This window comes from Melospiza georgiana, chromosome 4 (genome assembly GCF_028018845.1).
Source record: "Melospiza georgiana isolate bMelGeo1 chromosome 4, bMelGeo1.pri, whole genome shotgun sequence".
Lineage (NCBI taxonomy): Eukaryota > Metazoa > Chordata > Aves > Passeriformes > Passerellidae > Melospiza > Melospiza georgiana.
The window spans coordinates 11,205,993-11,431,201 of NC_080433.1; the positions used below are offsets into that span (position 1 = coordinate 11,205,993).

At 47.2% G+C, this 225,209-nt stretch overlaps 5 protein-coding genes across 9 annotated transcripts; 2 read left to right on the forward strand and 3 right to left on the reverse strand.

The window, feature by feature from the left end:
• Nucleotides 1–400: 400 nt before the first annotated feature.
• On the forward strand, nucleotides 401–119,944 carry CACNA2D4 (calcium voltage-gated channel auxiliary subunit alpha2delta 4). Its single transcript, XM_058022172.1, has 40 exons — nucleotides 401–507; nucleotides 5,204–5,285; nucleotides 10,235–10,351; nucleotides 11,834–11,893; nucleotides 13,436–13,598; nucleotides 15,335–15,466; nucleotides 16,365–16,425; nucleotides 17,299–17,449; nucleotides 18,994–19,068; nucleotides 20,084–20,173; nucleotides 26,352–26,465; nucleotides 27,543–27,621; nucleotides 29,579–29,712; nucleotides 30,569–30,586; nucleotides 31,807–31,884; nucleotides 33,139–33,219; nucleotides 35,341–35,415; nucleotides 36,575–36,661; nucleotides 39,893–39,964; nucleotides 44,180–44,241; nucleotides 44,927–44,994; nucleotides 45,111–45,156; nucleotides 46,596–46,693; nucleotides 49,037–49,130; nucleotides 50,074–50,169; nucleotides 52,271–52,398; nucleotides 56,279–56,359; nucleotides 96,766–96,827; nucleotides 97,912–97,926; nucleotides 100,338–100,382; nucleotides 101,283–101,345; nucleotides 106,605–106,675; nucleotides 107,508–107,583; nucleotides 109,353–109,405; nucleotides 110,335–110,390; nucleotides 111,726–111,746; nucleotides 116,531–116,648; nucleotides 118,890–119,002; nucleotides 119,366–119,448; nucleotides 119,858–119,944. The coding sequence occupies exons 1-40, from the start codon at nucleotides 401–403 to the stop codon at nucleotides 119,942–119,944; spliced, it is 3,312 nt and encodes a 1,103-aa protein (XP_057878155.1).
• Nucleotides 70,282–92,968, reverse strand: LRTM2 (leucine rich repeats and transmembrane domains 2). Of its 3 annotated transcripts, XM_058022176.1 has the most exons (6): nucleotides 92,465–92,968; nucleotides 82,039–82,177; nucleotides 81,074–81,225; nucleotides 80,424–80,585; nucleotides 76,007–76,597; nucleotides 70,282–74,524 (listed from the first exon to the last, which is right to left on the reverse strand). In XM_058022176.1, exons 4-6 carry the CDS (start codon nucleotides 80,488–80,490, stop codon nucleotides 74,070–74,072), a joined length of 1,113 nt encoding a protein of 370 aa, XP_057878159.1. In that variant the 5' UTR covers nucleotides 80,491–80,585; nucleotides 81,074–81,225; nucleotides 82,039–82,177; nucleotides 92,465–92,968; the 3' UTR covers nucleotides 70,282–74,069. The 3 variants fall into 3 exon arrangements, with proteins under 3 accessions (XP_057878159.1, XP_057878158.1, XP_057878156.1); XM_058022175.1 differs by lacking the exon at nucleotides 81,074–81,225; XM_058022173.1 differs by lacking the exons at nucleotides 81,074–81,225; nucleotides 82,039–82,177.
• A 5,896-nt stretch (nucleotides 119,945–125,840) lies between the features above and the next one.
• Nucleotides 125,841–170,229, reverse strand: ADIPOR2 (adiponectin receptor 2). 3 transcript variants are annotated; one of them, XM_058023094.1, is made up of 9 exons: nucleotides 170,166–170,193; nucleotides 166,619–166,744; nucleotides 148,308–148,543; nucleotides 135,868–135,987; nucleotides 133,906–134,077; nucleotides 133,318–133,504; nucleotides 132,077–132,264; nucleotides 130,701–130,894; nucleotides 125,841–128,561 (listed from the first exon to the last, which is right to left on the reverse strand). In XM_058023094.1, the coding sequence occupies exons 3-9, from the start codon at nucleotides 148,473–148,475 to the stop codon at nucleotides 128,430–128,432; spliced, it is 1,161 nt and encodes a 386-aa protein (XP_057879077.1). In that variant the 5' UTR covers nucleotides 148,476–148,543; nucleotides 166,619–166,744; nucleotides 170,166–170,193; the 3' UTR covers nucleotides 125,841–128,429. The 3 variants fall into 3 exon arrangements, with proteins under 3 accessions (XP_057879077.1, XP_057879075.1, XP_057879078.1); XM_058023092.1 differs by lacking the exon at nucleotides 166,619–166,744 and having other exon boundaries at nucleotides 170,166–170,229; XM_058023095.1 differs by lacking the exons at nucleotides 166,619–166,744; nucleotides 170,166–170,193 and adding an exon at nucleotides 169,809–169,829.
• A 9,041-nt stretch (nucleotides 170,230–179,270) lies between these two features.
• WNT5B (Wnt family member 5B) lies at nucleotides 179,271–193,777 on the reverse strand. The gene is made up of 4 exons (XM_058022753.1): nucleotides 193,680–193,777; nucleotides 192,738–192,985; nucleotides 187,048–187,340; nucleotides 179,271–179,742 (listed from the first exon to the last, which is right to left on the reverse strand). The coding sequence occupies exons 1-4, from the start codon at nucleotides 193,757–193,759 to the stop codon at nucleotides 179,284–179,286; spliced, it is 1,080 nt and encodes a 359-aa protein (XP_057878736.1). The 5' UTR covers nucleotides 193,760–193,777; the 3' UTR covers nucleotides 179,271–179,283.
• A 19,077-nt stretch (nucleotides 193,778–212,854) lies between these two features.
• FBXL14 (F-box and leucine rich repeat protein 14) lies at nucleotides 212,855–215,503 on the forward strand. Its single transcript, XM_058022514.1, has one exon. The coding sequence runs from the start codon at nucleotides 212,882–212,884 to the stop codon at nucleotides 214,082–214,084; it is 1,203 nt and encodes a 400-aa protein (XP_057878497.1). The 5' UTR covers nucleotides 212,855–212,881; the 3' UTR covers nucleotides 214,085–215,503.
• The last annotated feature ends 9,706 nt before the right edge of the window (nucleotides 215,504–225,209 follow it).

The window sequence follows — 225,209 nt, forward strand, 5'->3', positions numbered from 1 at the left end:
CCCCTGACCGGGCTCGGAGCGGGAGCCGCTCCTCACACGGAGCCGCTCTCTCCTGACCGGGACCGGAGCTGCTCCACACCCGTGGGTGCGCACCCCGGGCCCGGAGCCGCTTAACACCCGTGGGTGCGCACCCCTGAGCGGGCCCGGAGCCGCTTCACACCCGTGGGAGCGCACCGGGCCGCGGCTCCCACACGGTTCGGTGCCTGGGCCGGACACCCCGACGGCGCCCGGCAGCCGCGGCGGCGCTCCCGGGGCAGAGGCGGCCGCGGTGCCCCCGGGGCTCGGCCCCTCACAAGCAGCGCTCCCAGGCCGGCACCATGGCGGGGGCCGCCGGGGAGCTCCCTCAGGGCAGCAGGAGCGGCGGGGAGCCCCCGCACGCCGCCGGCCGGAGCCCTTGCTGATGGCCGGTGCCTGCAGGATGGGGCCCTGGGCCGTGTCGTGGATGATGCTCTGTCTGCTCTGCCTGCCGCCCTGGGCCAGGGCCCAGACGAAGATCCCGCTGGAAACGTGAGTGTTGCTGCGTGCATGGGCGGTGCGGGTGGGAATTGCCTCCCCGGCATGGCAGGCGCGGCAGGGACAAGCTGCTCCTGAGGGACACATGTCTCCAGGGGGACACATGGCTCCGGGGGCTGGCACTGCCCTCCCTTGGCTCCTGGCAGAGGACACAGACATGGGAGCTGCCAGTTCTGTGTCCAGGTCTAGGCTAAGATGCAATGCCTCTTCCTCCCACTCCTCAAGAGTAGCAATGATACTCATCTCCTTTAGTTAAGTATTTTGACATCTATTAATGCTCTCCTTTAATGCACTGGGCAGCAGAAGGCGAAACCAGTTTAAAGACACGTTCGTAAAACTTCACTGCCGCTGCTGCAAAACTTGCAGAGATCCCACCATGGAGGCAGACGCGAGTGGCCCCAGTTTGGCAGCTCCCAGTTGAGCGGAGTTGTTTCAGTAGGCGCTGCCGGGTTTCAAGATGCCAGGAACACCCAAGGGATGCACAGCACTGGCCGGGTTCTGGCTGGGGAAGGTGCACATGAGGTGTTGGGGCAGTGACACACCTCTTTGTGCAGAGCAAGGTTTGCAGCTCCGAAGCTCTGGTCCCTTGCGTTTGTCTGGATCAGTGCTGGCTGCAAAGGGCCTGGGTAAAGCACACAGCCGTGTTTATTCACCTGTGGCTGTCAGAGGATGTTAGCGAGCGGGGCTGAATGGAGGAAAGAGGCCTCAGCACTTCTTGCTGGTGCTGGCTCCACCTCTCTACAAAAGGCGTAATGGCCCTCCCCAGAGCTCCAGAGAGAAGGAATGAGAAGCTGAGCTGCGATACAAAGCACACCCAGCCGTGGTTTGTGCATGCACTGCACATGCAAGGACTCTAGATGCATCTTTTGGGGTTTTTGGTTTGCAGACTTTGGGTTTGTAGCGCTCCAAGGCCTGCGTGTGTCCGTGTGACGAGCGGCTCATCCAGCACCGTCACTGCCGGAAAGCTCCCCGCCAGCAACGCAGCCCTGGCAGCCCCCCAGGAGCCCAAGAGCTCTCAGCAGCCCCAGTTTATAGAAACTTCACCTTGTTAAGCTGATTTGGGCGAGTTAAATCCTTTAAGGATTAGAAATGTCAGTGCCGCCGTTGGTTAAAGCCGTTGTGGGGCAGCCTCTGGGGTGATGGGACAGGGCTGTGTGTGCAGGACAGCAGCTTGGTCTGGACAGGGGACAACTCTGCCAGCCAGTTTGAGGAGAAGATATCTGAAAAATCAACTCAAGACAGCTTAAGCCCTTTCCTGCATTTGTGGAAACGTTTTTTATTCAAAAATTGCCAATAAGGCACTTAGAGATGTGCCACCAATCCAGCCCGTCTGCCCAGGAGCTGCACTGACATTATCCAGGAGGGTCTCAGGAAACTTTGCTGCCCATTCTATTCTTGCACTGTCAAGCCCTTCCCCAGCAAAAATGCTTCTGATTTGGGTTGCACAGAAAGGACACAGAGGTTACACAAGATAAAATCCAACTTCTGCCAACTTCAAACCAAGCAAATCAACTTTTCATGTCCAGGATAAATACCACATAGGAATACCTTTTGGCATTGAAGCCTATGGCATTTAGAAGCCAGCCTGTCCTTTTTGCTATTCTTGCCACAGAATACAAGAGCAGGGATTAGAAGCAGACAATCTCTGACCAAAACCTTTTCTGATGTGTTTTGTTATAATGTGATACTGAAAAAAAGAGATTTACGTCACTTTGCACAATTTGGAACTTATTCCTGTGCAAGAATGAAGAATAAACAATAGAAAAAGAGCTTTTCTCCTCTGGTACTAAAACCAGAGCAATGGCTGAATTAATCCCTGGTGTTTCAAATCCACTCATGAATTTAACCAAAACACAAAAGTCGCCCTTTTGAAATGAAATTTCAGCAGGGAAATACATTGGCCAGAGGCCCAGAGGGAGTAAGTCAGTCAGCAGAAAATGGCTCTGTCTCATGGGTTACACAGGGACATTTTGGGGGGGACACAGAAGCGGAGCCCTCCAAGCAGCAGCTGGGTTCAGGCAGGGTGAGGTGACACAAGGCTCAGTCGGGCTGTGCTGCTCCCCAAGCCCTGTCTGGCTTTGCTGCATCGTGCTTGGATCACTGCCAGCTCCTTCCTCTCTGACTCCAGCAGTGCAGAAATCTGCTCAGTCAGTTCTAGCGGTGCTTCTGGGGTGCCAGTTCAGCACACAAAGCACCTCTTCTCCCCCACTGGACGCAGCCCTGCTCATCCACCAGCCATGGTGTAGGCAGGAGTTGGGGCTGACTTCTTCTTAAGGTAGTGGAACACTGGGAAATGCTGGTGGGAGAGGCAAAGATCAACTTGGTGTGGCCTCTTTAGGCTGCTCCTGTTGCCTTCATGCACCTACTTCTGAGCTGGACAGAGCCAGCTTCAATTAAAAGAAATGTCTCTGCAAGCTGATGAATTTCAGACTGACCTTTTCTCTCGCTTGTTTATGAAAAAAAAATTAAGTTCATCAGGCTGCCCTTAATTTCCCAGTATTCTAAGGTTGCTCATTTCCCTGGCTAATAATTGTCTTTTAAATACGAAAATGCCAGTGTATTTCTGCCTCCTCACTTTCCTACTTTGCAACTCCCATGAAATGCCGCCAGATATGTTTAATGACACAAACTTTAGCCCTGTAACACGGAGATTTGAGACTTTTGAGCCCTCTCATTCCTCTGTGCCCCTTAACTTTCCAGCCAGTCCTCCAGAGCTGCCAGTCTCTGCCCTTCTCTTTGGTCCCCCTGTCTTTGTGCCTCGTTCCTCCTCTGCTTTGAGACCAGAAACAAAAACAGTTCCTGAGCCAGAGCAGACATCCCAAAACTATATACAAACCTCGTTTTTATTCAAGTTCTGCTGTTACTGGAAGTTTCAAGAAGTTGCTCAACTAATCAGAAATTAACACCACAGACTCTTCCATCCTGTTGTGTTGAAGAATGTTGAGGGCTGGAAGGAGCAGGGGCACACTATAAATATGACACAAAACAGAGGTGAGGGGAGAGAAATGGGGAGAGAAATGAAAAATAAACATCCCTGCTGAAATTACTATCCCTTCATGTTTAGGTTTTCTTTTTCTACAGTAAAAGGCAAGGAGACTGGAGAATATTTGTTAAATTCAGCACAAAACATCTTGTACATAAAATTTGCAAAGCCAGTAGGAGCAGATGGGCATCAATTTAAATGTTGATCCAGAGATCCTCATATCTAAGGGAATGATTAGTCACTACTACAACAAACAGGAAAGCATCCCATGGGATCCCTGTTTCCTCTTTTATTCCAGGCTTGCTAGAATAACTCTGATATAGCCCAATAAATCCTGGTCTCCTAGAAAATATCTGTATGCTTTTTTCTCTAAGGATGAAATGGTGAGATAAAAGCTCTGGCTCTGCAAATAAGATGCAGAGCACAATGCAGAAAAAAAAAAACAAAAGTAAAGAAATTGACTTTAGCTGGTGCTAGCTCACACTGAATGGTTAAATATGAATGCCTCATTGCCAATTAAGGATTGATTTTAAAAGGCACCCACCCTCTCATGCTTTTTTTATAGCAGTAGAGAGAGAGGTGCAGAGCTGAAGCTTTGTGTTTGCTCCAAATAATCCCCTATGTGTTTAAAAAAGCCTGTGTGTTCCTATGTGCAAGAGGGGAGTTTAGGCAGGCTTTCCTAGGCAGAAGTGAGCTCCTGTGATTATTCCACCATTGCTGTGCTGGCTTTTCTCCTGAGCTCATCTCTGTGTTGGTGTGTTATTTGTGGTGCAGTGCACTGGGAAATCAGGCCCTGGGGTTAAAGCCTGCCTGGGACTCAAAGAACTCCCCTGGAAGCTGTAGGTAAGACTCTGCACTTATCATAAAGAAGTGTAAGTGGAGAGGGCCACTCATTGCATTAAATAAATCTCTCTTAAGTGAATCCTTGTTGAGGGAGCTGCTTACACATTGCTTGTGTAAGTGCTGATGAAGTGCTCTGTCAATTCTGGGAGCCATCTATTTTGATTTGGATGGCTCAGTGTTCAGGCTGCTCCTCAACATCTGACTGTTCTCCATGTGGGATCGCTGCCATCCATTATTTCCAGGATGGCACAAGCTGGGGGTGCTTTACAGTGACAATGTGCATAATCAGCTGTGGCATTATCAAGCAGCTGCACCACCAGTGAGAGCAGAGAATTTGTCTGGCTCATCAGTCTGTGGCCTGCTCTGCTGGAGAAGCTGAATGCAAGGGGTGAATTGTGGCACCTTCTCTAAGTCCTGACACTTATTTCTCTTCAGCAGATTTGGCACTGAGTGTCTAGCCCTTCACCCCAGGGCCTGTCAGGAGAGATGAATAGGTGTCTGCAGAAAGCAATTTATTTCCCTTTGCTAGCAACAGAAGGAGCTCAGATGCCATCTAAGACCAAATTTCCACATCCAAAGTTAGGTGGGACAAGTTCAAGACCAGCAGAACTCGGTGTTTCTCCCTGCTCTCCAGTCTCTTGGGTGGAATGTCCAAGAGCAGCACTGTCTCCTTGCTGCTTGTGTGGCTGGACAAAACATTGCCACTGTGGGAGAGTGGTTTAGAGAAATAGAGGGATTTGTACTCAGGATGATGGAGTTTTACCTGTCTGAAGAAAACTCTGCAGACTAACCAGCTGTCTGTCTGACCACCTCTGCAGATTTGGAATTATTAACACGGGTTTTCCTTCTTTTGGCCTTTTTTAGGGTGAAGTCCTGGGCAGATGCCTTTGGTGGGGAGCTATACTCCATTGTGACTAAGTATTCAGGCTCTCTCCTGCTGCAGAAGGTAGGCAAAACCTGTGAGGGTTCCCTTTGCTTTGTGTCACCTCCCTGTGTGCCTCGCAGGGTGGAGGATAGAACAAGGCACTGGTGTGCAGCTGTCTCTTAAACCATGCAGCTCCATATCCCTAAGCCCAGAGTGGTGCCCTGTGGCCATTCTCCATGGATGGAGAGGGAGATCCATTCAGTGCCTTCCCTGCTTTCATCAGCCATTGCTGAGCACCACTTAATTGTATCACTTTTTGTTAAAAATACTTTTTAACAGCGCTCCTCATGTTTTCCCTCTGATGATCACCTCCTGCTCTTCCATGCTGACCCTTCATTCCTCCTTTCCTAAGTCTCTCTGCTACTCATCACTCACCCCATCATCCCCTCCTGCATCTCTCCAGCTGACACTAATTATTTTTTTTGTTTCCTCATCTGTATTCAGCCAGTTGTTTATCAATTCTTTGCATTTTGCCCTTAAGACTCTGCCTCAGGCAGCTGCCCTGGAAGCCAGGGGGGCAGAGTTTGCTTGGCCTCTTCACCAAACAGGCACTACTGCACTAAACTTTCCAGCAGCATTCAGGGGTGTAGCTTCAGGGGCTTTAAACAAATGGTCCCTTTTGCAGCTGTAGAGAAGCTTCCTTAGGTCAGTGGGGAATGGCTGCTCCTCTTTCAGACCTGGGGATCTCTGCCCTGCACCTCCCAAGTGCTGCTCTGGGGAACTGGTGCCTGCTGACTGCATCCAAAGGAATGCACACTCCACTTTGTGGCCATCCAGTTTTTTACTCTTTCTCTGATCCTCTGACACAAGCCATGAGTTTTCCCTTACACCTTCCAGGTGTCTGACTTCTGTCTTCATATTAGCAATTATGCCCACATCCCATGCACAACACAGGATTGGGGTATCACATTCCTTGCCTCACTGCTAAGCCCTGTTTCCCTGTCCCCAGAGTGCTGCTCTTTGCTGGAGTAAGGGATCATATCCTGCAGCACTCACTTTGCTAGGTTTGACCAGGACAGGCTTTCAGCGTCCATCACTGAGGTCTGTGCTCATCATCAGCTTTTCTTGGGAGGAGAGAGTCACCCTGCAATAAAAGCTGTCAGCCCTGATAAAGGTATTTCTTGCACTAACTGTGAGGCAGCTGCAGCAGGATGTGGATGCAAAAATTGGGCTTTTAGCAGTTTTGATGATGCTTCTGCATTGCCTGTTGTCCCCTGGGGTCCCCAAGCCATAGCTCCCAGTGTGTGTGACTCAGAAGGAAAATGTCACTTTGAGTAGGGGTACAGATGAGCTTGATGTAGCCTTGCTCTGTGAACACTCCAGTAAAAAATCATTTCCTAAATTCGTGTGGTGTTGTGTTCTGCCCTAACTTGACTTAAGCAATTTAAGCAGCTCAAGTTTATCTTTTAACTTCTTGAGCTTTTTTATCTCCTGTTGTTTCCCCGGGAAATAAGGGAATAGGGGAGAAGCAGCCAGCACTCACTTCAGTCCTTTTCTTTAGGTAGGATTTCTTCACAATTTATCTCAAAGCAGGGACTATCCCAAGAGGGCTCCCACTGCATCCCTGGCACCTCCAGCACTACAAGTGGATGCAGACAGATCTTTTGCTAATAAATATCATTTCCATGCACCCTGGCAGATCCTAAATAACTTTATGCAGATTAACTCATTGGTATGTTAGGCCTGGGGAGCCAAACACTCCAAAGTCTGAAAATGAAACACATGGATTTACCTGCTCCCCAGACACCTTGCTCTTTTTTGGGCTATTACCTGTTTTTCACATCAGATATTTCTCTGCATGCAGGATTGTGCCCAGACCAGCAGAAGTGGGGGGAGCACAGTGCAGAGGTCCAGGTGATTCTTTTCTCAGTGCTTGTTTAAGTCAACAGACATTTTGTCTCTGAGGAAATACAGAAGGTGCTGTCATCTCAGTTTGGATCTTATTTCATGTCTCCCTCGTGCCTAATGGTCTTGAAGTAACCAGCTTATTGTAGCTGTGAGAGTCATAATTTTTCAGTTACTGAATGCTTTGCATATAAACCTTGTCTTTAATACTTGGCATAAACTTTCTTTTATGGTTTTCAGTTTGCTTAGTTTTCTTTGGACTTTTTGTTTGTTTCCTCCAGAAGAACCCTAAAATCATGTTGCAAACTCAAGTAGTTGACTTCCTACCAGGCTGTATCATTCCCAGAGGCCTGGTGAGATCACAGACATCCCTTGAATCCCCAAGGGCAGGCTTTTACCCTGCATCACAGCTTGGCCTTGGTGTTATTAGAAAGCCCAAAAAACATGCAAAGAACAGACAAACTTGAGAAGTTCAGTCAAGACATTTTCCTGGGTGAAGATGAAAGAAATCTCTTTCACACTCTTAATTTAGTTCCACTAGCAGTGAGTAATGCAGCACTGTGTATTTCAATAGGCTGGATTTTATGGAGGTGGGAACAAGAATATATACTTGGTGACATATCTCTGTTCACAGATAAAACTTAGGATACTGAATTCTGGATATTCTACTTTTAAATCACCACCCCCGTCACGGCAGAAGGGGAATCTTAATGAATTGCTCCTGCTGTTTTAGGGGAATGCTAAGTGCTAGATGAATAAGGAAAGGTTTTGTGTTAGAGCTGAGCTAACTTTTTGGCCTCTTTTCAAACATCAGATCATTTCAGCCAGTTCTCCCAAGTCTGACTCCTATTCTATAACTTAAAATGATCTGATAGCCTGAACCCCAAGCACAGGTTGTATAGGATGATCCTGGCCAATACATGCACCTGAGCTGACTTCCAGCCATGGTGTCTGGTGACAGGATTGAAATCACAGCTCTGTTGCCCACCATTAGAAAATCTTGGATGAATAGTCATCAATAGGCAGAGATTTCCAGGGCAGGAATACAGGCATGTAGTGGTTTGCTGGTTCATTTGTAGGAAAAAAGCTCAGATAGTATTTGAGCTCAAAACTGGTGTATTCCTTAGCTAACTGGAACTTTGCAGAAAGTTGGGTGGTTTTTTCGTGTTGGGTTTTTTTCCTTCCCAGCTCTGGCTGGATCTCAGGCCTGAGATGTGCATGCCAGGAGCAGACTGGTTTTCATTTCTCATTATTACTTTTACCCCAGTAACATCTGCTTGTGAGTATGTCAAAAGCACATTAAAAAATTTACAGAGAGAGGGAAAAGCCCTGTTGCTTTTACCTGAGGCTGTGCTATAGGGTAACTCTGGCAGGTCACTTTGTGAAGTGCCTGCTTGCCCATGTGTCCTCCCCTTGGTGAGCTTTCCCAGGAGAGATTACCCTGCTCCCCCAGCAGGGCCTGATTAAAGCCCAGCCTGGCAGAGATCACCTCTGTGCTGGCAGAGCTGTGACACAGAGCTGAAGGGACAGACACCAGCTGGGGGTGTGCTGCAGTGTCTCACCAGCCAGGCACCGTGGTCAGGGGTTGTGCTGCACATTTCTCTTCTGGCAGTGTGGTTACCCCAACCTTCCTCCTCAATCCCTCCTCCTCCTCCTGCTTCCCCTGCCTGTCCCAGCTCCCCAGCCCAGGGGATGGGAGGCCTGGCATTTTTAATCCAGTAAAACCCTTGCTGTTTATCATGCCAGACAGAGCGAGCAGCCTCCCTGCCATGCCTGCTGTGGGCTGGATGCTGCTGCTATTTCTGTCTGACCTCCTCAGCCTGCCCCATACTCGAGGCATTTCTGCCTGTGCCCAGCTGCCCTCCTGCATGGTCAAGGACCTTCTTGAACAAAAGGGACTCCACGGGCTCACCCTAAAGACATGCAAAGTCCTTTCCCTGCTGCTTCCCTCTAATTCAGAAGTGTCACTAGAGCCCCTGCCATCTCCTTGCCCTTTTAACCACATCATTTTTTTTGCCCAGCCCTGGCTGAGATTGCTGCTCTGTTGCTAATACAGTGTGAGGATGGAGGGGGGGCTGTACACACTGCAGACAAAACTGATGATGAGGAACCAGGGAATTGCAATTGGTTGCCTTTGAGTTTCCAGATTGCTCAGGAGATAAGGCTCTGTCTTTTCTGAAATAAGTTAATTGTCTTGCGTCCTTTCACAGGTTTCATTAATCTTTCTTTCTGGCTATCTCTGTTAGCAGAGGGATTTTTTGCAAAGGAGAAATAAAGACCATTTTAGCCAGTCTTAAAAGAACAGATTTAAGGAGGCAAATTATGCTTACAGTTTAGATGTACTCTTGGGTTTTTTAAATTCCTAGGTTGTATGAAACGTGGTGAGAATAAACTGGTTATCTCTAAAGCTGTCAGATCTAGATCCTCCTCATTATAGCACCTCTCCTCTTGGAGGCAGCAGCAAGTAGCCATGCTCATAATTCCTAGGTTTTGGGAATTGCCTCTGTGTTGCTCTTGGCCTAAATTATTATCCTGGGTGCCCAATAAGTGGCATCATCCCTTTCTGTCTCAGCTTTTCTTGCCAGTCTCCCCTGTGAGCACTGAGCAGGCCCTTCTTGCTGGAGACCTGGCAAGTTCCCTCACAGATGGGGTGGCTCTGGGGCAGCACAGCCAGGACATCTCCCCAGCAGTGCCCCAGAGCTCACATGGCATAGGAAGAGCTGCAGTGACAGCACACAGCTCCATTCCCTTGCTCTTCCCTCTGCCTTGAGTGAGCTGGAGGTGTGTGATATATATAAAGCTGCTGTGCATGTCAGTGCACGGTTTGGGTTTTTAAAAGTTGGCCTTCTGCTTCTCTCCAACTTGTAGGCACTCGTAGCTTCAGGTGCATTGCTCCTTTCTACAGCCACAAGCTCACAGTTGGATCAGTTGTTTTCACTTGGTCCAAGTACTTTGAGTTATGGCCTCAAATCTGCAGATGGAAAAGGGAGAAAGGCAAAGATGGAAGGTGATAAAATCAGAGCACTTGTTTCAATACAAAGACAATACCCAGCTAGCAATGACAGATTCATCCCCCTCCTTAAGAACCTCCTGCTCAGCAGGATTTTCTTCCTTTCCTTGGGTAGAAGTACAAAGATGTGGAGCCAACCCTGAAGATCAAGGAGGTGGATGGCTTGGAGCTGGTGAAGAAGTTCTCGGAGCAGATGGAGAGCATGCTCCGCAGGAAGGTGGAAGCTGTTGAGGTATGACCACTGCCTCTGGGGCTTTGGGAAGGAATTTTTGTGTCCTGCCAGCCCCAGAGCAGCAGGCACAGGGCTCTGCCTGCACCAGGAGTGTGTGGGTGCAGGGGTTGTGTGAGGACTCCCCTGCCCAGGCAGGAGCCTGCTGGTGCAGCTGGCTGCTCACGCTGAGCTTTAAGCAGACACTGGTGGGAGGATGTGGGCGTTCAGACAAGGGGATGCTGGCTTCTCCCTCGGCTCAAATTAGAAAATAAGACAAAAACAAAGTCTAGGAATAAATATGAGGGAATGAACACTCTTTTAGGAGACAAGCTGTTTAAAAAGGGGGAGAAGAAAACCTCTCAGAAGTGAAAAATCCAGTTCATCCTTCCATAGTGCACTCTGGCTGCTGAAGACTAGGGACTTGTTTCAGCTGTGTGTGTGGCTCAAGGGGAATTTCTGCACCTCCTGAGCACAGGCTGCAAGGAAGGTGCTTGGATTTCCAGCTGTGTACATGGGGAAGTGTGGAGGAGGTGGCAAGGGTTCTGTAGCTGCTGCAGTGTGGGAGATCAGAGCAGGTAATCGTTCTGGCCCCCCTTGTTTCCTGCATCTAAGGATTTATCATATTCCTGTGTATTTACCTACTATGAAAAGCATATTTCTGTAGTCACAGAGCCTTGACTGTTTAAGGCTTCTAATGTGGAAAAGTCATCCAGAAACACATCATTTGAATCTCCAAGTGAAATGTGGGCATATTTAGTCCCAGAGCTTTGGCCAATAACATTAAATTCTTAGCCAGACTTCTGCAGTGTTTGCATTGCCTTATCCTTTGTGAGGGAGCAAAATGTAGTTTTGCTGAGACTGTTGCTGATTGTGCAACCTTGAAAACATGTACGTGTTTAGTTGGATCCCTTCCCAGTCTGTACCAATTGAGAATTAGTGCCCTGAAGCATCATACTGGAGAAAACTGGCTGATTTTATTGCCTTCCATAAATGGTAAGAGCTTATAAATGGCCACAGCATCGCTGAGCCCTTTACAAAATCCAGTCATGGTCTTTGTCTCAGTAACAATACCAGACTGAGACTCCCACAAGGCCTTTTCCTTTGATGAGATACTGACATCAAGCTGGGGCTGAAATGCCTTTCCCATGGCTTTTTGGAAGGGCTCATGGAAAATGAAATTAAATCTGTCTGTTATCTCTCTAAATGGACCTGTTTCTGTTTGTATATGTCCTGTGATATCTAAAATTGCTCTGGGGTTTAGCAGGGACTCTGGAGTAAGTAGGTGTGAATATGCTTGGCAATAAATAGCTGCAAATAATGTACCTTCCAAGCTGTAAAACTGTAGCACGGAATGACAGGTCAGCAGGAGAGGAGGGAAAGAAGGAAGTTTATAACCCCAGACGGGGTTGTGGTGAAGGAGGCAATCGCTGATACAGCTGGGAGAACTTCTGGAGGGCTTTGCCACAGCACCCACTCACCTTCCTTTCTGTGTGCTTGTTTTAGAGGCTGGTGGAAGCAGCAGAAGATGCAGATCTGAACCATGAGTACAACTCCTCACTGGAGGTGAGTTTATCCTGGTCAGTGGCAAAGGTGGCACACATCCTCAGGGCACAGCCAGGAACCCATCCCCACCAGGTTCCTGGGCTTAGGAATTGCCTTGTCTGCAGGACACTCAGAGACTGCTGCAAATAAGAGATATCCTTGGCAGATCTCAAACCTAGGAACGCCAAAAAGATTTGTCCCTGTGGCTCTGGGAGGGGAAGGATTTGGGAAGACATTGGGCTGAGTGATGTTATTGGCTTTACTTTTACTGCACTGGCCAACACTGTCATTATGTGATGTTTTAGTGCAAATTAGCTGGCACTTTGTGGGTTACTTGACTGGAAAATGAGCTAAAAATTGAGTGTGAATGAACAATGAGGAGGATGCTGTTACAAATACCCACAGCAAACCTTAATCCAAATGAACTGAGTTTCTCACCATCTTTCTTAACAGCTCCCATCATCTTTTCTGTACCAGACAGACACCAACTCATCAGGACTTCCCTTAAGGTGAAAGTTTGGTGCTGTCCAATCAATTTGGATAATTGGCTTTCTGTTAATAACTGTTTGTTGTGGCCAAGCAGTGGGATTATTGCTGCTGAGGGGAGCTGGAATGAAAAGGCTGTGGAAGAAAATTCTCTATCCACAGTACAAGCACAGACAGCTCAGAAGGACAGGCTACCCCTGCAAGTACATGTCTCAGTTGCAGGAAAGTTGAAAACACTCCTTGAAATCAAGCTAGTTACTAATTTCATCTCACTTTTTATTTTTCCTTTTTTAAAGAATCCCATTAGCCACGTTAGTGTGGTCAGCTGCATTCACAGTGAGGGGCATGGGTGAGTTGAGGTACATGACTCTGTATTTGCACACTCCATTTGCACCCTCTGGGTGCTGCTAGTGCTTGAACACTAATCCTTATGTAACCCCTGGCTCAGATAAAGTCAGCAAAAGCATCTTAAAAACATAGGTTATCCAAGGACAAAGAATGCCCTGGATGTACTAAAGTGACTGTAGATGGTAAATCCCCAATGACCTTCATGGGTGGGGGGACACTTCATTGTCTTTGAGCACCTTCTGCTTGGTCCTTTGCTCCCAATGAGTGCCTGCTATTTGGAGTGCCAAAATAAGGGATAATCCCAGCTGGATGTCCAGCAGTGAACTCAGTAAGGGACAGGCTGAGTGAGGTCAGCACTGCTGTGTCCTGTGCTAAACCTGGGAGCCAGACCCCATAAGACACTTCACCTTTCCAGCTAATCCCCTAAATACAGCTGAGGGGCCACAGGAGGCTGCCACCCTGCCCCTGTGCTCTGCAGTGGTTCTTAAGCAATGCTCCTGGCAGTGACAGTGCTTTCAGTCATGTGGGCATATGACAGCAACAAACAAAGTGGCCAGAAACGATCATTTGGGCAGCTTGACACTTCCAGTTGGTAATAGCTTGTTTGTGGCTCATTTTGATCCTCTTTGAAGCCCAGATTCTCCATATGTCCCCTCTTTGTTTTAAACAGTGCTGGTAATAGTCTGTGCTATTCTCTCTTTGTCTTTTTTCTATTGTCTTCATCAACAGTTTGATTACTACAACTCTCTCCTGATTAATGATAAGGATGAAAATGACAATTACGTGGAGCTTGGAGATGAATTCATTCTGGAGCCAAATGAGCATTTCAATAACCTGCTGGTGAACACAACCTACAGTGATATCCAGCTGCCCACCAATGTCTACAACAAAGGTAATGGCCTCTGCCTTCTCACTGATGGTAGAGTGGTGTGGAAATTATCAGCAGCAATACTGGAAACAAGGATGGGAATAGAAAAATACAGCAAGGATGGGAATAGAAAAATAACAACAGAGGGAAAAAAAAAAAAAAGGCAGGGTTGGAAAGCTGCTGTCCTAAGGGACAGTCATGTCTGTGCTGTCACTGTGACAGGTTTAGGTACAATCTGCTCTTGGGAAACCTCTCGTGGTGGACAGGCCTCCATGTCAGGCAGGAAGAGGCCATGGGATATTCCCCTAGGGTCTCTCAAATTTTTGGAGGACACAGCCTCCTTATTATCCCAATTTCCCTGCTGCATTTCCCTTCTCTCTTTCCCCATTGGCTGAGGTACTTGAGAGGCACAGACTTCCTGGAATGCCTGATACCAAAGATTTCCCTCTAATGTGTAACCTCCCTTTTAATTTTTAATTCTTATGGAATTTGGAGTTTTTCCCCATTGCTTCTTTCATCTTTCAATATTCAGTTTCATTTACCAGCAAACCTACAGTTTATTTGTAAAGGCAAATGTCTTCTTCCGTTAATCAATCTCTCAGTGCTGATGTTGTCTATCAGCAGACACAGTTTGTTTGTAGAGATGAATCCATCATTCCTCTCAATCCCCACCAATGAATGGCAAGGAAGAGCTGACTGATGGACTTTGGTAGGGGCAGGGTTAATTGATGCAGCACCAAAGGTATAAAAGGCGGAGGAGCCATTTTGTGGGTGAGCACATGGTGATCCATGCTCCCAGTGCTGTCAGGGTTTCCTTATTCAGTCTTTTGTTGTACTTTGTTAAGGTTTAATAAACCTTTCTGTAGGGGGATAGAATATAAGTAAATAAAGGTAGTACAGAAAGTAATCTTGCCCCCTAAAGAGTTGCAGCTGGGCCAATTATCAAAGCTTAGGAGCAGGCCACAGCTGTAGTCAATAAGAAGAAGAGTGCTATAAAAGAGTGGATTTGTTGGTTGAGGGAGAACTGGAGTTAGTTGGCTGTTGTGAGAAGAAGAAAGAGTCAGTGCTTAAAGGAGCTACCTATGAGAAACATCAAGGAGGTAGGAAACTTGCACTAAGGAGACAACAATATGGAACTCTTGCAATATAATGACAACACCTTTCAAATGTTAAAAGTGAGCATTGTTTCTCATTCTCCTGAGGAGATGGGGGCATGGTAGGACAGCCCAGGCTTTGTCAAAGAAAGGGCAGGCCAAGAAGAAAAGAAAGATTGAATGAGGAAAAGAAGAGCGAGAGTGCAACTGTGTAAATCCTAGGGCTCTTCTGTCTTAGGTAATTACACCCAGCATAAATTTAGACAGGCCTTGCAGAAAGGCTGTCAGTGATGCATCAGCCTACTGCTTCTCAAGAGCCACACATCCCCTGTCAGGCAGCAGTTGAACACTGCCTGCAGGCTGTGCCAGCTGTGCTCAGCACTGTGATGACCTCCCTGGGCCTCTGGGAGCATTATTCCAACCAGATGTAGGGCTCAAGGCAAGAGAAATGGGGTTAATAGTGTCTGACCAAGCTGAGATCACCTGCAGTGGCAGTGGTGCCCTGGCCTCCAGGATTCACTTGAATGGCCAGAGAACAGAATGCATCAATGTAAAAGCTTTGGACAAGGTTGTATTCCACCTGCAGCTGCCTTTGTTCCCATCCCTCTCCTCCATCAGGGATGGTGGATGTCCTCCCTTCTTTTAGCACAGTTTTCTCCCCCACAGACCCTGCCATACTCAATGGAGTTTACATGTCAGAAGCCCTGAATCCTGTTTTTGTGGACAACTTTGAAAGGGATCCCACGCTGACCTGGCAGTACTTTGGCAGCTCCACTGGATTCTTCAGGCTGTACCCAGGTAAAAGAGTAGAGATGGGCTTTGCTCTTTCAGTGCCACACAATAACCTTGCAAGACAGGGCCTGTGCCATGGAGGAATCCAGTCTGGGAAGCCTAGGGCCATCCCAGCCCTGAGAAGGGCAGAATACAGTGAGCAAAATGGGCTGGTAAGGCTGAAGGAATTACTCTGCAGGCATAAACCCCTTTCTTCCATTAGAACCAGCCCCTCATGCATCCCCAGAGGAGTCTGCTGGCAGGGGACCTCCAAAGAGCTCTCAAAACACCATAGCAGGGCTCCCCTGAGGGTTTGAGTGGTGGCCAAGCCTCTGAGGACACACATGGCAGATGCAGCTGGCCAGCCTGTCTGGTCATCCACTCACCAGCTGTGAGTGCACATTAGGTCACAGCACAGGAGGGAGGTGCTGTGCTTGCAGGAACCCTTGAGATGCTCTGCAGCTGCAGCCTGCCTGGTGCCACTTGGTCAGATGGCTGCCTGCCCTTGTTCTGTGCCCTGGCACATGCTGGGGAAGGTGAATGCAGAGATGGCTGTGAGCAGAGCCTGTAGCAGGGAATCTGGGATGCATCCCAGTCACTGCTGCTGCTTTTTCATGCTCTCCACCATCCCCTGTGAGAAAAAAATCTGTTGTTGAGAACTACATCAAGGTGAGAAAAAAACTCAAAAGTACAAGCAGTTGCTTCACAGTTGAACAGACTATTCCAAGGTACATCTTTTAATAAACAGTTTACTCAGAACTGCCAAAGACTGAGCAGCTCTGCTTGTATTTCTGCAGAATGGCCACTGCTGTGGCTGGCCAGCCTCCTGTGCTCCCTGGGGTAGCCAGGTCTCAGCAGGCAACAGCAGCAGTGCAGGTGCCTGCCTGCTGTGAGTGCTGATTGCTCCTCTTGCTGCTCTCCTCAGGAATAAAGTGGTTACCAGATGAGAATGGAGTCATCTCCTTTGACTGCAGGAACCGTGGCTGGTGAGTTCTGGAGAGACTTGGCCAAAGCACCTTTGATCCTTCCTCTCTCCCCCTTCTCCAAGGTGTGACACCTTGGGGAGCTGCTGATCAGCAATTAATGTCCTGTGGTGTCCCTGCAGGAGGTGGGGGGTGTGGTATTTTCCGAGACCCCTGTTGTTGGAAGGAATGATGCATCTGACTCCATGTTCTTAGAAGGCTAATTTTTTATTTTGTGATCTATATAATATTAAAGAATGCTACACTAAAACTATACTAAAGAATACAGAAAGGATACAGACAGAAGGCTAAAAGGTACTAATGAGAACTTGTGACTCTCTCTTCAGAGTCCAACACAGCTTGGCCCCTGATTGGCCAATAAGTAAAAGCAATTCACATGAAACCAATGAAACAATCACCTGTTGGATAAACAATCTCCAACCACATTTCAAAGCAGCAAAACACAGGAGAAGCAAATCAGATAATTGTTTTCATTTTTCTCTGAGGCTTCTCAGGAGAAAATTCTGGATAAAGAGATTTTTCAGAAAAGATAACAATGACAAGGGGGTACATAAATAAAGTTAATAGCAGGTTGTGAAGCCCTGCCAGCAACAGTTTTCCCTGTGGCTTCTAGCATGTGCCACATGGAAATTACACTCTATGGCTGGGAGGTGGTGGGGATATTTGAGTTTCAGAACTGTGGTGAGTTTCAGAACTCTTGGGTGTATGTCTGCATTAGGCTCAGCACTTCCCAGGGCAGGAAGTGAGGTGCTGGGGCCAGCCTGTTCCTGCTGGGCACTGTGGCCGTGGTGCTGTGGCTGGCAGGGTGACAGCAGCATGCCCAGCATTCCCCCTCCCTGGCTCTCACCCTGCTTGCTGCTGCTCTTTGTTGTGCAGGTACATCCAAGCAGCCACCTCTCCCAAGGATATTGTCATCATCGTGGATGTCAGTGGCAGCATGAAGGGCCTGAGGATGACCATTGCCAAGCACACCATTGTCACCATTTTGGATACTCTGGGAGAAAATGACTTTGTCAACATCATTGCAGTATGTCTGCCTCCATTCCAGTGCTGAGCTCTCTCCTGGTGCCTCACACCCCTCCTCCTTCCCCTCAGCAAATCAGTGACCCACCTACAGCAGCACTTCTGTTGGATTGGGGAGATTCCCCTTGGGAAGGCAGCTCTGTGTGTTCAGCAGGGTGGCTGCCAGCTCATTTCACCTCTCCTCCACAGAGGGTGTTGGCTGCATCTTTTTGTTTCCTTAGGGATGTGACTGCAACAGATAACAAAGGGCTGCAGAGAGACACCAGAGATAATAATTCACCCAGCTTGCCCTAACACTGAATTTGGGTCCAGCAGCAGCAGTGTAATCCTCAGGATAATGTTTCCAGGCTAGAAAACTACCACCATGTGCCTTTTTGTGCTCCAGCATCCTGCAAGGCTGCCCTTACAGTTCTGAGTCCATCAGCTGGGCTGCCTGGAGCTTGGTCAGGAAGCTTCAGTGTCACTCTCTTCCTTTTTAAGCCCTGGCAGGGTGAGGATGGGCTGGTTACCCACAGAAAACCAGCACCAGTGACCACAGAAAGCAAAACTTCTTTCCATGACTCATAGCAAGACTGGTGCCATGTTAAAGGCTCCTTGCCTTCTAATTTTCAGAGCTAATTCAAACACCATCTCCTTCCCCAGGCTTCTTTCTATGATAGTTTGCCAGGGCACAGCCACTGAGATATAAATTTTGCTTTTTGTTGATAGCTTCTTATGTTAGCTAATTAGAAACTCCAGTGGCAACAATTCTGTCTTTATATGACTGGACAGATGGAAGAGTGAACAGTGTTGGCAGAAAAATGGAAGGGGAGTCATTAAGGAGTTTGATATCTCATCTGTTCTTCAAAAACAATCCCAGAAATACCATGTTTATATATAGATATATTTTTTAAATTTTTTTTTCCTTTACTGCACTCACACCAAGAACCTGTTGGCTCAGAGACCTTATAGCCTGACCTAAGTTCCTATTGATCAGCTGAGCCTCAGAGGCCTCTTAGGAATTGCACTCTCCTGAACCTTGCAGGAAAAGGTTCACAGGGGCCTTACCAAGTTTTTCCTCACATGTCACAGCCTGGAATCATCCACTCCCCTAATTATCCCAGTCCAGTGGATGTGTGCTAACCTGCTTTGTTACTGTTCAGCTGTGCGCCAGAGGTTCCAAACTTTGGGTTACAAGGTTCAGCTGGGAACTCACAAAGTCTCCAGAAGTGAAAACTGTGTGCAAAAAGTGCTAGAAGCAAGGCCAGGGATACAAGTTCATAAAGTGGGGATAAAGACTTTGTGGTGTGAGTGGGGGAAAAAAAGTAACTTTGTATGTGTAGATCTGCTCAGCTAGAACTCAGCAAAACACTGTAATTAATGCATTATTTAAACAAACAGGTCATCAAAATCCTAGTTTGCCATGATAACTATGAACAGTTTTAAAGGGAAATGGGTATAAAATGGCACCATGTTCCATGCTGCTTTCTGAACATGCACCTAGGACATGAAACCATTTTGTGAATTTTCTCCCATGACAACTCCTTTCTTCTTGTTTTCTCTTTGCAGTACAATGATTATGTTCATTTTATTGAGCCCTGTTTTAAGGGTATCCTGGTCCAAGCAGACAGAGATAACAGAGAGGTGAGTACCAGGCCCCTCTCAGTGTGACTCGGGTAGCTCCCTTCATGCAGGCAGAGAACAGGGTTGAGATGCTGTGAGATGAAACTCCAGGGACAAGGAACAGGGTTTGAATTTCAGAAGCCAGCAGCAGTTCAGGGCTGTGTGCTGGCTCTGTGGCTCACCCTGAATTACCCCAAGCTGCTGTGACACAGGGTCAGCTGGTGGGTGAGCAGCAGCCACAGCTCCCCTGGTCCCCACTGCTGCACCACCAGCAGACCTAGCCCAGGCTGCCTTGTTAAAAACTGTGTGCAGAGGGCAGAAGGTCTCCATCTTAGATACCCCACATCCTCAGCCCTCAGAAATGAGAACAATCAGTCCTTTCCTGGTGAATATGTTCTCAGCCTGGCCTGATCCTTCATCAGGATGGACTGCTAGCAAGCCCTGTCAGTGGAAGGGTTTTGCTGCTCTGATCCAGGAGGGCTCAGCAGCCCTGAGGTTTCCAGCTGCTCCACCACCCTCCTGGCTGACTGGTATTTTTAGCTTCTCTCTGTTTTGTTTTCCTTCTTTCAGTTTTTTTAATTTGTATTACTGCATCCCTGTATGCCTTCAACAATTAGATTTCTCTCCCAGATTAGCCCTAGGCCACAGAGTATGACTACAAAGGGTGATGCCTTTGCAGGGATTCCCAAACATCCTAAACACTGTCTTGCAGAGAGGGTTTAATTTAAGCAGATCAATGCCACTTAAGTCATAGACAAGCATTCACATTTTTATTTTTCCCCCTGCTGTTGCTTTTGGGTGCACAGGATGTTTTATTTTTCCTGAAGGAGCAGATAAGGGCAAGTCAGATTCCCAGATTTGCCCCTTCCATGATCTTACATGGATCCTCAGTGCTTCACAGTCCAGAGACTGAGAAATGCAGTCCTGCTGGAGCTACATTGGCACAGCCTTTTCTGGGCCACCCTTTCCTGCCCTGCTCAAAGGGAACACCCTGCCTGCAACTCATTCCTGGTTTTCTTCCTTCTCTTTTTGCCAGCACTTCAAGCAGCTGGTGGAGGAACTGCAGGCAAAAGGAGTGGGGACTGTGAGCAAGGCTTTGACAGAGTCCTTCAAAATCCTGAGAGAGGTAAGAATTGGTGCTGGTGTGAGGCTTGAAAGTCCATGCCCAGCCCTGCACTCCTCTCCCCCAGTGTCAGCACATCCCTCAGGCTGCTGCAGTGGGGAGCAGGCAGGAGCTAATCTCATGGATCCCACATTTGTCACAAGCAGTGTGCAGGGCTCACCCATCTCAGGGGAAGTGTTGGTTTGTGCATGATGTCCACAGCCAGCAGTCCCTGCCCAGGAAGGATCAGGAGCCAGCAAAGCTGTGGCTTCGTGACTTTTCTTAATAAGCCACACAACTGGGCATTGCCCAGGCACCTTTCCAAATGGTGGCAATAAAATACAACTGATTGCTGAGGGCCACAGTTCTGGTTGTAAGTAATGCTATTAGTGAGCAGTGGTGATAATGAAGACATGGAAGATTATTCTTCAGATTTATTTCAATGTCACTTTGCTGAGTGTCAGTGCTTGGGGAAGAAATCACAGGTACAGGAGAATTAATCCCTCTGAAAAGAACCATAAATTATTCATTGCTTCATTGAATAGGAAATTCAGTAGCCTGGAGGAAAACATACAATTTAATTCTGTTTTTTAAGGAATGGTAACAAGGAAAAGGACCAAGAAGAAGCTGAATACCCCCATCCCCTCATGGCACTGTATATAGTGGGGTTGTGGCTCACAGAATCACAGAAGGGCTTGGGATGGAAGGGGCCTTAAAAGCTGAGACAAATGTCCTCCACTGAAACAGTGAACCAAAAGTACCTCCAGGGAGTGTTGCCCATGCACCCCAGTAGATTAATGTGACTCCACTGCAGTAATAGAGAACAAACTCTTTGGTGGGTAAAGAATTTATTTCTTCTCTCTATTTAGCATTAAAAATACAGTCAACAATTTCAGCAGTCATCACTTATCTTGATTCTTGTTGAGTCTGTCTTGCTCAACAAGCTCTAAACAGCTCTGAGGTTGCTCTTGGACAGTGCAACACCCAGTGGTGACAGAACCTTCTGCTGTTTTCACTCACAAGGTGAAGTACTGCTTCCCTCATGCCTTTTGCTCACCTTGGGTCTGGGGAGAAGGGTCAGGCATTGAGCACCTGCAGATGAGGAAAGGTGACATGCTGTTTTGTGCCTAGGAAATGGCTGTCCATAAAACAATATCTTTGTTACCAAAGAAATGCGTGAAACAGAGTGCCTTAATATCAGCAGCTGGAGCACCCCAGGCTCTGCAAGTAGCACAGCCTAAGATAAAAGGGTGTCCCCTGCCAAATGCTCATGGAGTTTGAGGGCTCTCTGAAATCATCTCCTCGAGTTTCTTAGACCTGTATGGGTAAGAGCAGAGGAAAAGGATTTTAGTCAGTGTGCCCCAAAACAAATCTGTGCAGTCACAGTCAGCAAAAGGGGGAACTTTGGTGGAATTGACCACCCCTTTCTCATCAGACAAAATTCCCACTCTCAGCTGTTCCTCAGGCTCTCCTGTCATTGCTCATGGGAGCACACAGGAGAATGAAAATTGCAGCATCACACTGATGAAACAGGCTTTGCTGATTACAAGAGACAACCAGTAATAATATCTGTAATGAAAGTGGCTGCAGAATTTCCCTGGTAATTTTCCTCAGTCCAATTGCTTACAGAATTAATAGCCCAGCAGAGACCCACTCAATGAGGTATGAGTAGCAAAGAGGGCTTGAAGAAGAGCACAAATCTCTCACTGTCTTTGTTCTCCTCCATTATCCCTGGGGGAGACAGGGCATATTTTAATCCATGACACAATTTGCAGATCAGTTTCAGGAGAACAGCCAGCCAGAGACCCCCCCTGCCCCTGTCCCTCTCTGCCATGCTCAATAAACCACTTGAACTCTCCATTTCAATTTAGCCACAAACCAAGTGGTTTCAATAAAATATGCATCCAAGGGAAGCCATGGTCTTAAGCACACATTTATGAAGTGCTTCAAAATTCTCAGGTGTTAAGTGCTATCTTTGAGGTATTTTCTTATTTATTAAATTTTAATCTGTCTCACTGCTCTCCTCTCTTCCTTGTTTCAACAAGCTTGGCCTGCCTTGTTCTCTCCCCTTTTTCCTGCAGGATTTATACCCCTTTGTTCTGCTTCCAGGCTGCTTCCACCATCCTCCCAACAGTGTGTGAGTGCTGCAGCTGAGAGCTATCAGGTGCTAAGCAGAGCAGAATAATTGCCTTCCCTGTTTTACACACCGTAGTCCTCTTAACAGGACGTAAGACAACAGCTACAGTTTTTTTTCAGGCACTGTCACATTGTTAATTCCTATTCAGCTGATGTGTCTCTGCAGCATCCCTCCCCAGGCAGTATCCACCCTCCTCTTCTGTGTTCAAGCCACTGCCTCTGCTTTCCAATGTGCATCTGTCCTGCTTTCTCAGGATACACTCAGAGCAAGTATTTTGAAAGCTGTTGCTTTTCCCACCCTGTGGAGGACAAGAAAAGCCAAGTTCTGCTTTCCAAGGCCACCTTGGAAGGATGTTTCCTCTTACCACCAGGCTGATTTAGTCATGCCTTGACTCACTGCTGATCTCAGGAATCACATAAATGTTGAAGTTAATTGAGTGGGTCATTCCAGAATGGCTATATGTGGAAAAAAGTGATGAAACTGGTAACAGACTGGATTTCAGTGAGACATAAAATTCTGAGTAATTTGAGCAAACTGGTGCCATAAAAAGCATGAACCTGTGTGCTGATTTAAGTAAGCAAAGGTTTGTGGCCTCTCACTTGTGTCTATTGATTTACACATTCACAAGATGCATGTGTTACTAATTTTTCTAGTAGCATGCTAGATGTTTGAGGGTTTATCCATCCATTTTCTGTGTTTTCTGTTGATTGCCTCTTCATCCTTTGGGATCTTGTATAGTCCCAGTCAAGTCTCAGCCCTTAAGGCAAGTAGTTCAGCTACACCTTCTGCAATTCTTTCCCTTCATGCTGAGCACATATTATTCAAATGCTTTAAATTAGTCTTTTCCCTAACCCTGCCACTTTGTGACCCTGCCTCTAATTCATTCATTCTTTTCTTAGTTTCCTATCACTTCAGTGAGTACCCAGCCATTACAATATTTTCCTTTTGATGACAAAGGATGGAGGCTCTAAAGAATCTCTGCCTGACCATCTCCCTCTGTTTATCATTTGGCATTGTATTATTTTTACTCCCTTTCTTGATTCTTCTATGAACACTTAGAAATTATTTCTTGATTCCAGTCACATTTTTATGGACCCAGATTCTACAGCACATTTTTCAGGATATGCAAAGCTCAGGCTTTCCTGTTTATCAGTTCCTGCTATCTTGCTTAATGCCCTTTCTCATTTCTCCTTCACTGGCTTTGTTTTCTTGTCTACTGCTGATTTTCTCCCCATGAGATGCTTTCCACCAAGTTTGAATTTTCAGTAGTTCTGGAGGCCATTCCAGAGGCAGGTCTGCATAAATAATGGGTCAGGAGAGATGGAGAGGGGCTGCTCAGTCCCCTGGTCAGGCATGCACATAATCAGCACGCCTGCCTGCACATCTCTGGGCCATGCTGATGGTTCCAATCTCTTCACTGGGAGCTCTGTGCCAGCCTATAACTGCAGAGTAAAAGGCAATGAGCAAACAAGGGAGTGCAGGAAACTGTGACCCTGAATTAATTAGATCGTGCCTCTTAGTCCTGGCAACGTGACTGAAGTTACACAGCTCTGTGCCTCCTTCACTGACCCAGCTCTAGCCTGCAAGTCTTCAGACATCTCTTCTGTGGACATGCTATTCCTCATCTCCCCTTCTTTCATGCTCCTGAGACTTCAGTCAGAGCAGGGAATTATGCTCAGAGCTTGCTGCAAATGCTGTCAGATCATTTGCTACAGCTGCAGCCAGTCACAAAGGACCTAAAAACCAGGGATTACCTCTTGTTCGTTTGTTTTCTAAATCTGTCTTTTTAATCTCCATTTCTATGACACTGATGATCTCATTTTCCCTGTTGAAAATATCATCTACTCCTGTAATTAGGAGATTGCTGGTTCTGATATAACATCCAATTTCTCAGTATCTCAGAATTATGAGTTCTGAAGTAAGCTTCATGAAGAGATCTTAAATCATTTGATGAAATGGTGGGTGACCTTAATTAAGTGTTAATTTAATAATAATCCAAAAAGACATATTGTAGATTGCAACAGTTAGGAATAAGCTGCTTTCATAACCACAAGGTTCCTACATCTGTGATCTGAGCCTCTTTCTGACAACATCTCCTGCACCCTGTGCCTCCCTCATGGACACTCACACTGTCTGTTCTCCCTGCTAATCTGCACTCAGTTGATCTCTGTCCTAGAAACCGCTCACTTGAGGCTCTGGTTTTTTCCTACCTGCTGGTCTTTAGCAAAATCCCATGAGGCTCTCACCTGCTTTTCTGCTTTGCTAAGAGCATCCTTTGCATCCTGTTGTACACCCTCAGCCTTTACTGCCTGTCTCCCCTCTCAATGTGCTGCTGTGGGGACATGAGAGAGGAGGAGGAGCACATCCAAACACCTCATCCTGACTTGGTATTTCCCAGAGATGTTTCACCTGAGAGCAGCTAGTTAGAAATGACCCTGTTACAGCATCCTTCTGATCACTCCTGATCATCTGTCCTGGTTCTGCTCAGTGATACAAGCAGGGGCGCAGCCAGAGAGGGTTTGTACCTCTGATCATTCAGAGGCTGTTGAATCCATTCTCTCTGCAGTGTAGTTACAGGTGCTGTGTGAAGTTGGAGGAGGCAGGACTGATAACATAGATGGTGGCAGAAGGGGATGTTATGGTGATATTAGCACTGAGCCCAGTAATTTCATAATAAGGAGTGGTGAAATTACTGGGGAAATCTGGGCTTGGAACTGGCATCAAGGTACTCATGGTCATGATGTTAATCTGCAGTGGAACCACAGGACCAGACATGTTGGAAAAGGCGTTTGTCTGTCATAATATAGCATTACCAAACCCTAAAGGAGTTGGGAATTGAACCCTAAAACATCTAAAAACTCCCAGTTCATGGCCTGTGCTCTTGTTCTCCCATCCAGGGATTTAATTTTATACAATTAATTGTGCTATTTGCATACCTTTTTTTTTTTCATAAGATATAACTATCCAGTTTAAAATTGCTGCTCTTTGATGTAACCTTAATCGCCCTTCAGCTGGTCTCCTGTATACTCTTATATTATTGCCTCTCATTAATCTTTGTTAGCAGGAGAGCTTTTGTTTCTCCTTCTTCCATAATTTTTTCACTCTGCATCAATTTCTGCACCCTCCTCTGTTGATCAGATTTTCCTTCTCAGAGCATAGCAGCAGTGAGGGGCAGGACAAGGAGAAGCACAGTGCCACAGAGCTGGCAGCTGCAGCAAGTGCTCAGTTCTGTCCCTGGGATGTCCTCAGCTGCCTCTGCTGCTGGCTTTAGCACTGTGTTGGTGCTGCAGGAGGCCCTCAGTTCTCCAGAGCAGGTACCTGAGGGCATGGGAAGCACATGGAGCAGGAGACAGGCAGCATTCCAAGGCTGGCTCTCCCTGGCTGGACAGGCAGGGTCTGGCTTGCTTGTAGGAGCACATCTGTCCAACACCTCTGCAGGTGCCCTTGGGAGCATGGCAGTGTTTGTACCAGAGTCCTGGTGCACTTCTGCTCTGCCTGAAATCTCTCTTATGCATAAATAACAGGTCATCTGTCATGTCAGTGTATGGCCTCTCTAGCTGGCACGTCCATAACCTTTCCCAGCTCCAATGGCAGTAGCCTTCTTTTTTCATATGCTCCTGCCTTTCTTTGCTGTTCTTTGGCTGACTGATGGATTCATCCTGGAATAATGAGTCTGATTTCCCACTCCTCTCACATTTTCTGCCATAAAAAGTGACAGTTACTGCTGTCAAATCAGCATTGCCGTGTTTATGGTCAATCCATAGTTGTTTTGCATAAACTAATGCGACTGTGCAAGATGTGAAGCAGCAGGGAATCACACCCTTCCTCCACAGCACTTATTTTTTCCTCATTATTTTACTTCTGCAAAGCCTCCTGTGTCTGCATGTGCCAGGCAAGGCTGTATAAATAAAAAATCTATATGCAGCATGCGAACACAATCATCTTTCTGAGCAGTGTGGGGTTTGCAAGTGGAAGTCAGGATGTGGCCCACTGTGAATAAATAGAGTGCAATTCCTCAAAACCAGCCTGTGGTGGGTAAGCAGTGCTCTCCCTCTCTGTTTGTAGTTCAGAGATGCTGGCCAAGGAGGTCTGTGTAACCAAGCCATCATGCTGATCACCGATGGAGCCGTGGAGGATTATGAAGCTGTCTTTGAAAAATACAACTGGCCCGATCGGAAGGTTTGGCTGGGAAGTGAGAAGTGGAAAGGGAGGGGAAAGGGGCTGTTCTGCTGTGCTGGGAGGGGGAGAGCATGAGCCAGGATATCAGGCAAAGCTGAGCATTCACATATTCCAGTACCTGAGTACCCATGGGCACCTGACTGTAAATGCAAACAAAGCAGCCAGGCAGGAGCTTGCTGTGGTGATTTCTGAGGTGAGAGGGTTATAAATGCAGATTTCTAGGTCAGGGAAGCTTTTCTTTTTCATACACTTTGTTTTCTAAAGGTGTGGGCAATCTATATGTTCTCCTAGTGAGATTATAAAGACTGAGTTGAGTATTTCAAAATTAAAAACTAATTTATGCTAAGAGTTTTAATCCCATGTAGGACTGTTTATAACTGGTCCTGTTCAGAAAAGGTTTGGCTATTCCAAGTTCTTATGGTGGTATGGAGAATGATCCAAACAGCCCTTCTAGGTGCCTTCCAGCCCTGTTTACTCTGATGTCTGTGATGACAGGCTTGCACTAGCAGAGCTGGCTGTGAAAATGTAATAGACCACTGCTCATCCTAAACCCTCCTGATTTATTTGTTTACCTCATCCCAGCTAGCAGCAATGCACAAAGGGAGAGAAGCAGCCTACTGAGAGACCAGAGCAGGGGGCTGTTGAAACAGTTTATTTCAGGATTGGCTCTTTTGTTGGTGGTCAAATGCAAGAGAAATGGTAAAGCTCTCTCTAAATGATTCATGTGGCCCGCTGTTCCCCTGGGTAAAGGATTCCTGGGAGCTATAAACCACTCTGCGTGTGGTTGCCGAGTGCCTGGCAGAGCTGCTATTATAAAATCAAACAGAATTTGCACTTTTGCTTTGTTATTCAGATGATCCTGGGTGCTACTTGGCTTTCTGGGCTTATTGTAATTGGAAATTAAGTTCCAGGCCACAAAACAGGAAACAAATGGTGCGAGAGGCTCCTGTCTCTGTGTGAAAGCAGAGCTATTTCTCTCACCACGTTCACACCAGTGGACAAGGGGATGCCAAACTTCAGCCTTTTGGATTTGGTAGCACATTGCAGCCTCATTCTCCTGTCTTTGCATGCTCCTAGGTGCGGGTGTTCACGTACCTCATAGGACGGGAGGTCACTTTTGCCCCGAACGTGAAATGGATCGCCTGCAACAACAAAGGTGCTGTGTGGGAATGCTGCCCAGCCTCCCTGCACCCCTCCAGGGCTCACCCACCACTGCTGGGGCCCACAAGCCCCTGCTTGGAAGACAAGCTAAGGAAAAAGCAGCCCCTGCTGGCCCACGTGAAGTGTGCCTGTGTCCAACTAACACAAGTGCTCCGTGCTGAGCCACCGCATTTTCCTGTCACCCTGCCAAGGGACACTATGACCAAGACTCATGCTGGCTGTAGTCCACCTAAGTCCCCTGTGCTTATTGTGTCCCAGTTGCTGGCTTTTGACAGTCTGTCCAAAGCTCTGTTAGAGAGCCTGACATCTTTTGGCTGAGACATAAAACAAACATTGCTGCTTTAAAGGTTTTACAGCAATTTTCACAAGGTCTGCAGGTTAACCCCTGTATTCTGGCCAAATTCTTTGTGTGTAAGTGATTTCCACTGAGGTACCAAAATAGCTTGTTAATCCCACCCCAAACCCACTATTCTCTCTATCTGGCATGAAATTAAATGAATGAGAAAATCCATCCACAGTAGGTGAGTCACCTCTGTGCATTTGGGGCCAGTTAAAAAGTCAAGTTAGCACTGTCAGAGTCTGCAAGAGTAAAGGAAGAAAGGGAAAAACGCCGTCCACGTTTGAGCATGACCTGGCCTCTGGAGACAGTGATGCTGGTTGCATCAATGTCCTGTATAAACAGGGAAAGGAAGGCAAAACTGAAGCTGGGTGTCAGGTACAAACTTTTCCAGCCTGAGCAGTGGTTCCAGCAGAGCATGAAATGCATGGGAACATTTGCTGCTGAAAACAGTTGACAGGAGAGCTGCTGGCCTGTAGAATGTCTGTGAGCTGGGGATGCTCAAGACTCAAGCATTCATCTAATAAGCACTATGAATTACATATAATATTTTTATGTTGTGTTAAATGAAGCAAACCCCTGGGTTTTAAATTCTGTATTCAGCCAGGAGATCAGTGACAGAGACTTCATGGTACTGTTGGTTCACTGTAAAATGTCAGAATGCATTCTTCTGAATAACCAGGTAACAAAAATGTGCTCTGTGCACTTGCATTCTCACTTAGCAGATCTGAGCTGTGCAGAGGGCTCCCTGATTTTGGTTCTTCTGTTTCAATGCATTGTGTAACTCTTTTGGTCTTTGTTTTAAAGCACACTAAATCTGTTTGCACATCACAAAGCTTATCAGAACATGAGCCCTTTCACATGGCAATGTTTTCCTGGTGTTTGGGAAGTTTTCCATCTGACATATTCTATCCTGTACCAAGTGCAACCAATGCCTGTGGTAAGAAGCAGGACACAAGAATCCTTATGACATTACTGTGTTAGCACTTCTAACCAGCAGGTACTTCTGTGAGGACCTTTTGGTGACTTGAGAACATCCTTCCCCTGTACTCTTGTTGTAGTTTTAGATGGCTGTGTGTCCAGCTGCAGGGACAAAGCTTTGGAAAGCAGTATCTTGCACTTTTTATTCTGCTTTCAATGTGTAGATGGAAGTAGTTGTCATCCTTGAACGTAAAACTAGGCAGACTGAAGAGTGCTGGAAAAAGATCTGGAAAAGGAAGTGGGAATTTTATCTTAATATAAAATAGGGCAGGGCAAGTGGGTAGCCTGGTGAAAAACCTTTGCTTGCATATGTTTGGCCTTCCAGAATAAAGGCACTCTGATCAGTGGAAGGTTTTTCCTGACACCCAAAGCAACATTTTGCATCTGCTTTGCACAAATCTGGTTATATCAAGACTCTCATCTTGCACATTGCTTCAGCATTTTTGGAAGAACAGAACCACTGCTTTGAAACTCTAGATTTCCACAGGTGCTTTTGGATACGAGGCATGTTAAGGCCCATTTTACAAAGAGCAGACTACCCAGCCTTTGACATTCAGTTTTCTAGCTTTGCACTCATTTAGAAGCAAGGGAGATGTGTCAGCAGAGTGACTCACAGCTCTGTTTCTCCATGAAGGCTACTACACTCAGATCTCCACGCTGGCAGATGTCCAGGAGAATGTCATGGAGTACCTGCACGTGCTCAGCCGGCCCATGGTCATCAACCACGACCACGACATCATCTGGACCGAAGCCTACATGGACAGCGCGGTAAGGACCCCCAGCACGGGCCAAACCCCAAAGAAAGCCCTGAAACTTAGGGAAAACAGGCCAGGAGTTGTTTGGTTGGTAGAAATTACTGGGCTCTGGCTCTACTGAGACAGACAATATTTCTTTTCTGCTTACTCCTGGAGCTGAGGTGTGTGTGCAGACTCAGACACGAATCTGCCCAGGACTAATCACACAGGCACAACATCACCTAAGATGTGCTTCTGTGCAAGAAGGGTGCCTTCTAAAGGATTGTTCACACAATAGGTCATTCTTGGCTCAGGGTAGGGTCACAGAGACTGATTTCCTCCAGCCCAGTAGCTAACTGCAAAGTGTTTGCTACTCAAAGATAGAGATTTCAATTGAGGCAGCAGGCTCACTCTTTCCTTCCTTTAACTAGCAGGACCTAACTCACCACAGTGCCCAGCCCTGTGGGCAAAGGACACACTGCAAATGTGTCCAGACAGTCATCATTCCCAATGCCCCCTGCTTTGTCTCAGGCCTGCCCTGTGGGGAGACATTTGGCTCTGTGAGGGTGACGTGGGGTATCTTCTACTGTATGAGCTGTGCCAAACAAGGGCTGGGACATGGTACTTGAGTGTACTTATCAAAGCCTCCAGAAGTGCTACTAGTTATCCAGGAAGTTTATTTTATCAGCACATTTGCCACCTCTGGTACTGGTGTATAGAGTCATGCTTCCCAAGGCAGTCACAGACATTTGTTTGCTGCACATGTTTTTCTGCATCTTGTTTCTTATCTCTTGTCTTGCCATTGTCTTCCTCTGTCCCAACCTGTCCTGTCTTTGATTCATTCCTCCATTCATGTATTCATTTGTGTGTTCATCCATGTCTTTCACCAGCTGCCACAGTCTGAGGAGGTAACTGCACCCTGTGTTTTGTGCATGTGCTGTGTCCCTTGTGCCAGTCAGTGTGTCAGTGCCAGCCTTCACAGCCACAGCTGGCCTGTACATCTGCAGGGGTAGGGGCTGCAGCACTGAGGCTCCTCTTGAACTGGCAAGAAGAGGAGAGGAAATGCTGGATGTACTGGAGAGCTGTGCTGTTGGTTCAGAGTGGGTAGGGCTATCTGTGTTGTGCAGTGGCTTAATTCACCTGATCTCTTTTTCCACATGTCCAGAGTAATTTACTTGCTGTGTGTTAGTGTGAGTGTTGCTGTAAATGGGAAGATTGCACACAAAATCATCCAGAGAAGTAGCTCAAGATACCAAGTGCAAATCTCCACCAAGTGATTAGATTGCTGACTTGCTCCTTTATGGCTCTCAGCATGCTCTGTAGTAGGGACTGGAGGTCATTTCTTGCCTTACTATTCACACCAAATGAGAGATGGAAGAAGTGATGTTACTAGCAGTAAAGGATGGGAATCTTTTGATAGCTGGGTGTGTTTGGAAGACTCCTTTGCACATGACTTGCCTGTTTTACCTCCTCTCATGTGCTTTTAGAGCATCTGTCCTCTGTTGAATTGGGAACATCTCTTATCTCATTACATATGCATGTCCTGTATCCCTCATAGAGATAGCTCACTGTGGTGTATCTGTTTGGATCATTACTTTGTCTCTTTTTCCTGAGCTTAGATGGTTGAGTAACAAGTGTATATAAGTAGGCTTTGTGTGTATTTGTGCCATTTAAATATTTGTCTGTGGTGTTTATCATTTGTGGTATTCATATGTTTGCAGTATACCTTGTTTGTGATTTTGCTCATATTTGTGTTGCTTTTCTCTGTTCTGTGCTGTTTGTGTTGGTGTTTTTTGCACTCATTGTATAAGTGCCCATGTCTATACTCACAAAGAGTGGTGGGTACAAATTGTGCCACCACTTCTTCAGGTTCCTGTCTCTTCATTAAAACAACTCTTCAATGCATTTCACTGGCTTTCATCCCATCCTCATCACCCCACAAGAACAAGCATCCATCCACAGTCCTCTTGGACACTGAGTATTTAAAAGTGTTGCCATCTGTTTCCTGAGTGGGAGACAAGGAGGTGGCCAATTGCACATCTGGGGTCCTTGGGAGTTGCATCTCCTTGCACTGGTGCTCCTGGGGTGCTGCACTTGCTGACACAAGTTCTCCTCTTGTTCTTGGCAGCTCTTTGCATCCCAGGCTCAGAGCCTGCTGCTCATGACGACGGTGGCCATGCCAGTGTTCAGCAAGAAGAACGAGACGGTGAGTGAGGCAGAGGCAGCACAGCTTTGTGGGACTCTAAAGCCAAAGGGCCTCTGAACAAACATTCAGCCATCAGGGAAGGCAGCAGAGCTCTGGCAGGGTGGATGGGTGATCATTTATCTGTCAGAATGATAGTCTGTGATTTCTTTAAAACACCCCTTAAATATGAAGCTTCTTGTTTTGTCCCTTCCATTTTCAAACCAAGCCTAGTTTACAGAGCCTGAAATTTCAGGCTGAAAGAGATCATTACCTTGTCTAGTCTGCATTTTATTGCAGACCTTTACATCTCACACAGATGAGTGAAATATCCTGGTTTTGGCAAAAGCATCATTGAAGAAAGGCATCCAGGCCCAAGCTCTCTCTCTTGTGGTTTTTAACTCTCAGTGAAAAACTGGTGTCTAAATTCTGCTTTTAAGTTGTCTGACCTCACCTTCTTGTCATAATGGCTTCCTCAGATTAAAAAGCCTGTACCCTTTAGTAAGTTCTCATGGGAAGCATCTTCTACACTGCCATAAAATCAAACCTGTCTATCTTGATAGGATTAAAAAGGTTGAATTAGTTCGATGATTTGATAAGGGCATTTCCTCTGGGGTTAGAAACCCTTTAGACACTCTTTTCTGTAGCATTTCTAATTTCTCAGCATGCTTTTAAAATGGAGAATGGTACCTTATCAGTGCTGTACAAGGGATAAATTCTTCATCCAGGTCCTACAAGTGACTGTGTGCCTTCTCCACCTGGGGCTGACCATAGCCTGCATTAGCACAGCACTGCAGTGGGAGTCTGGGTGTATTTTTTTCCATAATGCTCTCCAGATGCTTATTTAAAAAACAGATCCCCATGCCATGGAGGGGGGATTTCCTTTTTTCAGGGTTAGCAGTTTTGTATTTGGCATTTATTTAGTTGGCCCAATTTATCAACCTATTCCTGTTGTCGGTTTGCATTATTTTCTTGACCTTATTGCTATTTACACATACTGAATGCAGGGATTTGCCCTCAAAACTTGTTTTCAGTGATTTTGTTACTTCTGAATCACAGTAGTGAATACTGATTAGTGTTGTGTAGAAATACTCTTTTCCATGAACACTGGAATAACCTCTGTGGAGTTTTTGAAGTATATTAATTGGTTTTGAATAACCACTTTCACACAAGCCTAGAGGGGATGGGTGAGAAACTACTAGGCAGACCATAATGTGTTTTCAGGTATAAAATTATGCAGGTTTTGCTTCTGAAAATGGATTCTCCTTTGTGTTAAAGCGATCCCATGGCATTCTTCTGGGTGTGGTGGGCTCTGATGTACCACTGAGGGAGTTGCTGAAACTTGCTCCACGCTACAAGGTAAGAGTGAGATAATGCAGTTGGTTCCTTTGCACAGCAGAGTCACTACTCACACTTCCATGGGCATGACTGAAAAATCACTTCTGCTGCTCTGTAGGAAAAACTGTGAGCCTGAGGGAAGAGTTGGATGTAGTGGTGTGTGGTTTCCATACAGCACATATGAAATAATTTACTACTACAAGCTTTTAGGCTGCTTCAGCCACACAAGGACTGGGTGATCCAGTAGGTTGGCAAAAGGTCATGGAACCTTTGCATCCTGATGGTCACCAGCCTAAATCCCTCAGAGATGACAGCCTGTATTAGAAGAATTGAAGTTTTAAATCCAGTTCCCAGTGGACAAGAGCTGCCATGCCAGCTGGCAAAAAATGTATTCTTTTCACTGTCAATATTCTTAGCTGAAAAACTGAGGGTTGAATGGATTGTGGAGAGCCAACTCTGCTGTCATGCCTAGAGGTTCCTTTCTCCAGATCAGCATGATGGTTTCTTGGCAGGACAGTGTACAGAAAGTTGGCTTTCACTCATTTTATGCTGTACCTGGATAGAGTATTTGCTCTCCAGAATTGTTAGTCAAAAAAACTTTCCATTAGCTCTGTGTTCAATGTATCTTAAAAAAAATGTTCATCCATAGGAAATTCCCCCAGAGATGCACTGTTTGGTTTGGTTTCTGCTGTAAGTTTCAGGCAGTGACCCTTTGTTCAGTCAGGAGACAACAAGCACATCCAAGGACCACCCTGAAATCTGGCAAGTTGAGCCAACATTTCAAGTTTTTGTTTTCTCTTCAATAACTATCAGACAACTACTACCAGTGAGGCAGTTGTCCAAAATCTGATTGCTGAAGACTCACAGGACTGAAAGTGCTGTCAGAAGCTGTGAATTTCTGTGGTGCTTCCAGACATGGATGCAGGGCAGACCATTAACAGGCAGCTGTAGGAAATGATCCTGCAGACAACCCTGGAACTGAGAGTGTCAGGGTGCCTGCACTCAGCATGCAAAGCTGCCTGCTTTGGGTCAATTTTTATATGATTTCTATATAGGAATAATGCCTTTTTATCTCCCCCCATGTCACTCAAAGGACAGATATACAATAATTTTTTTTTATTCTGGGCTAAGGAGGGTCGCTGTTCTTTCCTCCAAGCAGTGCCAGGAAAGGAGGGGAAAAATTTTGATTTCATTATATCAGCAGCAGGACATATCTTCTCAGAAACTCCTCCAACTCCTGACCAGTTTGGAAATCTAGGGTCTTCAACTTGAATTCCCTAGTACATGGGCTCCAAAAGGATCAGTTCCAGCATTCCAGACCTCTGGAGCTTATATATTAATGATTGGGCTTTTACTGAGCTGGGAAATTTCAGCTTTAATGGGCCAAAAAAGAAATTTGCTGATCCAGTGTCTTGGTTTCATTTTTGCCACACTGAGTTAAGCCAAGTGTGGTTTTCAAGAAACTGCTTCACATAGAGATGGTCCAAGGTTTTGGTCTGGGATGTGTGAAATACAGAATTGATTCCCTGAATACACAGACAGACTGTAAATTAGTTACCTCCTCAATTCCCTACGTTATCCCTCCAGGATTGTCTCTGTAGGAATAGAGTTGGAACATTTTTTTGAGATAGAAACTTTATTCATTGCTGTTTTTCTTGAGACATCTAATGTTTTGGCAAGCACAGGCTATCTGCAGATTTTTAGCAACTCAGGATGTAGTTGGAATTTGCATTATATATGGGCTTGAGCTGAGTAACTGCTCTCTTGGAAATCTCTCACAGATCAGGTCAGCCGATGTCTGCTCTTGATAGATTATGCTATTCCTGAATATTTTAGTTTTAAAACTAAAATATTCCCTATCACTGCCCATTTCCTGTGCATCTCTGCTGTGGAGGGCTCAGTCTGCCTCTGGGTGCTGATTGTCCATGCTGACAATCAGACTGTAGGAGGACATATTTTTCTGAATGTGTACACAGACCAGCTTTCTGCACATCCTTTTGTGCACAGACAGAGCAGACAAATACCTGCTTTGGGATGGATTCCATTTTCTGCTGGTCAATACCTTTAAAAGGAAAATACTTCTCAATATTGGTGGTGCCTGGGTGTGATCAGCACTGATTATTGTCATGCCTCTTTCTGCAGCTGGGTGTCCATGGCTACGCCTTCCTCAACACCAACAACGGCTACATCCTCTCACACCCCGACCTCCGTCCTTTGGTACGTGCAGCTGTGCATCTGAGACCCTGTGCTGGCTTGAACACGGGCACTTTCTGTGCTGCTTCTGATTCCTTTGGGAGTTTTGGGCTGTGAAGGCCACCAGCTCTGACATGCAGGCACCCAGGAGCAGGAGGGCCAGCTGGCCTCATTGCTGAGATGCCCAGCACGGGAGGATTTTACATTTCAGACACGTTTCTGGTCTGCCCAAACCCACCTGCTCACATCTATAAGCATTAGTGTGGTCACCACAAGAGAAAGCTGCTCTGACGCCCCATGGTGGCCCTGTCTTCAGAAAGGCAGCTTTGGCCAGGGTCACCACAGGCACATGAAACCATATGTCCCTACATTATCCAAACCATTTATCATCAATACACTTTTAATTAACCTTCCTCTATATTTCCTAGTATCAAAAACAATAATCAACTGCCATCATCATTTCATAACCACCCCAAAACAAACTAACCCTAGAACTAACCCCCCCCCCAAAAAAAAAAAAAAAAAACAAACAAAAATATAAATCGTGATCATAAATCATCAACCAATCATCCACCAAATTTTACGTTCTTGTAAAGGTAAAGTGTGTGAAGAGAAGGGACACGCCGCGTTTCCAGGGCGGGGCAAGGCACAGCCCTTGCTGCTTTATCCCTGCAGCGTCAATTGGCCTCTCCCAGTCCGATTCACGCCTTCTCCCTCACCCAGAGATTAGGGGAATAGCCCTCTTGCGTCAATTAGTTGTAGGTGAAAAGTCTCCCGTGAGTGCAGTTAAACCTGACTCCCATCAGAAAAGATCTCCTGCTGGTATTATAATGTTAATGGGATTATACTCTTAGCTGCAGGGAAAAAAACTGATTTCCTGCAGGCAGGGGTGTTGCACTGATCTGTTTAGGGGAAGGAGGCCACAGCCTTTGCCTGTAAGTTTAGCTGTGTTCCTGTCTGTCCCACTGGGACTGCCCTAGTGCCTCACTGCCAGTGTAAAGAAATCTGTGACATGGGATCAAGAAATTCTGCCTACTGCACAAATTCTGCCTGCCTAGTCAGAGAATAAATGAGACACCCCTATTTTTCAAATTACACACCAATTCTTAAAGGATTGGTTTAGGAATTGATGTAGCTACTTACTTGACTATTTTTCTTTTTCCTTTTTTTTTTTTAATTCCAGTATAAAGAAGGAAAGAAACTGAAGCCTAAGCCGAACTACAACAGCGTAGATCTTTCAGAAGTGGAGTGGGAAGACCAGGATGAAATAGTGAGTGTCAGAAAGTGGATTTAGCCTCTTATAGCACCTTCTTTCTACTGCTTTGTGTACCTGTATGGAAGGTGAGGGGGGCACTCCTGCTGTTTCTCTGTGCCTGACTGGCTCTGACTAAGAGAGATGGGTGGTTTACAGGAGGACAAAAGATGAAGCTCCCCTACCAAGTGCTTGTCTTCCTTCCCAGTATGAGTTTTCCTTCTTATGGAACAAAGAAGAAGTGCTGGGAGGAGGAAGGAAGCACTTTGGAGGATGCTCCAGGGAGCCAGTCGGTGTGTACAAAGCCTAATGCTGCCTTAATACAAAGCCAGAGTAGTTTAGGAGTGTGGCAGTGCCCTGTGATGTCACCCACACGTGCAGTGTGTGAGATAAAGCTGAAGCCACTCCACTAATGAGATCAGGAGCAAGGAGTACATTCATCAGGGGACTAAAGCTTGCAGTCACTATTAGTAATAAACACAGAGGAAAAACAAATTCCAGAAACCACCTTACTGCACAGGTGTGGAGTTACTGAAAGCAGTAACTGACCAGAGAGAAAAGATGAAAAGAAAAGCCAAAGTCTTTTCTACTGTCTTTTGAGCAAAATTATTAACAAGTGGTAAAGAAGAAACAGTGTACACCTGTAAGAGCTGCACACTGCTGCTTTGCACACCTAGGACCTCAGATAAAATGAGCATATAGAGAGGTTCCTCTGTGGCTGGTTTTATTTTACTCAGAACGAGGAGGAAATGGATACCTAAATGACTAGGATAAGAACTGAATGTGGAGTAAGATAGAATTAGCTGTGATGCTTCTGGATTACAGGGGAGACTGCTGAGATAAACGGATCTGATGCTTACAGATATCCACTTAAACAGGCAGGACAAACACAGCAGCAAGGGGATCAAAGTAGCTACTGCCACTAGTGTAGGCCAAGTATAAAGGCAGCATCAAAGGAGTTTGGGAGGGGGAAGAGTGGCAGATTGAGAAAGGGAACACAGCAGAACTATGTAATGTGGAAAACAAGACAAAAATAAGAGGTCTTACATGCAGTAGAACCACCAAGATGCAAGTTGCCAGCAGCTTTGTTGTAGGTTCACTGATCTCCTAGAGAACTTTACTCCCATTGCAGTTTTCTCTCTAACTGGAACCACTTTTAGAGCTATACCTCTTTGCCTAGTTTGCTGTTAAAAAAATTAATCTAAGAAATGAAAGAAATCTGCTTTGCTCTCATGTTTATTTGGCTAGTGGGCTCATGACGAAGTCAGTCTGACCAACTGACACTGATACCTGAATGCAAATACAATACCAAGTGTAAGGTTTCTGTTCATAGGCAATCAAGAGTAAAACTATCCGGGGGACAAAAAAATCATGAAACCAGCATGAGAAACAAAAAGCCACTTTGTCTTCCTGTACTGCATCTTCCAGAAGAAAGAAAGATTGCAGTCACAGAGGTGCAGAGACATTCAGTGACGTGAGCAATATCTGCAGTGTGACTTCAGCAAGTCTAGAGGCTCTCAAGATACACCCACTGCAGCAGAAAGCTGCCAACATTTCAACACTCATATTTGTAGCTATGGTATTAGATCAATGACAGACTCCACATCAGTTGCAGTATAATCTCAGCAATGCTGATAAGCAGCACATTCAGGCTGGAAAAATATGCCCAAGTGCTAATGATGTGTAATGCAGCAAAAAGCAATCCAGGAGAGGCAAGTTGGCATTGTCTGAAAAACACCAACTGGTGCACAATGGTGCAACCTGCAGCCAGGCAGCAGCAAGGGCTTGTCTGTAAAGCAGCACAGGGATATTTATAGTGTGAGGGGCAAAAAGGAGAAGGGTCAAGGGTGTGGAGGAGAGTGGCTGAGGTCTTTTGGTCTGTTCAGCCTGGAGGAGGTTGAGGGGAGACCTCACTGCAGTTACAGCTTCTCTGAGAGAGGGAGAAGAGGGGCAGGCACTGATCTCCTCTCTGTGGTGACAGTGACAGGACTCAGGGAATGGCCTGAAGCTGTGCCAGGGCAGGTTTAGGTTGGGTATCAGGAAAAGGTTTTATCCACAGAGGGTGGTTGGGCTCTGGAACAGCTCCCCAGGGCAGTGGGCACAGCACAGGCTGCCAGAGCTCAAGGAGTGTTTGGACAATGCTCTCAGGCACAGGGTGTGATTTTTGGGGATGGTGCTGTGCAGGGCCAGGAGCTGGACTTGCTGATCCTTGTTTCCAGTTCAGGATATTCTATAATTCTAAACCCAGAACAAATCCTGCAGGCTGTCAGACCAGAACAAAGAGTATGCTGAGGCTTTGGAAGAAGGCAAAACACTCTTAGCCAAAAAGGAGTAGTAGTGCCAGTCAGTGTTTTCATTTCCAAGATGTGGGCCTTGGGAAACATGAGCTTTATATTCTAGGTCTGTAAATAACCCACATCAAACAGCCATAATAAACAAAACCATGGCCTTGTAAAGCCAGTGCAGTTGAGACTGGCTAGCACCTGAATGGAGGCCTGTTTCTGGAAGTAAGGAAACAATTTGTGAATGAGTAAGTTACTTCCCACCAATTTTTTTTCTATCCAGCCTGAAGCAATAGACTTGATATGCTCTGGCAGGCTGGACCTGAAGTCAAAGCCTCTCTACTTGTGGAAAAATTTCCCGGATCTTTCTTGCAAGAGGCTGGGAGTCACTGTGAAAATTACATTTTACCTTTGGAACCTGGGTTGAATAAAGTGGTCTTCTCACTGCCTACCCTGCTCTCATATATTTTTGCTTTACTGTGCTAAACAGCTGCTTTGCTGCCCCTCAGAAGTGGTGCTGAATACAGCCTATAATTTATAAATCGGTTTTTAAAATGTCAAAGATCTTTGGATTCAGTCTGAGGGAGTTAGTGGGTTTCTCAGTTTCCTCCTCTTCCAGGCTCTCAAAGCACTGTGCTAATGAATTTCTGGCTGCCAAACAGTGAAGTCTGTAAGTGGGACTGGCAATTTCATAGATTCCAGATCTTTTATTTTTGCTCAAAGACATATCAAGAAGCTTTCAGGATAAACTATTACTATTCTGTATCACTTATCAGCTTGACTGTCCAAAGATTCTCATCTCTGCAAACAAGATTTCTGTTTAAAAGAAGCAAGACAGAGCTGGGGAGGAGAGGGAGCCAATTGTGATTCTTTCTGCCAGCCCCTGTGTGTTAATTACAAGTGGCTTTGTTAATTCCTGCTGGGTCCTGCTTGGAGACACTAACAGCAAACTTGTTCACCTCTGCAGCTGAGAAGTGCTATGATCAATGGGGAAACAGGCTATCTGTCCATGGATGTGAAGGTCCCTGTGGACAAAGGGGTAAGAAATTCTCCTTCTGTTCAGGTCACCCAGGGGAGTGGATGCTGAAAAACCACAAGGGATGTGGTTTTCAATATTCAGCATTCCTGAGCGTGAGGATTTCATTGTTTCACCACATATATAACCCATGTGCTAAAGACATACAGGAGAACATTGTTAGAAGTGCTTATTACACCTACCAACATTCTGCTCTCAGAAAGGTTCTGGAAACATCTCTCAGCTCCCTGCTTTGTCCAGGCAAAGCCAAAAAGCATGTTGGTCATTGTTTATAGGGCTGTGAAATGAATCAGACATCTTCAAGAGTTACAACAGGGGAAGACCATGCTGAACTGACCTAGGCAGAGGGAGATTTGGAGACTGTTTTGCCACCCTCTTTCTCTATAAAAAACTACTCATGAAAACTTTGTCCCTCACTTCGTCAGGATGTGATTCCCTTTATCCAGGTCCAGGATTAAATTTCTATGCAAATATTTGCAGATGTTTTATGAAAAGCCGTAGTGAAATGGAGACTTTTGAACACTCCCTACCAGCTCTAGGGCAGGGTTATACATCTTCCTTTGGAATCAGTGCAAAATTATCTCGTACATTTATGTTCACTGGTACTTCTTCATTCACATTTATTTAACTCTCTCGAAGATTTTGGCTTTCATCATTTCCTGTTAGGAAGTATTCCAGAGTCCTGCAAGTTACACTGCCCAGAAGTCTTCTATATTTCAGGAAAATTTTCCATCCTTTATAGAGAGTTGTTTTTTTTTTCAGTGGCTGGCTGAACTATTCCCATGCTAAGCCACAGTCAGCATTAATTCCAACAAACCAAATGCTCACAGCCACTGCTGAAATGGGGCCATTTCCTACTGAAGACACCCCTCTGTTTCCTCTGAATGGTTGTCCTGCTAGATCTTGTCCCTACATTTTTTTTCTCTCTATTCCTGGTGTTTGTAACTCCCATGGATGTGTTGATGGCTTTGCTTTTCTTCTCCTGAGCATTGCTAACATCTGCATTTGAAATATTTGCACACTTTTCAGCTATTATGATTGTTCCTGTTGACTCTTCTATCATTTCTGGTGCCCAAGTACCAGGGCTTCACTGAATTATTAAACTGTTTCCCTGTTGCTCTGCACAGAGCAGCTATTCTCTGCAGTAGGATATTTCTGAACAGGGAGCCCCCAATCTTCTTTCTGCTGTCCCTTCAGTTTTTTTCTCCCTCCCACAACTGCACTGGAGCTGCCGCCCTCAATTCTGTGTTTCTTAGCTATTTTTTCCAGTTGCCATTTTTCCACATGAAACCCACTTCTCCTTTCCATCCAGCCTTTCTAATTTTAAGGGCTGTTGAGACACTTTTTTCAGTGTGCAGAGAAATGTTCTGTTTTGTCTTACAGATAGATCCCTGTACAGAAGGGCTGCTAAGGCAGAGTCTGTTCCTCCCATTAGATTTTCTTCCCTCCATGGCCTGTTGTTCACTGTTTCTTTCTGTTTACAGTCCTGCAGCTGGTTCTCCCTCTATATCTTATTTAAGCCCACTTTAACTGATTTTTTTGAATAAAAGTTCATGAGAAGCTGTTTCAAGTACTTTATATAAACCCAAATATATTGAATGACCTTTATTTCCTTCATCCATTACCTTAGTTATTCTATCAGAAAAGTAATCAAGGTCTTAGAGCAAGACCTATTCTTTGTAGGTCTAGATTGCTTCTTTTGCTAGCTTAACCCCTTTGTGCACCCTCAATAACACTCTTCTGAGTCATCCAATGCTATCTTTTAGTTCAATATTTTAGAGACATCCTTCTGCTCCCCTACCCAGGGGAAAAAGAAGATAACAAAAAGTAGCCTTGGTAAAGAGATATTATTTGTTCCATTTGCAGCTCTGGAAGCCTTGTGAAGCACAACAGGGGACTGAGGCTGAGTCTGTGACAATTTTACTATTAGCAGAATACACATAGAGTGGAAACCAGAAATGAAGCTTAGTAATTCCCACTTGTACTCTGCTAGCTGATGAAGCAGAGCAGCTTTGAAACAAAGAAAGTGCTGACAGAGCCTTGAAACAAATAGAATGAGGCACCCAGACTGTGGAGAGGAGACCTGAGTGACGGGGATAGAAATGATTGTGTCAGCCATGTAAATGTCAATACTCCACATTGATTTCAGGAGGGTTTCAAGAACAGAGTGAGGTAGAGAGGAAAAAACAAGGAGCAAATACAGGAGGCAGTTGTTAGGGAGTTCTAGGGGCAGAAATGCCTTCTCTTACAGCTTGAGTACAGAAGGACTGTGACTGTAAAAGCAGATGAGAGAGGGTATGGGTGGAAGTTGTGGCAAACCTCTGGTAATGGCAACAGCCATGCCTGGATGCCTAGCACAGCATCCAGTCTGGAATCCACGTGTTTCCAGAGTGCAGGGGATGGCAATCAGCCATCCTGTCACTGTGCCAGCATGCCCATGCTCTCCTCCCTTGAGCCCTGCTATGCAGCAAAGTCCTGCCTCATCATCCTCAGCCCCACTTGGCTCAGGGGTGGCTCTGCTTCTTTTCCATGCCATGGGTAAGGGGTACCTCCAGCTGTCTTGGGGCTGGCTGAGCAGTCACCAGAAGAGGGGCAGGTCAGGGGAAAAAAGGAGGAGCAGAACAAGCCCTGCTAAAGGAAAGGGTATCAGGGTAGTGGCCAGGTCTTTTCCATGCCTTCCTGCCTCCATCATCAGATCAGACAGGAAGAAAAGGGAGGGTAAATGCCTTTTGTACCACCCACAGCCACCAAAACACCACCAAGTGATATTCTCTGGGGGTACCACAGCCCTTTGGGAGATCTTGCACATTAAGAGAAATAACTTCTTGGGAAGGGTTATTTTAAATTGGAATGGACCGCCCAGGGAGGTGGTGGAGTCACCATCCCTGGAGGTGTTCAGGAGAGGCCTGGACGTGGCACTTAGTGCTGTGGTCTGCTTGACAAGGTGGTGATAGCTCAAAGGATGGGCTCGGTGATCTCAGAGCTCTTTTCCAGCCTCAATGATTCTGTGATTCTGTGTGGTCTTGTCTCAGCAGAAGACCCTGTTGTTCAGCAGTACAGTTGCAATGCATGAGAGGGGTGGGAAAAGGGGCTAAGCCACCTGCCACCTCCTCACCTACCAATATCCTGAATGCCCATCAGCACACCTAATGATATCCCCCATCTCTGTCAGCACAGTGAGCACAAACTGGGTGTACTCTGTGGAGCTGGAGCCCTCTGTGCCTCACTCCCCTTCCAGGGCTGCTCAGCTCAAGCAGGTTAGAGCAGGCATGGTTTTCCCTGGGGAACAGTGAGTTTTCTGTGTTCCCTGTCTCCCACACACATCCTCTCACCTCGTTCTCAGACTGGGTCTAGGATTTTAAACATATTAGGGTTCATATACTAGCATAAGGCTTGGATAGAAACTTTCCAGAAACTTTTCTCCTTTGGAAAAGCATTCCACTGAAATCAACACTTTCCTACAGGAAAAGGCCAGTCTGGCAAACAGATGAAGTTCTGAGGCAGCTTTCAATAATCTGAAATGTCTTCAGTTGAAATGTCAGTCTGAAAAAAATATTTGCGTGCGAATCAAAATGGCTTGGATTTGAAACAGCACTTTTTTTCCAAATTGAAAATGTAAATTTTTTTTAAACTGATTTTTTTAAACAAAATTGGAATATGCTAATGTTTTGTCCCACTTTGGTGTGAAAGCAAATGTCAGGAATATCAGCATTTCCCACAGGAGTGGGGAGACTTGGCCCTGGCTGCCCACCCACGCAGAGGATAGGTTTGCCATTCTGCCTCTCCTTCAACTCCACTCCTCCTTCCTATCTGCCCCTGAGCCCCCCTCCAGCTGGAGATGATGATGATGATGTGCAAAGCTGTCAGGGCTGCTGTGTCTAGCAGAAGAGCAGCAGGGCCCCAGGACATGTGCTTGGAGGGGCTGAGAGGGAGGGCAGCTTCCCCCCAGCCCTTCCTGCAGCCAGTGCAGGAGCCCTAGAACAAAGAAAGGTTTATCTGCAGCCCTTGTTGCAAAGATAGAGTGGCTGCCTGGATCCTGGAAGTCTCAAGGTGCTGGATATGCTGAATACTGCACATTCATGCCAGCCTCCAGCCAGCCCCAGCAGGGTGAGAGGTGTTGGCTTTGCTCAGCCTTGGGGACATTATCCCAGGCCCCCATCCCACTATGCCCTTGCTCTGTCAGAGGGTCTCTCTTACTCATTCATTCTCTCATTTCAGAAACGAGTTCTCTTCCTCACCAATGATTATTTCTTCACGGACATCAGTGGCACACCCTTCAGGTGAGCAAGGACTTGTGGCACCAATGCAGTGTATCAGAAGTCTGAGCAGCAGATCAGTTCCTTCTCTTCATAAATCTTACTACAAGACATGAGTAGAGCAGTAGGAATAAATGAATTCTTTGTTCCTGTTGCCATTAAAATATTATTTGGGGTCAATTCAAAAGGAATATTATGATTTACCTGAAATTCAGAGTCTGACAGCTATATACCTTAGATAAAGCATGTTGTTTTATTTCAGAGAAATGAGACAGCTTAAATTTTCATTTCCACTGAATATGGTTTATGGTACTGGTGTATGGCTTTAAAAAAACCTCAACATTGTTATACACTGAAAATTATAAAACAGCAAATAACAAATGAAGGAAATTGTGAGGGGGAGGGGAGGGAGGGGGGTGTTGTTTTTTTTCCCCGGCTAAAATGGTTTGAAACTGGCAGAGATTTGAGAAATGTTATCGTTGACCTGAACCTACAGTGTTGGCCAAAAAAATTGTCACCAGCAATGCCTCATAACTCTGCAGACAGTTCCTTAGCCCCCTGTGCTGAAATCGGATCTCACTTAATCCTCTTCCGATGATGTTCTTTTCTTTAATAGCTGTGGAGGGAGTTAATGTCATTAAGGGTTGGAACTGCAGGCAATGGCACCTTTCCTTGCTGACAAGCCCTCTGTTTTCCCTCTTGCCTGCAGCCTGGGTGTTGTGCTGTCCAGGGGGCACGGGGAGTACATCCTGCTGGGGAACACTTCTGTGGAAGAAGGTAGGTTAATCTGAAAGGGACAGGGGAGCTACCCTGAACGTCACTAGTTCTCCTTCAGAGCCTCTGTGTGTCTGTCTGCTTCCTCACTGAATACTCCATGTTCTCTCTGGTTTCAGGTTTGCATGACCTGCTCCAGCCAGACCTGTCTTTAGCAAACGAATGGTAAGTGGAGGAAATCCTGTCAGTGACACAGGACTTTGTCATGATGTTTGGGCAAAGTTCCCAGCAGTCTGGTTTGAGTTCACCACCCTCTGTGCCTAGGGAAAAAGCAGTGCTGTTCAGGGGCTGGACCTGCAAAGACCTGAGTGTCTCCAGGCAATTGACTTTCCCCTCTTCCTTTGGGAGATCCCACCAAGACCTGACACATTCCTCTCCAAAGAAACAGCTGAGATTTATCCTCAGTCTGCTGTGCTCACACTTACTTTGTTCCTCCTCACATTGCTCAGAATTGTCTCACAAAACCTACACTATGTCAGACCTGTTAGGCAATTTTGTTGCGAGCTTGGTGAGAGATTGAAATACTTTTTTAAATCCTAGTTTATTTTTGGTTGGCATCCTTCTGAACTGTGCCTAGACTTAACTTCTAGTGAACACGGAGGTGATTTATAACCCCCATTTCAATAGCAAGCAGAACTTACAGTTTTGCTTGGTTTGGATATGAAACAGGGTGAAGCACGGTACTTTCCATTTATTGCTGTGAGGTTTGGGGTTTTCATGAACCCAACATTAAGTCCCACTCAGTCACATGAACCCAGGCTGTATCAAAGCCAAAATAACTATATTCGAGCAGCCCTGCACCCCTTCTCACCTCTCATTATGCTGTCAAGTTTCACAAGCAGCACATTTGAGACACAAACAACGACTTCTCCTTCTTCTACTCCTGACTTCAGGTGTCAGCTTACCACACTTTACATATTCATTTCTCTTAGACTTTTCTCATAAATCACTCCTTTCAGTCTCTTTATGACTTTTAATTCTCTCTTATAACCCCTTCCTCTCCCTTGTCCTGACAACGGAGCAGTCAAAATTGGAAGCCGGATTAGAAGACTCGTTTCTTTTATAGCACAGAGCATTTCTAATACATCCTTTTACCTTTGCCAAGCTGTGTCCTGAGGCTCCTGCAGTTCTGTCCCCGTGGGACAGCTTTTTTTGTCACCATATCTCACTGCAAGACCATTCCTCATTGCACACTTTGTTCCTCTGTCTCTTACTTTTTCTGCTCCTAGTCTGGTCTCATGTTGCACATGACCCTCTGCTTTTCAGGTCTCTCCATCACACTGTTAGTGTCTACACATGTACACATCTTACACAACATAACACAGGAAACTGCTGGCAGGATTTGGAACAGCTCAGTTGTGTTGTGAGCTGATGCTGGAGAACACAGCAGGCAGGTTAATTGGTGTTTGGTTTAGTGGCAGGGTTTGACTTACAGCCACACTGTTAGCTTTAGAGTGGATACAACATGCAGCAATGTAAAAGTAAAGACTTTGCAGACCAAGGTTTCTTGCTGACTTTCTTTTCACAGTTATTATCATGCAGCAGCCTTTGTTTGACTGTAGTTTCTCTTTGCCCTTTTGGGTTTGTTCTCCCCTTCCCACCAGGATTTACTGCATCACCGACATTGATCCCGACCACCGGAAGCTCAGCCAGCTGGAGGCTGTGATCCGTTTCCTCACTGGAGAGGAGCCTGACCTGGAATGTGAGTCCCAGGCACTGAAAGTGCCCTGCTGGGGTCTTCCTGTACCTATCACAAGGGAGAGGGGACTGTGACAACTGATTGGTCTCAGACTGAGCCCCTCTGGCACTTCTTACACAGGCAGGACTGAACTCAAGGCCAGATCAATTCACAAGTGGAAATGAGCTGAGGATCCACACCCTTGTCTCTATCAGATGATTTTTTTTCCATTTCAAAGCTGACACATAACTCAGCCTTATTGGAGGTCTCAGCACAGGAAATACTGGAAAGTGGAAGGCTTGAATGGAGCGTGGCAGGGGCTGCACTCCAGGTTTAAGACAGACAGACTGAGTGGCCTAGAGGGGACAATGGCAGGAGAAGCCAGGAAAAGTGCTGAGACAACTCAGTTTCCCAGGGACACCAGGGACATCATCCTCCAAGGGCTCATGCTTTAAAAAAACCTCAACATTGTTATACACTGAAAATTATAAAACAACAAATAATAAATGAAGGAAATTTTGGGGCAGAAGGAGGTGTTAGGTTTTTTCCCCCAGCTGAAATGGTTTGAAACTGGCAGAGATTTGAGAAATGTTATTGTTGACCTGAACCTACAATGTTGGCCAAAAAAATTGGAGAGATGGGTTTTTTCAGAACAAGGATTTTTAATTTTGTTTTCCAAACACAACAGGTAACTGATCCAAGAGAAAAAAAAAGGTTACAGGATCATTATCTTTCCTGCTCCCCCTGCTGCTCATCCCTTGCACCAGGTCCCATTCTCCTGCAGCTGATACAGCACCACTGAAGAGTGGGATCTCTGTGGGGGCAGAGATGGCCAGCTGTGCATGGCAATTCCTTACAGCAGTTTGGTTTTAGGATGTCCTTCAGCCCCCTTAGTGCTGCCAAGTACAAGCTTTTGTATGTAAGGCTGCACCTCAGAGGCACAAACCTTTGGCACAAGGATGGGAATCTCATAAAAGCAAAATCAACTGTAATCCAGTAATCCTTCCTCTCTTTCACAGTGTGAGCAGAGCTCTCCTGGCTGTCCTTGGAGTAGGCTGGAAAGAGGAGATGTATGCTTTGAAGAGGCCAGGGAGGAGGAAAGTTTCAGGAGAGCTGACTTGGAGAAAAATGCAGACTTGGAAGTGCTGTGGAGGAAAAACAAATATGATTTGAACACATGAATCCTAGACATGGGGGGCCTCAAGAGGGAAAGATCTCGTGGTGGGCTCTGATTTTGAAGCTTGAATGACAACAGCTATGGAGAGAAGGATCCTGAAATCTATGGCAAAGAAATTTGGGAGAATTTGAGCTAAAACATTAAGGGACACCTGGAACATCAACCCAGAAGGTTTCAGTGCCAGAAACACTGAAATGGTGGGGTTGCTCCATCTAGAACAGCACTGAAAGGAGCATTTCTGGGACATGATGGTCACCATGTTCTCACAGATTAATGCAAGTAGGGCAATACAGAAACAAAGCAGGTCAAATAAATGGAGTTCTAGGGCATGTCATTTAGCACATGACAATACCTTGAACTTTCCTAATCACTTCTTAGCTCCAGTGCAAAGTGGATTAGACTGGTAGCCTGCACTGTCTTGAGCATCTGGTGAAAACCAGGACAGGAAAATGTTTTGTGACTCACAGGAAGGAAGGAGGGCAAACAGAGAAGCCAGTCAGCAAAGGGACAGAGTAGACCATAAAAAAGTCTCTAGTGGTTTTGAGGGAAGCCACATGAGTGGAAGGTTTTGGCTGATATCCTCTCTACAGGATGCCCAGAGGAAAGGTCAAGGCAGGGATTTGAGGCAAAGGCTGTGGACAGCCTGCTCAATGAAGGAGTCAAGTGTCAGTCTCATGAATAACTTCATTTGAAAGCCTCTCACTTGCCCACACTTGTTTGGGCACCACACTTCCACAGAGTTTGCAGGGGAACTGGTCTGATGATTATGGACATTACAAATAAATTATTCACAGAAAGGGTGATCAGTATTTGCAACAGCTGCTCAGGGAGATGGTGCAGTCACCATCCCTGGAGGTGTTTAAAGAAACACTGGATATGGCGCTCAGTGCTGTGGTTTGGTTGACCTGATGGTGTTGGGTCATAGGTTGGACTTGATGATCTCAGAGGTCTTTTCCAACCTCATTGGTTCTGTAATTCTGTGATCTTGGCTGTAACATCTGCTCCTGTGTTTTTTCCACCACCCAGGGTGTTAGACATCTTCTCTGCCCTGTAATGGGAGGCCTCTTTTTTGGGCCCCATTGATCCACTGTGCTGGATAGGCAGATGCTCCTTACCAAGGGACTCCTTAAAACATCTAGGGAAAAACATGTCTTTCTCTCCTGATTTTTGTTGTTCTTTTTTCTTCTTAGGTGATGAGGAGTTGGTCCAGGAAGTGCTGTTTGATGCAGTGGTCACTGCCCCCATGGAGGCCTACTGGACAACACTGGCCCTCAACATGTCCTTGTAAGTGTAGGAGTCATAAATATGGATAGAAAACTGCTCTGGGTTTGTGCAGTGCCTGAAATAATCACAAACTTCTGCACAGCATACAAGAAACTGCAGAAATAGCTCCAAAAGCTGATAGAAATAGCTCAATAGCTTTAGAAATAGCTTGAAAAGTGTCTCTCAGGAGTGAACTCCAGTAAGCTGGGCCTCCTTGGGAGAGTCTTTAGTATGGTGAGGGTTTTTCTAGTGGAGAAAAGAGAGTTTGGTAATGTCTCTATTGGTGGTACCTCCAGATTGAACCTCAGGAAGATAGTGGACAGACTTGTTTCAGTGAACAACTTTGTATTTTATTATTTCCAGTGAGGCACCTGTTGCTTGTGGTGTCTTGTATCATGTCACACAGATCTTTCAGCAGTCAACGTGCTGCTCACTGATGTACATGGCCACTGGACTCCTGTTTCAGTTCCTTGTATCCCTGCACAAACAGAAGCTGAGCCAGTGACAATCCTGCTAGGACACACAGTTATCAGCACAGATTTAAATTGCTACACCCACACACCCTATTTAGTCACATTCTGCTACCCTGGCCATTCTGTGCATCCCTGATTCAGCATTCTCCTTCTGCAGTTCCTCTCCTGTACTTCAGCCTTGTGAGAGCGGCCTGAAGCAGAGCTAGCAGGGGCAGAGGAGCTTATGGCCTACTTAAAAGAGAATGAAATAAGCGGACTTCAAAGGTTTAAATCTGAGCACAAGACTTAAACCTGCCAGTTGTCTGCCAGTTGTCCCCTGTTGCCATGAGGCGGGAGGAGCCAATGTCACTCCTGGTGTAAATGGCTTATATTGCTAATGAATTTGGGACCAGCTCTCCAGATGTGGCTTCAAGTTTGAAAGGCCCTCACCCTGGGTCATTGCTGTTCTTATGAGAACTGTTTGCTCCTGCTTGTGTATTTCTGTCCCACAGGGATACTGAGGCAGGCATTGAGATGGCATTTCTGGGCACTCGAGCTGGGCTCATGAGGAGTGCCCTGTATGTGGGCTCTGAGAAGATTTCCAACAAGTAAGTGCCTAAGCTGCATTACAGGGTTTCTGTCTGTGTCTCTGGAGGGCCAGCATGAAATCACCACCAGCCTTAGAAATGCTTTTGGGGAGGCAGAATGGAAAGGAGAAACACCTTGATGGCATTAATGCTGATTTACAGAATCAGAGTAGGGGGCCTTTGTTTTCCTCTGGTCCTTTTGAGTTTTTCTTAAAATACTGTCCCAGAGTGCATTCATTTAAATGAAACTCTTCAACCATTCCCTGATTTCAGTCAGCTGACACAGAAAATGCCCACAGTCACTCCATGTCCCCAGGACCATTTTGCAGTGCAAAGGCTCTGCACTCCAGTGCCCCAGCGACATCCCAGCTTGGCTGTGTTTGATCTTTCTGTCTCAGTTCCTCTCCCAGATTGATGCTGCTCTGCCTCTCACACTGCCCACATGGCAGCAGCATCCCAGTGCCTTGCAGTGAGGCGTTAAGCGATGTGACTGACATCTGTCACATCCCATTCACTGCCTTGTCCTCTCCCTCAAGGCAGGAGGATGTGTGCACTGAAGGGTTTTGACATGGAAAGGGTAGTTTGCATTCTGTTGCGTTTTGGATATGCGTGCTGCTGTAGGAAAGGACAGGTCACAGAGGCACACCAGCAGATGGAACAGAAAGGGACCATGTGGGTGGTGGTCATTAGCTTCTCAGCAGCTGTTTCACTGTCCCCAAGTTCCCCAAACATGAGTCCTACCCTCCAGCTCTGCTGTGCCTGAAAGGTGACACTCTTCATGTGTTTGAAGCAGTCTGAGCAACTCAGAGTAGTCAGTCTCTGGCAACAAGGGAGAAATGCTGTGTGCTGCAGGGGGTTAATGTGATAATTCCCACTGCTCATCAGGAACAGCGTTCAGTGCTTCAAACAGTCACAGTCACCACACTGCAGAGACAGACCCCCACATATCTCACAGGAGGAGCTTCTGGAATCCCCTGAAAGGAAGGAATCCTAAATGAGGAATTATGATGTCAAAATATAAAGCAAAACAAGAGTCTGAAAACAAAGGGATTTGCCAGGCAAGCTGAACCTCCAGGGAAACAAATGACCTGATTTTATGAGGTCTTGCTTGAGCACCCACTGCATGTCTTGTCACGCTCCCAGGACACATCCTCTTGCCTTCAGAAGCATCTCTTTGCTCAAGCACTTCAGTTCCTGCCTCTCTGGGAATCACAGAATCATAGAATTTGTTAAGGGACTGGAATGGACCTTTAAGGTGATCTGTTCCCAACCCACTCTGCCATGGGGAGGGACACCTCCCATAGATTAAGTTGCTTAAGGCATTATCCAACCTGGCCTTGAACACTGCCAGGGCTGGGGCAATCTCCTTCAGCAACCTGTTCCAGCTTCTCACCAGCCTCACCTTAAAAGATTTCTTCCCAGTATCTTATCTAAATTTCCCCTTTTTCAGTCTGTACCCATTTCTCTTTGTCCTGTCACTACAGTTCCTAACAGAGTCACTCTCCAGCTTCCCAGCAGCCCCCCTTCAGATACCAGAAGGTTGCTATGAGGTCTCTGCTCTGAGCATCTCCTGAGGAGATGAGGATTTACCCACAGTTGCATAACGTTATGTTTGGGGTGTGTGGTTTGTTTTTTTAGGAGACTGCCTAATCCCCTTTCCTCACCTGCTCCCCATCCCCTGCGGTAACTAATGGCCACAAGCACCTGTGCTTCCCTCGCCCACCCGCTCCCCCGGCACTGCGGCGCTACTCCCGGGGTGTCGTTCCTGGTATATCTTCCGTGCTGCCCGCTTCCCTCCGGCCCTGCCCTCTTCCCTCCGGCCCTGCCCGGCCCTCAGAGCCCGGGGCCGGCCCGGCCCCACCGCCCGCCTGGGGCCGCCGCCGCCGGCCTGGCCCGGGCCAACAGCGGCACCTGGCGGCGGTCGCGGGAGGCGCGGCGGGCGCGGCCGCCCTCAGGAGCGAGGGGGAGCCCTGCCCTGCCCCGGGGGGACAGCGGCGACACCGCCGGCCCTCGCCCGTAGAAAAACCCCGGGTGGAGAGGTGAGGGCTATGCGCCCTGCCGCAGGTGTCCCACTGCGTTGCCCTCAGGAGGGCTCCGTGAGCAGCGTGTTCTCTCCCGGCAGGAAATTCCTGACACAGAAGGACAAGGAAAGCATCTTCACCATGGACCACTTCCCTCTGTGGTACCGCAGGGCGGCCGAGCATCCCCCCGGCAGCTTCATCTACAGCATTGTCTCAGAGGATGAATCAGGTAATCCCAACTTAAACACAGAGCAGACAGAGGGAAAAAGAATAAAAGCTCTTTTCGCACCTCACATCCCACATGGCACCCATCCCGATACCTTTATCACTGCCTCCCGCCTAGTGGAAAGTGCTGGGACCTGCCCTCGTGGTGTTACCTTCACACCAGTGAGGGGCACAGAGCTCATGGCCAAGATGCTGAAAGATGGAGCTACAAGGTGTAGGTAAGGCAGTCAGGAATGAGCAATGCAGGGCTAGAGAGGAGGAGAAGGATGGAAATGGAAATGCAGGGCTTTGGTGGATGGAAAGGTGTAGAGAGGCGGGAGCTGGGGGAACACGAAGTACTTGTGGGTCTGTAATACACATGAAACATGAGAAGGGAGCAGGAGAGGTGTTGCAGAAGGAAGAGGCACAGAGATTAAACCAGGCTTGGGAGGGAACAGCATCAGCCCTGCTGGGTGACAATAACAACTGGCACTGGTGAGGGACCAGCAGACAGTCAGGAAATCTAAGTTCAGAGGGTGTCATTTTTTCCATCACCACTTTCCATGACAGGAAAGGATGGGTTCATTATGGAAGATGGTGGAGGAAAAGGGTGGAGAGGAAGCATTGGTGTCCCACACAGCAAAGTTCAAACACTAGAGAAAAACAAGGAGTGGCTTTTCAATATCTCTTGCTTAAGGTGTTGGTTCCTGTATATTCCTGTGAGTATGCAGGGCCAGCCAGGACCTTCTCAAAGGCTGGAAGAGAGCAAAACAGCCTAAAAACAAACAAGCAAAACAAAATATTCATGTGAGACTCCTCCACACAAGGCAAAGAGCCCCTTTGTGCTCTTCCCTGGCCCCCAGCTCTCCATCTCTGTCACAGAGCTCAGCACTGTAGCTGTTAAAGCTTTTTGTGGCACAGTGGTGGGAGTCTGGTGGGTGGGAAAGCAAGTAGAAAAGAGAAGAAACCAGCCTGGGAGGCAAGAGATGAACCAGGATGTATAGGGAAAGGAACGGAAAGAGAAAATACTCAAAACCTACAAAAGCCTCTTTCTCCCCAACACCCTTACATCTCACTTATAAAGCAAGTGTGGAGAGAGGGGGAGAGGTGGCAGGAGGGTCCTTTCACTCCCCTGCAAGCCATGGATCTGCTCTTTGGGATAGAGTGTGGGTTGGAAAACCAGGCAGTGACATCCAGTGGGCCTTCCTAGGGCAGCCATTACCCAGGCCACAGTGTCACTGCTGGCTAAACACTGGGCTTGTGGCTTGCTGTGGCTTTCTCAGAAGTCACAGCTGGTTTTGGATAAAGACCAAAGACAAGTAGCTGGCAGTAGTCTTTGTTTTACATGGCCATGGGTCAGAAGCTTTAATGAAGTCCAGAACCCCACTCACCTGGAAACCTGGTGCCTGCAGGCACCTTGTAAGAAGTAGCACTTGGCCCTGAAGACCTCGTGCCCTAAATTGTAAAGGAGATTATTAGTCTTTAGGGATGAGCAGCTGGGCTCAGAGAGACTGCCTGGGAAGGGCCAGGAAATAATTCCCAGTTCTTCTGAGACAGTGATTTACTATAAAGCAGAGTCCAGGCCCTTCCTTGACATCTGATGAAGCAGAGCTGTCCCATATTTTAGCCAAAATAGGCCACCCAGTTTCTTATTAAATTCTATCAGCTGCTGAAGTCCCCTTTTCATGTTTTCCACAAGTCCCCTACTGTGGCAGGAGGTTTTCATGGCAGATGGGCTTCTAATCACCTAAGAGGGAAAACCCCCAACAGCTCTCTGTTGGGGAGCAAACCAGCAGGAAGTGACTGCAGGTTGTCAGAATCATTTATGCCCAGCACCTCCTTCCAGTGTCCAGAAGTCTCAGGAATGAAAGGACAGCAGGGAAGCCTCTGCATGTCAAGTAGCACTGTTCTTGCAACCCAGATTTTTCATGTGTTATGTGGGATTTTTTTCCTAGAGATTCTGAGTATATTTTGCTTCTTTATCCCATCTCTGAACAAGCCATTTGAGGTTCACCATTGTCCTGGTTTGGCAAAAATTTGGGAGAAAACCTCCAAAGGGGTTTCCTCTTGAAAGAAATTCAAGTGGCCCTCCCCCAGCTGGTTCCAGAAAGAATATTTCCTTGGAGAAAAGTGGAAAAAACTGTTTATTTAACAGGCAAAACATTCACCAGCACAAAAAAAAAAAAAAAAAAAGGACGATATTAAACAATAAAACCTCTTGCCAAACTGTAGAGATGCCAAACTCAGGAGGCCCCTCCATGGGCTGCAGCTCAGCTCACTCAGCCTCTGTCAGTCCCTCCAGGGCTGGAAATGCCCAGGCCCGGCCCGGTGCCCACAGCTGGAGCTGCCGGTGCTCTGCTGGGTTTGAACATGTCCAAGGAAAAGAAAAACCACAGTCCAGGGAGCTTCTCTGCCTCAGCTAGCTAAAATCTAACTAGAAGCAAAGGAGAGCTCTGTCCTGCTGTCTGTCCATGCTGCAATAACACAGTCCAGGAGCAGGAATGTGGAGGAGTGCGTGCAGCCCCCAAACTCCACGCTTCTTCTCTCCCCTCTTTGTCCTTGGAATCAGTCTCAAAACCTGTTATCCAGCATATACAAAGCAAACACCTGGGGATACAAGCATGATATAGCCAGCCCAGGACAACCATAAAGGCAGGGTCATGCTCAAGGTGTGTGAGGTGAGTGTTTATTTCACAAAGGTTTTACTGCTTTTGACACACTTGAGCAGGTTAATGTGGCTTTGATCAAAAAACAAAAACAAAATAGTGAGAGCCTAATGTGAGGCTAAACTGTCGCAGGCACTGAATTGTGCTCTGGACACACCTAAACTGATGAAGGCAGACATGGAAAGGAGTAACAAATGCTGGAGTTGTGGGGAAGGAAAGAATCCCTGACCCATCTGTCTAAGGAAGAGGTTTGCACAGAGCATGCAAGGAGGGAACCAGGTGCAGACTATATTGATCAGACTGGCCTTCAAACTGTCCCCTGGCAGTTCCCAAAGAGGTGCCCCAGCTGAAGCTAATCTAATCACTTAAAAAAATACATAGAAATGGAATCTGCCACATGGAAAATTGCAGGCTGGAACAACTGCCCTGACAAGGAGAGATGGAGTTCAGTTGCTTGAGTCTAGCCAGCCATGTGATTTTAAATGCCCCATGGGAGCTCAGAGATCTGCACTGGGCTGGCAGATGTGTCACAGGACCTACAGGATGCTTAAAGCAGCAGCTCAAGGATAATTGGGAGACCCTGGGGCATAAGAGAGTTTAGGCAACATAGTCCCAAAAGGCTTTGTTTCTCAAATGGAGTGTGCTCTGGAAGCTGCTGTGTCTGCAGTTTCTAGTGCTGGCCTGGCTTGGGTAAGACTTAGGCATAAGCCTGGCCTTTGGTGTGCAGATGTTGTCAGAATTACCTGTCCTGCTCCTCCTCTGTCTGCAGGGTTTAGATGGTGCATTGAGCAGAACAGCTCTCTGGCCTGAGAGAAACTCTACATGCCCAAAATCAAGGAGGCCAGTCCTCTCCATTTTATCACAGAATCGTGGAACATTTTGGGCTGAAGGGGACCTTAAAGGCCACTTAGTTCCACACCCCTTGCCATGGTCAGGGATGTCTTCCTTGAGCCCAGGTTGCTCAAACCCCTCCCATCCAGCCTTGGACACTTCCTTTATGTTGAGGATATCACTTTTATCATGAGCCATAAAGGAGAGAAAAATAAAATCTGCTCATAGCCCATTAGGCTGCCTTTGTGTCTTGAAAGATGCAGCCCTCAAAATTCTGGGATGTTTCAGAGTTGAGGAATACCTGCACACTGTCCTGGATGGGAAAATGTGGGGGCAAGCTGGTCTTGCTGCATTTTATTCCTCTCTGGGGGTGAGCTAACCAAGCCTGCTGTATTTGTGTCTTGACAGAGGGGGGTGGCCTGCCAAAAGTGGTGACAGTGAGCACGGCTGTGTCTGTGTCTGTGGATGGGAAGATGGGAATTGCTGCAGGTAGGACATTTCTCTTTTTATCTTGAATGAAATGGCTGCATCTTGCACTGAGTGTGGGAGCTGAGAGCTGTTAGCTTGTCATTCAAGGGAAGTGACAGGAGCCACAATAGCTTGTGGTATTGAGAGCTAGGCTCAACAGAGAATAATGGAGCAGGTACTGAATGGCTGACAGGCTTCTGGAAGGAAAATGGGCTGCTTGAATGGAAGCTTCCCATCTCCAGTGCTGGTGAATTTGTGGATTGAGACCTTTTTTCTGGAGCAGGAGTAGGTTGGGAAATCTGTGCAGGTTTAAAACTTTGCAGAAAACACTTTTGGCTTTGGAACAGCTTCATGTTTGTGTGTCCCCATTGTTATCTCAAATGAAAAATATTTTCTGCTGGTGTAGTGGATATGTTGCTAGAACTCCAACTCAGAACTATGGATTGCCCGACTTATTGCTGATCTGAGCTTTAAACTCCTTTTTGCAGACCTTCACTAGACTGAATCTTCTTTTGGAAAATCCATGTAGCACATTATTTCCAACAGAACCCCAAAGCTTTTGAAGATTTACTATTTTCTCTACTAACTGCTTCAGCCTTAGAAACAAAACAGAGCAGGCATTTACCAAAACAAACTATTACCAGTAACCCTGGCACCATATCCAACTCAACCACTCAGCACAGGAGTACTGGGGCAAGAGAAGGTGTAGCTCCATGGAAATTGCTTTAGACCTGCAAGCAGTGACTAAAGGAAGAGGCTGATGGAACAGGTAATGGACTTATTATATGCTGTGATGCAAAGCTTGTTGGGAAGGAATAGTTAGTGCTAATGGAGCCTTGCATGGTGGAAGGAATGACTGACAGGATGGACACCAAACAACAACTTTGTTACAGGGTCACCCTGTAGAGAGAAGGGCATACAGCAGATACCTTCAGATCACAGTCGGAAGTCATTGCTTTTGCCTAGGCTGGGTAGGAGACAGGGAATGTTCTTCAATACTACTAGTCAGTAAAACTATAGCAAATTCATTTCATGTGATGAAGCATTCCTCAGTTTCCAGGATTTCAGTAGTTCTAGCTGACAGTGATATTCCTTAGTTATCACCTGGGCATTGAGAAAGTACTCATAAGGTGAAGGAAGTGTTATGAAACAGAAAATTTCACTCTTATGCCCAAAGCCAGAAAATTTTTATGAAGTCTGCCTAGAGGCACCTGTGAACAGAGATGGTTTCAGCAAAGTTCACATTAATAGGTGCTTGGATGATAGAAGCTGCTCCCAAAACTGATACCAGCTGACACTGTTGTACCCAGCAGAAAATGAAAGAGCATTGGAACAGCACCAAGAGTCTCTGTACAGCACTGAAACGTTTTTCTAGGCATTATTTTGAGAGGAGAAAATAACATTTTTTTAAAAGAAGCTTGTTTTTCATGATCTTTTTCCTTCCCTTTCCTGACCTGTGGGTTAGAGCAGAGGCACACAAGCAGTTCATCTGTGCTGTGGTTCAAGCCCAGCTGGAAATGAAGCACCACACAGCCTCTCACCCCTCCACCCTGGTGAACTGGGGAGGAGAGTCAAAGTAAAGCTTTCAGTTTGAGATAAGAGCAGTTTAATAATTGAAAATTAAGTAAAATACAATAATAATGGTAAATGATGATGATGATAAAAATAATAATAAGGGAAAAACAAGCATGCAGGATGCAATTGCTCACCACCCACTGACCCATGACAGACCTCTCTTCCCAAACCCAGACTGGTCTATCTATAGCAGTTTCTATCATCCCTCTTCTGGGTAACTCCCCCCATTTCTGTAGTGGGCATGATGTTCTGTGGTGTAGAATGTCCCTTTGGTCAGTTCAGGTCACCTGCCCAAGCTGTGGTCCCTTCCATTTTCCTTTGTTCAGCTCCTCACTGGCAGAGCATGAGACAAGGAAAAAAGCCCTTGACTTATGATAAACACTTAGCAAAAAACCAAAACATTCTCGTTATGAATTCAAAACACAGCACTCTAGCAGCCACTGAGAAGAAATTAACTCTACCCTAGCTGAAACCAGGACAATCTGGCTCTCAGCATAAATTCAAGGAAGGAAACTTCTCAGTGGAAGCACTGGAGCAAGAGCAAGTGGCAGGAGGATCTGGCCCTGACAGAGCCATTTCTCTTCTGTCAGCAGCACTTTCCACAAGCCCTGTGGAGATTTCCACCCACTGAGTTATGCTGAATACTGTCTGTGTGGACATGCTGGGAAAGGGCAGGATCCTTTGCAGAGGGTGGAGGAAACAGCAAAGGATAGGGAAACAAAACCATATTTTAAAACAATAACAATAAGGTGGAAAATCTGTCATTTTTGGAAATTATGCACAACCAGTTTTCTCGCTGGCAATCACTAAAGCTGAGACAGAGAAATGAATTTTCAATTGCTTCTGTTCCTTAAAGGTACCACAGTCCCTGTCCCCAGCAGGTGCATGAGGTGGCCTGACCACCAGACTCTTCTGCTGCTCTCACACATGGTGGGCATTCTTCACTCCTGGTTTCTTATGCTTGATGGAACAGCCCATCTCTGATCCATGGGATGGGTGGGCTAAAGGACAGCATCAGGGCAAACACTGTCACCCAAAGGGTCCAGAGTTCTTCATGTCCCCAGCTGTAGCCTGCACTGACTTCAGCAGGAGTGCAAGGGTTTGCTGAGGTAGCTTCCATGTGCTGGCTTGGGTGCCAGTTTATGTTTGTGAGGGTGTTCAGGGAGGAGAAAAGTGCAATATTGCCATTTACTTTTCTAGTAGTGACTAAGGTTCATCAGCTGAATCTTTCATGCTAGTAGTCATTTTTTAAAAAGGGCAATAACTAGTGGTCACACTACCAATTGAAATATTATTTTTCTCTTGAGGGTGTCAGCTTAGAGAGTAAGTAATCTCACTTCCTTTCCCCTCACAGTAATATAATTATCCTGAATTGCTAGATTCTGGTTCTAGGGGACTGTGAGGGGCTGCAGCAGAAATGATGCTGGACAGAGCTGCAGCACCATCCTGGGTACAGGAGATGGGTGAAGGAAGGGGAGGGAGTGTGGAGGCACACAAGAGGCAATCAAAGCAGAATGGGATGCAGATTGTTGTTATTGTTATTCTGATGACATCAGCCCTTACTGGGATTGATACCATGGTAATTTAGTTATACTAGCAGAAGTTTGATACCCAGCACTAGTTCCCAGAAAACCAAATATCTGTGAAGATTTGTAGTTTCTGAATAAATGCAGCTACAGTTCTGTAAAAGGGGAACAACAGAGACTTTTTAAGTGCCCCTGTAAAAGAACAAGTGGTATGAACTGGCCTGTCATTCTGCCACTGATCATTACTGTCACTTGTTTGACTTGATGGTGCTTGAGGGGATTTGTAAGCACTTAGAAATGTTCACTATGCATGCAGGGAAAAATTAAGCTGCAGGATTTACAGCCATGCTCATGGGGAGGGAGCACCCCCAGTGCCCCCATGGGGAGAATGCCAGTTCCAGGCAGCATTGGGCCCCTTTTTCTGGCAGATGAATGGCAGTCCATGGCCAGGGCAGAGTAAGGCAAACTGGTAAAATCAAATGTCCAGGAAGATGACACAAGCCTGGCTGCTGTCACGGACTGAGGGAGCAGTCAGATGGAATTAGAGAGTTGCAGTCTGGAGGGCTGAGAGGAGGGATGAAGGGGGAAGCAAAGGGGCCTCCTTCCTCCCATTTCAGTCTGTCTTAGCTCAGTGGGAAATCCCAGAATGGGTTTGAGGGGGAGTCCAAGCTGCTCCTCTTGCCATTACAGGTGCTACTCCACACTCCAGGTGGAGAGGTGGCCAAATTGAGCAGGGAAAGGAGGTGTCCTTTGCCCTGCCCTATCCTCACCCCTTTTCATCCATCCTCTCCTTCCCCCATGGGCTTGGGAGGGGTGCACAGGGGGTTCAGGGTACACACAGATTTCTTGGAGGAACTCGGGCAGGGTGCACCTGTGTGAGCTGAGTTGGTGTGGTCATTTTGGTGGGAAGCCAGGCAACCCTGGCTTGACTATACCTGTTTCTTGGAATGAATAATGTCTACCTGCTATATTGTGCTTTGGCACTTCAAAGCACTATGCAAACATTAAGTAATGCCTGGATGATTAATTTTCATTAATTAGAAGGCAGCTGTTCTCCTGGGATGTCAGTCCAGTACCTTTCACGCACACTGACTCTGTTGGAAATGAGAAATAAGGAATGGGGATGGCATTCTCCCCAAGCCATGTCCTGCCCCAGATAGCACTGTCATCTGCTCCCTCCCCTGAGTCAGGAGCCTGGGGCTTTCTGGTCCTCAGGCTGCAAGGCAGAAATCACATGGAGCTCCTGACAGAAGCTTTTTGTGATTTAAAGCCTGAGTTGAAACTGCTGGAATCTGTGCAGGAGTTCAGCTGTCACTCTGGGCTGTGGATGACGTCTCTCTCATTGCCTGCCCTTCTGGCTGTTCAACTCCTGGGGCTGTCAGCTGGCTGCCAGTCCCAGCAGGGACAGGTAGGGTCAGGTCCATGGCTGTCATGTGGCAGGGATAGCAAACAGGGGCATGCACATGGTGCCCAAGAAAAAGAATCCAAATGGGCACTTGGGAGATGCAGGTTTATTTTACACAGCACTTCTCTGCTGATATTGGAAGTAACTGCTCTTACCAGCAGTTATTGGACCACAGTGAAATCATTATCCCATGACACCAGCAATTCATGCAGATGTATTTGGGGAGAGCTTTAGGTAAGCTCAAACCAGGGCAGAGAGGAGAAATGTCTCTGTTTTAAAGACAGAATTTTGGGACACTGAGTTATCAAGACCAGTATTTTCAGAAAAGCTCTATACACGCAGCAGGAGCAGATTTTAAAAAAAAGTTTTGATTTTTTTTTTTCAAAAGAAGTTGAAACCTATCAGTCTGAAAAGTAGATAATGGAGAGTAATTCTGCCATTTTGCCTCTGCTTAAAATCCAGCCTCTGTCAGTCTGATGGAAGCTCTTAATTTGAAGAGCAGTTCCTGGCCAGCTTGATGTCTCTCCATCTCTTCCTTGGTCTCCAATTTTGGCTACCTGCTGTCTGCTATCAGCAAGCAGGAACAGGAGGTGCAGGTGGCTTTTTCAGCAGGACTGTTGCTGTGGCATCTTTTCAAGCTAATCTGCACACAATTCCATATTCCTGCAGTTTTGTTGTTTGGATGGATAAAACATTTCAACCTTCTCTCTGGAAAGTGACAGTAGCATCAGTAGAAGCTGTTAAATTCACAGAAATAAGCTCTAATAGCATAAGCACCTTTTCCATGAAAATAGCTGCATATAAACTGGAGAATTAAAATTATTTCACTAGGCTGGTTCAGAGAGCAGCATTAAGATACCCATATAAAATATGAGGGTAGCTGATCTCTTGAATGTGTACTGCAGTATTCAGAAGGAATTCTGTCCCTCTTTTTGTACCAAAGGTTGTGCCAAAGTTATCGCAGTGCAGAGAGTTCTGAGAGTCCCTCAGGCATCACCAGGTGCCTTTATGGAAATCATGGTCCCCCTGGCATGCCTTTATGATGGATAAAAAGAAGGAAGACAACTCATTTTTAGCCTATCACCTGCTGTGTCTGGTCTCTGCCTGACACCAGCCCATTCTGGCAGCCCCCAAAGCCTGAGCAGTTTCTCATGCATCCATTTGATCCAACAAAATCAGAGCCATCTGAACAGGCCATGCCCTGGAAGTGTCATGGAAAGTGTCAGGGACACTCCTATGGCACAAACACTGCTGGTTTTAGTGCTGTGCCTTCTCCACCTCTGAGCACATCTGTCTGGAGGCTGTTATCAGTAGGTACACTTTGACTGGCCTTAGGGTTGAGACACTAATCCAATGTCAGTGTCCCCATGACATGTTAGGGTGCCAAAACCAGCATCTCTTGCACTCTTCATCCCCCATCTGCCTGCCTGCCACCCATTGCATTCTGCTTACCCACTGAGCCTTGGGGGACACCTGTAAGCACCCAGGCTGCTTTTCGGGGTGTTCCTGGGGCACACACAAGCTGTTCCATGAGCCAGACAGAACTGAGGTGGTTGTGTTATTTTGTGCTGGCTCTGATCTTACAAACTTTGCCTTTCATCAAGGTTTGGCATCAGTGCTGGGGCCACATGGTTCCCTTTTCAGAGCTGATTATCCTCCAGCCAGCTCAGTGAACAGGAGAGAGAGCAACATCTGCCTGCAGAACTCCAGCTAGATGTCTCCATGCATAGACAGTAACTGGGGACAAGAGGGACAAATAAGTCTATTTTGACCTCAAAAGAATGCTGAAAATAGTAATGTGAGGCATCTTCCATAGAATTCTGCTCACCCTGGCTAGACCTTAGCAATTTCCTTTTCTTCCATGGTGTTTGTGCTGTCTGCATAGGCTGTGATCTTCAGCATGGGGAGCATGCCTCCCCCATGTGTGTGCAGACATTGTCTGTTGCCTTGGGAGGAGTCCTTGTCTGGGGAAAAACTGAAGACAATAGCCAATTCTGTAGAGTAAATATTTATTTGTAGTCTCTGCTGAGTGCCTGACTTTTTACACTGCACCCCTTACCAGGGAAAAAGATCTAAGGGAGTGAGCCCATGCAGGCAGTGCTTCACCCAGCACAGACCCTGTGGGTAGGTTCCTGTGCCCAGGGCCTGCCCTCACCAGCCTTTCAGGGAATTTTCTCAGTGGGACCATAACAAAAAATGGTGAGCAATGAGTTTTAGGGTCTGGTGAGGCATCTGTCCCAGGATATCCTCAACCCCAGTTCCAGGCTGGAGCTACACATTCTTGCCCATGTGTAGCAGAAACCTTCCTGCCTAAGGTTATCCATCCCTGCTGCCTCTACAGCTCCACTGATTGCCATGGCTGTCACTCTTGGAGTGACAAGAGCCCTTGCCAGTGACTCAGGAGAGACTTGCATAGAGCTGGATCTTTTAGATTGGCACCCAGCGCCTTTGCCATGTTGCCTTTGCTTGCAAATTATTTGATATAATTTTAATTCCGAGCCGAATTAGAGCAGTGCACAGGTTGCCATAGCAACCATTACCTTGTGCCTTTTGGTCTGACTCATTGCAGACAATTACTCTTGCGCTCCAGGATTCACAGATGTGATAGGAGAAGAATCATGTGCTGGGCTTTCAACTTTTTTTTTGCTTTTAATTTCCTTCCCAGCCTCTCTCTTCCATTAACTCCTGCCTGCCCAGCATCAGCAGGGCCCTCTATCCCCACCCAGGGGTGCTCATGGGAGTGCACTGGATGTGTGAGGTGATTTGTGCATGCATGTGTGTATGTGCATACATAAAGAGCTGCTCTGCAGTGTGCTGTGAGATCCCTGGGCTCACTGGGGACGTGCACAGACACTCAGAACCACAGAGCAATTTGCACTTCCTCCTGCCTGTGGTGTTTTACAGGTAGGTGCAGGGTTGATCCCTGCGGCCATGGAGTTTTATCCAGTGTGCAGGGGCTGTCAGTAAGCACTGGGTATTTGGGGGACTGCCAAAGTGAGGGTAATGAATAGAACCTTCATTTGAAGCTGTGTGAAGATCCACAGGCTGCCAAGCAAGTGGCACTGGCAGCCCTGACACCACCTGAATCTGTGTGAGTGCAAGGCCAGCTCATTACCCTGCTCACACCCATCCTTCCAGTGCCCCATGTCTTCTATGCAAAGTGCACAAATTGCTGTTGTCTGTAGCCTTAGCACAGGTATATCTGATGTCCTGAGCTCTGTCAGCACCTACAGCTCAGCAGAGGAGTAAAGATGATGCCAAAAAGGAGCAGTCTGTAGATATGAGGATGAAGATGGTAAATGTCGCAGCAGAGAAGGTTATAGGAAATGTGTTGTATGATGCTTTAGCTTAAATTCAGCCAAGGTAGAAGCAGACAGGTTTTGCAGGGTGAGAACCACAGAATCTTAGCAGATCTGAGCACAGCTCCAGCCTTCTCCTAAGATACATTCTTTTAGCCACCAAACTTATCCTGAATTCTTTTTCTCCTGCCCTACCTCTCACCTAAGGCACAAATCTCCCTATCATAAGGCTTTGTAATGGGACTCTGCCATCCCTTTCCCTTCAAAAGACCTTTTTCTTTTCTTCCTTTCTCTCACTGGGACACAGAAACCCCACTCACAGGATCACAGTAATTCTGGTTAGATGGCACCTCTACACTCTGCTCAGTGTGTGGAGGGTGTTCTGCTGTTGACTCATGGCACTGCTTTCACAGTGCCAAGAACAATCAGTCTGGAGTGTGGGGAGGGAGCAGTTGAGCTTTTGGGGACAGTGTGAAGCCCCCATTTCAGTGAGGATCCTGATTCTCTTGCCCTCCATCTGTCTGTGACAACAAGCAGCTGCTTAAGCTGGCTCTGCAGAGAGATTGTGTGGAATGGAAAAAAGGCAGGCAGCAAAGAAGGCTGCCTTGCCTAGCCCTGCCCTCCTCTGCCCTCCCTTACAGGTCAGAACTGTAGGGATAAAGTGAGGATTGCTTACATATCAAGCTGAGCTAGACCTTGCAAAGGAGGTTAAAACAAATGGCTTAATATTGTTCAGCTATTTGGGGAATTAAAAAAAAAAAAAAAAGTAGGGTCACGTCTGGTCAATAAGAGTGAAGCTGGGATCAAGGAGTCTATAGTCTGAGCAAAAACCAAAGAAGACTCAGTGCCCAAGTTATTGATAAGGACAGAAATATCATCCTTGGGGAAAGAAACAAGCTGGGTGCTGTGAATAAGCAGCTCAAGCTGATTAGTGCACTCACAGTGCTGGGCCTGGGTGCTTTCTGGCCCTGGGAGAGCTGGCATGTGGAAAAGCACACTTACAGCAAAGGGCTTTTTTCAGCTCTGCACACAGTGGTGACTCCATGCAGTCTGCAAAAGTGAAAATTCAGCAGTTAGGATTAAAGAAGGATGAGAAATAAGTTTGTCAGGCTCAGACTTTCAAGTGTGACCTCTGCAATGTGTAGCACTTTAGAGGAGATCTTCAAGGAAAGTATAATTATTACCAAGCAGGGGGAAAGGGAATCAAGCAATATGAGTTTATCAGTTCTGGATAACACCAGGCCAAGCCAACATCTTTCTTTCAGATGATTGTTTTTGTGGAAGGCAAAAGAAATTTCAAAGGTCTCATCTCTGTATTCCAGTAAAGCATTGATATGTGCCACATAAGAAACAGTTAGACTGGAGAAGATCAAGTGAGGCAGAGGACTTGTAAGTAACAGGGAGGGAGAAGTGAGTCTGAGAAGACAGCAGCAACAAGATCACCTATCAAAATCTGGCAAAAAGTTCCTTGTTACACTCCCCATGGTCACCCATGGGATTTGCCTTGCTAATACTACCCTGAGACCTCAGCTCAGATAGCTGGGGAGAGGGAAGGAGTATCCTGGTGATTCAACACTAGAAGGCATTGCTAGTACATGGAAGGACCAGGATATGCAGAGGAAGCCTCATTTGACCTTGGCAGGAGTACCACAAACAGAATGAATTTCAGTAGTACGACAGACAAGGTCATACGCTTGACAGCTAATAATAGAAATCTTCTGTAAGCTGGGAACTCTCAGAGATCTGGCAGGGAGCACAGCAAGCAGGACTGGAGGCAGTCCTTGTCTTCTGGGAACTGTTGAGCCAGTTTTGCCAAATCTCAGTGAGGATCCTCAGTGTGGATCATCAGTATAAACTGTATTGCTCCTTGATGCCCACATTAAATTCAGGGAACCACTGCCATCTGCCAACACCTGTCCTGAGAGCCTTGCTGAAAGGCAGCAGGAGACACTTAGTGGTAAACATATCCTGAGAAAGCTCAGGAAAAAAGTGCTGGGATCTTCTGTATTAGGTGATGGTGACATGATGGTGAATCACAGTGCAGTGCAGTTGGGGACAAAGCAAATGCTGTTCTAGTGCTTAGGGAGGTGTTCCCAGTGGGAAAATACATTGATGCTCCCACCCAAAGCCCTGTGAGACCTCTCCTGTGGTCTGTGTTACAGTTTTGGTGAAAGGAATACAGGCTTGAGACAGGAGGGATGGGCAGGTGATGAGAGGAAAGGGAAGTCTGGCATTGGAACCTGGAGCACCCAGCTTGTTTAACCACATGCAGACAGGATTGCTGTAATGAATGCACCTTGGAGGACACATTTAAACTGAAGCACATGGTTGTGTGGAGACAGTCTACTACAGACAGGCTAGCAAAATACTCAGGGTGCAAAACTAGAACTGGGTTCCTGTCTGTTAGGGTAGTGCAGGTTTAGCCAGAATCTGAGGTATAAAGACAATGGATTTAAGCTGGAGCTTGTGTAAGAAAGTGGTGGTGCCTGGACTAGAAGGAGCTGAGACTCTGTTAGCCTTGACCAGGAAACAGCTGAAGTCCCTGATCTCACCATGTCACACAACAAAAACCAGCCACAAGCAAGGTAAACAAACAGGGAACTTCCCATTCCCTGCAGCATTCTCCTTGGGCACAAGGCAGGGCACTCCTACCCTGTAGTTCCCACACTCCATGATTTCAGTCATGACTGAATAAAAATCAGCTTGTTAATGCAGCTGAAAGCCCCAGCACAGCACCTGGGAGGCCAGAAGCTAGGGCTGACCTAAACCCCTCTCTCAGCCTTTGACATTGTGGTGGTTTCTCTTGGTTGCTTTGGGTTTTGCAAAGTAAAGAACAGTGAGCAGAAAAACCTCTGCTTATGATAACAAACGTTTAAAAAGCAGATGGGGATGTGGGGGCTGGTGTGTTTTGTGACATTTGAGTAGACCAGAGCAGGGAGAATCTGAGAAGCAGCTGGTCAGAGGCACTCATTGAAAAGGGGATGATCAGTCACAAGAAGAGAAAAATAAGGGGGAGAGAGAAAAAATAACTGGGGAATCCAGGACATTTATGTCCAGTGAGAGATATCAGAAAAACAACCATATGAGGCTGTGAGTGGATGAAAAAGTGGAAAATGCTGGAAGGGGATAATCCTTTTAAATAAAGGGCTAGATTTTCTCTTGCCAAGAATTCTATAAATCTGGAGGCTCATGTTTAAAATGCACTGAATTTATACTAATATAAAGGTAGGATCAGAACCACTTATCCATAATCTTCCTCCCTCAAAATTACTTGTTAGGGTTTTGTCCTAACATTTACATTTGCCTGCATCTTTAAAGCAGGAACAATGTTCACACAACCTAGTGAAACATTCTTTGGTGGGAAGGAGTAGAGAAAAGTGGCAAAAGTCATGTAGTGTCTGCAATATAGAGCACAGATACTGGTGGATGAGGATAATACTTCTAAAAGGAGGAGAAAAAGCTGGAAGCAGTGTGACAATAGGCTCCAGTGTTGTTCCAGAGGTGAGAAAATGCTTTCAGTGAAAGACTTAATGAACTCAATCTGCCTATTGTACCTAAAGGAAGACTGAGAGATTATTTGATTTAGAGTATAAAGTGCCTCCACAGAGAGAGCTGCTGGTTACTGAAGGTTTATTTTTTTTAATCTAGGGGAGAGAATAACAAAAAACTGTAACAGAAAAACCAAAGATTCAAATTAGTCAGTAAGCATAAATGCTAACAATGAACACAAATAGGTATTGTCAGAAGATACCAAGGGAAACAATATTTTTCCCTTTCTTGAGTGTTTTTCAAATCAAAGGTAGATGGAATATTCAGCTTAGCTGCATGTAAACACTTACTGTTGGTCTACATTCTACAGGATAGTTTGTCAAATTTCTGTTTCACAAGCTAAACAGATTGAACTCTTTCAGCCTTTCACAGAAAGGCATTTTCTGCCACCCCCAAATAATGCTTGTGGTTCTTTTCCACACCATTTCCAAGTAGCGTGCGATATACAGAAGGTCAGACTGGATGATCTAAAGTCCCTTCTGGCCTTTATATTCTCTGAGTCTCTGCCTCTGTGAATTCATTAATGTTTGCAAGCTCCCAGAGAGCTGCCAAAGGCAAGCACTATAGAAATGCAAAGCATTGTTGTTACTGTGCATATTTCCCTTGAGCTTTATGTGGAGCTGGTTGAATATCGCAGGGTATGGTCTGTGTGTATTCCCTCAAACTAAATACCTGCATTTCTCACTCCTGCAGTGCCATTTCCGAGTTGATTTTCTGCAGCTGTGCTAACAAACAACTTCATTCCCAAGTTAGGATTCAGAAAAAGCAAATGTGAAGGGGCAGATCTCTGCCTGGAGCCCCAAGCAAAGAGCAGCACGTTGTTGTCCTGGTCCAGAAGCTCCATGCGAGGCAGAGTTATTATTAGCATCATGCTTTGCTTTCTCTTTGTCTCCAGGTGCCCTGCTTATGGCCTCTGCCTGGCTGCAGTAGAGCAGAACCCTGGGAAAGACAGATCTGGCCCTTGTTGGCTGTTTTTTCTCCTTTCTATGAAGGGAGAAGAGCTGTGAGGATGCTGGCTTATCCCCAGATTTCCAGGGCTGCAACAGATGTAGAAAGCACCCCAGAATGACACAGAAAATGTTTATTTACTCACATTTCATTCTTTAACTATGTTCATTGGTGAATGCTTGTTGCATTGCCCATTATTCTTGGAGATAAGTCTTTTTGGCCCTCAGAAATCCTGTGCTAGGGCTTCTGTTTATCTGGTTGGAGGATAGAAGCTGACCCTCCAACCTGTGCTTCCAATCAGTGCTAGCAAACCCTCTTCAAGCCAGCACAATGGGCTCCTAATGGACAAGATACTGAGGAGGAATCCTATTTTATATATTTTACCTGTTATATGTACAGAATCACGTGGTTATTATATAGGGTGTTGTATGTGTGCATGAGTAGGTGTGTTAGCAGGACAAATACATTGGTTAATATCAAATAGTAATCAAATTATAATAAATAATTGCAGAAAATCACAGCCTGCTCCCAGACAGTTCATGAACTGAAAAAGCCCAGAGTCATCAGATGAGTGTGTTGGCTTTGCTTTTTTCTGCTCTGTGTTTCTGGTATTATATGAACTGCTGAGTAGTGTCTGCGTGCACTCCTCTACCTAGCTGGCAGAATGAGATTAAACTATGTGTCATAGACACCATGCTATTAAACAATGATGGTGATTCTCCTGCAGCACATACCTTTTTAGCAGAACAGATGCCTCAGCTGTGAGCAGATTAAGAGTAGCTGGGTTCTGCTCCCAGTTTCTCTCTGAAGATCAGCCTGAGCCCAGCAGGGTGACAGAGTGCAGCAGTGAGAGCAGGGTGGCACAGGGGTTTGCTCTGTGGGTTTAACATCCTGCTGGTTCCACATGCGTCAGGATGAGCTTATTCTTACAGCAGGGCAATGTGATGAGTTGTGTATGCTTAGCACTGAAAGTGGCCAAGTGTGGAATTTAAACTTCTTAGCTGTGTGTGATAGGCCTCGCCAGGGAACAGCTGGTGGAGACTCTTTTAGCTCTAGGGGTAGCAGCTTGTGTACTTGGGGGTGCAATAGGATTAGCTTGCAATTTCCATCCATTTCCAAATAACCTTGCTCAAGAGGGTCAGGAAGCTGGAGATGTAGGAACCCATAGCTCCCTATTTGTTACATTATGTTCTAATTAAAAAAAAAAAAAAAAAAAAAAAAAAAGCTTTTGGAACCAAATTTGACCTGAATATAACTCCATTGGCTCCTGCATTCTTGCACTAGGGATTAATTTGGCCCTTTCTACTTTTATGTAATGAGCTGATTGCCACAGTATCTTATCCTTGTTATACAATCACCCTTGTCTGGCTGTGTCCCTGGAGCATTCTGTGTGTGCGTTTCTAGATCTAGGGTCTCACCTTCACCTACTGTGTGTTTAGCCCTAGAGCCTCACCCTGACTTACACTGATGTACTGTGTGTCTGTGCACGTTCACTCCAAACTGTGTGTACAGACAAGAATGTATCTGTGGGAATTGAGGGGCTTCCTCCTTTGGCTGGCTGTGTCCCTGTGGTGTTTGCTTCTGCAGGGGATAGGGAGAGAGTGAATGGTATTATCAGAGATCTCATTTAAACAAGAAGGAGCATAGGAAAATACATTCTTTATTATTATTCTGTAACAACAAGCCAGAAATATAATATACCTTTAAAAATTTTCTGTCTCATGCCAAAGAAACCTCCATTCAATCATTTTAGAAAATCTTGTCGCTCTCCCTCAAACAGTAACAAAAAAGAAAAAGGAATTACAAGTGCCATCTGTTCCCTGCAAGGGATGTGCCTACCTGTCCCACAGGTGGATGTGTGGGGAAGGGGAGCAGGAGGAGCAGGAGGGCTGTTCCTGGTGGCCCTGCCAGCCCAGCATCACCCTGGCATTGTTGGACCAGGCAGCCCAGAGGACCCTTTCCTGAGGCACCTGCAGGGACAACAGGAGCTGCTGTCCCCACACACCAGAGGAACCCCTTGGCTGGGCACACAAGGAGCACTGGGTCTCATTCTGTATCCAGCATCCCTCAGAGCTTTGTTTCTGCCTGCTGAGGATGCTGTGCTCCCTGCAGTGCCTGTGGGCAGTGCAGCAGCTCAGTCACACCAGGGCAGCCTGATTTCCAGGTGTGCTGGGGAGCAGAGAAAGAGTCTGTTTGCAAACAGTGCCATGAAGAGGGCACTTCCCTCTGCTCTGCATGCAGAAGGACAGGTCCTCATCCTGCCAGAGTATCTGCTTTCCAGAGGGACTCCTCATAGCCAGCCTTTGTGTTTCCCAGCAACACTCAGTTCTCCCCTTTCCTGTCTTCTCCTTTCCTGGGTGGGTTGCTAAACATAGCAGTCCCTTGTCTAGGGTTGAGATAAATCCAGACTTTCTGCCGTATAAATTAAAACAAAAAAAGGAAAGGATGGGCAAGGTCATCACCAGCCCCACAACACAGGATATAGAAAATATTATTAGCAACAAAGAAAAATTGGTCAGGGCAGGAGGAAGTCACAGGGAAGGTGCAGGGAAAGGAGGATTTCACACCCTCAACCCCTGCATTGTCCCCTACCTTCTTCCCATTCATTTCACCTCTAGTCTTTTCTCTTAAAAACAGTCTCTCTCTTATCACACACACACACACACACACACACACACACACACACACACACATAGAGATCCCATTTGTTTTGTGCAATATGTCACCATTATTTGATGCAAGTAAAATATAGATCTATAAATATACCACTCTGACTCAAGTCCCATTTCAAGTATGATTGCGGAGTCCAGTATGGTGAAGGGAGAGGTTCCCCTGAGAGGGAGCTTGGGGAGAGGTTTGGATCCAGCAGGCAGAGTCTGCTCCTGGCTTGCTGGGAATGTGGAACAGCAATAACACGCATATGGAGTCTGCAGTGCACCAGTTCTGCCCTTCAGAGCGGGCTACACTTGGAGCAGATGGGATGGTTGGAGTGGCTGTACAGTGCATGGGGGAAGAGTCCTTCCTCCTCACATTTTACCAGCCCCCCTCCTTTGCTTCCTCTTCCCCACAGTGTGCTGGAAGCGGGAGGAAAGTGTGTGCTCACACTGGTGGGCGGGCTGACTGCTTCTCCCAGTTCTTCCTCTGTGGCAGCCTGGTCTTATGCTTTCCTGAAGAACATCCTCCTCTGCCCCATGCTAAAACAGTCCAGAGCACCCTGTCTCCTTGGCTCTGGTGACCCTGGGTAGACCAGGAGGGATTTTCCACTCCAGGCTTTGATTAATGGTGTTGTGTGCCCACGGATCAGTACAGCCACCTCTGGGACCAGAAGGAGTGAGGAGCCAGTGTGCATTGCTTCCACAGGGATCCAGCCACAGCGAGCAGGAGGGCTGTGAGGTGTCCCACAGCACTGGGATTCAGATGGAGCAGGTGGAAGGAAGAGGTGAGGTGCCCTGGCAGGGTGCACCTGCAGAGCATGCAGGGCTCTGAGGCTCTGAACACAGGTTGCTAGTGAAACACCCTGCAGGGCTGGGCTGGCTGCCAGCTTGTTTCCTGATGGCAGGGATCACACCATGCACAGGCACAGTGGATGCACGACCTCCGGTGTCATCTTCCTCGCCCAGGAATACCCACTGTGACGGGTTAGAGCAGGTTACCATGGCAATGTGCGCTCTCCCCTGGAGACAGCATTTTATCCCACTTCCAGTGATACAAAATGAGTCCTTATGTTGAGTTCCTTTCATTTTTTTTTCCCCTCTCACTTTTTTTTCCCTGTCAGGTCAGAATGAGCTAAGACTAATAGGAGGCACTGCAGTCTGAGGGCTTTAAAATCTGGTTGGGGGAAATCACCCTATGTGACAGTGGCAGTGTGCACAGCTGTGTGTGTGGGCACACTGAGGTGCAGCTGTGGGTGTCACCTGTGGGTGTCACTGGACACCCCAATGATGGTGAAGGGAGTGCATGTGGGCTCTGCTGCCTTCTGTGCCAGACCTTTCCTGGGCTCTCCCACATGTGCCACACTGTGCTCCAGGTTCCAGCCTTCACCTCAAGACCCTCCATAACTCTGCCCACTCTTTTTGGTCACACTGGCTGCATCACCCTGTTCCACACACCGTGCTGGCCCCCGTGCCAGCCATAGCAGCTCCGGGGTTGACTATGTGTGACTTCTTCCCCTGACACCTTCCCCTAGGCTCACACTACTCAGCACGGCTCACGCTCCTGGTAAGCCACCTCCTCCTCCAGTCCTTCCTGATGACCCACTTCTGATCTGCCAATCAAACATTCCTAAATGGAGGCTTCATATCCTTACTCTCTCCATTTATTTGAGAAGACATAAAATAGATAAGAACAGACTTTCTTTTTTTTTGATGCTGTGTACTTATTTCCACTGACTGCTGGAATCTCAATAATTTTGCCTCTCTCCATCCTCTTCTGCCAGTTCCCACTGGCTCTGCACTCTGGCTGAGATGTTTTTGTTACTCCTCAGTGGTGTGTGCATGTTTTTTGTCTGAAGCGGAAGGTGATACACACTACTATGATCAGGGTAAGGTAAAGTGGCTGGATGTATCCATGGCTGCATGCAGAGGGCAGGTCAGCATGGGCATGAGTGATAGCTCTGCATGTGCAGCTGGGGTGCCTGGATGCCTGGAACTGGGACGGGCTCTGTGTGTGTGTGTTGGGATCAGAATGAGTCCGTGTGTGTGTGTGCGTGTGTACAGGAGGATGACTCTGTGCTGTGCACCTGCAGCAGATGATGTGTGTGCCAGCTCAAAGGTTTGGACTTGGCCAGGAGCAAGAAGAGGGACACTGTGCTCCCTGGCAGTGTTTTAGGGTGATACAGACATCTTTCCACCTCTAAAAGTGAGAAATCTACCACTGACTGTTGCCCTGCCATAGGGACCTTGCCTCCCTTCTGATGGAATCTTGGCAGCTCTGATTTGTAGGGTAGGCAGCAGCTTCGTGTCACACAACAGCAGTGACCTAACGGTGAGGCATGGACACTTCTGGTGTCCTGCTCCCCACATAGGGTTTCACACAGCTGCTCTCTGTTTGCACAGAACTCTTGACAGGACACAGGATGACTCAGGACCAAAGCTGAGAGGATGACACAGGGTCCCAGAAGGTGCCAGCTGCCTTTGCAGCAGGCATGTGAGGGAAACTCTGTGCAAGGGCATGAGGCACAGCAAGCACTCGAGGTCTGACTCTACTTTATTTGTCTGGGAGGGCCCAAGGGTGAAAGGGCACAAAATGGGCCTGGGGCAGAGGAAAAGAAATTGAGCCAGGTGCCCTGACCCCCCAGAAGCATGTTGTACTACTTGGGTGAGTGGAGCAATAGCACAGTCTGTCTGGGAAGATGTATTTTGGGAGAACCCCATGCTTGACTGCTCTCAGGTACCTTTTTTCATCGCTGTCCCTTCCTTCCTAGAACAGTTTCACGCCACAGAAGAGATTTGTTTTTGCTCTTCATGTTCACCTTCTGTGTCACCCATGAGTGGCTGCCTCTTCTTCAGCTCCCTGTGGTACTTGGCCATGAGGGAGGCGTAGATGCAGCCATAGGCAGCTGCCACCACCATCATGATGCAGACAATGCCACAAACCACCCCTGCAATGATCACAGTGCCGATCGCGCGGCGCACGCTCACGGGCCTGTACCGCTGTTTCTGAGGGCATCCCACACTGGGCTCCACTTCTGGTTCTGGGCCTGATTTAGATTTGGAAGGAGCAGGGCTTCCTTTAGTGCAAGGTGGGCCAGTATTGTCCAGCACTGTAGAGCTGTTCTCGTCATCCAGCTGGGAGCAGTAGTTGAACATCTCCATGGGCACCATCCGCATGTCCTTTCCTTTCAGCTCCTTGGGCAGGGTGCAGGCCAGCTGGTCGATTTTCCCACCTGTTCCAACAGAGATAACAGGAGTCAATCACAGCTCCATGCCCATGCACAGGCAGCAGGATTAGATCCTCAGCTGGGTGAGTTCATGGGCCTCCATTCACACCTGCTAAAGTATTTTCCCTGCACAGAAGCTTCAACCATGTCAGCTGGCCAGTAAGTCTCTGCCTAGGTTGGGTTTGACATTAGAGCTCCTGGTGCATATCTGAATAGGCCAACACATGAAAGCCCTCTGAAACCATTTAAGTCAGCCTCATACTGTTTAGTGAGTTATGTAAGTCTCAGAAGAACCACTTTAGAAAAAGAGAAATTAAAGCAAAAATATAGGAGCAGGCTGTACCTTCTCAAAAAAAAACAACAGATACACATTCCATCTTCTGACAACTAATCCATCTCTGTGAAAATAATGACAGATGTTGAAACAAATGCTTGAGTGAGTTTGAGCAATTTCCTTGAAAGGGAGGAAAAAAAGCAAAGTTATGTCTGCGTGCTTTCCACTGACTTTGTGATATGGTAGTCAAGAAAAAACAACAAATCAAAAAAAAAAGTGCAAAGTGGCACTCGTGTGCTTGTTTGATTCTGCTCACACAAATGCATATTTCAGACTGCAGTGAAGCCATAGGCAGAGATAATCTCCTTGCAGCATGGCTGTGATCAGCAGGGATGTGACAGCTGACTGTTGCTATCCGCATGATTTGAGACCCTTTCCTACTCGTTGGTTCCAGAAACAGAAGGTCAGGTCTTCAATCCTCCCTCCTGTAAAATGTGCCATCTTTCTTTGAGTTGCAGCTCCTGAAAGCATGTCATCCCATCAGCATTCCTGATAAGTGACATGTACCTTTCTAGTCTTCTGTGTTTCAAAGAAAATCTGGAAATGCAAACTTGTCAAAAATGGCTCAGTTTGAAATGATGATTTCATAGCCAGTCTGATTTGGGGTCTGGCTTGTTAATTTGAGCTGTAGGTTGGGTTCTCCAATATGAGTTGCAGTGTTTTTCCTAAGTGTCACTGTTTCCTAATGTTCTTTTTTTGGCAGCAAACCTGATGCTTTACAGCCAAATCTGACTTCTAATTCTCTCATCTTAAGAAAGAGAATGGGATGGTTATTTCCAAGTGTGAAAAGCATTTCTTCTTTTTAGCAGAAAGAGTAAGGTGAATTCATAATCCTAAAATTTTAATTGTACTTGAGGAAAGTTCTTTATTCTCTCAAGATTAAAAAAAAAGCAGGTAATAGTTCAGATTAGAAAAACAAGGAAATAGGAAATCTAGGGCTGCTGGGGACTTCACAGAGTGGCAGTGTTGCTATATGAAGGTGCAGTGGCACTAAATTGTAGCGGGGTCCCCATGCCCTTTGGCTGAGACCTGTCCATTGGGTCAGCCTGACCTGCCAGTTGTATGTGCTTCTGTTTCTTCCCTGCCTTTTGCTTGCTTTTCCTGGAAGACCAAAATTCCCCCACCTGCCTCCCCTCGCGCACGCGAGCACCCACCTCGGTAGGAGAACCACTCCATCCAGTGCTTGAAGTCCCGGAGGTTGCAGTCGCATTCCCAGGGGTTGTCCCCAACCTGGAGGTGCTGCAGGCTGGTCAGAGGCTCAAAGGTCACCCTGTCCAGGCTCTGCAGGCGGTTGGACCTGAGGGAGAGGGAGCGCAGGGCAGGCAGATCGTCAAAGATGCCCGAAGGGATCTGGGCCAGGCCGTTGATGGAGAGATCCAGCTGGCGCAGCAGGGCCGTGTGCTGGAGCAGGTCCTTGTCCAAGGCCCGGATGCTGTTGTTCCTCAGCTGCAGCTCTGTGAGGTTCCCCAGGTCACTGAAGATGTTCTGAGGGAGCTGGTCCAAGAAGTTGTTGGATAGGTCCAACCTCTGTAGAGCAGAGAGGTTGGAAAACACTGCTCCTGGCAGGATGCTGAGTTTGTTGTTGAGAAAGAGGAAGGTCCTGGTGTTTGTGGGGATGTCTGAGGGAATGGAAGAGAGGCCCAAACCACTGCAGTCCACTTCCAGGTTGCCACTGTTACACTTGCAGGAGGAAGGACAAGCAAAGAAGGACTCAGCAGCACATAGTGAGAGCCAGCAGCCAAGCACTGGAAGGTGAAAAGCAGGGAAGGAAGAGGGCATGGATTAGATCAGTGCTACCCCATCCTCACCCACCACCAGCTACAACAGAACCCTCACAGCAGTGCTCTTCACTGCAATGCCCTGCAGTGTAATGAGTTTCCTCACAGCTACGTTGCTTTACCCTTGGCCTGCATCCTGACAGCATGACTTTCCTCTTAGCCTGTTTTTTTCAGAACAAGCAAGTAAATATCCTTCCAGTTTCACAACAAAGTCAGAACAGTGCATCCCAGTGGGCTTTGCCAACAGATACTGGAGCACTGGTACCTGTCAGAGGATAATGGAGCAGAGAGTGGTGGGAGGTGACACCTCTGACAAAGGACAGCTCTTTCTAAACAGTCAGGGTAGAGATGCAGGGACCAGGTATATTTTTAAAGTTCCAATTTTTCACAAACAGATATGTTATTAAAAAGCTTTTAAGAAAAATGAAAAGTAAAACAACCTACATTTCAGATGTGCTCCTGCAGTTTGAATCCTAATATTTGTGATAGATCAGACTCAGATCTAAGGCTCTAAATCAGGGTATCATTTGCTTACCATATTCGCAGTGTGTCCACTTTTTAATGAATGCCATTACATTACAAAGGGATGACCAAGAGAACTGCTAAAAAGTAACAAGGGGTCCCTAAATCACTGCACACCTGGTACTTGCCATTGCTCTCAAAGCAGTTTCTGAATCCCAGAGCAAGAGCCCCAAAAGTATCTCTGAGTGATCAGTGACCCCCCGCCCAACTAGAGGTGGTAACTGGGTACAGATCCAGCAATTGTTCTAATTAAGAACTTTGGACACACTCTGGACTACAGTCAAATCATGGGGCAAATCCTGAATCATGGTCACCAACTGGGCAGACAACAGACATGCAAAGAACAGTTTAAACCACCTCTGACCAAAATGGCCCACAGCAATGGAATGAGGAAGAGAGATGTACATTGGTAACTGACAAAAGCAGTGTCAGGAAAAGGGTTAACACACACACACCCTTTCTCCTACACTGTCTCAAGGTTGGACAAATCACAAATCAGCATTTTTTAGAGCTGCTGTGGATTCCAGACATGGCTCCAGATCCTGCCAGTGGCACCAGGGCACGAGTTACCAAGCTCCCCTGGGAGCCAGTGGCTTTTCAACCTCTCATTTTTGTGACAAAGAAGCATTATCAGCAAGAAAGCAAGCTTTGTACCTCTTGTCATTAGAGGAGTGGGAGTTATGTTTAAGCAGACTATGTAAAACATTTGCATCCTTCATCTTAGCTCCTTTTGTGGAATTGAGATCACACAATGAATTCCACTATTCTTCAATGTGGGAAGCAAATTCAGCTCCCTCGCAGTTTTTAAGGTGACAAGTTTGAGCATTTGACTAAAACTGAAGCAGGTTTGTCTGTACATCATGCCTGTCCTCTCCCTTTCTCACTTTTCTTCAGAGAAGGCAGTCACTTGGGTTGGTAGAGTCTTTTGAGGGGTGAGTGGTGGCTAAAGGGGATGCATTGATTGTCTTGCCTTCCTGAACTGGCAGCCAGGTTCTTCTGTCCTGCTTTTCTTCAAGAACCAACAAGCAGGTGTTTTACTTCTGAATCCTAATCGAATTGTAAAAAGATTGCCACAAGAGAAGGAGCCAGAGGAGACCCATGCTGTGGAGAATCTCTGCCTGGAGCAGCTTTGCAGTCAGCCATGCTCTTCCTCTCTTCCCTTGTGCCACTCTCTAGAGTTTAATCTGACCCCCAGCCCATTTTTTTATAGTGACTTTGCTTCTGTCAGCGTTGTGCCTTCATACTCCAACCCTGTCATGCTGCACAGGGCAAGTTTTGTGTTCCCAGTGATCCTTGTGAGAATTGGCAGATTTGTGGACTGGTAGTCTAAGGAGAACTATCCTGTTTGAATCCTAAGGTGTATGACTTTGTTAAGGACCAAGGAATAAATGTTCAGAGATAATATATCAATTCTTTCCTATTTCATCTGTCTTTCACAATTCTTCAATAATTTTTTACTATCCTGCAGTTGAGATCTCAGGTGTACATCAGCCCAGGCCATGCCAATAAATGTGCTCTTTTAAGGAGAATTATGGACCCTTATGGTGAAATGTAAGACAGATCTTTACCCAGACCACCTCTGTGCTTTCTTGTCATGCAGAGGCTGGAGCCCACAGCAGAAATTGCCATGAAATTAGATCATAGCCAATGGGCTAGTGCAGTACAGGTACTGACTGAGTAACTGATATTTAATTCTGTTCAGAATATGTCACACTCTTGTTGTAGGGAGGGAATTAAAAGAATGGGAGCCAGAGTGGGGAAGGGAAAGAGCAATGAGTCATTCAAGTGACCCCATCTTTTCCTGGATGCTTAACAAAAGCCCAGTATTAATAATAGATTGGCAGCTGTGATGATGAGATAACAGCTGCTTTGTACACCAAGAAAGGCAAGAGCAGCCCATGTGTAACGCTATCCAGGTGCCATTCTCTCAGTGCTTATCTCTCAGAGCGCCTGGCCGCCTGCGGCGCCGGCTGGGTGGCTGTGGGGTTCCACCAGTGTGTTTGCTGGCAGTGGCTGGCAGGAACAGCCTCAGGCAGCTGGCTGTGGTTATGTTCAGGAAGTGGATTTATGCCAGGCTTGTAGGATATGCCAAAAATGTCTTGTTGTTACCCATATATTGCTGTATGCTTTTGGAAATATTTTACTAAAATCGTACAGAAAAGAGATCTCGTTTTCATTTCACATCCATGAGGATGTGAGCTTAGGCCAGGGAATTCATTGCGTTGGTGAAGATGCAGCTCTGCAGGAAGGAGAGGCAGGGAAGCAATAGACAAAACTTGAAGCTGTCTTCCAGCCCTACAGAAGGATGGATAATAAGTGGTTTTGTGTTTAGGGAAGATCAAGTTACTTTGTGGGGTGTTTGGTGACTCTAGTAGGTGGCAGAAAGATTATCCAGGTATATCACATTAAGTCAAGACTCAGTAGCGTTCATTATAAATAATTTAGACAGTCTAGTCTGTGAGGATGGATTACAAAGATATTTGTTTTCTGGAGAAGGAAGTAATTCCCCCAGCTTCTTACAGCTGCAGCTCCAAATGTGACCAGGAGGACTGGAGCAAGGGAAAGCACAGACCTACTTGTGCCTGGGCATGCAGTAGTGAGGGACACTCTCCAAGGGTCCCCTTTACTCTGCTGTGGTCCCCAGATACTTCTCTGAGACGCAGATAAATTCCCAAAGCCCCACATCACCCTAGCAGTGCCTGCTCTGCACTCAGGGGTGCTGCAGCAGCTGCCCCAGCCCACTGGGAATATGCACAGGCTGAATGTTAACAATTTAATTTGAAGGAGAGCTTCTTTATTTACTCCTTGATTTTCACTACATGTGGCAGTGCCCAGTAGGAGAATTCTGCCTTCACATCCTGCATTTCCCTCTAAAATCTGTTATGACTTTTGCTGTGAAGAGCTCTGCTCAGCAGCCTGTGTAATACCCCAAGCACAGAGAGGAGCCTGCAGCTCATAGGATGCTGATTTGAGGAATGTTCAGGGTGGATCTTTTTGCAGTGGTGTCTGTCGTGCTGTTTCTCACCTGCCAGGCCCACTGGAATTCAGAAGCAATCATCACTCGCTGTCCCACTTTAAGCCCATCTTCAGCTTTAGAATTTCACTCTCCCTCCCAGCTAGCCTGGCCTCTAAAGGAATCAGGAATTAGTTCAAACATCTCCATTCTTAGCTGTCCCTCTCCCCTGTTCTTAACCCTGATGTGACCCATTTTCTTCCCATTCCCTTGACAAACAGGAATGCTGTAGTTGGTACCTGAGCAGGCATTACTTACGACAAGCCTCCTGCCACCTCATGAGGAACCTGCTCCTCCACCGGTGGCCAGCACTTGCAGGCAGCATCGTGCTCTTCTCCAGCGTGCCTTCACATCCAACAGCCAGCCTGGCCCTCGGCCCCACCGCGAGAGGGAGTGACCTTGTAGCCTGCCTGCCAGGTCCTGTGGAGGGAAAGCAGAGCTGAGCAGAGGACATTCACTTCCCTGGGTGCTGAGCTCAGAGCTGGCCTTTCCCCTCCCCAGTTAGGGTTTTGCCTTTGAGGCATCACTTCTGTTTTGGGGGAGAAATGGAGGGTGTTTCAGGAGGCGCAACATTAATTCACTTTGAACCTCGCGGTGCAGAAATAAAACCTGATTCACCTAAGTGCCAGAGAGAAGTTTGTGCTTGAACAGCCTGCCATGGTAGCTACATTAGCTTCATGCTCAAGGTTAACCTGATGAATTGCTAAGGTGACCCTGCCAGGGCAGCAGAGTCCGGCTCATTGCCGTCGCCCCCACGCAGGCCGGTGCCACCTGTGCATGCTCTGCCTGACGCACGGCTCAGGCTCGCTGCGATCTGGGCACCAGCGGCTGCCAAGCCGCTTCCCTGCCCGCTCCTCCTCCCCCCTCCACCACACCCGTCCCCCCACCCCCCGTGCCGTATTCCCTACCAGCACTTCCTGTCTGCTTTAAGGTAAAATGGATGTGGTGGCTAGAGCAGCACAGCTTCAGCTTGGGGATTTCCCACTGCAGCAACTGCAGGAGCTGAAGAGCGAGCGAGCCTCGGAGGAGAAGGATAAGGAAGGACCTGAGGCGGGGGAGACTGAGTGGGAGTGTTGAAAAGATAGGAATTGCATCTTAATTAGTAGAAGGAAAAATCCTCAGTCTAATTAGAAACCCAAAGACCATAAAACTCTCCCCTGACAGTAAGTGACTGACAACAGGTTTCAACTTCCCTCCCGCTTCCCTTTTGGATACAAGGAGGCAGGAAAAATGAAAACACCACAAATCCTTCTGTCCCCCTGTGTACTCTCTGACGTGCCACCCACAGTCACAGCAGCACATAGATGGACACATTTCAACCAGAGTACAAAAATAAGCCATCCTCCGTCCCCTCTGAGGGGCTCTGACAACATCCACAGCAGCTGTTTTAGCTGGATGCTGCACTGCCACCAGGACACTGTCCCCACACACGTGCCAGGTGCCTACCCTCCCCCAGGCTCCCAGACTGATTTATTTTATATGAGAATGTAAACCGCCAGGAAATATTCAAATTAGCATCTTGATGAAAATTGCGAGCAGGTTCAGTACCTAGGCTAGCACATTTACAAGGCTGTTTAGATCATTTACCTAAATGCCAATGCACCAAACACCTCTCATAGTACAGAAACCAATTCAGCCTTCATCCACTGCAGCCCCCCACTCCCCAAACTGAGCTGGAGCCCTTTCTCTGCAGTTCCCACTGAAGGAGAAGCTGCAACAAATAGCTGTCCCCATTTGGTGCTTGCGCTCGCCCTGACCGAGGAGACTTTCAGCCTCCCCCACAGAAACCTCTCCATCCTAAATGCCGCCCCTGAAGTCTCCTGTCCCTGCCTGTCCGTATGGAAAAGGAGGATGAAAAGCTGCCGGCACTTACCTGGAGGGGTTCTGCCTGCAGCCACTTCCACCCGAGTCCCCGGACACTGCCCAATTACAGCCTCTTCCTTCCCTCTCCCTGCTTGACTTTCAGTCCCCAGCAGCAGCTTTCCGTGTGCTCTATTTAACTCCCTCCAGCACTGGAATAAACGGCAGAGTTAAGCTGACAGCCACAGAGCCTTATCTGCCTGCTGGATAGCGCCAGTCGATCAGCTCCAAATCCCGTTGCCAAATGATCACGTCCTTGCTCTCAGCATCAGGGGCAGCCGCCTGCCATGCTCTGCCTTTCCCTCTTCCCCACCTTCACTCCATCTAACTTTGTCAGGGTTATAGATAGCTCTGTTCCTTGTGCTCTTGCCTTTTGGCTCTGTTTTGTAACACCCCATCTGTATCAGCTGGCTTCGTTCCAATTAGGGGGGCAAAGCAATTTAAAAAAAAAAACAAAGCCAGCTTCCTTGGGTGCTTTATGGCATTGTTTCCCTCTGTGGTGTCCCCTCAGCCCCCAGTCAGGCCATGCACTGGTGTCTCTCCCAGTGCCCTGTGCTATTTATCCAGGCTGTCCCCAGGCAGTGATGGGGGCTGAGGGCAGGGCAGGGCTGGCACACCTGGGCGTGAGGATGGGGACAGGGTCAGGGTCAGGGTCCACCCCCGGCTCCTTGTGCTCCAGCAGGGCAAGTCCAGCTCTTGCACTCATTTCTGGTACCTCACAGGCGCCTCTTTCCCTCAGGCAGCACCAAGGCTCAAGCAGAGAGTGCAGGGTGGGAGGAGCAGCCATGTATAAATAAGCCTTTTCCCTATGTTTAGAATTTATTACAGTGCATAGTGATTAACACCTGTTCAGGCTTTAATGTCAGTCTCCTGCACTGCAACATGCACTGAGATGGAGGGGCCTTGATAAACCCGAGATTATTTTAAAGCATGTCACATATATGCCACACTCCCCACTCCATAGATAGCAGCCACCCTGTGTGCACTCATACACGTGTTCCCAAGACTTAAAAGCAGCTACCTTCATGTACAAATGCACAGTCACCAACCTAGCTTACATCTACAAATGTGTGCATGGAGCTGGGCTTGCACATGTTCCAGGGACTCTTCTGTAACCCATATTTATGAACCTCCATGTCTTCCACAAAGCTGCCTGCTTCTCCAAGCACACCATATGCCCAGGTGGCAGAGCAGTGGATTTGGAATACATAGAGGTTCTTGGCTGCTGAAAGGCGAGGGTCAATGAGCTTCTCCATCTATACGTTGAAGTATGTCCATGGAGAAATTTTAATTCCAAAGATCCAGAAAAAAAACTCAGTTTCTCCTACGCATCTACTGCCCATAAGAACATTATACCCTTAGTGATTAATATTCTACAGTAAAGAGAGAGCAAGGAGGCAGAGAGGATTTTTAAGAGTTTCTTTTTTAAAGGTTTCCTCTGACTTGTCTTGAATTCTGACTTAATTAGCAGTTTTCTTGTGGCCCAAGAGATGCCTTCTGCTCTGCAGAGCACCAGGCCAACTGCACTCCCTGCCAGTGCAGCACTGGGAATGTGTAATCTTGGGGCAAATAGCACCTGCCCACACCTCCAGCCTCTCCAAGGCAGCACCAGATGTGTCTGGCTGCTTTCAGCCTGACAGCCAGGGATTTTTCCAGCAGCCAGGACTCTGACAGACCTAGGAGTGCTCCCTGTATGTCCCCAGCTCAACAAGAGAGGCACCGTGCTGTCTGTTCTGAGCTTGCCTGGCATTGCTTGGCTTTGGGGGCTCAGGGCTGGTCAGCACTGCTGGAACTCTGAATGCTCTGAAGTTGCCCAAGGGCTCCACAAACCAGGCATTTGTCTTTCTCATGGGCTTTCTAGATCATTCCTTCTCCCTAGAGCAACATGTCAGCTGAATGCCCTGTTATCCATGGGGCACAGAGGCCAGAGCTTTCTTCCATGTGCTTGGAGCTGAATGTCTTTGCACATTCTTGAGAAAGCAGCATTGCCTGTGGGGCTGGTGATGGCCTTTTCCTATTACTGTTTCAAATAGGACAGCAAAAGACAACTTTTTTAGTTTCAGCTCAAAGCAACAAAATGAAATCATCCATTTCTGGCCCATGGGCTCCAGTGGCCAAAAATACACCGAGCTGAAGTGCCACTTGGACATTTGGCCTGCTGTCAGACTCTAGAGGACTCTCTAATGAGGATTCCCCTAATTAGATTGAGCAGGGAACTGGGGGATGCAGAGGGGATTGTAATGACTCCGCAGCACTTGCCAGGGCCTGAAAACTCCAGCAGGCACTATTCCTGCCTTGTGCCTGCTCCTCTGTGCCCAGACACCAGTCATGTTTGCAGTATCACCCCAAAGCTGTATTTTTTGTGGGAAGGGTCCCAAGGAGTATGCTAGAAGATCAGGGAGGGTTTCAGTTTACTGTATCCATGTCCTGGCTTAGTAACTCTTCCTAATTCTGTGTTACCTTCTATCCAAAGCTCTCCATGTGTTCTGTGGATGGCTCTTACCATAGTTGTCAGGGGTGTTATTTTGTGTTTAATGACCCCCAGAAGCAGAGCCAGTAGTGCTTCTGCTCTGGGTAGGTGGATAAATCCATCCCATTCTCCAGACAACAGCGCTGAGGCTAGAGACACAGGGGACTGTGTCACTGGGATGAGACACTGTCAGAGACAGAGCCCAGCAACCTCTGTCTCTGATTATCTCTCCAAGCCCCTTGCACTAACCCTTGGATCATGGCTGGGGGATCAGACTCCGATAACAGCTTGGCTTATGAGCACTGGCAGGGCATGTGGGTGACCTATATTACAGAAGGGTAGGTAGCAGAGACTGCAACAGATGCCAGCAATAAATTATCAGAAAGTGTGCACAGACTTTCATCCCTCCCCCACACTCTCCTTCATGGCAAAGTCCCTTTCCCCTTTCCAATGCTGAATTGCTTTAGCCTTTATCAGAAAAGCAGCAGCATGAGGGAGGGCATGGAGGACGCTTTAAGGAGATTATCTTCTTTCCTTCCCCTTTCCTTGTTGCTTTTAGGATCCATGTTTTATTGCTATCATCCCATAGTGGAGAGGGACAGTGGTACCCCAGCATTTAGTGACTATCACATGTTGTTCTGTGCATGTCCCTTCATCTGCCCTTGGTGGGGCAAGTGGCAGCAGAGACACATAATCTGTGTGGCCTGACTGCCACACCACAAGTGGCTTTAGATGGCAAGGAGACCTCACCCATTCAGGTCCCCAATAGACCTGCTAGTTGTGCAGATTTTTGATCCCAAGAGGTGACATTGTCTCAGTGGCAGCCCCTGTTTGTTGTCTCTTTGGAATGCAAAAACACTCAGAGGTGTGACAGAGAAGCTCAGCAATGCTGTGGAAGCATCCAGTGTGTGTCACTGCTCCAGTGAGCTTCCCAGCTTTATTTGCAGCACTTGCTGATGTATTAACACATGTGTTCAAGATTCATTAGTGTTGTGCTGTCACAATCAATGGAAAGCACATTTTAAATTCATACAAGAAACCCAGCTGCGGAAGAAATTGTGCCCTCTGACTTGCAGTGATCAATCACAGCTAAGCAAAACACCTCATCCAGAAAGCTGTACAGCAAGCAGAAAAAGTGTAAAACTTGGTTTTGTAAAGGACTCTGCCACATTCCTGACCTGATGTGAATAAAACCCTCACCCTTTGTGATATGAAAGGGTCAAAAAGCTTCAGATTTTTGGATTGGCAATGGAGGCACCTCTGAAATGAAAATGTGTTGATGGTAAAAAATGTTTCCTCCCCAGGACCCTCCAAGAAAGATCAACTTTATCCCTATTTTATGGAAAGGTGAATGATGCAGGTAAAACTGGCTGCTGATTTTGGCTGGCAGAAATTTCAGCTGCATTGCTTTTGATACTTCATCATTAGTCCACATCAGTTCCCCACTCACTGAGGGTTTCAAAGCTGTCAAGTGCAGCGTTTGCACTTAGGGTTGTAAATGCTGTCCTGTCCTGCAGAGAGCATTTGTAGGCCTTAGCAAAGCTACACAGAATAAAAGATTTTTGGCCAGGTTTTCCCAAAGTTTCCTGCCAGGCCTGTGGCAAAAACAGGAGAGAAGCCAGTTTTCTTGATTCCTCATTCCATAGCTTAAGCAGAAAACACTATTTGCATCCGAAGCCTCCCTGACCAATGCACAATAATGAGACTGGGAAATTCTGGAGGAGCTGGAAATAACCAAGGACATAAAGCCTCAGCAAATCCTCTGAGAAATACAGAGCATAGGAAGGGGAGATGCAGAGGGTAGCACTGCTGGGAAAGACCCAGATTGCTGTGGAGATGTGGAATTCCTTGGGAAGCTGTGGAAGCAGGTGGAGAGAGCAGGATATCCAACCAGGAGTGACAGGAAAGTCCCAGCACAGCGAAAAGCGTGGCATATGGAGGAGGCCCAGAGCAGCAGCAGGAGGAGAGCTGAGGGGGCAGTTGACAGGAAGAAATCCAGCCATGTGTGTGCCAGCATCTCCTCCAAGTCCTGGGGAATGCGACAGACCACGTGCATGTTTCCTGCCTGCAGAGCGGAGGCAGCTGAGAAGGGAAGCGGGTGAGGGAGTGGGAGAGGGGCTCAGAGGAGGGACACGTGAGCTGACTACCCAGTTTCCTCCTCTTTTTCTTGCCACAGGGTGATGTTTTTGTTCTTCTCACACTGTTGGCAAAAATTGGTAACCAAGTGAGATGTGGAGGGGGGTTCTACATGAAGGTTGAGATAACATTTTCTGATCCAGCCGGGAACAGTTGGCTGTGGGTGGTGGCTTGTCACCAGCCCTGCCAGTTCTAATCCAGATCCCAGTTTTTCTCATTCTCTCAGCTGTGGAGTGAAGCGCCTTCCCTACAACTTTAATTTCCTGCAGGGGTTAATCCCATAGTAAGTGGTAGCTCAGGCCTTTAATCCTTTTGCTCAGTCCCTTGACAGAAGGGCTGCAGGTCTGAGGGAGGCACCCTTCTGCTCCCAGTTCCCCCTCTACACCCCACGAGCATCCTCCAGCTCCCTGGCATTTAAAATGCTGCTCCCTGCTTCCTGGCAAGCCTATCCTGGGGGTGTGGGTGGGTGGTACAACCAGGAAAAGGTTGCAGGCAGAGAAGACAGCTTGGTGGGAGAATCCTGGTTCTGTGGTCCTCATTCCCATCACTACTGTGCTCACAGGTATTTTCTGCACTTCTTGGCTGGATGGTGCTCTGAATCCCAAAGTATTCTCTTTCTTGTTTTTATTTGGGTGGTGTTCAAGAAGGAAGGTGTGTATGGGCCCAGATTTATGAAGGATTGTCTGAGGGGTCAAAAATTTTAACAGGGCCCAGTACCTTCCATGGGTCTCTCACTTAGAGTCAAAGGATGCAGCAGATCTTTAAGAGGGAAGGTGCCAGCCTGTCTGAGATAAGAGATACATTTACATGAATAGAGTAGTAGATGGAGGTGCATCAATTTAGCAGCAAGATAGAAAAATGTAAGTTTTTAATCAGTATAAGCTCTGTCCCTGGACAGAGCCAGGCCAGATTTCTGTTGAACAGCATGACCAGACTGCCAAATCAAGGGGCTTCCAGATCGATATCAAGAGACCCCTGTTACATCTTATGGGGGTCAAGGCACTTCAGCCATGAGCCTTTTCTCCTTGTGGTTTCTCATTCCAAAAATGAGGCAAGCTTTTGCAAGCCTGGGTGATCCCTTGCACACAAAGTGCACCGCACTTGCTCATTTCTGCATTAGCCCAAAAGCTGGTTTTGCTTTTGTCACTGCCTGCATTTTGAAATACATTGGGCCCTTGAGCTCACTGGCCTTCCTTTTGCTTGACTCTTGTTACTCTTTCTTCTGGTGGAGAAGCCAGCGTGGTGAAGAACTGCTGCCACCAAGGCTGCTGCCCCTTCTCCTCACTCCCCTCACTGGCTGTGCTTCCCTGGGTGCCAGGCTCCCAAAATGAGCTGCAAGGGTCATGGCTTGTCGCTTTGGCTGCTGAGCAAGAGGAGAGAGACGATGTAGAAAACACTGGAAAAATGGAAGAACCTAACTAAGGTGTTACGAGGCTGTGCCCTGGGCATGTCCAGAGGGACAGGGACCATCCAAGCCTGCACAGTGGTGGGGCAGAGCACAAGGTGCTGGCAGTAAAAATCCTCTCAGCCCTTATCATAAGGGGATCAGCAACCCAGCATACACACAGGTCCTGGCAAACCTCCTGAGCAAAGGCTGCCTCTCATCATTCCCACACAGTGCATTTGTACTGGACTCTGAAGGAGACCTTTTTCTGCCCTAGTGAGTTGCAGGATCTTGCCTCACTTGGTTGCCACTGTGGCACAAGGTTGTTGGTGCTGCCTGTAAGAACCTGGAGCTGTTCTGCTGCCCCATCACCTTCCCAGAGCATCCAAGAGGGGCAGCCCTGCAAAGTCCACACAAACTGCATGGGATCCAGGCTGCTGCCTTCAGCTCCAGGGGTGCCTGTGGATCCCTGGGACACATTTAGGCTTTTTACAAGCTGGGAACATTGCCCATAGCTCAACAAGACGTGGTGACAGCTCTCACAACCCAGAGCTCTAGCCAGGATCTTTGGATGCATCTGGGTTAGCACACAGATCACAGCCTCATGCTGCAGAGCTTGCTGAGGCTGAGGAAGGTCTCCAAATTTGATGTGACTTTAGTTTTCTATGGGGTTTGCAGCCACAGAAAAAATACCTTTATGGCAAAGTCACATCCCATCGAAATCACTAGAAGTGGTATGGAGAGCAGGCCCCACCTTCAGGTAGCTCACAGCAAAGTCACTTTGGGCAGTGCTGGCACTAGGGAGTCTCACCAGGAGAGGAAAGGCAGCCCAAGAGAGGAGTGCCAAGCCAAGTTGCCTTTCACAGCTCATCTCCAAACTCAGGATGAGGTCTTGTATTTATCCCTTGTGTGAGAGCATGGTTCATGGGGAAGGAACCTTCCCAGCCTCCTTGAAGTGAGGAGAAGCATGGTAGCAGGGCATGGCTTCCAAGAAAAACTTCCAGGCTCTTCTTGCAGTCAGTCAAGAAATTCTGACTCGTGTGGCTTTGCTGTAAATTTAAGTCTCAGTTCTTCCTGTGATGGGCATGGGGCATTTATGTAGGACATAAATAATAGACAGTCTCTTGTATTCCCATTCATAAAAATATAACGAGGAAATTGTTATTTTCATTAAAGGAAGAAAAAAAATTGATAAAATAGTATGACAAAGTAGGCTTGCAAAGCTAAGGACTTAAATGTGAGCTTATACTTGCCCAACCTTCATTCAGCCACTTGCATGGATGCAGCACAGCACTGCCTATGCTCACCCAAACAAGTTCTTTTTTTCACAGGACCCTGTCCCATACTCAGTGCAAAGGACACATGATACTCAAGCTAACAATGAGGATGTTGTAATAAATAAGGCTGTTTTTATATGGTCAGAATTAAATATTAAACCACAGTTTTGGCAGGAGGCCACAGTCTGTACATTCCTAATTTTGTGGGTGCCCAACACGAGACCCTAGGGGCCATTTTGCAGAACTGCTGAACACTCACAGCTGTTTTCCAAAATGCTGGCAGCTTAGCCAGCAAACTGGTACAATCTCAAGGGCTCAGTAGCACTGAGAGCCAAGAGGTCCCAGGCCCTTGTCCTGCACCTGCTGCTCCTTCCCTGTGTGGCTAAGAGGGGAAGTCTCTTTTCCCCTCAAAAGCCAGGAAAACCACCCTTCTCCTTGCCTCATCAAGAGCATAAATTCTGTACAGGCAACTGTAGCTGCTAACATCTCCAGAACAGCATAAGACAATGCACAGTGATGTGTTGCCTGCAGGGCTTGCTTGGCAGGCAGTAAACAAATAAAAGAGACACACATTTTGCAGTACCAAAAAAAAAAAAAAAAAAAAAAAAAAAAGAGCCCCCTGCTTCCCTGCTTCACTCCTTGAGCACCATGTAGCCAAGTACCCTGAATGAAGCAGCTCATGAAAATAGTGTGTGATCCTACCAGTCAGTAGCACACTGCCTCCAGTACCAGTATTTCCTAACTTTCAACTGCTTGTCTTTGAAATATCAATAATATATTTCACATAATCCAACCCCTCACAGATGAAGCAACTTTTCCTTCCCCATCTTGACTCTGGAATTGAACTAGTTTATAGAAAAAAAATGCCCATCTTCTTCCTGTTACCATCCCCTCAATCACAGAAAGCTTTACTGTGAGCCAGCATTTTGGTAAAGCCACAGCAGGAATAGGGTATGTGTGACAAGGTATTTCCCTGCAGCAGGAGGAACATCCCAGAACTCCCACTGCTGCTTCTTTCCAGGCAGAACTGAGTGTGTGTCATGGTGTAGCATGCTGAGGCACTACCCCGCTGGCCGGAGCATCCCAGTATGGTCATCTGAGCTACGGTTTGAGCCACCCAGGACTGGGACACTTGTCAAGCAGTGTAAGCAGCTGCTTGTAACCAAACATGGCAAGTGAAGGAAACCGCCTGCTCTGTCTTTTGACTCAGCAACAGACAAAAGTCACGGAAGAACTACCCAGAAATGCCCTCCCACAGGCTCGAGCCTTCTCCCCATCCTGTTCCAGGCTCTGTTGCTCCCTGAATTCTTCTGCCCAGGTATCCTTGTGGCCCTGTGCTGACCCTCCCAGCCCTACTGACACACAGCTCTGCCTTCACCAGGCTTCTGTGGTGCAGAAAAGCCTAGAAAATCCTTTCTGCATCAGGCTTAAAAAAATGCCAGAGGAAGGGCAGAAAGCTGGAGTGGCTCTTAAAGATGTCTGAGCTGAGAGTGCACCTTGCTAGCATGTGACATTCACTTTGCTGGAGGTAAGGGTAAAGCCATGATCTGGTATAAAAATTACATAAGAAGGCTTCCTCCCTTTCTCTTTGCAAGCAGCCCCTTTGCTCAGGGTTTACCATAATTCCTCCAAGTGGACAGGATGCACTAACAGAGGCAGCACTGATGTCTGACAGGGAGACAACTCCCGCAAGCCTTTCGCTCATGTGGAATAATTCCCTTGCAAATGTTGTTTGCCCACAGCAGTTAGAGGAAAATCCACCCCTGCCCCCCCCACAGATTTGAGCCACAAAGCTCAGAAGAAAAAATGGTCTGCAGTTGTGGAAAGGCTCCCTTCTCCTCGCTGCTAGGAAGGTCCCCTGCTTTGGGACAAGTTGCTGTCTGTGTTCAAGGGTTCCCCTGTCTTTTAAGGGTTTCCTTCTCCTGCAATAGCAGCAGCTCTGGTCCTTCCCCAAATGAGATCTGAATTTCTCTCTCCACCCTTGAGTGGCAGGTCAGACTCACAGCAGAGCAGTGCTGTATCCTGCCCACTGCCATTCCCATCAGGGCTGTGCTGGATGTGGCACATTCAGGTTACCTGACAGTCCACGTGGTGGGCCTGGGGCCCAGCTTGGCCATGACCTGCTTGGAGCAACAGCTTCAAACACCCTCTCTCCCCAAATCAGGAGAGCTCCAGTTTAACATGTCGCTCTTAATTAGCAGGAGATGCAGGGACAGTAATAAACTGGTCAGGCAGAGGGAGGAGGAGGGGGCAGCATGCCCTGTGTGGGATATGTGTGTGTGTGCACGTGTCTGTGCATGTGTATGTATGCACACAAACACACACAGACACAGTCAGGCTAACACTGATATGTAACTCCTGTCCACAGTGTGCTTCTCCTGGGCTCGTTTGGGACCTCATTCTCACTCTTTCCTCCCAGTCAGGGCTGGAAAAGGCTGTGAAGCTTCTCTGTGCTGTTTCACCCACCCTCCTCAGTGCTCTGCCTTCCACCCAAAAGTTCAGAAATCACAGGCTCAGCCTGCAGAGATGCTGAAAGCAACTCGGGACTTATTTTTGGCTCTACTTGTGATTTGGCATGCTTCACTTCATGTCCTGTGGTCATGTCCATGAGCACACACCCCCACACACTTATCCACATCCACCCCCCCATTCCTAAAGCTGTGCACTGAGTGCTGAACCTCTTCGATTTTGGTCCGTACTTCTCCATTTTAGGGTGTTCTTACTGAGTCCAAAATGATAGCCAGCAAAGCCATCACAAGTCAGGAGGGTGGCACCTCTCATGCTGACCCTGTGAGAGCCCCGGGGAGCAGACAGAAGTCAGGGCTCACCAGGAGCTCCCAGGTACGGGGTGACCCCAGCTCCGAGTGCTCAGCCTCAGAGGCGCGCCGGTGGTGCAAGGAAAGCTGCCGGTGCTGTTCTCAGCCGGGAGAAGTTGCTCCCTCCCGGCTGCCTGCACTGAGGCTGGGCTGGAAGCAGCAGGAACAAGCTCTGCAGCAGGTTTGCCGTTCCCCTGTCCGTCTGTCTGGCACAAGGGAGCCTTTGAGCCGCCCGGCGCGCAGCGCTGCCCTGCCTGCCGCCCCCTCCCCGGGGGAGCCGCTGCCTGCGGGGCAGCTCCGCTCGCCTCGCTTAGCCGGGATGGGGGGAAATCCAAAAGGGAAACGGCTTTGCTTACCTCTCTCAGGCTGGAATGGACCCTCCTGTGAGAATGGCAGCTCTCCCGGCTCTCTGAACACGGTACAATCCCAAAGCAAATCCAGCAGAAAGTGCCTCTGTTCTGGAGCCTAGCTGGCAGGAGCCCTCCCTAGCCAGCCTCTGGCCTCGTGTGGAGGGCAGGGGAGCCGCACAGCGAGATGACAGCGTGGGAAAGGGACTGTAATCCTCCGTAAATAATAAATAGGGGGAGAGAGAAAGAGAGAGAGAGGCGGGAGAGGGAGCGACTGTGCGCGGTGAAGTGACAGCTGGGGGTACATCTGCGATGGCAGCAGCACACGCACAGGAACGCGCACAGACAGTGCAGAGGAGTCACCCCGCCAGGCAGGCAGGATCTGCTCCCAAACACCCAGAGGAAGGAGCTCGGGAGGTTTTCATTCCTCTCAGTGCATCCTGGAGAAAGGGCAGCTGCTGTCAGTCCCTCTCTCTCCCTCATCCCGCCCTTGCTGCCATCCCTCTCCGGGTGCCAGGAGCCCAGGGGCTCGAGGAGGGCTGAGGAGATGCCAGGGCGGGAGGAGCTCCCCACAGCCCCTGAGGAGGTAGATTGGTCAGGCACAGGTTACAAGAGCTGAACAGTTCCTCCCCTCCCTCCATCTCACCCCTGCTGCGGTTGATGACAATGAACTCAGAGAGAAAGACATCAGGATGAAAAGGGACAAGCCCTGGCTTTTGTATAGGAGCAAGGAGCAATGGGGACACAGCAGGGGAGAACCTGGTGGGCTTGGGAGAGAGGCACCCCCTTCCCACCCCCCATCCCAGGGCTCCTGAGATGGTGGTGGGGAGGCATCCAAGGGGGAGACAACCGAGGGGTGCCCGCCGTGGGCAGCACAGCCCTGTGCCTGTTTCCTTAGGGATTCAGGGAAATCTCGTGGGGTGCTGTTAGGGGGTGTTTGGGACAAAGGGAATGGGTGAAAGATCCACAGTTTGTTCCCCTGAGCTGTGGCTGCAGCAGGGAGTGTGTTCAGCCATAGGTGCATGCGTCAGGTGCCATGACATCCATCAGGGACAGGCATTCCCTGCCCTCCCTGACATCACCTGCTGGTACAAGGATGCAGTAAGCAGCAAATCCAGCCCACTACCACTATTGGGATCTCCTCTGTGCTCTCCCACGGGCTGCTGTAGCCTTCCCCCCCAAAATCAGCCCCCTATGCTGCCTTCCTCCGTCTTGATGAGGACCTCAGTAGCTCACATTTGCAATAATTACTTTTTTGTTGATCTACTTAAACTGCCCCTTCTATCAGGTCCAGTATCATAAAACAGGCTGATTTGGGCTTTTTGTTCATTTTAATGTGTCTGGAAGTTATCTTTTTTGTGAAATTTTTAGAGGACTCAAAGTAAAATTTCAAGCTAGTAGCTCAAGAGGGAAAATAAGAATATTTCAGAAATAGGGACTAGAAAATGCAAATGGATGGTACAGGCATGGCTGTTGTGCTGTTCTGGTACCTTCCAGTTGAGTCACAGGTTTTATGTAACCATTGGACCAGCTACCATGAAAACAGGTTGTGCATGGCAAGGTATACCTTGGTAAGCACTCTGCAGGATGCAATCTTGAGACTTTGTTGTGCCTTTTTATTGTGCAGCAGGCCCAAGAATTAAATCTTGGGGAGAGCTCCTTATGTGAACAACATATGGATAATCAAAGAGAGAAGGCAGAGACTGCAGACAGAAAGAGGGGCAAGCAGAGGATGAGCTAATGAAGCAGGCATGCTCAGCACAGGGATGAGCAGGTGGAGGGGAAGGCTCTTCTCTCCACGGTGAACAGCAGTGCACAGCTCCAGGGAAGGCCCAGGAGCTGCAGCCATGGCTCTGCAGGCTGGGTGGGGAGTGGCAAGAGGTGCACAGCTCTGGGTACCATGTCAATATGGTGATGCCTGCCTGTGCCAGGTGTTCAGCACTGCTTTATTGCATTGCTGGGCTGCAAAACTGGCTAACAGTTTTATTCCTATGTGACTAGAAATAAAACTGTTAGCCATGGTCTCTCTGGGGACTCTGCAGCAGCCACTCATCATTTCATGGGCTTCAGATCTTCCCTCTGATGCAGTGTACCCTTTGCTACCAGAGCAAAAAGGCTCATTAACAATCAGTTGTTCTTTGGAACAAGCACAGAGGAGTTTATTCCAGTTTTTTCCCTTCTCACTTGAGCTATAGCTTCATCCTTATCTCAGACGGGATCACTGCTTTCCTCCTTTCTCCTTGACCTCACCAACAGTATGAAGACACAGAGATCACTATTTGTTCCTGAGGGAGGGCTGATTGTGGCCTGCTTCTCCTCAGCTCCCATGTCTTACTCAGGTCCCCCAAATGTGTGAAAGTTTCTCACAATTCTTGCCAGCAGCTGCCACTTTCTGTCCCTGCCACTGGCCACCAGTCTGACCCCGCAGGTTTTCTTCTCCACCATGTTGCAGGCAGCTCTGTCCAGGCTGGGTATGTGCTGCTTATGCCTCCTGGGCAGAAGCAAGGATTTACAACCAGGCTCTAAAACCTCTCTGAAGAACAATTTGAGGCCAAGTGTTCCCAGTGGCAAAAACATGAGCCACTGAGTAAGTCTGCATTGCAAGGTTAGTTATGTAGGCATCGACCCCTCTTCAAGCCTCATGAAAACTATATGGCCTGGGTACTCAATCCCATTGATGTGATCTGCTGTGCTAAGGGGAAGGACTCTTTCTTGAGCTGGTTTGAAAGGATGAATTTATTTAAAGCTGTGTACCAAATTGGGTGCGTGGGCCTCATGGGACTCAGCAGCAACAGCACCGCTTGCCTGCTGTCATGGCGTGTCGGTTTGGCAGCAGGCACCAAGCCAAGCCATGCCTGCCACAGCCTCCCTGAGGCTGGGGAATCTTCACCCAGGCCAGACTCAGCCCTGTCCTTCCTCCTGTGTTTGCATTCTTTGTCCTGCCTGGTTTGTGCTCTGCGAGGCTTAGGGCAGTGCAGCTCTAGAGAATCATTCCTTTCCCCCACAGACAGGCAGTCAGATTCAGTTTACAGCAGGGAGAGCTGGATGAGAAATGTGCCTCTGATACATGGGATTGGTAAGATGTACCAGCAGTAGGAATGTGACACTGGTATAAAACGCAGAGCTGATGCCAGGTGCTAGGGTCTCTGTACATGAGGCAAGAAAATATACCATTGCATACTCCAGTTTTAATTCATCCCCATTTGAATTAGAGCATCAGATCACACTGTTAGCTTAAAAGCACCCACATAGCATGATTCAGATTTAAAGGATCTGTTCTCCCCTTTGAAGCTCCTTTTAATTCAGAGGAAGTCTGTAGAAACAGCAATACTTCATCCTCCTGATATTGGTGGTTGTGAAAAAGGCCCCAGATCTCCCTCCCTGTATTACTTTTTCTCCCTCACTTGCACTTTATATTCTATTTCAAGGTCCTGCTTGAGGCTGTAATTCCTCCAGAGCTCTTGGATTCAACTAGTTGACACACAGCCCAGTTGTTCCCCATCACCACGCCAGGCTGTGCACGACTGCCCTGGTTATTGTGTGTGCTTGTAGGCAGCCAACCCAGGGACAGCCAGCTTGTCCTGTCAGGGAGACCCTGCACCCTTCCTTCTCCTCTGCAACTCTGCCTTTATTCAGGAGCATGATGCTAGGAATAGAAGGGAAATTAAGCCAGGAAATTAGGACACACTTCATTAAGAAACACACATACACACAGAGTTCTGCTTAGCCCACCATGCACTGGGCTGGGACCAGGTAACAAATCACTATTCATAATCGACTTCCTGTCAAGTGGCATTCATTATTCTGTGCTTTTGTAGTGGCTTAGGAAAAACCTAAATCTCTGTGGTTCCCCCTTGAGACAGGTGGGTTTTCAAATTAATCCCTTCCTCACTGGCCTACTTTATTTCTGATTGATGCTGTGTGGTATAAGAGTTGAGGCTGGGGCGATCACAAACATCCGTAAAAAGACAAAGGCAAAAGCTCATGCCGCCCTGGGGGGCTTTTGGGGGATTTCTTGGGGTTTTTTTCGTGGTGGTGTTGTTGTTGATCTGTTTGTAGCTTCATTGTGTTTAGTGTGAGGGAAATCTCAGTACCTTGGTACAGTCAGTGTCCCCTTTTCCTCTCCCTTGTTAAACCTCTGACTCTCACTTGGCAGTCTGACTCAGCGCTCACCATTCACACTTGGAGGCAGGTTGCAGTTGTGATTTCCATCCCATCACCTTGGGCAAATATTTACTCCTCTTTTCCCGACTTGTATTTGTCTTTAATGCTCCTCTTTTGATCCTCTCCTTTTTTGTTGTTCCCTGCAGCTGTGGGTGTGCAAATAAAGCTGGATTTGCTGCAGCGCAAGTTTTGGATGGCCATGCAACAGGTAAGAGCATCAGCAGTCATGCAGAGACACAATTTAGTGCTCTTTGTCAGCAAGGTCAATGCTATGTTACATCACACATGATGGCATTTTAATGAGGGCTTTTGTGGAATTCATATTAAGAGATTTATGAAGTAGATTAGTTTGAAGTCACACATTTCTGTAATCCTTTGACAGCACTAATGCCGTGTGAGCCATGAGTCTGTTCTGCAGATGCCGTGGTGACAGTGTCAGCATCCCGGCCTGGCATTAGCTGTGCTGCATGTGACACATTTAATTGTGGAAATATGCTTCTGCTCATTCAGCCTTTCAGAAGACTCATGGAAATCTGCAATTTTGGGCACACAGAAAAAAAATCTACTGCCTTCTCTTATCATCTTGATAATGATAACAAAACGCTGCCAGCTTGCCAAAATAAAAATTATTTGCTCCAGGGATAAGCTTTTGATGTTGTCCTAATATTAGATACTCCTCTGGACTGAAGGAAGTGGAATAATTAAAACAATTCCCCTGGTCTGGGGAGCAAGACAAATGAAACACCTTTCCCTCATCACCCAGGGGCTTTCTTCCCAGGCTTTGCTTTCAGAGGGGTGTGCTGGAGGGGTGAGCATGACAGGACTGCAGCAGCACACAGCAGAAGCAGCTCTCTGCTGTCAGGAGAGGGAACTGTCATCACACAGGGATGACAGAGAAGGTGGGAGGGCAGGAGCATCCTCGCAGGTGGGGATCACATAAACCTAACCTGAGCTAAAAAGATTTCTGCAAAGCACATGAGCGATCCTGAAACAGCAACAGAGAGCTTCATTTTAAACACCCTGCTCAGGGCCATTGCCAGGCAGCTCTCACACAAACAAGCCCTCATGGGTGTTAAGTGGAGCTGGGAGGCCTTATGAAAGCAGGTGAAGGAGGCCTGTGTGCCAAGTGGCTGTGAGCTGTGGCCCTGGTAGGTGCTGGTGTGAAAAAAGGCTCCGTGTGCTTTCCCAGGATGTGAGCACTGTTGGACAGAGGAATGACTAACAGATTTTGTTTTCTCTCTCCTGCCTCACTGATGCTGTGCTGCTCTGGATGTCCATGCTGTGCCTCCCAGCCCAATGACACTGATGTAAGTGGACAAAAGCTGGGGACAGGGAGGCATCCTGGCATGCCTGGCTTGGCTTCCTAATTGTGTCATTTGTGTGCCAGCATATCATAGGCACTGTCCCTTGTCTCTAGCCTCTGGAGAGGGTCCAAACCTGTCACAGGCTGTGTTTGTCTTCACAGTAATTAAGTGTCTTTGGCAAAGCTCAGAGTGCTGTGGGTCACAGAGACCTGACCAACAGCAGGAGGATGCTGTGAGGTGGGCTGGTCTCTGAGGAGGGAGCAGCAGATGTCATCTCAGAGAAGCCAGGGAGCACAGGCTCAGTTCTGCCCCTCTCAAGCTGCCAGTGCTCTCAAAGCAGAGTCCTGGCTGTGCTGCTGCTGCTGCATGGCCAACCCAGCACAGGGCACTGCTGGAACCTCTCCAGGTCTGCAAGTGAGACTCAGCCCTCACACTGCTGAGGGGGATGTGTGAGATGTGAGCCCTTCTTGTGGAGAACCACTGTGGTTCACCTGGGTTTCTCTGCTGATATCTGAACCCTGGGCTCTGTATTTGTTATTCCCCAAGGCCATAACTGTGGTTTGTTGTGACCACGTTTCTCTGCTGATATCTGAACCCTGGGTTCTGTATTTGTTATTCCCCAAGGCCATAACTGTGGTTTGTTGTGACCGCGTTTCTCTGCTGACCAAAGGAAAGAACCTGCAGGGTGAAGCACAAGGTGACCTCTAGGAATACATCCAGGAAAATAAAACAGCCACGTGTTGCTTTGTGGTGAGGCAGGGGTGAGATGGTGCTTGCAACTGTGGATAAAGGAATTTTTTTTAAACCATCATCCCTAGAATCTCAAAAAGCCAGCTGGATTCAGAGTGTGAGCATGTGATATTGCAAAGCTGTGGGACTTGAAACAAACTCAGGCATCTCCAAATCTCCTCTGAATTTGAACAGAGGGACAGAAAACTGGTTTTGTTTTGCAAAACTCAAGGGGAGAAATAAATTCTAACTGAAAGTTACGATCTTGTTGTGGTCTAGAATGGCAAATTTACCTCTTGTTACTGAGAATCACCCAGAAAAGGGGTTGGATTTTATGTCTAAGGGTTTTGAGGAAATAGTGGGTAGCAGGCTGAGAGCAGACAGGCTGTGTGCTATGTCAGTGTCCTTCCCCAACCCCAGAAAACCTCTGGCGGGAAGGGGACTCCATGCACAGAAAAGGCAACACTGTGTCAGCTTTCTTCCCTCTGCTAGTGGAGGAAATAGAATTAAAAAATAACACAAAGAGACAGACACATGCAGCCACAGCAAACTCTGAACAATTATGAAATCAATAAGCACCTGAAGGGCTTTGTTACTCACCACTTAACCCCTCGTGTGCCCACCCAGTTCAGTGTTGTGAAACACATGTCAAGTCCACTACGCAGAAATTCTAAATGAAAGAAGTGGATGCTGCCTTGGGCTACATGTGCACCATTCACATCCTATTTTATCATTAGCTGTCTGGAGAATAAAGAAACCAACAGCAACAACAACAAAAAAATCCCTGCCCGAGATGAACCCTGATCTGAAATACCATGCTATGTTCTTAGTCCAGATACTAACAGATGCTGAAATGCATGGTGGTTTCTCCCTGGTGCACAATAACCTTTGCTTTTGCCCTTTCTTGGAGTGCACAGTTCCTGCTGGGCACATGTCAGGGAGGCAGGTGCAGGATCTGAGCCCTCAGGAGAGGGATGGTGCTGGCAGAGGCGGGGAGCTGGAGTGGCTGACCTGGGGGTGCTGCCAAGCCTGTCCTGGTGGAAATGCCAGCGGAATTGCAGAGATTCTGGGATGCTGTTCTGCAGACCTTCAGCCCAGCAGTCCCAAGGGGGGGACAGTAAGATGAGCCATGTGCTGAGGGATGCACTCAGTGCAGGTGGCTCTGGCTGCAGCTGCAGGCTGAGCTCTGGGAGCCCCAGGCAAGGCTGTGACCTGGCACTGACCCTTTGCACAACAAAGGGCACCACGGGGACATGAGGGACAGCCAGGTGTCCAGCCACCTGGAGACACAGCAGGAGCAGATGTCCCAGCAGGATGACCCCAGATGATCACACATGGGCTGTGAGGGTATAAAAGCTCAGTTTCCTTTGTTTGGGGCCCCTCCTCAGAGGCACAGGCTTGAGCTCTTTCTGTGTTACTGCACCATTAATAAATTGATTTAATATTCTGATGTCTGAGAGCCTGCTATGGGAAACGTGGAGTTGAACAAAGAAAACTTGTCTGGCTGTGTGAGTGTGGGGTGTGTGGGGAGTCAGAGATCTGTGGGGCCACTGTAGCTGCTTCTGCCTCAGTCCCAGCAGTGAAAGCTTCTGGTGGTGGGGAAGTGAGTGCCAGAGCAGCTCCTGCATGGTCGCACTGGGAAGTTTCCTTCACAACATGGTTAATTCTCTGCTTTCCCTTTGCAGTGCAGTGGCTTTGATGGTGCCTGTCCACTCAGCTGTCAGGATGATGTAAGTTGCCTCAGTTTCTTCTCTGTACCTGTGGTGGGTGTCATTGACCACCTTCTCCTTGGAGATCTGTCTCCCCAAAAAAGGCAGTGTCTGTTGTCTCCTCACAAGAGATTGCACAGCTGGGGGACAGGATCTCATAGTAATGAGACAAATCTGCAGTTTAGGTCTTCCCCCAGCTGGGCCAGGCAGAGACACTGGGATTCCAGCCAGTGAAAGTTCAAATCTGTCTCCCTGGCATCCCAGATCTTCCAAAAAACAAAGTGTCTGGCAGCATGACATGCATGCTGGACACTGTCTTTGTGTTTATGCCACTGCTTCAGCCTTGGTATCAGGAATATGTGAGACAGGATCTCCTCTGCCCTGAAAAGTGAGATCACCAGAGATTTTTTGTTGTGTATTCAAGTAGGATTTTCTCTGCTTCCTAGTTTTTCCTGCAGGAAAGGGTTTTCATCTAAACTGTGTGCCTCTATTTCCTGCTTTGCAAAATAAAAGTAAATCAGCACTGATACTCAGTGGTGGGGAGAGGGTTATTTTGTGAGTGGTTATAAAACTCTGACATCTGAAGATGGAAAGTATTAGATACCATATTACTAAAGAGAAGAGCACTACAGTTATCCTGTCTCTTCCTGAAGGATGCCTTGCCTGAAGTGTGGCTCACAGCCTGCCAGGCCTGCACAGAGCCCCAGCTAGAGACAAAACCTGTCTCAGCTCATGGGTTCAATCCCTTAAAATGGAGGCAGAGAGGGAAAAGAATTGTGTAAAGCTCGTGGTAGCTGAGCTGTGGGGCTTGATGTGGAAATGCCAAGGCTGTTGGCATCATCACAAACCCACACTGCTCCATCCTGAACACAAACAGCCATAAAAACCATCTTTAATATTGCTTCTCTTCCATCTCTGCAGATTCTGAACTGCTTCCTCATTGACAACAATGGCTTTATACTTGTTTCCAAAATACCTGAAGAGGTAAGAGAGCATAAGAGAAGGAGGAGAGTGGGGTTTGCTTGTTCCTGAATAACCCACCAGAGCTGCTTAAAACAAATGAAGCTGAATTGTGTAATAAGGGTGGCTGGGTGTAATTAAATTAAACTGCACAGTGAGGGGGAAGGCTCCCAGCAGAGTGACAGCACATCCTAGGTGAGGAAGGAGTTTGCAGAGATAAGGAAGGAACTAGTCAAAATATCTTTTGATCAGAAGAAAGGAAATTAGACTCTGTTCCCTTGGCACAGATGCTATTGAAAGATGAGCTGAGACAGGGGAAGGGAAGGGAAGGGAAGGGAAGGGAAGGGAAGGGAAGGGAAGGGAAGGGAAGGGAAGGGAAGGGAAGGGAAGGGAAGGGAAGGGAAGGGAAGGGAAGGGAAGGGAAGGGAAGGGAAGGGAAGGGAAGGGAAGGGAAGGGAAGGGAAGGGAAGGGAAGGGAAGGGAAGGGAAGGGAAGGGAAGGGAAGGGAGCAGTACTTTTGAGTGCTTCTGAAGGCAAAGAAGGTGTTCTTCAGGAAAGCAAACTGAAGGGATGGTAAGAGCAAAATGCTAAAGGCAAAAACCAAAGACAAAATAATTTAAGTAAATTGGAAACAGGAACATGCCTGTAGAATTGGAGAGTTTACTGAACTTGCAAAGGTGAAAGGAGCAAGGGAAAAGGCTCAGAATAGAAATAAAAATTAGGTGTGTGGTCCCACAGCCATTTCTAGGGACCTGAAGGGATGCAAGTTTGATGTGACATCCTGTGCAGCTGGGTAAAGTCAACACTACCAGCCACTGCATGGTTGAGCTACACTTTTCTGTTCTCTGATAAATTCACCACAGAGCTTCTTCTTTCAAAATAATTAAACCCCATAGTTCTGGACATCAGAAAGTGATGTGTGGGAACAGTCTCATCAAATACAAAGCAATAAGTCAATAGGAAGAGTGGGCTTAGAGAAGAAGTGGGAAATGAAGGGATTTTGTTACTGACAGAATCATGGAGTTTCATTAAAATTGTCATTGTACTTGTGTTAACAAATGCAGTTTGGGTATTTCCAAAAGGGAGCAGATCCACTCCCAGAAATTACTTTCTTCAAGATGAGACAAATAGGTCACATGGAAATGGAAATTAAGGTAACAGACCTCCTGGTGGATGATTGGCACCAGCAGCACAGCTTCCAGAAGGAAGAAAACTTATCAGCTACAGTTCTTCAATAGCGTGGCAAAATCAGGAGATAAGGGAGACTAGATAACCTTAGAATTTCAGTTCTCTTCAGCCTTGAACAGAGTCCCTTACAAGAACCTGGTGAAACAGTGAAGCATGAAGTAGGGACACTGATCTAAAAGTAGCTGGGACAGAAGAGAAAGAAGAAGAATTTTTAGAGGGCTATTCAGATGGAAAACATCAGCTCTATGAGTCCCGTGGTTTCCCACCTGGACTTGGGTTGGTTAGCATATTCAGAATGGGCTAGCAAAAGAAAAAGGTGAGACTGTGCATTCTGCAGGCACTGCACAGTGAGTTCAGAGAGGCTGAGATTCTGAGAGTCACAGAGCAAAACCAATCAGCAACACAGAGGCACCAGGGGGGATAAAGACAGGTACCAAGGGGAGCTTATTGCAAGGGATAACCAACCTCTTTTCTGTAAGAAATTGAAAAGTGCCCTACCCAGCACACTGAACAGTCTGGGAGAAGTGTCCCTTCAATGATGTGTGCCAAAAGCCAAAAATGCGAATAGAATTTGAAGACTAAGGGGGAGAAATGCTGTAAAAGTTGCATTGGCTCCCCTCTCTGGGTGGCCAGGCCCTACTGAGTTTTTGGGATGGGCTGGGGGTCTTGGGAATTGCTTTCTCCTCTGATACCCATGGCATTTTCAAAGACACTTTACTGACTCCTATGACATGTGTCCCTCAGCTACACCCTTTAGCTACCATGTCACCTGTGTGACCGCAGCACTGCCTCCTGGGCTCTGCCTCAAAACTTTTTCCTGCATCTTATGGAAAACAGATTTTTCCAAAGCTCATCTCTGGAAGATCTGACTAGCAGACACATGGCATTATAGTGGATTTGGGTAAATTATAAATATTATCCACATCCCTCCAAGATAAGGCATTTTGGCAAGCACCAGAGCTGTCCTCCTCCAGCTTTTACCTTCCCAGAGTTCACCACTGCTTTTTTTTCTGATTTCTTTATCCTGTTCCAGTTACTATTTTTATCTCCTGGTGACACCATGAGTCCTCACACCATTAAACCCTACAGGGAATTCAAGACAGCATTAAATCAATATCCTGGGTTTCCTAGATGCCACCTGGATGTTGCTGCATGGATCCCTTGCTGCTGTGTGGCCTTCCCTGTCCCATCCTGTAGTCTTTCCTTAAGGCATCCATTTTAAAAATGCCCAAAAAAAATCCTGTACCTGGGTGTTTGTGGGTATTTTGGCTTTTCTGCCTGCCAGAGCTGTCTGCTGCCTGCACCTCCTTCCCTGGGTGACCACACTGGCAATCAGAGCAGGGTGAAGGGGGTAAGGCTTAGGCTCTGCTCTCCTCTGCCCTTGGCATGGGGGATCAGGGGGAGGGATTGGCTCTAATAACCTCTGCATGAAGGCAGCAGGAAGCTTACTGGCAGTTGGAAACCACCATGGAAAAGGGACTCAGGATTTTAATGAGTGACAAGTTGGAAGCTCCCTGCAGGATTACTTGGGGAAGAATGGGTAATCTCTTAATTCGAGCTAATCTCCCCATGCAGCCTCATCCCAGAGGGAGCAAAGAGTTAAAACACAGAGCCAGGAGAAGGGAGTGAGTGAGGACCAGGTGCTCTGGGAGGAAGGGAAATAAGTGGCAGGGTCAGGCTGTGCTGCAGGGAGGGCTGCTCTGCCTTTTCTGTCATGTTTGCAGCCGTGGCCCCACAGCCACCCCTGAGTTTTTAGCTGTTTTTCACTGCCAGTCACAGGCACAGCTGTGGATCCCAGGTCTTGAGCTCCCTCCTCCTGCTGCATCCAGATGTTCCCTCTCTCACTAAACCTCTTTTTCTAGGATTGCTGCCTTCTGCCTGAGGCATTTTGCAGAGGATGTCTGCAAGCTCTGCCCAGGTGGGACTCCTGGAGCAGGGTGCAGAGAGGCAGCCAAAAGGCCAGGATGCCACCAGAGCTCAGAGCTTGTGGAGAGACAAGGGCTGGCTCTGTTTGAGAGATGCTGGGGGAGGAGGCTGCCTGCCTGCCCAAAGCCTGGGCAATTTGGCAGATCCTGTTTGTCTGCAGCTTCTGAGTGTACAAAAAGTGTAAATTGTTCAATGAGCCAGCAAAGCATGGGTGCATGTGAGCAGTGATGTAGCTTTTGAGTCACACGTGTGCTCTGGGTTGCGTGTCTTTGCTGCACATGTGCCTGTGCACACTCAGCTGCAGGGGGGAGTGACACAGCCCGTGTCATGCAGGATGTCAGAGCAATGCTTTGTGCTGTCAACCTCTGAAATGGCAAGGGCCTCTGGAAACTTGCCCAGAGATGGGAGTTAGGAGAAACACAACAGAGGGATGTCTAGGAGAGCAGCAGTCACTGGAGGAAGCAGGATGTAATGAGAGCTGCTTTACAAACGTTGCTCCAGTACAGGACAGCTTTGGTTTCTGCCAAGTGATGCTTTTCTGTGTTACTGCCTGCATGGGGTACCTAAAACAGCAGCAAGCTCTGAATGTCTGGTTTGGTGTTGGAGGCCAGTTTGCTGCTGCCTTTCTGAACACACTCCCTAGGCCATACTTACTTGCACTAATAGCTGCTCATTCTTACACCTATACAATTGATGTCCTGCATGGAGAAATTCAGCCAGACATCTTTTGACAGGATGGGCCTCGTTTACAGCCTTGCAGTGGCCCCCTCTCCTTGCCCCACTGCCTGCAGCTTGCACTGTGTTAAATCTCCCTGCTGGGTCTGCAGACTGGTATTAAATGGAAGCAGCTGGCCTCTCCACCACCCTAATCAGATTGAAAGAGCGAGGGAGGTGAAAGAAGTTAGTGCTTGCTCAGGCACATTGGAGTGTCTGAGACGATTACAGCCTAAATGCTCGAAGGGGAGCTGATGTTATGCATCAATTTGTGCAGTGAAATGATTTCTAAAGTCTTTTGGGAAGAAGCTCATAACCATGTAACACTACTGTTAGATGATTACCATGTGATCTTAGGTAAATCTGCCTAAGGGTTTGCACTTTTTTTGTGGAAATGTCCCACTCAAATAAATGAAGTCATCTGTCATCTGCTAAAAGCTAAATGACTGCTAGCCTATCAGTGGAAAAGCAAAATATCCCAGACTGTGTGAATGCTTCCATAAAACATGGGAGCTATTTACTCTGTCAGGACCCATGAGCCAGGAAAACAGAGGGCAGCTCATATCTGCACTTTTATTATTTACAAATATTTCATTTACTTCCCTGTGAACAAAGCAGTGGACTTGACAGGTTTGAAGCATTTTGCAATATATTTGTCATGGTTTAGTAATCAGGAAGGCCAGAATTGTTTGTTTGAAGAAATCTTTAAAGCAGCAGTTAGCAGATTTGAGATTGGGTCCTTATTTGAGGTTTTTGACTCCAGGGCACACGTGGAACCAGAGGGCCACAAACCCCACCTTTAGTTCAGTCATGCAAGCAGGACTGGGGGTTGTTGTCCCCCCAAATGCAACTTAGTTCTAGCTGTGCCATGCACAGTATGTAAGCTACAGGGATGGGTGGCTTTGTGTTGTGTTGTTTGGGCCACTGCCTGCTCAGAACTCACACAGCAGTGAGCTGTAATATTGCATTTGCTACCTAAGGAAATCTGTACATCACACTCGTGCATGGTGGGTCATTTCACCTAGGGCAGCAGGAGAGCAGAATTTTGCAAAACTACAGTGCCCATGAATAGCAGAGAGGCTCAGATGGAAGACTCAGGCATTCAGATCCAGAGAATATGGATTCCCAATAGCTCATGAGAGAGTCCAGGCCTCCAGTGATTCAGCATGCCTGGGTCTCTGCAGCTTGAGAGTCTGCCTTTTTCTGACAAGCCACAGGGACTTATGTGGGCTAAATCTTTTCCAAGCGTGGTAGGAATGGTACAGGATGCCCAGCTGGTGTTGAGGGAAGTCCTCCCTCAAGCTTTCCAACCAGCCAAAGGACAAAGCTCAGCATTGCCTCCTTACAAAAACCCTCCTTGTGTACTGCAGCCTCCAGACAAGCTAGATCAGCTGGAACCATCAAGCATTTGGAAAATTTACAGTTTGTTCTGTTTTTCCCTTTTTGTGCTTGCAGACTGGAAAATTTTTTGGTGCAGTGGATGGCTCAGTGATGACCCAGCTGCTAAACATGGGCATGTTCAGGCGGTAAGTGGGGGATCTCCACACTGTGCTCCTTGTTCTTTGCTGCTGTGTGGGTCAGAGCATGTTGGTCCCTCTGAGAACACTTGAGCAGGGAAAATGCACATGCTGGTGGTGCTGGTGGCTCCCTTATCCAGACACAAGAGCCCCTTTAGCTACCTGCCCCATCTGCTGCCTGGCTCAGCCATCATCAGCACACACACTGTTTCTCCTCATCTCTTGCTCTTCCACCTGCTGCAAAACAGAGAGAGAGACAGAAACTTCCAACCTCTGTGTGGCCAGAGAGCAGCTGCTTCTCTGTCTTTCCCAGGGCAAGATGTTATGGGAGACATTCCTTGGCATTTTGGGTATGGAAGTGCTTCAGTTCCTCCTGCCACTGGGAAAGCCTTTCTGGGGAGTGGCTGTCTGAGAGCCCCACAGATGCAGCATTGCAGCTGGCTGACCACATTTCTCTCCTCTTAAAAAAAATTCTGTTCACCTCACTCCACTCCCTCAAAAGAGAGTTCAGAGTTTCAGTGGCTTGAGAGCAGGAACTAGAGGGACCTGAGGTAGTTACAATTATAATTCCTCTGCTTCATAGCTTGCTTTACTCACTGTGTGAAATTAGGGACATATTTCCTCCTGTGCTGACCCAGTTACATTCATCCAGAGCCTGTATTTCTTGCTCTGCAAGATCCAGCACTGGCCAAACAGCGAAGACACGTGTGAGCAGGTCACTGCTTTCCTGAATCCAGGAAACACTTCATACCTGACATTTTTGAGGAAAAGCTGACATGTCTGTCCCGTGGGTGTTGCATTGCTTGCTTTTGACTGCTTGCCTGTTGTGTTTTGCCTGCAGGGTGACCATGTATGATTACCAGGCCATGTGCAAGGTGCCCTACCACCACCACAGCGGCGCGCGGCCCCTGCTCAGCGTACGTAGCTGTCTCCATGCTGCCCTCCCTGGCTGGGCTTCCTCCTGCAGGGCAGCTCCAGCAATCCCCAGAACACTTCAGGAGATGTCTGCTTTCAGAATGGCACTGTCCAAACTCACCTCAGGCAGATTCCTGAAGCTGTGGTGGCCACTGGTGTTGGTTTCCAGTGTGGCTCTCTGTTGCCATGTAGGATCTCACTGAAAATTGGAAGGACCAGGAAAGAACAGGAGCTAAACTATGGCAGGTTCTCCTGGGAGCCAAGCAATCAGCTAGCAGCTGAAATGAACAGGAATGCTTTTACAGGGCGTTGTTTTACTCAGCTCAAGAAGGAGAGTTGCAGTGTCAGGGAACATCTGGGGAAAACTGGCAGTCATTGGGGAAGGATGAGTGAGCTTGGAGCAGGAGAGGGAGAATGCTGGTAGCCCAAGGAACAAATTAGCAGAGTGAAGTACCCAAAAGCAACCTCTCTTAGGCTGATACAAACTCGTACTCCAATCCCACTCCACTTTCCTAACCTTGCCTCAGACAGGCAGAACAAAGTAACTACTCAACACTTAGGCCACTTCAAACTGCTTGACACAACCCCAAACAGGAATTTATTCATTACTGTTATGATCCTTAGATACTGGAAGGAGTGCAGGAAGTTCCCTTACAGTGTGACATTGTAATTTTTTTCCAGTAAAAGAATTTCCAACAAAATATTGTCTTTTAACAACATTCTTAACAACAGCACTTTTAACAATGCCTGGTTTGCAATGGCTATACTTGAGCTGGCTAGAAAACACATGGTGATTGTAGTGAAAATAAGTTCTTGATTATATCCTCCAATCCTGATCACTGAAATAAATGTCACAAACTATGAGCTGCCAAAAATGAGGTGACTTGGGAACAAAACAAAAAGGAGAGCATTCAGCCTCCATCTCTCATCTTCCCCTCTTAGCAAAACCCTTGAAAAGGAAGAAATCAAGAAAAGTCAGTTTTTCATATACAGACATAAAAATCAGTCAAATTGCCAGCCATCTCTACATTTTACTATTTTCTGATTTATTTTGCTTGAAGAGAATTCATCAGTAATGGGAGTAATGGAACATTATCCTGCATCCCGTGACTGCCACATCTGTTTTGGGTTTGAGGACATGGGCATGATTATGAGAGGGGGAGATGAAAATTAGACGTGGTTACCATGAGGAAAAGAAGCAGCAGTATCCTCTGCAGATGAATTGTCCCTGGGATAATGCTGGATTTCCAATTTGTAGCTGAAAAGCAAGAAGATGATAGAAGTCATGCCATCTTGAGGAAAAGCTGGATGAAAGCACAGTTAAGCGTAATCAATCAATGGCAGATAATACTAAATCCTGGGTAGTGCTGTCACTTGTCCCAGAAACACCACTTGCTCTCAGAACACAAAAGCATCCTAAACTGGTGCTGTCCCATTTAGCTGTGTTTCTCTCCTGCTCTGAGCTCTGAAGGTCATCCACGCTGGAGAGAAATCATCAAGCAATTACATCTTCAAAGTCCTTCATACATTCCTGATAAACTCCCTGACCCTCATGGGGAGGGGGTGAGGAGGTATTATTAGTAGCAGGGCAGCTCTGCTGGCTTTTGATGGATTTTGAACGTTTTCCAGTGATGCCCAGACCTTGTATTTCCAGCCTGTCTTCGAGAGCTCTCATCAGTGACTTGGTCTAAAACGTGGGGTCCTGCCTGACAATTATAAATTCTCTGACCAGCTCCTTATGGTATTTCTCATTTCTTCTTTTGTTTTCCAGCCAATTTATGCCTTTGTAGCTGCAGTGAAGTGGCTGATAAGTGATTTCCTCATGTGAGTACCAAAAGATGGGGGTGTTTGGGAGGTTCAGACCAGGAGGGGCAAGAGCTGGAAAAGCTGCAGGTGGAAGCCCCTGTGTGAGGCTTTGCTGTTGCTGTCAGCCTTCTCCTGACATTCAGCTCTGCACTGTGCTCCTGGGAGACAGAAAGCTATTACTATTGCCATTTTGAGAGGCAGAGGCCCACAGAGGGGCTGGGATTTACCTGAAATCACTCAGTACAAAGTGCCTGAGTCAGAAATAGGACTTGGGTCTCCTGGGGCTCTGTGCAGATCCTCGGTGCCGAGTCCTCTTGGCCGTGAGGAGCGAATGCACATCTTCCTCTCACAGGGGGACAGGGCTGAAGGCAGCAAGCCGAGAGCTCAGGTCTGAGTGCCAGGCAAAGGGGGAGAGAGGGGAGGCTCTGCTCTGGGTTTGGGTTCACCTCAGACTTCTGGGGTGAAGCAGAGTTCAAGCTCAAATTGGGATGGAGGTGCCACTGCTCAGCTTGCAGGATGTGCAAAAGGGGAGATGTGCTAAAGGTCCAGCTCTGAGGGTTTTACAGAACATTTCCATGGCTCCAAGCAGCCAGAATCTGGGCTTCTGATGGCCATCATGCCTGCTCCTCAGGTGGGTCCTGTCGTGGCTGAACCCCCTCCCAGCCTCAGGGGCTGCCATCCTTGTTCCTTCCTTCACTGACAAGCCCTTCGCACATGAAAAAGCCCATTCAGATCTTCCACAGTACAGATCCCACAATACAGAGTGACATTCTAGCATGTGGAGAGGGGGGAAAAAATTAAAGATCTAAAAAATCAGACTTGCACTGCCAGAAATTTGTAGTAAACATTTTTGAACTGATACTCACTGGGCGACAGGGCCATCTCCCTGACACCTGCATCCTTCCAGGCTGCTGAAAAAGCATCCTCTGTTCTTGCTCTTTTGACAGCTTCCTTTTGGAGTTTAACATGAGTAGCTTCTGGCACTCAGACAACTTGGCAGATGGTGAGTACACAAGAGTCCAGCCACCCCACAGCACGTGAGTGTTGCAGCCACTGGTGACAGAAGAAATTGCACAGGGAAGCCTGGCCTTGTGCAAGGAGCCTGCCCTCTGCCCCACACCCCTTCCTCCAGACACTGGAATGCAGCTTCCAGATCCCCCATGTCCCCCCATTTCCACCCCCATTCCAGGCTGCCACAGCACCAGGGTGGTCAGGGTGAGGTGTGTCCTGCTCAGAGCACTCTGCTTGCTCTCCTCAGGGTAATTTGCTGAGGAGAGGGGAGACACTTCTTTCTGAGAACCCCTATCCTATGTGCAGGGGATGAGAGAGGCCATCAGCTGCAAAAAACTTCAGTTGGAAATCCTTCCTTCCAGTCTGCTGCAGGACAGGACAGGGCAGAGCAGGGGTGGAATAGCAGGCTCTCCAGAGCCTAGCAGAGGTCTCAGGAAGCCAGACAGAAACCTGTTAATAACACACAGAGGGTCTTCTCTTACCCACTAACTAGACCTGCTCTGGAAGACAGAAGATGATGGCACATGGTATTGCACAGCACCAGAGGGCTGTGTCTGGCTTGAAATAGTGTCTGGCCTGAAGTGCTGCCTGCTGGAAACACCCCAGGAACCTCTGCAGTCCCATCCCAGCCCCTGCAGGCAGGGGGAATGTGAATGGCCCTGAGGAGACTCAGAGGGGAAGGGGAGGTGTGCTCTGCACAGCCAAGCACAGGCTGTAATTAGCCTTGCTAATTATTGATCACTAATGGTGCCTTTAGTGGAGACAGTGGTATCTTCCATGCCAGCTGTGGGGCTGGGTTCTTCTGCACTGAATTCTCCTGGAATAATGGGGAAATAGTCATTTTTGGAAGGAAAATTCCCCTCCAGGAAGGAGGTCTAGGGATGCTGTTTAGGTCCCACTCTCTTCCTCCAAAGAGGTGGCAGTAGAAGCTACATCTGTCCCCTGAGCAGCCCTGGCTGCTGTGTAACACAAATCAGGGTAGCAGGAGTGGCCCCATGCAGAAATTGGTGAAGAAGAGTCAGATGAGCAGGTGCAGTTCAGGAGAGACTGCTCATTCAGGGAGCAGGCAGGTGTGGCATTCCTGCTGTGCATGTTCTCTGGCTGATTTGGTCTGGTTTAGTCTGTGCTTGAGGAGAGCAAAAAGAGAGGGGGGATGTCACTGCTGTCCTACTCATCACCATTTCCTTTTGTGCTTCCTTCATCTCTTTCCTGCATCACCTCCATGACTGCTGTGTGCAAATTCCTGTCTCCATGTCACTGCCATCCTGTGAATCTGTCACGTGTCTCCATCATCACTGTGTGTCTGTGTGTCTTGGGACTTCTCCAGCCAAGGCTGTCTTCCATCACTGTAAGTAGAACCACCTAATAGTTAAAAAAATAGAATTAACTAGAAATTCCTAGGCTAGGAAAGACTTTTTTCCACCCTTTGTACAGTGGGGGACTTGCAGAAAGGCGTGACAGGGCCAAGGCAGAGCCTGGCTCTGTTTCCCTGCTCTGCAAAGAAGAGATGCTGTTGCTCATTTAGCTGGCTGAGCTGGTGATGGAAGGTCTGTCACTGAGAAGTTGATAAAAGAAGGAACATATGAGTCTCCTGAGGAGCTGCAGTCACAGACAGCATCATCACTCATTGCTCTGAGGCCTGTGTTCCATGGCGTGTCCTTCACCGTGCTTCCCAGCTGGCCCGTTCTTTTCAGCTGCTATTCCCAAACCAAAGACCAACCTGTGCCTTCTTGCAGGGGAAAATACACAGGTCTTGTCGACTGTAGTTATTAAGAAGTAACTTAAGTCTTCTTTTCCACACACCATGGCTTAGCTCCTTCTGATAAATCCCAGCCCAGCTCTGGATAATGCAGGAGGACTTTCAAGCGGTTCAACTGATAACTCATAAATCCGCTCCTACAGGCGAGTTAGAAATTCCTCCAAGGCAGAGTCCAGACTGTGGCTGTGTTTGTATCTCCCTGCTTCCATATCTAGCTTGTGTTTGCCAATTTGCTCTCTGCCCAGCAAGACATATGTGTGAGACAGAGATGGAGAAATAGAGACAGTTGGAATGTGTCTGACTGGATGGAGAAGAGGAAGAGCAGGAGAGAGTGTCTGCAGATGAAAAAAAAGAGTGTCCATGTGTGTGGGGGAGTAGCAGGGTGGAAGAATGCTATTGGGGCTGGAAGAAATGGATTGCACATGTTGTTAAGAAGGGGCTGTAGATTTTTGCCAGAGATGTTAACATTTTCTTGACTGCATGCCAAGGCTGGTGTATGCGAAAAATATGAAGCGAAGGAGACATTTTGTGAGAGAGAAATTGAGCACACACATTTTTTCCGGGTTATGTGCAGAGGAATTAACGATCAGGGATCTAATGCTCCCCCTTGCCTGACTGTGTACCTCTGGCTCTGCAGCACTGAGCCTATTTCTGCTTCCCAAGTCCTCTTGTTTTTTGGGAAGGTGAGACTTGCTGTTGGAATATGGGCATGATGTATTCAGACTGCACTCATCATACAAATCTGCTTTTCAGAGGTGCTGAGAAGATATGTTTGCTGCCACAGATTTTTCTCTGCTCTCAGCATCTCAGTTTCTCTCTGTGTTTATAAGGACTTCTGCTTTTATGGACATCAGCACAGGTTTGAAAGCTTTTAATTAAGCCAAAAATACTTCCAGCCAAGGCATGCAGCCTAGAAAGAACTATTTCTAAAATTCCATAGATCATAAAAGTTTCTTTTTTTTTTTTTTTTTTTTACTCCATGGTAATGTACTCAGAAGATATTTTACAAGATATTTGGTTAAATTCTATGTTTTATATTGGTAACTAAGTGGCAGATTTTGTCACATGTCCCAGAGTAAATTCTCTGAGTTGAATGCATGATTTATGCTGGTGGGAAAGAGTTCACAATCTGGGCTCTGTAGTTCATAACAAGGCACAGCAACTGCTTTTGCTGCTCAGAAGGATTGCTTGCCAAATGTCTGACAAAAGTCTTTCTGGAAGTGCAGATGGTAGCAATGACAGCCTGGAATTAACTCACTCTTTGCTATAAAGTTTGCAATTTGTTATCAGCTCCTCTGGCTGTTTACTAATCCCTGACCAGCAGGCTCTGAGGCTGCTGATAACATTTTGATGTCCAGTATGTGCATGCAGAGGCTCAGCCTGAGCCCTTTGCTGATGATGTACATGCTACTGGGCTTCTCTGAACCTCTCAGTGCTGCTGCAGCTGCATTGCTTCCCAGCAAATTAAGTGTCAGTAGGCTTAAGCATAATCTCTGTCATAGGTCTTGTCTCTGGGCAGGAGTTAGATTTTAAAGCAGCTTCTTTTCATTAAGCTTGTGCCAAAAAAAAAAAAAAAAAAAAAAAAAAAACCTCAAAAAAAACCTTAAAGTCTGTGCAGGCCACTTCTGCCAGTTTAAAAATACACCTGGGTGTGGTTCATGCAGGCTCTTTAATTGACTTTTCCTTTGCAGGGCCTGGTTCTCCAAGCCCACCATGACAGCCCTCATCCAACACTGGCTGAGGCTGAGGCCTCAGATCAGCTTCCATTCTGCATTGTCCAAGCTGATGGTCTCATCCAGCCCTCCCTGCACCCTGTCCTTCACACCACTGTCCTTTCTATTGCTTGAACTCCGTCTGCTTTGATGATGTTATAGCAGGAGGCTAGTAAAGGATATGATATTATAACAGGAGCTAGTAAAGGATTTCACTCTTTACCAGGGACAGGGAAAAATGAAGTCCTGATGTGTCAGGGCTCTTTGCCACTTATGACATGAGCCATATGTTAAATTCTTGCAAGCAGTTTGCCCCAGCTTTATGAGGTCACCTTTGTGGTCATCACAGTGATTCTTCTGAGCAAGAAGAACATTCCATTGCCAACAGCTGTGCTGCAGGGGCAGTGCTGTAAATCCAGGGGCAGCTCAACAGTGATGGCTTGCAACTCAGGGATCAGTGTGTGGACTTGCCACAAGCATGTCCCCAAGAAGGGCAGTCCAGCCTGGCCACCTGCTTCAGGGTTTGGAGCTGCTTCCCCAACCCCCAGTCCAGAGAATTAAGGCTGAAAGAAATGTTGCTCTGTTTCTCACACTCCTTTAGTCTTAGTTTGGGGACTTTTCCTGGCCAGAATACACGTACCAGCCCTGCAGCTGCTCAGAGCCAGAAAGTGTTTGCAGCTTCTCTCCTTACAGCACAAATGGGGATATTCTGCATGCCCCATCAGAAGTGTCTGAAATTCACCTCAGAAACAGGGTGTTCTGCTCATCCCAGATCTCCTCAGGGCTGTCAGTCCCTGGGACAGGTCCTAGTCAGAGGCATTCTCCATCAGCAGGAATGGGAGAGGCTTTTCCCTGTCTCTGCAGGTGGGGTTTGCACAGAGGGACAGGGAGTGGTGGCAGAGCGCAGGCAGACAGCTCCTGGCTGGTGGCAGAGGTGCTGCCGGCCCCTGGAATGACAAGCTGGGCTGATGAATTCAGTGTGAATCCAGGGTGAATACAGAACGAGGCATTGTGCTGCAGTCAGGCTCTGTGTGCTTTTGAGTCTGTGCAAAATGAACCTCACCAAAAGGTGGGTCCATAGTCCGGGAGGATTGAAGCCTCCTGAGTGCTGCTTTTTGAGACTCCTGAAGAAAAGCACAAAGTACAATTACCAGAGACTCTGCACTGCAGGGAGGGGTTGGAGTGCCCATCATATTCATCTGGGCCAGGCATTAGAGGCAAGATTGGGCTGCAGTTCCTGCCTCTTAATGGATGTCTTGTGTTGCTGGATTGCCACGGTGGAGAGAAAAATCAGAGGAAATCACGCAGTTTTTCTCTCCCTCGTGTAATGCACGGCGGGCTCGGCGGGGAGGTGCCTGCAGTGCCGGGGGAGAGGAGACCATTGCTCTGAGCAGCGATGCAAATCACCCATCCAATCACGGGTGCCCTCTCCGTGCCTCTCACCACACATCTGCTGTTTAAAACCCAGATTGCTGCATTTTCCTATAAATCCTCAGCGCTTCTGCTGCAAGGGGTAAACTGGGCACCCTCCAGGTGAGGAGGACGCTGTTCCCTGCTGCTCCCCCCAGGAGCCCTGCCCGTGGCTGCTGTGTGGGTGGGAGGCTGCAGAGTGAGGCTTTGTGCTCAGAGCTGATGTAGAAACCATTGCTTGTGCTTGCTGCTGGCTGAGCCGCAGCCACCTCTGCCCTAGCAACACAGCTTCATATTTCCATCAGCAGCAGTCCCCTGTGTCCTGCACAGCCAGGAGCTGCCTTTGCTACCTCCCACTGCAGAAAATAATTGCCAGAAGGGCCCAAGGCAGTAGTTTCAGGCAAGACAGATTTTGCTGAACTCCTAGAAAGAATGCTCTTGCTTCTTGAGGGAGGCTGAGTGAGGTGGTTCAGCTCCCCCTCATCCCCAGATTAGTTTGGGAGTCCTGCAGGGTGTGACTGATGAGTGATGGAGCAGCTGCTCCCTCCAGGAGCCGGTGCTGTTCATTAGCTGGCTCTCTGCTGGTCCCGAGAGCTGTCGTCTGTTTCCCTGTGCTCTCAGGCCAGATCTGCTTGCTGCTGGTGGTTTCTTCTTAACATGACACGTATTGAGCTCTTCCAGTTTCCTGCTGTGGGAAATGTCAGTGGGCTCAGGAGGGACCAGCAGCCGATGGGAGCCCCACCGCAGGGAGCACAGCCCTGGGCACAGGCACACAGGGAGAGGGCCAGCCCAGGCACAGCTTTCAGTGTTTAAAACCTGCATGAATGAGCCAGGGCTGGCTAGGGCAGGAGGGGTTTCATTGTCACGGCTGGTTCAGCAGGACACCCCGAGCTCCTTTGAGCACTTGAACACTGTGCCCGAATGTCCTTCCTGCCTGGCCAGGGGTCCGTGGGTGCTGTGGCCACTGCGGGCCCTCGGGTGCAGTTTGGGCACGGCAGGGTCCGGGCTCGCTGCGGTGGCGATGTGACGATGTTGGAGGCACTTTCGCATAGGCTGGTTTTCCCACACCACCTAGTGGGAGCAGGCATCACTGCCCGGCTGCTCCTGCAGCATCTCCTTCCCCTTCTTCTGCTCCGGCCACCTCGGGAGGGTCGCTGCTGCTCCAAAGTGCATCCCCAAGTCTGGGATGTCCCCATTTAGCGCGGACGGGTCCCTGTGCCCCTCTCATGTGTCCCTGTCTCGTTCCCCCAGCTCACAGGCACAAGAAGCACGACACGCTGCAGCCCTGCGACACCGAGTACCCCGTGTTCGTCTACGAGCCCGCCATCAAGGAGACCAACGGGCTCATCGACTGTGGAGACTGCCAAAAGTAAGAGCCACAGCTTCCCTTCCAGCTGGGGACATTGTCCCAGGGAGCTGGGGGTGACAGCAGCATCAGAAGGGTCACAGTGGCACAGCCACCACGGCAGCCACAGCCCTGGCCACAGAGCCACACTGGACAGAGAGAGGGGAAGAGAGCAGGGTACTGAGTCTTACCAAAAAAAACAAAAGTGTTAATAAGCAAAGGTGGCTGGAGAACAAAGAGAACAGCGTTTAAATATATATATCTTTCCATTCCATAGATTTCAGAAAGGAACATGTTCTGTTCTTTCATGTTACTGGCAAAACTTTTCTTCTTAGAAAGCCACTAAGCCTGTTTATTGTGGCTTTCCCTTTTTGCGATACTCTTGGCTTTCCTTTTCTTTCTTTTTCTTTTTCATTTTTCCCCCTTTCCTGTATTTCTATAAAAACAAAAAAAAACCTCAAAACAACAACAAAAAAAAAACCAAAAAAAAAAAAACCACAAAAAAACCCCCAAAACACAAACAAACAAAAAATGAAACAAAAGAAAAACAAAACAAAAACCACCAAAAAACCAAACAAACAAACCAGGGATGGGGGAAAAAATAAGTGTTAGACTGAAAGAACTGAAAACAAGAGTCCACTTTTTTATTACCCATTTTCAGTGTAAGTGAATGGACAGTGAAAAATAACAGGAAAGGCATTGTGAAAAGAGGCTGTTTTCAGTGGTTGCACAGTGCTATCAGCAATCACGTGTGGAAAGGTGACCAAAAGATGAATTTCCACTGATCCAGCTTTCCCAAACAGATCTGACTGAAATTGCTTAAAAAAAGCCCACAAAACAATCCTACCTAGTCTTCAGTATTGGATCAGCTGCAGAAAAGACTTAAAGCTTAGAAAAACAGCCTCCACTAGTCAGCATGGCTCTAGGAAAACCAGGGCCTTGCCAAACATTGTTTCAGAAGAGATTGCAGATTTGATGATAACAAGGTATTCTGTTAATCTCTGGGCAGATCCAGAGGAACTGCGTGACCTCTGTGGGTCACAGATGTGTGCTGCAAACAGAGCCTGGGAGCTGCCCCTCCCCTGCTGGAGGCAGCACCTCAGCAGTGCTGGATGGAGCAGCAGGGGCTGTGTCCTGCTTGGCTCTTTGTAGTTACAGCCTCTGGTGCATCTTGGGCATCGTTTATCCAGGTATTTGGGAGAGACACCCCTCACCCCTGCCACAGGCTCTGTGCAGCATCAGCCAGGGCCTGGCACGCAGGCATTCCTGGTGGAGCAGGGCTAGGCTGGGTGCTCCATCCTGGGCAGAAGCATTGGCTTGTGGATTGATGCATGGGGCACCTCTGTCCTGCTGGCTGAATCTGTGCAGGGGGTGAAGGCTGCTTGCCAAAGCTGCCAGGGCACTCATTAGTCAGGGAGCAATAATGACATGGTCAGCTGCTGTGTGTGGCATTCAGCACCTCTAAAAGGGGACACACATGCCTGGAGGCTGGAAGGCAGCAAGGCCAGGTGGTGAATAACCAGGGACACTGGGCACTGCTCCAGCACAGTCAGCTTGGCCAGGGCAGTGGGCACATCCCCACAAGGCTGGATTTCTGTTCCAGAAGCCCTGCCACCAGTGCAGGCATGCAGACCTGATGTCCTCAGCCTTCCCTGTGCCCAGTGGCTCTGGGACATGCTGGCTCCCTGCCAAACAAACCCCAGCTGGTCAGTCCTGTCACTCCAGTGTAGCCCACAGTGTTACTGGGTTCCTCTACTTCTCTCTCCAGTAACTTGAAATTTAGCACAACTCTGCTGCTCCCAGGACCACAGGACAGAGACACCCTTGCACTGTACAAGCACACACACAAATATACATTAAATAGGCACTGACATACCTCTGGGTGAAGCCAGGCTTTGCTCAGGTGTCATCTGCTGTCATGTGCTGCCCCATCTGGGCAGGGCTTGTCTTGGTTTTGGCTGGTTGGTTGGGTTCTTGGGTTGATTTTGACTTTTGTGCCAAGCATGGAGTTACAGATTTGAGCCAGTTCAGAGCCAGAAAGGAGGCCAAAAAGGACTGCCAGTGGTACTTCTCCCTGTGTACATCTGCTCACTGGTCTCTCTTGCTTTCTGCTGGCACCCTGTTTCCAATGATCTCTTTTTTTCTTTCAATTTCTTTGCTGTGGCTCAGGCAATGCCAGGGAAGCTGCCCTGGGCTGGAGAGTTGTGGTTTTTTTCACTTTTCATTTTGCTCTGTGTTTTTTTTTCACCTGCTCTTCCCTTGCAGGATGTTTGTGGCACAGCAGATCATCAGCAGTAACCTCCTGCTCCTGGTCACGGACACCGTCTGCGATTGCAGCATCTTCCCACCCGTCCCAATGGATGCAAAAGAAGTCAAATATATCCTTCCATGCCCAGCAGGGATGCAGAGCTCCACAGGCCCTGTCATCTCCGTGTTTGCCAGGGTGGAAAATAGGGTTTGTCCTTCTGCTGCCATTGCTGTGGGGGTGGAGAGCACAGCCTGGCTTGGGGAGGTCAGCAGCCCATGCAGGGTGACCCGCCCTCTCCTCATCCTCCTGGGTTGGGGCTGTTCCACCTGGCCAAACTTTCCTGGGGGCCCAGGGGTGTGTGTGGCACCCATCCATCCATCCATCCATCCATCCATCCATCCATCCATCCATCCATCCATCCATCCATCCATCCATCCATCCATCCCTCCATCCATCCATCCATCCATCCATGCAGTCCTTAACAGCCCCGCACACAACGCCTCGGTGAAGTGCGAGCGGATGCGCTCCCAGAAGCTGCGCCGGCGGCCGGACTCGTGCCACGCCTTCCACCCTGAGGTATCCCGGGACACTGGGGACAGGGAGGGACAGCTGGCGGTGCCCAAAATGCACAAATGCTCCTCTTGCAGCCTTGCATAGGGTGTGTCACTGCTGGCTGGGGCCAGGCACAGCCGTGAGTCCCCAAGGGGGCTCCACCAGGATTTCCTAGCAGGATTTCAGCTCTGTACCACCTGGGAAGGGCTTGAGCTCGGAAGCCACAGGGTCAGGAGCACACACACACACACCTGCTAGGAGCCAGGAGCCATGTGCCTTCCTACCCATGGAGGGCTGCTGTGGCCAGCAGGGATAAGCCAGTCCCTTCCTTGGCTCCTGGGGTGCTCTCCGGGCCACAGGCATTGCTCCCTCTTGCAAAGGCACAGGCAGGCTTGGCAGCAGGGACCCTGACCCCTTGTCTCCCCTCTCGCAGGAGAATGCCCAGGACTGCGGGGGCGCCGCTGGGATCTCCGTGTGCGCAGCGCTGCTGCTGCTGCCCCTGGTGCTGCTGCTGCGGTGACGCTGCCCGGAGCCGGCGGGACAGAGCCGTGCAGGGGACACGGGGGACATGTCCTTCTGGGACACCCTCGGCCACTTCCCCAGGTGTCCTTCAGCACAGGGTCCAGCACAGGGGGAGCTGCTGCTCCTCGGAAGGCCGTGGCTAAAGGAGATGCGAGAAGCAGCAGGGGCAGCTCCGGGCACAGCAGCTCGGACATCCCAGAGCCCGCTCGCAGCCGGGGCTGCTGCGATCATCATGGAGAACATTCCCCATCAGCCTGCCCCCCACGGAGGGGCAGAGCTGGCTCCAGGAGAGCAGCAGGGGCAGGGGACAGCACCTGCCTGTCCCTCAGGGTGGGACACCGGGTTTGGAACCCCGGGTATGGAAGCAGCACGTCCTGGTCCTGGGGGTGAGACACGGCACCGAAGCTGAATGGCAGCAGCCTCGCCTGGGCTGGGCTGGGCAGGGGGAGGCAGCACAGCTCAGCTGGAGAGCTGCAGCTCCTCTGCCAAGGAGGCCTCTCCTAACACTGCTATGGCAGCACCCAGGTTCTTGTCTGCATGTGGACTTACCTCTGCAAAGGGGTTTTGTGTGAGCCACCCGAAGAGACTGACCTGCTCTCCTCATTGCAGAAGCAGCCAAGGAACAGGCACTTTGTCCCTGGGAGCAGCACTGCCCTTGGCTGTGCCCTGCCCTGGGCCTGGCATTCCCAGCTGGTGGGCACAGGCCATTCCTCACAGAGCTTTATGGACAATGGGTGGGAAGCACCCGTTTTTCTTTTTTTTTTTTTCTTTTTTATGAACTGTTCCATACCATCTCATTAAAAACAGATATATGGTATATTCTACATAGACACCACAGCTTCAGCATGTTTGGTGGGCATCACTCTGGGGACAGAGTGTGGCTGGAGAGACTGCAGACACAGCTGTGGTGGCCCCAGGGCAGCAGGGTGGTACAGCAGGAAGGCTGAACCTGCCCCTGGTCACTTTGGGAGTGTCCTGCAGCCTCCAGGCCCCTGTCACAGCACGATGTCACCTCCTTGAGGACACAGGCCCTCCTTGCTGGCTGCCTGACGAGCAGCACTGCCCACTCGTGCCCTGCCACGTGCCCGCCATGGCAGCTGCAGGGCCACCATGTCACCCACTGCCATCACTGCCAGGCTGGACTCCTGGGCTGCTGCTGCACAGAGCAGCTGGGTGGGAAAGGGCTTCATCCTCACAGCAGCTCTGTCCCTGCCCTGCACAGCAGGCACCCACAGGTGCACTCCAGGCTTGTCCTTCTTGCCACCCGTGTCACCTGACACTGAGGGGACACTGACCAGTCCCAGCCAGGTCCTGGCAGTGTTCCAGCAAAGAGGAGAGGAACCAAGGCAGTACTGGAAGTAAAACTGGAGGTGGAGAAGGCTCCAGGCTTCAGAGGCAGTGACCTTCTCAGAGGCAGCAGCAGCCAGGGAAGGTGAAGGCAGGACAGAGGGAGAAGGGGCGGCTGTCAAGGCTGAGGAGCTGCTCAGAGATGGAGGAGCCCCTGGCTCAGGGCACCCCAGGCTGGCACAGCTCCCCCAGCCCCACGTGCCTGCCCCTGGTGCCTCTCAGGGATGACCTCCCTGTCAGAAAGGATTAGCAGCCCCATGTGCACTCAGCTTCAACAGGACAGGAGAATGCTCTGGATGAGCCATGCTTGGCTTCAGGTGCACCAATCCCCAATAAACAGGGTCCTGCAGGGATACCTGCACTGAGAGAAGATGAGAGCTGTACCTGGCTTGGCTGGCTCAGGGAGTTTGTCCACAGGTGCTGACTGCAGGGAATGGGCAGGGTGAGAACTGGATTATTTCTTAAACTGAGAAATAGAAGCAAAGGTTTGCCTGACCCAAACCTGAGCACACACCAGGAACAGCTTCCTGGGTTTTGGAATTTTTTTTTTGCAGCAAAGCAGACCATAAGCAAACCTACCCAGTTCTGGGCTCCAGCACGGGGTTAAGCAAATTCTATTTCATGCTCTGACAGAGACAGTGACTCATGGCCCTTTCAGCAAGAGAAAAATCCCCAGGAAGAGCAGCTGCCTCAGCTTCCAACTTCTTCAGCCATGTGCTGGGCACAGCAGATGAAAATAGGTCAGCAAAAGCAAACAGTGAGCAGAGGCCAGAGCATCCAACCAGCAGCACAGCAGCTGTGAGAGGAGCCATCTCCCACTTCCAGCTGAGCAGCATCCTGCTGCCATCCTGATCCCATCAATCCCAGCTGTCCCTCCTGTGCCATCCACCCTGTGAGCACACAAAGCACACCCACAGGAGCAGGGCTTGTTCTGCTGGGGAAAATGCAATGGGAGCAAATTCCCAGGTGGGAATCTGTTCTGCAGACAGAGCTGTCCATCAGAGCCACCCCTCACTGCTGCACACAGCAGGGGCTTCACAGGCCCCAGTCCTGCAGCTGATTTCCTCCCAGGCAGGGGGCAGGGAGCTGAATTCTCTCTGACACTCCTCCCAGGCTCCGCAGACGCTGCACTGCAGGCTGAGGTAAGCCTGGCTCTCCCCCAAGCACTGTGGTGGGCAGGGACACACACCTTGCACAGCATCACACACACACATGAGCCCTCCCTGGATCGTGGCTGGGGCACAGCAGGCTGCTGGCTACAAGTGTGGCCACACGGGGATGACTTCATCCTACAAAACAGTGGGGAAGTCAGTGGGATTTGCAGCAGCTGTGTGCACAAAAGGAGCCTGGCCTGAGCTGGCTTTGACTTAGCAAGGGACTGGCACATGCCAGGCTGGGCAGAGCAGTGGCCACAGCCAGGACCTGCCCACCCCAAGTGTGTTAAGAGGTGTGTGGGGTGTGTGCCCATCTCTGGCACGGGGAAGGACCAGTACCACAGTTCTGCTCGGTTTGATGCACACCTCAGGCTCCTCAGAGGATTTTCCAGGATGCTTTTTCTGCTGAGAGAGCCCAGTGGCACTGTCAGCACAGAAACCTCTGCTGGCAGGGGAGGGGGGCTCAGGGCAGCCTCATGCAGCAGATACTTCTGTGCTAAGCAGATGCTCCAAAGCAAGCAGAGAAGGAGCATCAAATACCGGTGTGCCAAACACTCCATCACCAGCTGGGGTCTCTCTGAGGGGGGATTGCTGCTCCTGTTCCCCCTGGGCATTTGGGAGCTCCTCCATCCCTCAGCACAGGCTGTTCCCCCCCACCACCTCTGCCTGCCCCTTACACCTCCTGTCACTCGGCCAGCTCTGTCACAGCCCTGTGACATCAGCCTCAGCCCCAGCCCTCTGGGATGGCCCTGCTCGGACACCCCTGAGCATGTTTCTGCTGTAAATGCCCACAGGAAATGCCATCAGCCCCTCCTGCTCTGCTCTGCTCTGCTTGCTGCTGCCTCAGATTTTGGGAGCCCTGGCACCCTGCCCTTGCCCAGGCAGGCCCTGCTGGCAGCAGAGGAGGGCTGGGCACTGAGCCCTCTCTTTAGGCCTGTTTGGCTCTGCAGGGCCAGGCAGCTGCTGCTGTGCTTCCCACCAGTGCCACAGGGAGCAGAGGGATGTGCATGGCTGCAGGAAAGGCTGTGGGATGGTGGCAGGAGCTGCACCAGGGGTTGGCCTGTCACCGGCAGCGGGAAAGGGACAGGGAAGCCCCCACACCCCCACACCAGGGACTCTGGCCAGAGCCCCTGGCTGCTCTTGTGTGTCCCAGCTAGCAGTGACCTTCTCTAGCCCTGGCAGCAGGGGCTGGAGCTGCTGTCACCTCCTGCTGCCAGGCCCTGAGGGACAGAATATCGCTTTCCAAGCTGGCAGAGGCTCCCTGGCAGAGGCAGCACTCCCAGGCTGGCTGTCCCTGCAGGATGGGGAGCTGGGCCAGGGCCAGGGCAGAGCCCCGGGCTGCCACCGTGGCCGGGAGCCAGCAGGGAGGTGGTGGCAGTGCCACTCCCTCCCAGGAGGGCTGGCCGCCTGTGCCAGCAGCAGCTGCCACCCCACAGCCCATGTGGCAGTGCCAGCCCTGCAGCCTGGCCACAGCCACGGGGAAAAACTGGGATTGGGAGAGCCCAGCTCCAGCCAGCACCAACAACCCAGGCACAGGCAGGGTTGGGGTGAGAGCAAAGGCAGACCCTGGAACTGCAGGGGTGGCATTTGCCTCTCTAAGGGAAACACACCACTGCTCTGGGAACCCATCCAGGCCCGAGATTTTCCCATCTCATGTACAACCAGACCAGTTCAGTTTTAAAGCTGCAAAGAGTCTCTGTGCTCAGTGGTGCCACTACAGAGGTGAAGCTGCCACTGAATGAGATCCCAGCATCCCAATGCTTTTGTAGTTTACAGGTGAATTTTACTGGAGAAAGGCAAAGCTGAAGTTTCTGGAAACACCAGAAAAATCATCATTATGACAGTGGTGAGACACTGGCAGAGGTTGCCCAGAGGAGCTGTGGCTGCCCCATCTGTGCAAGTGTTCAAGGCCAGGTTGGACGTGGCTCTGAGCAGCCTGGCCTGGTTGGAAAGGTGTCCCTGTCTGATCTTTCAGGTCCCTTCCAACCCAAACCCTTCTGTGACTGTGATAAGATCCAGCAGGCAAATCAGCTCCGTGCAGGAGTGCTGGGCTCCCATCCTGCTATCCCTGCCCAAGGCACCAACCCTCCGTGGTGAACAAGGAACTGCTCACACTGCAAGGCTCTCACAGCAGCTGCCCAGGCACTTCTCCTTCCCTGCTCCTTGTCCACACAGCTGGAGATGAGCAGGTGAGACATTCTCCATGCTGCCATGCACTCAAGGCCAGTATTCCTTCTTCAAGAGCAATGTGCACCTAGGAATTACCACAGACACTCTCCAAGGAATCCATCTTTTTAAGCAACTTCATTCAAACCACATTAGTGCTCCTGGAAATCAGCCTGGAGAATTTCAGGCATTCCAGGCAGATCCAGCAGCACTGTTTGGTTCAAACAAGTTCTTTGATGCCACACAGGAGGCAGGGGTAAAAAAAAAAGGGGGAGGGAAAGAACTCAGTTTTGCAAGGAAGCCTTTAATAGCTTCAACTAAAGCAGTTAGCTCTTCCATCCTAATCATGCACTTCATTTATTTCTCCAGAAAGTTGGGCAATGGCCTCAGACACTCACCTTGGTTGCTGCACTTTAATCCATACTCAGGTACTTGGCAATGAATGAAGCAAGTGGTTCTCAGGAGAGGGCAGAGCAAGGACACAACTACACACAGGAGAGGTGGGACATGCAATTCTATCCTGCCCAGCCAACTTTTAAATATCACTCTGCTTCCTGGAAACAGAACAAACCCAATTCATATTCTAATGTGGCAGCTACTTTTAGTGTAATTTGTGTGAAATCTGCTACCAACATTCTCCACGTTCCTTGAATTTGCTTTTCATTAAAATAACAACAATAATAATAATGGTAATAATAATAATAGTAATCCATCCTGAGACATCCATCAGGCCGTCCAGGTCACGAACAGGAGCTGTCTGTGTTACAAGTCACTGCAGAACACTCACCTTGAGTGAAGCAGCTGACAAAAAGCCCAGCTCAGCTGTGGACACCCAGAGCTGCAGTGAGCCCAGACAAGGGCAGGATTGGGTGTTACCTTCCAGGCAGTGCCCAGCCATTAGGAACTGGCAGCCAAGGAACAGCACAAGGCCCCAGTGGGCACAGGCTGTTCTGGGCACCACCAGCCCCTTCCCTGCCCAGTCCAGCCCCACTCATGCCACCCCTAAGCCCTCACACCAGGAGGAGATGATCAATCCTTTACACACATACAGGATAGGAGGCATTTCCTCTACACCAGGAATTTAAGTCCAAGCCTCCTGAACTTCTTTTCTTAATCTCAACTCACCTTAAATTTTGTCCCCAGCCACCAAAGTCTCCAGCAATGCCCCCCCTCTTCCCCCCAGCCCTCGTGCCCACACAGTGCAGGAAGACCCAGACCAGACAATAATCAATTTGGTTCTTTTATTAGCAGAAGTTAAGAATACAGCAAGTAATAAGATCCCATCTTATATGGAACCATCACCAGAGTCCCCAGCCATCAAAACCCCAGAATGTGCTTCATTGCTTCCAACAGTAAGCAATTGTTAAAAAGAAATATACTGAACAAGGCCACTATTTAATGGGGAAGGAAAGAAGCTGTAGGTCCTAACTATTCTATGGCAATAACCTGCACACAGAGCAAGCAAGCCTCTGACTGCTGAGAGTAAGGCATTCAGGTGCCAACCTGGGAAGAGTTCTCAGCAAAAGCTACAGAAAAGTGCACAGCTAGGTTGTTTTTATTGGAACACACAAACTTCTTGAACAGAGAGACTGGGTTAAGAATAGCAGGTGGAGTACTGTGTTTTTGTAATAGTTCTGTGCTGTGTAGGACCAGGTTACAATCACCCTTGGAGGAGTGAACGTGGGATGATCCAGGATGGAGGCTGCTGCTGCTGCTGGTACTGTTCAGAGGTATCCCAAAGCACCTTCAGCCAGCTCTGATTGTGATATGTACCACCCCTGGCTCAGACACCAGCACACCTCCCCAGCCTGGCTGGGATGCCAGTGCTGTTAGCCCTTACATCCAAGGGAACACTGCCCTTTCCCTCATTTAAACACCACAGACCTGGGATAAACCACCTCCAGCCCCACAGGCACCCAGGGTCAGGATCCTGCTGAGAACACATCCCTCTGCACTTGCAGGCTGCTGCAGCCCCTCTCCTGCAGCTGACCTTGCTCTCAGAGCCTTCACTCCACTCCAGGGTGAAGCCTTAATGCCCACCCAGCTTTAGGAGGGCATTCTGCTCCTACCTGACTCCAAGAGACAAAGCAACTCCTCAAAACACACTGTGACATCCAGGGATGGGAAGATCTTTGCAATCCATCTCTTTCCCTTGAAAAATGAAAACTGAAACTTGAGGGAATCTAAAAAAAAAACCCAAACCCAACAACAACAACGAAAAACCACCCCACACAACAACCAACCACCCTTTACCTTCCTTCCCTGTGAAATACTGCATGGTATGAGCTGTTTAACTCATCTGTGAGAGAGGTAATTGCTCTGAATTTCCAGCTAAAGCCTCCAAGCAATACCTGTGCCATAACAAACAAAATGCTCAAGTTTCACCTTAGGACTCCAAAGATTCTCCTGCAGTCTGGCTTCTGACTGGGCTCCAAAGCTCAAGCTACATCAATTACACAGGAGAAGGGTACTTGCCTCCCCTTATATAGGAGGTGTGTCTGCACCACAGCAATCCAGCTGAACTCTCAGGTTTAGGCTTAAGAAATACCAGCAGTCCCATTGCTAAAGCACAGATGGAAAGCAGACCTAAGGACAAAATAAAAATATTAAAAAAAATAGGGATCTATTCCTCCTTAAAAGAAAAACCTGCAAACTGCCTTGGCATATGGAGCCTGACACACAGGATGGTAATGTGCCTGAGGTCTGCAGTGCCTGTTAACTCCCAGTCCTGGAGCACACAGCTTCCTCTTTCCAGTCCACCTTGACCCCACCTCTGTTTCCCCTCACATGCTCAACGATCTCCTGACAGGCCATGACCACCATCCCTCAGAGCAAACGAAGCAGGCTTGCAAATGGCAACCATCCTCTCCCTGGGGCCTCTGGCTTGGGCAGGCACTGATGGAGTTGGGCTGTTTGCCATTCCACATGCAGTTATCCCACCGTGCTCCAGCTCCTATGATGAGACCCAAACCAACCAAGTGTAGGATCCAGGATCCCAAACCTCGCCCTGCACACGGGCTGGGGCAGGGAGCAGATGCACCTTTCCAGGCACTGGAGCCATTCCATGTGCTCACACTGTGACCTGCACGACACCATGACTGACCCAGCCTTCACAACTCTCCTGTGCACGTCCTGAACCCGCTCCAGGTGCTGGCCAGGACCCCACATTGCCCAGGGCATGCTGGCCACTAGGAAAATCGACAGGGCCAGCGAGCTTCACTCCTGGGAATTTTACCTGGTCCTCCTGCAGTCGTTTATTTTGTGCAAAATTGAAACAGTGTGTGGTACTTGCATGTTGCATTCTTTACAAAAACCCTTTTCCCCCCACCCATTGTTTAAAACATTTATATAAATTTTATTTAAACAGAAAGTTAGAAATCTTATTTACATTTTGTTTGTCTCCCAAAAGAGCATCTAAAATCAACGCCCAAACCCTCCGAGAGGATATAAATTTAACCTTGACTTTTTTTTTTTCTTTTTTTTTAAAAAAAAGGAAACTGCTAAGCTATCCCTCCCCAGTTCTACAAATAAATATGGCATTGAACAGAAGCCGATTTGGAAAGGGTCCTCTGTAGCTCAATCTGTAGATCCCAAGAATAAATTAGGTTTGCAGAATTTCCTGGTCTTCAAATTGATTTATTCCATTGCTTGAGGTATAGAATTTTTATCTTGGTTAGTCAGAATCCCCATGAAGCTCCATGCCTCATCAGCTGAAACGTGGATTCTTCTTAGGTATTCCTGTAGCTAAGCCCGGTGCTCGGCCCGTGGTGCCGGCGGCTCTCCTGGTTGGTTGCGCCCCGGGGCTGCGGGCGGCTCCTACTGCATCCCCTCCTCCTCCGAGCAGCCCCCGCCGACCGTGAAGCGGAACTCCTGCAGGTTGGACACGCCGTGGAAGTGCACGAAGGCGCCAGCCACGACAAACACGTGGAACAGCTGGTGGGAGTGGAACTGCAGAGGGAAACAGCCGCGTTCAGCTGGGGCTCCACCCGGCCCCGGAGCCACGTTCAGCTGAGGCGCACAGGGACACCGGGCAGTGCCGGGAGCGCGCAGGGACACCGGGCAGTGCCGGGAGCGCGCAGGGACACCGGGCAGTGCCGGGAGCTCACAATGACACCGGGCAGTGCCGGGAGCTCACAGGGACACCGGGCAGTGCCGGGAGCGCGCAGGGACACCGGGCAGTGCCGGGAGCGCACAATGACACCGGGCAGTGCCGGGCGTGCACAGGGACACCGGGCAGTGCCGGGAGCTCACAATGACACCGGGCAGTGCCGGGAGCGCGCAGGGACACCGGGCAGTGCCGGGAGCGCGCAGGGACACCGGGCAGTGCCGGGAGCTCACAATGACACCGGGCAGTGCCGGGAGCGCGCAGGGACACCGGGCAGTGCCGGGAGCGCACAATGACACCGGGCAGTGCCGGGAGCTCACAATGACACCGGGCAGTGCCGGGCGTGCACAGGGACACCGGGCAGTGCCGGGAGCGCACAATGACACCGGGCAGTGCCGGGAGCTCACAATGACACCGGGCAGTGCCGGCAGCTCACAATGACACCGGGCAGTGCCGGGAGCGCGCAGCTCTCCAGGCTGTGTGCTAAACCCACCCCTCTGCTACCTTTAGCAAAATCATCCAATTCTCTGCACACACACACGCTCCCCCTGCACTTCAGAGTCATCTAAACCAGCTGGTCAAACAAAAAGCTTCTTTCCTTACATCTTCCTCAGGTATTTCTCCTCCGGTCTCTGTGATTCTTTCCCTCATATCAAGTTTCCCCCACCCACCTACTTGCTCACTCCACTATCCCTTCTTCTCCCTCTGCTATCTTCAGCAAAATAATCAAATTCTCTGCACACACACATCCCCCTTCACTTCAGAGTCATCTGAACCAAAAAACATGCTAAAGAGCTGCTCTAACTCATCTTTGCAAAGGGACAAGGAGAACTTCAGAACCTTAGGCAAAAGGCTTAAGCAGGATGCTTTCAAAATTAAGTTTCTCCACAAGACACACTGGTGGTTTATGGACAAAAATGGCCTCTCATACAGACAACAGGTACAAACTCTGCTCTGGTCACAGGTGTAAGTTTTACCAAGTGGATTCTGCATGCTGGTATTTTATTTCTCTACCACAGAGAAACAGATCAGACAAACGTGATATTGTATTAAAACCTAGAAACAACTGGATGTTCTGAATGAATGCCCAGGATGTCATTGACTGGAGTAGAGCAGAATGAAAACTGTGAGAGAGCTACATGGCAAAGCATGCCCTTGTCTGAGGGAAGCCATACCAGCATGGATAATGCTCCTGAAATATTCCTACAAATGTGTATTTTCAGGCTTCATGGGAAGCTTGGGAAAGAGCTGGTGGTACAACACTGCTTTTGGAGTTTGGCTCATTATAGTAACAAACCAACCAAGCAAACTGGTGCAGGTCTCATTCTCACTTCTAGGCTTCTTTGGGGATCTTAAACTATGCTAAGTGCAAGGACAGTGGCCTTCCAAAGATCTGCTTCCCCTCATCTCTACTCTTGCTCCACCCAGCTTCTCTCCTGACATCTTCCTCAGGTATTTCTCCTCCAGTCTCCATGATCTTTCCCTCATACCAAGTTTCCCCCACCCACTCACTTGTCACCCCACTATCCCTTCTGGGCCAAACCCTACCATCTCTGTCCAGCATTTTCACTGGCTGTACAAGATGAGGAGCCAGACATGGGGAAGATCCCAGAGAACACACTGAACATCAATGAAATGACCATGTACTGCTCTGCACAGAAGCAAGGTAAAGATGTGCCTTTGCAGGACCCTCAACACAAACACACACACAAATGTTTGCAGTTCCTTGCCCATCTGTTCAAGCAATCCAGGAATGTGCTGAGGGAAATCTGCACACCAGCAGCTACCTCAGACCAGCCAGGTTGTGCCAACTTGGGAAGAGAGGCATCAGCTAAGCCAGGCTCAGAGAGCCCAGAGTCATTTGGCCCCTCCCTGAAGACCTATTGCTTCTGGTGCAGTAAGAAAACATTGACACAACATCCTCCAGGCTCAGGGGGACCAGCTTCCAGCTTGGTCTCCTCAGCAGTGACTCACAGACTCACCCAGATGTCACACTTGCCAGGGAAGAATCTCTCCGGGATGCGGGCGGCATAGAGCGCAGCACCAGTGATGTACAGGCATGCCATGAGTGCCAGCCAGCCTATCTGCCCCATGGTGGCTGCTTTCAGGAGCCCCTCAGAGATGACAAAGTGCAGAGTGGGAATTACCCCACTAAGACCCAGACCTAGAAATACTCCTGGGAGGCAAAGAAAATGTGGGAGAGTCAGGTTTGAAGGCAAAGGGAGACAATGAAAACACAAAAGCTACAGGAGGAAAACTCAGCATTTGCCCAAGCAGCAGAGGGGTGACAGCTCTTGAAGCTGCAGGTCCCCAGAAGAGATTTATTGGAAAGGAAGCTAAAGAATGCACAACTTCCTTCATATACCAGAAGCTACTCAGTTACAGGTCCCAGCAGATGGCTGGAATATTTCATTTGCTGATTGTGCCTGCCAGCTCCAATGGAGGCCAGGCCAGTTCCTGCTCTCGGCCTGTAGAGGGAACCGAGACCACACAGACCGAGCCTCAATCACCACCACGCTCAAGAGCAAGACAAGGAGACACAACAAAGAGACTGTTTATCATATGCTGCACAAGTACTCCTACCAAACAGAAAAGCAGCAACTGTGCTCATCTGATCTGCCATACAAGAGAACACTGATTATTTGTTTAGATTTTAGCAGCAAGCACAGAAAACTCGTAAAACAGTGGGCATGTCCTGTACAGAGATTTTAAGTTTGGAAAGCTGACTGCTCTGAAGGTACCCAAACCTCTCCAGGAAATCTTAGATTTACTGTAGACAGCATGTGCAGGTTAAGAAACAAGAAATATTACTATTCAACCCAGCTGTGTGCACATTCCATAGCTGCCCCCTAAAGCTCTCTTTCTCCCTACCTCAAAATATGAACCCAAATCTGGTTTTGTTCTTTTGATGATGTTCTTTTGAAGAGAAAAACAGTCTTTATCTTAACTCTGTGTTTTATCCAGGCAAATCATTCACATGAATTCAATGATTTGCTAGTGTCTGAGTCTGGTGTTTAAAAAAAAGCACAAGCACAAGTACACACACACACACCAAGCAGTCAGTCATTTTTTGAGAACAAACCTGCTAGATGCAGCTAGAAATCCTTTGCACCACCTTTCCTACTGCATGTGTTACTGTCCATTTCAGCAATGCACTTCCAGGACTTGCACCAGCCCTTATCTGTGCATCCAGCTGGGTACAATAAATGCTGAAAGAAAACCCACCAAGCTCCCAATTTGAGAATATTAGGTCTATAAAATTAAACTCCCTCAAGTCTTCCCAAGGTGGTTTTTCCAGGTGGCAAGCAGGAAGCAGGAAAGACAGTCAAAAAGCAAAGCAGTTAATTTCAGGTCTTACCTGCCCTTACACCCCGGTATTCAGGGGTGGCAAACATGTCCCATTGTGAGACAATTATGGCTGCAATGCCCAGGACACAAATCACAATCAAGTAGATGAAGCAAGGCTGAGGGTTGCAGTAGAAGGAGTAGTACAGCCATGGTACAAAGCTGCCCATTATGAGGAGTGCAATGCCAGAATAATCCAGCCTAGAAGAAAACAAAAATCAGTGTCAAAAGAAGTGAGAACCTTTGGAAATCCTCACACCTACACACTCTTCTTTAGTAGAGCAACTGTCTACTTCTCACTGCAATTAAATTATTCTCACTGTTGCAGGTAAGGTCCTGACAGCAACTCTTCCACCTACAGCAATGGATTACCTGACAGCCAGGAAGGTCATTTTTGAGACAGACATCAGCAATGCCTTCAGCAGCCTTTAGACCAAAGCTTTGTGAGGAAAACTCACATTTTAGTTTCAGATGAGGAAAAAAGCACTGCAAGAGCCCTCAGAAGACAGGGCACACAGAATGTTCTGAGAACACAGCCAAGGCAAACACTTCAGTATCTGACAAGTAAGAGTTAAATGGGCATCAGCTTCAGTGACCACAGTGGAATAATGCTGCAATTTTTCAACCATGCTGGTTTTTTGTGCACCCATGTAAAAAAGGAAATCATAGCCACTGCTTTTTACCACACCCTGACAAAATACCCCTGCAAAAGGTGGAGGAGTTAATTTTTCAGTAGGGGACTTTAACTGCTGGGCTACTTTAGAGGTGGTCTTGCAGACTACAGAATCCTGGTTGAGTAGTTTTAGGAAATATCAGATATTCAGCAGCCAGCCAAAAAAAGAACATGCACTAAAACCAAGAGAGCAAGACATCTTGATACACACTGTGGAACTGTCTTACATAAGTTTCAGGTTCAAAGTCAGAACAGCTGAAATGACAAGAAGTAACGGTTGCACTAAAAATTCAAAGTCCTGCAACTAAGCTCAAGGCATATTACTCACAGCAGCAAGATGCAAGCACATGCCTGCCAAACAGCAGAAAATGATGGAGTTTTAAGACTCAAATGACAGCACAAAAACTCATGTTGAAACAAACTATAATTAGAAGAAGCTGCATTAAATCTCAGCTCAACTCTGTTCCAAAGTACATGCAGTCATGAAATGAACAACTCCCACACTGGGGCTCCAGGCACAAATCCCAGCCCTGTTTTCCCACCTGTTTCCTATTTGGCCTGCCCTGTTCTGAGGCACTTACTTGGAGAAGAGCCGGGAAACACCTTCTGAGTGGCAATAAACTGTGTGGAAGAGCCATGAGAAGGAGAGGCAGAGGATGGCTCCCAAGAAGAACAAGCCCACGACCACCTTCTCCTGCACAGGTGCTACGAAGGACATGTTTGGCCGGAACATGTAGAAGATTCCCAGACAAAGGAAGAACACACATCCTGGAAAGCAGCAAGGCACAGAGGTGTCAAGCTCATGCATACTGAGAGCTCTTCTTTCTACAAACATCATCTCTTCCCTTCAAGGCTCTTACAACTCAGAGAAACTGCAACTTAAACATGTTCCTGTGGCCATCCCAATTAACACCTACACATTTGGGAAAAGAAGGATCTAACAGTAATTTATTGATTAGGAAATGTTTAATGCATTTGTTTGTATAGTATGCCATAATTAAGCAAGTCCAATCTAATTCTGATGGGATAAAATTAGGAGAGGGATACCAAGTTGCTAATTTAACAGGTTACTAGTGCAATGATAATGCTGACAACCCCACAGACCTTTCTGTCTTGCTCTCTTTTCTTTGAGAGCGACAAACCCATTGGATGAGATTTAGGATGAGTACCTAGGAGATGAGTCCAGATGTTGCCAGTCTCTGTGTGTATTCTGAAGATGCTCTTGAAGCAGGCCCGGAAGGAAGGCATGGGTGGTCTGTGGCCATGCAGCAGGTAGTCATTGTCCTTCAGCCAGTCGGGCAGCACATCGTGGGGAATCACTCTCCATCTGCCCTCCCACACCTGGGGGATACAAGAGTTCAGTGAAATGCAGGCACTGGAGCTCCTTCAGTGCATGGAAACAGTCAGAAAACACATATTGGTACAAGTGCTGGAGTTAACCTGTACAGTAAACAGAGGGGAGTTGATGGAACATCTCTGGGGAAAAGGTTTTACACATGCTAAAGTCACTGTTTCCAGTTCAAAACTGCAGCACTATGAACTGCACCAGCACAGAAAGAAATACTTCAGCATTCCACTGGACAGGAAGGCTATTGGGTGTTTTTACTGCTGGTGAAGAGAAAACATTAAATTCACTTCCATGTTCTGTTTTTCTACAGGCCACCTTCTCCATTTAATTGAAGAAGCCTACACCCAGTTCTCTCCAATAAATAAATAAGCCTGTTCCTCCACCATGAGCCAACCTGACTGTGTACCTGCCAGCATTTGGGGAAGGCTAGCAGAAGAAGCTACCATAACAGGGGCCAGAAAATGTGAAATGGTGAGAGGCCAGCAAGAAGAGTCCAACCCCCTTATTCAGACTGGGAAAGAAACGCTCCCAAGCTCACAAACAGTGACAGAGCACTTTAGGCAACAGACTCATGACTCTCAATTCCATGGGATTTCTTCTTTAAAGTGAGGGGGGGTTTGTGCACAGAGCTATTCTTGCAGCTGGCTCCACAGGAAATAAGTGTGCACAGATGTTCCAGCACTGCTGCAGTAACACAAGACACATGGAGGCTTCAGAGGGGCAGGGGGAGCAGGAGCTGCTTTATGTACCGGGGCTGCTTCTGCAGGCTGCTGGGGGCTTGATGGCTGGCTAGAGTTACAGGAGCAAGGCTGAAGGTTCCTGAAACACTGAGGTTAAAAAGCTACATTCTTATTTCAGTTTCAACAATAAGAGCTCAGAGTTTTTAAATCAATTCTCCACACTCGTGCATGGAAGCAAAACAAAGAAATTCAGAAGAAGCAGCCCAGTTAAAGACTGGGTTCTTAAATACATTCAACAAGGAAATAACTGGTTTAGTTCATGAGCAAAAAATGTGATTTGAGGTAGAAACAGAAGGAGGGAATTCATTTTACACAATCCAGCCTACGAAATACTTTAAAGAGGCAAAGATGCATAGTAAAAAAAAAAAAAAAAAAAAAAAAATCAAGCAAAAAATCAAAATGATCCATACACAAAAGACCACCAAGTCACCAGGGTCCCTCTGTAAAAATATCAAAAATAGCTCATAAAACCAGCAGGAACCAGTGTATAAAGGGGGAGCATTCCTTTCAGAGAGAAAGGAGGGCCAGAGACTGACACAGGCCAGTGGCTCTAAAAAGTAGCAAAAATTGAGCCAAGGTCAACAATTACAAAATCTACAATGGATTTACTTATGTATGGTTTCAATAAAGCATTGTTTTCAAGTCAGGGACAAAGCTTATTTTATAATAGATGCAAGTGATGCTGGGAAAGCAAAATATTTGCCAATCTGAAGAAATTAGGTCAAATGACCTTGCAAGTCAAAGTGCCCCAAAGCAGAAGGCTTTTGTTCTGCTTTGCACTCACAGGTGTTTCTCAAGGGACACACCTGAGTTGCATGATCAGCTCTGGAGTGTCAGTTGTAAATCCTTATTGTTCCAAGCTCTACAATTTAATCCTGTATGACAGACAGATGCTGAGGAAGCACAGTATTGGTAATTAGAACAAGAGATGCCCATTTGGGGACAGTGAGAACCTCCTCTCCCTCACATGAGCAGTGCAGACTGCTGCCCACTGGGGCTGCCTAAAAAAGGAAATTACTTCAGCAGTTTCCACATGCCCTTACCTTACACACAAATTCTTCCATTCTCTCCATAGCATGGTGGGCTTGCAGAAGTGGTGACATTCCCATAAACCCTTCATCTTCTTGAGGTGGCTCATCATTGTGTTTATTATCATCAGAAGACTGGAGGGGGAAAAAAAACAGAGAAAACACTTTGTAGAAAGATGAACAGAGGAAGGTGATGCTGTTTTCCACACAGAGCTATGATTTGAGCTCTTGGCAAATAAAGAAGTCTCTCCTTGTGCAGCACTGAGAAAAGAATTCAGAAGAACAAGCAAAAAAATTATTACATTCTTAGGTATGTGAGAAGAACTCACATGTCTAATGCATTGTGCATATGTTTCCAGCAGGTTTGGGAGCCAGCAGTGCTCCTCCAAGTCATGCTTCATTAAATCCCAGATATGGAGTCTGAGGCTTGCAGCCTCCCCACCTCCAGGGAAGGATTACTCCTATTTTATGTTTCAATGTCACTGTGCCAGTGTTAATGCCTCCATAATGGATCTGGCATTTCAGGGTAATAAAAGGTAAGTCAGGGAGAGGAATCCATTTACCTTGTTAGAAATGTTTCACCTCAATTTGCACTCCAAATCTGAAAATCTATTCTGTTTAACTGATACTTCTGTTCAGCTTGTAATCCAGCACTGGAATTTACTCATTCATTTGATTTTTCAAGGTATTTCAGAAACTACTATGAAACTTCTGCCAGTTAGACAAAGGCAAGTTATCAAAGAAAAGCAGTAACAGGCCTGGATCAGAGTTTTAAGCCAAATTCAAATAAAGAGAAACATCCATATCCTCAGGGTGTGCCAAGAGAATTCTGAAAAGGAAAACTAAAATAATCCACTGAGCTGGGATATCAGGCTGGTGCACATCATTAATAACTTTACAGGAACAGTGTGGTACTTCTCTGCTCTAGCATGACTTATCACATCATCTGCATATTTTGATACTCTCCAGCTTCCCATGGAGGAGAAAAGCAGGGGGCCATGGAAGTTCTGCATTCCTGTTTGCTCCCTACAATGCTCATGGCCCATCAAAGACTCTATTCAACATTTCAACTTCCAATGTAAACAAACTGGAGGAAGCTAGGAGGGAGAGAAGGAGCTTTTTGCACCCTCCAGACTTAATGCAAAAGCTGCCACACACCCCTGGCCATGCCAAGAAAGCTCCACAGCCAGCACAGAGGGAGGCTGGCCTCCTCCAGACTTCCCAGAACACTTTTCCCCTCCTGTTCCCATACCATGGCTAACAACTTTAAAATCAAGGTGATGTATCAATAATACCATCCAAAGTGACTGAGAATACCGTATATAACCTCACTTACTTTATCTACAAATTATGATCAGTAATGTTCAGATTAATGCCCTGAACTTTCAGGCCAGGGATGGGAGCTGGCTGTGCCTCTGTCCCACATTACAGCTCTCTCCCTGGTGTCAAGCCTTAGTAACTGTTTCTGTCAGGTTAACTCAATAAGCTGCTTAAAATTCTCAGTTTTGAATAAATAAAAGGAGGCTTCTTCCAGCCTACAGTGAGCTATGCAGAGCCTTCAATACTTTTGGGAGTTTTGACAGAGAAATGACATGTTCATACCTGTTTTGTGCCCAAGCCTTGCAGTAGTCACTGAAGCTTCATCTTTCAAAGAGGCCCCATCCCAGTTCCTGAGCCAATTTTGCTTACCCAGAATGCAATTTCTGGTGTGCAATACACACTGCACATCCTTCAATTTTTATGTATGACCTCACATTTGTCCACACTAGGAAAACTTAATTACCTAAACAAACAAGCCATGTACCTTGTACCATCTAATCACCTTCATTTATGATTCCAGTTAACAATTCCTCTGAACAATCTCTTGTATTTTACAGCAATGATTGATATATTGACCAGCTCTAAGCAGATTCTCCAGCAGAAAAAGACATTATTAAATACACTCACTCTGCCTAGGTTAGCCCATTAGTCCTATTCAGAAAGGCACCAGGTAACAGAAAGATGCAAATAGCTTTAGTATCCTTCTAAAATAGGCACAATTCCTGCTAGGCACAGGAATAAAAAGCAAATTTGGTTTCATTCTGACTCAACAACATTCACTGACATTGCTGCCCCACGCTGTCAATTCCACTGGCTGTTTCTACTAATGGAGCTCTCTAGGATTCTGGGTTTTCAATATCATAAATAATTAACTCAAGGTCACAGAAACACAGAATGGGTTGGGTCAGAAGGCAGCTGTAAAGATCAGCCAGACTAAGTGCCCTGCCATGGAGGTCTGGAGGAAATGCTCATGATATCTGCACAGTTTAGAAACCAAAGAAACCTTATGGAAAAGCAAGGCTGGCACTCCAGTCCCAGTGCCTTTGAGAGAAGCAGCACTGCTGTGCCTTTTAGCTACTCCAGAATTCCCTCCCCAGCAGCACACAATAACCAGCTCAAATGGGGGGACAAGTCAGCAACCCTCCATTTACACAACTGGGTGGACTGAAGGAAAAAAGGTCCCTGACAGAATCAAAGCCTGCATTCATTGCAGTCTGCCCAGTGACTCAAAGCCAAAAAATGTTCATTTCCCCCTCTGCACACACTCCCATTTCTAGAATGATGGGAAGGCTTAAATTTGAACAGACTGGAAAGCTTGAAGAGCACAGCTATTTCTAAGCTAGTCCAAAATCTTTGCATTTTGGCCATGTGCCTACAAACAAATCATTACTGAGCTTCTTTTGGTGATAAAAGGAATTCATACCATATACACAGTCCAGATTACTGCCAAAAAATGGAATTGATTTTACTATCTCCTTCCTGCCATTAAACTTCACAATTAGCATTCAAGGGGAAAAAACCTAAAGCTCAGCTCTTAGTCCTTTTCTTGCTAAGGAGGCAAAAGGAGGCCTGTTCTGAACAGCCATCCTCCCTGGACTCCTCCTGCAGTGTCTCACTGGGAAGAACAGTAAACTGTGCTTGTTTAAGGTCAGAAATCTACACTGGAGGGCAACACCAAAACCAGTTTTGACTTGGATATCTGAAGGAATCCATTGACCTTCAGTTCTTCAATGACTGAAAGGAAAGAATCCCACTCTTCTGCTCAGAAAGCATATTGTAATATTTCCACTGTGACAACTTCCTTCATACCTCAGGACTCATTATTTTCTCCTCTTCAGCAGACTGTATCAGAAATTCATGAGTAATTCTAGACCATAACAACATAAGCAAGCACGTTCTAGTAGGACACATTTTCAACTATTTCTAAGTCCTGCCCACAGAATCACATTTTGAAATGGGAAACATATTGAGTAAATAATATCACTTGCCTAAAACTGTGGAAGAAATGAGAGCCCAGAAGAAAAGTCTGATAATCCCATTTTCAATGAGCTATGGTATATCCTGAATTAAGTGCTTCAAGAATAACTTTTGCCTTTGTAGTTTCTAGGCCATAGGCCAAAGGGATTTTCACTCAGTTGATGTTTCAGATGTTCTTTTACATCATCTAATTTACTCAACCTCTTTTAAAGCATCTCAGATTTGTCTAAACAATTCTGTGAAGTCTTCAGAGCATTTTAGAGTATCTTTAAATAAACCCTCTGGTTTGTAACAAGCAAACTTGTTACAATCAGCAGCTGTCACTCTTCTGCTGAACACATGCAGCAATGTTTACAATCAGACTTTCACAAAAATCAAAAATCATGGCTTCTGGATATATACACTCTAAAAGGTCTGGACATTTAACTCTATGGAAATGCCAAGCAATTGTTCCAATTTTAATTCTACTCCTTTTGCAAATTCACAAAGTGCTAAAGCTACTAAAAACCAGTACAGGTACATATGAGAGGGAAATTATCCAACAGATGTATAAACACAATCTGAGTTTAGTAACAGTACCAGAGAATAAAATCCATCTGAAGGACAAGTGAAAATATCCAGAGGAATCAGCTTTACTGGTTTATCAATATTCAGTTAATTTTGTTAAGTGTTACAGCTTCTTTTGTGATAACAGTGACAGACAAGAATGTAAATGAAAAGGTAGAAATCAGACTAAATTATATCACTTTGTATGGAGAACCAGGCAATGCACTTCCAGGGACAGATCATCACCTAAACAAGAATTCCAGAGCATATTTTGGTAGGGATCAAAAAGGTTTAATAGCAAACCCAAGGCTTAGAGAACCAGAGCAAACAAAGAGCAAGAAACCCAAGAGCTCAATTGCACAGTGCTGATCATTAAGTCAGTTTAACAGTAAAATCTCACTTTTATAGCAATAGCAGAAAAGGTAAAAAAAGTTTACATTTAGTACAAGCATTTCTCTTCTGAATGCAGTCCAAAAATGTCAGATCACATAGCCAAAGATCCTGTTACAGAGAAAAGTGCAGTAAAACCTGCTCTAGTAAATGCAACATACTTCTCTTGTCTCCTACAACAGCTTCTCCTCCTCACACAGACTGACAGTTTCTATACTATCACTCTCAAATTTGCTAACAGACATGCTGGCTAATAAAGTCCTTACTAGGGAAAAGCCTGTCAGAAGTCAAGTCATAATTGCAGAAAAATATTCCAGAAACATTTTTCCCACTTTGGACTAAGCTATGTTCAATGGACTTCAAGCAAAGTGTATTTTCTTAAGGTTTTTAGTTTCTTGATGTCAGTTTAAAGATTTCTAGAAAGCTTCAGAGTTTGCACTTGACTGCTCCTTGCACAGGTGACAAGTTCTGGTTCATCACTTCAGAAAGTGCTGTCAATGTTGTCATTTGAGTGTGCAAACTAAAAGACAACTGAAATATGAATGAGGCCACCTTTTACCCTAAAAAGTGGTGACCGTGTCCCTCAGCCCCATGTGGCCAACACCCATCCTGTCTCCCAGCAGCTCCCCCAGTTCCTGTACTGGGCTCTGTGTTCCATGGTCTGGAATGTCCCTTTGGCCAGTCCCTCCCAGCCTCCTGTGCCTCCCCTCACTGGCACAGCATGAGACACTGCAAAGTCCTTGATTTAGGGCTAGCACTGCTGAGCAGCAACCAAAACATCAGGGTCTTATCAATGTTACCCTCACCCTAAATCCAAACTACAGAATTGTACCAGCTAGAAGGCAGAAAATGAGCTATCCCAGTCGAAACCAGGACAACCAGCAATGCAATAAAACTCTCCTAGGCCCCACAAAGGGCACAGGTTTTGTGCATTAGAGTTTCTTTCCAGACAGAGTCATTACTCAGTTACCCAGGAGCCCAACTGACCATGCACACACCTATGTAGTATTAAGCTCTGCAGTTAATGAACTCCCATGGCTCAAAGTTCAGCTGTCTGTGATGCCAACTCACCAGCAAGATGTCACCAGTGCCCTAAACCTATCACCACAGGGATTTTCAAAGCATGATGCAGTCTGAATTTGTTCTAATATTCTTGCTTCCTTCAGCTGTTGACAGACACTCCCCCACTGCCTTCTTGATCAGTGCCCTGGCAAAACTCTGTGCCTTGGTAGGGACACAGGCAAGACAGCTCAGAAAAACCAAATGTCTTGATTAACACTGAGTCATGGCATGTTATGTGACACAGTACTTATACATTATTTTCTTCTTAAAACTCAAGTTACAAAACATATGTTGCTGCATTTACAATACCACTGTTATCCCCCACATTAAACTGAAGTCACAAAGTCTAGACATGACTCTGAGTTTTTGCTCTTGTTTATCTTGATCTCATCAGATGAATTATTAATAGTGCTTAACATGACATTCAAATCATTTTATGTTCCTTGGGGCAGCGTGCCAGATTCAGTAACTTGAGAGCTTTCAGCATAATGGCCAAAACACGTTCAAGGCTATAATATAAAAATGTTATTTTTCTAATGGCAGTTCTGTAACATCCCTTTCAGCTGGCCAGATTGCTTTTTTTCAGCAGCAACTCCTCTGTGCCCATTCTATCAACTGACCTTTTATCAACCAGCCTTTTGTAAGGGGGAAGCAGCAATAAGTGCAGGCTGCCATGCCATTTCTCCTAAAAGCCTGTTGCACATTTTTCAGAATTTCATCAACTTCTATTCTTTGAATTGGAGAAATAAACTGGAAGCAAACAGCATCATAAAACTTTCCCTGACTTTCCCTAGCTTCTGCACATCCCAAGTTATTTTAAAACAACAGCTCTGCCCTTTAGAATTCACATTCTCCCAGACAAGCTTGTAAACACAGCCACACCAGTTTCCAAAAGGAAACCCCTGAGCAGGGTGTGCAAAGCTGCCTTTACTGTCACTGGACCAAAAAAAAGTCTTTCATTAGCACAGTGCCAAAACCCCTTTAGGCCCATTGGTCAAAATGTCAAGCACTTGGAGGTTCCTGGAGTTCAGTGTTTTTCTTTTGTAGGTCACCTTCTTATAAAAGATACAGTCCATTTAATACAGCACTTGAAAACAGCTTTACACAACTGGTCATGGGTGACTGCTGCCTGGCACTCATTAAAAACAAGCACTAACATTCAAAACTCATTTAGCAAATAGTCCTAGGACAAAGTCACTTTTTGTAGCATTGCTAGAACACTCTGATTAAACTAGCTCCCTTCTTAAATATCTTCAGATGAAAAGGGTCTGTTGAATCTTTGAGCTCATTTTCTGATTTTATACTGATTTTCTGTCAAAGCCCAGTATCTGACAAGGGCCAGGGTCTCAATGCCAACATGTGCTCAGCAGTAGTTTGGGGCAGGGCCTGTAGAAATTGTTTCTACTGCAGAGGAGTCTCATGTGCCATTTTCTGCTCCTCTGCCATTGTTAATCCTGATAAGAGAAAAAGAAAACAAGCATGCTGGGCTTATGGAAAAAGAAATGCTGTGTTACAAAAATAAACAAAGAGAGATTGAAAGTGCACTGCTGAACTTAACATAACAGCAGAGTCTATCAATCTGAAACAGTTGGAGGAAGATGCAAGTTAACCCAGCAGTACAACACTATTTTTTTCTCTTATATCACTGTAAAAGGTTGACACACCCCCCCACTGCTGCCCAAATCAGGCAGATAGGATCTGCAGGAGAACAAAGGCAAAACCCATGGAACCTAACCCCTGTGCAGGGAAACTGTTGTGCCAGTGAATTATAAACAGAACTACTCCCTCCCTCTCCTAGTTTCAACACCCAGCACAGCAAGCAATGGTTACAGAACCTGCTGACAGGCAGCAAACCCTGAGCAGCACCACCTGCCCTCCCCAGGAACAGAAACAGGAACAGGACACACTGAATCCAGCTGCAACTCCACAACCATCACCCAGGACAGATTCCCTGGTGCTCAGAGAGAGTTTTCTGGGAGACAGAGCAGGCATGGAGAGTGGCCATTTCCTGCATGTTCCCAGCCTCCTGGGCACTGCCCATGCATGGCTGACTGATCACCAGTTTGCCTTTTCTGCAGAATTTCAAGCTCTGACAGTCTGTTCATAACCCAGGCACATCAATGAGTGAGGGAGGCACCAGTGGGGCCTGGAAACAATCTCCATAAACGTGGCCCATTGCCTTCATACTGTCTAAGTGGGAATACTTGGAGATATTCTGCCCTCTCTATTCAAAAATGCTTTTCTGTAGAAAAAAAAATTACTATATTCAAGCACTTACTTCAGTGACTAGCAGTATGAGTAAAATTCATATTACTTCCAGTTCTTAGAACAGCAAGTGAAGGAGAAATGCAGATGGTAAGATCTTTTGATCTGAAGCAAAATGTCAACTCACATGCTTTCAAAGAATTAACATTTCTTCCCAAGAGTTGCAAAAATGAAGGAATGGAAGAGGTGATAAAGAAATCCACAGAACAACAACATTTGAACACAATCAGCTTTAAAAGAAAAGGAAATGTGCTTTGGTAGGAAGTCAAAACTTGATTTACCAGGCCTCTTCCATTCACACAAAACCTGCAATGCAATGGAGGAAGAAGGCAAATGCAGAAGCAAAAGCCAAGATTTCAATCATAACCCCAAAGAACCAATAGAAAAATGCCAGACTGAAAAGAAAGCTAAATTGGTTGAAACTTGCAAGTAGATTTGCAAAGGATGAAATTTCACCCAATCAGAATTTACAAATATTTCCCCCCAGAAAAACTACTCTTAAGACTCAAATGTCTCTCTTTGACCTTCAAGACTTCACCTGTCTTTTTCACTCAGCTGGCATGCACCAGGAGTCAAGTAAACAATTCCATTTATTCACATCCATCCTTCTGCAAAACCAAAAGTCTGTCTGTAGTCTGCTCTTGTAGATAATATGTAAACACTTCTGTAACAGAATATGCTTTAAGTTTTATGATTCAAGTTAAAAGCCTTGAGTCATTTGCTCACCCTAAATTACTCTAAAATTCTCTTTTGTACCTGAAATTCTGTTACATCCTTCTGCCTTCCTCCTTCAAGTCACTTTGGTATTTATGCTCTAGAAAGATTCCTGTAAGTACATGGAAATATCATGAAATTTGTAAGAGGTCAACCAAGTTCTCCCTTCAGAGCCCACACTCCCTGAAAAGCAATCCAGAGGAGTATTTACCCAAATTCTTTCTGCCCATTCAGACAACTTGAGGGCTATACAAAGCTGCCCCCAGAACCTTACTGTAAGTTATCAAACACTTCAAAGCAACAGCTCTCCACCTTATGGGCACATTTTGCTGCCTCACAGGACAAGAGCACAACAGCTCAACTTCAGGGAAGATGAAAGGAATCATCATCCAGGCACGGGCAAAACCCATGATTGGAACAAAGGCAAAGAAAATGGTTCTGTTGTTTACCTCCTGTCACTGGCAGGTTAAAGTACAAAGGGAAAGAGTCAAGCACAGGGTTCCAGGGCTGCACAAAGAGCACATTCAGCACATGGTAAGAAGTCACATGCGTTTGATTGTGTCAGCTTAACAAAGTCACAGCAGGAGGGATTTCTTTAGGAACTATCACTGCTGGAATTACAAAGGCAGTTAAGACACAGAAACTCTGGGACTGGAGAAAGGATGCTGTCCCAAAGACAAGGCAATCCAGGATGCTACAGGAGGGAAACACCTGATGAAAAATGCTTTATCAGCATGTACTGTAAACCAGATAAAGGAAAATAAGTTTAAACTGCTGAAGGAATGAGAAGAATTATGCAGCTTTTGCTTGATGCTTTTCTCATCATCAAGTGCATATCATGCAGATAAAGGGTTACTGTTGGTCCAAGTCACAGAAGGCTCACCACTCACCTGCCACCACACTAATTTCACATTTAAAGACAGCAAGATGTGTATCTAGTCCTTGAAATTGGTACTGGGAAGAGGGGATAAGCTATGGACATATCTGCACTCCAGGAGAGAACAGAGAGTTATGGAACAAAATAGAGACTGAGAGGTTCAGGTATAAAAAGGATATTGATGTTATATGATTTGTATCTTCTCATAGGAACTGTTATAAAATTGGCAGATTAACAGCACAGGCAGAAGGGTGCAGCTGTGTTATTGTTATTTAGAATAAGCATGGTCTATGCTTTTGGCTAGCAATTCTTTGCTACATGTATCTACTGAATGCCACAATTTACAGAAAGTAGGATCTTATATTTCTAGTTCACAGCTATGCAACCTCCCAGGTAGGTGCCAGGGTCAACAGCCTCAGAAAAGAAACCTTTTAGGAGTAAATGTTATTTCTTAATATCACCTTCATTTTCTTAGCAAAAAAAAAAAAAAAAAAGCTTTATTATGAGGACCAATATTTTGGTCCATCAAATTATAAGTACATAGTATACAATGCAAGCTGTGAGGAAGATTGAAATTAATTCTGAACAACATAATGACATGCTTCCATGCCTTCCTCCTTACAAAAGACTATTAAAATAATTCATCAAAAATTCATCAACTACTACCTCTTAAGAGCTACTTCTACAAGTGGAGCAGGAAGTGGATATACAAGTAGGGAAAGGAATCTTGTATAGGAGAGTTTGGAGAAGATTTTATATGAGAGCTGCAATGATATAAGCACAGTAATAGGAGGCACTGGGAAAATAAACAATGTCATATTATCACAGGATAAAAATACACATCTTTTTACACTAATACATCAAGTCCTAAGCCCAGTACATTTCAGAACACATATTTACTATGATAAAAGCTTTTCCTCAGTAGAAGCATTTAGAGGAATATTAAATGACAACAGCCCTCACTGCCTTCCCTCATCCAACAGGAATTGCTGCCCTCAGCTCCATCGTGGCTGATTCAGAGTGGGCACTACCTGAGACCTTTATAAGGCTGTGTTTAGCTTGATTGCCACCTGGTCAAGAACAAAATCCTTATATTACTGTTATCTGAACATGAATCTCTTCCAGACCAGAGGAAAATGCGGCTTTTGAACGAGAAGTCAGGCTAATGAACAAATACACGTTGCTCTGCCGAGACAGATGCACAGAGCCAGAATGCACAGCAGAGCAAAGAGGGAATCCAAGCTGACATTTGAGCAACAGCTGTGCTGAGGCTTACACAAGGCAGAGGAAGATGTATAGCATAATGTTTTTTCCAGATTATCTGGAACACTGCAGAATATCACATAATAAAGGCCATTTGGCAAGCCAATATTGGCACTTTTGACAGCAAAGTGTTTTGGGATGATCCATTAGAAGCATCAATTATTTAGCCTTTTAAGACAAAAACAATTTAAAGGCATCATACTAACAAACCCAAGAAATCACTGAGGACCAGCATAAAAGGATGAAAAAAAATTTTAAAAAGCACAAGGCCATATATGGCAGAGAAAGTGATGCAGATTAAGATGTAACAGCAAGACCCAAATGGCAAAAACAAATTTCAGTGACAGCACTTCAGGAGACCAGGAAAGAGAAATCAAACATGAGAAAGCCAAACATTTGTAGTGAGCCAAAATGAAAAAAAACACAAACATTTGTTGTAGGGATGAAAGCAAAAAAATCAAAAAGACAACATGTGCTACGAATGCCTGAAAGAGAGAATGAAAGTATTTCAACTGTTTCATTGCCAAAATGTTAGAATTAAACACTGATTCAGCCAGATAATTTCTGTTTAGCTAAGCAATGTACAGAAAGAACTAAAGCACATTATCAATTATGGACTTTTACCTTGGGCATTCCATCCACTGGTAACTCTGATTATTCAACCAGGAAAGTCAGAGACAAGAATGAAAATAGTCTTCAAAGCAGATGATCCCAAACACACCAAGAGATAAACATGTAAATTCAAAATATCTGCTACCACAACTCAACCTTTCTTTTTCTAACCAGTTTTGTCCAAGACTTTGCACCTTAAACCCATGCTTCACAACCTTCCACAAAATGGAAAAAGACTCTGGGAGTTTACCTTATCAGAATACTGAGAATGTTCTGGAGAAGTTATTGCAGTACAACTGTGAGTGCACTGGCTTGGCTCTCTAGACATGAATACCAACCCTGACTTCTCATTACAAGAATGCTTGGCACTAAATTCTGTAAGGGCTCCAACTCATCAAGCTGAGAAGGCAAATAGCAGTTCTCATGTCAGCTGATCCATGACACTGGGCCCTGCAAACACCCAGAGCTTGTGGCAAATGCAATTACAGCCCCAGCCCAACACACAGTAAGCAGCATGTTTTTGCTGCTGGCTAAAACCACACACTTGCTGTGACTGAGCTGATACAGTAAACTCATTAATCCATGATAAATTGGATAGTGAGCCTAAGATGAATGCCTCTTCCACTTAACTATGCTGATATCCATCTGAATATATCCTGGGAGAAGCATTAATTACAGTTCTGGAAATCTCTAACCAGAAGGTACTTTTCTCCAGTGCTTGGACTGTGTCTTTGTAGAACACCTAATAAAGCTGTGGATGCCCTTCTGCATGTTGTGGCTGCTAAAATTTATAGAGGTTCATGCACCTAAAACTTGCAGACATTGCCACTGGCTCAGAAAATCTGTGAGCCAACAACTGCTGAAGACTGGGAGAGTGTCCTAGGAGGTAACACAAGGGGCTTCCCCATCCTTTTGCTCTTCCTTGTGAGTCTGTTACTGGCTACTGTCTGAGATAAGATATCATGCACTGTTCAGTCTAATTACAGCAAGAATGCTTGCAAACAGATTTTTCTGTCCTAATCATCAAAAAGATACCAATTAGCCAAGGTTCTGATTACATGCAGCCAGAGCCAACAGTTCTCCTTTCACTTACAATTAATTGAAAATTACAGAACAAAAATCTTTTTGTATGAACAGCATCTCAGCAGAACACAAACCAGTACAAGTCCCATTTCTTTGAGGACAAAATAAAAACATAAAAGTTGGTTAAACTAGTTATTACTAGTTGGTCTTGTCACCCAAGTTCCCATACATTTATTCAACTGAATACTTCTGGAATCTTCCTGGTATTATTACAGTTATTTAGCAGGCAATAAAAGGTTGAGGCTCATGGTCCACATTTCCAAAAGTTAGATTACAACACTGAAGCGCTTAGGTCAAAACTCATTTTTCCTAGAAAACCTAGCAGGTAATGAATCATATGACTTACATTTTCCTGGTCAGAAGACAGTGGTGTCTCCACTAGAAGAAGGTTCTCTTGAGAGCTGTCCTCCTCAAAGGCTGCCTGTGTGGTTGCAGGGTCAGACATGTGTCCTTTTCTGAGCCGCAGACCTGGCTCTGCACAACCGGCATTATCGAGTTCCGTTGGTTCGTTCATGAGATGCTGGAGGCCTTCTCAAATATTCTCTTTCCTCTTGGTTCAGTTTGGCTGATTATGTCTTGGCTCTGAAAGAACAAAACCGTTTGTGTAACTCAACTGAAGTTAGAAAGAGGAATGCAGAAGTTGGCTGGAAGAAGAGCTTGCTTACAAGCTACAAACAGCTATGACAACTGCTTTTATATGTGCCCAAAATCCCACAGGATCAATTAAACACATTTCTACACTGCTGGGTAATGAATCCTCATCCTGAGACCACTAACAGTTTCATATCCTTGTGTTTAACACAAGTTAAACACAACTTTGAAAGGTGACAGAAAGAGAGCTTCAAAAAGCAGTAAATCTACAAAACCACAGCCAACTTTTATGAATTATTTCTACAAAATTGCAAGCAGCAGGCTGTTAATATTATTTAGAAATGCACCACTTGTCACAGGTACTCTATAATTACTGTATTTTTGCAGGTATGAAGCTCATACCCAAGCTCAATCATCCAGACTAGGTTTCACCAAACTAGGACATTAAGTATTAGTAATAGCAATCAAGCAGAGCTCAAGCAGAGCTCAAGCAGCAACTAATTTTAGACAAACTGCAAGGAGGGCAGTAGTACACAGTGTGATTATGCTTCCCTTGCTTAAATTAACACGGTCACAATCACTGCAAGGAATGGGTTTGTATCTTTACTTGTGCAAGGAATTAGAGCAGACAAATTTAAACACTGTTCATTCCATCAGAGCAATCAAAACCAGGTAAATCTCTGAGAAAACAATAACCCATGGTTCCTACTCAGGAAAGCAACTGTCTTCTACACTTACAACACTGCAAAAAGTATTCAGGGTAAATTTAACTCAAAATGCTAAAGATTTGATCAAATTTACAGAAAATTGATGACAACTGTTAATCTGAGCCCTCATCCAGAGTATTTTTGGTTACCCGTTTGTTTTGTACACCCTGTGTGGTGCCACTTCAGCAGCCAGTTCAGAGAGACTTGTTTGACAGTGGCAGCCTTGGGAGGCACAATCTCCAGAGAACTCTGCAGTCTGAGTGACAGAAAGCATCAGAATGTACTATCACAGTGAAGCCACAGCTGAAGCTTCAGAATCCCTCTGAATGACAATCTATTCTTTTTGCACTAATCACCTGGTGTCATTACTGTAGCACCTAAGTGCTCTGATGTGACTAACACACAACATTAAGACAACCCATCTAACAAGTTTTAACTTGCCAGTATGCATAATTAAATTGGAATTTTACTGCCCAATAAAAGATGCTGAAATTTGTCATAATGTAGGAGGGAAAATTAAAAATATAAGATAGGGAATTGATATGGGCAGTTTTGTAATAAGATGTCACCTCCAAAAAGCCAATAAATAATGTATTCTGTCCTTACAGGAACTCATTTCATTTACATATGATCACTGCAAGATAATTCTCAGCTCTGACAAATGGGCTCTGGTTAATTTTGCTGCAGCAGTTTGTAATATTCTATCCCCTCAGCTGCCTGGCAATCCTCAGAGGAGAGAGCTGCTAATGAGCAGGTAACAGACTCTGCAGAACTGAATGATCCCTCGAGTTGTCCGAGTTCAGCATGGCACAGTGCTTTAATCACCCAGGACGGTAAGGTGACAATGTGACAGCAGAGCAGATGGCATCCCCACCTTCCTGCTGCCTTCACTGCAGGGTCACAACCTCCATCTGAGATGCAACAGCTAAAATGGCCACAGCTGTTTACTTGGTAAACACAAGAGCCACAGGAGAATTAAGAGGAGGTTTAGCAACATTACACAGGAAGCTCAGTGAAGGAGTTGAGCAAGTAGATTTTAAGAGCAGGAACAAATATTCAGGAAGCCACAGAACTGAAATCTTAACTGTTTTTGTCATATTTCAAGCAGCCAATTCACAATTCTATTTTTAGGCAAGAAACATGAAGACATAATCACACTGCCATTTGGCAAAACTGATGTAAGAAAGAAAAGAGTAAGCAACAACAACTACAGTTTGAAATGAAGCTAATGGAGATCTTAATTCAGAAAGCAACCTATAAGGGACAATTTCAGTACAGCACTGTGCTGGTTTTGGCTGGGGGAGAGCTAATATTCTTCCTAAGTAACCATTACATGTGATGGAGCCTGGCTTTCCTGATGGGATGGCTGAACACCACAGAAACAACAACAAATACAGTTTGAAATAAAGCTAATGGACATCTTCATTCAAAAAGCAGCCTATAAGAGAGAATTTCAGTACAGTACTGTGCTGGTTTTGGCTGGGGTAAACATGACATTGATGGAGCCTGGCTTTCCTGATGGGATGGCTGAACACCTGCCTGCCCATGGGAAGTGGTGAAGGAATTCCTTGGTTTGCTTTGCTTGCATTCACAACTTTTGCTTTAGTTATTGAACTGTCTTTATGTGAACCCACAGGTTCTCTCTTTTATGATTCTCTCTCCCACCCCACTGGGGCAGTGAGCAAGCAGCTCTGTGGGTCCTGGTTGCCCACTGGGGTTAGACCACAGTAAATCCACTGAAGCAATCTGAAGCTGTAGCTAATGCAGAAAAATGCAAGTAAGCAGAGCAGGTGCTTATAAACAACAGTTACACACAGGCACACCCCCTGCCTGCTAACCCACACATTTCAAACAGGCAGTCAGCACAAACAGCCCAGTCAGTTCCATACATTGGGCAATTCCATGAGACGTTGAACCAGCAAGTTGTACTGGTTCTCCTTTCAGCCAGATTTAAGCAACAGCATTGCCACTGTGTGCTGCAGCAGCAGCAATATTGCCTAATGCCTGTCCTTACATCACCTCTGTGACATTGTGAGGGCAATGCTCTGGGACACAGCACAGCCACACAACAGGCTCAACCACATTTGGCCAAGATGCTTGCAAAAGGCTCTCCTAATAAAACAGATAGAGGAATGCCAATTTACATCAGGCCTTGAGGATCTACCTCACCAGCACTCACTGCCAAGTATTCACTAAGGTTAAAAATGAAAGATGCATTTCACCTCCAGAGAGTCAGATTTGCATTGAGCAGCAGAGCTGATCTTCAGAGCTCTGCAGAAATAGAAGTTGCTGTTTCTTGAAATGACAGGGGGATTGTTCAGTGAACTAAGATGTTTCCATGTCATTCATCATGCAGGATCCTCACAGTGCTAAATATGCTTGCCCTAAATGAGCATGCAAAGGTAAGCAAGTTAAAGCTAATCCAAAATCACCACTACTGGGTTTCACTTCTTTTTAAAAATGTACCACTGACTGAATGCAGCTGGAAGGTGCCAACACAGAAGTGCAAATAGCCTGAAATATTTGTTCACAAATGAAAGAAAGCAGTGAAGATTATGAACAGGAAAGGCATAGGCAGTCTGAGTTCTATCACAAAGTCTCTATGACTCACAGTTCAGTTCTTTTCCTAAAAAATTAGCAAGTATTGCTAAGTATAGTAGAATCGAACCAGAAGATGATGGTTGAACCATTGTGAGGATACTTACTGCCCCATTCTGCCTAAGACTGCACAGTTCCCAAAAACAAAAGCTAGAAAATGGAAAGCTATAGAACACTTGAGGTCTTGGAAAATATTGTTTTGTGTCTCATTGAGATTATCAGTCTCATAAATGAAATCCTTCAACATTTTTTGTAGCATACAAATTAAAGGTTTCATTAAAATTAGCTTCCATTTAAAGAGGAAGTTGCCATGATGACTTAAAATCTACTTAATGACTGCATCCATAATATCAGCATGTAGATGAATCAGTGAGTTCCTGCTGTGCTTAAAATAAGCTGAGAAAAGCATCTACAGAGTTTGGTCTGTTGGATTTTTTAATACAGAAACTCCTAAATGCTCCATCAGCTTTCAGAAAGGACTTGGCAGTTTGATGCAAGCAGGGCTCCAAACACAGCCTGGAAGCACAAAATGAGGCTTTGGTCAATTCAGTGTGCTGCTGCCTTGCCACACAGCCCCAAAGCAGCCTCAGCCCACAGGGGCACAGCCAGGGCAGTGTGAGGCTCAGCCCTGCCAGCTCTGCACACACAACTGGAAGGCAGCATTATTTCAGCATGCACTGCAGCTGTGCAATGTCACAGAGCCAACACCCACAGCTACAGCATATCTGGGACACTGCCTCACTCCTGAAGCTGGTAAGGAAAGACTAGTTACCCAGACTTGAGCAGCACAATGCCATTATTCTCTGTGTGACACTCCCTGGGATAAGCACTGCAGCCCTTCCAACTCCCAGAGCTCACCTGGCACAAGGGCTGATTCACTGCCTCAGCTAAATGATGACACGTGGTAGTAAAACAAAGAAAACACATTAACAGTAGTGTTTGTAATTAGATCTAAAAGATCTGTCACTCCCTTTTGAGAATAAAACACAGTCCTGGATGGTCAGACTACCTCCCACTACCCCTAAGCAAAGCAATCTCTCCAGTACTCCACTCTTGTCAGTATGTTCTTTCCTGTAAGCAGCATGAGAATGATCCTCAGAGGATATTTAATTCTGGCTGTAGCTGGTCTTTGGAAGAAGAATGAAAATTGCTTTTTCCTGCAATCCCCTCTCAATTGCCTTACTGGCAGAAACTTCCCTGCTCAGGTAGGCAATGGCATCCACTGCATGCCCTTTCCTTACTGATCCTCTCCCAAAGCAGCCATTAAAGCAGCATAAACAATGTACACACAGTGGGTGATTCCTCCTAAGATTAGCTCATTCCCCTAACAGACCTTAACTTATCAAAAGAACAAAAGACCATCATGAAAATTTCAGGCTACACATTTCTCAGAACGTTCATTAATGCTTAATATTTAATGAAGGGCTTGAGTGCCTGAAAAATCTTGTAGGAGAAGCTGTATCAATGCACAAACCCTGCCTTGCCTGTGCCATGTGCCATGACAGCTACAGCCACGCCAGTGGAATGGCAAAGCTGACTGAAATAAGATTTCCCAAGAGGTTCAGGCAAGGCCTTAGTGCCAGAATAGGCACAATTCCCTTCCCAGAACTGCCAGCACAGGTACAAATGGCAGAGCACTTCCACTACAACCCACGGACAGACTGATTGGGAAAAGAACACAACCTATTTTTGTGCCTGTGGAACAGCTGATTCTGGCTACCTTGAGTGAAATAAGGTATACTAATTGAAATGCAGTTCTCTAGGAACATTGTATTTCTGGTTGTCACAAGTTGTCCCTCAATAACAGTATTCTAACTCCAACTTGAAATAAGGGACTTTTATCTTCCTTTTTTTTTTTTAATTTAACAGTCTTGATCTTTCTCAATTCAGGAGGTAAAACATCCACAGTTAACATTCCAAAGCTGCAGTCAAAAACAAAGCAAATAAGGGTTTGTATGAACGGGAGGGGAAGGAAATTCTTACAGAGGACTTTGTTTTCTCAATGTACCCTAAGGAAAAGGACAAATCAGCCTGTAAAAATTCTTTGGAGGTCATCTTTAACAAAGAGGAACAATGAGGAAGTAATCCAACACCTCCTTTCTTGATGTAATTTCCCTAGATAAAGAGGCATCTACAAAACAAAGATTAGACTCCCGCAGAGGGTCAGTGGCCAAAAAGCTGTCTTTTTAACTTGTAAACTGTCACTGCAACTTCAGCCCCAGCTATTTCACAGCAGGCTGCAGAGGCAAACAATCAAGCACATTCTGATGCATTTGGAGTCAAAGAAAGGGAACAAGCCAGCAGCCTCCTGCATTATCGAAATGCTTCCATTTCACAGGATCCCACTACATTGTTACAACATTTGTCCAATTTGTACTGCAAATCGGACCCCATTTTTTTAACTGAGTAAAGAGTTATGGCAGAGGCTGGCCCACCCCCAGAGCACAATGTCCAGCCCTTACAGACTGGATGACTGCTGTAAATCAGTTCTACTCTTCAATAAACCAACACCAAGTGAATTGTCACAAAAGCAGCATAGAACTCAGAATGAAGTTCAAGCTCTTTCCACATTACATTCCACAAATACCCACAAAACTTGCTTTTGGTTCATTTTTCATTAAGTGAGAAAATCCCATCTTTTGCTCTTTTATGATTTTATTTCCATGGCATGCTACTCACATCAACTTTGCTTCATGGCTGCCAAAAACAAAAAGATGCAGTTCTCCTATGTTAGTAACACTTGGGATCACAGACTGTCTGCAAGTGAAAGCCTGAAATCAAACATCACTTTCCTCTAAAGTGAAGATTCAGAATATATACTTTTAACTACTGCCTCAAGGGCATCCAATTCACAAAACTGTTGGGTGGAGATGAAGAAACCAAAGCATTTGGAGCAGGCACTAAAATGCAGAGCTACACCATGAAACTGAGGTTACTTCCTTTAACCCTCTACAGAGAAAATCTTTGCATGGGAATATAAAGGGCACCAAAATAACAGCAATCCATAGGTAAGCATAACCCTACCCTTCCCCCTAGGAAGCCTGAGTTTCAATCTCTAAAAACTGAATGAAGCTTTTAGAGAAATGCTCCAAGAAAATGCTCCAAGACCTGGAGCAATTGTATAAAAACAAACACTGCAGCCATGCTTTTAAAACCAAAGAGGAATATGCACATTTCAGGCTGCAAACTTCCAACAGCAATCATCAGGACAGTGCTGCCTTCAGTGCTTCTTAGTGCACACCTCTTTATTTCAGTGTGCAGATTTAAGGCCTGGCTGGTGCCCAGAGGGGGCAGCTCCACTTTCCCCCCTTTGGGCAAAACACAGCTCCACCCCACAGGCACTCTGATGTTTGTCACAAGCCCTTCCAGGTGACTCTGGAAAAACATTAACCAGTGGAGGGGAACGAGATCATTATTTGCCATGAAATGCTGTCACACACATAAAGTGCACTGGCTCAAAGCCCAGCTGGGGAAACAGCCCAAGGGCAGCACCCCACCTCCAAAGGTTTAACTGCATACATATATTTTATATATTTATCTCATATATTTTATATCTATTATTTTATATGTATTTTCCTAATGTATGAAAAACTGGCAGTTATCTGTTGGCCCTAACCTTTAATTGTTATAAAAGTACACATCATGGTCTTTATTACAACCTGTTGACCAGGGGCAGAGCACACCTGGCACAGCAAACCATCACCTTACCAAGATCACTCATTTTAATAAAGGCCAGGTTGTAAAAAGATGACACTCTTTCCAGTTTTTGGAAGCACCTGCTCTCTAACTTTATTGATAATCTTTACTCATAAGGTTGTGAGTTTGCTCATCAGTGTTTTGGGTTTTGGCCAACAGATTTGGTTTATAAAATGTCTGCATTCCCATATTAGTAAAAAAAAAATGAAGCAAAGTTACTGCTTCACTTGCCCTCAGCAATGGCATTTCTGAAAACAGCACATATCCCTCTCCTCAAAAGCCATAAAACATAAAACATTATGTTTGCCACAAGTCAGACAACTAAAAAGTTGCTACTTTTCTGTAGCAAATATGCTACAGGAACACTGTAGAAACAGCATCCACATCCACAGAATTGTATCAGACTAGGATCAAAAAAGTGGTGCATCACCTTTCAGGTTCCTTCTTAACAACCAAAATTCAAGGAAAAGAATCAGATCCATCATAACTAGACTGCATCTAATTTATGCCAATTAAATTAGTCAAGTGTCTGAAGTTCCACTAAAACCAAGTAAAGCCACTTTTAATGAATTTATTTCCTTAATGCAATAGCCAGAGAATAATTTTAGTTTTAAAAGACAAATACTGTTGAGAATTAGGAAAAGCTGATGTGAACATTTAGTCTCCTCTACATTCAGTGCCACTCCTTCAGATATAAATTTATTTCCTGGTAACATAGTTCATCTTGAATTCTGAAACAAGACCAAGGACACTGATATCGTAAGACACCAGTGATGCAATTTAAAAGCAGAAATGTTAAGTTAATCTTTTACTTTCTAATGTCCTATGGCTAAGGAGGGATTTCAAAACACCCAAGTCTCCTTATGAGAATATTGCTAAAATGGAATAGGGCTGTAGCTTGAACCCAAAACACATCAGCAGGTCCAGGACCACAGAGACTCACACAAAATGTCATCTTGCTGCGGCTTGTTTGGCCAAAATACTTTCTGCTGGTGCCACTGTGCTCCCCACAGAGGTTTTACTGCAGTGTGTGGTCTAAGCAGTACAGCTATCCCAGTGTAAATTCCAGGACTGAAACAGTTTAAGATCATGAACATGCTTCATGTTAACTTAGAAGTGATCAGGAAGTATTCTGTGAATATACATGTTAGATGTTTTCCATGACTTAACACCACTTACTGGTGCATTCAGACAATCATTTTGGGATCTCTTTCAGCTAAAACAAAACAAAACAAAACAAAAAAAAAACCCCAAAAAAACCAAAACAATCCTCAAAACCAGAAAAACCCCAAACACACAATGGAATTGGAAAAAAAAATGTTGTAAATGAGCTGGGCAATGAGGAGCACCTATCTAAAAAATTATTGTGTCCTTACTTTGAAGTAAATGTAATTGCCATCCACCCTTTGTAACAGAGCTACACTGCTGGCTAAGCACAATGAGGACTGGCTATAACATTGGATTAATGACAATCAGCACCAACAGAGGAAAATAAAGATTATTTTTTTTCTGTCAAACTATTTACACAAGATAATTTACAACATAAAACTCCAAGAACAGCAGATTAAGCAAAAAAATCCTCAAGTGAAACAGACACAAAGTTTACACTTACGAAAATCTCTTATTGCAAAACAAGAATAAAGGTTTAATTTCACATAAACAGAAAAAGTTGAAATTAAACACCCAGGTTGCCTTAATCACATGTAGAATGCAGCATTTACTCTAATTATGAAATTCACTGAAGAAAACAGCATTATGTGAAGCATTCCCAGAGATAACCTGAAGCTTTAGACCAATGAAGAAAGAAAAGAGGAATAAAAGCATATTAGCAAAGATCCCAAGGAAACTCAAGTGGATCCCAGAGAGAGGAAAAAGAAACAGGGAACATCCAGATCATACTCCCAACAAATGACTCCTAGGGCTGATCACCTCTGTTACCCTCTCCAGCAGTCCAAAGCTGCTGACCTGAAGACCCAGAGCAGCAACAGACGGGTGAAAATAAATCACAGAGAAGGGACAGAAACCAAAAAGTCCATTGTGTTACAATTTTAACTGTGTTTGGCAACATTTTCATGTCTGTAACTGCCACATTCTTCTTAGAATAATTAGTCAGACTTCAGAAAGAAAAACTGAGTGCCACAGTTAACATTTCCATTGTAGCAGCAATAAATTCTGGGCCATACCTGCACACATGTCACTTTACCAAACAGACACATGCACAAGGGGCACTTCCTCTTTGACCACAAACAAGAACACAACAACAAAGCTGATGGAATGCAAGACTCCATCCATTGCTGTCTTCAAAGTGTTACAGGAAAATTACAACAGAATGACAAGGTCTGAAACAGCCCCAGGAAAAGCAACCAAAAGGGCCCCCTGAACTGGCACCATGTCGGTTTCTCGGCTGTTTAGGTGGCCTGGAAAGGCCCGGGGTGGCCTTGGACAGCCCGCGATTCAAAGGACGAGAAGAGACTTCAGATCTTTTCTCGGTCTCGGTGTTTATTAATTGTTCATCTAAAAGATTTTCTCTTGGCCCGACAGAGGTCTGCACAGCAGCCAGCCATGAGCACACTGAGAGCCCCCGGGGCGGTCACCTTTCTTTATACTCGAAGTTACGTATACAATATTTATCATTTTTTCCTCAATACCTTTTACCCTTATTAACCAGTGCACTTTTAGTAATAACCAATCCCAAAGTGCTGACATCACCACAGAAGATGGAGGCCAAGAAGAAGAAGAAGAAGAACAGGGCACGCCCCAATTCCTCCATCTTACTTCTTTGGACCCCCCTGTACAGAAATCCTAAACCCTGTGTCTTACACTCTAATTAACTTATCCCTTCACCATTCACCCAGTGAAATCCTCCAGTCCTCATACAGGTGTCGTCTCCTGTGTAGGATCAAAGTGCAGCCACCAGACACTTCTGGCAACATTCCAGGACTCCCGAGCCCCCCAAGGGTGATCTCGGCCACTCTGCACATCAGTCCTGAGGTGCTGAGATCCCACAGCACCACTCTCTGCCCAGAGAGGGAACTCGGTGCTGGGGTCACCTGTCAGGGCTGCCTTTCAGACACACATACACATCCTACAGCAGCACCCAAACACAAACCAGTGAGCCTGGCATCCACTGCCTGTGCTTTCTGTTTGCAGAAAGGATCTCCAGATACCACAGGAGACACTCCATTGCTCAAAGAAACTTTACAGGAAGGAAACGTGGCCAAGTCGATAAGCCTTCACAAACTTAAGAGTAGGGAGGGTAGGAATTTCAGCTGATTTCCTGGACAAGGGCCCAGACAAGGAACACGAGCAGAAAGCAAGAACTGGGTCAGCAAACTACTGAATAGTTATGTGTCCTAGTTTTAAATACTTAGTGAAGGTACTCTTGAACAATTGCATCTGTAAGGGGTGTTAATGCATGTAAAACTACACAGATAAACTGCTCTGCCAAGAAAAAATACCTTAGGCTGACAGCACCTACTGTCAATGGAGCTGGCAAATAAAGAACCTCTTTCTAGGATGAGTTTGATCTCTCTCTGTGAGAAAAACAAGCTATCTAATGTAATTCTGATGTGAAGACAAGCTACCATATCAATGGGTGTGACCAAGATGCAACATAGCTCTTTGGATTCACCTGATGTGCACAGACAGACAGACAGACAGAAGACACAGGCCAAGCTTCCCAGCAGAGGCTGAGTGCTACATACAGGAGCCAGGCACTAATCTGTATGCCAGGGATGTTCTCAGCTGAGTTCTCTGGCTGACAACTCCACACAGGGGGCAGATCTGAACAGAGCAAAGCCAGCACCTTACCCACTTGTATCCCCAGGCACACCATCATGGAAAGCATGAAAGGCTCTTCCAGTACTGACACACAGTAGTGGCACACAAGATTTTGGAAAAAAAGGAGACCCTGACAGGCTCTAAGTCCTAAGAAAGTCAATAAGCAGTGCTGTGAATTTAATGCATGAGAAAAAGCAGAAGCAAAACCTTGGAGGACCTTCAAGCTGCCCAGATAACCAGGCAAGCCTTGACCTATGCAGATAAGCAAGCAGCTGTAGCAAAGTAAACAAGATGTGAAATAAGCCTTGAACTTATGAAATTCAAAATCCAATATCTATTTTTAATATGTGTTAGTCAATGTGTAATAGTTTGTAAGTTTTACATCACATTTTACACATTTACTAAATTATTTGAGAGAAGATTTTGTTTGTGATAGGAAAGAAAGCTTTATGTGAAACCAGGGGTCACCACTCAAAACTGCAGTTAAGATTTCAACAAAGCACAAGGTTTCTTAATCTTTCTGTCTACAACAGCACCATGCCAAACAACAATAAGAAAAATGAAGATACCAACCACTGCCCATCAACCAAGGTAAGGGCACAGAGAGTTAGCAGATCAGGCTGGGTGACCTCAAACACAAAAAAATTCATTTTTGACACAGCAATAAGCAAATCCTGGAACATTTTGCTACAGAATGAAGATCCACAGGGAAAATGGACAAATATGCAGTGTAAATCCATCAAGCACATGAAGCCACCTTTAGCTCTAAAAACCTCTCTGAATACCTGTGCATGTCTATTTTATGTTGCTTGTACATTCATGCTCAGAATGCTTGCACATTCATGCTTCCTTAGGGGATGGACATACTCACTAAAAACTCTAAAATAGAGTTGTCTCTGAGGAAGGACAGCAAAGGACCTAATGCATACAAACAAAATAAAACAGGAAGGAAGTTAAATTATTATGAGACAGAAAACAAAAAACTGTAGAAAGAAGGATAAGGGCTGAAACAATTTCCTAGGGACAGCAGGCAAAGCACCCTAAGAACACCAACAGCTCCCAAAGGCACCCAAGAAGCCAGCAGGCACTACCCTGAAGGCTCTGGCCAGGGACTTACATAAGAGGACAGGGGGAGAGAAAAGCCCTGTGGCTGCCAGGTTTGTGCCTCCTGCCCCGAATGGCCAGCTTGGCTGGGTGGCCCTGCAGCTTGGCCAGGGCTCAGACTCACAGGGCACAAGCAGAAAGGTCAGGGACAGAGCACAAAGGCTCCGTCAGAGGTGCTGCAGGCTGGCACATTTGGAGCCTCACGTCAGGATTTCATCCTGCCATGAACACAGCCAGGCACAGCTCTCACACTGCCCACAGCCTGCTGAGCACCACCAGCACAAAGCTGCTGGTCCCTCTGCTTCAGGGAGCTCTTGGCACTTTGAGCATGGCTGACACACAGGGGGAGCAAAACTGAGCGAGGGAAGCGCCAGAACATAAAGATGTTTGTGCAGCAGGGTTGGAGGCAGGTGGGCACCACACAGCCTGCCTGCACTGCACACAAGAGGGTGCTCAGAGAGGCTCAGGAGGCAGCAGCCTAAGCAGCAACTCCACAATGAAGGCAGAACCCTGAGCCAGAGGTAGTTTTACTAGTTTATGTTATAGCTCCCCTGGAATTTCAAGTTTCAATGAAATTGACTTTTTTCCAGAGACTTGAAGAAATCAAAACACTCAGTATGCCCTAATTTTTGTTCTTACATATAGATTAGATAAAATCTGTTAACTATGATTTTTAACTTCTTTCAGAGATAGTGTCTAAACTGTCCCACAGCAATTTGATGTCACTGATTTCCACTGATGAAAGTCAGAACAGTAGGTGCAAATGGAAAAGAAAAAACTAACGAAAAAAAAGTCACCCCATTCAGAGAAAAAAACCAAACCAAATCAAAACTGAAAAACAAACTAAATAACCCCTTCAAAAATTCATTTCCACAGTTTTCCTCCTGAAGGGGAAAAGAATGACATCTTCCAGTCCTGTCTCTGACTGGTGTATATTCTCCTGCAGCTCACTTCAACAATCATCTCCAATCTGGAAGCCCCACGTGTCACACACTGTCACCCTGATACGGAAACATTCAAATTTCTCTTAAGCCTCATTTCTGAGAAATACAACAGAGAACAGTGAAACAGACAGATCTTGTACCTTCCACATGGAGTAACACACACAGCAGTTATCTCAGCCACTGCAATAATTTTCCCCAACACACCTGCTCTCCTGACAAACAGCTGTGCTACCTGTGAGGAAGGTAGCCTCAAATTCCTCCCAGGTTTTTGATGTTTGTATTCAAGCTTGGGAAAGTTACAGCTTAAGATTCCCACAAGAAAGATGTGTAATCAATATGAAGGCTGTTTCTCCAAGAAAACAAAATCCTACGTAATAAATTTACATAGAGAGGGAAAAAATGCAAAGAGTATGTGTCCTATGCAGCAGCTTGTAAACATTTACATCACACTGGGTGACAAAATGCACGCATTCATCTAAATTAACACCCTTCCATTTTTGTAGGCTCACTCACCCAGATAACTCTGACTTAAACTCCACACAGTTACAGCTAAATTGCACAAAGATGCATCAGCATAAAACCAAGGAAAGCAGGAAATTTTTAACCATCTCCACTATATCATTCTCTACAAAATGTTCAACTTAAATCCAAATACCACATCTTATCCAAACTGTCTGCCAAACAAATCTCTGCCTCGGTACTTGTTAAAGCTGATTTATTACTGTCAAATACATTAATCTGCATGTTAATCTGCCTCAGGTCACTTGAAGTTAGTGAAAAGAGACCTTTGTCAAGCCATATAAAATGTTGCTTTTGGTCCACATGGGAGTTTGAAATCAGAGCTTGGGAGAGATCCTCTACGACATAAATATTATAGCAGGAAAACAGCAAGGAACGCAGAAGACTTTCTGTAATCCATTTCCATTTTCTCTGCTTCACTTCATGGCATGTTGTTAAAGCCTAAAAATTTCCCTAAATGAAGGCTGAGTTTATCTTAGGATCCTGTGTCACTGGAGTTGTAAAGCACCAGCATGACAGCTTCAATCTGACATTCACTGCACTCCGGTGGAGGAGGGATTTGTTGTAATTTATACAACCTACTTCATCCATACTGCAAGGAGTACACCAGCCAGAAAATCTGCCTCCAACATTACACACACCACATTATGTACACTGAGTGCTGCTAATAGTTCTGTACAAAGCCCCACATCCAACAGTTTAAACCCTCCCCAGTTGCATGGCTTCCTTATTCAACATTTCCCACAGAAAGCAGGACTGGTTTTCACCAGCAGACCACTTGCTTCCTAATATAATCAATTCTCTCGACAACTTACCAGACGATCCAAGATTTCAGTACAAACAAATCAAAAGTTCAAAGATTAATAAAGGCTATTGGGCAATCCCTGAAGAGAAGCAGTTTTAACATACACATCCTGCATGTTTGCTCAGCAACTGGATCACCATAAGCAGCACAATATATTGGTACTGGTCCATTACCTGTCACAAGCCCTGAAGAAGCAGGCTCAGATGCAAGCAGCAGCAATGAGTATGCTCCCCACCTTTCCTTTTTATGTTTGCCTAGTAATTAATTTTAAGTGCCAGCAATTCTCAATTGCTCCATCATTAGCATGACTAAATGTCATTCTACACAGGAATTATGCAACTATGCTTTGGTCAACCCCAAATACCACCACTGTTACCTGTGACTCTGAATGTTGTAACAAATAACATGCCTATGAACTGTTCATTTATTACAAACACATTACTCCCATTACTGTCCCATTCATGAGTCCCTTGTGCTTCAAATGAGAAAGTGTTACCTCAAAACAGGATCTTCAAGAAGGAAGCTGAGCTTTAAGGAAGTTTTAATGTCCACATGTGATAGCCTCTCAAAGTGCAATGTGATTTCCAGTGGTAGCACAAGAAGTACTGGACACATCACAGTTACTGCTAAAAGGACAGGAATGTGGAATTGTGCCTTTTCACGGATGGCCTTAGCCTACAGAAAACACTCATGTGAGTCTTGCAGGCAGATAAGCCCTCAGGCACTTGTATAATAATGAACTATTGAAGCAGAGCCAAGACATGAGTTTTCAGAGGAAAACAGTCATGAGTTCTGTGATCATGCTTTGTTTCTCACAATGACTTTACTGTGATGTGTAACAAGGGGCTGTTTGATGCAGCTAACCAGCCCAGAAAAAGTCAGCTGGAAAGGGCTTACAGGGAGGGATGAAAAACCAATGTGCTGTGAGAGCATCTTGCACCACAATTCCAACAGCACTTTAAGGCTCTGCTGCCCCCAGCCCAACACGTGTCCTGGGCATTCCCAGTCCTGCAGAGCTGCACTGCTGCATCAACCCCGCCCTGATCTGAGTGCTGAGACTGTGGAGTGTTATCTGTGACAGCCCTGCAGGTCCCCTCCCTTTGCCCCCCCTGACCTGGACCCTGCAGTCCTGCCAAAGCAGTTGACACAAATGGCATTTTCAGCAGCATCACATGCTGCTTGGTGTTTGGGACACAAACAGTCATGCCAGGCCTCTGAAACTTGGTCAGCTTCTCTTGCTGCCCATCAAGGATTAGCTTCACTTAAAATTGGGTTTATCTTCAAGACAGAAGACATCTTACCCTTAAACTCTAGAGTATAGGTTCAAGGCTAAATTAGAACAGTTTTGCAAAGTAACTAAAATCAATAGACACTGCCCCAGATACTTTAGCAACAAGTCACTTCCTACTGAACCAAAGATTTCTTTTGTAACCCAGAAAGTTTTAACATTTTATTACTGATTACAGTCCTGTTTGATATAAGAGCAGCAGAAGAAACACCTATGAAAAATCCTATCAGAGAGAAATGAGGCTTTAGCAAATCACACTCTGTGTTTCTGAGGGATGATCTAAAAAGAGAACAAGTAATTGGTATGTGTTTATATTTAAATAATTGTGTATTTATATTTAAATTTCCTCTGCTATACCAAAAATGGATTTGAAAATTGCCCCTCGAGAAATACATTACAGATCAAGTCTAAGATACCTGGCAACTTCCTTCCCCAAATTAGTGAAGCTCATAAAAAGGAAAGGATTTTTATAAGACATCTCTTATTGAACTATTTCTGTAATGCTGCAGATTTCACATGGTTGCCAATTATTAAAATGTCACAGAGCAGGAAGTCAAGGAGCAGTTGCACTTAACCATGGACATTCAGATAAGCATGACACAAGCCTTTTTCAGCATCCTCCTTCTAGCTTGGAGCATATAAAGGTCAGAAAACCACTAAGTAAAGCTTTTGTTGACTTTGTTATGCTTTTCTCAACTCTCAGAACACTCACCTCAGAAATAATCCATTTTGTTCCCCACTGAAGGTACAGCAGGCAGAAAGCCAATAGTTGGCACTTTGTCACATATCTACTTTAATAAAAATTATGAATAGGCTCTTACTTTTATTTCTACAATCATGTTCCATTAAAGCAAAAAACTATTTGCCTAAAAGATTAATATTGAGAACAGTGCAACATTGTGACCAGCCTTGCAATGCCACATGCCATTCTAGAGAATACAGAGACACACAAATAATTCTTAAACTAACACAATTTGCAAAGCACATTGTTCTTTTACCACCATTCAGATTTAATCTAAGCAGCCAGAGTTGGTATTTGCACTCAAAAACCAGCTTTTACTGCTTCCCTTCAACTATCTCATTTCCATCACAAGTCCTGCATGTTACAATACACAGAAACAATGTAGAGACATATGGGATCTTGAAGTCCTTATCTCCCAAAATTTACTATCACCTACCAAACAGTTTGAACAAGAAATCAAAGGAGCACAAGTAAGGGCCTTCAATGAAGTCTGGAATTACATGAAGAAAATATTTCCTTTAGCAGGAAGGCCCATGGCTCATTCCCTCAAGGAACAGCCTGTTATTTAAATATCCATAAACATCCAATTTACTAACACACACTTATGACAACATTTTGAGAAAAATCAAACTTGACAAATAAAAATCCATCAGTAAGGAGCTAAAACAGGAACCTCTCCAGAGTGCTGTCATTAAAACAGAGAAAAGCCCACTGAAGGCTCCTACCAGCAAAATGACCCTTATCTAGAAGTTGTAGAACTGCTTAACACATCCAGTGAGCTCCTAAAAAATTCCACAGCACATAAATTGTCATCTTCTAGACCCAAACAGAGCAGCACAATTGACCTTGGCTTCAAACAAAGAATGGCAGTCTCTGCAATCCTCTAAGCAGATGGAACCAACGTGTTGGGGAAAAAGAGCATTTAATTTGGTGAAGAAGAGAAGGAGGAAAACTACATGAACAGATATGAGAAACTGCTTTGGAGTACTTGTGATACAGCAGCCTAGTGACACCTTATCTTGGAATACATGCAGATGATCACAGACTCCCTCAGAAAAACAACCATTTGACAAAAGCAAACCACTCTCACAGGATCTATTCAAATGCAGGCAACACTGTAACATTTTGACATCTATACCTGGTGTACCTTTGGTTTTCACCATTAGGTGAGAAACATGAACATTTAGCATTTTGAGATAATACTAGCAGAAAGAAGAGAATAAAGCAGGGGGGGAAAGGAAGTAGCCTTTCCTGTAGCAGGTTTGCAATGCACTCAGATGTGCTGGCAGAACACTGAAATACCCACTCTGAGTATTCAGATATGACTTTCAGCCCATTCTGCAAGTAAATTGTCTGCTCTCTTTCCCACTGCTGCCTGAAGGTACCTCACAGCAAATGATTACAGCTCTGCTGTTCCAACACTTCCCTCCTGTAAATAGTGCCTGACTATTTTCTGTTCTCACAAGGGCCTAATTAGTCCTGTTCACAGAGAGCTACAGCAGCTGGCACATCCCAGCAGACTCCAGTGCATTTTCACAGCTATTCAAATCCATCCGAACCATGCAGCACATTTTTCTACACTAACAATTATGCATCCTGTGAAATTTACATCCACCTATATGTTTGAAAAACCTTTTCTGCAGTCAGTTCAACCACAGGACAGCCCTGAGATGTCCCAAAATCACTGACACACATGTAGTTCACAGAAGTCCAAAGAATCCTGCCTGGTCAGAAAGAGAGACCCTCTCCCCCACCAACAGAGCAGCAGAGACCTGCAACTCCAGAATACACGAGCAATCATGTTAAACCAGAAAGCAAAATACTATTTAAACATATAATATTTGCTTTTCATATTTCTGAGCACGTTAATTTTGCCAACTCACTTCAAGTTCTTTGCTGTCTCTCAAATGCAGTAGCAGCAGCACAAGCAGTGTGGCACCCCCTTTCCTGGGAGAGGCTGCCTGCTTTTCACCTCCCCAGCTGCCACGAGCCACGGTGGAGAGCAGCCTCTGCAAACACAAAGTCTGTCACCCTCTCCTCAAAGGGAACCTTCAGGTTCATCGTCAAGCTGGGCTAAGATTATATTTTTTATGTCAAACCATTGAGACAAACTTCCCAGAAAATATATGTAATCACTGGGCAAGTTCAATTTTATAGTTAGATGATGGGGAAACTCTGCATCTCACACTCCACAACCCAGAAGGCAGGAGGTTGCTCTCTTCAAAGCTCTGTAACAGGAACTGTGCGAAAACAACTCACCTCCTGCTTCTTATTAGCTTACACACTGACCTGCAACATCCTACTTCAAAAGTGAAATGTTCCAGTAGTAGGAGCATATTCAAATAAACAAATAAAAGTTCAAAATGTTTTCAGGAATCAGTTTCCTGAAGAATTGGAACTAGAATCTTATTTGTTTCCATATTCTTTAGTTTTGAAAACCAGCTTCTTTGTTAAAAATTCTCTTGACAAACAGTGCTTTAAAGACAGGCACCATGTGAACCACAACAAGCTGAAATACACCTTGTAAAAGGACAAAGCATTTAAAACAAGTTCTATGAGAAAACAATAGTTTAATAGTCCCTTCCTTAAACACTGTCCCAAACACTTTTTCATAATCACCACCATTATCTTGGGCAACGTCTTGTCAACTCTACCAACACCGTCTGTCAGAAAATTCACTGAATGACTCAGACAGACACTTTCAAATCATAAATACTCAAAACTGCTATTTCCATTTCAGAACTACTTCTGTTCAAGGATTTGAATTGCTGATGGCACAATAATCCAACGACCTCACGAAGTTTCCTTATCAAGATTTCCCCCATGCACAAACAGCATGTCCACTGACCAAAGCCAGCCTTGTGCTTTGCACAGTGCCTTGGACAATATGGTTATGCAATCCAAAAACCCATAAAACTTGCAACATTTTAAGTGCCTAATATTGAGTATCTTTTGTACATGAATGCTTGACACAGCTCCTTGAACATGTAACTGAAGACATGAGATAACAGCAGAGATCCCAGCATTAAAATCACTGGCATTACATGCCCTGCCAATTCCCATTAATTTCCCTTCATCACAGACCTACAGAAACGCTTGCCTAGAGCAAGCACAGGCTTTGCAAAGCTCAGCCTTCCAACCCTGTGTTCCAGGAGTCAGCCTTTCAGTCTGAATCTCACCCACACTGCCAAAACCCCTGCTCACTAGCCACTTGCCACACTCATGGCAATGTCACCAGCTCAGCAGCACTGACTCAAGTCCATTGGGGTGTGGGATGATGGAAAGCCCCATGGGTCTGCCTCTCTTGGCTCTTTAAGACAATTTAAGCTTCTCTACCCATGGCACTTTAAATCTATATTTGAGAATACACATATAATATATACGAATATGCTGGAGAAATTTTCACCATGAAAGGCTTTGCTTGAAGTACGCCAAAAATACACTCCTGTCCTTCACACCACATTATGTTTTCAGATCTGATTTACGCTCAGAAAGGATCATTCTGAAAACCTGGGCTAGGTTGGGATGCAGCTTTTAGCTCCTCCATCACTTATTGTGATTCAGTTTTCCACATTAGCAGCGATCCTCCATGGCTTTCACAGCAAAGCTGCCAACAACCTTATTCACAACCATATTTAGTTGTCAGCTCAGACAAGGGAATAATTTCTGTATTGTACCAACTAATCTTACACTTCCAACACAACAACGACTTCCTTTTAAGTTGCCTACTAACACACACTTACAGGTTTAAGTGTCACAGAACAGATGAAGTTCACACATTATTAATAAGTTATCCCTATAATGCAAACACCACGGCAGGAAATCATCTGAACTGCAAGTGGCTGGCAACCCCATAGGAAAAGAAAAAAAGGAACTCATAACACAAACTTCCTCTCTGCTATAAACAAGGCTAGGTCACAGCCAAAGATAACAAGGAAAACTGGCCATGTTTCACGATCGGGCTGCACCCATAACTCCAAGACACAACGCCTACTTTTGCTGATCACAAACATGTTTTGCTCTGTTACAGCAGCTGAAGTAGTCTCAGTAAGGTTGTGCAGCAAACAAGCACCTCCACACTGAAATACTACAACAAGGACTCTGAGGATTTTCACAACTCTGAGTGCTGTGCAGCACACAGCTCTTCACTGACTTCCAGAACAGACCTGTGAAGCCCGGAGCCAGGATGAAGGCAGAAATTCGATACTCCCTGACACTGACTACAGCAAGGGAGTGAAAACAGGCGTTTAAATTACACTCGAAGACATCAACTCAAAGCCAGATTATGCCAAGAAGGCTTTGCCCAGAGGGCCTGGACAGTTTCATACAATTTAATCAATTTTTAAAAATACACAACACGGTTGTGATACACAAGGCAATTGAGCTGCCTGAAAAGCTTCAATGCTGCAGTGAAGAACACAAAGTTTCTTTAAACGAGAGGTAACATCTAAAAGATTTCTGCTGTGTGACAAGTGCATGATAGTTTACATACACAAAGTGACAAAGCTCGTAAAACAAAAAATAAAAAAATTAAAAGTTCTAATTTAATATTAATGGTTTTCTCAAAACAAATGCCCACACATCTACGGGAGCCACAGAATCATCCGACTTGTAAGGCTAAGACAAACACAAGAAGAAACTAACACTGCTTGAAAACCCCAGCAAAGAAGAACAGCTGTCATCTCTTCTTTGTTTTCCAGCCCATTACCATATGTTTCAACGTCTTTGTTGTTCATCACAAGCAAACAAGAGATGAACACCTGATTCTCTCAGGAATAAAAAAAAAAACAGCAAAACTTTTTAAAAAGTTTCTTCTGATGCCACTTGAGAATATCCAAACTGTGCTTACCCTAATATCAAATATTTATATTACATTATCTACTGTCGGTAACTCCAGTGTTTATAGATATAAGCACTTAAAAACACTCTGCTGTCAAAAAGGGCTCCCACACTGTGCAAGCGGAGGAATTATTACTTCTATTGCCTCCCTAAGAAGCTTTCAGGCGCAGCAGCAGATTTCCCTGCCCTCACAAGCAACAAGTGCACGGAAGGCTATAAACAAGACCCACTTACGGTGCTCTTGACCCACTTAGAGCGCTCCCCTGGCCCAAAGCCTCCTCCCGCAGCCGGCGATTCCCGGTGCTCCGCCGTGCCCCGAGCGCTCCCGCTGCCTGAGGGCTCCGCTCGCCCGCAGGGCCCAGCCCAGCCCGGCCCGGCCCGGCCCGCGCCCTCCGCCCGCCTCCCGCCCCGCCAGCAGCGGCACCAGCGCAGGCCGCCCGCCCTCCAGCCCTCCCGCCCGCCGCGGTCCCTCCCGCCGCCCCGAAGAGCGGCCGCACGCCCGGGCGGGCAGCCCCGGCCCCGCGGGCCGCGGCCAGGCCGCGCAGCCCCCGCGGAGCGGAGCGCGGCCGCGGCTGCCCGGCGCTCGCTCACCTGGCAACGGCCGGCGGAGGTGCTGCCGCCGCCCCCGTCCCGCGGCCGCCGCTGCCGCCGCCGCCGCCGCCCGCCCGGCCCGGCCGCCGCCTCCTCCGGCCCTACGGCGTCACCATCGCACGAGGCCGCCGCCGCCAATGCGGGAGGCGCCGCCGCGGCTGCGCGCCCGGGGCCGGAAGGACGCGCGGCGGGCCCGGGCCGGGCCGCGCACGGAGGAGGCGGCGCTGAGGGCGCGCAGCCGCAGCGGAGCGGGGCCCGGGGTCACCCCCCTCACTCACTCCCTCCCGGGAACAGATTCCTGGAATCCGTGGGGAAAGAGTTCTGAGATATCGGGTCCGGCCTGTGGCCACACACCACCATGTTGTCTAGACTATGTTCACTCTTAACGTAAACACCTCCAGGAACGGTGACTCCCCCGGCTCCTTGGGCAGCTCGATTGTTATTCTGTAAAGAAGTTCTTCCCAATGTCCAACCTAAGCCTTCAGCTGGCATTTTAAGACTGTGTGCTCTCCTCCTGTCGCTGTTGCCTGGGGAAGAGCCAGACCCCCACCTGGCTGCACCCTCCTGAGTTTTGCAGATCCATGAGATCTCCCCTGAGCCTCCTTTCATCCAGGCTAAACAGCCCCAGCTCCCTCAGCCACTCCTTGTGAAATGTGTCCAGACCCTTCACCAGTTTCATTGCTGCCATATGGACTTGCTCCTGCACCAAAAAGTTCTTCCTGAAGTGAAGGCCCAGAGCTGGACACAGCACTCGAGGTGTGCCCTCAGCGGTGCCCAGTACAGGGGGACAATCACTGCCCTGCTCCTGCTGGCCACGATCTCCTTGATCCAGGCCAGGATGCCGCTGGCCTCCTTGGGCACCTGGGCACGCTGCTGGCTCACGTTCACCTGGCTGTTGACCAACGCTCCCAGGTCCTTTTCCAGCTGGCTTTCCAACCACTCTGCTGTGGTATTCACATGCCCTCTGAACAAAGAGAAATGGAGAAGAAGGAAAAACAATTCTTATCTCTGCTTGCTGCTCCTGTTGTTTTGAACATGTGGAATGTGTTGGAAGATTATTTACCTGAAGGGATTGCTCGATTGGATTCTGGTGATAGTGTTTTAATTCATTGACCAATTGGATCCACATGTGTGTGTGTGTTGGGACTGTTGGCTGACAGCCACAGGTTTTCCAGTAGTTAGTTAGAAGTAAGTATGATGTAGTATAGTATGTATCTCTTTAAATAGTTATAATATAATATAATATAATAAAGTAATTAATTAGCCTTCTGATATCATGGAGTTATGCACATCATTCTTCCCAGATGCTGGGGTCACCTGATAATCCGACACTCTGTCCCCAGCCTGTATTGCTACGTGGGACTGTTGTGGCTAAAGAACAGAAGGCATTGGCAAAGAAGGGAGTTTCCAGCCCCAGCGATGGCCTCCAGGCTGGAGGGGAGTTCCCCTTTTGGCTGCTTCCTGTGTGCCCTGAGCAGGCAGTGCCACCCTCTCCTCTCAGAATCGGCGTCAGGGGAAACCCCCGCACTTCCATGACCACCAGGCCACCTGTGGGAACAGCCCAGAGCTGCCCACAAACAGCAGAGAAGGTGTGCAACAGAACTCGTACCAGAAAGGACAAAAAGAATCATGATCAGCAGTTGTAAATCCTCAAATAACAATAACAACCCCTCTGTTATAACACAATGATCATATGCTCATGGCCTCCATCCATCAGTCTTCTCCTGTAGGACCTGAAGCTGTTACTACAATCTCTTGTTTCTTAGCTCTGTTTAAATGCCAGTTGAGATCTATTTTATTTTTTTTTAACTAGAAGAGCACTTTGGGAGGGGACCTGAATGGAGGTCTCAATGTGTCTGGATGAGGGTGCCAAGAGGATGGAGCCAGGCTCTTTTCAGTGATGCCAGGCAATAGGACAAGAGGCAGACACTGATGCACAGGAAATTCCACCTAGATATGAGGAAGGACTTCTTTACTGTACAAGTGGCCATGCACTGGAACAGAATGTCCAGAGAGGGTGTGAAAGCTCCCTTTAGGGACATATTCCAGAGCCATCTGGACACAGTCTCACCTGCTCTGGGATGGCCCTGCTCGGGCAGGGAGGGGGGACCAGATGACCACTGTGGTCCCTTCCAGCCTGACCCAGTGTGTGATTCTGTGGTGTGGACATCCCTGTGTCCAGGGCAGCTGGAGGAGGGGGAAGAGGCCTCACTGGATAGGCTGGCCTGCCTGTCCAGGGCCCAAACACCTGTGTCTGGTGTAAAGCATGGAGGGGGAGCACCAAAGAGAACAAGAACTTGCCCTGTTAAGGAATGAGAAGTGTTGGCTGAGCAGCGAGCAAACCTCTGTCATGTGGAGATTTCACCTCCCAAAACAGTGTCCTTGGGGAAAATGGTGGAAACTCTCCACCAACAAGTTCTACAGTGAGACCAGTCAAAACACAAAGGGAACACTACTCTGTTGGAGGATAATCTTAGCAATTGCTAGGGAGAATAACTGGGTGATTTGGCTCTATGTACTGTAGTGCTTTGCTGAGCCAATACACTTGTCCCCACACCCAGAAATTTTAGCTCAAACCAGTGAGTGTGAACGAGATACTTAAAGGAAGCAAAATTGTCCCTATAAATTAAAATTTGAGTTGTTTTGATCCCTAATACCCACAAACAACAAATACATCCAGCCCATTCCTTAAAACTCTGTTTATAAAACTATGATTCCCTATTGCCTCCTTTAAAATATGCCCCATCTCGCACATTCATCAAAATTTTTGTTATTGTGAAAGGAGCAAGGTAGTTACTGAACACTACATTTTCACTCTTACAAGTACTTAGGGTTTCTCTCATCAATCAAGATGTATTTTGGCAGCTGTTGGGCAGCAGCACGGGAGCAGCAGCTGCAGTGGCTGCTCCAGCTCCACCCCGTGCCTGTCGGATGAAGTATTTCCTGCCCTGTCTTTCAGGATTTCTTCTGTAAAATGGCGCTAATGATTTGAAAATATTTTGAGCTTCATTGACGAAAAATATACGTAAAAACTGCATGTCATTTTCATCTGTCATTTCCTGTCACCATAACTTAACGTGTATGCAGCCAATTAAGAGGGAAAATGAGATAGGAAAACTGATTCAATAAATATTAAATAAAAGGAATTTGGGTAGTTTATTCTGGTTCAAGAGGCTGGAAATCAAAAAGCAAAGCCGTGCCCTGCAATACAGTAAAACACATTTTCAAAACCAGAGTTATGTACTGCCTGGCGTTTGCAGATGTTTCCTAGAAAATGAAGCAGTAATAAAATGTTCATTGCCTTAATTCCTTCAGAATGTGTCTGTCCTATATACACAGCCCTGTGATTTGTGGAAGTTGGCAGGTCATTACTGGTTAACTCTGTTGTTCCCGAGCAAGGGAATACAAATTTGCCTGCAGCAAATGAAACTGAGCCTGGCCAGGATCATCACAGTGAACTGCAGAGAACTGCTGCTCTAAAAAACTGCTCTAGCTGTTTGCTCAGGCCAAGTAGATGCTAAATCCTTGGGCAGCTCCTTGAGGCTGTGGACAAGACAGGGTTACACTTAGCTCCAACACTGGGTCTACCCCACATATTTTCATTTTTTCCCCCTGAAAGGCAGTGTTGGCATGGTAATGCCCCATCCAGCATCATCTGGATGTTTTGGGAGTCTTGTGAAGGGCTGACACAGCGATGTGGCACTCTAGGAACAGCCACAAGACAAATGATGATTCAGAATAAAACTGCCTTAGGGTAAGCAAGAGCCTGGACCTTTTTTCTTTTTTTGTTTTTTCTTCAGGATTGTGTTACTGCTGCAAGCCTTTAAATGGCTTCATCTCTCTTGGCAAACATACCTGGGCAGGTCCCTTCCGTCCCCAGGACAGCTGCCACCATGCGGGACAACGAGAAAATGGGGGGGAAAAGGAGAAAATGGGGGGGAAAAGGAGAAAATGGGGGGGAAAATGGCCTGGGGGAGGCACTGCAGCCTCCCAGCAAAGCAGCTCTGCTCACTCTCTTTATATTTCTTTCCTTATCAGAGTCTTCCTCTCCTCCCAAATCAGCAAGGGCCCCACCCTCTCCACCCACTCAGTCAGGCGGCTGAAGTCTGGTGCACCCACCACATTCCAAACAGCTGGAACTGCTGCCAGTCCTGACAACTTGCATTGCGTGGGTGACACGGAGAGGGAACTGTGACATTAGGGCAGGGGTCCAACTCGAGTGTCACAGGGCAGTGTTTAGTACTTCTTTTTATGGCTGCTGCATTTTATCTCTGCTCACAGGGAGAATTCCTGACCCTGTTTGCTCCCCCTTTCTTTCTATCTTCAAGGAAATGCTATCGTGTAGGTCATCCCTTTTTGAATTCTAATTAAAAAAAAAAAAATCAAAAATCAACTGGCATTCAAACATAGCTAAGAAACAAGAGATTTTAGTAACAGCTCCATGTCCTGGAAGAGAAGACTGATGGATGGAACTGTGATCATTGTATCATACTGGGGGGGTTTATTATTGTTATTTGGGGATTCACAACTGCTGATCATGATTCTTTCTGTGCTTTCTGGTACATGTTCTGTTGGGCACAGAAATTTAACCTTTGCTTATCTTTGAGCTGGTTATATTTAGATTTCAGAGCTGGTATGGAGGAGGTGGCCCAGTCCCAAAGCCTGGAGCTGGGACAGGCTACCCACAGCCTCTGCATCCACAAGCCTTTGCACACAGGGTGCTGGTGCCAGGGAGTTAGAATGTGGCCAGGATACATCTGCACCAAGGAGATGGATGAATCTCTGTGTCCCAAAAATTAGACACAGCCACAGTCTGCCTGTGAGAAGAAGATCTAAGATTATGTTCACATCTGCTGTGTTTGTCCTATGACAGTTCCTTCACAGCCTGCCCTTCAGTGAATTTCCCTTCACAGAGTATCTGCTAGGAACATTTTAACCTGAAATGGAGTTAAACAAAAGCTAAATGAAAGCTAATGACCATATAAGCAGCTGATTCTGGAATAGCCTTGTGACAGACACTTGAGAAATGCCCTGTAGTTACTGGAAGGTATTTCCCAAGGTCTCCTTGGGATGTTCTGTGGCTGTGTCAGCAGATGAAAATACTCTCTATATTTTTGTAGCCACAGGTGATGAGGAATTGCTCCTGCAGTGTAATTTAAACCTACTAGGGTTCTCCCTGGATGGGGTCAAGTGTGCAGACAGAGACTCTTGCATGTTTGATTTCATATGACTGAACAAGATCTGCTCAATTTGTGCTTTCTCAGGGTCCATAGGGAACAAACTTTGGTCCATATAGAAAGTACAAGTTCCATCAGTGCTGCATGTCTGGATTCAACGTGGCAGTTTCCTGAATTGCAAAAGGCCACTCTGCTACACTGAGCCCTGAGCAGGCACAGACTGTTTGGGGACAAAGAATGGGAGCCTCCAAATGGTTCAAGTGGCCTGAAGTTCAGAAGTGTTAAAAGGCTCATTTAAATTTTCTCACAAACCTCTCAGAGGTTCTTTGTAGCACGATTAATATCAACTGAACGTTTCTGTTCTGGGATCAGCTATTGCTTAGCTTACCTTGCAGCAGAGCACACTGAGGCCTCATTCATTCCCACTCTAACTCAGGCAGTAGTTGCCAGCTGGAAAATGATGACAGATTTGCATCCTGTTCTGCTCTGTTTAGGAGCCCATGCTCACTGCCTGGCAGTAACAGTATATTTGCACAGTGCCTTTAAGCCCAAAATGTTGTAATTTTACATGACTTAAGGGTGGCCATTTCTATCAGCCTTGAAGTGCAGCAACTTCAGGGCTGGAATGTGGCAGCCAGTTACCAGACCACAGCACATAACAGAGTACTGTGTGAGTATCTTATCCACATGAAACTGCAAACAGAATTTGAGCAGGCAGAAACCAGGCTGACCTCCCTAAGCCTTACTTTAGCTACAAGATCTTCAATACCCATAAATAAACAAGCCCTGAGCTGACCTCTCTTTTGTAGCACAGCCCTGCCTCCAGCATTGTGCCAGGGCAATGTTTTGCTGCTGCAGACCCTCTGAGGCTCCTGCTGAGCCCCCCAGCAACCCCCTCCAACCCTGCAAGGTGCTGCTGTGCCAAATTGAGTGTCCCCACACAATGAGGATACAGCTGCCTGCCTGCCAGAGTTAATGAGCAGAGAATCTCAGGCTTCAATTAAACTTTTTTTCAGACAAGTTTCTGAAAGATCTTTACAGAAAAAAGGAGGTATCCCACTCCTTGTTTTATACAGAAGGAGGCTAGGGGCCAAAATGCAAAGAAATTAAGGAACTGTGTGAAAATTACAAAGCAGATTATCAGCAGAGCTCAGAATTCAGCTCAGCTCCGAGCCCCACCACACCCCTTTCTATCACTCTGTACATCAAATAAGGCACAACTTAAAATCCACCACTTTTTATCTTCCATGGGAAATAAGAAGTTCTGCTGCAGCTTTCTCTTTGACTTCCTTTGGATTGCATCAAACCAGTCTGGCTGTGCTCTTATTTTATACTTACCACCACCCTATGGAGGTTCTTTTATGTGTGAGTGCCATTGAAATTAAGTTTAAAGCTAGAGTTCACTGGGATCAAATTTTTGGATACAAAATTCCCAGAAAATCTATAATACTGAAACCTGAAAAAAAAAAAAAAAAAAAAAAAAAAAAAAGAGAGAGGAAAGAAATCTAATGGTCACTTCTCTCCTATCAACTACATGGTTCCAGTCCAATAGGAACTGCTGGCTCCAACCAGCCTGCCAGAGGTCTGGAATGCTGGGACAAAAGGCCAAAAAACATATTTTTTTCCATCCAGACAACATTTTAGGTGGAAAAAGAAGGACATATCCAGGGACACCCAGATGAATAGCAGTCCTAACAATGCCAACTTTTCCGCTCCCAGAGTTGTTTACACCCACAAAATTATTTGTGGTGCCAAACCACAAGGAGAGTTGTGACTCCCTAAAATGTGTGGTCTTTATCAGAAAGGCCAGATGAAGTAATTTTGAGCTATTAGACACATTAACAATGCCTGAGGGTGTCATACACCAAGAGCTGACACCTTGAAGCACTGATGCAAGAAGGATGGACAAGAACACGAGGTGAGGGTGGTGGGAGGAAAGGTCTTTTTCAGATGTATCCAAGGTAGAGCAAATTTTATTACTGGGCTAGAAACAGAGTATCCCAGGAGTGAATAGCTCACACATTTGATCCCATCTTGGGCTCAGTCCAACTCCCACTGAAGTTTAATGGAAGTTGGATCAGGCCACTGCATTCACATTTTTTCCATGCATGGAAAACTATTTCCGTTACTTTGAATTACAATACCACTGGCTTTGGATTTTATATAATAAAGTAAATCTAGACCACTGTTTATATTCCAAAAAACTGCCTTCTGGGATGCCAGCAAATATATTGCCTGTTGGATTTAAAAAAAAATAATAAAATAAAAACTGGACACATTGGTTTTAAAAAACAACAGCTCCTAATTATTAAGCATAATTTCTCTTCCTTGTGCTTTTCTGGAGTCCTCAAATATTTGAAATATGAAAGGTACATATAAATTGTTCTCTGGTGGTTGAAATGGTGGAATTTGTAAAACTGCAATGTTTTATAAGAAACAGAGGTTTAATATAAAAACAATAATCTTCATGACTGGCTCCTTGCTTATTGGCATATTTTAAGCATTTTAAAATTTACAGGGAAAAAAAACCTCAACACCCTTGTGGTGTCAGTAACAAAGCGGATGCATATTAGCAAACCCTTATATTTTGGGAATTGGCTTCTCTTGATTGTTCTGACTGCAAATGAACTCTGCAGATGCTGAGAGGTACAGGAAATGTCTTGTGCTAGAAACAGCATTTGCTCCCTGCTTTATGAATTGGATTGAACTAAAATCCCAATGTGGTAAGACTGATTAGCAGACTTTGGTAATGCCTTCTGCCCTGGTACAGCTTTATTACCAAGGAAATAAAACAGAGAAGACTTCCACAGTGAACACACACCCACACCCTGGGAGCAAACATTCCTGTGGTTAGCTTATGCCAGGGAAGAGCACAGCCCCTGCCCTCTGAAACAGAGCAGCAAAATAAAAGAACCTCACCAAAAGAATAAAACAAAACAGGCATATACACAAGTAACAGAGGGAAAGAAATGTCATTGAAGGGCATTTTATGTTAAAGAGAAACTATACAACTGGGCTGGTGGTGAGGAGGATTTAACAGAGCTGAACAAGGTGACCACCTGCAGCCACTTCAGAGAGAACTGGCAGCAGGATGGGGAGTGCAGCTATGAGCATGTGTGTGTGTGCAGCACTTCTTTCCACTGACAAATATACTCTGCAAACACCCCTGGCACCAGCAGCTTTTCCTCTCTATTGAAAAATGAAGTTTCAGCATGGAAACTGGAAAGGAAAAAGAAAAAATCCCTCACACACACAGCCACGTGGTTTGAGCTGGGCAGATTTCCCTCGGCCCAGGTGGTGCAGAAGAGCCAGGTGCTGGCTTCATGGGCACTGCCAGGCTGTGCACTGGTCAGCCACAGGTTGAACCTTCCTTCCTCACAACAGCAGGCTGTGAACTTTCCTCTACCCCACTGTGGTCTGGGGAGCATCCAGGAATGGTTTACAAGACTCTGGATTTTAAGCCATACTCACGTAGCCTTAGCTAACCTTCCCTCTAAATGTGACAAAGCCCTTTAGAGGCACCAAGAACCAGTTCCAAATTTCCCAGTGCAGGATTTGAAATCTGAATAACTAGGACTCACCCATGACTGGCTGTAACTTCCAATGTGCAGTAAGTGTTCCAAAATGCTGAGATTTACTGATCAGAGAGAAGAAAAGAGGAGTGGGTTCTCTCACTGGCTTTCTTTCTGTAATGAAAGAGCACATGCTGGTCTGCTTTGACTGAAGCATCCGAGGGGAGATGCACCCAAAGACAGATTCCCTGGCAGAACTGAAGGAACATCAAATTAGCTGGCCTGATGGGGGGGGGGGGGGGGAGACTTCAAAACCAAAATGTCTCTTAAATAAGCTTCTTTAATTATTATAATCTGTTTATTTATACAAATATAAAATATATTTATATAGATTTATATAATATAGATTTGTCGCTTTGGCACCTCCTTTCATTTACAGACGTACTGGTCAACGATCTCTGTGCACTTTTTACACTTGACATAACAGCACCAGTGGAACTTGCAGTGGCAGCGCTCCACCTGCACGCTCTTGAACTGGTCGTAGCCCCGGCCGCAGCACATCAGCTCGCAGCCGTCCATGCCCTCCGAGGTTTTGTTGCACAGCCTGCCCTGGGTGCCCAGCGAGCCCGTGGTCTCGTTGCGCAGGCAATAGTCCGGGCTGGGGTCCACGTACACCAGGTCCTCCTGGGTGGGCATGTTGAAGCGGTTGTTGACCAGCTCCAGCTTGCCCTTGCGGCTGATGCGCATGGCGGCGGCGCTGTCGTACTTCTCCTTGAGCAGGTCGCCCACCTTGCGGAAGTCGGCCAGCTGCAGCCAGCAGGTCTTGAGGCTGCACGAGCCCGACACGCCGTGGCACTTGCAGGCCACGTCTGCCAGCTTGTACACGGCCTGTGGGGAGAGAAATGCGATCAGGCAGGGCCGTGCTTGTTCCCGCTGCACTGGCAGCTGGCTTAATTACAGCGAATTCACGGCGCTCTCAGAACCGCTTTGATTATCCCGCAATCGCTGTTGTTTCGCCCTTCAGAGCAGACAAAGGTCTTCTCCTCCCCCTGGTGCGACTGCTGCGTTCCTGCTCCCTAAGAATTTCTATTTCTGGTTACACTGCCTGCAAACACGACCTCCTCACCCCACCTTCTTTCTGGCTCGAGAGCAGGGTCAAGAGCAGCAGAAAAAGGGAAGGAGCCCTCTTTGCGTGGAATCTGGAAACTCCCCACCTCACAGACTGTGGGAATCCATAAAATCAGAGGGTTTTGGGAAAGCTGCAAAAAGCAGGCTTCAGAGACAGCAGAACCGTGATTAGAGCTGAGCAGTAGCCATGAGATAGCAGAAAAATTACATAAAAAGTAGAAAAGACAAATAGAACAATGCTCTGTGTATTAATGCTTGTCTAGACTAACTCCCTAAGCTGCAGAAAAGCGTATCTAGTGAGATATTAAATCTAGTGAGATATTAGGAAGCTCTGAGCTGGACCTCCACGGTGTGGCATGTTTTTCCCATTCGGTGCTGCAGAAAGGGAACACCTGGGAACCAGCCCATTTCCTACTGCCCGCACCAGGAACCAGCACTATCATTACAGGGATACATCTGCATCCTTTGGAAACAAATCCATGGGCCTCACCCTTTCCTGTCATCTGCCCCGACAGGAGCTCATCCAGGGGCAGTGCCCAGAGAGAGGCAGGCAGGGGTGGTGGTGCACAAAGGGACACATCTCCCTGGAAGGCAGCTCAAGGTGCTAGCATTCAGGAATATCTAATGATTATATACAGGTGCTTTTATTAAAGAGCTCTGGGTGTCAGGGGTACAGATCCAAATCTGACTCTGTCATGGGTGCAGGATGAACGTGTTTTTATACCTTTATCGTTCCATAACTACATATTAATTATTAAACTTACATTGTGATTTCATCTAAGCATGGATTTTTGGAATTTCTGTCAAACCCCCCAACACCGTTTCTCACAATTCTTGTCACGATTAAACAATAATTATACCCAATTACCAAACAATCATCACATCTAACAATCATACCATTTATCACAGTCATTAAATGATTATACAGGTGCAGCCCAACATTTTCTCAGGGCCTACCAGGCCTATCTTTCCCTTCTAACTTCCCTGAACACTCCATGATTTTAGAAACATTTTATCCCTGCACTCCCAGAGGCGCTGCTCCCCAGGCATCCCTGGCTGTGTTCCTGCGCCATCTCGTGCCCGGCTCCCTCCACTAGCACGGCTGTCACCAGGCAGAACTGCCAGGATTTCAACAGCACACGCCAGCTTCCCGTGCTGTCTTCTCCCAGACACTTCCAGCTACGTTTTCAGGAGCCTGCGGGGGCTGCAGATGCATCACACCCCTGGAAATCCAGCATCAAAGTTAGCAAAGAGTCTTGAAAATTCAGAGTGTAAAACCTTCATCAGAGCAAGCTCAGGATGTGAAGGGAAACTCTCCTGTTTACTCTCCTCCTCCCCACGCTAGCTGGGAGGTGAGGGAAATACTGAGAAATAAAAAACCCAGGTTGGGTTTGCTCTTCCCATTCATTTCAGAGACAGGTACAAAAGTGCAATGCCACGTGACCTCTGTCAGCTGTCAGGCGCTGACAGAGAGATGGGCATTCCCTCACTGTCAGAGCTGCTCTGTGTTACAGCAGCTTAACCCCCAGCCCTTGGCTCATCATCCCCTCACCATCAGGCTCACATCTGCTCTCCCAAGACCATCCTGCATCCTGCAGTGCTTTTGCCAGACTCTGCATGCCAAGCAGAGATGTTTGGCATCAGCTGCAAAATTACCACCAGCTGTATCTGGTGGGGGAGAGCGAGGAACACGAGAACAAAACAGGGTGCTCTGAAAGAGATGGCCATGTGTCTTCCAGCCAGGTTTTCTGCTGATAAAAAGCAGCCAAACGCAGAGGTTTCTTTTTTGTCTCACTCAGGGACACAGAAGAAAGCTTCCCAGCTCTCTGCTTTCACGTGCCAAGATGATTAAGGCAATTGAGCATACTGCAAGCAAAACCTTCTGCCTACAACAACGTTCTGGACCAGCAGGGAGAGGTCAGAGTTCTCCCACAACAACTGGTTGCTCCTTGCCCAGCTAATGTCTAGTGCTTTTGACAGCTAGTGAAGATTCAATTTGCCTTAATGGCTAAATCACATGGAGGCCAATCCAGCTCCTGAGAAAGTCAATGGAGTGAGCCCTTAAAACAGAAAAGCTTTAGTTCTGCTCCTCAGAGCTCAATTTACCAAGGCAATCCCTCACGGTGCAACGTAACAGCTCCAAGCTGGGAGTTAAGCACTTGTCTTGGATCAAACTACAACTGCAGAGGACCAACCACACTGTTACTTAAGGATTCCTGCTGTACTATGACCAGACAGGCTACAGCTAAATTTCCTGAGCCCCAGACACTTACTATATCCTCACCACACTGCCAGCTTGCTTGTTATAAGCCTGTGTTAGCACTTTTTGGTTATGGTTCTGTCAAATCCCAGGCCACTCATGCCTCCCTTGCCCTCGCATGTGTTTTTATAAAGTATTATGATTCTTCCTAATCCTGGGCTTTGTTCCTTTAGAAAAACACTGCAACTCAATCCCCTTCAGTTAATGTCATGGGAACGAGTTCACTCTGACTTGGCTTTAGGCAACTGATGCTCAAAACATCTGGCCCCTGTGGGCAGGAGCTGTTCTGGGGAAGGAGAGTGCCACCAGAGCTCACAGGTGAGCACGGTGCCACTCAGCCCCCACCATCCATGTGCTGTGGAGCCAATACAGCTTCAGCTGCTGAATGACTCTCCCACTGTCCCCCTTCACTGTCCAGAGGAGGAGAGGGCAGAGGAAATTGGAGAATTCCTCTCTGACAGAGCTCAGGTCAAGGTAGAGAATAACAGACCCCACAAGCAGTTCTGAGGGCAGGGCCTGACCGATGGCCATGCCACTTAAGCAGGCTGAAAATGCCTCTAATGGAAGGGCTTAAAGCCCCTTCCCATAAGCCCAAGTTCTCTTCCAATTCTCTTTGTGCAGGAATGGGAGCAGGAGGAGAATTAATGCGTAATTCCTCAGTGGTCAATTAGCCAGACCCCCTTGCAGGCTCTTGAGGCAGTGGCTGGAGTGACTGATGACTGAGGGCTGCCATATGCTCAATGGGTAAACACAGGGGAGGACTGACTGCCACAGCCTGCCAGACAGAGCCACAGATAAGGAGGGGGGCAGTAAGAGAGGGTAATGCAGACCAGTTGGAGGAAAAGACAGATGGAAGGAAAGCACATATTGAGATAACAGCCAAAGACAAACAAACAGCAGCAATAAAGCCAAAAGCCACCACCACAAGGACTACGATGTGGAGTGAAGGGGTGATGGGGTCAGGACTGCCTGAGAGATAAAAGACATCTGATTCCCTCCTGTCCCCCCTCAGCTCCTGAGAGGCACAGAGAGAAGGGACAATCCTCTCTCCTGCCTCCAGAGCTCCTCAGGATTCAAGGAGAACTTTCTCATTCATAGGAAACTGAGTGAAGGGACGTGCCAAAAATCTGCCTATAAATCAGAAAGTATGAGCTGAAACCCTGGCTGTGAAAGCAGGGCAAGGCTGCAGTGGGGTGGCAGCTGGTGGTCACTCTGCAGTGCTCACTGCTGGGTCTCCAGCAGTCCTTTGCTTCCAGAATAAACTTCTGGGAATGAGGACTTAACTCATATGCACCTTCCTACTTACAAAACCAGTATCTCAGAAGTTTAGGAATGCAGGACTAGACAGGACCTCCTGGGTTATAAAGTGTGATGTCTTGCTATTGTAGGCACTGTTTCAAGTAACATTTTCCCTAAATGCATAGGATGCCCTTTTAAGAGCAATTAGGTTTTCAGCCACCATTATTCTGATTGCCATTTCAACAATAAAATATCTTTTTCTGATTTCCAGCCTATACGTATTTACTTTATGCCTATTTGCTATTGTGCCAAATTGGCTTTTTGCTTAAAAAGTACTTTTCCTTCCCTAGTATTTCTCCCACGAACAAAGACATCAGTCATATCCTCTCTCCACTTTCACTTTACTAGCCTGAATACAGCAAGCTGCTCTAGCACACGTTCTTAAGAAAAGATTCCTATCCCTTGGGTCAGCCCTAACAAGCCTTTTCTAGTCTGAGGTCATTTTACTTGGGAATATGAGAACACACAATACTGTGGGGCCTCACGAGAGCTTAATACATGGCATTAGTATTCCCCCATGTTGTATAAAAAGACTTATGTCTAGTGTGTTACAGGATATTTACCACCTTCCAAGCCATATTACATCTGCAGCCATTTGCAGCCAACTGCTGCAACCAATTCTTTCCTGCTCTTTTCCTAATGACTAAAGATGTATTTCATGCAAGGCCTCAAATGATGGTCTGAATGTTGTTTTACTGAGTGTCATTAGCTGCTGTACAAAATTCAGATTGTCCTCTGTGGTCATAATACCTGCCACCTTTGCATCAACAGCAAAGTTCATCAGCCCATTGCTAGCACTTATGTTGAGGCTCAGAAACAAAAATCCTAATGGCAAGTCCTTGATGAGCTCTGCTAATTAAGCTCCACTAAAATCAAGCTTTCACACAACTTACTGACATGTTTCCTTGAACCAGTTTTTTGTCCATCTCATAGCTACTGCAAATTTCCTTACATTTTCCAGTTTTACCAAGAATTTCCCATGAGGGAAATACCTCAAATGTTTCACAGAAGTTCATGTAAATGTGACCTATCAGATCTAGTCTGCTTCTAGAAAATCAGTGCTTTAAATCAGATGTTCTAAATGATTGTGTGACCAAGCTTTGAAAAAGTCTTCTCAAATTATTTCCTACTTTACTCTGAGATATCCAGTGTCCCCCACCCCAACTTGGAAGACCTAGGCAAAGCACTCACTCACTTTGGGTACCAAAACTTCTCTGCCCTTAGACTCAGCCCTGTCCTCACTGGCTGTCTCCTTTATTCCAATCTCCTCCAGTGTGCAAAGTTTAGAAAACTTTTGCTGTTTATTTTATTAGCCTTTTCAAGGTCTGACTCAGCGTGAGTTTTACTGTTCTCACCTCCTCTTTACACTTCTTGACCTCTAAGACAGAGCTTTCCATTATTTATTTGCTATCTTTTTTTTTTTTTCCCCTCCACTGTTAGCAGGCTCTTGATCTATTCCTAACAGCTTCTCTGTGGCAGTTATTCATTCAGTGAGGTCTGGATATTCTTCCTACAACCTTTTTACTCTTGTTGGCATGCAGAGTTGTAATGGCTTTAGCATCCTGGACTTGAAAAACTTCCAGGCCTCCTCCACATCCAGGTTCCTCAGCTGAGCTTATTAACCAGCTCCCTTAGTTTATAGTATTTTTTGTTTGTTTGGGTTTTTTTTTAATCTATGAGCTTAATTACACACTGGTTAGTCTTCCCTTTAATTTAATCTAATCTAAAATAATCATTTAATCTATGTTACTGCAGTTCACCTGGCACCCCAGCCTAGGGACCACACTCTGCCTTGGAGTCTCAGGTTCACTCCTTGCTTTAGGCAGGGAATTTATCTGTAGTACAAGTTCATGTTCCAGACATGTGGGATGCCCAAAGCAAGTAATTCAGAAAAAAATGTCACATTCAGGCTACTGTCCCACCACACACTCTCGCCATTTCCTAAGCAAATGCAAAGCCTCTGCCCACCCAAGGCGAAAAAAAACCCCAATCCCAAACCAAAACTCAGCTTTCAAGTCCAGTTTTTCACCTACTGCAAATTTACCCCAATCTGGTTTTGCAAAAGAACCATGAAATACTTGCAATGCTTCAACCTGACACACCAATTTCACAACCAAAAAAAAATGGAGCAAATCATCTTTGGTGTCAAAATGAAGCTGAAATTACATGCAGAAAAGACAGACATCCAAGGGAAAGGGAAAGATAATTCAGTAACAATTAGAAGTAAGAAAGGGCAGAAAATTGATAAGGAAAATAAGGATATTAGTTAGAAATGTGCAGAAGAGCAAGACTAAGTACACTTAATGGGATTTTTTAACATGAATTAGAAGTAAAATTAACCTTTGAAAAGCTTACTTCTAGGGAAGAATGATAAAAATTTAAAACACCCTGGGGAAAATGCACAAATGTTCAAGTTAGTATTCCTGTTCTACTTGAAATCCTGAAAGAGGCAGGATTTCTCAGCTGCACTGCATATGAATGATGGTACACCTTCCAGGCTATTAATCACAGACAGAGGAATTGTGTGAAAAGCAAAAGTGCATACACTGAATGCATGCAAAAGGGGTATGGGAAACTGGAAAGGGTACACTAAAGTGACAGGAAAATGATTTGATGGCTGATGAGAACCTCTGAAAGTGAGAGAGTCTTCAGTGCTCCATCTAGTTTGTCAAGAAAGAATGGTGAATAAATTACGGTAGATAAATACTTGTATGCCAAGGAAATTCTGATTACTAAGAGGGTTTTGGATTTAGCTGTAAAAGTCAGAAAAAGAACTGACTGGAAGCTGGTGTCAGATAAATTCAAATGATCATCAGGTTCACAGTTGAAACAGTCATTAATGCTGACATCATACCACAAAGGGAAGTCATGGATTCTCCATCCCTAGGGGTCCTCAGATCACAAGTGTGAATCTTCTCAAAAAATGTTTGCCACCTAAAAGCAAACTATTTATTATTGTGCCCAGTGCCAAGGTAACTGAACAAGGCCTGAGTTTCAGTGATAGCCAGGCTCCTGGCCTTATATTCCCAAAAATCTAAATGATGGCAGTAGAAAAGAACTAGGGCATAGGTTGGACTCAATATCTTAGAGGTCTCTTCCAACCTCATTATTCTGTGATTCTGTAACACTATGTGCCAAAAGGTTCTTCTTTCCACCACCAGCCTGTTACTCTCAAAGCTCTGGGAAGCAAATTTCTTAGACATAAACCTTAAAAATGGGCCATAACAGCACCTAGTTTATTTGGAAAGGGCCTAAATGCCTACATATGCGTGCCATACAGTATCTCAAGAGACCCCAGAATTCACTGGAAATGGAAACCTGACATTAAAACCGGAATACTGTCAACATTGTAATAGTCACAAGAATGCAGAAAACACAACTGTATGCTTTTACTGGGGCATCACGGGATTATCCCCCATCAAACCCTCATGGAATCTGCTATCCAGCTACCCCCACCCTTCTGACTGTCCCCCTGACAAAAAGGAAAGGTCCAGCAGCGCCCTTACCCTGCGGCCAGCCTCGTTGTTCTGCAGGTTCATCAGCATGCGCGCCTGCTCCTCGGAGCCGCGCACGTAGTTCTTCTCCCTCTCCTTGGCGTCCACGAACTCCTTGGCGAAGCGGTAGCCGTACTCCACGTTGTCGCCGCAGCCGCCCCAGAGCCAGTCGCGGGGCAGGTCCTTGGGCCGCGCCGTGCGGCTGCAGCCGCAGCTGGACAGCTCGCCCTCGCGGCACGCGCGGCTGATGGCGTTCACCACGCCGGCCGCGCTCACCGCGTACGTGAAGGCCGTCTCTCGGCTGCCTGCGAGAGAGGGGACGGCAAATTAACCCCACACAGGTCTCGCTTTGTGGGCTACACACAGCCAGGAGCATGCAAACAGGCTCCTAAGAAGGTGCACAGAATCTACTGGAACTAAAGGATGTGATGGTCAAGTGCAAGGGATCCATCTCGTCCTGGATAGCAACTCCAGCTTCTTTCCCCTTCATTTATCCTTTCTTCTTTATCCTACTTCACTCTTACTTCTCCATGTTTAGACCTTCTTATCCTTTAATGCTAGCCTGGAGGAAACTCTCAACCAGCAAGAGGGTGAAAATACACTTGCTGACTTAGCCACTGCATTTGCCATTAAGAACAAGTAACAAGGCTGGGTCTGTGCAAAAGGAGTACTCTGCTTAAGCCCACTGCTGCTCTGGAATGGTTTTCATTTAATTGGGACATCAGTCTTTGTGGGCTCCTCTTGTTTGGACTGACAGTAGTTTACGTAAGATTACGTATGATTACGTAAAATTATTTGTAGACAAAGTGAAGGAAACTGATTTTTACACTGCAACATCAAGGCAGGGGCTCTTCCACTGCCTGCAGAACCATGGTGCTGGAAGATGTAAAACTCCCATGTAGACCATAATAAATGAAAAGACTTTTCCATTAGCAGATTTACTAGGGACTGCCCTGCTTGGCATGCATGCCCTACACAGCTGGATCAGGTCTCCAGCTCGGTTTTCCTGGCAGGGATTCAGCCCCAGTGTGACCGGGGCACCAGCACAGCCAGAGCACTGCATGAGGCCAAGCACCACGAGTGCTGAGTGTCTGCAGAGAGGGAGAGAGACCAGGAGGCAATCCACACCTGCACTCTCACCACATGTCTAATAAATAGCTGAACCAACACCTTCAGAGCCATTGTCCTCATCACCAAACCTGCAGGTGATAAAGAGAACAACTGCCAAAGCTTCATTAGAATAAGCAATCTAATTGTGAAGGGCTACTTATACCATACCCCAGCAAGATGCTCTCAAGCAAATTTTGCTGACTTCAAAGGGCAGATCCTCAAAGCATGGTTTATCACCATCTCAGGAGGCTCTCAATGCCAGCTCCCTCAGCAGGGCTGAGCTGACACATTTGGTGTGCTCTTGTTCCAATTTGCACGTGCTGACAATCCCTAATTAATAGCAGCTTATCACCAGCTTAGTGGTAATGACCCAAGACAAAGGCAAGGCTGTAAATGGCACCCACCTGGCAGAAAAACTTTGGATTTTTTCACCCCACCTAAATGAGAGATGAACACTAAGGGTTTCTGCTCTGGAACACAGTTGATAAAATGCTACATAATACAGAAGGGAGGTCTTTACTTTCAGGTAATTAGAAGAGATCTATGCTCTCCATAGGTAATTAGAAGAGATCTATGCTCACCAAACCTCCCTGGTCCAAGAGATACACAGGAGTGACTCCTAGTTAAGGCAGCTCAGACGAGACTGATGTGTAAGGGAGTTAGGGTAATTCTTCAGTAACTAAAATCAAGCTTTTACTCATCTAGTTTGTTTTCCATGTTATGAGTCTTTTAAGGTAACAGTCCAATGTGGAGTTTTGCCCCTACCTGAATGGAGAAATCCCTGAGGAAATACCAATCACCCTTTTAAAGAAGAGCACTTCCCTGTCTATAAAGATCAAAATACATGCACAGGAAAGGACCTCACACTGTGACAGCCCGTGCAACAGAGACTGCATGACTCCAGGTGCTTAGCATCCTTACAGCCTGACTGAGACCCCTGAAAAGACACTGGGATTTACACTTTCACTGTCCACATTTTAATAATCTCCACCTGTCAGATGCAGCAGCACAACTCAGTGTGCAGCCCCTGCATCTGCACGAGTCGTTCAGGCTGCTGAGGACGGTGGTGGGACAAGAGGCTGGAACAAGTCACAGCAGGGTGGGGTTCTCCCTCCCAAAGCAAACACTTGGAAAAGCATTTGGCTTTTCGTTTGTCCTCTCAAACTCAGCCCAGCTCCGCACCTCCGTGCTGCCGTCTCCAAGAACTGGGGCGTTATTCCCGAATATTATCCACAGGGCTGCGGGCCCCGGGAGCTGTGCCCGGCGGCGGGAGCTCGGCGGAGCTCTGCTGCCCTCCTGTGCCCGCCCGCCGGGAGCGGGGCTGCGGCTGCACCCGGGGCACCGCCGGGGATGGAGCCGCTCCCGGGGCACCGCCGGGGCTGCGGCTCCGGCATCCGGAGCTCCTGAGCATCGCCTCTCTGCAGCTGCTCGAGAAGGAAATGGGAGAAGGGGACACAAAAGTGTGTCCCTTTAACTTCTCAAATGAAAAAGTTTTCCTTTCAGCCCGTTGTTTTTAAAAGCATTACCCTAAAGTTTGTAGATCTCGAAGAAAAACAAGGGAAAAAAAATTTCTCTTTGTTCTCTGCTTTTATGACTGTCTTTTTTTTTTCCCCTTTTAGCATTTGAAAGGGCAGAAGAGATAAGATCTTTGGCTCCAGAAATGACTGGACTAACCTGGAAACCCCAGCCTTGCATTTAGGATTCCTCTGGAGGAGATATGTTCTCTCCTCCCCTGAGGAAATTCTAACGTGACCTTTTGGGGTGCTCTGTCCTCTCCCCCTCATAAATGCAGCAGTAAGGAATGTCTGTATATAATGTATAAAATGAGCTATATATACACACACGTGCAGCCTAAAATCTGTATTGACAGAAGAGGAAGCAACTTTGTAAGGACAATTTTTTTACATTATATATTGTTACTGAATAAACCCCATTTAAAAGCTAAGAGCAAGTCTCAAAACAATACAAACACTAGGAGAAAACAATGCTCCAAAGCAGCCTAGTTCAGTGCTATGGGTGCCCCTCCAAAAGCTTTGTGTCACTGGACTGCCTCTCTCCCATGAAAAGCACAAAATGAAGGTGTAATGATTAAACACAGACCAACCAGCTCTCCTTTCCTGAGCAGAGTCAAGTTCTGTGAAGGGGAAAGGAAACTGATCTTCCAGGTTTCTAAGTGCTCTCACACGGATCTCCCAGGCTTTGGCCAAGTCAGGTTCTCCTCCCCTCTCACAACCCAGTGCAGCTCCAGAAATCCCATAACGTGTGCCATGCTCACATCGGTGGGTGGGCAGCAAGGGTTGTTGGCACACTGTGCACCTTCTGGGTCCTTCTTATCTCCCTTCCTCTCCCTCCCCACAGCAATCTGGCATGTCTGTGCACTCTTGCAGATATTCTGGTCTCCAGACCTTTCTCATGCCATTGGCACAGAGTACAGAAAAAGGGCTGTGGTCCAGATTTGGGGCTCAGAGGTTGAAAACAGGAGACAGACACACAGTATGAACCCAGGGAAGAATGACTTTATATCTGGCATAACCTAAGAGATTGAAAGGCTTTGTCTTCTTCACCAGTGTGGAAAATCTATTTGCTGCAATGATAAGCAATGACTCATTACAGTGTAGGAAAATGTAAAAGCGGAAGGTGAAGCTATAAAAAAAGAGGAGAGGCAGCATCTCCCTCCACAGCAGCTTATCACTGACACAGATAACAGCCATGAATCACCAAAGATCCTGGAATACCCCTGCACACCTTTAGTGACATCTTTCTTTTGTGCAGCCTAGCGCTGGAGCATAAACACCTGAATGTGCTCTAACTGAGCAGAGAATGGTTCCAAAACTCTGTTGGGACAGGTTTGCAAAAATGCATGCACACACAAACCAAATGGCAGGAGCAGGACTAGTGGCCAGACCCATCACACACCTACAACACCTCTGCCTTCACCAAAACACAAAGAAATCTACTCCCAATCTTAACTCATAGGATCAAATTCATTTCAGTGAGGAGAAATCCTCCTACTTCCCACTTCCACTATCCACTCTAGTTCCTTCTTCCTCTACACATTCTGATTCTTCCAGAGCTTTTCATCCTTCAGCTCTGATCTTTGCTCTCTCCTACTTCACCCTACTTCTCTTCTCTCACTGCACTAACCCAGAGTTGAAGGAAGCCACTGGAGAATGAGGATTGCTCCAAAAGGGAAGATTCCTACTTTATTGCATCCTTGTGGAGTCACAAGTACTTCTCTGGGGATTTGAAATTTACACCATTTTTAGGAGAAGGGAGTGACATCAGAAAGGAGAGATGGAAATTTCAGTTTTCATCCCCCAAAGCACAAGTTTTAACAATCTGGGATTGCATGCAGCCCCATCTGGCCACCACCCTTGCTATCAGAAAGTGAGAGATCAAGGATGCACAGATGCCTTGGATGTGTGTCAGAACTAGAGGAATTTCCAGGAAACGCCATTTCCCAGGGGAGCACCCCAGAGAAGAACTGTTGGGGTATGAGCTGGGCAGAAAGGGAGGAATTAGAGCAGCTCTGGTGTGCTGAATTAGGAATTCTGCAAGATTGAGTAACACGTGCAGAAATATCCCTAGAATTCTCTAGGGTGACACATGAATTTCAGGATCAAACAGAAGAGATCACAGGACTTTGTGCCCTATCTCTCAAATGCCCCAGAGGTATTAAAGATGCATTGTCTCTCTGTGTCCTGCTGCTTTTGCAGTTCTTTTGAGAGTGAAGCCAAAACCAGTGTGAGCAATACTGGGGGTACAGGAGCTGAAGGTCTTTTTCCATCCCTCGAGCTCACAAGCAAGAAATAGTTCTGATTCTTCTGTGTAAATGATTGGCTTTGTGGGTGGGAAACAAAACCTTCAGACAGGGGTTGTGGAGAGTGAGGGAGAGTGAGTGAGTGTGTGTGTGTGTGTGTGGCTGTTTTAACACCTTTTCTTTATTGGCCTGGCTGTCGGACATATCAAACCGAGCCCGGATTTCTCAGTTTCTTGCCATTAGATGACTGCATTTCAAAAGGAGCTGGGACAATGTAGCTAGGTCACACCTCAATTCAAGTGCAGCAATGGCCTGTCAATGTGCCTTTTACGGCCAGCAGGGCAGGAATTATAAAAATCTCTTAGGTTTACACAGAAAGTGGCAGTGCGGGGAAGTGGGGGAATTTCCATGCCCGGAGAGTCCATATTTCCCACATCTCAGGGCTGCATTCCCCGTCGGAGATGTTGGGAACGATAACACGGGGCCATTGTTCCTGCCTGCGGGTTCTTCCCTCATTACCTTTAAAGAAGCTCACCAAACAGAGGCAGCCCCCCTCTTCCTGACCTTCCCATGCTCCCCAAAAGAAGCTGTGTCCCCCTCGCCCCCCTGCTGGCTCCTGCTGTGGCCGAGGGGCATCGGGGCCACCAGCCAGGCACGGGCAGCGCTCGGGCAGCGCCTGCACACCAGGGAATGGGGAGAGCTCGTTAGAGGCAGCTTTAGGAGCCGCGCTAATGGGGCTCATCAGTGCTGCGTGTGCATTTGAAGGACAGAGGGACAGAGTGGCCCAGCACTGTACTGCTGGGTGTACTTCTGTGCTTCCAGGTGCTCCTACCTATTTTCATGACCCTGCCAAAGACGGAAGTGTTATCCACCGTGCTGCAGTTCCACCGCCGCTGCCGAAACTGGTACTGGCACTCCTTGATGGCGCTGCGGGCGCCTTCCCCGATGAACACCATGTGCTCCTGGTAGAGCTGGCAGAGCTTGCGCTGCCCGGGGGACAGCCCCGGCAGCTGGCTGCACACCGGCTGGGCGCCGATGATGTACATCTCAGGCCTCTGGATGGGGTTCATGGCCAAAGACCTACGATGAGAAAAACATCCCAGGGAGTGTGGAGGGAGCGGCCCCCTCCGCGAAGCGCCCGACACCTCTCCCCACCAGCCCAGCCCAGCCCAGCCCAGCCCCGCTCCGGGAGCCCGGGCGCATTTCTCATGTCAGCTGCCTCCCTCCGCAGCTCTGCCAGATGCGAGGCGTTTCCAGGGCTCTAGCGGGAGTAACACTGCTCGTCTGTAACCCGAGTTTAAACACAGAGGACACCCGGGATGGGGAGGGGGCAGAGAGAAAGCTCAGCACTTTCCCCGCAGAAGAAAGCCAGCAGCTATTTTACACAGCGCCAGCGAGCGATGCCTGCTGCCTTGGAGCCAGGCTATTTTCCGCTCTTCGGGGGAAGGGGCTCCGCGGCTGCTCCCGGGGCTTTTGGCAGCGGCTAGGAAACCTTACCCATCCACTCCCTACGCATTCCCTACATCCTAAAGCCCGGACGGCATTTCAGCGAGCCCGTACAAAAGGAGCCCAGAAATGCCTGGAGGAGAGGGGCTGCGTCCCACCGCTGCCGAAACCGGGCAGAGACAGCGGGAAGGGGGAAACCCGGAGAGAAGCTGCGAAAGAAGCCCGGGGGGCAGGGAAGTTGCCGCGGAGGGCGCAGGGCAGGAGCAGTCGGACGGTCCCGGTCCCCGGCCCGCGGCGGACAAAGGCGCCGCCGGCTCCCCTCACTTACCACCAGGAGTTGGCGTCGGCCACCGGCGAGGTGCAGCTGCAGAGGAGCGCGGCGGCGAGGGCCAGCCTCGGCCCGGTCATGGTGGGCTGCGGGGGCAGCCCCCGCCGAGCCGGCCGCCGGGACGGGGCGCCCTGCGGAGAAACGCCGAGAGAAGCCCTGGAGCGGGGCCTGCGTGCGGCGGGGGCGCGGCGAGCTCAGCCCGGCTGCCGCCCCCTCCCACCCCGCAGGACCCTCCCCCGGCCACCGCCTCCCGGGGGCTCCGGCGGCGGGCCTGCCTGCCTCCCGCCCGCCCCCGGCCCCGGGGCAGGGGCCGCGCTGCCGGAGCCTCCCCGAGCGGCCCGGGGGAGCGCACGGACGGCAGGGCTGCTCTCGCCCGTCGGGAGGGTCTCCCGGAGCCGCCGGGCAGCCCCCGGTTCGGCCGCCTTTGAAGCGCGGCCCGGCCCGGCCCGGCCCGGCGGTGCCGGGAGCCCCGCGGCCGCAGGTGTGCGGGAGCCGGCGGGGCACATCAAAGCGCCGCGCTGGCCCCGCTGCCTCTGTAATGCACGGGCGGCTCGGAAAGGAGCGGCCCCCTCCCCAAAAGGGCCTCAGAAGGGCCCCACGCCACGGCCCCAGCCCCGTGCTCCGGGCGGGGGTCTGCGAGACTCGGCCGGGCCGCCAGCGACGGGTGCGGATAGGGCAGGCACCGGAGCCTGATGGCTTCATGGGCAGGGGAGATGGACAGGAGAAAAGCTTCAAAGGCTCCTCTTGTCCAAACACTTTCTCCCTTCTCCACTGGAATCACCGCGAACCTCAAAAGCAGGGCAGTCCGGCAGCTCCCCAGCCCTGCCTGTCCCGGACACCGACGGAAAGCAAATGCAGGCGTCTTGCACCGTGCAGCTACTTCTAACGTGCTCCTCACACCGTGCCTCCTTCATGTCCTAGGGACACAGCCACCTTATCAGACCATCGACGCTGCCGCTGCTGCTTCCATCTCCTCAAGGCTTCCCACACTGTCCTGTCCTACCTTGCACCACACGCTTCCCTCCTCTTTTCCACGGAAAAATGCCCCTCTTACCCCAGCCTCCTCACCAGGCCTGCTGTCCCCCCAGCCCTGCCCCTGTGGGTCCCCAAAGGCCGGCTGGATGTGTGAGTCCCCCCGGGCTGCAGGGCACACGAGTGCCCAGCCCTGCCGTTTGCCTCGGGAGCAGCACCCGAGACATGAATCACCAGCCTCGGCAGCCCAGACTCCTGAAGTATATTTTTTATCAAATTCCTCGCACCCGCCACGGTGGACTTGCTGTGTTTGTTTGCAGCACGCTTCGCTTCCTCCCCCATCCAGATGTGCTGTACCTGCAGCTGGTGGCCCATCTCACCTGGCAGGCAGATGTGGGGCTGCAAGTGCCAGAATTAGCCTCAGGACAAAAAAGCCTTGTGTGACCCAGCACCTCGGTGGGAGGGGAGTTTTACTGCTTGGGCACAGCAGGATCCATGTCTGAAGAAAACAGGGTGACTTTATTCACATCTTCTATATCCTCCCTTTTCCTCCTCCCACAGCCGCAAGCGTGACGAGGTGTATGTGTGTATAGCCACGCATACATGTTTTGGGTCTGTTTCTATAGGGAATAGACAGAATGGAAAGTTTATCTCCCTGAGTCTGGGGAGGAAGGAAGTTATGTATGGATGAATGGCTTTTCCATGACAAACAATGAGTCTGCACAGACATGGTGTGATGTCACCTAAGGAATTTCCAAGCCAGCCTCAGATACAGAAAACCTTTCGCTGGCAGAGATGAGAGCGTGCAACCTTTCCATCTCACCACAGCCAGAAAGAAGAACTAGGGCAAGGGGAAAAAAATAAAAGCCCTCACTGTCTCACACACACACAAGGCATGTGCCATGTAAATAGATGACATGATGGGAGAAGTGTATCTCCAGGCTTTGCCCTCACCCTGCGGATTCTGAGAAAGGAGTAAACCATGGCGAGCCGCCCGGGTGCCTCTCCCAGCCAGGAATGTGAGACGGCAGCAGCTGATGAGGCAGTTCCACAAACACAGGTGATGTCAATGTCCGTGTGAGCTTCCCTGAGCACATGTGCACAGCCAGGACACAGCACCAGACAGCCCTGCACTGGTGTCCCACCGACAGCACCACGGCGTGGTGGAAAATAAAACCTTTCCAGCTGGGAAAGCCTGGGAGATGCTCACGTGAACCTTGGTCCAGAAACACATGGCATTAATGGCATATCTCATTTTAAATATTAATATGCTCAGGCAGACGATGATTAATAACAGTAAAGTGTTATGAATACTGCTGGCAGCAACCTGACTGCCAACGAGCACAAGCAAGTGCTTGTCATCTTGTTTGGAAACACAAGACATAAGTATTGCTGTATGGGATGAGATGGCTTATGCAGCCAGCCTAATACCCTGTCAAAGGTGGCAAATAAAGGAGTTCCTTCAGCAGGAGAGGTCTCAAACTCTGAATTCTACCTAAAATCTGCTGCTGGTGAAAGCAACTGCTATTGAGCTAATATGTGAATTATGGAAGTGAGTAATTTTTAAGGTGCTGGAAATAATTTCTTCAGTGGCTGTGTTTATGACTTCAGAAACAGTGATAATAGCAGGTGAGGCATTGCTGCAGGGATTTAGGCTCAGCCAGCAACTTCCACAGCAAAAGCTGAAGAGCACTTGCCTGGTGGTCTGAAGAATAGGATCTTCCCCTCCTGTGTTGGTTTCTACTTGCCACCAAAATCCTGAATGCAAGACTTTGATTTTGTAAATAAAAAGCTTGGGTTATTTTTTAAGCCCAACTGCAGGACAGGTTCAAACAGCTTTGAGAAGCTGTTAGCTCAAGCAGGGCTGGGTGGGAGATATCAGTGAAATTTTGTGAGGATGACAGGTGGGGTGAAGCTCTGGGCTGGGATGAACAGAGTCAGTGAAGCATTACGTAGGACCAACCTCACTGCAGGCACACCACCCTCCTGGCCATCATCCCTGTCCATCCTTCCCCATCCAAGTGACTCCAAACCAGCAGGAGCCTACTTACACCAACTCAGACCACTCCTGCTGCACTAGGAGGAGGAAGAAGAGCAGGAGGAAGAACTCCAAAACCACGGGTTGCTCTTACTTCTATGGTAAAAGGTCCCATCCCACCCCTTCCATTGGGCATGGATCACTCAAACAGCAGAAGTGAACCTGCTTGAGCACTGCAGCTCTGATGCTTGCACCCAGAGCACTAGGGATCACCTGGGCCAAGTAAGGAGCTGTTGTCTGAAAACAGGACATGAATCTCAACCCTTAAATGTTTAATGCTTCTAAGAGGGCAGAACAGTGGCAGCAAGCCTTCATCTTTGTAAGCCTTGGCATTCTGCTGCATTCAACAGTCTGCTGCCCTAGGCAACTGTCTCCTGTGTTGGCTGGCTGCCTGAAATTTGTACCTGTGTTTGCCTTTGTTCACTCTTCAGAGGTGACAACTGTGCATGAAGCATAAATTTACACATCCAGCTTCCAAAGTCACAGAGAAGCAGTTGGAGAGTTATCACTGCTTTCCCAACACTGTCCCTGCCATGTTTGCTGGAGGGAAGCTGCAAGACTCCAAGAAGGGGAGGTCACGTCCATGAGATCATTTGCAAAGATTTGGCAGACCGTGAAAAGAGTTGAACCCTTGCTGGAAGACAGCCCTGATAAATGAGAAAGGGAGGGTTACTCATGCAAATTCCTTGTCCTACCATTATTGTTTCTTAAAAATTCAGGATGTCCCCAAATATGACACAGATCTTTACTGAGTACTATAAGGAGTGCTGAAAGAAAACATCACTTCCACATAACTCCAGCGTTCCTCATTTCTGCAATTTGTCTGATTTCTTCTGGTCTGGGGAGAGCTGGACATACATTCTTGCTGTAATGACCAAGAGCTTGAGTTCCTGTTTATTCTTGCAGCTTGACTGGAGTTCAAGGCTTGCTTTTAACGCCTCGCAATGTCCAGTGCATCCAGGAACACTTTCTGCTTTTCTGACACAAGACACTTCTCCAGATGTGAAGGATATTCACTGGAGTAGAGTCTCCTCTGCTTTAGGAGCCAGTAGAGATGCACTGCCCAGTGTCATGGTTTAACTCCTCTTCCTCCTCCTCACCCCAGTTTGTATTGCTGAGCACAACTTCATGTGGTCTGGGGTATCCCTTTGGCCAGTTGGGATCAGCTGTCCCAGCTGTGTTCATTCCCAAATCCCTGAGCTCCCCCAGCCCACTCAGTGGCAGGGTGGGGTGAGAGGCAGGAAAGGCCTTGACTCTGAGCAAGCCCTGCTCTGCAATAACCAAAATATCCCAGAGTTATCAACAGTGTTTTCCGTACAAATCCAAAACACAGCCCCATACCAGCTACTATGACGAAAATTACCTTTACTCCAGCCAAAACCAGCACACCCAGGAAGGAGGCTTTCCATGTGCTGCTCCAAGGGGAATCCCTGCCCTCTGGTTCTGTGCCATGGACCTGCTGCTGACAGCATCAAGAGATGTATCATAACGTCCTGCTATCCATCTGCTTCTGGCAGACAGGCCTTAACCACAGCTCTTACTAAGACTTCAGGAATCTCATTAAAGTCACATACTTGCCCATTCAGCTGAACCAGTTTTAGAGGGAGTGTAGATTAAAAAAAAAAAAAAAAAAAAAAAAAAAAAAGAAAAAGAAAAAGAAAAAAAAGCCCAAATCACTTGAAGGTAAATTGCAGTCAATCATCTTTTATCTCACCACACCCTGACTAGTCTGGTTCTGTGCTGCTCCCCTGCTCCAGCCTGTCCTCTCTCAGCACTGCACCACCACATTGCTGTGCTGGTGTCACCCTTCCCAGATCTAAATGCATTCATTTATTTGTATTGCAATTATTACTTAAGCAGCAACTGGAGCCACCTCCATGGGTCCAGACACAGCTGGGGTGTTACAGAAGGTGTAATAAAACCTTCTTAAAGTATCCCAGTGTATCATGTCTGCCCTTTTGTCTTGACAGTGCCTCGTCTCACTGAATTGTTCCGTGCTGTCTGCCTCTGCTGGAAAGGCAGATTATTCCTGCTTATATCCTGCTTGTTTCTTTTGGTACTTACAGGCTCGGTTTTATCTCCTGATGTGCTCATGCAGTACCTTTTTCTGCATCTCATCACCTGTCACCCCTGCTGACAGATCCAGATTTCCTTTCACCACTACCTTGCCCTTTCATTTTTCCATGACTCCCCTGGCCAATGACATCCAGCCTCACTGTCACCAGGGCATGTAGTGCAGCAAATGCCAAGATATACCTGCCAGTCTCAGCAGACTCAGTGACAGCTGTCCCTGAAGTGCCTCACAAGGGAGAGCAAGAGTGGAGGAAGCTTGCAAATAAATCAGACAACAAAAGTGGCCAGATACTAAACATTTTCGCCATTTAAAACCAGAATATTTACAAAGGATAATGACTCTATGAATAAAACAATTTCTCATTTGTGAAACATACAAAATATATGTATAGCCTAATGAACATTGTCATTTTCAACACAGTATTTCATGACAGGCAATGAGCTCACTTGGAGCAAGACCATCTCACCCGCTACAAGAAAAGAAGCAAACTCCAAAGATTAATCAGGACATGATCCTCCTTCCTCTCAAGGGGATTCAGTGGTACTCATACTCACTCTACAGCAGATTAAATCCTAGTGTTGAGCCAGCCTGGTCCACTGAGACCAGCACAAGATGTCCCAAAGAAAAGTGCAAGAGATTCAGCAGAAACTGCATATGCTGAAACAAAGCTGATTTCAATTTTTTGAAATCGAGAAAGAAGCAACACAGACCCATCCCTGCAGGTATATAGCTGTCTGGAAACTCTCCACATTTGTGATATTCCCATGGACGGATCCAAGCCATCCAGTTCCATTTTACATGAGAAATCTATTTGCATGTTGGCAGCCTCAGCTGAGAGCCAGAGTCCTAAACCAGGACATGTCTAGCCCAAATTCTGCACTTCTTGTTCCCACGATTACTATAATACCAGGGTTTCTGGGGCTTCAGCAATCATCCATCATCACAAACTGAAACCTTCTTAGCGTCCTCTATTCATATGGGAAAGTCCCATAAGAAATGAGACCAGTTCTACTATGTATAATTATAAATCTAACAAATCTAGATACATGTATTTGAAAGAAGTACCAAGCATTATCCTCTGCTGACTGACCAGCAGCTTATTTAAGTTGCCCATGGAGCCACAGCTTCCTTGCCAGACAAGCACCCCATCTCCTCCAATTGCACTAACAATTTCATCTTCAGAAAATGTTCCCCAGGCCCCCTCAAAGGAGCCATGGGGGTCAGGTTGAAACACAAGCCCAGGCAGGATTAGGAAGCCCACGCTGCTGGTCTTCAACATCATTTCCAAGAATGAAGGACTCCATCCCTTTAGGCCATCTAGCTAATATCCCAAATGTTAAATTTACACAAATTTAACAAACTCTAGAGGAGAATAAGACATGAGAACAGTGAAAAGAAGAACATACATCCCTTCTTTTTTTTCCAGAGGCCAGTCCTGGGAGCTGGTTTGCTATCTGCTCTATCTGACCACAGCACAGACCCCTCAATGACAGTGACAGGAGGGCAGCCCTGGCCCTGCTGGGAGCTGATGCTGCCTGCAGGATTTGTGTGAGAACTCCATGCTCAGACTATGGTGGTGATGAGCACAGCCATCAGCCCTCCTTGGAGGTTAGGAAGCGTAAGAACACAAAGTTCTGTGACAACATGAGCAAGGAGGCAGAGCAAGGCAATCCAAGTCAAAGCAACTCCTCTGCAGAGATTTTGGGACAGGCCAGGGGATGGAAACAGTTGGATGACTTTAAGTGTTCTCTTCCTCACTCTCATCTTGGAAAGCACAGAGCACCTTCATCCTCCCTAAAGGGCTGTCCAGCCACTCCCATCCCAGTGGAGCCATCCCAAACCAAGATTTATGTCCCACATCTCACAGGCCTGGACCTTATTTTTGCTCTGGATAGAGATTCCTTTTAGCTTGTTCCACACTCTGTAATCATTACATCAACTGCCAAAGGAAATCAAATATTCAAAGTACAGTTAAACTGTTGCTGCAGTGGTTCTTCATTCTCCCGGAGTGGATGACTGGAGGAAATGGAGATGCACTGATTACTGCTGTGTGTTGCACATTCTGCACCTCAGTGAAGGTCACAGGGACCAGCCTCAGACTGGGTCAGACCAAGACCCTCCTGTCAGTAAATCACTGCCAACAAAGCTTGACATGTACACTGCCAAAGCAAACAGTAAACCATTGGAATAAATCCAAATTCATTATAATTTTTACCCTTCCTAACAGACTCTTCAAAGAGGTTCTTATAAAGTCTAGTCTAATAAAAATAATAATGGTCAGCTTTTCCTCAACTCTAGACTTGGAAAGCAAGCACATACACCCATCCCTTAAACCCCACAACCCCAACAGCCGCTATTTTTCCTTACAGAAAGAGAAAGAGAGGGGCAGGAGGGGCTGAGTGACAGGTTGGAACAGTAAAACCGTGGTGCAGATTTACTCCATTCAGTAAAGCATTAAACCAGGTGCCTGAAAGTAAGAATATCCCTACTCATTTTTGCTGAATTGGGATCAAAATTAAAATCTGTTTGCTTTCTCTGTTCTTTCAACCATCAAATACTTCTGCTGTCAATTAAAGGTTGCTCCTGCTCAGATACAGTGGATTCAAATACAGAACATTTTGGGAATAATGCCCAAGTGTATAACTGCATCATCTTCATAGTTTTCACAAATAAAAAAGAGAAAAAGCTTTTTTTTTTTTTCAAGCATGCTTACTGTATTTTATATTAAAAATAAATTTATTAAAGGTTGAAGCACCATAAATAAAGCCCTGTCTGTATCAGGAGATTACACCAATTTAACCAATTTCAGAACTTATCTTCTATACTGTCACACTTCAATGAAGGAATTTCCTGTTAATTCTGGGTGCAAGAGATTTAAGCTAAACCTATTCAAAGTGTCTGGGGAATAGACTGCATATACATTTGTACCAAAAAGGAGATTATTTTATATCTCAGCTTCATGCTAGCACCAATCACTTACATGCAATTTGAACTGCAGAACATAAAGGTATCCTGTTACAGATCTTGTTTGTAAGTTCACTGCCACAGGCCCAGGGCACAACTGCACAGAGAATGAACATCAGCCTCTGGACAGGAACTACACAAAGCTAAGATGCTGCCAAAGCCTCTGTGTTATCAGGTCAAGGCCCTGAAGTGCAAGAACATGATAGCAAAAAAGGGAAAAGAAAAAATCAGTGTGTTAAAAAGCTGATAACAAAGCATTAGCTTGAAAGATGGCTCTAAAATTACCTGATTTGTAAAAAATGAAGCTTCCAGTATTTGTACTAGCATTTGCTGCTTTGTAAATCCTTCCCAAAAAGGAAAAAAAGAACAACTGGAAAAGCAACTGAAGCTGCTAGTGCACTTTATTCAAATTTGTCCATTTTCATGGACTTTGCCTCAGTTTTCAAAGCATATTATATAGATATTTTAACTGCCAAAGCTATCCAAAAGCTTTCCAAAAAAAGCTGTGCTTTTTTCCTGCTCCTCTCGCCAACACGAACTATAATGTGACATTTTGGTGCAGACACCAGAATAGCATCCATCTCCTCCTCCCACAGCTCTGCCTGCCCAGCAGGGCTAACCAAAATCAAAACTTGCTTTACATCAACACAGCCAGTGCAAGTTGTCACCAGCCTGGCTTTCCACCCATGGGGAGGCTTTCTGAGCACATCCGGCACTCCACCAGTGAAAATTTCATCCTCCAAATAGCTCAGCCCACACCTAGGCTTCAAAACAAGGAATCAGATTTCAGAGGTGCCTGTGGAAAACTCTGTTTTTCCTTTCCTGCTTTGGACATGAAAAATGTTGTAGCTACCAGAAATGTAACTCCAAGGGGTTAAATTATCTGGAAAAAGTAGGTGCTTATCTAACACCTCATCTACTCAGAAAGCAGTGTACAAGCCCATGAGTGACTGGCACCAGAGAATTTGGCTCAGAGTTGTTCTGAGAGTCCAGATTGCAAAACCCACATTTTGCAGCCCTTCAAATATGGATTTAAAAGTCCCTGTTCCCACAGCATGTGCAGCTAGGCTGGATAAGCCTGCCCAGTTCTGATCACTACGATCCTGCAAATTTCAGAAAAGTATTTGGATATTTTGATATTAGTGTATATAATTGTTAATTATTCACACTAAATAATATGTGTAAATAATTAAATATTGTTATTATTTAGCCCATGCTCACACTAAACCTTGTGCAGAACTTAGCACACACAACTGAACAGTTTACAGGAGATGGCTTTTTCTAAAAGAAAAAAAAGTGTTTATTTTCCTCTTGAAACTAAAGGGAAAACACATATTCAGTAGGAGAAATCCAGCAGGTTAAGTTCTTCCAACTGCCACTCAAATAGAGAAAATTACAATGATCTATTTTACACTACAATCCAAAGTCCTGGAATTCTTTCCCCAACCTCTTGAACGTATTTATTCTCTCTGGCAATATGCTATTGAGTAAGTGGACTAGACAGGGATAGGGAATTTCTGTAGGTGGAACAGCTGTACATCTGGAATGCAACCTCTGCTTTACTGGACAACTACAAAGTTCTTGCAAAGAAAAATATGTTTGTCCTGCAAAAAAAAAACAAAAACAAAACCAAAAAAACATAAACAAAAACCACCCCAGTGTATCCACAGAAAAGATAGGAATTGCTCATCTTGCAGGAGAGGGAAGCAGGCTGCATTTCACACAGGGGTTAGAGGTTTGCCTGCAGGTATGGACCTCAGAAAGCTGCTGTCTGAGGCTATGTGCACCATCCTTGCAGCAGACAAGGTGTAGGATGAAAGAGGGAATTGCCTGAGTCTCTACACTGCAGGGGAAGCAAGAAATCCTATTAAGGATTTATGCTGTTCCAGCAAAATAACTTCCTCTCTTGAAGCAGAAGCCAGCTTTTTCACTGTCTTGACTTTGCTCGTGCTGACAGCATGCAGTTCTTCAGTCAAGCCCAGTGCCAACTTTGTACTGAGAGATTCAGCATCAGGAAATGGGCTAGCAAGGCTCCTGCTCCTGCTCCCAGGCACAATTTCATTTGCCTCTGAGATGCACTTGCAAGACTTTGAGTGAACACTTGTAGAGAGAAGGAAGTTATTTACTACACAAATGGGTTTGAAAACACAGTGATGTGCACATTCAAAAATATGTTCTAGGGAAGGCATGACTGGGAGATGTCTGAGGAGACATTTGTGCGTGGTGTGTAATAATTATAATGTGTTTTCATTTACACAGTGTCTCCTCCACACACAATGGAATGCAGCAAAATGTAACTAAAACCACATATCCTCACAAATAAAGGGACAGAGAGAGAGAGAGTTTCATTCAAAGGTTAAACAAAAAAATCTGTTTAATGTCACTTTGGGGATTACAGGAACTGGAGTAAAACAAACATCCAGAAGAAACTTTGAGGGGTTGCCTCAGGAAAAGCACGTGTGTGCCACCATATCTGCATATTCAATATGTCTTGCTGGGACAGCTTGGGAAAAATAGGAAGCTGGAAATTTTCAGTGTGGGAATTAGATGGAAGAATGTGAACCATTCTAAACAAAACAGAGTGGAGTTGCCAGCTGACTTGCTAAAATGCCAGTGCTCTCTAGGATCCCTTGAAACAGAGCTGAGGACTGGCCCTGCTGCTCAGGGAGTGGGTAGGGAGCCAGGAGATTTGGGCTGGATCCTGGCCCTGCAACAAACCCAGCATGTGACGCTGGGAAGTCATTCAGCTCTCAGCTTCCAAAACCTGATTCCATGCCTGCACTTCTGGGCACCTAGAGTGAGACAGTGAGAGCCCGAACACCCCAGACCTCAAACAGGGGTAGGCTGCAGGTACTCACTGCCCATCCATGAGGATCACACACTTTGGGGCTCAGTTTCATCATGGATGGAGCAGGGCTAAAACTTGCAAAGGAACCTGAAATGCTACAAACCTCCAGGAAGGTATTACATGATTAGACATCTTTTGCCACATGGATATGCAAAGGACTATTAATGAGTTACCTGGTGCTTCCCACATCCTGTGGCAATTATTGCCATTCTATAAATATTTTCAAGACTTTTTGTTTATGTTTCCTACTTCAGGGCATCAAGGAGTAATCTCCTCACGAAAGGATTCACTGTTCCAAAAGAAACCTAAAGAACACAGATCAGGATTGCTGGCAAAAAGCGTGGAACAACAACGCTGAGAAGACCAGGAAAATACTGGATCTCAAGGGTGAAACAGTGGAAAGAAAGAGGCTTTTCCACATAATTTAGTCAGCATGTATGCTGGGGGAATAAAAAACAGAAGTAAAAGCCATATTTCTAGCTTATACTTTTCTGTATGCACACATTTAAAAAAAATTGGAACGATCAGAACTAGAGAAAGTTGAATTCTCTTTGTACCTGAGAGGGGTCTGGTCACACATTAATTTACATTATACTGTAGGCAAAGGTTTATTATGTTTTTTTTAAATTAAAAGTGTAGACACAAGTTGAAAGAACTAGTGTAAAACAGATCTACTCATTTATATTTCCACCTCTAGCATGGTGAACTCTGTACTTTCTTCCTGCCCTGTTTGTGCCTGCCCTTGATTTTACCCCCACATTTCCAGAGAGCATTTCCAAGATTTTTGTCGTGCACAGATAGGTAACACATGCTGGTGAATTTAATTGCCTTAATGGGGTTTTAGAGTTTCCACATGAACCCAAGAACAGAAGCAAGAACAAAAGAAGTTTCTGAAAGGGATGTCCCTTTGCAACCAATTTTTTGTGCACCCGTTATGGTTGTACCAGATAACTTTCAGAAAATCAGGGGAATTTAGCACAAACAATCTCTGCACTGGTACTTCCAGGATTAAAATGTTACAGTAACCTTCCTTTGGCCAATGCAATCCAAATCTTCCATTAAATATAACATTCTATTTTGTGTCTTTAGCCTGCCTTCCTTATAAAACTGTATTTTCTAACTCTCACCTTTGTGCCAAGCTCTAACTGTGAATCTCATTTTCACAGCATGTTTCCAAAACAGTATTGCCCTATTTTTCAGTTTTCCTCCAAGAACTTACTTCAGAGCCGGTGCTCAGAAGGCAGGTGACATAACTTGGTCCAATTCAAGTGAATTGCCAATTTCAGAATGCCATTTACTACCTGAAAATGTGCTGGTGGCCACAGTCCAGAGAGGGAGGAGTCAAAACAATGCTGCAGTAATCCACGGGTACAAAAATCTTGTGTTTTGAGAGCCACACAGCTACATCAGTACCCTCCCCAAGCTGAGCTCACCCTCTTGTGAGGCTACCTTCCACTTTCACTGTGGCAAGAATATTTGAATTACTTGTCCCTGGCCCTCACTCTGGGGGGGCCAGGCAAGGCTTGACTGGAAAGCCCAGAGCCTGATGTCTTTTCTTCCCTGACAGCCAAACTCCCCTTACTCACAGGCCAGTAATGTACACCTGCCCTGACTGCAGAGAGAGATGCTCTGCCCAGAGCACCTCCCCATCCCAGGGTGAACGTGCTGGCTGCCAGTGGAGCTGCACACACAGAGCATTCATCCACCTCTGCTGGCTTTTGCACTAAACAGCTGTTACAAAGGCAGATTTCACAGACCAGCTGCTGTAACAGGTACCACACAGCATGTCAGACACACATGTTTCTGCTGTGACTGCAGAACAGGGGCTGTCCCTATTAGATCAAGTTGTAGAGGTCTCAGAGTTCAATCCCCAGGAATGGCTTATGAAAGCAATTACCACCTGAAAGGTCTCTTTGTTTTTGTGCCACTGCTTTTAATAATAACGATTGCATCAGATATTTTCTGCCATCTCCATCTTCTTTGGTGCTGCTGAGGAAGAATTGACAAAGCCCAACACTTAAAATAGCACCCAAGACTTAAAATAGCACCCAATACAATGAACTGCAAACACTTCAGGTTTGAGGTTTTACATCCTGCCCTCCCAAAGCACTTTCCCTTTGATGATTTTAACCATTGAGTACCAAGCTCCATGTGAGCCCTGAAGGGTGGGACATGCATGGCCAAACCAGGGAATTGCCCGTGGGCAGGGGCCCAGGTCACCTGCTCCGAGCACCAGACAGTCCTGTCCCACAGAAGCAGACAGACAGACAGACATGAAAGGCACATGGCATTTGAGGGAGTTGTCTGGACAGTCACAAATTGTTTTGATTCTTCAAGCAATCCTTTCATTTGCGCTTGGTTCAGTCTGTTACAGCAGCAACAATTGCTGGACAATTTACCAGCAAAACTGGGAATATAATCCTGTCCTCCCACACTTCACACCCTCTGCCCATTCCCCCTCACATCAGCAGAGTTGTGTTCTTGTCAGCTACTGACTGAAGTAAAAACAAGACCTGAAGAAAATACCCAAATCCAAAAGGCTCTATTCTATAGCTGGAGTCTGCACTGAGACATTAGCTCTGAATTTTGCCCCAGCATCTAACCACATATCCACACTACATTGTATTTTGAATTAATCACCCAATTCCAGTAAATACATGGCACATGAGAATTACTTTGGGACAAACCATGTAATCCTAAAATACATCCTCATGTAGCACCTATTAGAGACATGAAGCCTGCAAAGTAAAAAAACCCAGTTTGTTTTTTAAGGAAAGCTTCATAGTGAGCTAGTCTTCAAAACAAAGCTCAATAGGCAAAAGGACCCCAGTATTACAATTTCCAAAAACCCTCTGAGCAGTTAAATCCGTTGTATTCTCTGATCAAAAAATGAAAGATCATAAAAATAAAAAACCAGCATGAATTCCAATGGGAATCCACTCACTGAACACCCTTTGCTGATTTATATATGTGTGTGTGTGCATGCACACAGATATGCACATGTGCAACACAGAATCATTGAGAAGTTTGGTTTGGAAGGGACCTTGAAAGGCCACCTAGTCTAACCCCCTGCAATGACCAGGGACATCTTCACCTGGACCAGGTTGCTCAGAGTCCTGTCCAACCTGACCTTTAATGTTTCCAGGAATGCAGCAGCCACCATCTCTCAGTAAAAAACTTGTATCCTGTCTAAATTTGCTCTCCTTTACTTTAAAACCATAAACTACTGTCCTATTGCAACAGTCCCAAAAAGACTCTTTTGGTTTCATTTATACATAAAAAAACATTCCCTAAATTGAATTTGAAGAAGCTCCACTAAACCAACTTTAAACCCACTTTAAGACCGTGGGTTGTGTCAAACTTAGTTGATTTTATTGGTCAGATTTTCTTCAAATCTGATGAAGGTCTGGAAGCCAACTTGTGAAGGACAACTGTGGCTGCATCTAAGTTTAAATGGATCAAAAGAGAGAGAAGGGTTAGCTGGGCATGGGCTTTATTGTCCAAGTGGTTTTGCATCACTTCTGTCCTGCAGTGCCAATGGCCACTGCCCAGAGGCAAAAGCAAAGCCAAAGGCTACAAAGATTCCTGTGGGTAAATTGACAAGTTTTTCATTCTGCAGCTGAAGCTGTGAAAATGCAGAAAGCACATGGAGTAGGGTGGCAGAAGAAAAGTAAGGATAAAGGACTCTGTTATCTCTTAAATGACTAATATGAGCCAGAAGTTACCCTGCAAACTGACAGGCAAAAGTAACACACAAGGCCAGGCTGAGATGGGAGCTAGAGAGAGACCTGGTGGATGTTACACCAAACCATGCAGGATGGACAACAGTGCAGCTTTATCAGCACGAGCTGCTTCCAATCACAGAGGCCACGAGTGAGTTATGTGAATCCTCCTGAACCCCTGCCAAGCCAAACTGTACAGCCTCCACTGAATAGTGGTGTAACAGGAGGAAAAAAATGAAGCATTTATCTGGCAAGTGCTTTCTGAAAGAGAGCATGGCTGTCAGGAGCTGCTTGAGGAGCTGGAATGCTAGGGATGGTTCCAGGGGGATGGAGCAGCCATGAGTGCCTAAGAGACAGGCAGGGATTTTTAATAAAATGCAGTTTATCACATGGTGATTACCACCTCCTATTTATACCACATGAGATCATGAAAAACATGGCACATATTCCTTTACTCCTGGAAACACAAAGTCAACCCAACAGCCATGTGATAAATTGGCCCTTTTCATGCACTTTGTACTTTGTCTTTCCAAACCTCTATTTCCAAACATCGGTCACTTAGGCTGGCAAATAAAAATCTGCTGGAAGAGTAACTTCTGTGCCTTCCTCTCCCCCAGATCAACACTACAGTAGATTAGGATTACGAATCCAAATTCCAGGCTGTTCCACTCAACATGTAAATCTTAACTGTTCACAAGGAAGGACAGATGATCTAAGTATATAAGAAGTAAGAAAGAGAACTTTAGAGTCTCCAGGAAATGCTTCATCTATTTCTAACTTCTGCTGGCTCCACACAAGAGACACTACAGACACAATGTGCCAAGATATAAAGAAAAAAGTATTTCAGGTAAGCTGTTCTGCCTTGAAGAGCACACCTTTTCCTGCTCCCCTTCAAATGTGGTTTGAAAGGCTTAGGGAGAGGAAATTCCACATTATTTCCATGCTAAGATTCCACAGCTGAGTTTGGGATAACTCTGTGAAAGGCTTCATTAGCACTCCTTGAGAATGACTTGTAGAACTTGCTTGTAGCTTTGCCAGTTATGAGTAATGCAACAATCCCTGAGACACTTCTGTGCCACATTTCCTTCACACATTGCCTGATGTCTGCTGGACTCAGCCTTCCTGTGAGGGATCCCACTGCCTCCAGACAGGGAATCCCTGCCACGACAGGCCTGTGAGATGCCACACCTTTATCTTTACTCCACGGAAATTCTCCATTTCTGTTGAGATGCTCTACAGCTGATCTGAACACAGCCTATCTGCAGAGAAAAAAAATCTATTGCCCCCAATCTTTTGCTTATTAACCAAAGTCTCAACAGCACAAACTGCAAAAATAATACCACAAAGGTATAGCTCCTGTGTGTGACTGCAGCTCCACAATCACTAAATCCACGTCTGTGCATTGCTGGATCCCCCAGGAGCACAAATTTCATCGGGATCAGGCCAAGGCATGTGATCAGGCTGCTGCTGAATGAGCCAGAGCTCAGGATGCAGGGCCAAGCCCAATCCTGCTCTGGCCAGGAGCCAGGCACAGGGGTGCAGACGATACCTGATCTGGCTGGAGCTCAGCACACTGACACCTGAGCCGGCATAAAGTCTGCTGGTAAAAAGTTAACCTGTCAAAAACTTCTTGAATTAACTCGAGCAGGCAGGGTGAATGAATACCAGGTCAGAGCTTCACATCATGTGGCCACCCCATTTTGGAGCCAATAATAGGAGCTGCACTGCTGGCTGTTGTTGCTCTGCCAAACCACAGCCAAATGTTGATAGTGATGTTTATATGCATGGGGAACTCAGTGCAGGATCAGGGCTTCAGAGTCCTTCAACTCGCCTTGCCTCCAACTTAAAGCAAAAAGGAAGGAAAAAAGCAGAGTGAAACCTAAATGTTTAACCTCTAAGTAGTCAACAGAATCCACTAATATGGAATCTGTATGTGAAGGTGGAGCCATGACTGCTTCTGTAGCAGATAAATTTAAATGATAATTAAAATGGAGCCTATTCCTTCAAGTCAGTGAAGGCATCAGTACAGCAAACACATCAGTAACTAGGCTGATTTGTGCAGTATTTTAGCAATCCAGACAGTGTTAAAAAGACACCCTGTCATGTTGAACAAACTTAACTTTTTCTTTACAAAGAAAGGGTAGTCCTGCTCTTCTGAAACTGTTTTGAAAAGCCTTACCTGATCTCTGGTAGAACTTAAGCCATTTTTAACACTGCTGCAATATTGCCTAGTGTTGAGATGTACATGGCTACCATTACACAAGGCTATAGACAAATAGGAAACATGGTTTTCAAACATTCTTTCTTGAAATTATTGGAAGTCACTGGAAATTGCTTGGTTTATGGGAGTATCTCAACCATTTTCAGAGCTAGTTCAAGGAGGCCATCAGCTGAAAGCCATTTTCAGAAGATTTTCTATTTCCCATTACAGAGGCCCTAAAACAATCCATGCAGAGATGTACAGCAACCTTGACAGCTACCCAGAGCTCTGAGTTGTTTACAGCCCTGTCCTATCGCTCCTGCAGGCATGCCTGGACAGGGAGTTCCCAAACTTTGCTCCTCAAGGCTGTCACACTGCCTCATGGCCATGCTGCCCACCACAGCAGCCAGTGCTCCAGCAGGCAGGGGTGAGGCACCATCCACCTTCTCCTTGCTACCTTCCACAGCTGCACAGACCCCTGTCCCTCCTCATGGGGCCTGGGGCTCCCCGAGAGCTCGAGGAGTTACCAGCCAGCCCAGCATGGCCTTGGCAAACCTCAGTGCAGAGGTGGCCCAGTGGCAGATACGGGGTGAAGCGAGGGGGCTGGCTTCTGTACTGAGCTGGAGTCTCCAGCTGTGCCAGGGCAGATTTAGGTTGGACATTAGGAGGAATTACTTCACAGAAAGGTGATTAGACATTGGAAGGGAGTGCTCAGGGAGGTGGTGGAGTCACCGTCCCTGGAGGTGTTTAAGGAAGACTGGATGTGGCACTCAGTGCCATGGTCTGGTTGGCCTGGTGGTGTCTGGTCATAGGCTGGACTCGATGACCTCAGAGGTCTTTTCCCACCTAACTGGGTATGTGATTCTGTGAAGCAGTGCTGCTTTCTACAGCCTTGCCACCCCTGCCCTGGTGGGGACCTGTGATCCATGGGTGACAGCACAGCACCCACCATGGCTTCTCCGCACTGACAGGGCAAGAATTAGGATTAGTAATGCATCAAGGGAAGCATGGTCAGCGGGTCAAGGGAGGTGATCCTGCCTTTTTACTCAGCCCTGGCACACTGCATCCAGTTCTGGGCTCGCTTGTACTACAGAGTCATGGAGAGGGTCCAGTGAAGAGTGACACAGAGGATGAGGAGACTGGAACATTGCTATTGTGAGAAAAGGCTGAGAAAATTTGGCCTGTTCAGCCTCAAGAAGAGACTGAGAAAAGACCTCATCAATGTAAGTATCTTAAGGATGAGTCAAGAGGATAGAGCCAGGCTCTTCTCGGTGACACCAAGCAATAGGACAAGAGCCGACAGGTACAAACTGATGCACAGAAAGTGCCTCCTGACCACAAGGAACAACTTCTTTCCTGTGTGGGTGCCCATGCACTGCACCAGACTGCCCACAGAGGTTGTGGTGTCTCCCTCTCTGCACAGTCTAGAGCCGTATGGATGCCACCGCGTGCCATGTGCTGGGGCCGGGCCGGGTCCTGGTGACCTCTGAGACCGCTCCGGCCGGGTCCCAGTGACCGCTGAGGTGCCTCGGACCGGGCCCCAGTGACCGCTGAGGTGCCTCGGGCCGGGCCCCGGCGACGGCCGAGGCCGCTGGGGCCGGGCCCGGAGCGGCGGTGGCGCCCCCGGCGGCGGGGCGGGGCAGCGCAGCACGGCGGGAGCGGCGGGGGCGCCGCGCGGCCCGCGCTGTTTCCAGGGCGACGGCTCGCCGTGTTCCGGACCGTACCATTGCGCAAGCGGCGCGGGTGGGGGCGGGAGGGGAAACAGGCCCGGCGCCGCCTCCTCCCCGGCTGCCTCCTCCCCCCGCGCCTGGCCGCGCCTCCCCCCCTCCCGCGGGCCGGAGCGGCGCCGGGCCCAGCAGCGCGCGGCGCGGAGCGGAGCGGGCGGGCCCGGAGCGGCGGAGTCGGTACCGGCGGCGGGCGGGCCGGGCCGGGCCGGGCCGCGCCACCCCCTGCCCTCGCTGCCTCACCGCCGGCGCGGGATGCGGGCGGCGCGGGGCCGCGGGCTGTGAGCGGCGGCAGCGCGGAGACAAAGGGAGGCGGCGGCGGCGGCGGGGCTCGGCGGCAGGCGCTGGGCACGGGGCGCGGGGGCCGCCGCCGGGGCGCGCCCGCCGGGATGCGGCGCGGGGCGGCGCGGCCGCGGCAGCAGCGCGGCGGCGGCAGCGGCGCGGCCCGCCCGGCGCGGCGGTAGAGGCGGCGGGGCCGGGCCGGCGGTCGCGCAGTAGCGTCTCCCGCGCCGGCGATGTGAGGGCGGCGGCGGCGGCAGGAGGAGCGCGGCGCGGAGCGGAAGGCGGGCGGGCCCCGGGCGGAAGCGGGCCGGGCCCGGCGGCGAGGGGCAGCAGCGCGGCGCCGGCGGGGGCGGCCGGGCGCGGGCGGGCGTGCGTGCGATGGAAACGCACATCTCGTGCCTGTTCCCCGAGCTGCTCGCCATGATCTTCGGGTACCTGGAGGTGCGCGACAAGGGCCGCGCGGCGCAGGTGTGCACGGCCTGGCGGGACGCCGCCTACCACCGCTCGGTGTGGCGGGGCGTGGAGGCCAAGCTGCACCTGCGCCGCGCCAACCCCTCGCTCTTCCCCAGCCTGGCGGCGCGGGGCATCCGGCGGGTGCAGATCCTGTCGCTGCGGCGCAGCCTGAGCTACGTGGTCCAGGGCATGGCGGACATCGAGAGCCTCAACCTCAGCGGCTGCTACAACCTCACCGACAACGGGCTGAGCCACGCCTTCGTGGCGGAGATCAGCTCCCTGCGCTCGCTCAACCTGAGCCTCTGCAAGCAGATCACGGACAGCAGCCTGGGCCGCATCGCCCAGTACCTTAAGGGCCTGGAGGTGCTCGAGCTCGGAGGCTGCAGCAACATCACCAACACTGGCCTGCTGCTCATCGCCTGGGGCCTGCAGCGGCTCAAGAGCCTCAACCTGCGCTCCTGCCGGCACCTCTCCGACGTGGGCATCGGGCACCTGGCGGGCATGACCCGCAGCGCGGCTGAGGGCTGCCTGGGCCTGGAGCAGCTCACGCTGCAGGACTGCCAGAAGCTCAGCGACCTCTCGCTCAAGCACCTGGCCCGCGGGCTGGGCCGCCTCCGCCAGCTCAACCTCAGCTTCTGCGGGGGCATCTCGGACGCGGGGCTGCTGCACCTGTCGCACATGAGCAGCCTGCGGAGCCTCAACCTGCGCTCCTGCGACAACATCAGCGACACGGGCATCATGCACCTGGCCATGGGCAGCCTGCGGCTGTCGGGCCTCGATGTCTCCTTCTGCGACAAGGTGGGGGACCAGAGCCTGGCCTACATCGCACAGGGCCTCGACGGGCTGCGCTCGCTGTCGCTCTGCTCCTGCCACATCAGCGACGAGGGCATCAACCGCATGGTGCGGCAGATGCACGGGCTGCGCACCCTCAACATCGGCCAGTGCGTCCGCATCACCGACAAGGGCCTGGAGCTCATCGCCGAACACCTCAGCCAGCTCACGGGCATCGACCTCTACGGCTGCACCCGCATCACCAAGCGGGGCCTGGAGCGCATCACCCAGCTGCCCTGCCTCAAGGTGCTCAACCTGGGACTTTGGGAAATGACTGAGAGTGAGAAGGTCAGGTGAGAGGAGGAGGAGGGTGCCCCGAGACCTCCATCTCCTCTGGAGGGACTCACTGACTGACTGACTGACTGCTGCAGAGGAGGAGAGAAAGAGAGAGGGGCATGCACAGAGACATGCCCACGCACTCTGGCACCGCAGGGAGGAACATAGAGGGTCTATCCTCGACCCTTCTGTGCTGCCTACCTATCCTTGCTGTGGAGGAGAAGGAAGGGGGACCAGGAGGACAGAGAGAAAGCACCTATCCATTTTCCAGGTCATGCCTCAAGTTCCATGCTAGGGATACAGAGCCCTCTCCCTTCCCACAGCATCCTTCCCTGCAGAAGAGGTAGAAACCCACACTTATGCACTGGGGCTAGAGACACCCCTCTTTATCCCCACTCCCACATTCCATCTCCTCAAGCACTAAGGATGGATAAACAAAGACCCTTGTTCTGCCATGTATTCAGAATAGATTATTTTTGGTTTATATAAAGGAGAGTGGAGATGGGAACGAAAAATAAGTTAACAGCAGCAAAGGCTTCCTAGCTACCCTTGTGCACCCAGTCATCCTGAGCTGGGCACAGACAGAGCTTTTGATAAAACAACCATTCCACCTCTGTGCTTGCCCCTCCCCTGTCAACACATGTGTGACAGAAATACTGCTCCCTAGGTACATTGATTTTTTTTTCCTTTTAAATCTCTCTTCAGTCTCCAGTTTCATGTTATTCTCTGCTGTGGGTGGATACAACCTCCCACTGTTCCAGTTCTCCACTGCACTGAGACTAGCGATAGCTCCAGCCTCCCCTTTTGTCAGTATGTTTCCATGTCATCCTGCACTATGGGTAATGGAAAAGTCCAGGCACTCCATTCTCCCTCCCCATCTCTCCACTGGACATGAACACACCATTTCCTCCTCCTCCTGTCTCTGTGGGGACTGGACACAGAGCCCACTCTCTTAAGCCTTCCCGTGCACTGGGGGACCCTGAGAGTTACTGAGACTTGTCTTCCCTTTCATCATTCTCTCCTTTTCTCCCCTCCTCCTCCTTGGCAACAGGGATAGACATATCCAGCCACATATCCATTCCTCTCTGGGTTGGGGGTGAGCAGGTAGAAAGGGGTTTTCACTCCTCTCTACCTGGGGGACATGAGGAAGAATCTCCAGCTTCATTTCTGCTTCATTTGAGATACTGTGACCTGTTTTTATTTTGAAATGCATAAAAAAAATTACTGCTACAAAAACAGCCTCTTACTCTCCCATCTATCCCTTGCTTACATCCTGTAATTGATCCCAGTTTTCCTCACTCATTCTCCCCTTTACAGTATTCATTTTCTTACATGGTTTTATTTTTAAAGACATATGAAGTTGCTGTTCTTGTGGATTTTTAAGTACTTTTTTTTCTGCTGAATATATTCTATATATATAAATATATATATGATGTCTGGCTACCTCGTTTTAATTTGTTACTTTTTTTTTTTCCCTCCTCAAAAGCCCTGGAATTATTACAGGAAAGAGATTTTGAGACTGAAACATTTTTGTGCCTAGACTGGAATAATGCCCCTTGGGTTTGTTCTTATTTTATCCCCTCCTCCACCCCCACCCCTTTTTTTTTTAATTTTTTTTTTAATTTTAAATTTTTGTTTTAATTTTAAATTTTTGTTTTTAGGCTTACCCTACTGTGTCCCACCTCCACATTCTGGTTGTGCCTCTCCCTCCCTCTTCACTGGGAACTGGGGACCCAAACTGTGCTTCTGCATTTTTACTCTTCTAGCACAAATATGTAACGTGAGAATCCACACTGCGGATTGGGCTACTGTTAAGAGAAATGTGTAAAATGCAAGTTTGTTTAAAAAAAGAAATATTATAAATATGGATATATGCAAGTGCTTTCCCCTCCCCTCCTAAGCCACCTACAAAAGGTCACTATGCCAGGCTTCCTGTTTGTAGGTGGAGAGGAGCAGAGCTGGCCTGCAGGCCCCAGGGCTGCCATGTGAAGGGGAGGAGACTGAAGTTCATCTGTCTTATCTCTGTTCTGTCAATAAAATGGAGCTGGGTCTTTAGATTATTTTTTAATTATTATCTGAAAGAGGAAGAGTAAGTTTGGGTTTTGTTTTGATTTTTTTTTTCTTTTGTTTTTAAATATCTTGGCTTTTTTTTTGCTTATCTGTTCAAAATCTCAAATCCTCCACAGTAACAGGCCAGACCACGGAGTTAACACAAACCCGGAGACCCCTATTGATTAATTGTACTGTTTGTGAATTTGTATAAAAAAATAACAAAGATCCTCTTAAAACATTTTATATTCTTACAGTAAAAGGTTAAACATATTTATATAATAAAAGAGGAAATATGAAGTATGTTTTTGAAAAAAAAAAAAAAAAAAAAAAGCCGTATCTGTGTTGTCTGTACTTATTGAAGCCGTGTGTGTCTGTCGGGCTTGGTCAGAACAGCCTTGTGGCCGATGGTGGGATTGGGGCTGCTCTGCTGAGGAAGGCCAGGAGCCTCCTCCTGTGCAGGATGCTGGGGACCATCAGCAGCAGGAGTTGCTGAGGAGGGGGCTTGGCAGGACCAGCCATGGCCATGAGGGTGCTGCAGCATCCTGGGGACAATCCCCGCTCAGACTTCTGAGCCTGAGGTCACACAAACCTAAAGTGCTGAAACTTGCAGCTGAATCGACTGCTTGGTGATAGAGGATTTGGGAGGGGGGGAAGAAGTCCTGTATTAATTTTTTTAAGCTTCAGATGAATTGCTTAGTGGAAGATTTTTTAGTAATTTAAATTGCGGCCCTCCCCGGATGGAAGAGCCATCAAATAAAAACATTTCCCAGCACTGACAATCACCAAAAACCTGCGCCCTCACAGACCTGGAAAATATGAAACGTCTTGGTTGATTTCCACTACGTAGCCGAAGATTAAAGAGAAAGTAAAAAGTGGAACCGTGTTCAAAAAAAAAAAAAAAAGTTTGAATAATCTAAGGTGTCCTTTGTCCTCTACCATAATCTTTCTCCTCGACGTTATGACTTTTAACCCGCTGCGGTCCCTCGCTGGCCTCCCCGACGCGGGGTGTTGTATTGTTGCAGGGTGAGCGGTGTTTGTAGGGCAGCCACAAAGGCCGGCCGTCTCCCCAGCCCGGCGGCGGGGCTCCTCGCCCGCTGCCCCCTTCCTGCCTCCAAGGAGGGGGAATGCGAAATGGTGGAAGAAGGCAGAGCCATTGTTCAGGAAAGTTAAAAGAGGAGCTGTCCTTGCTTGCTTGCTCAGTCATGCATACTCAATCTGGCCGGGCCCGAGTCCCTATGGAAAGGAGGAGGGCGATTCTTCCCCTCTTTTTAACATTCCTCTCCAGGCCTGGCTGTATTTAAGCTGCTTTCCTCCGCGCCGAGGAGGAGGGAGGGGGATGGTCTGAAGTTCCTGTACATTTGCATTTTAAGCACTTGCAGCGCTGAGCAGGCCACTTTGTTCCCCGCTCCAGCAGCCTGGCCGGGTGCTGCTCCAGGTGGGATGCCCTGTCACAGGAGGTGCCCTCGGTGCCCACACCTGCCTGCCCTGCCCAGCCCCTGCCTCCACAGCTACTCTGGCTGAGGCTGGACTGGGCACACGCACTGCCAGCGCTGCCCAACTCAGCTCTTAATGCCGTGCTGCATTTCAAAGGGAAAGCAGCGCCTGACTCCAGCCCTCTTCAAAAGAAACGCCATCTCCTCCACATCCTAAGGACCTGGACTATCTCAGGGTCTGGGCTTTGGGGCGTGTGTTCTTCTATTCCCTCCTTTCCAAGACTTCCAAGCTTTCTGCTGGGAATCCATTGACAAAAGCTGCATTGTTCGCTTTAGGGAAAGCCACCACAATTGGATCTAATTGAGCCTGACACTATATCCATCTTCCCCTACTTGGAGGGAGGTGTTGGGGTCTGTCTTTCCGAGTTTACAGTAACTTCTTGATGGAAAAAGAGCATGTATGTATGAGTGTTATAAACAACAGGAATTCCAGATCAGGTTCCCAGAACAGCTGAAAACATAATTGCTCCAGGGGTCAAGCAGCAGTTCCAGCCAAGGATGGGGAATGATAAACCTCTCATAAAGTAGGTTTGTTTCTGCTGGGTTTGGGTGAAAATGGCATCTCCTTGTTAAGCCCCATGTTCACATGGATAACATAGATGTCCAACTGTTTCAATATAATGTGTGTGCTCGCAAGCTCCGTAATCAGAACCAGGACAGGATAGTTTTTTTCCCTAAAAAATCCCCTGAACTTCTCTCAACTTACAAAAAAAAAACCCAAACCAAAAGCATTGCCCACATGGCCCAACATCCCCTTTTAAGAGGAACACAAGCCAAAGGAAGTTGCCAAAACCAAAGCCTCCCCGAACCCCAGTTCTTAGACACCCTGGACTGTTCCCGTAGATGGAGCAAGTGCTCCTCATACCTTCCTCTCATGCTCCACTGTGACAGCACCTCCTCGTACCCAGACACAGGCCAACAACCATAGACCAATTACCACATAACTTCTCAGCACAACCAACCACTCTTGAATTTTTGAACATGACTCAGTTGGAAACCGGGGTAGAAAACCATAAAAAACACTCCACTACTTGGAAATGAGCTGGAAGTCTCCTGTCTGTGAGCCCACAGTGCCCCAGCAGTGGCTTTGGTGCCAGCAGAAGTGCTGGGACAGCAGGGCACAAGGGCAGGAGGGTGGCCCAGGGACCTGCTTTGTGGACAGCTCTGAGGAGCAGAGGGGCCACGCTAAGGAAGTGATGGCAGAAAGAGCAGAGCAATGATGTGGAGGAGGGATGAAGTGACTGAGCAGGAGAGGAGGCAGCAGCTGGGGACGCCAGCTCCAAGCTGCAGTGCAGTCCTGCGTGTGCGTGGGGTCCCTGGTCTGCTGCAGCAGCTGCTCCCCTCGCCAGACCCAGGGATGGCTCCGCTCCCTGGGAGCTGGGAGGAAAAGCAGGCTCCACCTGGGTCCTACTGCCCTTGGACTAGCACATGGGAGGTCCATGCATGACAGATTTACACATTTGATACCTTCCCCTGCACGCTGCGGGTTGGGCTGAATCGGTTTGTCACGGTGGCTCTGGGGGCCTTTGTTTGGCGCTAATAAATAACAGGGTCACGGGGCAGCTGTCAGCCAAACCACCTGGGGCCTCTGCTATGGCCAGAGGTGATCTGCCTGCTAGACAGCACAGAGCTCACCACTGAACCTGCCCTTTGGGGGTCAGCGAAGGGTTAAAATGAGACCTGGGTGGCCAAGAGGCTCACGGATTTTGGATCCAAAGCTAGAAGTCAGCACAGGCTACCATTAACAGCTCAAGGGGACATGTCCCTGGATCTGGCAGCCTCGCTATGTACGCGTGTGGGATGCTCCTGGCAAAGTGAACCCTTTTTTTGTTCTCTCTCTCTCCCTCCTCTACCTTAGAAGCCACTCTTTCAGCCAGCAGCTCTTTAACAGTGCCTTCTGTGGAGGAAAAACAGAAATGGATAAATTTGACTGGGTGGTGTGGGCTGGACCCCTCAGGACGCCAGCGAGGCCCCGCGCCAGAGCTGCTGGCTGGGCTGCACCGACACTCCCCACCATGGCCAGCCAGCCAGGCCGTCCTGCTCAATTCCCCAGCCCCAAGCTGCACGAAAGAAAGAGCTGGAGAGGGTTCATCAGGCTCCTGTGCCAGAACTTAAGCCTCCGGCCACATTTGGCAGGGATGCTAGTGCTTCTCCCCCTTACTTAATTACATTTACCATATGCACTAGCTCAATGACAGCCCAAACTGAAATCGCATGATGGAGATTTTGAAAGATCCGCATCTGATCTGTCCTTGCAAGATGAATGGAAATGGGATTTTCCTAAAAACTTTCCTTAAATCTGTGGTGTTTCTTAGTCAAGGTGTCAAAAGTTTAGTACCAGTGACTGGACACATGCCCTGAGCAAGTGTTTCCACATGAGAAGGTTACTGAGACATAAACCAAACTCCTATTCTGCTACAGAAACTAACCCAGACCTAGAAATGGGAACCTCCTCCTAGTTATTTTCCTTCCTCTGAGTCTTGTTTCTCTGGGCACAGTCTAATGATTTCATGATGAAGCAACTTCCCCTCCCAGCTCTGGGAAAAAAAATCAAAAATCCCTAACAAATTTTATCTGAGCTTGGTCCTGTTCCTCCCTCTCCTTTGCCTCTTTCTCTCCCCAAACATCCCAGCTTTACAACCCTTGGATGTCTTTAGGGGCTTGGCAGTTGGCACATAACATCACAGGGGCACAGAGCATTGCAGCTCTGCAGCCTCTCCTTGTTCACTGAGCTGAAATGCCAAGAAATCCCTGCCATTATCTTTGCCCCTTTCTCCCCTCAAACGTCCCAGCTTTACTACCCTTGGATATCTTAAGGGGCTTGGCAGTTGGCACACAGCATCACAGGGGCCCAGAGCATCATAGGGGCACACAAATCCCAGCTCTGCAGCCTCTTTCTGTGTTCAGTGAGCTGAAATGCCAAGAAATCCCTGCCACTATCTCCCTTGGTGACAGCTGCGGTGGCACTCCTGGCTCCCCAGCCTCAGCGTGAGCCAGGTGCATCGTTCAGTGCCATAAACCCTCCTGCCACACGCTGCCTAGAAGCCTTGCGAGGCATTCATACCACAGGTGAGCCGGTTCCCTGTGCTGCCCCGGGCTCCTGGAGCTGCCAGGGATGCCGTGCCTCACTCGGCTCTGGCACATCTCCATCCGCCCTATGCGAACTGACCCGAGGTGACGGCGATAACGAGACCCCTCGGGTCGCTCGCCTACCTATAACACCCAGGACAAGCAGAGAAACAGATGGAGAGCGCGCTGCTGCCCGGGGTGCTGGCAGTCGCACGGGCTGGGTGGCGCATCCTCATCCTCATCCCGCTGCCATTGCCACGGCGATCCCCCAGGCGGCAGCATTGCCCGCCGAGTGCCGCGGGCGCTCACGGCCGCCGACGAGCGGCTCCGCTCCGGTGCCGCACCGAGCCCGCTCCGGGCACCCGTGGCACCGAACGGGGGCGGCGAGAGATAGGACGGACTGAAGGGCTCGCCCGTTCAGCCCTGGACACGAAGCAGCACGACGGGCGGTGCAAAGGGATGGGGAACTGCTCGTCATCACCACTGCTATCAGCATTTGGTCCTGCACCATAAGCCAAGCTGGAAAGGCACACTTGGCATGGCTGAATTGGGAGTCAGGCATAGAGCCGGTGAATGGTTTGGGTTGGAAGGGATCTTAATGATCATCCAGTTCCATCCCCTGTCATGGGCGGGAACACCTTCTGCTATGAAACAGCTGCTTAAAGCTCAGTCCAGCCTGGCCCTGAACACCTCCAGGGATAGAGCATCCACAGCTCCTCTAGGTAACCCGTTCCAGGGCCTCACCACCCTCACAATAAAGACTTTCTTCCTAGTAAGCAATCTAAACCCAACCTCTTTCAGTTTAAAGCCATGCTCCCTTGTCCCATCACTCCATGTCCTGGTCAGAACTCCCTTTCCAGCTTTCTTGCAGCCCATCTGGGCACTGCAAAGTGCTTCAAGGCCTCCCCAGAGCTTGCCCTTCTCCTGGCTGAACAACCCCAGCTCTCTCAGGCTGTCTCCACAGAAATGCTCCAGCCCTCTGATCACTTCCATGGCTTTCCTCTGGACTCGCTCCAACAGGTTCATCTCCTTATGTTGGAATGTGCATCAATGCTCCCCATCATGAAAGAACTCCACACCCCAGCCTGAAGAGCTGCCTCCTGGAAACTGTCTATCCTCAACTTAGCACTTCAGACCTAAAACTCCATCTACTGACATCTATAGCTTGACAACAACATTTTTTTTTAAAGCATGCAAGTGTGAGAGTGTTAATGGAGCAGGACCAAACTTAAAGTAATGCTTAGATTATTTTATTTCAGTTTTGTTGTGCAGGGTTTTGCTGTGTTGTTGGCACAGTCACTCCACTGGATACCTCTGCAGTGATAAACGTATCTGGAGCTGTATGTGTGTGTCCTTTTTGACACATTATAAATTTATAAAGTCTTTCTTATCCAGCTCTCACACTGCTGCTACAGGTACAGTGAAGGTGTCATTTTCAGAAGCAACTACACCTTATAATTTACAGAATTTTAATAATTAGCTTCTGCAGACTCATTGCATACACAGACATCAAAAAGGGAAAATCAGCACTAATGGGGGAAGAGAAGTGGAAACAACTTGACTAAGGTGATGTCCCAGATCCATGTGTCACCAAACAGCGCCTGGCGTCCACCCCTTCCATCTCCAGTCCTGCTGGTTTCTGCCTCTTGCAGCAGCAAAAATGGAAATGAGTTTTCCAGCCTAAGGTAGTCCTGGAGAGGGAGGGTAAGGACAAAGAACATCTTCCTGTCTCCCACACCAGACTCACTGAGCAGCCTGGAAGTGCTGGTGTGCAAGTGTGGGCTGTGCAAGAGCTCCCAGCAGCAGGAGCCCCTCCAAGAAGCCATCTCTCTGTCTCTGTCTCTGTGCAAACTCTTCAGCCCAGAGAAACCAAATGCTGGTCACAGCTTACTGCAGGCAGTGGCCAGTCTGCCCCCACAAAAGCAGAGCTGACAGTCCTGCAGGGAATGTCCCAGCACAACCACAGGTACTGCTCTGTGGCTGCTCCCTGGACATCTCCACCAGGACTGTCCCTCAGCAGGGACCCCCCATGTGGATCAAAGGCACCACAGGCTCCCTAAGGCTGCCCATGCTGTCTCCTCTCATGGTGTCCCTTCCCCAGAGTCACCTGTCCTTTAGCACAGACCTGCCCAGACCACACTGAAGGCCAAGCAAGTGACAGCAACTTCTGCCCCCACACCCAGACCCCACTGCACCAGGGCTGCACTGCCTTCCCCTCACCTCCCCTGGGCTCAAATGCCACGGGGACATCGGGGGAACATGGGGAAATGTCATCTCCCACCCACACCTGCCAGGGACTCAGCAGGACAGGGGAGGCTGCATGTGAGCGGCCGGGTGTAACTTCCACCCTGTCCCTAGTGCCAAAAACAAGCATGTTAAAGCTAATCTACCCCTGTCTCAGCTCAACTGCTTTTCTGTGACTAAGCCCCTTATAATGGTTTTACTAAAATCCCCTTTTGATGGAAAAAATCCCAGCTGGAAGTTTCGGGCAGCGGCACAATGTGCAAGTCTGCGTGTCCCTTTCCCCGGCTTCACAAAAGCCTCTAATCGAGTGGAAAATTTGCTGGAGGCCAGAGGTTTAGGCCTGCAATTATTTTCTAAGGGATTATCAGGAGAGAATGGCGGCACTTACGACCCTCCCTCTCTTTGTGCTCTGCTCTGTGCTGCTTTCAGATGGACTCAGCCAGAAACCTAAACCACCGCAGCTGGATCCAGCAAAACCAGGGCTTGGCTGGGCAGCTTGCCTCCTCTCTGTCTCACAGGACAGATCCCAGACTCCAGGTTAGACGAGTCCCCATGCAATGAACAGAAGTGCTTTTCCACAGAAGCAACACTCTCAGATTTATTTTTTTTTTAAGAAAAGCTTGAGAAAAAGCAAACTATTCCAGCCCCGTGAGCCTCAGTGAGAAACCAAGGAGCCAGGAGGGATGAGGTTCATTGGACAGGCTGGGCTTTGGCTCTGCAAAGCCATTATGTAGGAGGTCTTACAGAAGTTACTTGCAGCTGGCTCCAAAAAAGCCTTGGCAGGGAAGATGTGCACACTGCAACACCCAGCTTTTGAGGGCTCTGCTCCAAGGGTGGGTCCTGGCATCGGGGACCTCGGTGCTTTAGTGGCCTCTGAGAACAGTCCTACACCACTGAGGGTCCAAAACAACTCACAGAGCCACTCATGTCAGCACACTGAGCAGAGGCAGGCCAGAGGAGAGGTGTGGAGGTACCAGTTGTTGGTGTCTCTGGGTCTGGATTGAAGGCACTTGAGACAATAATTCATGTTTTGGACTCAGGTGTTGATTATTTCTTATCAGTAAAACAGTCTCACTACTGTGAATTCTGCAGCAAGGCACACAATAGCCAACAATCTCTTGATACAAGGTCTTTTAAGACTAAACTATCCAATTAGTTTAAACTATCCAAGAACTGACACCTAGATTATTTTCCCTTTTAACTCAATAACTGATCCGAAAGAGCTGCAATGTGGACTTTCCTGTCTAATTACAAAATGCCACCCAAACCCATGAAGAAGAAGAAGCATGAAGAAGAAACCCAGAATGACACCCTGTGCCCTCCATCTTGCTTCCATCCACAACACACTAAAAATCCCAAAACCTAAATTTCTCACCAAGTGATACACCTACACTACTCTCTATAATCTATTTCACACTTTTGTGGATTCCAGTCTATCTTGAAGTCCAGGAAACTTTCTCCATGAATGAGGGTCAGAGTCAGTGCTGCCCTGGGGGTCAGGGCACCCCAGAGCAGACAGAGAAATAGTCCCAGTGCCCTGGGTTTCCACAGAGAGGCACTGCTGGCCCTCCTGTCCAAGGGGCTCTGTGCCTTGCTCAGAGCTCCCAGGAGCCGCCTGCACTCACACCTGGCCCAAAATCAGCTCCTCTTCCATCAAATTGCCACATTCCTGCTTGCTTAAGAGCAGGTGAGCCATAGCCAGAGGGAGCAGAGGTGTTCCCTGCTTCCCAACAGCAGCCTAAGGAAGCAGGAGACCTGCTTCAATCCCTGTCTCCCTTCACTTCCAACTCATCCCGTGTGGAGAAGGTACAAACTAACCACAGGAAAAAGGGCTGCTCTTCACTGCTCCCATATCAGCCACACCACAGTGTGGATGGTAATTCCAGACTTGGAGCAAGAAATGAAACATGTGAAGGAAGCAGTGGCTGAAGACCTCTCAGCAGGTGGCATAAAGCAGCTGCTGGCTAAAAAGAAGAAGCAGGCTGTGATGCCTGAGCTTTCCCAAGATGGTTCAAAACTAAGTGGCAGCTGCCACTGGGGCTTTTTGATCTTACTGTGCCTGCTGGGTGTGCTGGGTGTGCTCTAAAAGCACCTGGGCAGGCTGAGGGGCAGGATGCTTCCCTTCTGGATGGTGGTCAGACTCAAGCACTTGGGGCAGGCATTTAAGTAAAAAACTCAGCACCCAAGGGGTGTTAAACAAGAAATAATTTTAAAATCCTAGACAAACACAGAGAAAAAGTCAAATGAGGCATTTGTGGAATTATGATGCCCCCAGGAGCTAGGTGGTG

Coding starts and splice junctions, on each gene's coding strand:
- CACNA2D4 (XM_058022172.1), top strand. CDS start 401: ATGGCCGGTGCCTGCAGGATGGGGCCCTGGGCCGTGTCGTGGATGATG. Junction 11,894..13,435: donor AGTACAACTCCTCACTGGAG/GTGAGTTTATCC, acceptor CTTCATCAACAG/TTTGATTACTACAACTCTCT. Junction 19,069..20,083: donor CAGACAGAGATAACAGAGAG/GTGAGTACCAGG, acceptor TCTTTTTGCCAG/CACTTCAAGCAGCTGGTGGA.
- LRTM2 (XM_058022173.1), bottom strand. CDS start 80,490: ATGCTGCCTGCAAGTGCTGGCCACCGGTGGAGGAGCAGGTTCCTCATG. Junction 76,598..80,423: donor GAGGTGGCAGGAGGCTTGTC/GTAAGTAATGCC, acceptor TTCACCTTCCAG/TGCTTGGCTGCTGGCTCTCA. Junction 74,525..76,006: donor GGAGTGGTTCTCCTACCGAG/GTGGGTGCTCGC, acceptor CTGTTGGAACAG/GTGGGAAAATCGACCAGCTG.
- ADIPOR2 (XM_058023092.1), bottom strand. CDS start 148,475: ATGAACGAACCAACGGAACTCGATAATGCCGGTTGTGCAGAGCCAGGT. Junction 135,988..148,307: donor TGTCTTCTGACCAGGAAAAT/GTAAGTCATATG, acceptor TTCCCCCTCCAG/TCTTCTGATGATAATAAACA. Junction 134,078..135,867: donor TGGAAGAATTTGTGTGTAAG/GTAAGGGCATGT, acceptor TGTATCCCCCAG/GTGTGGGAGGGCAGATGGAG.
- WNT5B (XM_058022753.1), bottom strand. CDS start 193,759: ATGACCGGGCCGAGGCTGGCCCTCGCCGCCGCGCTCCTCTGCAGCTGC. Junction 192,986..193,679: donor GCCGACGCCAACTCCTGGTG/GTAAGTGAGGGG, acceptor TTCTCATCGTAG/GTCTTTGGCCATGAACCCCA. Junction 179,743..187,047: donor ACAACGAGGCTGGCCGCAGG/GTAAGGGCGCTG, acceptor CTCTCCCCACAG/GCCGTGTACAAGCTGGCAGA.
- FBXL14 (XM_058022514.1), top strand. CDS start 212,882: ATGGAAACGCACATCTCGTGCCTGTTCCCCGAGCTGCTCGCCATGATC.